This window comes from Talpa occidentalis, unplaced genomic scaffold (assembly GCF_014898055.3).
Source record: "Talpa occidentalis isolate TD23 unplaced genomic scaffold, MPIMG_talOcc4v2.1 talOcc4.7, whole genome shotgun sequence".
Taxonomy (NCBI): Eukaryota; Metazoa; Chordata; class Mammalia; order Eulipotyphla; family Talpidae; genus Talpa; species Talpa occidentalis.
Window position 1 is genome coordinate 73,164,387 of NW_023605083.1, and position 288,358 is coordinate 73,452,744.

General features: G+C 41.8%; 1 protein-coding gene, 1 non-coding gene and 1 pseudogene across 5 annotated transcripts; 2 read left to right on the plus strand and 1 right to left on the minus strand.

Annotated features, from left to right (window-relative positions):
• The first annotated feature begins 7,491 nt into the window (after window positions 1–7,491).
• On the plus strand, window positions 7,492–227,473 carry DAPK1 (death associated protein kinase 1). 4 transcript variants are annotated; one of them, XM_054688880.1, is made up of 26 exons: window positions 7,492–7,510; window positions 8,739–8,908; window positions 119,633–119,854; window positions 147,512–147,650; window positions 150,166–150,295; window positions 150,457–150,505; window positions 150,593–150,619; window positions 151,100–151,252; window positions 151,630–151,675; window positions 153,225–153,314; window positions 154,640–154,732; window positions 156,862–156,981; window positions 157,449–157,547; window positions 158,599–158,697; window positions 159,778–159,876; window positions 166,265–166,462; window positions 167,534–167,731; window positions 174,881–174,979; window positions 183,075–183,152; window positions 201,968–202,190; window positions 207,257–207,445; window positions 212,967–213,164; window positions 214,191–214,329; window positions 215,534–215,654; window positions 222,281–222,469; window positions 225,050–227,473. In XM_054688880.1, exons 2-26 carry the CDS (start codon window positions 8,847–8,849, stop codon window positions 226,280–226,282), a joined length of 4,293 nt encoding a protein of 1,430 aa, XP_054544855.1. In that variant the 5' UTR covers window positions 7,492–7,510; window positions 8,739–8,846; the 3' UTR covers window positions 226,283–227,473. The 4 variants fall into 4 exon arrangements, with proteins under 4 accessions (XP_054544855.1, XP_054544854.1, XP_054544856.1 ...); XM_054688879.1 differs by lacking the exon at window positions 7,492–7,510 and adding an exon at window positions 8,484–8,534; XM_054688881.1 differs by lacking the exons at window positions 7,492–7,510; window positions 212,967–213,164 and adding an exon at window positions 8,484–8,534.
• On the minus strand, window positions 41,485–41,549 carry LOC119233140 (small nucleolar RNA SNORD58). Its single transcript, XR_005122292.1, has one exon. It is a non-coding gene; the product is annotated as a small nucleolar RNA SNORD58 (small nucleolar RNA).
• LOC119230377 (elongation factor 1-alpha 1-like) lies at window positions 131,839–136,331 on the plus strand (annotated as a pseudogene).
• Window positions 227,474–288,358: the final 60,885 nt, after the last annotated feature.

Genomic DNA, 288,358 nt, shown 5'->3' on the forward strand with positions numbered 1-288,358 from the left:
TAGATAGTAACTGAAAGATGATTGAAGCAAATGTGGTCACTTTGCTTGATCTTTAGAACATCTTTTTTCCCAAATGGATAAGCCTTAGACTTCAAACCTGGTCTCCTAAGTAAACCTCTAGTGTAATCTTCTCTAAATTTCTTCTCATCAGCCAGTATGGTGAAAAAGACCAGCTGACAAATTCAAATGTAAGAACCATGAATACATTAGAGTACAGAGGAATAGATTCCTGAATGACTATGTGGAGCTAAGCCCTATATCCACTCCGCGAAAGTATCCATGCTGAGAGTAAGAAATGAAACTTAAATGTATTAAACATGAGATCTGCTGGGTTTTGTAGCAGTGGTGGTTTTACCTTAATATAGATATAAAAATAATCTTCTAAATTCTACATTTGAATATTTTTTACATGCTATCACCATGATTGTCATAATCTAAAGTTCTTATCATAATTATTTTCATGAAAATCTTTTTCAGCTTGAGTCTTCCATTGGAGAAATGAAATTATTGTCTTCCATTGGAGAAATGTCCCTGAGAACTCTTCTTGATATGATCATGATAGAAAATATCATGCCAACATTCTGATGTATTTTATAATGTGTAAAGCCCTAATATAAAATATTATGTATTTTATAATGTGTAAAGTTAATGTTTGTGCATTAACATGTTAGAGGCACCCAGCAACTCTAAGGAACATGAATGTGTCTATTATTATCCCTATTTTGCAGGTGAGACTAAGAAGGTTAAGTATAAAGTAGAAGAATACAACCAATCATGGAATTATTTAAAGATTAAGTGACAAAATAATTTAGTTTACCTAGCATCTGATAAATGTTAAGACTTAAATTTTTTTACGTTCCTTCTAACTTTCTTATAAGTTATCACTTGTTGTGTAACAAATCACTCCATAATGACTCAATTACAATCATTCTGCTCAGAGAACTTGAGCTATGAAGACACAGGTAGTTAGGGATGGGGACATGGCTGGACCAGTTAGCTTTCTTGGGCTTCTCTCTTATCGTGATCTCTCCACATGGCAAATTAAAGGTAGCCATGGAGTTAATGGCTTCCAGAGTGCTTGGAGAGAGCAAGAGAGTGAGTCAGGCAGAAGTTCTAATGTTATGGCCTAGTCTGGGAAGGATGTTACACTATATTACTTGCATCAAAGATTTTTTATATGCAAGCCACTAAGGACAACTCAAATCCTTGGGGAAGAATTAAACTCCCCCTCTTGATTAATTTGATTTTTTTTTATATTTTAAGTTTTTTCTTATTGAGGTAAAATTGGTTTGCAACACAATATTATTTAAGGAAATAGATCCACAACTCCTTAAATGTATGTTACCACACCACTCGCACAATAGTCTATTACCGGGCCTCCCCGGTGGTGCAGGCAGTTGTGCACAGTGCTGTGAAGCTGTCCACAGCCTCTGCAGCACCGGTTTGATTCCAGCCAGCGGGCAAGGGTCCCACATGGTGCAGCGGACCTCTCCTGTCTCGCCCACTGCTCCCCTTAATAGTGTATTTCGTCAGTCTGCCTGTTCTGTTCCCAGCTCTGTCTCTGGTGAATCCTCTCACCCTCCCATGAATCTGGACTATACCCCAGTTCTTGTATAAATAAATAAATAAATCTTTAAAAAAATAGTCTTTTACCTTAGATATTTGGGTTCCCTTCTCTTTTTGTTTCCACTCTTACCCTTTCTCTCCCAATAATACCCTCAATTCTGCAATCATATATTTTGGCTTTCTTTTGGTTTAGTTTTGTCAGTACCTTTGCTTTCTTTCTCTGTATTCCACATATAGGTGAAATCATCCAGTATTTGTCTTTCCATTCTGGCTTATTCACTTACATAATCCCCTCAAATTCCATGCATTTTGTTGTAAATAACAAGAGCTCATCTTTTTTTATAGCTGAATAGGATCCTGCTGTGTATATATACCACATCTCCTTAATTTACTGCTCTATTGTTGGGAATTTAGGTTGTTTCCACAACTTGACTATTATAAATAATGCTGCAGTGATCTTAGAAGTGCATTCTTTCAAATTAGTGATTTTGTATTCTTTGGGTAGAAACCTATTAGTGGATTATCTGTTTTTAATGTTTTAAGAAATCTATATACTGGGCCTCCCTGGTGGCGCAGCGGTTGAGCGCTGGGTTGCGAAGCTGCCCACAGCCTCTGCAGCGCCGGTTCAATCCCCAGCTGCTCCCCGGCCACCGGAGGAGGGTCCCACATGGCGCGCAGACCTCTCCTGCTGCCCGCTGCTCCCCTCAGCAGTGTGCTTCGGTCCTTCTGCCTGCTCTGCTCCCCGCTCTGTCTCTGGTGTATTCTCTCACCCTCCCACGCTTCTGACTGTACCCAGTGCTTGTATAAATAAATAAAATAAATAAATAAATACATAAATAAATCTTTAAAAAAAAAAAAAAAGAAATCTATATACTGATTTCCATACAGCTGGGCTAGTCTACAGTCCCACCAACAGTATACAAAGGTTTCCTTTTTTCCCCCACTACTCGCTAACATTTGTTTCTGGTTGTTTTGATATGACACATTCTTATAGGAGTGTGGTTGTGTTTCATTTTGGTTTTGAGTTGTATTTCCCTGACCATAAGTGATGTTAAACACCTTTTCAAGTGCCTATCGGCCATCTGAATATCTTCTTTGAAGAAGTGTCTATTTAGCTATTTTACCTTTTCTTTTACATCGTTGTTCATTTTTGTTTGATTTCTCCTCTCAGGTGTAATCCCCATAAAATACCCACCCCACAGTTCACCCATGAACTGGCAACGTAGTCTCTTGTGCTTTTCTCTCCCCCCCTTTTTTGTAAAAAAAGATTTATTTATTTATGCATACAAGAACTGGGGTGAAAGCCAGAGTTATGGGGAATGAGAGAGAAAGAGAGAGTGGGGAGTATCACCAGAGAGAGTGGAGAGTAGGACAGGCAGATGTACTGAAATTCACTGCAGCAGGCAAGTCAGGAGAGGTCAGCTGTACCATGTTGGTTGCTCTCTGGTGGGGGATCAAACTTGTGCTGTCGAAGCTGCTGACAGCTTCATAAGTTGCATCTTAACCCTTGCGCCACCAGGGAGGCCCCCAAGTTTTATCTTTTTTATTTCCCCTCACCTCTTGTTTGTTTTCTCTATATTCCTCCTATAAGTGAAACTATCCCATATTTTTCTTTTTCCTTCTGACTTATTTCACTGAGTATAATCCCTTCTAACTCCATCCATATTGCTGTGAATTCTGCCCATTTTTAAAATTTGGTTCTTTGTTTTCTTCTTGTTGAGTTATATGAGTTCTTTGTAGATCTTGGATATTAGTCGCTGCTCAGATATATAATGTTGAACTATTTTCTTCCATTCAGAAGGGTATCTTTTTCTTTTAATTATCATTTCTTTCATTGTACAAATGCTTTGATGTAGGCCATTCATTGATTTTTGCAACTGTTTTCCCTGCCATTGGAGTCAAGTCCCCAAAGACATTCCTGAAGCCAATCTTGTGGGGTGTTTTGTCTGTTTTCTTCTTTGTATTTCATGATTTGCTATCTTAACATCCATTTTGAGTGCATTTCTGTGTATGGTATATGTATACATGGTATGTGTATGTGTGTAATTTCTGTGTATGTTGTCTAGTTTCATTTTTCTGCATATGGCTGTTTGATTTTTCAGCACCGTTTATTGACGTGATTTTCTTTTCACCATTATATACTTTTGGTTCTTTGTCTTAGATGAACTGTCCATATAAATGTAGATTTATTTCTGGGCTCTATTCCATTCATCTGTGTCTAATTTTATTACGATTCCATATTGTTTTTGTTATTATAGTCTTACAGTTCAAAGTCTGAGGTATAATAGCTCCATTCCTCTTTATTTATTTATTTGTCAATATTGCTTTGGCCACTGAGGGTCTTTTGTGGCTCCATATAAAAATCAGTAACGTTTGCTCTATTTCTTAGAAATATTCCATTGCAACATTGATACAGATTGCTTTGAATCTGTACATTGCTTTGAGTAAGATGAACATCTAAACAATGTTAATTCTTCCAATACATGAGCTAGAAATAGCTTTCCACTTTCTTGTGTCTTCTTTTACTGATGTCTAATAGTTTCCATTAAATAGTCTTTTACCTCCTTTGTTAAATTTATTTCTTTTTTTAAAAAAAGATTGATTTATTTATGCATACAAGAACTGGAGCACAGGCCAGAGGTGTGCGGGGTGAGAGGATTCACCAGAGACAGAGTGGGGAACAGAACAGGCAGACTGACTGAAACACTGCTGAGGGGTGCTCCCTGGTCTGGAATCGAGCTCATGCTGCAATGGCTACAGATAACGACATAGGTTGTGTCTTAACTTCTTGCACCACCAGAGAGGCCCTAAATTTATTTTTTGTTATTTAATACCTTTGATGGTACTGAAAAATGGGATTATTTTCTTGATTTCTTTCTCTTCTAGCTCATTATTTGCATATAAGAGTGCAATAGGCTTCTGTATATTGGTTTTGTAGCATGTCATACTATACTAAATTATTGTTTCTAACAATTTTTAGTGTAGCCTTTAGGGTTTTCTATGTGTATTATTCTGTCATCTGCCAATAGTGAATATTTCCCATCTTCTTTTCCAATTTGAATTCATTTTACATCTTTCTCTTCCCTAATTGCTCTAGCTAGGGCTTCCAATACTATGTTGAAAGAGTAGGGGTGAGAGTGGACATCCTTGTCATGTACCTTAGAGGAAAAGTTTTCGGTTTCTTTTTTTTTTTAAAGATTTATTTATGCATACAAGAACTGGGGTAAAGGCCGGAGGTGTGGCATGTGAGAGGATTCACTAGAGACAGATTGGGGAACAGAATAGGAAGATTAACTGAAATACACTGCTGAGGGGAGCAGCGGGCGAGTCAGGTGAGGTCTGCTGTACCATGTGGGTACCTCCCTGGCTGGGGATCAAACTCGTGCTGCAGTGGCTTCAGATAGCTTCATAGGTTGAATCTTAACCCTGTGCACCAGCAAGGAGGTCCAGTTTTCAGTTTCTACCATTGAATGTGATGCTGGCTGTGGGTTTGGCATACATGGCCTTTATTACGACGAAGTACTGTTTTACCAAGATTTATTTTTTTTTACCATAAATGAATTCTGAACCTTGTCAAAGGACTTCTCCGCATTTCTGCATGGTTTTTGTCTTTTGTTGATATGATAAATTATATTCACTTGCATATATTCACTTGTAAATCAGGAGCAAATCGTACTTGGTTATAACTATGATTCTTTCAATGTATTGTTGAATTTGGTTTGCTAAGATTTTGTTGAGGATTTTTGCATCAGGGACAGTTGTCTATTATTTTCTGTTTTGGTCATGTCCTCATCTGCTTTTGGTATCAGAGTAATGTTGGTCTCATAAGATGTACTTGGGGTCATTCTGTCTTCCTTAATTTTTTGGAAGAGTTTGAGAAGGATAGTATTGGCTCCGTTAAAGTTTTGGTAGACCTCACTAGTAAAACCATCTAGTTCTGGGCCTTTTTTTGTGGGGTGGAGGGGGATACTTTCGATTAATGTTTCAATTTCCTTTCTTGTAATTAGCCTGTGCAGATTTTCTATTTCCTCCTGATTCAGTATTGAAGATTCATATGTTTATAAGAATTTTTCAGTTTCTTTCAGACTTTCCAGTTTGTTGGCATTCATAAGACATTCTCTTAATGAGCCTCTGCATTTCTGAGGTGTCTGTTGGGTAACTTCTCTCTTGTTTCTGGTTTTATTTGTTTATTACAGTTTTCTCCATGTTTTTCTTTAGAGAGTCTGGGTAGAGATTTGTCTATTTTGTTTATTTTTTCAAAGAACCAAATTTGTGTTTCATTGGTCTTTTGAATTGTCTTTTTGATTCCTATTTCATTTATTTGCATTCCATTTTTTTTTTATTTCCTTCCTTCTAATGGCTTTTTGTTTCATTGTTCTTCATAAGATGTTACGTTAGATTATTTATTTGGGCGCTTTCTTATTTCTTCATGTTGGTCTGTGTTACCACACACTTCACTCTCAATACTGCTTTCGCTGCTTCCCATTGCTTCTGATAGGTCATGTCTTCATTTTCATTTGTCTCCAGGTATTTTTTAATTTTTTCATTAATTCATATCACTCAGTAGTTTATTGATCAATCTCCAAGTATTGGAGGTTATGTTTTTTCCGGTTTCATTTTGTGATTAATTTGTTTAAATCATTGTAATGAGAAAGGATACCTGATATTTCAATCTTCGTGAATTTATTGATAAATCACTTTTTGATTCATTAAAAAAATCACTTTTTTTGATATTCTCCACTGTATTTTTCACCTCTGAAGATCTTTTAGTGTTAATTCTCAAATCTACCACTTGATAACCACCTCCCGATTTGAATCTTGAGTCTATCATCATGAAAATGTGCTCTTCCTGTTGCTCAATCAATGAAATGTTCTTTAGGAGGAGGATATGACATGGATCTGAGGGTCATCTTTTCTTTTTCTTTAAGAGATGGATCTGGTGAACCCAAGTGAGCTAACTCACTTTGGAAAATCTTTGGATTTGAACAAAGGTACACATATTGATTTTTGTAATTCTAGACAGTAAGGTAGATTTTCCTGTAGGACCCTTTCTCTGGTGATCTCAAGCAGTCCCTACCTGGAACCATTTCTATCGTTCCCCTCCCACCCCCTTCCCCAATTTGGCTTGGTGGAAATACGGGGTAAGAAGTACGGAGAATATAGGATAAGAAGTACGGAGATGTCCATAGATACAGGGTCTGTGTATAGACCAGCAGGTATCCAGAAATATTTGCAAATCAAATAGTGTTATATTTTCTAGTAGCCTCATTTTACAATGTAACAGGTACATCAATTTTAATAATATATTTTATTTAACCCGATATAGCCACAATACTGCATTTTAGCATGTAATTAAAATACAAACATTTTTTCACCCTAATTTCCATATTATCTTGGAATCCGATATATATTTCTCACTATTGCACACTTCATTAGGAACTAGCCACTCTTCAACTCTTAAGTAACCAATACCACATTGTAAAGCACACAAATCAGCTTTTGTTTTTGTTGCTTCACTGGACTTCTGAGACATTAACCCTTTCTCTTCTGGTTGCACAACTTACCATTGAGATCTTAACTCAAAACACTATTCAGGAGATGAACCTTCTCTAATATCACCGCTCCTCCCCTTCCATTCTCTATTTTGTTTTAGTGTCTACTTATCATTGATTTTTTTCTAAAATGACCTTATTTATTTGGTCATATATGCATTGTCTACCTTCTCTACCAGTATGCAGGTTTCACGGGGGCAGGGGCTTTTTAAAACGTGTGTTGGTCGCTGATCTCCCGGGGCCGAGCACGGAGCCGGGCACTCGCGGGCGGTCAGTACGCGTGTGCGGGGCAGAGCCGCGGTTCTCCGGAGTCCAGCCGACGGGCCCAGGAGCGGCGCCCACGAGGCAGGCGTGGCGGTCCCTCCCCTCCCCACGCGGCGTGGGGCGAGTGGGTGTGTGCGCGGGGGTGTGTGCGCGGGGGCGTGTGCGCGGGGGTGTGCGCGGTGGAGCGCGCCAGCGCGCCCGGAGCGCGGAGCTGGGAGGAGCAGCGAGCGCCGCGCACAACCCGCAGCGCGGGCGGAGCGCGGGCGGAGCGGTGCCTTCGGAGGTGGGTGGGCCGCGCCGCCAGCCCGCCCGCGGGGTCCCCATTGGCCGCCTGAGGGCCGCCCTCCGCTCGGCTGGCGGCGAAGAGCCGAGGGTCCGCTCTCGAGGCCGAGTAGCAGGGCCGGGCCGAGACGACGCCGGGGTGGGCGCGAGGGATCCGCGCCCCCACTCGCTCCGTCTCCGCCTCGCCGCCGCCCAGGTCGTCTCCCGCGGCGCCCGCGGTCGGCCTCCGACTGCGCCCCGAAGGCACCCGGGCAATTCCCCGGCCCGGGTGAGTGGCCGCGCGCGGCTCCCCTCCGGCTCCTCTCGGGCCGCGCGGCCGGCTTTGGCTTTGGCGGCTGCCGCGCGATGGGGCGGCCCGGGCTGCGCCCAGAAAGGCGGGGGCGGAGAAACTCGGCCGCCGGGAGAAGCCAGCCGGGGCCCCGAGCTCCGCCGGGCGCTTGGGAACAGGTGGCGCTGGCCGGGCCGGGCGCTTTGTGTCGGGGCGCGCAGACCTGGCGCCGGCGGCCGCGCCGGCCTCGGCCGCGCCCTCTCCTCCCCTGCCCCCCGGGCGGCCGCGCGCCGGGTCCACCGGGTAACGGCGCGGGAGTCGCCAGGAATGTGCCGCTGGGGACTGCCTGGCTCCGGGGAGCAGAGGTGGCGCGGGAGCCGAGAGGTGGCGCGGGGGCTGCGCCCGAGCCGCGCCGGAGAGGGATGCTTCCAGCAGGGCGCGTCCAGCCCGGCGAGGGTTTCCTTTCCCGCGGCGCCCCCGGAGGTGGGGAGAGGGTGGGCGTGTGTGCAGAGAAAGGGGAGGCGGGGTGGCCAGTCACTTCCGGAGTCGGTTCTGAGGCTTGAGCGCCCCGCTTTTTGGGACGTGGATATTGGGGCGTGGAGGTGTGCCCGGCCCACGCACGCGTGGGTGATGCGGGGCTGTTGAGGCGGGGGGGGGCGTCCCTTGACGGGGGTTTAACAAAGGGTGCTCGACGCGACGCGACGGGGAGGGGCAGCCCTGGAGACGTGGTCTCCAGCTGTCGGCTCTTCGCTCTGCGGAAGTCCTTTTTGGCTAGTCATATTATTGCCACTTTTGTTTTTTTGAAGGACCGGAGGCTGATGCATGAGGGGCCCACGGAGGCGCGGGAGCGGTGGTGATGGTTTGGGAAGCAGAGCTGAAGTGCGCTGGGCTTTGGTGAGACTTGACAGATTATCATGACCGTGTTCAGGCAGGAGAACTTGGATGATTACTACGACACCGGCGAGGAACTTGGCAGGTACTGAGGGTGCCTGAAGTGCGAGCTATGGAGTTGTGCGGTTGCATGTTATTGGGGCAGTGGGCGGTGAACGGAGCTTGAATCAGACATCTCCGTCTCCCTTCTAGGAGATCCGCAAATTACAGAGAAAAGAGTTACTAATCCAGAATGGGCTAGGGTTCAGAAATAAACCATGAAATCCAAGGGGTTGGGGGTGGCAGTAATTTCACTGTTAGATTCTGATGCCGTGTATTCATCAAGACTCCTGGACAAGAACAGTTTTAATTGTTTGCACAGCTATTGTTAGCTTTTGTCTTGAGACAATAACAATATATATATATGATAAAATTGCAACTGAAGTTAGCTCGTTTGTGATTTAACCACAGAGTACCACCTAATAAGCTTTTGAATCCTAATGCTTTTCCTTTTTCTGAATTTTCAGAGTAATATGAAAAAAGTATTGGTTGGTCATACATGGGGACTTGTCAAATGTTAATGTTGGGCTTGAAATTTGAAACTTCCTGAAACCAGGAATTAAATCACCAAGTTGGTGTTAGTGGTGGCTTTGGTTTTATTCACAATGTTAAATTTTAACAAATTAATGACAGTCTAATATGGCTATCTGGATGCAGGGGCATACTTCCATTGCTGTGGAAGTTGTGATTTGGAGTACAGTCTTTCATTTTCTAGGTGAACAAAGAATGATTTCTTTGGGGACATCCAAGGGTTGGGTGAGTTACCTTTGGGTATTTGACGGGCTTTGTTGCACTCTGATTTAAATTGGCAGGAAACCCATCTTCACACCTAAATTGAAATTCCACATATGAAATTTGAGTGAAGTGGGCAAAATGATATTTAAATAGATAAAAGGTGTGTTTTTACATGTATATGTATCAAAATACATATTTTTCCATGCACATGCTGTCCTGGTACAAAGCTTCCTTTTTCTTTATACAAAGGAAAATTGAAAACATAACTACTGTAGAGCACTTTGTGAGAATTGTAAAAGTTAAGTTTAACTGAAATTTTTAAAAAATTTTTTGGAAAGATTTATTTATTTATGCATACAAAAACTAGGGTACAGCCCAGAGATGTGGGTGGGTGGTGAGAGGATTCACCAGAGAGTGGGGAACAGAACAGGCAGACTGACTGAAATACACTGCTGAAGGGAGCAGTGGGTGAGACAGGAAAGGTCTGCTGCGCCATGTGGGTCACCTGCCTGGCCAAGGATTGAACTCGTACTGCAGTGGCTCAAATAGCTTCATAGGTTGCGTCTTAACCCCCTGTGCCACCAGGGAGGCCCCTAGCTGAAATTTTTAAAAAGTTCAAATAATAGTATTGAATGAAAGCAGTTTTTAAAAAGTTACTGTGTCAATGTATTTCTGTGTCTGTTAAGCATGGACTCAGACTCTCCCTGGGGGCCTCTGGTTTGAGGAAGCTTACTGTACACTGAAGATTTACTGAGTGAATAAGAAAGGAAAGGAAAACGCTCAAAAATTAAATTTCATGGATGTTTTTAAGATAAAGAGTACACGATTTAAGTACTTGGTGTAGCTAGGAATAAATCGCTTTATTCCTGTGGTTTTCAGCAGATGAGTGGAATATGGAATTTTGCTTTGGGAGTAGGGAAGAAGTGTGAAAAAATATTTTAATTTCATTAGGTAGTATGACCTGATTATGTATAAATTCTCTTATCAAGAGAGATAGTTAAAATTCGATAAGATGATTTTTTTTTTAAAGATTTATTTATACAAGAACTGGGGTACAGTCCAGATGTGCGGGAAGGTGAGAGGATTCACCAAAGACACAGTGGGGAACAGAACAGGCAGTCTGACTAAATACACTGCTGAGGGGAGTAGCAGGCGAAACAGGAGAGGTCTGCTGTGCCATGCGGGTTGCTCTGTGGCTGGCGGGGATCGAACTGGCACTGCAGAGGCTGCGGACAGCTTCATAGTGCTGCGCTCAACCGCCTGCACCACCAGGAAGGCCCCAAGATGATTGTTTTATGAATTAAATATATTGGCCATTATTTCCATTAAGATCTTTGACAGAGTTGTGTGTTCTGAGAAAGAAGCAATGAGGCCTCCCTGTGGCTAGTGAGAAGAGTGTGTGTGATCTTTACTTGGCATGCACCCTCTGCCCTGCACTGGGAGGTGTTTCATTCAGTTGTCATTAGCAGTTCACTTTGATATAGGTAATATTTCTGTGTATAATTTTCTCCCTGCTGTGCAACACTACTAGACAAATTTTTCATTGATGAATTTAATTTACATCACCTATGAACTTGAAAGAAATGCTCTGAAAAATTGGGAGTTAGAGATTTTTAAAAATAAAGTATATATGCCCATCTCTCTTGTATAACTGCTTCTGTTTTTTGCCTAAAAATGGGTTAAACAGCTGATTTTTTTTAAACTTTTTCAAGTACCATGGTTTTTATGTCTGCTCCTTTTTGTTAATAAGTCTGACCATAAGATAGACAAGTAGGCAAGATGCTGCTTGTGTGAGAGAGAGGACTGGGAGCAGAGCAGGAGTTTAATGGCAGAAAATGGAATTGGGTATGCTCAGTACCAATGCAAAGTGGATCTAAGCGGTGAGTAATTAAACAGGTAACATCTAGAATTGAAGACTTTATGTGAGTATCTTTAGCAGTCATCTGAATAGTAGCTACTCACTTTATAAAATACTGGAACAAATCCCGTAACTAGAGGAGGGAAGAGGTTTTTAAGCAAGAAGAATAAAATATTGTTATTGTGATTGTCATTATTTTACTTTTAGGATAAATGAGAGCTTATGTGTTTGTACCCAGGTCTGCTGTAAAGAGCCCTGTCATTTATAAAGACTTTATAAAAAAGTATATAAAGAACTTTATAAAGGATTATGATAATTACTTTAGCAGTGGAACACACAGACCACTGGCCAGCTCTGCAACTTGCCACCTTTATAACCTTGAGCAGGTTACTTAACCTTTTCACAACAGACATTAAATAGGCAACAGGTCTCTCATTTTATAAATGTTGCCTATTTAATGTCTGTTGTGAAAATTAAATAATTTGATGCCTGTAAAATATTTTATCAGTAGTGAAGAGTTAAATAAATATAGATATCATCTGCAGGATGGACTGAGGCATGTGGGTGTTCCCAGGCGGGCTGAGAATGTGGCCAGCAACTCATTGTTCTGTTTTTTTCTGTTTACCAGTTTTGGGAAGGGAGGCCCTTTGGGAAAAGGGTCACAGGGAGACTAGTGCTGACTCACCCTCCAAGTGGAAACTAGGCCCTTGGTGAATAGGATCTTCCTCTCCTGAAGACTGGTGACCTTCTGTGTAGCTTCCACCCTTTAAGCGATCAACTTGTCTCCCATGAGACTGAATGAAGAGCTGCTTCTGTCACTACTCGTGTGTGTGGGGTGGTGTGGGGAGTATGGGGGGTGGGGGAGTTAGGCTTGGTATAAATGCACATTTCTCCATCTGCTATTTTACTTGGGTCCTTTTAGTGCCCTCAAGGGACCTTAGCATCTTTATCAGTTGGCACTTGGGGCAGCTGCAGGCTGGCTTGTCCCACCACCCGGTTCTTGTTACAGCCTTGTCCGTGGCTCAGCCTAGCCTATGAGTGTTCTGGGTACTTCTCTGAACTTTCCTGAGGACTGGCCTTATTTCCTTTTTGCTGTCTGACCTTACATGACCTTAAGACCTGAGTCCCACCTCCTGAACAATTTCCTCCACATTGAGTTGCTCCCTTGGTGCGTGACCACAGTCTGCCCCATGCCATGCTCTGTTCTTGCTTTGTGTTATAATTTTTGTATTACTCCTTGTAGCCAGCCTGAAAGTTCCTTCAGGGTGTGCTCTGTGGGCCTTTCTCCCCAGAGTGCACAGTGTGCTAGATAATAACGCAGAAGTTTGACTCATGACTGAATAAACTAACACAGGTTGTCAGGCAGAATACTGAGACCAGAATGGAAGACTGATGCTGATGGGGGCGGGGGGGGGGGGATGCCCTGTGAACTAACACACACACATTTGGGATGTGGGGAGACACCTACCTTTGCAGAGTGTTGTGAGAATGAGGGACACTAAACCTCTGGCACATAGTCACTGCTTGGGATATGATTTTTAATAACGTGTTTTCCCCATCACAGTGTTTTTACAACATTGTGTAGCTGTTACTTGATTATCTGCTTTTCCTACAGATTGTCACAGGGTTGTGACCTTTGGCTCATTTTTTATCTCTATTGCCTATGGCTCAATAAATGCTTGCTGATTGAATGATTAATATATGTAAAGCCCCATGACACCACACACACACACACACACCCCCACCCACCCCATGCATATGTAGACACACATAAATGACAACTGAGAGAAATGAAACTGTGATTAAAGACTGCAGCTCATAAAAATGAAAACTGTTTTTGCTTTGCATTCTCTGTGGCTAAATAGCAACGTTAGCAACGTGCACACCAGCCAACGTTTCTAAGCACGAGATCACTTTTAAACAAAACAAAGTGGAGCATTAAGTATTTTGCATTGGTTTGGATGGTTGCTAAAAGCTAATAATTCAAATTTAAAACATTCTCATTTGGCATAAAACCCATAGGCATTTTAATTGAAATAAGGAATTGTAATAGGCTGCAACTGTCTAAGTTCATCTTTAGATTTACTGTGGATTACAAGTGTGAGTCCTAAGAGCTCTGCAGTTCTGTGTGGATGGAAGGAGGAGGGACTCCAGTGTGTTATCTTTTTGGCAGTGGGAATTACAGGCTCATAAGGTTGACTAGTGAGGTCATCACTAGTGATTTTTCTCTTTGTGTTTCTGCTTTATATGCCCTAATGTGTTTCCTCTGATAGGAAAGGCTGCAAGGTTTAATGAGAGAGTTCAAATTAATTTTCAATGATTTTAAAATTCCATGCATTTTAAGAATGTCTAATAATAGTTTTGAATGCTGTGAAGGGATGGTATGATGGTGGCAATTGAATGTCTGCTTGTCAGCAGTGGATATGGGTCTGTGCGCTATGTGGGCAGATATATTTTAGGATCACCAAGGCCAGGAATGCAGGGATTTGAGGTACTTACCTAGAGTGAAGCCAAGGAGCACCAAAGCTGGTGTCTTGGTCATCCTATGCCTTTTTATCCTAGACTGATGTCTCCTCCGGTGTTGTAAAACATGAAATATACACAGTAGGCTTGCTGAGATGGATGCTCAGATTAATGCCAGCAATTGCATTGAGGGGTTATATTAGGATAATTAACATTGTCAGACATTTCCTTTTGTCTGTAGGCAAAGTTATAACCTTTGAAGTCATAGACCATTTTCCTTGGGGGGAGGGAAATGGGTAAGGGTGGGCAGTGGAGGGAAGGAGGGCTCATGGGTTTGGAGAGGCACTAACACTGGCTGGCTCCCCTTAGACATGATGTTGTAGAGGGATAAGGTCTGGGTCACATGAGTGACAAGGTCAACATTAAGTTGACCAATGTGAAGACCCCCAGCTTTCTACAGGGGAATGTATTATGAATCTTTAACCTTACTTCTAGCCAACTGCTATGTATGCCTTACCTAACCAGGCATTTAGTATAATTGAAATAAAGCATCATTTTAATGGAGACTTAATTCTGATCATGAGACAAAGAAAGCCACCTACTTACTGGTGAAGGGCAACACAGAAAACATTAGGTTGTTGGACTGAGAAGAGGCTATATGATCAGTGAGTCCTCCCTTCTCCTTTCATCCAGACGTTACTTAGACAGGGCAAGTGGTCTTTCAAGGCAGCTAGTCTTTAGGTAGGAAGAGATGAGGCAGGAATCCCAGGCAGGTCTGTTTCACTATGTTCTGTACATTACTGATGATATGTCAATTTTCCTTTCTTGGAAACCAATTAAGTTAGTATTTAAGAGATGTGATGTGACCAGCCATCAAATGCCAGTTCATTTTAATATCTGTATTGCTTATGAAGGAACAGTAACCACTTCACAGCAGGGATTTTTTTCACTCCCGCTGCAGACAAGCCCTTTGACCACACATGGAACCTTTCTCCTTCTCTGAATGGTTTGGGTTCCACACTGATGAATGGTGCTAGTGTGTCCCATAGTTTTACCCACGTCCCAAAGTTAATAATTTCTTTTTAGAAAGTTTACAAAACACATTCATTATTATTTAACCTTTGGCTAAGTAATGTGTAAGAGCCCTGGCTCTATCTGGTAGGCCACTGCCTGAATGACAGATGGTTCCTCATTTCATTATGTGGCACTAGTGTATCTGGTTTAAGACTGATGTCTGATTACTTCAGACTTTATAAGGAAGGGAGGGCAAGACTTAGTTTTACCTTGGTTTGTAGTAGTAAATTGTAACAACAACGCATCATCTGTCAGCCTTGGAGAGTATATGGCAGTGTAATTGCTTATAATAAATTCAGTTTATCACTTTGTTAAGATTCTAAATGAATTCCTCTAAATGTTCAGTTAGGAAAAAACAAAGGGAAAAAATGATACTCAGTTTTTGCATCATTTAACTAAAATGGGTTTAAAATTTAAAAAAATCTAATAAATCTTTCTTAGGTAAAACAGAAAGTGTAGCTGCACCCCAACTCTGGGTTTAATGTGCTAAAAGCATTTTTTGCAGTGAACAAAGACGGTCTAAAACCTAAATTAGTTTGTCTGATTTTCAGTCCTAGTCCAAAACAAAACAAAACCAGTCACATGCTGGTAACTAACCTCTAGTGATAGCTGACATGTGTCTCTTAGTGATACCTATTTATCACTTCCGTTATTTTTAGGTGATATGAGGACTGGTATGGCTTATGGATCATGCTGTGGTCATTTTAGTATAATGAAAAAGGGCCGTGGGGTTTCTCCCTTAAGTCCTGCATGTCAGCATTTCAATTGTGAGCTTGGGAATTTTTTTTTTTTTTATGTATAGCATGTCTATTCAGAAATGTCATGAGGGGAAATGTCATGAGGGGAAAGAGAAAAATGTTGTTAATTTTTTCCCCTTTTTAAAAAACATTCAACTTTGGATAAGGAACATGATTAAATAAATAAATGCTGTAAACTGCTGATCTCTTGTATTGATGCTGCTTACGGTCATAAGCTAGACAGTCTTTGAGTTGGAAATGTAACTTTGATTCACTTTCAGGACACGTTTTATTTTCTGTCAGCACTGCCTGATTATTCTTATTGAGGTATAATATGATGAATGGGGCTGGTTTTTAAATACCTCAAGTACAGTTGATGCTCTAGGTTTTCACCTTCATGGAGTGAACCAATTTTCATTTTTCCTATTGTTGAATAGTTCTTTCTACAGTTTGCTGCTTTCCACCTTTGAAACGATACACATTCTTTCTTTTTAGAAAGGATATTTGAGACCTGACTTCAATCCTGTTTGCTCATCTTTGTGGTCTCCAGTGTATAATTTTCGGTTAAAAATGAAATGTATGGAACGGAATCACTGCATTTTTATTGTTGTTGTTACATCATGAAAAGGATCATATTTTCTCTGAACTGTGTTTCTGCCTAGCAGCTCATATGTCTGTCTCTGACCATACTCTGTGTGTAGCAAGATAGATATAACTTAGGTGATACAAGAAAGAGGTGACAGAGGACTAAGCTGGGTCTAAGAGGAAGAAGAGGTCAGTGGTTAGTGTTGATGCAGTTCTAATGTTTCCACTTTCCTTTGACTAATTCTAATCATTTTGCTTCCTCTGTGTAGAGCTCAGTTGTTTTTTTTTTTACATCTGTGGTTTATGGATAGGTAAGCAGCAGAAATGTATGTCTCTGGAGAAGTGATAAAAGGTTACACACTTTTGAATATAATATTTGGTAGTTTAGGAGTTATAAGTAGTGGTGTTTTATGAAAACAAAACTATGGGTGCTGCAGGTATAAGGGTACTGATAAAACAGTGTTAACAAATAGCTACGGAAGCTTGAGGTGCTGATTTGCACGTGATACACAGAGGAGCTGTTCCTGGAAATTTGGTAAGCCAAAAAGTGCTAAGAGGTTATTGCTATCTTGCAAATATTATTTTACTGGCATAGAAATCAGTATAATTGAATCTAGAATCTTCCAGGGGCTTCCTCTGTATCCCTGAGGTAATTATATACAAAGTTGTATTTTTATGTTTTTATTTTCTTATTTTTTAAAAGATTTATTTATGCATACAAGAATTGGGGTACAGGCCAAGGGTATGGGGGGGTGAGAGGATTCACAAGAGACAGAGTGGGGAACAGAACAGGCAGACTGACTGAAATACAGTACTAAAGGAAGCAGCGGGTGAGGCAGGAGAGGTCTCCTACGCCATGTGGGTAGCTCCCTGACTGGCTGGGGATTGAATTCGTGCTGCAGAGGCTTTGGATAGCTTCACAGTGCTGTGCTTAACCCCTTGCGCCACCAAGGAGGCCTGAAAGCTGTCTTTTTAAACATGTCTTTGCCAATACGAATGTCTGTAAACTGTTAGTAATGCTAGAAACTTCCACCAAGATTGTTGTGGGGGACCCTCTGGCTTCAGATAATCATGGTTTGCTTCCTTACTCAGCACAGGCTATGGGTAGCTCCTTTCCTGGCTCTGCTTGCTGCTGTCTGTAATGTGTGCTCAGGACTTAAGGCACATCTGTGTTTTTCTTCTTATTGTCACTTTTCCACATTGTACAATAAGAGTGAATTGTAATCCTGGCCTGTTATCCCACTTGGTGGTGAGCCTGTAAATTGACTTCTTGGGACTCTGTTCTCAGGATTTTTTTGTAGTCATTCAAACAAGCTTTGGAATAGATGGAAGGTGTCAACAATTTTTCCATTTAGAACTGATGAGGGTTTGCCCCTAGTATTATCATACATTTCCCATCATATGCAGCTGCAGGCAGCTGATTGAATTGTTGGGGAGAGGAAATGAATTATTCCAAGTGGAATATTTTCCCTGATGAAGTTTTATCAGTCTGTACTTTCCTGACCAGTTCTCCACTGACTCAAAGAGGGAGAATGCCTGGTGAACAGCAGTAAACAGGCAAGGTAAGCCTAGTAGAAGCATGACGTCCTAGGTTTTGCTAATTGTGATCCAGGTATTTGGATGAGCACATTCTGTTTTATGACTGTACTCATTAGTATGGACCATTCTTCCTAGGCCTCATACTCAGAAGCAGCATTCTCTTTGATACAGAAAATTTTTAAAAAATTATCCACATTGGAGGAATTATACTTGGAGAAATAGAAAGCAGGAAGCCTGAAGCCTTCTCCAGAGCAAGTACACAGTGAGGCCGTCATGAAGGCTGTCTCAGTTACCGAATCCCTTAAGAATTTGCACTGAATTATTGACAATTTTGATTCTGTTACAATTGACTTATGCATGCAATCTTGAATGTCCCTGTGGGTTGCAGAGAACATGGATATTTTTGTGTCTCTTGTGTTGGTAGGATTAAGCTAAGTGCCGAGTAGGCCTTGTTTATTTGCCTTACTAAGGTGCATATCTGGACATTAGAATTGCAATGCAGAGCCCTGAGCTCAAATACCTGCCTCCACAGTGCTACTTGGGGAAGAATCACTTGAGTTCTACTTGCTCAGTTATCTTGTCTGTAAAACGTGAATAATAATCATACTTATGTGGTAAGGTTTTTGTGAGCTTGTATGTAATGTGTGTAAAGCTTGTGGCCCATACCAGGCAGAGAGACAGAGAGAGAGAGGCATTGTATGTATGGCATACTCCTGAAACCATGTGAACAGAGACCTTTTCTGTTCATTCCTTTTCCCTACTCAGGTTTTATAGCCTGGACTTCCATGTGCAGGCGTGAGGGGAGGGGTGAGGGTTTACTTCTCCTCAGTCCCATCCTTCCTCCTCCTCTTCTCCCTCTCTCCTCTTTATTTCCTTCTCTTTGGTTCAGCCTGCAGGATGGACTCATTCTGCAATATTTGACTTCGTTTATCGGCTTCATCTTTTAGGTGTGCTGACTCCATTCTGGAGTTATGTGGAACTTAGTTATGTGGTGGGCTCCTTCATCATGTCCACTTGATAGTGTGGTTGATTCCTAAGAGTTCCTGAGAAACATATTAGCTAGGAATTTAGCTGTGCATTTGAAGTGGGCTGCTGAAAACAGGATGTAAACGAATGCTATTTTTCAGTCTAGCCAGACTCTGTGGGCAAAGGGAGGGAGATGCTCATAGTAATGGAGTGTATTATATTAAGGTGAGCGCATATGAGTTCAGGGAAGCCAGGCTGTCAAAACTGCAAGACATCCAGGGATTAGCTGCTTATTGAGAGAGCTGCTTAGACATTTTCATATTTTTATATGGTGTACTTTAAATTCCTAAAAAGTCAAATTTGTTTTTCTAGTGGCTTTTTAAATTAAAAACTTCATTAAGCAGCCAAAGAAGACACAAGGAATTTGATCAGAGAACACATGTCTTGTTATGGATCAGTCTGGAGAAGGGAGTCTGGAAAGGGTGTGTGGACCCTGAGTTCCTGACTAAGAGGAACTTTCTTAGCACACCAGTCAAATGGCAGATCCTAGTCTCTGTTCATTCCTGACATGTACTGAAAATGAGCATTTGGTAACGCCAAAATTGCCTGTGCCAAGACAAGTCTATTAGTCTGGTGCTAAAGGCGGAATTGTTTGGCTTTATTTAGTGGTGAGACTGTGCCAGCTGCTGTGAGTAAATGCCCACTTACAGTTTGGAATGCCCGGCCTTGTTCCCTTGGATGGGATTGAGTTTGCTCAAGGAACATGACTGCTGTGTGAGAGGCCAGTTTAAAAGGATGCTTCGTATTCTTTAGGGCCCATTAGGCCATCACAAATCTGAAAAGGAAAATGCCTGGGAATTGGGTATATGGAGTGAATTCAGATGAATTATCAGAATGCCAGTACTAAATTAAAACAGGTAGCATGAATAGGCTGTTAAAGTTATTGTGTAAGCCATAGTGTCTGTCCATCACTGATTAATTCAGATTGGACATCTGAATGATACAGCACTTGATAGGGTGTTGGGCAAGATCCTTTATTTTACAGCACCAACAATAATAAAAAACCTAAAGAAGTGAGAAAACCAATATGAAAGCCGTTTTTGAGTTCAGGCAAGGAAAGTCCATTCTTACTTGGAAGATTCATTTATTCATTCATTCAGATTGTTGTGGGACATGAAAATGTAAGCAGGTGGGTATAGGAGCAGGTGTGTGTGTGTGTGTGTACCCACATATTCCCTGGAAGAAACTGGACATCAGTCACGAAGGAAATGACAGGAAAAGATTTATTTGGAACCCATTCTAGAGTAGGAACTGGAGATGAGCAAATTAAGGTTCAGGAAGGCGCTGGTCTTGATATAATGTTTAAAATAGTGGTGGTAACCATTCGACACCAAAACTGTTAAGCCATGTGTGGAAATGGGGTGATGGGTGGAATAGTTCATTGTGTGGCCTATTCCTCTGTGTTACTGACTTGGGGGAGAGGTTTAAAGAAGTTCAAAACATTTAATACAGTGCCTGGCTTACGTAGTGTATTGATTTTGATTATCCGTCCCTCCGTCGTCCCCTCCCTCCCCACCTGGCACTAGTGAGTATTTGGATGATATAATTCTTTGTGATAGGGGCTGTCCTGTGTGTTGTAGGATGTTCAGTAGCACTCCTGGGCTCTCTGTATGGCATGCCAGTAGCATCCCCTCCCCACCAGTTGGGACAACCCAAAACATCTCCAGACACAATTAAATGCCCCCCCACCCCAAAACCAGTGGTCTACAACAGGATCAGCACAAAAGTGTTGGCTGACAGACCTAGTGGTTGGAGCTGGTTTCAGGCCCTAATAGGCAAGGAGGATCCTGCATTCACACAGTGGGCAAAAAAAATGCCCTTGAAAGAAGGTATTAACCTTGGGGAAGAACACAGGTTTCCAGATGGTATGAGTGAGAGGTCTGACACACTTTTTATGTCTGCTGTGCTCTGGAGGCCTGGGTGGGACTGACAATGACTGAGACCTAGAGAGACGTCCGCACGTCACTCCCTGGTGTGACAGTCACCCGTGGCTAACACTGCAGTTCCTGCCTTGCCTCACCCTGCTGAACAGGCTGCTGTGAGTCATGGCTCAGAGCGGGTTCCATCGCCGCCTGATCTCGGTCCACCCTGTTCTCTCCCGAGGGTGACATCTGCTGCTGTCTTGATGACTCTGTTTTTAACTTGTTTATTTTATTTATTAATTTATTTATTTTTGTTGTGGGACCCTCCCCGGTGGCCGGGGAATGAACCGACGCTGCAGAGGCTGCGGCAGCCTCGCAGCCCAGCGCTCAACTGCTGCGCCACCGGGGGAGGCCCATGTTTTTAACTTGTTTAATAGCTGTGTTGTTTTTTCCTCATGCTGATTCCAGTCAAAGCTAGATAACTCCTTTTTATTCTCTTAGGCCTGGTTTCTGCTTCTCCACCAGGCTGGGTGGTATAACTGTGTGACGTGGGAGTCCGCACAACTTAGTTATTGCCTTACATACTGCTTTCTCCAAGTGGGGGTTTTTAAAGGTAAAAGGAGAGGCTTGGCACCTTGGCAGGAGAGTGAAGAAGGCAGTTAGCCATTTCTCCCAGCTCCCAGGAGAGGAACATCTGGATGGAAGTCAGTTGGAGAAGCTTGTTGCTGGGGGAGTGTGGGAAAGGGGACGGGGCTGATTTGGAGGAACCTGTGGAAAAGGGAAATATGTCAGTCAGGATGCAGGCAGGAAACAGTTCTGCTCCAGGGGTTCAGGTGAACACCATGGGATGGTCTCGGGATCCGAAACCATGCCTACGGACTGAGCCAGAGCCACTGTCATGTGCCACTTTGGGAAGAAGCACTGGGACTTCTCTCTCCTGCCCTCCAGCCTTCCATTAACTGCCTGCAGGGGCCAGGGTGGGGCAGCCTCCTGACCGGGCAGAGAAAAGAACAGATTGGGGTAGGAGGCAGGCAGACCGACAGATGGAGAACAAGCAGGGCAGGGATGGCCACTGATGCCTAGTGGAATGCTGCTGGCTTTGCTCTGTTACTGCTCCCACTTCTGCTGCAGGTGACCAAAATCTGTGCTGTCAGTATGCGGGACCCTCTCTTTTATTCTGAATACTGTGTTTTCCATTTTCCCAAGGAATTCATTCCTGATCATTTCACGCAAAGTGGTGCCCTCCTTGTTAACTTCTGAAACAATTTCTAATGGCACATTCATCCAGCATTTAGACTCACCACCAGTTACATTGTGGCTGTCCTAATTCCTTTGTTCCCAGCATTTTACAAGGAGAAGGTATTCCTGAAATATGTGTTGCATGATGATCAATTAATTCCCTTAACTGGTCACAAAATTCTGAAATGAATTCATACAGCTATAATTCCTATGAGCTTTGAATTTGGGCAGATAATCACTGAAATGTTCCTTAAGATACATAGTATGCGTTTCATCATTGGAGTAACCCTGAGAGGTGATAGTCCCATAAAGTTACAGAATGGGTCTCTGTATGTCTCTGCCAGCTGGTGTTGTAGACAAAATGGCTTAGTTCTTTCCATTGTAGCATGTTGATGATTTCCCTAAATCTGTTGATATTGTTTACTGTATTACCTATTCTCCGTGTCATATTGAAAATTTTAAAGCATGGTGGGTTTATGGGGTGGTGTGGGGCAAATGTAGTTATCAGCCTTTTTTCTGCCCTCCCACTGCTAGAGTGGATGCCTGCGGCTGAGGGACATGGGCATGGGCATGCACACCTATGTCCGTGGACACCTGAGCCCAGGGAGCACGGGAGTGCACATCTGAGATGGGACTATGGCCACGGTGAGGAGGACCAATTTGAGGCCAGATCATAAAACTACATGAGACTGATAACGCCAGAGGGAAGGCAGAGAGAGGCTTGTAAAAGAGAGAAAAGGTTCACTCCTTTCTGCCTTTTTGCATGGCAGCCTCCCTGCCTGCTGAACCTGTGTATCTGCTCCAGCAGTAAAGACCTCTGTAGGGTAAATGGACGTTATTAGGTTTTTTCCACACTCCCGCCATTAACATCAATGATGGACATCTGTGGCCTTACACGCAGGCCTGATTGGCAACACCTGGAGTGTGGTGTGCGCACGTGTGTGAGTGGGCGCACCTGAGCCGGGAGGCTGAGTATATAATGGCAGCAGCAGAGGACCTTGCAGCAGAGAGCAGTCCTGGAGAGAACACCAGAGAGCCCAGGAAGAGTGAAGTTTCACAGGGGACTGTGAGACCGCCCAGCCCCCAGGCCTCCCTGCCTGCCCTGCACCTGGTTGTCACACTACAAATGGTGTAGACAGATCACTGAAAGCCTGAAAAAGCCACTGAGGACTCCAGGACTCTCTTTTACCAGTCTATCCAGATCATAGAAAACCTGCTCCATGCCTTGCTGGTGCTACACTTGTAAAATCTATCGAGGACTCCAAAGATTCCTTTATCCATCTGCCTGAATCGACAGTATGCATGCTGTGCGTGCTCGCACAACAGGTGGGGAGGGAATCTAGTGGGAAATAGTTGGGAGCAAAATGCAGTCAACACATTTCAGTTATTGAAAGGGAAGTAGTGCCAGAGTCTCTAGGCACCAGGTCCCCATCTGCTCCAAGTCACAGCTGGTGTGGTTCATAGAGAAGGTGGCATATATATGGCTGAACTTGTGAACTCAGCCTTTCTTTTCTTTTTTTAATTTTCTTTTTAATATTTTATATAATTCTTACATCATTTTTCATTTTTGCACAATGTATGCATTTGCATTTTGGTTATATTCCCCATACAATTGCACCCCCCTTATTTTGACCCTAATCCTTCCTCTCCCTGCCTCCCTCAACCCTCCATAATGTGTCTCTGGTTTATAGTTGCTTGTTGATTTTGATTTTTACTTTGTATTAGTCTTTTTCTTGGTCCTTTATTTAGGTTTTCTAAATTCCTGCTATGAGTGAGACCATCCGGTATTTTTCTTTTTCTTTCTGACTTATTTCGCTGTGAACTCAGCCTTTCTATAGTTTAACTGTTTGCTCTGGGATATTTGCAGCTTAAATATGAAAGCCCAACCTTCTTGCAGTCAGCACTTTCCCTGCTGTCGGTCAGTTCTATTACATTTGCTCTTGTTCTTTTTATGATGCTTGACAATTGAGATTTCAACAGGAATTTTCAATATAGAATTGACTTCTTCCCCGGTAAAATATAGTTGAGTCACGTAGAAAGGTGTATCATGTGTTTTGAAAGGGTGGGATTTCATTATGGTTTAAGATTAGTTCTATAGGAAGCACTTGGAGTTGTACTCAGGGAAAAGAGAGGTGCTGGTAAAATTGGGTTAGTGGGTTGATTGGGAAAAAGGCTTCTCCTGCTGAGGGGTCAGGAGCACTGCAAGCACCGCACCAAGGTGTCCCTTTCAGTTCTGCACTGAGAACGCGAGGGAAGGACCTGTGGGGTGTGGGACTGTGCAAGGGCAGTGGAGAGTTGAGAGCTTCACTCACACGGGCAGGGACAGGACAGCTGGAGACAGAGCACTTCTACTCGGTGTAGTTTCTGTTCTTTAGCTTATACTTATTCCTGGCATAATAAAAAAGGTTTAAGGCAAGAAGATAGTTGCTTAAAAGCCAAAGGACAGGGGAAGTTGTTGGCAGCAGGTAAATCAGCCACTCTGGGAAAAATTAGAGTATTGGCAACAACTTCATCTTTGTAGCTTTCAGTTTCTTCTTGATCCTGGGAGGAGTCAGGAGTGGTTTTTTTTCTTTGTTTTTTTTTTAAGTTGGGAAACCAGAACTCAGAGAAATTAAGCCAGAGACAGCAGATTTCAGGTTAGTGGTGTATTGAAATGTGTGTGTGTATATAAACATATGTGTATATCCACATAATGCATTTATTATAACTTAAACGGTGACGATGCATAAAGGGTATATAATACAATTTACAAATAACAAAATACGGATGCTCTTTATTGTAAATTCCACAGACAATTGTCACTAATGCTTTTGCTGATTTTTGCTCTATCTCACCTGTGGTTCACGACATTTTGATGAGTGGAGTTACATCTCAATACAGATCTTTTCCCAATAAATGTATTGTTAAATCTGATGTATGATCTATTAGATTCTCACCCTATACAAATTATTTTCATTAAACCGAACCCTCTTTAAATTTAAGCACTGCTGATTGCAGTGGTGCTATCTTTAGCTTTTGGTGTCATTGCAGGGACTGATTTGATTGTTTGATTGTTGGAGTCTTTATTATTTATCAAGGTTTGTGTTTAACAGTCGAAAAATCCTTGTAGATGAACAGGGGCTCTTGAGATGCATGGGCAGGCATAAGCACTCACTGGCTCCACTGAGGTCTGACCTGACCCGGCAGGTGTTCCTCTGTCTCTTGAGCCCCGTACCAAGGATGATGCAGAATGTGTGGTTAGAAACTCAGTAAGGATAGCTGGCCTGAGTGAGGGAGGTTTCAAAGCTGGACTAGGTAGCCGTATCATGGGACTGCAGTTTGTACCCCATAAGGATAGGGTCCTTGGTGGGCAGTGAGGACATGTGGGAATGAAGGGGCATCTGGTGGGATGTTAGCACTTGGGCAGTGTGATTCCAAGAGGAGAGAGGACAGCATCTCCTTTGGTGCCCGTTTCTTCCATTTTAAAAAAAAGATTTATTTATTTATGCATACAAGAGCTGGGGTACAGACCAGAGGTGTGGAGGGGTGAGAGGATTCACCAGATAGAGTGGAGAACAGAATAGGCAGATTGACTGAAGTACACTGCTGAGGGTAGCAGCAGGCGAGTCAGGGGAGGTCTGCTATGCCAAGTTGGTTGCTCCCTAGCTGGCCAGGGGTCACCGCAGTGGTTGCAGATTAGCTTCATAGATTGCGCTTTCACCCCTTGCGCCACCAGAGAGCCCCCCTTTCTTCCATTTTTTATCTCCATCTTCTAGGACAGGCAAGGCCTCTACCTAGCAGTGTGGCAGCTTCCTATAGTCATCAGTATTCAGTGAGGAATGAGAGAGTTGTATTCCTTTATAGCTTCTAAAATTAAACAAGTAGTAGTTCACTTGACATGGAACTCAGAGTTCCAAGATAGTAGCATCCCTCTTTGTGTCTTCTAGTCACCAACAACTCAGATTCTTGGGAGTCCTTCTACAAACAATCTATGGATATTTCAGTCAATAGATGTAAAAATATTGTCATGTTTTTTATTAAAATGATATATTATGCATATTGTTCTGAGCTTTGTTTTTTTCACATCACCACATAGCTTGAGGACCTCTCTGTTACTGTTCAAAAAGAAATGCGTTTTTCTCTTACGGGTCTACCATGATCTATTTAGCTCTCTGTCTATGACTTTTAGGCGTCTTTTCTAATTTCCTTATTATACAAATGATCCTGCAGTGGTTACCTTTGTATAAATGTTGAAATTATCTGTAGGATATTTTCCTAGAAGTGGAATTGCTGGGTCAAAGGAGATTTGTCATTCTGAAATATATTGCAAAGTCATTTTTCATTAAAGATAAGTCGATTTATAATCCACTACCCACAATTCATATAGCTGACTTCTCTACTGTCTCCTGTAACTTTGGAGAGTTTGCCAGTTTGATACATATAGTTTCATAAATTTTGGACTATGAATGAGTATAAGCATCTTTTCATGTGTTTCAGAACTCTTTGCTGTGAACTTTCAACTTACACTATTTGTTCATTTTTCCAATAGCTTTGTGGAACTTTTAACTTGCATGTGTTCTTTATATTAGTAAAAATAGCTTTATAGGGGACCCAGGAGGATTAAAACGTAGCTTTATGTCTGGCATTGTTTGCCCATGTTTTCTCTAGGTTGTTATTTGTCTTTTGACTTTGTTTCTGGTGTTTTTTGGCCTTATGAATACATCATTTTTTGTATCATGGCAAAATATACATAAAATTCGCCGTTTTAACCATTTTTTAAAGTGTATCATTCGGTGGCATTAAGTGCACGCACTTTGGCTTTGCTACCATCTCACTGTCAGGCTCCAGACCTTTTTCATTATTCTGAGTCAATTTTTTTTCTATAAGTAGTTGGATTTGTTTATTTTTTTACCTTAGATAGGTTCTGTTTCATAGAAAGGTCTTTTCTAAACTGAATTTATTAAAAATGTTCTTTATGGCTTTCTCTAGTACTTTATGATTTATTATATTTAGATCTATGATCCGTCTGGTGTTTATTTGGTTGTGAAGTGAGATATAACTCCATGTGTACTTTTCCCATGTGATTGATGTGTGGTCATCAGACATATATTTGTGTTTGCTATCCTCAAATAAAATCATAGACATTCAGTAAATTGTCTGAATTTGCTGAATGATAGTATGTTAGTACCCCTTTGAGTAAGTTGAATAGAATGGATGTAGACCTAGGATAGAACTTCCCACTGCTTAGGCAAGGCCATCCTATAGGATGAAAAGTTGGTACTCTACCAAATGCTGTAAGGAGGCTAGAGAGGGGAGGGTCAAGGCTAACCTCTAGATGACACTCTGGGCCTCACTGCCTGGAAGAGGAGGCACCTGTTTCTATTTTCCCAAAGGCTTCAGAAAGATAGAGGTGCCCTGACATTAGAAATCTGCACCCTCCGGGATCTGTCCTGTCAGTCCCTAGAGACTCCTGGTGTTCAAGGTGTACTGGGTCATTGATCCCCTCAACCTCAGGGTATCTACATAGGTCCTGAGGTAGTGGAACCCGCAGGCTGGTTATCTGTGATTGCAAGCAGTATAGACATCATTTATGTGTGTTCCATGAGATGGAGTGAAGGCTTGAAAAGCACAACCTTAAAACCTTGACCTTGCATCTTTCTCAGATGCCTAAAAGTAGAACTGGGGTGAGGTCCTTGGCAGAATCACCTCAGCACTGTCTATTCACACATAAAACAGTATTATTGGTGCCCTCTAAGGCCTCCTTGGGTTCCCTTTTTATCCCATGGAAGGTTGTGGGTGGCCTGTAGAACCAATTGGGGTGAAAGAATATTTCTTACCTGTAGGGGTGAGTTCTAGGGCTTCCTGCATCTCTATTTTTCACTGTTCAAAAATGAATTGAATTAGTCAGTTACAAAATATCAGGTTCCAAAAATGACCTGATATAGTTCTCTAGTTGGAACAGCTGTGTCTAGGTTTGGAACTTCTGGTCTACCTCCTCCCTGTGTTTTCACCCTTTCCCTGTGAGTGCTCCAGGCACTGAGTCCTCTGTTGGTCATGCAGCTCCTCTCATTACGCCTGGCACATATTAGATGTTTGCAGAACTTAATTACTGTCCTCTGTTGCTCTCCCAAAGGGGTGAGAAATCAGTTGTTCCAAAGGACAAAACCAGTCACTGATCACAGATGTACAGAGAGATGTAAGTTCATTCAAACGTATTAAAATAAAAATTTCCTAGAAACAAATATTTAAATTCTTTGTGAATTTTGTTCTTTTCCCTGCTTACTACTACCAAGTGTTTTTCAGCCTCCTTTTGGGGGGTAATTTTCATGTAATAGCATTCACAATTCACACATTTTATTGTGCAGTTTTATGATTTTTATTGTTATTTTTTTCTCCCTAATTGATTGAATTGCCTATTTTTAGCAAAACTACAATTTTGGGAGTACCACTTCATGCCTCTGTATGGGCACATGCTTTTCTCACCCTCTACTATAGCTTCAGTGCCAGTGTCCTTTCACCTGCTCTCCTCTGCCCCCTTCTCCCTCCACCTCCCCTTCCTTTCTAGTAACCAGTATATTTTTCTATGTATGTAATTCTAAGAATTATTTTTGTTGTGTTTTGCCAGCTTCTTTTCGGTAATTTATGTTCTGCAAATTAGCAAAACCATTTCATAACTATCTTTCACCCTCTGCCTTTTTCACCTAGTATATTCACCTTAAAATGCATCCATTTTGCCCTGGAAGTCAGTTTCCTCTTCTTTAATATCTGAATAATATTCCATTAAATATATAGTCTACAATTTCTTTATCCAGTTGTCTATGGATGTGCATTTAGGTTGGTCCCATTAGCTTTTGTCAAATACAGCTGCTATGAAAACATCCATGTCTATAAACTTCTTCATATTATTGTTTTCATATTTTTTAGGTTAATACATATTCTAGCAGTGATATCGGTAGATCTTATAGCATTTCCATTTTTATTTTTATTCTTTTAAATATTCATTTATTTATGCATACAAGAACAGGGGTATAGGCCAAAGGTGTGGGGGGGAGAGGATTCACCAGAGACAGAGTGGGAAACAGAACAGGCAGATTGACTGAAATAACACTGCTGAAGGGAGCAGTGGGCAAGACAGGAGAGGTCTGCTGTGGCATGTGGGTTGTTCCCTGGCCGGGGATTGAACACGTGCTGCAGCAGCTGTGGTTGGCTTCATAGGCTTCATCTTAACCCCTTGTGCCACCAGGAAGGCTCCATTTTTATTTATTTATTTATTTTTTTGACGAAATCTCCATACTGTTTCCCAAAAATGCTGTATCAAATTATATATACCCCATCCTTGTCAACATTTGTTGTTGTCAGTCTTTGTGAGACCATATCTCGTTTGGTTTGCATTTCTCTTACATTAAGTGATGTTGAGTGTTTTTTTCATTTGTATGCTGTAGTATATCTTCTTTGGATAAATGTCTGATTAGGTCTTTTGCCCATTTTTTGATTGGGTTGTGTTTTTGTTGTTGAGTTGTATGATGAGTTCTTGATATATTTTGGAAATTTAACCCCTTGTCAGACTTGTGATGTGAAAATACTTTGTCGTTTTTGTGGCGATTTCTTTTGCTTTTATTTTGATGAAGTTCTGTTTATTTTTGCTTTAGTTCCCCTTGCCATTGGGGTTGAGTCTCCAAATATCTATGTGCAGTTGATGTCCAGAAGTGTATCACCTGTGTTTTCTTTCATGTATTTTTGGTTTCAGGTCTTATATGCAAGTCTTAATCCATTTTGATTTAATTTTTGTGTATGGAATTAAGTAATAATCTGGTTTTAATTTTTGTGTATTGTGACTGGCCATGTTTCCCATCACCATTTGTTAAATATGCTTTCCTTTCTCCATTGTATGGTCATGGTGCCTTGTCAAAGAGTAACAGTCCATATTTGTGTAAATTTATTCCTGGCTTCTCTATTCTGTTTCATTGATCTATGTTTCTGTTCCAATATTGTGCTGTTTTGATTACTATTACTGCGTGGTATAGTTTGAAGTCAGTGTGATACCTCCTTTTAATACTTTTTTCTCTGGATTGCTTGACTATTTGAAGTCTTTCATGGTTCTAATCAAATTTTTTAATTGTTCAGTTTTCTTGAAAATATCATTGGGACTTGAATAGGTATTGTGTTGAGTTTGTAAATTCTTTTAGGTGAGGTGGTCATTTTTATCAATGTTTATTCTTAGAATCCATGAAGATGAAATATTTCCATGTATTTGTGTTTTATGTTTTTCAGTGGATAAGTCCTAAACTACCTTTGTTAAGTTTACTACTAAGTATTTCATTCTTTTTGTCACAATTGTAAATGGGACTGTTTTCCTAACATATTTATTGTAATTCATTATCTGCATAAAAAATGCAATTATGGGCTAAGCGCCACACTGCAAAGCAATCCACAGCCTCTGCAGCATGAGTTCGATCCCCGGCCAGCCAGGGAGCAACCCACATGGTGAGGCAGACCTCTCCTGTCTCGTCCACTGCTCCCCTCAGCAGTGTATTTCAGTCAGTCTGCCTGTTCTGTATCCAGCTCTGTCTCTGGTGAATCCTCTCACCCCCTGCATCTCTGGCCTGTACCCCAGCTCTTGTATGCATAAATAAATAAATCTTAAAAAAATAAATAAAAATGCAATTGATTTTTAGATCCTACTACTTTGCTATATTTATTATTTCTAGTAGTTTTTTGATAGTCGTTTGGACTTTCTTTTTTTTTTAAAGATTTATTTTTATTTATTTTATTTATTTATACAAGAGATGGGGTACAGGCCAGAGACAGTGGGGAACAGAACAGGCAGACTGACAAAATACACTGCTGAGGGGAGCAGCGGGCAAGCCAGCAGAGGTCTGTTCGCCATGTGGTTGGTCCGAGGCTGGTGGGGATCGAACTGGCACTGCAGAGGCTGCGGACAGCTTCACAGTGCTGCACTCAATCACCTGTGCCACCAGGGAGGCCCGTCTTTTAGACTTTCTATGTATATTATATATGCTAATAATGATAGTTTCACTTCTTTTCCAATTTGGATTCCTCTTGTGTTTTTCTTGCTTACTTGATCTGGCTAGGACTTCTGATAATAGTACGTTGAACAGTATTGGTGAAAGTGGACTTGTTCTTGATCCTAGGGGAAATACTGTCAGGTTTCATTACCATTGAATATGATGTTGACTGTGTTTGTTATATATGTTTGTCATAAATATACTTGTTTGTCATATAAGGCCTCTCTTATGTTGAGATAAGTTCCTTTTATTCCCATTTTATTGAGTCTTTGAATCATAAATGTGTGTTGATCTTGTCAGATTCTTTTTTAGAGTCTATTGAAGTGATCATGTGATTTTATCTTTTTTTTTTTTTTTGATGTGTAAATGAGATTGAATGACTTGGGTGTGTTGAATTCCTGGAATGATTTGTACTTAAATCCCTGGAATGACTCCCACTTGGACATGATGATGATTCTCTTAATACATTGCTGGATTTAGTTTGCTAAGATCTTGTTGAGGATTTTTGCATCTTTATCAGAGATATTGGACTATTATTTTCTTTTTGTGCTGTTCTTACTAGGCTTTTTTTTTTTTTTGAAAGATTTATTGATTTATGCATACAAGAGCTGGGGTATAGGCCAGAGGTGCAGGGTGGGTGGTGGTGGTGAGAGGATTCACCAGAGACAGAGTAGGGAACAGAACAGGCAGGCTGACTGAAACACACTGCTGAGGGGAGCAGCGGACGAGACAGGAGAGGTTGGCTGTGCCATGTGGGTTGCTCCCTGGCCGGCCAGGGATCAAACTGGTGCTGCAGAGGCTGTGGATTGCTTCACAGTGCTGTGCCCCCTGTGCCACCAGGAATAACCCTGTTCTTACTAGGCTTTTGGGTCAGGGTAATATTGGCCTCATAAAATGTATTTGAGAGTTTTCACCCGTCTTCAGTTCTATGGAAGAGTTTATAAAGATAGATATTAGATTGCCTTTGAGGGTTTGGTAGTATTCGCTAGTGAAGCCATCTGGTCCTACACTTTTGTTCTTAGGGAGACTTTTGTTTACTCTTTCTATTTCTATACTTGCAGCTAGTCTGTTCAAGCTTCCTATTACATCCTGGTTCAGTCTTGCAAGGTTGTATGTTTCTAGAAATTTGTCCATTCTTCTTGGTTGTCCAGTTTATTTACATAAAAACTTTCATAGTTGTGTCTTATTATGATCCTATATATTACTGTGACATCTGCAATAAATTTGTCTGTTTCATGTCTTTTTTTTTTTTTTAAGATTTATTTATACAAGCACTGGGTACAGTCAGAAGCATGGGAGGGTGAGAGAATTCACCAGAGCCAGAATGGGGAGCAGAACAGACAGACCGACGAAATACACTGCTGAGGGGAGCAGTGGGTGGCAGAAGAGGTCTGTGCGCCATGTGGGACCCTCGCCGATGGCCGGGGATCGAACCGGCGCTGCAGAGGCTGCGGGCAGCTTTGCAGCCCAGCGCTCAACTGCTGTGCCACAGGGCCATGAGGCCCTGTTTCATTTCTTTTTATTTAGGCATTCTCTCTTTTCTTAGTGAGCCTTGCTAAGAATTTATCAACTTTGTTCATCTTTTCAAAGAACTAGCTCTTGGCTTCATTGATCTTTTGTACAGTCTTTTTCATGCCCATTCCATCTTTTTCTGCTCTAATTTTTATTTCTGACCTGTTGATTTTTTTTCTTTATTTTTCTAGTCTCTCAGTGTAATGTTAGATTGCTTATTTGAAAATTATCTTGTTTATTGATGTGGACTTGCACTGTATGTACTTCCCTCTTAATACTGTTTTTGATGCATCCCATAAGATCTGATACAATTTTCTTTAATCTTCATTTACATTAGACTCCAGGTTTGTGGTTTTTTTTTAATTTTTTCACTGACCCAGAAGTTATTCAAAAGCATTTTGTGTAGTTTGCAGATGTTTGTGTTTTTTCCAGGTTTCTTTTTATGGTTGATTCTAGCCTTATATCATTGTGACGAGAATAGATGCTTGATGTAATTTCTATTTTCATGTATTTTTTGAGATGTTTTGTGTCTCAGCATGTGATCTATCCTTAAAAATGTTCCATGTATGCTCAAAAAGAAAGTATATTCATTTCTTTTGATATGGAAGGGTCTGTTAATGTCTACTAAGTCCATCTGATTGATTATTTCATTTAAGAGCATTATTCCTTGTTTACTTTCCTTGTGGAAGACCTATCCGTTAATGCAGTGGTGAGTTGAAAATCCCCTTCTCTCAGTGTGTTACTCTCAATGTGTTGCTCTAGGTCTGTTAATAGTTATTTTGTAAATTTTGTACATCTGTGAAGGGTGTGCAAATATTGATGACAATTTTATCTTCTTTTTTTTTTAAGATTTATTTATTTATACAAGAACCCAGATACAGGCCAGATGTGCGGGAGGGTGAGAGGATTCACCAGAGACAGAACGGGGAACAGAATAGGCAGACTGACAAAATACACGGCTGAGGAGAGCAGCGGGCAAAACAGGAGAGGTCTGCTTCACCATGTGGGATTCTCGCCGGCCTGCCGGGACCAAACCCACGCTGCAGAGGCTGCGAACAGCTTTCAACCGCCTGCACCCCCAGGGAGGCCCAATTTTATCTTCTTTATGAATTTTTCCCTTGAGCACTATATAGTGCCCACTGATTGCAATCATTGGTTGAAATTCTAATATATGAGATATAAAATGCAAAAATATTCCCTTGTAATATCTTGTGTCCAGCCTCCTTTCACTTTACGTCTATGTTTGACTATAGATCTGAAGTGAAATACTTGCATGCATAGTATCAGTAATTAGTTTTTGTTTTTTTAAAGATTATTTATGCATACAAGAGCTGGGGTACAGGCCAGAGATGTGGGGTGGTGGTGAGAGGATTCACCAGAGACAGAGTGCGGAGCAGAACAGGCAGATCTACTGAAATACACTGCTGAGGGGAGCAGCGGGAGAAGCAGAAGAGGTCTGCTTTGCCATGTGGGTTGCTCCCTGGCTGAGGATGGAACTCATGCTGCAGTGGCTGTGGATTGCTTCATAGTGCAGTGCTTAACCCCTTGCGCCACCAGGGAGGCCCAGTTTTTGTTTTTTTGAATCCAGTCTGTCATTCTGTGTCTTTTAATTGGTGAGTCCAAACCATTCACGTTTATGGTGATTATTAATATGAGGCTTATTTACTGCCATTCTACCTTTTGGCATTTACTTGTTTTACCTTTCTGTTGTTTTTTTTCCCCATGTGGTTTTATCTGCTTTTTCATTTAGATGACTTCTTTTGGTAGAACTCTCAGTTTCATCATTTCTTCTTCTAAGTGCCTATATTCTAGGCTTTTGTGGTTACCATTAGGGTTATAACAAACTTTCCACCTCTAAAATTGTCCTTTCTGTGCTGGCATGGATAGCATCATTTGATATACAGATTCTATACTTTTCTTCATTCCTTTTAATGTTATTTTATGTTCTCATATTATTCTTTATACTTCTGATAATGTATTTACATTTGTCACCTTGTTCAATGTTTTGTTTTTTGTGTTTTTCTTTTCATGTAGTAGACCTCCTTTCAATACTTCTTACAGGGCAGGTCATCTTTGTCTGGAAAAGCCTTTAGTTCCCCATCATAGTTGAATGATAATTTTCAGAATAGTGTATACTTGGTTGGCAGTTTTTGTTTTTTAGGATTGTAAGTATGTCATTCTGCTCTCTCCTAGCCTTGAGACTATTTTCTGCGGTATCTGATGACAGTTTAATCAAGGTGCCTTTGTATTTATAATCTTTTTTTCTTCTAGCAGTCTTTAATATTTTTTCCTCCATTGTTAGCTTTTAATAATTTAACAGTGATTTGTCTTGGCAAGGATTGTTTTGCATTTAGAAACTTGGGTGTTCTTTTGGCTTCTTGGACATCAATTTCAGTTCTTTCCTTGGCTTTTGGAAGTTCTCAACTATTATTTCTTTGTTTTTTTTTTAAACTTTTTTTTTTAATTTATATAGAGCTGAGGTACAGGCTAAAGGCTCAGGAGGGTGAGAGGATTCACCAGAGACAGAGCAGGGAGCAGAACAGGCAGAAGGACCGAAAGCACTGCTGAGGGGAGCAGCGGGTGAGGCAGGAGAGGTCTGCTGTGCCATGTGGGAATCTCCCTGGCTAGTCAGGAATTGAACCCGCGCTGCAGAGGCTGTGGACAGCCTCACAGCGCTGCGGATATCCTCACAGCGCTGTATTCAACCCACTGCACCACCGGGGAGTCCCAACTATTACATCTTTGCATAGCGTCTCATCTCCTCTCTGTCTTCAATTTCTGGAATGCCCATTATCCTATTCTTTCCTTTTCTAATGGAGTCTGCCATTCCTTGAGAGTTTCTTCATTTTTCCTAAATCTTTATTTTTCTCTCTGTTCTTCTACTTATGTCATTTGTACATTTGTATCTTCAATTTTCATCACTCTACCACCTTATGCTAGGTTAAGTGTGCAAAATATGCTATCCATAGTCTCATTTAGTGACTTGTTGGGGAGGGCGGGGGAGGAAAGAGGGAGGGGTTTTTTTGTTTGTTTATTTTTGGTAAATATCTTCAATCTCTTTGAAAATCTCTTTTTATTGGATCTTTTTCTCTGACCTTCTGAAACTGCTTCTCTGTGTTTGATTGCTCTTGTAGGACTTCCTTGAACTTCTTTATGTTACTGCGTAGTCTTTGCTAGATCCTCAAATTCTGTGCCCTTTCTATCGGTTTCTGAACTTTTATTCTTTTTTTAGTTTTCCATCTTGTGGTCAGATGTTTCTTATTTCCTAATCACATATGTTGCCTTATTTGCTATTTTTCTGGTTGAGGCAGTCTGTCTTTAGTTTTGTTTGTTGTCTTGTTTAACTTGGCATAGGGTGAGGCAGGGATGGGGGAGTCCAAAGACTGAGTTTCAGTCTTGGTGGGGAAGCAGGGATATTCCAGGTGGATAGCTTTACATTGTCTTTCCTCCCTCTTCTCCAAGGAAGCACTGTTCACTGCTTCACAGAGCCCAAATGCCAGAACCCTGCCACCTTTCTGCTCTTCTCCATAGCATGCAGCAGGTGTCTCTCAGATCTCCCACCAGGAATGGGAGAGAGGCTCCACCCCATACTGTGGGTAGCCAGATTCTCTGAGTTTACTAACCGTTCCAGCACCCATATGCATGTAGGTCTGGATTCCACCTTCATTGGAAAGATTTACCACACCTGCCGATCTTTGAGTCTGGTCCCCAGTTTATTCAGTTGACTGCTATGGCTGTGATCCTGGCTGCAGTTCCCCTTGCCTGTCTCTGTTCTGACCCCAGAGTAAACCCCAACTTAATTGTGGAGTATCCGTGGATCAGTTTCCAATCTCTGGTGAAGAGATGGTATTGTGCAACCATCCCGGGCTGGGCAGGTTTATTGTTGATTCAGGCAGATGAAAAAAGAATTTTGGAGTCTTTGGTATCTCTTACATACCTTTTATGCTGAATCAGGGGGCTGACACAGGCAGCAACTGAGCCCCCTGACCCCTTGAATCTCCCCTTGATCCCCTACTTCTTGATCTAGGTGACTGTATTTACATATGCACACACCCCGTGCTGCCTGGCTTCTCTGCCCCGGTGTTTGTAATAATAGGTGCTTCCTGTGCTCGTGCTCCCAAATGCCTTTTGCAATCACACCATATCACGTGTGGGTAATGAACCTGGGAGGAAGGCAAGGCTGCAAGCAGTGGCTTTGGAGGCTGGCAGCAGGATGCTGAAAAGAGCCTGAGTACCTCATGTTCCTTACAGCTAGTGAAATGTCCTGTGAGCAAAATTTTGTTTTTCCTAGTTGTGCTTAGAAAAGAGACTTACCAGTAGAGTCTGTATGACTTTTAGCAAATAACGTATTGTCATATAACTACCACTGCAATCAAGCCCCCACATTCCCTTATGCCCCTTATAGTTAACACACCATTCCTAGTATCTAGCAACCACTGATGCATTTTCTGCCCCCTCTGAAAGAATGGCACTGAAATGGGATGATCACGTGTGTACCTTTGAAGTCTGACCTGTTTACCGTGCCAGTGATTCATTCATGCTGTTGCTATGTCAGTTTATCTTGTTTTATAGCTATGTAATATTCTGTTGCATAAACATGCTCCAGCTTTTTCATTCACCAACTGAAGGACAATCGGGATTTTCTGATGTATCATTAGTATTTTGACTGCTCCCATTTCCTGGTGGACAATCAGTATGAAATCAAATCTGTTTGTTACCTCTTTTGAGGAAAAGTGTTTTGGGCAGCATTCCCCAAAACACCTTGTGTTGTTGTTCATTGATGGTCCTTTAGGATGATGGTGAGGTAGGATGGTGCTACCACTATGCCCAAGTCTGGATGACATCTCACCACTTAGCCACCCTTAATTATTCTCTGCTTCTGTCTCTCGTGAATCACATATGTCCTTTGATGTTGAATCCAATTAGAAACGTTATAAAAGCATTTTTCTGAAAACTTGATACCCAAGCTAAACCATCTCCATATGCTGTTTTCTGCTTCAAAGACTATTGAAGGACAGTTTGACATATACCCGCCCCCTACCCCCCCCCCCAACACACACACACACACACTGAGACAGGGGAAGACTTTTAGCAGTGGAGCCAAGGAGGCAGGGGGTGGAAGACTCTGACCAATCCTGCCAGTCTTGGGCAGGTTGTGAAAGTGAATACTCAAAAAGTGGAGGGCTGAGAGCTTTGTTGCAAGTGTAGTTGATGGAAACAGAAATCTGTAAACATTCCATGAGAGCAAATCCTGGTGTACAGCTTCATAGCCGGTGAGGAGAACTGGTGTTTGCATGCTTCACTGACAGGTTATGTCATTTCAGGTAACCTGTGCCTTTTAAGATGTTGGTCTCTCAGTGACTGAAAAAAAGGAATGGCATTGAGGAAGCTTCGCTTTTGACCTTGACTTGTGTGTTCTCAAGATTGTGTCTCCTTGGGCAGATCCCTGCTCTCCAATTTCTTTTCACTGGAATGAGGAACTTGGAGGGGATAGGTCTGTGGCACTGTTTTCACTCCTCAGTCCTCAGCACATAATTGCTCTTTGCATCTTCCGGGTCTGCAGATCTAGAAACAATAACTGGATGTCATGGGAACTCCTAGGCTGCTGTCAAGCATGAAGGGTGATAGTGCTCTTTTGGAGGGCAAGCCTGGACTGAACTGGCTGAGCCAGCCTCGGCAAAGTGCAGATAGAGCTAGCTTCCTCAAGGCAAACTGGAGGGTAAACTGTGCTGATACCTTATGAATTCATGCCTATGAGGTAGATGATCTGGCAAAAGAACTCCAGTCTTTCAAAGTCTCTAAATAGAAGTGTTTGCAATATTATCTTCCATTAACCAGTATATCAAAATGCAAACTTTGTTTTCTTTTGACCATTTCCAAATGCTGAGTTCCTTTTTGAGCTGTTACTGACTGAGTTGTTGGTATTTCTCTCAGGAAGTTACTTCACATTCTCCTTTTCTTGTGAGTGACATTTAAATAGTTCTCCTGTGAGAGCTGTTGGAGATTTCTTGACCTACTAAACATAGAGCTTCCATATGATCCAGCAATTCCATTCCTAGGTATTTACCCAAAGGACACAGAAACATCAATTCCAAAGAGCATCTGCATCCCTATGTTTATAGCAGCACTATTTACAATAGCTAAGCTTTGGGAACAACCCAAATGCCCAAAAATAGATGACTGGATTAAGAAGATGTGGTACATATACACCATGGAATATTACTCAGCATTCAAAAAAGATAAACACATGCAATTTGCAGCAACATGGATGGATAGAAGGGATCATGCTCAGCGAAATAAGCCAGAAAGAAAAAGAAAAATACCGGATGGTCTCACTCATAGCAGGAATCTAGAAAACTTAAATAAGGGACCAGGAAAAAGAATAACTATAAGAAAGAAAATATCAAAATTGACAAACAACTATGAACCAGAGACACTCTATGGTGGGTAGGGGACCGGGAAAGGAGGGTTTAGGGTCAAAATAAGGGGGTTGTACTTGTATGGGGAATATAAAAAATAAAAAAAAATAAAGTAAGAGTATTAAAAACAAACAAACAAAAAAACAAAAAAATAAATAGTTCTCCTGTGAAGCATGCATGTTAAACCAGGTGAATTTCCTAGAACAGGAAAGGGATCTTTGGCTAACTTACCTGCAAGTGATCTTTTACCTATTGGAATGCAGAAATCATTCATCATTCCTTGCTTTTGTATTCTAATCACTTTGAAATGGAAAGGTAAATTTCAAAATCATCCTCATTGCACATATGCCATCCCATGTTAGTGCATATACCTACATATTTGTAGGTAGTTTGAATTCCATACATGTATATACCATGTTACATTTGTATGGAGAATGCTGGTGACGATAATATTAATGTATAGTGTAAGACTAATATCCATACTTTGAACACTTACCTGCATTAATCCAGACATGGAAGAACTTCAGTGTGCCTACGTGCTTTATTTTTTTTTTTTAAGATTTATTTATTTATATAAGAATGGGGGTAGAGGCCAGATGTGCGGGAGGGTAAGAGGATTCACCAGAGACAGAGTGGGGATCAGAACAGGCAAACTGAAGAAATACACTGCTGAGGGGAGCAGCAGGCATGACAGGAGAGGTCTGCTTCACCATGTGGGATCCTTGCCGGCCGGCTGGGATTGAACTGGTGCTGCAGAGGCTGCAGCTTCACAGCGCTGTGTTCAACTGCCTGCGCCACCAGGGGAGGCCCCCCCCTAAATGCTTTATTGCTTTGTCCATTTGGAAGCTGTTAGAATGCGTAGCCCATCCTCTTCCTAGTATGTTCTTCTTCCAGAAAATGACATGTTAACTCTCACCTCCTTCAGTGTTTGCTCAGCTGTCACTTTTCTGGTGAAATTGAACTTTACTGCCATGTGCCTTTACTGCCCTCTCAACACACACTGTGATTGTGATCCATTTTCTGCTTGCTTTCCTCATATTGCTTAGGATTTTCTAAGTTACAACTAACATAAACTTACTATTTGATCTTTTTAAAAATTGTGGTTATTATTTATTCTGTGACTCTTTGGACAGAGATCCTTGTCTTTTTTATCCCAGGCATCTAGAACAGTGCCTGACAGAGTACATGCTCAACAAAGTTATGCATGCATGCATAGGGCAGGAGTGTGTGTGACATAGTTTTAGATTTTCATTTCTTGATGAAGGTAGAGGAAAGGCGCAGGTTACATGTGAGGAGGCAGAATTTTAATAGCAAATGGATTAACCTGCATCCTTTTCTACTGCAAGGAAAATTGGCTGCATTGAAGCTGCCTGCAGCAAAGAAGTTGCCAGCTTCACCTGCCCCTTAGAATCAGTTGTATCTGCTCTTTTGTGCTCGAGTCTGGTCTCCTGCTGTAAATCTCCTTGTCCCCTCTGGCCAATTAAATTTTTTTTTATTTAAAGATTTATTTATTTATACAAGCACTGGGTATAGTCAGAAGTGTGGGAGGTTGAGAGAATTCACCAGAGCCAGAGCGGAGAGCAGAACAGGCAGACTGATGAAATACACTGCTGAGGGGAGCAGTGGGCACGGCAGGAGAGGTCTGAGTGCCATGTGGGACCCTCATCCAGTGGCCGGGGAATGAACCGGCGCTGCGGAGGCTGTGGGCAGCTTTGCAACCCAGTGCTCAACTGCTGAGCCACCGGGGAGGCCCCTAAATTTGGGGTTTCATGAGAATGCTTGCTATTCAAAGTATCTGGTACCTCCCTACCTCCCCAGAACCTCTGCTTCCTTACCTGCAAAATAAGAAGAGAACTGCCTCAGAGATCTGCGTACATTAAATCAGAGAATGTATGTAATTTTTTTCCACGCTTATTACCATTTATTTTATGTTGAACTTATTCCCTGGCCATAAGTATGTGTTTCTTTAGCTTCTTCTGGGATATCGTTTTCTTCTGTGCAGCCTCCTCTTATGGTTTAAGGACAATCTGCTCTTTTTTAAGGTATGGATCATCTCCGTGTGGCAGCGAATGCTCATGTAGGGGTTAATCTGACCATGAGGACCATGAGCTCTGTAAGTTCTGCCACACATCTTGGACCCTTTGTTCACCTGGATGTGCTCAGTGACTGGAGAACTTACATTTGAACCCTTAAGTTTGGCATTACTTTCTGCATTTTTAAGCATGTGCTGTAAAAAATTCAGCACTCCCTTTGGGCCACTGACCCTGTATCCAGCCCCAGCTTCACCACTGTAAGGACAGAAAGGCTCGTGCTGTGCTGCTCCTGCAGAGTGACATCCTGCAGATACTGGGCAGCTTTTCAGACATGTGCCCCCTTCATGGCCTGGGCATTTTCATATGCATCCTTAAAATGAACACAACAATTGAAACCTCTTGATTTTCAAGGCTTTATAGGGTTTTCTGGGTCGAGTGAGCAGCTCATCATTTTCACCTGAAGGGAGGTGAGTATTTCAGTCCATATATTTACAGCAACAGTTGCATTTCAAGAATATGTTAAATGCTACCACAAGCTGCTCAGAAAATAGTTGTTTTCGTGATTAATCCAGAGGTGTCCTAAAAATGTTATCCTTACAGTGTAATTTCTTATGGGAATGCTCTTGTTAATTTTTAAGCCTTCTTCTCTCGCGTCTACCATCTAGTAGTTAGGATTTAAAAACAGCCTCTTTTTCTCATCAAGAACCTATGTGATTCCTCTTGTGTTCTTTGTTTTTTATTCCATTCAATATAACCTACACCACAGCAGCAAAGCATTTTTCCAGAATGTGAGAAATGAACTGAAGGTTGAGTCTGTCACTTTCATCTGGTTGTCAGAAATCTGGGGGAAGCAGTGAGAGCTCTTATAACTTTTAATATTAACCTCAAAGACATTGTGTTACTATGGACACAGGTTGTATCCTCTGTTCCTGCGTTAAGTCCTTTAGAGTAGTTGATTTTCAACCACCCAGTTGATTCCAAGTTTGTTTTTGATGCACAACTTATATTATGCATATTAACAGCCTCTGTCTCTCTGAAGGTCACAAAAATAGGTTTGTTTTTCTGGACGCTTTTTGAAATTAGAAGAGAAAGTTAATATGCAGCTGCATGTAATGCTTTTTAGTTTTAATAATGGATGAAAAGTTCTTCATCTAGTGTTCTGAATTTCCAGACAATTTTCCACTGAGGATTACTAATTTGATTCTTTAGAAAGGTAAACATGTTATTTAATTTTTTTAAAAAGATTTATTTATTTATTTATACAAGCACTGGGTACAGTCAGAAGCACGGGAGGGTGAGAGAATTCACCAGAGCCAGAGCGGGGAGAAGAGCAGGCAGAAGGACCGAAGCACACTGCTGAGGGGAGCAGCTGGCGGCAGGAGAGGTCTGCGCGCCATGTGGGACCCTCCTCCAGTGGCCAGGGAGTAGCTGGGGATCGAACTGGCACTGCAGAGACTGCGGGCAGCTTCGCAACCCAGCACTCAACCACTGCGCCACCGGGGAGACCCATTTAATTTTTTAAACCCCACCTTCATGTGGAATTCTGACATTTTCGGACAGGCAGAATGAGAAGAATTTTCTTATGTCCACTGGGTTTGGTGGTGCTGCATATAAAGGAACACAGAGGGGATCCTGTGACAGAGAAGATTGGACAAGAGCAGGGAAATCCCCAAAGGACCCTTTTAAAGGTCAGTATCTGGAACAAAGGTAGGCTTTGAGGCTATCCAGATGACCTCTCCATATTCATGTAAGTCTCCCCTTTAAAGGAGATTTTTAAGTCATTTCCTTTTCCAGGGGCTGAGCAGCTTGAGCCAGGGATTAGCATCAGACCTTTTAAAAATTGAGAGAGACTGAGGTATTTAAGAAATGCTTACCCTTTGGAAGTGAAGTAGAAACATGGATATATTTTAAAGTACCTGTGCAACCCTCTCTTTCAAAGAAGGGGGGTTTCGAGAGTGGGGGAGAGAGGCATTGAGTATTTACAGGAAGAGAAGTGGGGGGAAGGAAGAGAGAAGAGACCCAGAGAGACCTTTGTTGAAAGCACTGTTCAGGGGAAAATGGTCTGATTTGTTTGTGGGCAGGGGTTCACTCGCTGTGCTTTTCATTTCTACTCCTCAATGTATAGTGACTTGTTCAGGGGCTGTCCCTGAGCAGGGACCCCTCTGAGTTGAGGGCTATGCTAGTGCCTCTGCCAGGAGCTGGCTGGAGTTCATTACTGGAGTCTCCACCTCTGACCTGATCAGTGAAGAAAGAAACAATCTTTGAGACCTGACCTGATGTTTTTTTTCTTGTACATTTCTGGTTTTCTTCACTGGGCATCCATTGCTTTGGGGAAAACTGAATAACTAAATAAATGTCATGAGATAAAACTAACTGAAGACTTTGTATGTGGCAGTCAGGTCTTTGTTCTTTTTTTGCTAAGCTGTGGCTGGGAGTGAGATAGAGGCAAGAAAGCACCATTTCAGTTTAATACTAAAGAACAACATCCACCCCCCACCCTAGCAGTGGCATGGAATTCCTGTCAGAATTTCATTCAGGGATTAAATATTGTACATTATTTAAGAGACCAGTTGCCTCTGTAGCATGGAGGAAAGGTCACAGAATATTACAGAATATTGGTGAATATTGGAATGCTGCACAGGGCGGGGTGGGAGGAAGCGTGACATCTGAGAGATTTGTATCAGTTTTTAGAAATCTCTGGGACCCCTGATTTATGCAGGATTCTGACTGTGCCACCTAGGGCTGTAGTTTTCCTGTGATGATAGCTAACTTTGAGAATGTTCGGGCCTGGGTCCTCACTGGGGTTTTAGGGGTTAATTCTCAAAGCTCTCACCTCTGTGGTCTGAGTTTGACACCTCCCCACCCCAGCCAGGGAGCTAACCCACATATGGCACAGCAGATTTCTCTTGTCTCACCCTCTGCTCCCCTTAGCAGTGTATTTCAGTAAATCTACCTGTTCTATTCCCCACTCTGTCTCTGGTGAATCCTCTCACCCCCGTATCTCCGGCCTGCATCCCAGTGCTTCCATGAAAAAATAAATAAATAAATAACTCTTACAAAATTAAAAAAAAATAATGTTCAAGCCTGATAACCTAACTTGGTTATCCTTTTTGGGGGACACCACTATTAATAGAAACATGTTCCTACACAGCTTTGGGGCTGGGGTGTGTTTGCTCTCATTCTGGCCAAATTGGGATTAGTGACACCCTTTGATCTCTTCCTGTTGGTAACCGCTGCTCCACGGCGGGGGTGGGGGGGGAGGGGGGGGCACGCCTGTTGTTTTATGACTGGGCTGTATCTGCTTTCACATTGTAGTGTCCTGGACTTGAATCATTGGGACAGAGTCCTTTACGCCTCCAGACTGAAAATATTAACAGAAAAACTTGGCCAGTCCCTGCCATCATGGGTAGGCATTTACTAGCATTATTCTGTGTGGTTTTAAATTCTAAATCTGAATTATATTTAATAAATTCCATTTATATTATAACACTTTTATTTTGAAAGCACTTTTCATACACCTATGAAAATGCCAGACAATAAAAGGTTGCTTTAGCAGGGAATAAAAAGCATCATCCCTCCTTTTCTATTCTTTTTTTCTTGCAACGTGTTACAAAAATTTTCAAATATGCAGAGTATTTGATAGAACTGAAGTGAACATCAGTATATCCACTACCTAGATCCCTCAATTGCTGACGTTTTCTCAGTCAGCTCCATCTATCTACCCATCAGTCTGTCTCACTTTTGATGCATTTCAAGATTACTTGCAGATATTAGTACAGTTAAACTATGGGTTATTTTTATATCTACTGTTGACTAGGCATAATCCAAAGGGTATGGAATATTTTTATTCTATGAATGGAATAAAAAGGTTGTGTTAAGAGAAGATGGGAGCAAACAGGAAGATGTAATTTTAAGCTTGGGTTTAAAAAATATATATGTATGCACACACACATTGCAAAATGCTGTTTATATGTGTGCAGTACAGTTCGTGGACCCAAAAGAATGGGTCATATGCCTTCTAGGGAAATAATACACCAGAGAGCAATCGTTACAGTTGAACCAAGCAAGGCTTTGTTAGAGACTCATGCAGGAGGGAGCCAATGTGGAAAAGGCATTCTGGAATGGAGTTAGGAGGTATTTAAAGGGTAATTCCACAGTTGGGATGGCAGAGAACTGCCTCAGAGCTTGTTCTGGGCTGGACTACACTGGGCACATGCAGACATGATACCCTCCAACTAGCACACAGGCTCTCTGCCTTCTCCCTCCAGGAAGTTTTGAGATAATCATTAGTCAGGATCTAATAAGGTTTTTGGCTAGCATGATTCCTCATGGTCAGTGTGGCAGACCAGACTGCTTAGGAGTCATCAGTTCTTGATTTAGTCCACTTGCTCACCTAGGACCTGAGGCAACTCATCCTCCTGGCTTGCAGTTTCTTTTGCCTAGGCTGTCTCATGGGTGTGCATGCCTATGCATACAATAAAGGAAGAAATTGTCCAGAAAGTAGTGGAGTCTTTACCTAGCAGATTCAGGGGCAGCTGCCAGGAGAGAACTGCAGCAGGCAGCACACAGATATTAGGACTATATTGTGAAATTAAAGATGCCACAGTAATACCTGTGTTGAGTGTCAAGATTGTGATCAAGTGTGTGTGTGTGTGTGTGTGTATATTTTAAAGATTTATTTATGCATATAAGAGCTGGGGTATGGGCCAAAGGTGTGGGAGGATGAGAGGATTCACCAGAGACAGAGCAGGGAGCAGAACAGGCAGACTGCCCAAAATACACTGCTGAGGGGAGCAGCAGGTGAGACAGGAGAGATCTGCTGTGCCATGTGGGTAGCTCCCTGGCTGGCCGGAGATCTGTGGATTGCTTAATAGTGCTGGTGCTTGCGCCACCAGGGAGGCCCCGCAAACGTGGTTTTATAAATGAGGGAAATTGTAGCCCCATTTCTAGCCAGACTGTGTGCCTTTGCCAGGAGACCTGTTTTCCGCACATCCCGAAGCCTGAGTGCTCTACTGTATGTTGCAGTTCTGTCTGAACCTCTTTGGCTTCTCTCCAGAACATTCAAGGAGTTGGGGAAGATGGAGGAAAAATGGTATCTGTGTGTTCCAGCAACCTGGGTGGAAAGAGTAGAGACTGAACCCACCTAGAATGTGCTTGTCCCTTGCGCTAGCTAGGGTGGCAGAAATAGGTTCCTGGGGAAAAAACGCCTGAAATGCTTTAGGCATCCTGCTGCCTGTGGAACCAGTGAGGAACCTTTTCATGGTCAGAGAATTCTTTTATGTAGGAACACTTAATACTTGATTGACCCATTGTATCCATTCATTTTCTTTCTTTCTTATACCAGTTACCAGTTCCACATCCCTCCTTAAAACCTATTTAAGCACTGTTTGTATAGTGCTTAACAATTTTTAAAGCGCTTTTCCTAAGCAATTCTGGGCCCCACTGTGGTTCTGTGGGAGTCATCCCAATTTTTTAAGAGTCTTTTTTTTTTTTTTAATTTTGCAAACTGCTTTTAGTTCTTGGGAAAAAATATGTAATGAAACACTAGGCCCTCATTGTTAGCAAATGCACTGTACTATATGCCTTATGTATGGCTAAAATGAGATGACTTGGCTGAGAAGTTTTTAAAATTGAGCATTTTGCCAACCCCAATCCTTGCCCCTGACAGCAATGGCATCGTGTTGGACATTTCTCTGGATCTTCCAAGGCCCTTAACACAGTGTTGATCCCCATGTAACTACTCCATTAATGTTTCCTTTCCACTGAATTTGTTTGGAATTATCGGTAGGACATCTTAACTTTGATTCTGTTTCAGACTTGAGAATCAGACAAAACAACTTTAAGTATACTCAGTGTTGGTGAAATATCTAACTCTGGGTACCTTTATTTTAAAAGTGGGTAGTGGTCTTCCTTGATTTATTTGCTATAATTGATTCAGATTTTGTAAATGTATTTGTTAATATGAAGAGCACTTTTTTAGAAGGCGTGTAATTCAGAAAAGAATAGATAAAAACACTTCAGATTTCAAAATGTAGTACAAAGCTGTAGTAATCAAAACAGTATGATATTGGCATAAAAATAGACACATAGCTAAATGGAACAGAATAACAAGCCCAGAAATGAACCTATGCATATATGGTTAGTTTTTGACAAAGGAGTCAAGAATATAGAGTGGAGAAAGGATAGTCTCTCCAATAAATGTGAAAAGTGGACAGGCTTAAAATAAACTGAACTCCTGTCTTATGCCATACACAAAAATCAACTCAGAATGGATTTAATACTTGAATATAAGAACTTCAGCTATAGAAATCCTGAAACAAAACATAAGGTTAGCTCCTTGCCATTGTTCTTGGCAATGATTTTTTTGAGTTTGACACCAAAAGCAAAGGAAAAGAAGTAAATAATAAAGTGGAATGCATCAAACTAAAAAAAAAAAAAAAATTGCAGCAAATTAAACCACCAACAAAGCCTTTTGGGGCAAAATGAATGGACCTTGAAGTGAAAATGAAGTAAGTCAGAAAGTGAAAGAAACCAGATGGTTTCACTTATCTATGGACTATAAATACCAAAAAAAAAAAAAAAAAAAAAAGTACTAGCAAGCACAACAAAGAAAATTCTTAGACTTTATGAAAAAATGTACTGTTTAGCAGAGGGAACTGGAGGTGTAGGGGCTGGTGAGGGGAGAGAGTAGAGGAGGGAACAGGGGAAAGATGGGAAAAGGGCATTACCAGGGGAGGGTTGATAGAAGGTGAGTGATGCATGTTCACATATGAAATAAAAATGTAACCCCAAAGTTATATAGACATGTAAATGACTGAGAAAATGAAAGGGCAGTCTAAAGTATGGAAGAAAATATTTGCAGATGATATATTTGATAAGGGTTAAGAACTCATGTTACATAGTAGCAAAGAAGTAAATTGATTAAAAAAAAGGTGCAGAGGAACTGAGTAGACATTTTTTCCAAAGAAGACATACAGATGTCCATTGGGTATATGAAAAGATGCTCAACATCACTAGTCATCAGGGAAATGCAAATCAAAACCACAGTGAGATACCACCTCACAGCTGATAGAATAACTGTTGTCAAAAAGGTAAGTGACAGATAGCTAGTATTGGTGAGGAAGTGGAAAAAAGGGAACCCTTGTGCACTGTTGGTGGGACTGTAAATTGGTGCAGCTGCTAGGGAAATAGTATGAAGTTCCTCAAAAAATAAAAAATTGAACCAGGTCATATGACTTAGCAATCACACTTCTGGGTATACATCCAAAGGAAACAAAAACAAGATATTAAAGAGAGATCTGTCCTCCTGTCTTCATTGTAGCATTATTATTCACAGTAGGTAGGGTATGGAAACAGCATAAGTGTCCGTCGATGGATAAATAGATGAGAAGATGTAGTGTATATACACTATGAAATACTTATTTAGCCTTGAGGAGGAAGGAAATCTTGCCATTTGCAGCAACATAGCAACATGGATGGACCTTGAGGGCATTATGCTAAATGGGATAAACCAGACACACAAAGACAAACACTGCATGGTATCACTTACATGTGGAATCTGAAGAAAGCAAAGTCAAATACAGAAACAATAGAAAAGCAGTTGTCGGGGTTCAGAGGTGAGAGTAGGGAGAAGATGGTAAAAGGGCACAAATGAGATGAATAAAGTCTGAGAGTCTCAAGACATGATGACTGTAATTTGCTAGGCGAGTAGAACTTAAATATGCTCACCAAAAATATAAAGTAAAATAAATTTAAAAGTAAGACTCATCAATACTTAGCTCATGCAAACAACACGATATAAATGTTAAACCAGTGATATGGAGGCCATCCATTTTTTTCTGTGTTCTCTGTGTGTTTCTAGCACCTGACAAATCCTGTTGTAGTCACCACCGCTTGAGAAATGCATTTGCATTAACCCCCTTTCTAGGTTCCCTTCAGTCTTCAGTAGCAAGAAGCGAAAAATCAGTGTAGCGATGCTGGTGAGCATGCTGTCACCAGTGCGCTTAGGAGTTATTTCACTGTTCAATTATAGTATTTTTTAATTAAAATTACCTGTTTTTAAAACTGAGTTTACATATAAATTATAAGTCCTACTAGGTTCTAAGTGTGGTTAATTAAATTATTTAAGTTTGAAAATGTTCTTATTATGGAATCAGCATTTTATACTATAAATTTAAAGACACTCAGTATAACTAACTGTGTTTAGTTGATCCTAATTTGAAGTTCTCCTATGTGGCGGTATCCTTGATGCCCAATATATAATGTTCTTTTACTGTGATATAACATGTAAACATGAATTTTTTCCTCACAGAAAAGTTAGTTTCTACATCAGTTAATTAAAATACATAGTCCTTTAGATTTCTGTTTGCTTTTTATATCACAAAAATGTGATTCCAGATATCTTTGAGTATTTCCAGATGCATGAACTTTCTTCACCAATTCTTTACCAAATTAATAAATGTTTTATTTTTAGTAAAAGAGATTATGGTATATAGTACATGTCCTTTGCCTGAGACATACAGTCAAGGGAACTTAATACGTTTGTATATTGGGGGAAGGGATCAGACACATAAACCATAAGGCCTGTGGGTGGTTGTCCTTGGTGAAAAACTATGTCATGGTGATTTTATTTCTCTCTTGTTCATCAGTTCCCTAAAATTTCCACAATAGATATTTTACCTTGGTAATAAGAAACAACATGATACTTTAAAAAAATAAAAAAAGAAACAAGGTCATTTATGCTTGTCCCTCTGCCTCTCCCATGTACTGTGTGAGATGGGACTTGCATCTATGCTTTTTACTTAATTATTTTAACTTTACTGAGATATAATTCACAAAACTGTAGGATACTTAAATTGTACATCTTGGTGATTTGATATACTTTGTGAAAGACTCTTCCCATCTAGTTAATTCCTTATGTAGTAATGGATGGAATTAACTATAAATGTAAGCTGAATATTATTATTATTATTATTAAGTACTACCTCAGCAAATTTCCATTATACAATATGATGTTATCAACTGTGGTCACTACTTAGCTTTTAACTTATTTCTTCATTGCCTTCTGGGTCAGGGAATTGATCAGATCAGTTCCCTGCACTGGGTGCTCTGAAATCTCAGGAATAACAGTAGTTTGGTATCACCAAAGCAGTGTCCTTGGTGACACTGGTGTGTAGAGAACTTCAAGATTCAGTGGATTTTCATTCAGCAAACCCTTTTCGGTTTGTTCTGGGAGCCACACAGTAGAGAGAGCTCAGGCGTTGGGTGCCCTGGCAAACCTGGCCTCAGGATGAGCACTGGGGCAGACGGAAGTCACAGTGCACAGCTACAGGTAGAGATTTTTTTTTTTAAAGATTCATTTATTTTTATACAAGAACCGGGGTACAGGCCAGATGCACGGGAGGGTGAGAGGATTCACCAGAGACAGAGCAGAGAGCAGAACAGGTAGACTGACGAAATACACTGCTGAGGGGAGCAGCGGGCGAGACAGGAGAGGACTGCTTCGCCATGTGGGATTCTTACTGGCTGGTGGGAATCGAACCCGCGCTGCAGAGGCTACAGACAGCTTCACAGTGAGGCACTCAGCTGCCTGCACCACCAGAGAGGCCCACAGGTAGAGATGTTTTTAAGACACCATGTGAAAGAGAATTTGACTCAAAATTTCTCAAATGACACAGATTCTTTTCTTCACAGAAATGCTGAATAAATGCTAAATGCTAAAATGCTTTTATTTATCTCTCTGTACTGGTTTTTAGAATTCTGACAGCTGAATTTGTTTTTTTTAAAATCTGTAGTTAATGTTGGGGGGGTGGTTTGTAAAAAAAAAACCTGATTTTCCCAGTCATTTCTCGTGCATCCCCTTATCCATGTCAGCTTTCAATGCAATTCATCTTTCCTGCATTTATAGCAACTCTTCCCCTGCCATTTGGCTTTTGGGTATATGCCAATGTCTCTGAGAATAGCTTATTCTTATTTAAATTCTGAATGGTAATGAATAGGCACAATAACAATCAATTTATTCAAAACTCAAGGATGGGAAGCAGTTTAATGAACCTGACTTTTAAACTAACTTAATAATGGGGTAGCAGCTTTTTTTTTAAATCATCTCGTCAATAATAGGTAGTTTTAAATTAAACTTTACGTTTGGGCCTTCCTGATGCCACAAGGGGTTAAGTCGCAACTTATGAAGCTATCTGTAGCCGCTACAGCATGAGTTCAATCCCTCGGCTGGCCAGGGAGCTACACACATGGTGCAGCAGACCTCTCCTGACTTGCCTGCTGCTCCCCTCAGCAATGTATTGCAGTCACTCTGTCTGTTGTGTTCCCCACTCTGCCTCTGGAGAATCTTCTCCCCCCCCCACCTCTGGCCTGTACCCCAGTTCTTGTATTACAGTGGTATTCATATGCTATGTCTCTAAACTTTATTTTCAAAAGCTTAAGGCCCAAATATAAACTTCTCTGGAAAAAAAAATTACTTTAAAAAATCGATACTGGAAGGATAAGGCTTCAGTGCGATTTGGAAGCCCTGTTTTCCTTGTGCTCAGTGTCTGCGATAGGCAGATGTCATTTGAGCTTGCACCGTGGGATCGGCTGCTTGTCTGGGGAGATGCTTTCAGGTGTGGTCTGGTGTGTCTTTGTGTGGCTCGTGATGTATTGTGACACGTGTCTATTTGTGTAGCATGTGATATATATGGGGTGTGCAAGTATTTATGTGAATGTCGTGTTTGTGTGTGGAATATGTAATATGTAGGGTACGTATGGTATGGGTATGTAGAGTCTGATACAGATATGCTTGAGTGTGTGAAATGTGATGTTTGTACCTATGAAACATGATGTGTGTATTTGTGTGGAATTTGTAATATAGGTGTGTCTATGTCAGAGGTGGTGATGGGGTGCAAGTATGTATGATGTCAAGTGGGTGAAGGGTGTGTGTGTGGAGTATGTAGCATGTATCTGTATGTGATGTGGAGGGTGTGTGTGGTAGGTGATATGCGGGGTATGCACATGCCTATGTGGAAAGTGGTGTGTGTGTAGCATATATGCTGTATGCATTATATATGTAGGGTATGTTACAGAGTATGTGACATACAGGTGTATGCTTTGTATGTATGTGATTATGTGATGTACATGTGTGTATGGTATGGGTGTGGGCTTGTGGAACAATGGAAAATGCCATAAAGGATGCATTTCTCATTCTCTACTGTTAATGGAGAAGAAGGTTTCCTGGAAGTAGCAGATGGTATGAAATGTGGTGCTATAAAGTTAGAAGAAAATCTTGGTGGCAACCAGATTGGTTCTGCACCAGGGGGAAAGCACTGTCATAAAATCAATCCCTAAAACACCAAACAGCAGATAGCAGGCCACTCAGGAAGATGAGAGGAGCTGAAATGTGCTCTCTGCACTAAAGTAGTAGCTTCCAATTTTATGGTCTTCCCCCTATCACTGACCTTTTCTTTTATTGTTATTACTAATTTTAACTCTTTTTAAAATTAGTTGTCTCAAGTTTTCAGCTGCGACAATCTTTGTACTTGTAAGATAGTAAATGCTTTTAGACAGTAAGAACCAGACTGAGTAACCCTAATTATATTTTATATGTATAATGCGTATATTCATATATGTAAATATATGTGTGTATGTACACATGTACACACACACTCATATATAGAGACATGTATGTATCTATTGGAAGGTCTTTTATGAAAACTCTGTATTAGCTTCAATTCAGTTTTCTAAAAGTAATAGTTACTAAAGCCTAAAATATATAGATTTAAGATCTATAGAGGTAGAGTTTGAAATATGTGCAATATATGTGCTGGTGAAAGCTAAGTATTAACTTTTTCCTAACTGCTATTAAATTAATTTAATTAGACAAATACTTGTTTTTGATGATAGAAGTGTCAGTATAAATACAATAATATAATTATGTTGTTATACTCATTATACCATAATGTAGTTCCTCTTTTATTTGTCTCTTCCCCATTCTGTGAGCTTCTAAAGGGCCTGTGCCTTAAGAATATTTTGATCCTGAGGGCTGACATACACTGGAGATATAAATCATTGTTGAATTCTGAATGACCCAACTGAACTGTTTCCTCTTTACCCCAGTTCATTTAGACTATGACATAAATATTCCAGAAATTAATTTCAGTTTATAAATCTCACACAGAAATGAAAGTAATTTGTATGACTTCCTAGGCGCTTCTCAAATTTTACATTTTCGCTAAAACACTCCAAATTACAAAAAAAATATTTACTAGCTCTAAATTATAAAAACAATTCTAGAAAAGACAGAATCAAGACATTCAAATAGAATATTGGCTAGTAGTTGTATTCCATGATCAACCATTTCTGATAGATATTTGTATATTCCTATGTAGTTTATGTCCAGCTCAAGTGTAAGTGATTCTTCTTCCCGTATTTAAAGAATAATGAGAGAGACAATGTAAGATCGTAGAGCAGACTGCATTCCACCAGGGGAATCATGTGACTTTCAGAAAAATTCCTCACAACACTTTGGTTAACCCTTAAAGAAGAGCAGAAAAGGAAATATCAGATTTTCCAATTGAATGTACATGTCTATTTAGTCCAGATGTGTTTATGCTTTCCTGTTATAGTTAGATCTTGTCGTTTATCTGCTGTCTTGATTCAGAGTGTCTGCTAATCTTTTAAATATAGGTTGATAGCTATACATAATTAAATGAATTTTGAAGAACTATCAGTATTTGTGTTTGACTCTGAACTTGAGGGGAAAAAATAGTATTTATCACTCCTAATCTCTGATAGCAAAGAGTCAGGGACTTAGTCAAAGAAAAATAACTTGTAGGGTTTGTCTAGGGGTCAGAAAGTAAAATTTTATAGTGGCTACACTTACAGGACCACATCATGATTTAGCTCACTTCTGTATCTGATTAAATAAAAAACACTGTGTTTTCTAAGGTACAAAAATTACTTTTTCATAATTATCGGCAACATTTTCTGAAAACTTAATACAAGTGAGGCAGTGTATTTGGATTGGTTTAAATGAATAATCCCACAAATCATCACAAAAATCCTAAGAAGTTGATACTGTTATACTCATTTTATAGATGAGGACATTGAGACTTGCCAAGGTAAGGAATTTATCCCTAGTCACATAGAGAGTAACAGATAAAGCCAGGCCAAGCACCCCAGTATGTCTGCCATCCTGATCCCTGACAATGTGGTAACTTTGTCAACAATCCAGTATTAAACAGCAAGCATTACCCATGGGATTGCTTTATAGGAGCCACCTGATGCTTCAGGAATTCCGGCATGGTTTTCCTATGCATGTCCTCTACTTTGTAAGAGAAATAGGTACTTACTCTGAGGTTGACTTTCCAAAGCCTTGCCAAATCCAATGAGGTAATAAGAATCTAAGTAGCTATCTCACCCAAAGACAGGTAGGTGACCAGTGAGAACTACAACCCAAATATGTCTGACATGAAGACAAATACCTGTACCATCACCTGTGTCTCTCCAACTTCAAAGTCAGTGTGAAACCACTTCATTGGGCCCCCAAATGATTTGATGCTGGTACACACATTCCCTCACCCTCATCACCACAGAGCTCATTGAAATACATGAACAGTCAGCATGGCCTTAACTAGGTGTGCAAGTAGCATGGCTCATATCAACATATTATTTTGTAATTAAATATCCTAATGGCACTGTATGGTCCACAAATTAGAAAAATAGACTTTTATTACATGTATAGTGAAACCTATAACCCTTCTGTTATTTAGGGTTTTACTTTTAAGTGCAAACTATGTAGTACTTGGTTGTGACTGATAATTCTGCTTTTCTAAAAGAAATAACCTAATAAGAAAGCAAAAATCTCCAAAAGAGGAGTAGGTGGGAAAGGAAGCCTTTGCCAAAAAAATTAAATTATAGGGCCTCCCCGGTGGCGCAGCGGTTGAGCGCTGGGTTGCGAAGCTGCCCGCGGCCTCTGCAGCGCGGGTTCGATCCCCGGCTGCTTCCCGGCCACCGGAGGAGGATCCCACATGGCGCGCAGACCTCTCCTGCCGCCCGCTGCTCCCCTCAGCAGTGTACTTCGGTCCTTCTGCCTGGTCTGCTCCCCGCTCTGGCTCTGGTGAATTCTCTCACCCTCCCGCGCTTCTGACTGTACCCAGTGCATGTATAAACAAAAAACAAACAAACAAACAAATAAATAAATAAAACATGCCTCTATAAAAAAAAAAAAAAAATTATGGTTACCACCTTCACTGGCATACAATTGTGGTTTTTCCCAGTGCTCATCACTTAAATCACTTTTCATATAAACAATTTTTACTGCTTACCAATGAGATAGATATGTTAGTCATTTTCAGTCCAATTTCTTTAAAATACACCTACTAATAAATGTTTTCTTGTAGTGGAGAAGTGAATACTGACATTGTTAATGAAAACACAGCTAACCTACATGATTCTAAGAATGTTCTTTTCATTTCTTGGAGCTTTGCACACATCCATCACTTGTATTTATCTAGCTTTTTCTGCAGTTTTATTGAGCATTATATTTTTGGTAGTACAGATAATGAGTTAGATACAATTTCACTTTTTAAGTATCTAGATGAAATGCATCATAGACTTCTGTATTTTGTATTCTGTTGATAGTAAAAACTATGCTGTAGGTTTAAGGATTGAGTGTTTAAAAGATTTCATGTGGCCTTTTTTTTAAGATTTATTTTATTTATGCATACAACAACTAGAATTTAGCTTAGAAGTGTGGGGAGGTGAGAGGGCTCATCAGAGACAGAATGGGGAGCAGAACAGGCAGATCTACTGAAATACTGCTGAGGGGAGCAGTAGGCCAAACAGAAAGGTCTGTTGCTTTGGGCATCTCTTGGTGCCGTAGGCAGTTGAGCGCAGCACCGTGAAGCTGTCTGTAGCCTCTGCAGCGCCAGTTCGGGGAGAATCCCACATGGCATTGCAGACCTCTCCTGTCTCTCCCGCTGCTCCCCTCAGCAGAGTATTTCAGTCAGTCTGCCTGTTCTGTTCTCCACTCTGTCTCTGGTGAATCCTCTTACCCTCTCGCACCTCTGGCCTGTACCCCGGTTTTTGTATGCATGAATACATAAAATCATTAAAAAAAAAAAAAAAGATCTGCTGCACCATGTGGGTAGCTCCCTGGCTGAGGATCAAACTCATGCTGCAGTGGCTGGCAATAACTTGATAACACTGAGACTCTAACTCTTGCGCCACCAGGGAGGCCCCAGGTTTCGTGTGGTCTTAATTAGTAACCTGTCATCTTTGAAAAATAAACTTGAGTACTCTTGGTTTCTTTTCAATCACATAAATCTTCTTTGCCTTTATTAAAATCAAGCTCATGTTGAGATAATAAAGGTAGAAGTTGTAAATATATAGTCCTTTGGAAGGCAGGGATTCTAGTCATAAAATGATTTCAGGTAAAGCTTATATATATATATACACATTAGCTTAACTTAAGAAAAATTGTACAAGTAAAATAATTCATCATTCATTTAAAAAAGAGAAAATCATTCATTAGTCCCACTTTTTCAGTAAAATATCTGCTGTGATTTTGAGTTAAAAATCGCTTTGACAGGGGCCTCCCTGGTGGCAGAAGGGGTTAAGCACTGCAGTATAAAGCAGTCCGCAGCCTCTGCAGCATGAGTTTGATCCCCGGCTGGCCGGCCAGGGAGAAACCCACATGGTCAAGGCAGACCTCTCCTATCTTGCCCACTGCTCCCCTCAGCAGTGTATTTCAGTCAGTCTTCCTGTTCTGTTCCCCACTCTGTCTCTGGTGAATTCTTTCACCCTCCATATCTCTGGCCTCTACCTCAGTTCTTGTATGCATAAGTAAATAAATCTTTAAAAAAAAAATCTCTTTGACATTGCAGGTAAGATACTTCAATGAACTCACCAGATTTTCAGTTTTAGATTGTGTGTGAATGAGCAGGGAAAATTTTCATTAATATCATGCTCAAGATTATATGATACTAGAGAATATATGAGTGTGTACATATGGGTATACACTTATATACACACATAGTCACACATGCATGTACACACATGCACACCTACCAGAAAATTTTTTTCGAAAACACAATCCAAACCTTCTGAAAATAAGTATTTTTGTGATATTTTGACCAGAATATTTATTTTTTTAAAATTATTTTATTTTATTTATTTTTTTAAAGATTTATTTTTATTTATTTATTTATACAAGCACTGGGTACAGTCAGAAGCGCGGGAGGGTGAGAGAATTCACCAGAGCCAGAGTGGGGAGCAGAGCAGGCAGAAGGACCGAAGTACACTGCTGAGGGGAGCAGCGGGCGGCAGGAGAGGTCTGCGCGCCATGTGGGACCCTCCTCCAGTGGCCGGGGAGCAGCCGGGGATCGAACCGGCGCCGCAGAGGCTGCGGGCAGCTTCACAACCCAGCGCTCAACCGCTGCGCCACCGGGGAGGCCCTAAAAATTTTTTATTTGTTTATTTATACAAGCACTGGGTACAGTCAGAAGCACGGGAGGGCTAGAGAACTCACCAGAGTCAGAGCGGAGAGCAGAGAAAGCAGACTGATGAAGTACACTGTTGAGGGGAGCAGCGGGTGACGCAGGAGAGGTCTGTGTGCCATGTGGGACCCTCGCCGTTGGCCGGGGATCAAATCGGCATTGCAGAGACTGCGGGCAGCTTTGCAGCCCAGCACTCAACCACTGCTCCACCAGCGAGGCCCAGTGTTACATTTTAAAGGAGAGTTTAGATTGACAAAAACTCATTTCCCCACCAATATCCAAAGTTCAGGAAGAAAGGTATTGATATGGGGGCCATGGAGTGTGGACTGGTGTTTTCCCGACTTCCGTGTAAGTAGCAGGAACTGTTAGAAAAACATGTTGGGTTTACCCACCTGTGCCAGAAGTTGTTGCCTTGGGCTCAGATACCAGCCAGGTTGAATGGTCCAGTTGGAGAAATCATCTAGGGTGAGGGTGTCACATTCTGTATCTGGTGTCCAAAAAGAAGAAAGATAGATGCTTCCAGTAGCTGACCTCCAAAGAGAGAGAAGCCAAAGATTTTCACAGTGACCAAGCTGCTGCACTTGCCTCTGGTTTGTCAATGCCACCACCTGAAAGAGTACCGAAGACCTCGGCCTGGTGTAAGATACTTCAATGAACTCACCAGGTTTTTGGTTTTAGATAGTGTATGAATCTCGAAGAGCTGCTTTTCCGATCGTTTGGCACAGCTCCGGGCTGTTCTCTCTGTTGTAGTTTGGTCCAGCATTGGATGCTGTTTCTTCCGACCTTCAGACTGTTGCTGTGAGCTACTGCAGCATCATCTCAGCAGCTCCCCCATCTGTGAGTGCCTCTGATTGCCACCCACACCAGGTGCCCTCATTGGTGGAGGGCACCATCATGGGTGAGAGGCCTTTGGTTTGGGACTTCTGAAAACTGTGGACTGTCCTGGGGTGTGATAACCGACCAGTGTGGCCTTAGTAACTCCTTGTTTTCCTTGTTAAATAAACTCCATAATTCTTGTTCTCTGGGCCTGAGTGGTCTTGCCAGTTATGTGTCCAGGTGCAGAAGCCACAGTCACCTGTCTTCTATTGGGTACTGTCCTTGGATGGCTGTAGCACCTAGCACCTTGTTTCAATATTTTTCTAGAGGGTGAAACCGAAATATGAGGATTTTAATTTGGTCACCAGCAAAGTAAAAATGACAGTATAGCTTTGCTCTCTTACAGATAAAAAATATCCCCTCTGCAGCCCAACTTTGAGCCTCATTCTGGGGCTCAAATGCAGTCGGGGTTACTTGTTGCATCTGCTTGATTGCTTTTCAGCTCTTTCTCCCATTTGGAAGACATTGTCAGCTACCCTTGTGGGACCACTTGTTAATGTGCTGAACACCTTTTCTTCAGTAAAGCTAAGGCCTCCTCCAGTACCTGAGTCTCTTATTTGTCCCAGACCAGTCTCTGGTGAGGTGTTAGGAAGTGTTTGGCTTTTGAAATGCTTCTATACCAAGGCTAAACTGTTCTTAATAATCTCAACTCCATAGTCATTTGGGATGAAGATATCTTAAGGGCTGCTTTAAATAATAAAATAATACTGGAGCATTGGCAGACTATGAGCAAGAGTCTAAATCATTTATTAGTTTCTCTCAATTTTAGGTGAATATGAAATGGGCTGAACAATGTATGTTAGACTACTGCCTTTAAGAATGTTTACCTTTAAATTCCAATGTTAGACTTGCCGGTGGCCTAAGAATAGGGCATTTCCGTTGTAAAATAAGGATGTTTATCTGATCAGCTGAGAGCTAAATTTGAACTATTCCACATGGTCCAGGATGCTACATCCCCCAAAAATGTAGAAGAAGAGGTGATTTTGGGTGTTTCATTTGTTTTTTTTTTTTTATTTTTGGCAGTACTTACTGTAAGGTAAGGTAAAAAGTATCAGGCTTTTCTGCCCTCCCACCATTAGGATTGATGACGGAACCCTGTGGTCTTGAATGTATGCCTGATGGCGCTCATCTGGAGTAGGGTGTGGGCATACAGAGGTGGGTACACCTGGGCTAAGAGACTGAGTTTATAAGGGCGGCGTCACGGGGACACCAGCAGAACAGAAGAGCGAAAGAGAGAGTGAGGGAAAGAGCAAGAGCACCACCAGCAGAGAAGCAGAGGCCACCAGAGAACGCCAGCAAGCCCAGAAAGAATGAAGACTTGCTCGGGGCTGGGAGGCCTGCCAGCCTCCTGGCCTGCCTGCTGTGTACCCAGTAAAATCCCAATAAAAGCCTGCAAAAGCCACGGAGGGCTCCAGGACTTCTCCTTTACCCATTTGCTCCAATCATAGAGATCCTGCTCTGGCCCTTCCTGGCGCTACACTTACACATCCTTATCACTTTCCATAGCACATTGAATAATAAAAAACAGCTCTTTGGATAGGAAAATTATTTTCAGTCCAATAAGCTTGACTTTCCCTGTGGTGAGATGGGGTGTGGTGGAGTGAAACTGTTTGAAAATGTAAGTTTCATTGTTATTAGATATTGTGAGGCCCACAGGTCAGGAGATGACTACCTGTTCACAAGGTAGTCTGTTAATCAGGGTTCCCAAGAGGAGAGGCACCGCAGCCTGAAGGGCTGCAGGGGCAGCACCAAGGTGTTTCAAGAGGCAGAGAGGATAAGGGCACACCTTGGACAAGAGCCTTTATTTTGGTTTCCCCAGAAAGGAATGGGCAGGCAGGATGAACAGCTTTAGAACTGGCTGGTTTGCGTAATTTCAGAGGACTTTGGGGTCTAAGAATGCTTGGAATGTCTCATTTAGTCTAGGGGAAAGTGGCCTGAAGTGTGAAGGCTGATAGGGTTGTCTTCTAGGATTGCTTTGTTTGCATATAAAAAATACATTGGGGGGCCTCCCTGGTGGTGCAAAGGGTTAAGCATAGCACTGTGAAGCAACCCGCAGCCTCTGCAGCACGAATTTGATCCCCGGCCGGCCAGGGAGAAACCCACATGGCCAGGCAGACCTCTCCTGTCTATCCCGCTGCTCCCCTCTGCAGTGTATTTCAGTCAGTCTGCCTGTTCTGTTCCCCAATTTATCTCTGGTGAATCCTGTCAGCCCCCCCCCCCGGCACCTCTGGGCTGTACCCCAGTTCTTGTATGCATAAATAAATAAATCTTTAAAAAAAAATACATTGGCCAGGTGAGTTATTTATTATCTCTAGGAACTGAGTTATTTATTATCTCTATCTCTGGGAGGAACAATCCCTCTTAAGGCCAGCAAGGTCCCACATGTCTCAAAGCATCAAAATATAGAAAATTAAAGGGGAAGGATTAATAGAGATGGATAACATGTTAGCTTTGGATGACAACATGACTCTGCACCTCCCTCCCACCTCATGTCTGTTTCCTCACCCTTTTAATGGAGAATTCGGATTTGGGGCAGAAAAAGACTTGACTAGAGCAATCTGCATTCTATTTTAACTATCAATTAACTTTATAAGTCAGGAGAAATTATATGTACGATATATTTGTACTGCTATTGCTGCTGCTACTACTACTACTCTAATGCCAAGAATCACACTGCCCCCTTCGCACACCTTTTACTAAATCAGTCACTGGCTTTATTAGGAAAAGGTTTACTTCTCTAGCTCTGGTCTGTCAAGTAGAACTTCGTGTGGTAATGGAAATACTCTGCATTTGTACTGTGTGATATGGTAACCACCAGACATATGTGGCATATATTGAGCAGTAGAAATGTATCTTGTACTACTGAGGGACTGAACTTTTTACTTGAGCTCACCTAAAGTGAAATTTAAATAGCTACATCTGGCTCATGGCTGCAGCGCTATGCAGCAGGTCTAAAGACAACCTGCTTGGAGAGCACTAGGCATATTCTATGCACTTCACTTGGTACTCCATCAGTAAGTGCTGTGATCATTCCTCCTGTAAAAACATAAATGAAGCACAAAGAAAGTCATTACTTGCCCAAGGTCACACAGCTAGTAAATCCAGAGTCCACCTGGGCACTAGGCTATAGATGCGGTGCTTTCATTATCACCCTCTGCTGAGCTTTCCTTAGCTTGAATAGCAGAATTGTTTTCTAGATGCTGCCAACTTTTGTTTTTTCTTACTTTTTTAAATAACAGGCCAAAGTCAGATGCTTTTAACCTGGCTTCTGCCCCTTAAATTCTTCAGCAATGTGTAAGTCACTGAACTGCTGAACCTCTATATCGTCATCTGTGATGTGGGAATGATAATTCTGTTCCTTTGGATTTGGAGGTGGGGTAGTGGGAGAAGGTGGGGGTCTCCTTGTATTTCAGGGTTTTTCTTTACTCTCACCACTTTATGACCTATATTTTTCCTATTTCTATGTCTGTTCTTCAAACGATAAGCTTGATGACATTGTCATAAAAAAATTTGGTTATTGAAAAGCTGAATTTAAAAAAAAAAAAAAACAAAAGCCCAAGTCCAAATTAGTTTCACTAGCGAGTTCTACCAAACCGCCAAACATGAACTTCTACCAATCTTTCTCAAACTGTTCCCCAAAATTGACTGAATGCTCCCTAACATATTTTATGAAGCCAGTGTTACTCCAATATCAAAACCAGTCAAGGACATCACAAAAGGAGTAAATTGTGATACAGTGTTATTGGTCTCTCCTAAAACACTTCAGTGTGCATATCATCCAATAGTGTTTAGTGTATGTTCATGACTATTTTATGAGGTAAATTTTACATATGATGAAATTTGCAAATCAGAGATTTTGATGAGCTTTGGTAAATGCTTACTTCTGTGTAATGCAATACCTGTCACAATAATTACAGAATATTAATGTCACTCCAGAAAGTTCCCTCATTTTCCATCTCAGTCACCTTTACTTCCACCCCTTTAAAGGAAACCACCATTCTGATTTTTTGACTATTTTAAAAAAATGTACTTTAAAATTCAATGAAATTGTATAGTATATAGTCTTTTATGTAAAACACTTGTTACTCGCTGTATTGGTTTGCTAGGGCTGCAATGATAAAGAACCACAGACTGGGGGGCTCAAACCACAGACATTTGTTGTGTCACAGTTTTAAAGGCGTTGGCAGGGCCACACACCCTCTGCAGACACTATGGGAGGATGCGTTCCAGAGCTTTTGGCTACCTTCTGGGAGTTCTCTGACTTGTGGCAGCAACACTCCAGTCTTCCTGTGACATCACCCTGTGCACATATCCCTGTGCACAAGTCCTATTGTATTAGGGGCCCACTCTACTCCAGTGTGCTCTCATCTTGACTATTTGTGTCTGCAGTGACCCTATTTCTTTCTTTTTAATTTACATATTTTTACATTGTTGTTCTTTTTTTTTTTTTTTTTTTTTTTGGTGTGTGTGTGTGTGGGACCCTCGCCGGTGGCCAGGAATTGAACTGGCGCTGCAGAGGCTGCGGGCAGCCTCACAGCCCAGCACTCAACCACTGCGCCACCAGGGGAGGCCCACATTGTTCATTTTTGTAGTGTTTGATTTCTCCTCTCAGGTGTTGTCCTCATATAATCACCACCGCCAAGACACCCATGAAACATCACCATAGACTCTTGTGCTCTTACCTCCCATGAATGAATGTCTCCAAAGTATAGTTTGAATGATAGTTTTGTCTTTTTTTTTCCTGATCCCTTGTATGGTTTCCCTATGTTCCTTCTATAAGTGAAACCATCCGATATTTTTTCTTTTTCTTTCTGACTTATTTCATTGAGCATAATCCCTTCTGGCTCCATCCATATTGCTGTGAATGGCATGAGTTTATCTTTTTTGATTGCTGAGTAGTATTCCATTGTGTATGTACCACATCTTCTTGATCCACTCATCCATTTTTGGGCATTTAGGTTGTTTCCATATTTTAGCTATTGGAAATAGTGCTGCGATGAACATAGGAGTGCAAGTATCCTTTTGAATTAATGTTTTTGTGTCCCTTGGGTAGATTCCTAGGAGTGGAATTGCTGGGTCATATTGTAGATCCATTTTTAGTAATGGATCCACACAGCTTTCCATAGTGGTTGGACCAGTTGCAATGGCCCTATTTCTAAATGAGGCCAAAATCCGAGGTCCTAGGATGTGTGATAGGGTGACAAAATTCAACCCAAAACACCAAAAAATGATTTTTAAGATTGACTAAGGTGGTTGTGTATATGTGTTCTTTGTCTCTGAGTAGTTTTCTATTGTTTAAATAAACTACAGGTTTTTAGCCTATTTGGCAGGACTGATTTTGACTATTGTGAATAAAGTTGCTAGAGCAACCTTTTTGTGGACATGTGTTCTTGTTCTGGATACACACCGGGCTGTGGATCTGCTAGTTTATTTCCTTCCAGCTCTAATCTGCTGAGATTTAGTGGTGAATCTCTGGGCTTCTGTTTCACATCTGTGGAATGAAAATTAGTGCTATACTACTCAAGTAACCTCTAGGAAAATAGTTTATAACCAAGAGATGGAGAACACTCAGCTTGTCATCTCTTGAGTTTTACTATTAGGATTTGGGGAAAGCTGAGGAACAAGTGAATTTCGTATTTGCTGAAGATAGTCAATAAAAGAAGATAGTCAATAAAATAATGAGCAAGTCTGTTTCTACTTGATTAATAGTGAGACAGTGCCAGCAAATTTGGTATACATGTGGGTGATGTGTGGTATTTAGTGAGGGTTGGCTTTGCTGGGTATGAGCACCAAGAAGGGTCATCAGATGTGTGCCCATGTCATCTCAGGGGCCTGGGGCCAGGAGCAAGGGCGAGATGACCCGGCATCAGAAGCAGCAATATTCAGTAAGGTAAAGACAAAGTGTGTGTCCGTCTTACGTATTTTTATATGTAATGAAATAAAAATAAAGCCTTTTTAATGTGTTCAGAAAATGCCTGGCGCCCCGGGTAGGAATTGTGGGTAGGCTGGAAGAAACAAGCCCCTGCCTATGTGAAAGCCAGAGGGGCCAACCATGGCGATGGGAGCTTATCTTGGAGTAAATGTTGAAGGGTGTTCCTCTCCAGGCCAGTGCACTCCAGCGGGTGGATCCTTCTATCTCCTGTGGGCAGCAGCATTAGGGGTTGCTGAATCAGAGTCCACTCAAGGTCCAACTCAGATTCTTCTTAAGACTAGGCAATATCTCAGGTCCCTTAATTTAGAGTCTAAAGCAGGATCTCTTGTCTCCCATTAAGGTTAGTGATGAACTCTATGAAGACCCTGTGGTTGAGAGCTTGTTACCCGGGACAGCAAAGTAGAGGGGTACTCAGGGGATTGTTCTGTCCCCAACTTACCAATAAATTGATTTGCTACCTGACTTGCATAGAGGCCAAAATATCATGACACCAGGTTTTTGAGACAAGAAAAAAACTATTGCAAATCATTTGGCAAAGAGATAGGAGATAAAGTATGAAGAGACTTTTCTTCAGATAAATGGAGCGTAGCCTCTGGGAAGCCTCCCTTTTCTGCATTTGTAGTCTCTAGCCTCTAGCTTCCTGGCTCTGAGCCAGCCTCAGCTCAAGGTTAGTGACTTCTACTTGCTCAAAAAGAAATACGGTTTAGGCCCTGTTGTCTGTAAAAGCAAACCTCAATAAGAAAGCTAGATGAGTAATTTTTCTTTTGTGTTTACAGTTAAGCAAGTTACCCACTTAGCCTTGGTACATGGAGGGTGATGAGGGACAGGGAAGCACATGGAATTCCCCCTGGAGCTTTTGAGGGGAAAGGAGGTTGGGGAGGGGGTGAATGGGCAGGCTTAGGGGCCAGCCCAGCAGGATGCCTCCTGCATCCTAGTCATGGGGAGGTGATCAGCATCAGCACAGGGTAGCTCAGGTCTTGATACATCAGCACAGAGAAACCATAACAAGCCAGTTCTGTGTAGTCACAGAACCCAAGGAAGATCTTGAAGATAAGGATCCCCTGGAGCAAGGCTGCTCATAGACACACGAGCCTCATGCAGGGTTTCAGATCCCTCTGGGACAGAGATCTGTGGATGAATCTAGATGAAAAACAGCACCCTGCATAATCTCAGCTGCCAGTAAGCCTGGGGCTTCATGGTTCAGAGCTCTGTGATAACCAGGATCAAGTTCAGAGAAGACTGGAAGACCCATGTAACTCACCAGTCCACAGTCCTCTACCTGGGCTGCTCACTTTTCAGGCTGCTGTTCACTGAAATGTGATGCTGTTTGGGGCCCACACTCCATGACCCTGCAGGGATCCCAGGTGGCAGCTGTCCAGTATGGGGATTTGGCTAAATGGATTGTTTAGCACACCACAGCTCTGCTCAGAGGTGCAGTGAGTTTCATTCCCAGGGCTGCTGAATGTCCTAATGACAGGGACACCTCTGTTTGGAAAATAGAGAACTTAGTTTATATTAGGTGAAATTCTCCATGTGGACTCGTTCCCCCTCGTTCTCTGGCAGAAATAGGCTTCAGTAACATCTTTTTTTGCCAAATGCATACAAAATCAAGACTCTTTAAAAATTGTGGTTAAATGTACATAGCATAAAATATTACTGTGTTTATCTATTTTTAAGGTAGGGTAAATCTACATTGCTGTGCTACCGTCACTATTGTCTTCTCCAAGACATTTTCATCATTTTTATTCCCAACTGAAATTCTGCACCCACAGAGTACTGACTCCCTGTTGCCACCCCTCCTCTTAGTTGTCATACCCTCCTGTGATACTGTGATTTGTAAGCAATATGTATTTGGTCATTCAGATACATACTTGGTCTTCACCCGGGGTTCCTCACAGCTCCCGAAAGCCTCAAAATTTTCTAAGCACTGAAGGTGTTTCTTGTTACGTTAATGAAAGTAAGTTTTAGAAAACACCTGAGAATGGGGGCTGGTAGTCAGGGAAACCAACACAACTAGATTTGGGGAGAGAAAGAGGACTAGAGACAAAATTCAGTTGCCAGTGGTCAGTGATTTTATCAATCATACTTAAGTAATGAAGCCTCCAAGAGGAGGGGGTTCAGATAGTTTCTGGGTTGGAGAGAACATGGAGATTTGGGGACAATAGTATACCTGGAGAGGCCTGGGATCTCTGTGTCCTTTCCCCATACCTGGCCCTCTGCATCTCGTCCATCTGGCGGTTGCTGAGTTCTATCCTTTGTAATAAGTTGCTCATCAAGTGACTAAGTGTGAGCTCCGTGAGCTGCTTTAGCAAATTAATTGAACCTTGTGTCCTGGGAACCTCTGATTCTACGAGCCTGGCCTTATAGCCAGCACCTGAAATAAAAGGTGCTCTGGAGAGACTGAGTCCTTGGAAGCTGATGCTATCTTCAGATAGACAATCTCAGAATTGAGTTGAATTCTCAGAGATGCTGCTGTTGTCTGAAAATCACTTGGTGTGGGGAAACCTCCACACATTCATATTGGAATGGGTCCAGGAACCCATTTCTACCTTCTGTCTTTGAATTTTTGAGAAGACATGTCTCATTCTTGACTTTATTACTGTTATTTAATTCCAACTAGGCAGCATGGCTCGTTTCTTACTAAGGAAAACCCTGTTCATTAGACTCTTCAGACATCTTGTTTTCCTTTTGTCTGCAGCATAGTTTGGCTTAGGTAATTAAGAATATTTGACATATAGGCAGCAGCTTCCGACCCTGGCCAGTATTCTGTCTATATGCATTCTGGTAATTATCATACATACTAGATTATCCATTTATGTGTGTTTCCCATATCACTATGAGCTCCATAAGAACGTGGGCCTGTCTAATTTGTTCTTGTATCCCCAGCACTGGTATTTCCAGTATTCAATACCTACTTATTTTTTTTTTTTTAATTTCATGATGAGGGGTGAATAAGAGAGAGGATGAGAAGTTTAGCCTGTGGATGGAAATGGGAGACAGGAAAACACTCTCAACGTGTGCCCAGTAGCACAGGTATCCAGGGAGACTGCTGATCCATTGAATTTAATGTTTTTTGAAGTCAGAGAGATTGGATTGGGAAACTTGGCTGTAAATGATGTAAACTCAAAACTGAACATTTTGGGGACCTTCTTGGAGAATAGTATAGCTGCATACCCCCATCTCAGAAAAATGCCCTTCAACTATCTCAAACATAGTTCACATAGCAGCTGAGTCAGATTCCCCAGCCAGAAATCCTATCTCAAGGCATAAAACATAATCAACATTTTCATTTTCATCTAAGTAGCTTAGTTCATGAAGAACTACTGATTGATTAACATTTTGCACTTGATTTCACTATCAGTAATCCCTCCCACAAATGCAGGGAAGTCAAAGGAAGTTATTCTTAAATGCATGTACGCTGATGCCTTTAAGGGTTCTTGTTACTGACTACACATTTTAAGATTATTCTTATTCCCATCTTCTGCAATGCCTCAAGGCATTTTTTAGCTTAATAACAACCATCATTTAAGTAATTGTAAAATACTGGAAGAATTAGTAAAATGAAATACAATACCAAAAAAAAAAAAGTTGTTTTCACTTGATTTAGAAAGTTTATTTTAAAGAAAAAAAACCCATCCTCTTTGGACTAAGTCAGAATGGTCCTTCAGACTTAGTGGGAAGTTGTGATCCCAGACTACAAGTCTGTGTTCCAAGTCCCACTTCCCTATGATTTAGGGGTGCTCACTTGTCAGGAAACTGCCAGTTGGTCCTGTAGTGGGGCATCCAGGGAGACTGCTGCTCTCCATGGCAACCTGGACCCAGCTGATAAAAGCCTGCTCTGGGAGGGATGGAGGCAGGCTGTCTTGCCCAGGCTTCTGTGCCAAACCTATGCCTTCCGCTACCCCCTTCCCCAAAAAAGGGGAACTTCTGCTCCAGGTTGCAGCAAATCCTCCAGGAGGTCTTTAAAGAGAAGCCTGGCTCATGGCAATTTCTGTGCCACAGCCTGCAGTGAGGTGGCAGTGATGGACCTGTGGATGGTCCAGTATGCTGGTGACTTGCTAGAACCGAGGGGGAACCGTGAAACAATCTTTTAGAACTACAGTAAAGTGAATGGGCAACCTCACTAAAATGATTTTGAGGATTTGGGACTTTATGTAACATCCCCTTTTCTCAGCAGAGTTCCTTATTTTTGAACCCCTTGCTTCCAAAACACCCGGCTCCTGATCTGCCTGTCCCATTAAAGGCTGTCATAATACAATGCACTTGTTCTTAAGCAGATGTTAAATCAGGAAGCAATGAAGTCAGAACTAGCCTGGTCTTAACCTTCTAAAATCCTGTATCTGTCGTACCTTTTGTTCTCTCTCTTCTCTCTCAGAGACACAGGGAGAAGATGGGAATTAGTCTTTGGGGTCCTCTGGTACTCTTCTTGCTCAGGAAATTTTAGTAACACAAACAACAAAAAACATTTTTTTTTTTAAATTTTAAACCCCAACTTTAAAAAGTAAGCACTAGAAGATCCTTAAAATGTACTATTAAACACCAGTATGCAGTCACGCAAAAGCACGTTATTAAAAAATTACTAGTTAACGGGCCTCCCCTGGTGGCGCAGCGGTTCAGTGCTGGGCTGCGAGGCTGCCCGCAGCCTCTGCAGCGCTGGTTTATTCCCCGGCCGATGGCGAGGGTCCCACAAAAAAAAAAAAAAAAGAAAAAAGAAATTACTAGTTAACTAAAAGGTAGGTGAGTTTCATATGAAGATGTTTAAACAATGTAGAGGGAAATTATTACTTAAAAGAATGGAGGGAGTCATGTGCTGCCATGTGGGAGTTCATGTTTTATTCTTAAAAAGACAAATGAGATAATTAGGTGTTATGAAGAACGAACCAAGAGGGAATATGACCATTGTAATTACTGCTATGGAGTACATGTAAAGTCATTTATTTGTATTCTCAGCTTGGTCACTGAGACTCATCAATGATGCAGGACCAACAACAGGAGAAGGCAGTTTGGGGTGGGTGGACATTTCATTAACAATAATTTAGTGACACATGTGTTAGGCATTGCACTAGGTGCATCTTCATGTGTTATCTCACTCAATCTTTTTATCAGTCCTTGAGATAAGTCTAAGTATTACATTGACTTTACAGATGAGGAAACTGAGCCATGGGGAAGTGAAATACTATGCCCAAGCTTCCCTTCGTCAAGATGGCGGGCTAGGTAGAATGCTGAGTGTACATTCCCATCCACCTTGCATGGGACTTCCAGGCTGCTCACAGTGAGATTGTCTTTGCTCTCTGACTCATTGATTAATTAATCATGTATTGACGAAAAGATGCCAAGCACTGGTCAGTGTTCCCCTCTGGGGACACAACAGTGGACAAGACAGTCTAACCTCATGGCTCTCATGCGTGTTGGGGTGGAGGTGGTTGGCAGGGAATGGGATCTGCCAGCTGCAGTGAAGTAGCCTCAACCTCCCTTTTATGGAGGGGAGCCTTGGTCTCTGAGAGCTGAAGTCATTTGCCCCTGACCAGGGTACTATAAATATGGCACGAACATTCCAAACCAGGCCCTGTGTGACTCCTTAGCTCAGTCAAGGCCATGGGAGAAGAAATTCTTCTCAAGTTTTTATGTGAGAAGGGCAGATTCACTTTTCTTCGGTGTTGCTCTCGATAAAGGACTAAAAATAGAAATGACTTGCTGAAATGGGATTGAGTCACAAAGGTGGCCTGGCAGTGGAGGTGGATGGGTGGCTCCAGCTTTTCCCTTCTGGCATCTAGCTTCTCCCTAAGGGACAGGAAGAGGAAGACTAAGGCGTAGTCTCCCTTCTCATGGTTATTCTCAAGAAGCAGTGAGCAAACCATCAGATACCAGTTCAGTTTGAGGATCAACACACAAACTAATGGGAGAAAATAATCAAGCCTGAAAAAGAAATTAAGGGAGATACTCTAATAATCTTCAACTAAAAATCTTTAATGAATAAAGGATCTTGGAATCTCTCTCTGTAATTGCTGCACATGTCAATACGCATATGCATATGCTCACACCTAAGTGCACACATGTATATGTCCATTTACATAAATATGCATACATGTAGCTATAGAGAGGTGGTCATGGTGCAAAGGTAACATGCAGGTCAGTGTCCCTTTTAAGGGAAATGAATCATTCCCAGGTACTAACTGAATCCTGGGTTCCTGCTCTTACTGCTTTGTCATTGTGAGGAAGGGGTTAGTTGACATGGGCAGCAGTTTCTCTATGTGCATTCCTCACTTCATTGAGCATCCTGCCAGGCCCACAGCGGAGCCCAGTCAGAACCACTGTAGGCTGCACCCACCCATGTGGGTGCCCACACATGACCCCTTTCCCCAGGTTTCTAGTATGTGGACTCTTTAAAGGTAGGTGGGAGAAAAGGAGCCATTTGACTGTCTCAAGCTGGTCACAATACCTGGTGGATCAGGTCACCTGGGAGGTGCTTTAGTTGTTTATTTTATTTTATTTTTTTATTTTAGTTGTTTATTCAGAATCTTCTACGCCTTCTGGGGTTTGTGTGGGTGGATGGTGGTGTAGAGATGAGTGATTCATTGTCTCTCCTCAAAGAGTCACAAGTGTACAAATGGACACGTGTTGGTGTGCATACATGCTCCTGCTGCAGCCCTCCATCTTTGCCCAGAAAACAGTAGTTGCTGTTCCCTGAACCCTCTCTGTGGCCTTTTCTCCACTTACCAACAGATGAGAAAACCGAGGCTGAGAGAGGTTTTGTGTCATCATTGGTTCTCCCAGAGTTGCTAGTGCTCCAGGAAGGTCTTCGCATCACAGTGTAGTATAGTAGCACTGTGAGTGTAGCATCTGTCCAGTGCTGGGCACTAGAACTTTCTGCGATTATGGAAATGTTCTTGCTTTCATCCAGTGTGGTTACCATTGGCTACATGTGGCTGTTGAGCATGCAAGCTATGATGAGTGAATCAGAGGAACTGAATTTTTAAGTGAATTTAAAGGTCAATTTTGTTAGCTAGCTGTGGTGATGGCTACATTACTGGACAGTACTGGGCCATCCATGGGTACAGGTGCAGTGGCAGCCCCTCCTTGGAAGTGCTCTGAAGCACTAGTGGCCTTTAACTTGGCACTAATTATTGACTAGTTTCAAAGATTCTTCTTGATGTGATAGGTACACAAAGGAATACTACTCAGCTATTAAAAAAAAGGTAAACTCTTGCTATTTGCAACAGCATGGATGGAACTGGAAGGGTTATGCTAAGAGGAATAAGTGAGAAAGAGAAAGAAATAATGATTTCACTCATGTGAACTATAGAGAAATAAAATAAAGGAACAGAAAAATTAAACCAAAAGAAACCCTAGTGGGCCTCCCCGGTGGCGCAGCGGTTGAGCAGTGGGTTGGGAAGCTGCCCGCAGCCTCTGCAGCTCCGGTTCAATCCCCGGCTGCTCCCCGGCCACCGGAGGAGGGTCCCACATGGCGCGCAGACCTCTCCTGCCGCCCGCTGCTCCCCTCAGCAGTGTGCTTCGGTCCTTCTGCCTGCTCTGCTCCCCACTCTGGCTCTGGTGAATTCTCTCACCCTCTTGCTCTTCTGACTGTACCCAGTGCGTGTATAAACAAAACAAACAAACAAACAAATAATAAATAAAACATGCCTCTATTAAAAAAAAACAAAGAAAAGAAACCCTAGTAATCTTGAACTGTAGAATTGAAGCTACCGGAGGTGGTGAGGGGGTTGGGAGTCCAGTGGGGACATGGGGCCCAATGCACTGTGATGGAGGATTATGGGTGTTTTGGTGGTGGACAAGGTGTTATACATCTGAAGAGGTGTGAAACTGTACCCACAAATTATAAACAGTCTTTTAAACCACTGTTATCGCAAAAAAATTATACAGTAAACAAATTTCAAAAAATATCCTTTTTGAGCCCTTCTTGGGCAGGAGGCATTTTCTTATAGTGTGATGTTAAGCTCCCTGGCTGAGACCGGGAGCAGCCTAATGTCTGTAGCTATCTTAGGTGTTTGACATGGACTTTTGAAGTCTGTCACCCACGGAGTGACGTGGTGTGGCCAGATCATGTCCCCACACCGCAGAGCCCTCCCAATCTTTCTTCTTCTGCTTCCCTCTGCTGGTGTCATCCCCTCTGGGTGTTTGATTCACCACTCTGCTGTCCCGCTGTTGCCCTTTTCTATATTTAAACATTTTCATATTGTTTTAAAATTGTGGTTGAACTCCCATAACATCAGATTTACCATCATCTATCAGTATTTTGAAGTGTACAGTTCAGTAGCATTAGGAATATTTACATTATTGTGCAACCAATCTCTAGAATGTTTTCATCTTGCAAAACTGAAACTCAATCTCCATTAAACACTAATTTCCCTTCCCCCGCCCTCTTGGCAACTCTTTTTATAATCTCTGTTTCTGTGATTTTGACAACCTTTGATGCTCATGTGAGCAGAATCATACAGCATTTGTCTTTTGTGACTAGCTTGTTTCACTTACTGTAACATCCTTGTGGTTTGCCCATGTTGTAGCATGTGACAGAATTTCCTTTTTTAAAACCTGAATAATATTTTAGCCCTGTATCGCTATACCACATTTATTTTTAATTCATTAATCTGTAATGACCATTAGGGCTCCCTTCTATCATTTCTTCCTTTTCCTCTCATTTTCCCCAAATATGTGATTAAAACATCTATGTAATTATTATATCAGGTGAGGAACAGTTTATACATATTTCGTATTTTAAGAGGAACAGGAGTTGAACCTTTAATGTTTCCTCCATCATTTGGTATATTTTCCCAAAAATACCAAATATATCTAGCCAGAATAGATTTATAGCCTAATGAAACTATCTAATGATTATTAATTTCTCTAGGTCCTTGATTCACCATAGAGAAAAGAAAGTCCCCAGGCCTGTCTTGGGGATGACCCTGTCCAGACAGTAAGTGGGGTTGACATTGCATTTGATTAAGAGTTAGGTATATTTGGTGGCAGTAGGTTAGGCAAGTTAAAGGGTCAGTTTTTCTCTCCTACAATTTTTCTCTCCAAATAGGCAGCTTAGTGTAATGTGGTGGCTCCTTGGTGCTAATGGGCACTCAGAGTCCTCCTGGGCTTCTGCTCCTCATCCTCAAGGGTCAGTGTCATCTGTTAGGTTCCATGATGGCCAGCAGTGCTCCATGTATCATGCCCATAGTTTAGCTGCCAGAGGAAAGGAAGCATAAAGGGCAAAAAGGGGTGCGAGGGACAGGGGTGGGCATAAAACAGGTAGCAAGCATCTCTGCATTCTCTTGATGGTCTTCAGCAGCCATCTTGGAGTTCAAGTGATGGTATCAGAAATATACTTTCATAGTCTGCTCTTGATACTGGAGGCATCCCACTGCCGTTTTTTGCTGCCAGAGCATGCCAGCTTCCCGTTGTGGGTGTGGCTCTAATTCTTCCTCCCAGAATAGAGGAAAGGGGTGTGTTGTGTCTCTTTCTGGCTCAATTTCTTTGTGTGTCTTGTCATGGAGAAGTGTGGGATAAAAGTAACTTGCTTGTGAGGACTCTGCTGGGTGGGCCTGTTGAAAAATTCTGGTTAACTGGCTTGAGTTCAGAATGTGAAAAAAAAAAAAAAATAGCCCCTGAAAGAAGTTCAGGGGCCTCCCCGGTGGCACAGCGGGTTGAGCACAGTGTTGTGAAGCTCTGCAGCCTCTGCAGTGCAGGTTCGATTCCTGGTCAGCCAGGGAGATTCCCACATGGCGCAGCAGACCTCTCCTGTCTCCCCTGCTACTCCCCTAAGCAGTGTCTTTGATCCATCTGCCTGTTCTGCTCCCTGCTCTGTCTCTGGTAAATTCTCTCACCCTCCCACGCCTCTGGCCTGTACCCCCGTACTTGTATAAATAAATAAATCTTTAAAAAATAAAGTCTTTCACTTCATCAAACCGCACTTTAATAAGACACTCATTCATAGTGATTAGGCCTTCTTAAAAGGGATGGGGGAGAGTCACTGACTCTTCTTTATGGAGGCTAAGTTTGCATAGATACCTTCATAATATAAGCAGACATGTAACTTAATCTTCCCCAAACTTCACTGCTGGTCTGTAAAGGAAGGGAGCACAGGATGTAGGGTTGCATAAAAGTCCTGGCTCCTTAAAGGAGTGAAGCAGGCACTTGGCAATTAGTGGGCCTCCTTCTGAAGACTTAGTGGGAGTGCTGGAGAACCTAGTCAATGTTTTGTTTCTGAGTTGTGCTGTAAGCAGAGGTTATAGCTTTGGGCATCCAAGAACTTCCCTATAAGGAGATGTAGTAATAGTACCAGGGAAAAGAAACCTTATGGCAGAGCAGTGAAAACTCAGGCCCAGGAGCCTTGAGACCAGCTGCCCAGAGTTAGAAAGGTAAGTTTGGAATGCAAGGGAGAGAAGGCAGGCAAGGATCTAAACTGGGTTGAGTTTATTTTTCAACAGGCCCACCCAGCAGAGTCCTCACAAGGTTCTACACAAATATTGGGGCGCGGTCTAGGCGCTAAGACTTGGGCCAGGAATGAGCCCAGGAAAATAACCTGGGTTCTTAGACTCTGTGCAGGTGGCTCACTCTTTTGTCCCTCAGGGTCAGGATTGTGAATGAGATGGCAAGGCAAGTGTCCTGTGGTTCCATGATCCAAACTTGGAGATGGCTATCAAGAGAGTCAGGGCAAAGATCCTATGACAGATAAGGAATTTGATAGTCCTCAAACCCTTCCTCTTAACCCAGTTAATACTTGTGGATTTCCTGTGAAGAAAGAATTAAAGTAGTTTCCTAAACTCAAGTCAAGCAAGAAGAGAGAGGTAGAACAATTATTCAAGGGGCAAGCAGCATAATTACTGTCATTTAAACTACTCCAAAATCAGGAGTCACCATGCTTAAAGTGAGCTTTCACTTTCTTCAACATAGTGATTAAAGATAGTTATAAATTCATTACAATTATATTGTTAGAATGGGCCACTGTAACAAACAACCCTATTGACTAATGTGAATTACGTGAAGACTCTGTCTCACATGTCCTAATTCCAGGTCCAAAGCTCATGGAGCCTCACTTGTCTGGAAAATTGAAGTTGTGTTGTTATAGGAAGAGAATGTGGCAAATAGAGGACTGGCCTTGAAGCTTTCATCTGGAACCAACACACCTACTTCAGCCTACTTCATGCCTTCTGCCATGTGCTTCAAAGAAAGGGCCCGGGAGTATATTTAGCAAATAGCACAGTTCTTATTTTAATTATTTCATATTTATGCATACAAGAACTGGGGTACAGGCCAGAGGTGCAGGGGGTGAGAGGAGAGGATTCCACAGAGACAGAGTGGGGAACAGAACAGGCAGACTGACTGAAACACACTGCTGAGGAGAGCAGTGGGTGAGTCAGGAGAGGTCTGCTGCACCATGTGGGTAGCTCCCTGGCCGGGGATCCAACTTGTGCTGCATTGGCTGCGGATAGCTTCATAGGTTGTGTCCTAACCCCTTGCACCACCAAGGAGGCCCCAGTGCTTACTGTAATAAAGAGTTGTATTTTTGCTGAAAAAGAGCCAGGAACTGGGTCAAAACCCAAAGTTGAGATTGTCCATATGACCTCTTACCTAGATACTATTTTGCATCATTTCAGGCACAATGTCCAGAAGGCAATAAATCCTGCCAAGTCTAGCTCATAAAATGATAGCATGTCAGCTGCCCAAATTAGGAAGACAGATTGAAACAGCAGCCTGCTGCTCACGCAGAGCAAAGATAATTTGCTGTACATTAAAGAGGATTCTGGCCAGACAGGATGTCTTGCTCCACTTTTTATGGCACCTACAGCAAATGCTGACTTCTTCAACTAATTTATTTCATGACAAATGATGGGATTTGGAGTAAAATGTTGGAAAGTGAAAGATTTGTACCTGGTGAATTTCAGGGCAGATGCGCTTTATGAAATGATAATGGTCTTACTCTGTCGTCTTGAAGTTTTCTGTAAGCAAAAGATTTTATTCTTTGTTAGCTGTGCCTTTGGGCATTCTCTCCTGGTAAACTTTAATACTGGTAAACTTAAGTTTATAAGTATGTGCATTTGTATGAATTTAATTAATCAATGAATTTACTAAACACTGTGTGGAAAGATCCATAGGAGCTGGGTTGGGGTACAAAGGTAAATGTTTTAAGTAAGTTGCTTCAGTGCTTTTGACTTTAAGGGACTCACAGATAATGTGTAAACACATATGGTAATTATATTTCTTTCCATTCTGGGATATATTTATGATATTCATGGTCCCTAAGGAGCCTGCCTCCCCAACAGGAGCACCTAGCTAGCCCCAGCCAAGACTGCAGGCCTGCAAAGGAGCCCTGCCAATACAATGAAAGGCAGACCTCCTGCCCATTTTATAACCCATAGACCTATGAGCAAACCAATGAGTGTTGTTTGGGCTACCGACTTGGGTGTGGTTTCTGTGTCTAGTGGTTAATTGTTGCCCATTCCCTGCACTTAGCCTTCCTCAGTTCCCCAATAAGATGTGATTTTTGGCATCTTCTTGGATGTGTCTTTTTGATCTAGAAGGCCTGTCTCCCCTTTCTTTCCTTGGAACTATTAATATCTCATTGTAGCTTCAAGACATGGGTGCCTCTCCTGATTCCACTGGAACTCTGGATAATAATCTCTGTTGTTAGCACTTTTCTCCAGTCCCTGTGGTTATTTGTTTACAGATTAGTATTCCCCCAATAGACACTGACCTTCCAGTGTGGTGTTTCCTTCATTGATGCAACTCCTACTCAGATCCTGGCATACAGTGAACATGGCAGCTTGGTAGGTGAGCAGGCCTGGAGAGTAACTATCAGTCGAATGAGCACTGCACTGGGAGTAAGGACATGGAATCCTGGATGTAAGTGGATACCAGGCAGCAGTGCTTCTCAAACCTTAATAAATTTCAGGTGAATCACTTGGAATCTTGTTAAAATGATGCTTTTAAGTCAGTAGATCTGGGCAGAGCCCAAGGGTCTGCATTCCTAATGGGCTCCCACAGTCTACACTTTGAGTAGTAACGTCACAGAAGGTAACCCACCTGCCCAAGAAAGATGACAGTAGTCACATAGGTTCTCAGTGATATATGGGGGGAAAAAATAGAGCTAAGCCATAATGATATCGTGCCCAGAGAGCATAGAAAATGACTAATGAAGTGAACCTGATTATTTAATGGCTCATCAGTTGAAGAGAAATCGTAAAAGGAAATAAGTATTTATTGGGAAAGGAATGTTCTAAAACTCAGATTTAAAAAAAAAAAATCATCTCTATGGGATCATTTGTTTATTTTGCCAGAGATCTCTATTTGTTTATATTATTGAAGTAACATTGGTTTGCAACACTGCAATTCAGATGAACAGGCTCACACCTAATCAGATGTGCTCATCACCTGAGCACCCATATCCTTTACCATGTTCCATTGGCTCCTCACCCACTTGATCCTACCCTGCTCTCCCCCTCTAGTAGTCTCAATTCCACAGACTTATTAATAGACTTTGAAAAACTCAGATTCTTTTTTAAAAATATTTTTATATTTTATTAATGTATTTACTTGTATTGAGGTAGTATTATAACATTTAAGCACTGTGACATTTATATCATACCATTAATATGTCTCAGGTGTAAATCATTTAATATTGACATCTGTATGTACTACATGAAGTCACTACTAAAAGTCCATTCCATTCTTCATTATACATTTGATCCCTTTTTTTAAAAAAAAGATTTATTTATTTATACAAGAATTGGGGTAAAGGTCAGATGCGCAGGAGGGTGGGAGGATTCACCAGAGACAGAGTGGGGAGCAGAACAGACAGACTGACGAAATATACTGCTGAGGGGAGCAGTGGGCAAGACAGGAGAGGTCTGCCGCACCATGTGAGACCCTTGCCAGCCAGCTGGAACCGAACTGGTGCTGCAGAGGCTGCGGACAACTTCACAGCATGGTACTCAACCGCCTGTGCCACAGGGGAGGCCCTACATTTGATCTCTTTTTAATTAACTTACATATCCCCCTCTCCCGTCCCATGTGGTAATCACTAATTGGTCTTATAGTCTAAAAAGTTTTTTTTTTTTAATTTAACTCATTTATTTGGTTTCTCTACATACCACGTATGAGTGAAGCAGTATAATTTTACTAAGTATAAATACTTCTAGGCCCAGCCATGCTGCAAATATAAGGATTTCATCTTTTTTGTAAGAGTTGATTAATATTCTGTTGTGTCTATATTCATATCTTCTTTGTCTAGTCATTTTTCATTGCCTTTTAGTTGTTTTCAACTCTTGGCTATTGTAAATAATGTTGCAGTAAATAAGGAGATGCATATGCATGTTTGAGTAAGTGTTTTGGTACTTTGGGAGTATATATCCAGAAATGTGATTACTAGATTATATGGAATTTCATTTTTAGTTTTTAAGCAGTCTTCATAATTCCTTCCATAAAGGCTGCATCAATTTTTTTTTAATATTAAATTTTATTTTTATATTCCCCCATACAATTGCAAACGCCCCATTCTGACCCCAATCCTTCCCCTCCCGCCCCCCACTCCCCAAAAAGTGTCTCTGGTTCATAGTTTTTTGTTGATTTTGATTTTCACTTTCTTATATTCATTTTCCTGGTCCCTTATTTAAGTTTTCTAGATTCCTGCTATGAGTGAGACCATCCGGTATTTTTCTTTTTCTTTTTGGCTTATTTTGCTGAGCATGATCCCTTCCAGCAAGGCTGCATCAATTTTTAATTCCCCTGATAGTACATAAGTTTTCCCTTTTTTCATATCTAAATAGTTGATTTATCTTGTCTTTGGATAATAGCCATTCTCACAGATGTAAGGTGATAGCTCATTATTGTTTTGATATGCATTTCCATAATAACAAGATATGATCTATCTGTACCTTTTCTTTGGAGAACTGTGTATTTATATCCTATGTTCATTTCTTTTTTTTTCTAATTTTTTTTTTTAATAGAGGCATGCTTTTATTTATTTATTTGTTTGTTTTGTTTATACATGCACTGGGTACAGTCAGAAGCACGGGAGGGTGGGAGAATTCACCAGAGCCAGAGCGGGGAGCAGAGCAGGCAGAAGGACCGAAGTACACTGCTGAGGGGAGCAGTGGGCGGCAGGAGAGGTCTGCGCGCCATGTGGGACCCTCCTCCGGTGGCCGGGGAGCAGCCGGGGATCGAACCGGCGCTGCAGAGGCCGCGGGCAGCTTCGCAACCCAGTGCTCAACCGCTGCGCCACCGGGGAGGCCCTATGTTCATTTCTTAATTGGGATCTTTGTTTTTTTGTTACTGAGTTTTATGAGTTCCTTATATATTTTGGATATTAACCATTTGTTGGACATATGGAATACAAATAAGAAAAACTCAGATTCTTAAAGGCTTTATTAATAATATGGTGGAGAGAATCAAGTATATTAATAGTATTAACTGCAGAACTAGCCTAGACTGGCTGATTGTTACAAATACTAAATGCAAAACCAAAATAGACCTGTGTTACGAAAAAGAACAAGGATAAGATGTGTATACCAGTTGGGTCTGCAGAAAGGATGAAAGGAAAGCAGTGAACACTAGGGTGCTGGTCATATACGGTCAACCTTTTCTTATTTGAAAAGATCAGAGAATTGCTGGAACAGAAATGCAGTTATGGCATACAGATGATTTCAGTGGGTTGTTTTGACAGTGTCTTTACCAGGCAGATTCCTGTGATCAATATGGGAAGGGGATAAGCTGACAGCTGTACATTTTGGTGACTGGTTGGAAAGGAGAATAGCAAGAAAGTTGATTGATGAAGGTTTACCAATGCAAAGAGAAGTGCCCTAGAATTCTTGTTAGTGGTTTCACCTGAAGACATAGACAGCGTAAGGGATCTAGCATTCTTTCTAAAACAAATTATTATAAGATTAAAATATACTCTTTCTATTGGCAAAGCAAATGAAGGCAAAGTTGAGGGATATGGCGGACTTTAGAAAGCTTGACATCTCCTCCCATGGCTGTTGGTGCCAAGTCAGTCTGTAGCCGTTTATTGTCTTGAATATATACTCAAATTAGCTGTGCAGTGGGCCATCTGCCATCTCCTCCACCACCACCCCACTTCCCCATTGATAGGCCCTGGAAAAGAAATCCTGCCAAAATGCAAATAATCTGCTAATCTGATAACAGGGAAAGATAAAGCCTGTGGGGGTGGGGGGTGATGGGGAAAAAAATAAGAGACTATCATCTCAGCTCCTCTCTGTTTTCCTTCCCTGCTGTGTTTCCTCCTGTCAGAAAAAGACCAGGTGTCAGTTAGGAGCTTCTGTCTCAATAAGAGATGCTGGGTCAGAACAGAAGTAAAGAGAGAATGAGGAGGCTCAGTGTGAGAATGCGTTTTGCAGGCTCTCGAACTAGTATCTCTTTGAAATCAAGAACTGACATCCTTGCGGAACTGATGGTGGCGGGAGCCACATCAGAATCACAGTCTTTTACCTTGCTCTGTTGGAGCTACCACATCAGGCTGCCTTCTTGTTAATCCATGAGCCCAGTCCTACCTACCTAGATTGCCTTGAGTGACATCCCTGCATGATTCAAGTTTTCTGAGTGACGATTGTGAACTGATCGGACGACCATTTGCATATGCATACTGCATTATAACTTGCAGACACCTTCATATTCACATTCAGTTATTTTAAAACTGATAGAAACTCTAAGAAGTGGTTACTGTTCAGTTGGAATAGTCATACTAAAGAAACCAAGGCTGCTGCATCTGAGGTGGTGGAGGAAGTGGCTACTATCCAAGGTCTCAAGAATAATGATAAGAAAACCAAAAATGGAATCGTAAGTCCTATTGCCAGTTCTGTCACTTTAGGGTGAGTTGCTGACTAAAGAAGAGTTTGCATACTCAGATGCCAGCAGGGACTCTGCAGGTGCAGCCTGAGTGAAACCAGCCAGACATGGGCAATAAGGAATAGTGAAACTTGTATCCGGCTGGAGAGCACAGAGCCACCAGAGGGGGAAGTTGTTACTCATTGTGGATTGTGTATGTTGTGGTGTGGGTCAGTGACTCCAACTCTTCCAGGTCTAGGCAATGCTGAGAATTAGAGTTTTAAAATACTAACAGTGGCTTCCATTCTTTTCAAAATACTTTGTGCTGAAAACTCACCTGCACAATGCTTCAATTTTGATAAATGAGTTAAAGTAATAATCTCTGGTGAATGAGGCTTAGCTTCTTTGGGGATATGGCTAAAATGATTGCATTTTAAAAGTGCTTGTTGAGGTAATTTAATTTCTAATTACTGAAGTCTGTAAGGGAGATGTTTTTCATCCATGAACTTTCTTGTGCTTGCACTGGCTTCCCAGCTTCAACAAATCTTGGCTAAAGAGAGTGGAAAAATAGATGTAGTGTGCATGGCGTCCCCAGGCAGCTTAACTACCTTTCCACCATCCTGTCTGCACAAGGAAGGGTCTGACTCCCACAAGGTGGCAACCTGCCAGGATATAGAAGAAGGAAAAGGTTATCTGCATGTACCATAAGTCCCCACCAAACCTCAAAAGGTTCTTGGAAACTGTAACTTTTAAGGAAAATGACATTTAGTGAAAGCAGGTTCTCCAAAATGTTGTTTTATTCAGGCTTTGCTGGGATTGTTTTTTCCTCATTAATGCTATAATGAAATAATGTTTGTAGGGTAAGGTAAAAGGTATCAGGCTCTTCTGCCCTCCCGCCATCAGGATAGATGTGGGAACCCTGTGATCCTGAATGCATGCCTGATGGCGGGCACCTGGAATAGGGTGTGGGCATAGGTAGATGGGATTCACCTGCGCTAAGACTGTGCTTTTTAAGGGCGGCGTCACGGGGACGCCAGAAGAAGCCAAAAGAGAAGCCGAGAAAGAAGTAGAGAAGGCCGGAGAGCCCAGATAGAATGAAGGCTTGCTGGGGCCTGGGAGGCCTGCCAGCTTCCCGGCCCCCTAGCACCCCTGCTTGCTGTGTACCGGGTAAATCCCAATAAAAACCTGCACAGTGGTCCATTCCTGACCCCTACAATTGGCGTAAGTCGGCAAGATGATCCATGCAGACGGGTATGGAGCCCTCCGAAGACCTGGAGGGACTAAGGAGTAAAAGACTGCCTGTGACGACGCTGGAGGCGTCATGGCCACCCAGGAGATGGACAAGGTCCAGGATCTACAGGACAAGACCACACCTGGAGGAGGAGACGCCCGAGAGGACCAGGCAACGACCCCTGAGGCAGCAAGAATCGTTGGAAGACAGGGCCACGATTCGGAGCTTGCCAGTGCTGATAGCAGGGAGAGGCCTAGTGGACTTGGACTAATGGAGTTGGACTGACAATCCCGCCAGAAGGTGGAGGACCTTGCAGGTTGATATGTTTTGGGAATCTGGGGGAGGCCAGTGGGCCTTGATGGCCAAAAGCAGCCTGTGCATGCCCAGCAGCCAGGTGGAGGAGAAAAGCCAACTGAGAAGGCAAAAGCTGGTGCTGATGCTAAGTTGAGAAGCCCTGAGTGGCTGTTAAGCAGCCTGAGTATGCTGAAGACTTGTGAGTCTCGTAAAATCACCTGTGGGCGATGCCCTGCTCATTCTTGAGTGAGGGTGAGGAGATGAGGAACCCGTCCTTGGGGGACGGGTGGGGAACGTGGCTTGGGGTGGAGCCCAAGCCAAATGTAGAGTTTGGATCCCCGACCCATGTGCTTGTGCAGTGGGTTGGCCTGAATGCAGGGGTCTGCAAGTCACATTGGTGGCCATGAAGGCCGAGTGTTGGAGTGACTGCAGACAGAAACCCTGAGGGTTGGCGATTACCCCCAACAGAATAGAATCGCCAATCCCAGAGCTAGTGCATCCTGGGGGTGGATGCTGTGTGTGGCTTGTAGCCGAGACTACAGCCAGAGAAGGCCAGGAAGCCTGACGGCTCCTGGTGTATTATAGTTGATGCCATGAGTGATTCCCCTCCCTCGTATGAGCAGTGCCTTCGGCAGCAGATTTGGTGGTTCATCTGCTAGTACCAATAATTGTCTTTTGCACTAGGTTGGGGCCCTGCCTGGATTTATTTGTGTTCTGTTGTATTTTGTTATATTGCGATGTATTTGCTTTTATGGGCCATGGCTGCATTGTTTATGTTTACTAAGAGACAAAATTGTACATATGAAGACCATATGGCAGAAAACCCTGAGGGGGTGGACTGTAGGGTAAGGTAAAAGGTATCAGGCTTTTCTGCCCGCCCGCCATCAGGATAGATGAGGGAGCCCTGTGATCCTGAATGCATGCCTGATGGCGGCCACCTGAAGTGGGTACACCTGAGCTAAGACACTGATTTATAAGGGTGGTGCGGCAGAGTGCGGTGTGGTGGTAGTGCGGTGTCGAGGGTGGAGGAGTGGAGTGTACGGAGATGTGCGGCGACTACAAAACAACGGCGAAGAGTATGTGGCTGCTAGAACCGTTCATAAACCTGCCCGGAATGGGTTGGTTGCTTTACAGTGGGTTTCATTAATGCCATAGAATTGTGTGCCTAATAATGCTTAAAATCTCACTATAAAACAAGAGAAAGGGCCTCCCCTGGTGGCACAGCGGTTGAGCACTGGGCTGTGAAGCTGCCTGCAGCCTCTGCAGCGCTGGTTCGATCCTGGGCTGCTGACGAGGGTCCCGCATGGTGTGCAGACCTCTCCTGCCACGCCCGCTGCTCCCCTCAGCAGTGTATTTCCTCAGTCTGCCTTCTCTGTTCCCCACTCTGGCTCTGGTGAACACTCTCACCCTCCCGCACTTCTGACTGTACCCAGGGCTTGTATAAATAAATAAATAAATATTTAAAAAAAAAATAAAAAAATAAAACAAGAGAAAGCTACAAATGATGACTGCCACTTAGGCTGAGGTTCCTTTTCTTTTGGTTTTTGCCTAGATCCAGGACTCCTCCTTTACCCGGTCTGCATGGGATCAGAAAACCTGCACAGTGGTCCATTCCTGACCTCTACAATGTTTTTCCACAACATGCTATATCTTACATGAAGCACACAAGTTATTAAAGATCCGTTTTCTAAAAATCCTTTAAAAGTAGGCAAAAAGCTGTCTGAGCTGTAGTTTATTTTATTTTTTTTTGGGGGGGAAGGGTCTTGCAAAACAGGTCTGCTTTCAAATTGCACTTTTTAATTTTCCCCACCCTGTGTTTTGAAGGAGGAGAAAGGATGTATTTCAGCCCTGGGCTGTGTGGTTATTTGATATAATGCGCATGCTTCATACTAAGAAAGGAGTTTTAGAGGAGCACAGAATCAGCCCCTGAAAAGAAGTGTCAATATAGCAGGAATGATCCAAAAAAAAAAAAAAAAATTAGGGGGCAAAGTTCTCTTGATAGGGGAGACTCACTAGGCCATCCTTGTTTTGCATATGCAGCACTGGTTTGCTGGTATTGGTCTTGTGAGCTTTAATCACTGCTGCTGGCTAGTCCCAGCCTGAGACTGGGGCTAGTCAGGGTCTCTGGGCTCTGCATTTTCTACCTTTCCCTATAACTCTAAGAACCACTGCTCCAGTCTGAGACTTCATAGCATCAGAGCACCTGGGTGCTTTTTAAAATGCTGTTTGCTGGACCCTACCCCAGCCTGAATCAGCACCCAGAAGAGGCCCTGGATCTGTACTTTGAAAGGTCCTACTTCCAGCTTTGCCCCAGGTGATTTTGGCTTCTTGTGAGAAGCCTTTTCTGTACTCCATTGTGGGCCTCTGCATATAAATACTCACACAAACATGCTATTTGCAACTAACAAGTGGAAATACTTTGGCAAGTTTGAGGGGAAAATAGATTTCCTGTAACAGATGTCAGTCAGTTTAGGCTGAAAGGCTGTGATTGCCTAAATCACCCCTCAATGCTGGGGAATGGGGTTGGGGGTGGAGGCAGGTGCAGACTGGTTCAGACTGGGTGGTTTTCTGGTTAAACTTAGGCTTCCCCTGCCAGAGGTCTTCCAGCCCATTGGTCTTGGGTTGTTCTCTCCCACCTGGAACAGTTGTTCTTAGAATGGGGCCAAACAGCTATAAATGCAGACTGAGAACATGTGTGCACTGGCTTTGTTCTGTTAAGATTCTGGGAAACAACTTTGATCAATGTGGTAAATTAAGTGTTAAATATTTTCTTTTGACTAAAACAATGACCATAAAATACAATTTGGAGATTTCAGACTGTCATGATTTTATTCCTGGCAATATAATATTTATGTTTTAGGCCCTTAATGGGTTATAAAAGCTTACGAAACAAAAGCAGCTTGTTTTTCCCTCATCTGATTCTTACACTTCTTATCTTGAAGTTTGATTCTAGAGTTAGTCTTTACATAACCGAGTCGCTTATTAATATTTTTGTTGGTGTTGATTTGTGATAAGAGAAGAATTTCTCTGGATAGTAGTCCAGGAAAGAGAAGATGCAAACACTGCTGATTAAATATCACCTGCACCTGTATGGACTCTTGACCTCATTTTCCCACCTGTGTTTACAGGAGACACACTTCATTCTGACTGTAGGCCTTTCGCTACTGGAAATTTCCTATTTGGGTCTAGCCTTGTTAAATTATTAACACAGAGATTCAAGGTGTTGGTTAGAAAGAGGGGAAACTTATGTCTGGGGAACTTTTTATTATATTTTATGGCTTTGATATTAATCTATCATGTATATTTTTCATTGTTAAACACTTTGCTTTTAAGTCTAAATATTATCTTGCATTTGGGCCATGCTCTTTTCCCATCTTCCTATAATTTCATTATGCAAATATCCAATTGCATGTCTCATAAACAGTACAGGATTTATACTGCAAAGCTACAGTTCACGTGACATCTACAAGCACAGGACTTCTGTCTGGGAAGTGAAAAGCCTGCGTAACACACATCCAATTCTCATGTTTTTTTCTTTGTTTTTTCTACCATACCTCTGTGTGTGTTTGTTTCATGTATTTCTTGATGGAAGGGGGTCAATATTAATGGCAGACATTTTGAAGATTTTATTCCAAAGACTGAATTTTATGTGCGAGTTGCCCCTAAATGCCCAACTTCCCACATTTCAGGGATGGGAGAAAAGGAGAAACACCATTCAGGTATACATAAGGTATTGGGAATTGAGAATGAGTCTTGGTGATTTTTTTTTTTTTTTTCATCTAAAGTGTCATATGCTCAATTTGTTTCCCTTGATTACATGTGGAACTGACCCCTAAACATGCTGATAAGAGAAAAATAAGTAACTAACCCCTCCAAGGGTTCAGGGTAGATATAAAAGTCACTTGGTTTCAGTGAACCAGACTGGAACACAAGGTTTTTGTTTGCTGTTGAAAGTTTAGCACTTGAATTTCAGGTTGGGCTGTTCAATTCATTAAGGAAGATGTGAACACCTCATGCCAACGCCTGTTTTCTTCAGGATCTGAGAATAGAAGGCATTGTGCATTCGGTGCACACACCAAGCATATGAACAGTGACTTAATTGTGCCCTATGAACAAAGGCTGTTACCTGGGGACAAGATGGGAGACCCCAGCTTCTATTTACCTGGCTTTACTCTTTGCAAAGTCAGCATTGCTAGAAACACTGGAGCCAATGTCTGGACTGTTGCTGGTGTTTGCTCATGAAACTGTTGATACATGGAGTGATTTCTTGTGGTGCTTAAAAATGAGAGGGATGTGGCTAAGAGGGCACCTGGCTTGTTTGGAAGAGACTACGAGTCCAGACCTTGTGCTCCCCCTCCCTCTTTACGCACAGGCATACACAAAGACCAGAAGCCAAGCATAAGGAAGAGAGTGAAAAGGGAGCAGAGAGTTTGGTTCCCTCATTCAACCTGCTCTTTGTCACAGCCCCACTGAAATAAGTGATTGTGTCATGTGCCTGCACATCTGCTTGCCAGCTGTTCTCCTTTTAAAAGCACTTGCCCACTCTTCAATTTTCTGTAAATAATGGGTGCATTCCAGTGTGAGAACTGGGGGAGATTCAGCATTGCAGGTGGATAATAGCAGTTCCTTGTTCTGTCAAACTAATGTTATGTCAGAGTATCTCTTTAAGTGGCGACAGGGCTTAGAAGCTTTTTATCTCCTGAGAGTGACTTAGGAGTTGACTTTGACTCAAGCCAGCACTTTAGTTGATAACCCATTGTATTTTCTTTTGCCTTTCGAGTATGAGTCACTACCAAGATTTTGAGTGTTCTTTGTTCACTGTGGAGAATATTGGCTTGCCAGGGGTAGAGAATAAAGTGTCTCAAGTAAAAAGAGTGGCTTTGGAATTTGAAATTCCTGTTCCCCTAATAGTTCTCATAAGTTTTGGCAAATCTAGATTATGAATGTATCAGCTAATAATAATAGTGGTAGCAAAACCAATACTAGTATTTATTGATCTTGCAGTTTATGCCATAGCCTTTGTCAGCATTATCACTTTTAATCCTCATAATATCTGGTTTTTATTTTTTAAATGAAAAGCGAGTATAGATTGGGTCCCAGGAAAATGGCTAATTCTAATCTATTCTTCTTGAAGTCATGACATTATTTCCTAAACATATGTGTACCTGAATTCCCTGACCTCTGTTAACATGTAGTTGTTTTTTAAAAAAGATTTATTTATGCATACAAGAACTGGGATATAGGCCAGAGATGCGGGGGGTGAGAGGATTCACCAAAGACAGTGGGGAACAGAACATGCAGATTGACTGAAGTACACTACTGAGGGGAGCAGCGGGTGAGTCAGGAGAGGTCTGCTGCGCCATGTGGGTTGCTCCCTGGCCGGCCGGGGATCTAACTTGTGCTTGTAGAGTTTTGAGGATAGCTTCACAGGTTGTGTTTTAACCCCTTGCGCCACCAGGGAGACCCCTGCTAACATGTAGTTTTGATTCAATAGGTCTGGATGAGACTGAGAATTTGTTTTTCTCATGAGCATAAAAGTGTGGATTCATAGACCAGACTAGGGGCAAGTTTCTCAATCGGAGATTGCCAAATCCGACCCATCATTGGACTCCCCTGGAGAGAATCTGAAAAACACAATTTCCCTCCACCGCTGAGATGCTGATTCTTAAGATACCTGAGCACATTAGAGCCAAGAGAGCACACAAGATCACACAGTGAGACTCAACGTCCTTGGGCCCAGGGCATACCCTTTCCTCACATTACCTGTGAATTGACTGGGATCACGTGCCAAAAGGTGTGCGCAGTTTGCGTGTTTCCTTCTCTCTGAATCTGAGCCAGCTGCTCCCCAGCTGCCTGCTGGAAGTGAGCCCCCCAGTCCTTAGGTCGGGTTGTGGGCTTTCTTCCAGGAGGGCCCATCATGGCTGCACGTTTCCACATAGCTAATGCTCAACCTCACTAGTGTAGACTGCTGCTCCCTGAAAAGCTTGGTGATGCTGGGTTCTGTCCTTTGCACACAGCCATATATATTTTTTTGCTCTTGTGTTTTTCTCATTAAGTCATGTCTCTTCAGGTAGCATGTTTGCCTATAGGAAAGATTTTTATCATAGTCAGGTGTGTGTGTCTGTTCTCGGAAATAGAAAAGCCAGGGTATCCGACCAGCCATGGTGCACCTCAGCCTCCACCCCAAACCAGCTTCCAAGGGGGGATTAAATGAACTCTAGTGGATGTCAGGGGTCTAGCCAGCACCTGGCACTGCAGTTGCTCAGTAAATGGGCGTTTCCTTTTATCCTTTGCCTTCTTTAGCGGGGGGAAAAAAAACAAAACCCTCTGCCAGTCATTGGTTAAGGTAAGAAGTTTAATATAGTTTGTCATTAAAATTAAATGAGAACCTGTATTGAACTCAAATCCTAGAAGCTGTTGTTATATGTCAGTGGTTTTTATCATCAGTGGTTCCTAGGACCACACTGTCAACAGCGTTTAGAAAGTTGTTAGAAATACAGATTTTCAGGCCTGCTCCACACTTAGCAATTGGAGGTGCTAGGGGTGGAGCACAGTGATCATTGTTATAACCATATCACCATGATTTGAATGTATACTACTGCTTGCAAACCACTCATCTCATTGGACCTTAGAATTTTCCAGAGATCGCCTTAACAAATACCAAATCCAGGGATGGATTCTGACTCATTGAGCAGTGATAGAGCGCTTCACGGGTGATCCCAGCAGGTGCCCAGTATTGAAAAACTCTTCCTTAAAGAGTTTCTGTCTTGTCTTCTATTACCCTGCTTCCCTCTCAGACTCCTCCTTTTCTCTCCCTTTCCTTAGAAAATTGCCTCTGCCATTACCTCATTTCTACAGCACAGTGAAAGCTTTTGATGACAGTCTTCTGATTTTAAATTTACCATGATTATGCAGAAAGTTTGAAAAATCTAGGAACCTTTGAAGATAAAATAGAAATCTCCCATAATCCCATTCCTTCAAAGATCCCATTAAATGTTGACATTTTGCCTGAGTAGCCTCCAGTTTTGTATGTTTATGCCATTTTAAGTATAATGTTAGAATCATACAGTGTATATAGTTGCATATTTGCTTCTTTTACCAGACATCATACTGTGCTAATTTTGTATGATTTTCTTTGTTCAAAGAAAGTCAGCATCAGATTGGTTTGTCATAATTGGCTCAAACATTTGCTCTGGTTAATTCTGTTCTCTTTTTTCCCATGATAAGTTCAACTATCCTTGTTAATAAATCTTTGATTATTTTTTCTGATTATTTTCTCAGGATAGACTTAGTCATTGAGCCAAAAATTACCAACATTTTAAAGGATCCTGTTGCATATTAATAAATTTGTTTCTGGAAAGCCTCTATCATTTTCTTTGTCATTCTTTGAGAACTTGCCTGTTTACTTGTAGTTTTGCTAACACTGGTGTAGGGTAAGGTAAAAAATCAGGCTTTTCTGCCCTCCCGCCATCAGGATAGATGAGGGAACCCTGTGATCCTGAATGCATGCCTGATGGCGGGCACCTGAAGTGGGTACACCTGTGCTAAGACTGTGCTTTTTAAGGGTGGTGTCACGGGGATGCCAGTAGAAGCCGAAAGAGAAGAAGCCCGAAGCAGAGAACGCCAGAATGCCCAGATAGAGCGAAGATTTGCTGGGGACTGGGGGGACTGCCAGCCTCCCAGCCTGCCACGTACCTGCTGAACCCCAATAAAAACCTGCAAAACCACTGAGGACTCTGACTCCTCCTTTACCCCGTCTGCTGGATCAGAAAACCTGCACTGTGTCCTGTTCCTGACTTCATAATTGGCGTAAGTCAGCAAGATGATCCATGCAGACGGGTATGGAGCCCTCTGAAGACCTGGAGGGACTAAGGAGTGAAAGACTGCCTGTGACGACGCCCGAGGCATCATGGCCGCCCAGGAGATGGACAATGTCCAGGATCTACGGGATAAGACCTCGCCCAGAGGAGGAGAAGGAGATGCCTAAGAGAACCAGCCAACAACACCAGAAAGGACCAGCCAACGACCCCTGAGGCAGCAGAATCGTATGGAGGAGAGGACCACAATTCAGAGCTCGCCAGTGCTGATGCAGGAAGAGGCCAACAGACTTCGACTGATGGACATGGACTGATGGACTCGGACTGACAATCCCACCAGAAGGCGGAGGACCTTGCAGGTTATGTTTTTTTTTGGGGGGACTCTGGGAGTGGCCAGTGGGCCTTGATGGCCAAAAGCAGCCTGTGTATGCCCAGCATCTAGGTGGAGGAGAAAAGCCAACTGAGAAGGCAAAAGCTGGTGCTGATGCTAAGTTGAGAAGCCCTGAGTGGCTGTTAAGCAGCCTGAGTATGCTGAAGATCTGTGAGTCTCGTAAAATCACCTGTGGGCGATGCCCTGCTCATTCTTGAGTGATGGTGAGGAGCTGAGGAGCCCGTCCTGAGGGACGGGTGGGGAACGTGGCTTGGGGTGGAGCCCAAGCCAAATGTAGAGTTTGGATCCCCGACCCATGTGCTTGTGCAGTGGGTTGGCCTGAGTGCAGGGTTCTGCGAGTCGCATTGGTGGCTATGAAGGCCGAGTGTTGGAGTGACTGCAGACAGAAACCCTGAGGGTTGGCGATTACCCCCAACAGAATAGAATCGCCAATCCCAGAGCTAGTGCATCCTGGGGGTGGATGCTGTGTGTGGCTTGTAGCCGAGACTGCAGCCAGAGAAGGCCAGGAAGCCTGAAGACTCCGGGTGTGTTACAGTAGATGCCGTGAGTGATTCCCCTCCCTCGTATGAGCAGTGCCTTCAGCAGCAGATTTGGTGGCTCATCTGCTGGTACCAATAATTGTCTTTTGCACTAGGTTGGGGCCCTGCCTGGACTTATTTGTGTTCTGTTGTATTTTGTTATATTGCGATGTATTTGCTTTTGTGGGCCATGGCTGCATTGTTTGTGTTTGCTAAGAAACAAAGTTGTGTATGTGTGGATTATATGGCAGAAAACCCTGAGGGGGTGGACTGTAGGGTAAGGTAAAAGGTATCAGGCTTTTCTGCCCTCCCGCCATCAGAATAGATGAGGGAACCCTGTGATCCTGAATGCATGCCTGATGGCGGGCACCTGAAGTGGGTACACCTGTGCTAAGACTGTACTTTTAAGGGCGGTGTCACGGGCATGCCAGTAGAAGCCAAAAGAGAAGAAGTCCGAAGCAGAAGCAGAGAACGCCAGAGAGCCCAGATAGAGTGAAGATATGCTGGGGGCTGGGAGGACTGCCAGCCTCCCAGCCCCCCAGCACCCCTGCCTGCCATGTACCTGCTGAAACCCAATAAAAACCTGCAAAACCACTGAGGACTCTGACTCCTCCTTTACCCGGTCTGCATGGGATCAGAAAACCTGCACTGTGTCCTGTCCTGCCCTTACAATTGGTTATTATCTGAGCCACAGGTCAGGTTCTTGTTGTCTAGAAAGATCTGTGAATGTGGTCACAGGTTCCTGAACCCATTCTTTTCATTCATCTTTTGGAATCATGTTTATCTTTGCATGTCCGACAGCTTGAATTTGGGGATTTGAGACCATCTGAAATTCCTAGTTTCTCTCTCTTGTAGTTCCATCATATCTGGACTTCTTCATTTTCATTTCTTTTTTACTTTTTAAGCCATTCATAGTATTTACAGCAGCGCCTGCCAGGAAGACAGTCGCCTCAAGAGACCCTGAATAAATGCTCTGGGTTACTGCTACAAAAGCCACACATAGCATTATTGTCAAAGTTAAAATATTCTTTGAGCATCAATGTATGTTATTCATTGCAGGAGTGATACTGTACCCCCTCTCAACACACACACACACACACACACGTCTATGTTCAAGTGAACTTCTTCAGTGCATCACACAGGGAAATCTTTTAAGACCTCCAACTGAAATAATCAGAGGATTCATTTTCTTGGCCTTCCTTCACACATGGTATTTGATTGAAGTACTGAATGACTTGCAGTTGTAGACTTTCCTATCAGTTTCAGTGAGCCTGACTTAGAAAAAGGAAGGGGTCAAAAACATTTCCACTATCTGCAGTTCATAATGTGCAGCCATCTAGCTTATAATGGTAGCTAAACCATAAAAATCAAGCCAAGATAACGTGTCTTTAGGTTTGGTACCCTCCTGGGAAGAGCTGTGGCTGTAGGGCAGTAGAGAAGTAAACCCATGAAATCTGGCACCTTCCCATTCTAGATGCTCTACTTTAGAAAGAGTAGACATTTATCTACCAACTTGAATTCAAGCACAGAGCACCAGTGATCTGGGAAGAATAGCATCAAAGTCCAGCTGTTGAACTCCTGTTACCTAGAGACTCACCTCTGGTCAGGGAACCGAAAAATTAATACCATGAATCCTCCTTCCCAAAATTCCCCCACTCAGGATGTCCAGTTCATAGCATTCTGACAGTTGTACTTCAAGGTGCCTGCGATGTCTGCAGGAGTGGAAGTGGGATTGAGACGATGGAGCCTGCTCCTGTGGCCTGGATGAGTGCTCCTCCCCCTGCCACAGCCATGCATCCTGTAACACCCCTAGAATAGTTTTGGGGAGATGGGGGAAGCTCAGGAGGCATGTGAATAGGAAGAAAGATGAAATTCTGAGTCCTCCTTGGTGGTGCAGGAGTTAAAGTCTCAACACTATCAAGCTATTGCTAGCTACTGCAGCATGAGTTCAATCCCTGGCGAGGGAGCTGACCTACATGGCACTGCAGACCTCTCCTGTCTCAACCGCTGCTCCCCTCAACAGTGTGTTTCAGTAGATCTGCCTGTTCTGCTCCCCACTCGGGTGAATCCTCTCACTCCCATACCTCTGGCCTACACCCCAGTTTTTGTATGCATAAATAAAATGAATATTAAAAACGAAAGATTAACTTCTAATCTAGTAATAGGCCACACAATTCCTTCAATTTGTTTGCAAAATGATTCCTCTTTCTCATTTTAGGGAAGTTAGGTAATTAATGCTGCAGGAAGAACCGGATGTTCTTTCTTCTATCCCAGAGGGTTCTGGGTGTATCCATCTGTACATCCGCCAGTCCATCCATCCATCCATCCATCCATCCATCCACCCACCCACCCACCCATCCATCCATCTATCCTTCCTCTCTTCCTTCCAATAAAATTTTTTAACTACTAGAAAGCAGCCACCAGTGGTCCAGCAGTCACAGCATAGCAGAAGGGAAGCACAACACTACATGGCTTATGAGTATGTGCTGAGCATCTGGAGACCTCAGGAGGCCTCATGGTAACTTCACTGGTTTGGACTCACTGGGATATGCAGATTTTGTTTTTTCATTAAAACTGGATGGTATTATGGACAAATTAGAGAATTTGACAGTAAAAAGGCCTTATCTACTCAAAGACAGGGTTTACAGTATGTAAATTGTGATTGAGGAGGGAAGCAAGGAGAACCTTTAACTGCGGGTGAGCAAACATCTTGGTTATAGATGGACTTGCCCAGTTCACTGCTTCTTCCAGACAATTGCTTTTATTCCCTAATTTAGAATAAATACATAAGGCCTGTGCTTATGTTTAGGTCTTTTGGGAATGGAATAGGCTTGGATAATGGCTCTCAGTGATGTCCTCTTCCTAATTCCTCAAACCTGTGAACAGTTACCTAATATGGCAAAAGGGACTTTGCAGGGATGGCCATAGGAAACTGACTTAGGGATGTGGGGGTGAGCAGAGTGTTCCAGTGCAGAAGCAGTCTCAAATATATCATCCTCATAAGTTTAATTTTAGTTTTACATGCCCTAGTTTTTGGTGTGGAAAAGCAAAAGCCCCATAGCAGACAACTTAGTAATGGATTCTATACATTATCTCTGTTTTTGGAGGATTTTCTTGTTCCACCATTTAGTTTATCTAATATTATTTAGCTCTTATTGTGTACAAGGCTAGAATAAGAGTGATGACAAAGATTGATACCTGCCCCTGGGCTACGCACGTGGCTTCACCACCTGCTCTAGGACATGTTTCTTTGGGCCCCGGGGAGCCTCAGAGTTGTTGGATTGCCTCTGCAAAGGAAGCACATGTGTGGATCTCCCAGGTGTGGCTGAGAGATTGGGCTTCTAGGGAGGCTTTCTGAAGTTTTAGGAGAAGCAGTACTCAGAGTGTGATGCTACCAGCATGGAAGGACATTAAATATAAACACTTGCTCATTATTTCTGTGTGGGCCTTCACTTGGTGCTGACTTTGTAAAATGTAGATGACACAGACCTCTGTGGGACCACTGCCCCTACTCCCCCAGCTATAGAGTAAGCAGAATGACCCCTTCAGATAAAAATCAGTTAACTTATTGAAGTTGTTTCTTTTTTTTTTTAAAGATTTATTTATGCATACAAGAACTGGGGTACAGGCCAGAGGTGCGTGGGAGGAGGGGTGAGAGGATTCACCAGAGGCAGAGTGGGAACAGAACAGGCAGACTGACTGAAATACACTGCTGAGGGGAGCAGCGGGCGAGGCAGGAGAGGTCTGCTGCACCTTGTGGGTAGCTCCCTGGCTGGTTGGGGATCGAACTCCGTGCTGCAGAGGTTGCAGACAGCTACATAGTGCTGTGCTTAACCCCTTGCACCACTAGGGAGGCCTCAAGTTGTTTCTTGCCACTTACTTTTAGTCTCCTTAATCACTCTCTTTTATGTTGATTTTCATTTTATTTCAGAAGACAAGCTAACAACTAAGTATAATGTAAAAACTACAAGGACCTGTATTTAATTTTTAATATTCTATGCAAAGAACCAGAAAATCCCAAAGTGAAAGGAGAATCCCTCAATATGCTAATAAGTAAAAAACCCACCTAGGTGGTTACCATACTATCCGACTTCAGCACCCCAATGCACTTATTGACGGTACACTAGAAACAATAATTCTTTACGTTGTTGGCCAGTTTGCTAACAACTACAGTGAGAATAAATCTACCTCAAGGGACAAAAAGATTGAACAGTGTTTTAACCCAGTTTTAACCCAGTATTTGCACTAAATGTTATCAGTTCCCAGGGTCTATTTGCAATTTGTAACTTGCTTATTTAGATCCCTTTAGTCTAATTTGGAAATTAAGAGATTGGTGAATCAAAATACCTAGAAAAGGTGGCCCTAGAAGCATCTTAGTGCTCACACAGATGTGGACTTTATCAAAACCTTCATTGTTCCATATGTAATTCCCAGATTCAGTGTTACTTTATGATGAAGCAAGTGAGATCTTGAAAGAATGCTTGCAAATTAATATACACAAAACCTATATGTAAACTTTCAATTGTGTCATGACAGAAGCCATCACAGTAAAACACTCAGCCATTTTCAGAATCATCTAAAACCGTGATGTAGACATTTTCTCTCAACTCCTCAGACCAGGTTCCAGATATCAGTCACTTTTGGAAATAAATGCTTATTATTCATTGGACTCAAAAGGAATTCCCCCAATTATATACATATTAGACTTTTGGTTATGTTTTTTCTTCTGTGGGGAGGAGCTGGGAAGAGGCTGGAGTGCTGGTGTGGCTAGGAGTTCCCTCCCTCCACTCTGATCAGCATCATTGAAATCTCTAGGCTGATAGTCTTAGGTTTGCCTGAACACAGACTATTGTGATGGAAACGAGCTGTGACTTTTTAAAAATTTTAGTTAATATTACTTACATCAATATCCTGAAATCAAAATGGATTTAAAATTGCATAGTTATTACCAGTAATAGTGAAAGTTCACTCCAGAAGGTGTTTAAGCCCATTTCAGTGTTGAAATCTACATGTTCTAAGAGTGTTAGTGACTAGAGTTTTTGTGGGTCGTAAATTAGAACTTGAATCTTTTCCCTAACTACTACAATTCCCTTTTGGCAACGTGGAAAATAAACTGCTGCAGGTCAAAAGCAGTGCCTTCACATGAGCAGTCTACAAAATAGAGCCACCTAAAAACCTGCCTGAGCTGGCTTGCAAATTTAGAGAAAGTTAGTGCAGTGGGGTGAGGGTCTGCAAAGCAGAACAAATGAGCAATTCATCATAAGCTTTTTACTTGGAGTGGATCAGGCACCCAGAGGTCATATGTATTTTTAAACATTCCCTCCCATTTTCTTTAATTTGAAATTCTTGGATTTAATATAATAAAATTTAACTGAAATTTAATTTGAACAGTGCCTCACATAAAAAGTTCAGTATTGTACATTAAAAAAAAAAACAAAAAAAACTGTACTCCAAAAGAAAACAAACCTATGAGACCTTCTAATTATACTACTTAAAATAATCAACTTTATGTTTTTAACAAAGATGGATTTTGTGCTCTGCTGGAATGTAACCCTGTACCTGGTACTTTATTCTTCTCCTCCAGTTCTTTCCTAATGAGCTGGAGTATCTAGGACATTTGAATTTAGGATACATAAAGTAATAATGAAAGAATTGCTAGAATCTTGGCAACTTTTTTGATTGTACCAAATGATATAAAGCAAAGTAAAGTTGGATGTGCATATCAGCTCCAGCTGCCATAACAAAATACCATAGACTGGGTGGCTTAAACAACAGGAATTTATTTCTCATCACAGTTCTGGAAGTTACAAATCCAGTCATGGTATAGCATGGTCTGGTTCTGGCCTGAACTTTCTTCCTGCTTGTAGATGGCCGCTCTCTCACTAAGTCCTCTCATGGCAGAGAGGTAGAGAGCAAACCCTTGGTGTCCTTTCTTCTAAAGGCATTGATCTCATCATCACCATAGGGGCTCCAGCCTCTTAAGTGCATGTTATTCTAATTACTTATACCTGACAAAGGCCCAACCTCCAAGTATCATCACACCAGGAGGTAAGGCTACATCTAAGAATTTGGGGAGCCTAGGCATTTAGTCTGTAAAAAGATAAAATGAGTCAAAATGTGGATGTATCAAAAAACGAAAAGCTTGTAAAGAAGCAGTATCATTAGGAAACCAGGGACTGTCACCTTTTGGGCCCAATAATAGTTGATAAAGGTAACAGTCTTTTCAGCATAGTGAACAGGTCCTAAAAAATGTGGTCAGGAAATTTGTTGAGACTGACTCCTCCATTTCAGTTGCTTCTGCCACGTTTCTCTTTGCCTTGGTCTTACTTTGCATAGTGTCCCACTTCTCTTGTGGTCTCTGCTATAAGGGCTGTTAAGATGCTGAGGGTCAGAACCACAGCAGCAGCACAGTGTGTTCATGTCCTGCCAGAGTAGCTGATCTCTGGGACCTTGGCTCCTGTTTTCTACAGGTCAGTGTTGGGTGGACATAGTTGGGCACCTTTAACATGGCCTTTGCATTTATATTTCTGTGTGTACTAGTGAGAAAGAAAGAAGCAAAGAAGTGGTAAATGGGAGAAAGTCTTACAGAGATTCCACTTCCCAGCTGGGAGAGCCAGAAGCACATTTCATTGCTTACAGGTTTCCTGTTTTTGTGATATTTTAGGAACAACCCCCTCTCCCTATCCCCACCTGAAACACACACACACACACCCCCCTTACTGTGCCTGAGAGTGCTCAAGAAATGTTTGTTGAGTGGAAGAATGAGTGATGCAGTAGCAGTCACCTAGAATTCAGGTAGAAACTCCAGTTTTGTTCCTCAGTGTATTTAAGCAGCCGGAGCACTAAACATGTTCTGTATAGATGTCAGTGGCACCATTTGTGGGTCTCTTGTGATGGGCTGGCTAATTCTTATGATTTTCGTAAGCAGGAGGAAATAATGGATATCACTACTGTGATGCCTCCCTGGTAAAAAGAAATGAGTCAGCCCTGTGCTTAAGAAATACGTGTAAGAGGGCAGACGTTTCTGAAAATCTGGACTCTCAGACTTCCCTTTTGCCTTGTCCCTGCCATCACGTTGGCTACTCTAACCTTGTGAATGATGTAACCGTTTCCCTACCTCCTAGATCCTTGACCTCATATCCAATAACCTTTTCCTCCATGACATTTACCAATTCTCCCCTTCCAGGAAGCCATTTTCACCACATCTCTATAACCACTCTTTGGCCTCATTGGAAACTTCTGGTCCATCACCATTTTTTCACGGATTTTTTTTTTTTTAACTTTAGTCTTTGGTTAAGAGGGGTAAGAAATAAGATCATGTTGAAAATCAATTTAAGAAATAGGATCAACACAAAAATCTGCAAAGAGCTGATGAGACTCAACCACAACAAAGAAAATAATCCAGTCAAAAAATGGGCAGAAGAGCTAAAAAGAAACTTCTCAGAAGAGGAAATGCAAATGGCCAACAGGCATATGAAAAAATGTTCAACATCACTTGTAATCAGGGAAATGCAAATCAAAACTACCATGAAATACCATCTTACACCAGTGAGAATGGCACATATTAAAAAACTAGCAACAACAAATGTTGGCCAGGTTGTGGAGAAAAAAGGAAGTCTCCTGCACTGTTGGTGGGAGTGCAAACTGGTCCAACCACTATGGACAGCTGTGTGGAGATTTCTGGACCTACTAAACATAGAGCTACCATAGGATCCAGCAATTCCACTCCTAGGTATTTACCCAAAGGACACAGAAACATCAATTCCAAAGAGCACCTGCACCCCTATGTTTATAGCAGCACTGTTTACAATAGCTCAGCTTTGGAAACAGCCCAAATGCCCAAAAATAGATGACTGGATCAAAAAGATGTGGTACATATACACCACGGAATATTACTCAGCATTCAAAAAAGATAAACACATGCAATTTGCAGCAACATGGATGGCGCTGGAAGGGATCATGCTCAGCGAAATAAGCCAGAAAGAAAAAGAAAAATACCGGATGGTCTCACTCATAGCAGGAATCTAGAAAACTTAAATAAGGGACCAGGAAAATGAATAACTATAAGAAAGTGAAATCAAAATCAACAAAAAACTATGAACCAGAGACACTTTTTGGGGGGGGGGGGCGGGAGGGGAGGGATTGGGGTCAGATGGGGGGGTTGCAATTGTATGGGGAATATAAAAATAAAATTTATTATTTAAAAAAAAATTAAAAAAAAAAAAGAAATAGGATCAAAATTTTAAAAATAGCTTAGTCATAATCTCTGATTCTCCCTGGGATTGGACACGTTTTTGTAGCCTCATGTGGTATAGTACATAATAGTCTTAATGTTTGCCTTTTTTGAACTTGTAAGTTTGTCTACACCAATCAGTCATTACAGGAATTTACTAGAGAAGGCTGAATGGGTACCTGGTAAATGCCTTCAAGTGCATCTTGTTAGACCACATGGGCTGTTCAGTTGACTTCTGTGCTCCAAACTAGCAGAGTATGTTGAAAAAGAAAACCATCATTGCACACAAATGAACAGTTGAAATTGTATTCACATATCTTTTAAGAAAATTACCAGTCAGCATAGTCTGGGGTTCCTAGAGAATTTTGGTCTTTATTTTTCTTCTAACAAGGTCAGCAGCAGTATCTTTCATCTTCCAAAGATTAATGTGCTAATTTAGCAAGGGATACTTCTCAAGTATCCCTTCTATAAATAAGTTAATCAAGGTACAAACCAGTTTATTTTATTTTAACTTTATTATTATTATTATTTATTTTTGTGTAGAAGAACTGAGGTGTAGGCTAGAGGGGCGGGGGTGAGAGGATTCAACAGAGACAGAGGGGGAACAGAACAGTTGGATCTACTGAAATACACTGCTGAGGGTAGCAGCAGGTGAGACAGGAGAGGTCTGCTGTACTGTATGTAGGTTAGCTCCCTGGCTTGGGATCTATCTCAGGCGGTAGTAGTGACAGCACTGAGACTTAATCCCCGCACCACCAGGGAAGCCCTTATTTTGTTTTTTTAATTGCCTCTATCAGATGGGTGCATGCCCATACCCCATCTGCCTCTCTGTGCCCCATCCTACCACCCTTTCCCCTACATCCCAATTTTACATTGTAACTATAAAATTAGTCTGAAGCTATGCTGTTGAACACAACAGCCTCTAGTCAAGTGTACAAACTGATATGAGCTGTGGGGATAAAGCTGGAGTTCAAGCACCAAAACACACATTCAGAAAGTAAAATACTTCATGATAATTTTCATTATTGGCTACAAGTGAAATTATAATATTTTGATGTGTTAGGATAAACTTTATTTTACATGTTTTTACTTTTCTTAATGTGATTCCTCAAATATTTAAAAATGCACAGGGAGTTTACATTTGTGGATTATATTGTTTTTCTGTTGGACAGCTCTAAAATAGGTAAGTCATTGTCTGGATTTATAAGTCATTGTCTGAATGTTTGTTGCTGAAAGCTTGTTTACAGATACGACCTAATTTGGAAGGTGACGTATTTATAATTCATTTCATGCAGTAAAAAAATCATTAGACACATCTGAAAAAGTAATGGGCACTGTTTCTTAAATGGATCAGTGTTAATCTACTCAATGGTAGTGTAGTCAGATTTAAGTTTTAAATTTTAAGTGAAATTTTATTCTGTTTAAGTATGAATCTTTGAGGGAGTTTAGAAAAACACCCAGCATTTTTAAATTGAATTCAGCATCCAAGAAGTCCCATTTCTTGACTTGTGTGCAAATGTCTTTATAACAGTCTAATGTAGCAGTGAAAAACATCTAATTAACCTTCTCTTTAGAGATTGGGCCAATGAGTTAAAAATTAACCAGAGAGACTTGGAGTTCAATGGCCTGAGTGGAACAAATCATTTATCCACCCACTCAGTACACATTTACTGGGGGGGAATGGGAGGGAAGGTGTGAGTCCTAGTAGAGCTGGATCTACCTTCTCTCAGTCACCTTGTGAATACCTCGGGTTTGTAGACAGACCTAGAGGTGTAGAATTGGAAATACGCATTACATTTTAATAGCTGCACACAGGTTACCTAGTTCATCATTGTCATGCTTTTAGGGATAGTTTTAAAGCTAGCTCCTGGGTACAAAGCATTCCTGCATGTTTCCTGCCCGCATACTGGATAGATGATAATGTTTTCTATTTACATTAATAATAAGGAAGGAACAGAGACTAATGCTTTATTCCCCTCGCATATTTAAATTTTACTTTTAACTCTTTGTTTTCTGACATTGAGCATTTTTGTGTCTCAGGAAGATGTTAGTCTTATTTTTCTTTTACAAGATAGATGGCGGTTTTAATGTTCACAATCAGCTTAAGAAATTTGAGACGTCTTTGAATATGTTCTATTCAGCCATCTGCAAACCTCAGACAGAATGTTTTCTCTTTTACTGTCCATGAGATGGGAACAGGCCCAGGATAAGGTCACTCTCACAGAACTTGTCTACCCACTCACTCCTGAGACCATGAGACCAGAAAGATCTCAATAATACTAGGATCTACACTTAGAAACTGGCCTTTTTTGTTTCCATGCTTTCTTTCTCTTCCCCCTGAATATTTTAGTGTGTCCCAAGTCCAAACAGTTTAGTACCATTCCCACATGCCAAGGTGTTCTTGGAGGTGTTCTTGGAAGAGCCACTCAACAGCCCATTCTCAAGATGGCTCTTCCAGAACAAGGTGGAAAAGAACGTGCATAGCTTGTTCCTTTGCTTTGTTCACTTAATGACAATGTAAGGAGCCTTGGCATGTGCCTAGGAGATGCAGATGGTTATAAGCAACTACATATAGTAATAATTCTAATTACAACAAGATCATAGCCCACATTATGTGTCTGGCACTACCGACACAGCTTAATATATGTAACATTCAATCCTTACAATAGTCCTTCAACATAGAAAGGGTTATGCTCAGTTTACTGATGACAAAGCTGAGCCACAGACAGATTGATAATTTGTCCAGTATAACTCAGTAAATACAAATTTAGGATTAGAAACCACCCCTCTTGCAGAGGATTAAGATTTGTGTTGATTAAACTGTTTTAAAAATAATTATTTTCCTTCCTTTGCCCATTCCCTGTTAGAGAGTGACCTGAACCTGTTAGCATCTGTGGACATAGATACAGGGGATTTTATTCCCAGCTCTGATACTACTTAACTATTTCCAAATGTTAACATTGTATTTGTGAGATAGTATTGAGTGTATAAAATGCAATCACTTCTTTTCACATCTTTTGAGTCCTACTACAGTCCTGTTAGCTAAGCATTATAAAATCTCTGTCTTTTAATTTCCCAAGTGACCATGTTGGGACTCAGTCACATGGTGAAGGATCAGTGCTGCTCAGGCGCAAGCTTGGAGAGTAGGATCAACATTTGGTGCCTCTATCTCCTGGTCTCCCCCCCCCCTTTACCTCCTTGCTATGGTTGTGGGTACTCTCTATCATTTGGGGATGTTAATCTTGAAATCCAGATGTATAAAATGTATTTTTAAATAGAGACTTGAGGCACTAGGAAATTTCCTTTGAGTTTCATTCCAGAAAGATGACTAGGATCACAGATTTCAGAAAATGCATGAAGAAACTCTGTCATAGAACTTCAGCTATCCTTGACATTGTATTTTCTTTTAGTTATATGAGGAGAATAGCGAGCCAGAGCCCCAAAGGGAGCACACAGGATTTCTGCAACCCATCAAAGCAGAATACTTTAAGGTTTGAATGAATCTAAGGGATCATTGTCCAACTTGCCCTTTATTCCTTTCTGAAGGCAGCCTTTCAGATTTCAACAGTTTTCATGCCCAGAAGCAAAACCTCCTTATTTCCCTGGTCCCTCCCTAACTGTCACCTACCAAGAGCAAGCACCAAGCCTGGGGTGAAGGCCATTGCTGTGTATGGAGCACTGCCTCTTAAAGGCTCTGTGGTGGGTTGCCTGTGCTTATGGTGTTGGTGGGCAGATAGAGACATAAGATATTTTCTATAGGAACTGCTGTTATATGAGGTTAATTTCTTAAATTTAAATAAGGGAATTTCTGTTTATTTCCCTTATAAATTTTATTTTTCAGCCTTTTGGGATTTAGATTTTGGGTCTATCAATAAATACAGCCACTTTTCTTAGGTTATTAAGAAATGTGGCAAGTGTGCTTTCACCTGATAGACTGAAATATGTTTTGTCTAGGATAATGCTAAACTGGAGAATTTTATTGCCAGCCCTGCCCAAATCCGTCATTTCATCTACAAAAATATCATGAGAAATTTAGTCACAGGCCTTGCTAAAATCAAAACATTTTCTTGGGCCTCCCCGTTGGCGCAGCGGTTGAGCGCTGGGTTGTGAAGCTGCCCGCAGCCTCTGCAGCGCTGGTTCGATCCCCAACTGCTCCTCAGCCACCGGAGGAGGGCCCCACATGGCGCGCAGACCTCTCCTGCCGCCCGCTACTCCCCTTAGCAGTGTACTTTGGTCCTTCTGCCTGCTCTGCTCCCCGCTCTGGCTCTGGTGAATTCTCTCACCCTCCCGTGCTTCTGACTGTACCCAGTGCTTGTATAAATAAATAAATAAATATATTAAAAATTTTTTTTTTTTTCTTATCTGTATTATTTCCCATTTCTGCTTGACTTATAACCCAGTTTGGAGCAATTCTTGTTGACTGTGCTATTTGTTGACCACCTGCTGTTTTAAATTCATCTGATCTAGAGTTGGTTGTTTTTTTCTGGGGATCAATAGCAAGGTAATTGATCCTAGAGAGGGATAAGTTTAGTCTTCTTTTGAACATCGGTACTGCATCACTCTTTATCATTTGTCCAAGATTATCAGCAGTGATTTAAGGTTGCTTCTACCACATGGAAGTTTAAATTCCTCAGATCTGGAGATTTGAATTTCTTTTAAGTGCCTAGCCAGACAATTGTTTCATTATCTCTTTTCTAATTTCTTTTTCGGCTCCACCTTAGCATCGTTTTCCCACTCTTCCCTGAGTAAAGGTCATTAGCCCTGAAAAAAATGGAAGCTAAAAAGAATTCATTGTGTTTTCTACATGTCTACGTCATCATTAACTCCATTTAGTCATTTTAGTCCTGTTCTGTCCATCTTCTTACTCAGAAATGAAGGTTTCAAGTTTACTTCTTTCCCAAACCTGAGTTTATTTAGACTTTTTGGCTAATCTGCTATTTTATTTGATCATGAGCCTTTCCTTCCTGTTTTCCAGTCTTCAGAAATCTGACCTCATGGAGTTTGCTGATTGCATTGGCCTTTCAAGGGCCAGTTACAGATTGCTGAATGACTAAGGAAAAATTCCTACTTAAAAATATTTAGGTTGGCCTCCAGTTGTGGAATTTACCCAGTTACCCAAAATTATAGCCTAAGACAACGACTTACAAAAAGCACTTGGCCCCAAATAGGATAATGGAGACAGGAGAATTCCCCCGAAGTGTCATAGCCATATGTGAGATCTGTGATGGACTTTGAACTTTTCTTTTTTTTTTTTGGCCAGAATTTTTATTTTTTAAATTTTTTTTTAATATTAATTGTTTTTTAAATTTTTACATCATTGTTCATTTTTAAACAATATTTGCTTCCCCCACCCCCTCAGGTGTTGTCCCCATAGAGTTTCCTTCCCCAATGCACCCGTGCACCTTCACCTCAGTCCCCTGTGCTCCTCCCTCCCACCTTCCCTCTCTCCCTCCCTCTGATCCCCCTCCCTCCTCTTCCCCTGCAGTATCTCTGATTTACAATTGTCCATTTTTGCTTTGTTGTGTTTTGTACTATTACTATTTTTTTAAACTGATGTCTTATTGGGTTCCCCTATATTCCTGCTATAAGTGAAACCATCCGATATTTTTCTTTTTCCTTCTGGCTTATTTCACTGAGCATAATTCCTTCTAGTTCCATCCACATTGCTGCAAATGGTATGAGTTTATCTTTTTTGATTGCTGAATAATATTCCATTGTGTGTATGTGCCACATCTTCTTGATCCAGGCATCTATTTTTGGGCATTTGGCTTGTTTCCAGGTTTTACCTATTGTAAATAGTGCTGCAATAAACATAGGGGTACAGGTGCTCTTTTGAATCACTGTTTTTGTGTCTTTTGGGTAGATCCCTAGTAGTGGAATTGCCGGGTCGTATGGTAGCTCCATTTTTAGCAGGTTGAACTTTTCAAATGAATATACACGCTCAAATACCCACATTATTCCACTGGCTGGCTTCTGAGGCAGGTGGACAGCTCCCAGGAACCAGTTGGGGCCTTGCACAGAGAGCTCAGTAAATGTTTGAGAAAAATATAAATGCACATGGACTGCCCAGAGCCAGGATGTTCTTAGAGCAAATGATGAGACATCTTGTGTGACATTTTTAAATACCGGAACAACTGTTTTCCCATGTCGAAAAGGACTATGGAAACAATTTAAACAGATACGTAGTCATTTTAGGGAAGATCCATAGGTGACTGAATCAGTACATATCAATTCCCAAATTTTATTGAATACACCATTCTAGGGTCTTAGGACTCAATAATTTTATTAATTTTTGGATCCTTGTATCCAAGTGTGATTGAAACAGTTTCTTAAAAGCTAGTATCTTTATAGATCACTATGAAGGGGATTAAAATTCATACTCAGTAAGCTGATTCTAGTGTTATCCTTCTGTATGATTCTAAATGTAGTAACTAGTGATTATTAATCTCTCATAAATGCCTAAAAATCAGGAAGTAGCTCAAAAGTGGGTTCTTTTTGTGCTATTCACTGTTATGTGGACATTATGCCCCCAGTTAAATGTACTGAACTTCTGTTGCTTTCTGGCCAGCACCATCACCTCAGTCCCTGGCACCATGCTGCCCTCACTTCCACTTGATTCTTGAACCCCCAGAAGTTAGAACTGAGAGTGGTGGGCTAAACAAGTGGCCTAGGTGGGGAACATATAACTTCTAGTGTGCCTGCTTAGGGCATCTAAGTGTGTGTTTCTTCCCATTAGATTGTCTTCTGTTCCAGGCCCGTAGCCTGTTTCCTTTGGGCCTCAATACTTACCCAGGAGTCCTGGTGAAGCTTGAAACCCAGCAGCCTGCCTGGCCTAGGTGTTTCCACTTGACTGCAGATGAACCCAGGCCCTCCACCCAAATGACGAGCTAGGGAGGTGTGTTCACAGCCTCACTCAGCTCCACAGAGCCAAAGGCCATTAGTGTGAGGAGGGGTGATGAGGCCCTCAGCCCCCTCCACTGCAGATGAGGAAGTGAGTACCTGAAAGTGGAAGGGCTTCTTTCTCATTTGCACCTCAAGAGAGGCTGTTCCAGAGGCCCCTTCTTGTGTGCAATGCCTCCCTCTTGTGCCTGCCCCAAAGTTGTTTCCATTAGACATAGCTCCTGCAGTCCCCAGTGGATATCACCCCTTGCCTGCCTGAATTCAGATCCCACCTTTTTTAAAGGAAACAGCACTCCAGCAAAAGGCCATTGGGTTTGCAGTCACTGCTTCTGGAGGCATCGCTTTCACACCTTATATACACAGATTATTTTTCATTTTCTTTAGCATTGGACCTGACTAGTGGTATGCGCCTCACCCACGTATCTGGTCTTTGGCTGTGGTATTGACAGCCTCCTCTGCCTCTGGTGATAAGTGTCATGGCTGCTTGGGTCCAGTGGCAGGGGTGAGGTCAGCTCATGTGACAGGCTTCCAGGGAGTTCTGCTGTTATTGAGAGAATACTCAGTCTTCCCTGAGAGCTCTGCTTTCTCTTTAACTTATCATCTTTCAGTTTTATCTGCATAGCTCTCTCTTCAGGTAACTCCAGCAGACTTTCCCTGACAGCCTCTCCTTATTTGGCCTGAAGTGACCCCTCCATCCTCTATGTTTTCTCCTATTCCCAGACTTCTGTGAGCTGAGTCCCCACCTGATTCAGAGCCAAGGTGACAGATCTGTAGACACCATGGAAAAAGGTTTAGCCAAGAGCTCTGTGAAAAGGATTCCTCCCAGCTGGGCTGACAGTCAGCCACTAACTGCCTGGTTGAGAGAGGAAAACCCTGAAGAGTGTGCTACCCACAGTTGTACACAGCGTCTAGAACAGACAGGCCCAGTCTTTCTAGTTGTATGACTGCTGAAGGATCACATAATGCCAAGCATCTATGAATTCTTCCAAGTCACTCCAATGCAAACTTTTAACCAATACATACTTGGCTTCTTGGGATACGATGGAGCTAATTCATCCAGTGCCAAAGCATGTCAGGGTCCCAAACCTGCTCATTAAAACATACAGGCAAATCGCATTTCAGCCTAAACTAGAGGATAGTCAAGCACTTTTATGCATGCCCCAGAACTGCACTGCGCACATACCGGGAGGATTATCCCAAGTTCTGAATCCCCTCCACAATTTAATGTAATATTGCACAGCTCTAACCCATGGTCATAGAGCCTGCTCAGCCTTTCCTGTTTTGTTACCTTTAGCTAATTATTCCCCATCTTGAATCCTAGCACCCTGAACAATTTTTCCTTTTGGTTTTAGGTTAGTTAGCTTAGCTCCCTGTCTTCTCTTTCCTCATGAAGTCATATGAGCCTCCTGCTCCCTTTTAGCTTTTCTCCCCCTGAGACCAGCTTGATGATTTGAGAGCAGATTTTGACCCAATAACTTTAGCCCAGTAGCTGAAAGGGGATGACATGACAAAAAAGGGTGGTCAAAATAAATGGGATTGGCCCAAGGGATAGCATGATGAGGTGACAATGATCAAACAAGGGGTCCCCTTCTCTGAGTCTCCACTGGGGCCACCCAAGTGTCCGTATGGCTTTCACATGTTCTTATCTGCAGCCATCTGACACATCACCAGTGATTAAATAGGAGAGAGGTCCTGGCGTGATCCTTTCTCTGTGAAGGGTATTTTATTCCTCATAAAAACTGGATTGCAGGGCAATCCTGATTCCAGTGTGGGGTGTACTATATTTGGAGAAAGTACTCAGAATATTTTTTGTTTTGTCTAGTCTTTTGGAGGTCTCATTTGGATTGTGTCAGGTGATACCATTCCAATATGATTCTTCTTTCCTTTCCCTTTCAGCTCTAAAAGCAAAACAGACAAACCTCTGTCAACCACAGAGCACGTGTTCTGTGCCTCCCAGAGTCAGGTACTAGGAGTGAGGGCTGGGCAGAGTTCCTGCAGGCCTTCAGTCAGGGTGGGACCTGCTCCCTCTGCACACATCACATAGCTCTTGCACACTCACACAACTCTGCACGCCTCACGACTGTCACCAGTCCATTGTCCACACTTAACTCCACTGGCCCTTGGTTGCCACGCATAATACCCTACCCAATTACCATCTGAATGAAAGTAAAACCTTCAAGTTCTCTGCTTGTCTCACATGGTACCAGGCTTACAGCAGAACTGAAACCATCGGCACGGCCTAACCCTCCAGACAGCCCACCTAGTAGCCAGCGGAGGCAGAGGAGCACCAGCCTAAAGCAGCAGTGGCCTCTCCAGCTAGGCCTGCCTCGGTTTTGTTCCCCACATTTCTGATGGAATCCCTGTGGGCCACCCACCCTCCACATCCCCAACTCTGCATTCAGTGACACTCAGGCTTCAGGAGGGGCACTGTACCTGGTGTTCTGCCTTAGGTAATAACCTTAATATGCAGCTCCATATTGAAAATTCAAAGGAAACTGTATGCAGAGACCAGTCCTAGTTCTTAAGCTGACCATCTGACTGGGAGAAAGCAAACTTTCCCATGAAACTGGAAGAACATGGGGTCTCCCTGGTGGCATAAGGGTTAAGTCTCAGCGCTGTGACTGAGATGGCCTGAGTTCAAACCCCAGGCAGGGAGCTAACCCATATATGGTGTAACAGACCTCTTCTGTCTCACCCGATGGTACCCTCAGCAGTGTATTTCAGTAGACCCATCTGTTCTGCTCCCCACTCTGTCTCTGGTGAACCCTATCACTTCCCACACCTCTGGCCTATATGCCAGTTCTTATGTGAATGTGCAAGTAAAAACAAATTTTATTTAAAAAAAAAAAATGGAAGAAATTAGAACAAAATGCTCCGTGACCAAAGAAAACAAAAAACAAACCCTAAGACTGTGTGCTTAGCATTAACCCAAAAAAAACCCCTGGAACACTGAATGCTGTACCCCATCCAGAAGAGGACCGTGGATGCCTAATCCTCATACAGACCTGTTGTGATTCTGTTTCCCCAGTTTTCCTTGTGTGATCATGAAACCCTTTCTCCAAATAACATCTTTTCATTTGGGAAGTGCTCTTATACATGTCAGACACCTTGCTCCAAAGCATCGCAGGGATGCTTGGAGTCAACAGTGGTGCCCACTGCCATCTTTCTAATCTGCCTCTTTCAGAGTCCTGGTTTATTAAGTCCTTAATGATCATGAAACAGCTCACACCCCGTGATACTATGTGCATTTGGTTTCTTTGACCCACTGGCAGCACCACAGTTGAGCAGGAAGTCAGACCCTGGCCTGCCCTGGCCTTTGGCACTAGGTTTTGTCCTGTCCTGGGCAGGCCTGGTGGAGGGTGCTCTCCCTGAGCCCACCTCTGCCACCTTCGCCGTGGACTGTTCCTCTGTTGGCGCCCAGCCTGCCCTGTGACAGCACTTTTCTGCCTCTTACTCCCGCTAGTGTGTTGTTTTCGTTCCCAAGGTGATGTGCTGCTATTTCTCCCCCTGTGAGCTCTGCTGCTCCCTCTTGGTACCCTGGTAACCTGCGCTGTGCTCTCATCACTGGAGAGCCTGTTCTCCACATTAGTGCTGTTGGACTGAACATTAGTAGCAGTTCAAAATAATTTTTGGAGGGTTGTTTTCAATAACAATAAATCAATTTTTTTTTTTTTTTAAAAGAAAAGCTGCTTGCCTTCCTATCATACTCCTCAAAGGGCAGAAAGAGGGCAGCTTGAGGTGGGTTGTGCTGGGGAAGATTCCAGGGAGTTATGCACAGCTTGGTGCAGAAGTAGCCAGCTCCCATACGGGGTTAGCCGGTGGCATCTGCTGAAATGCCTGCTGCTGATGGCTTAGGATAGAAGGGGAGAATTCCTCTTTCTTCCCACATGCTTCCACCTAAAGGTAGTGTCACTGCGCTTTTGTACCAGTCGGAATGACAATTGGGTGGTGGTGTGTCACTGGGTGTTTTAGGAGCATTTGGTTTTCTGTTTCCCAGGGTGGGGACCTGCTTCTTCATGGAAATTGAGGAAGTTAAATTGGAGGCAAGGAGCAAGCATGACTCATGACTCAGCCAGAAATGTGAAGACATTTTAGTGAGTCTTTGAGGCTTGCCACTGTTAGTTTCTGCTTCTGGCTCAGGAGTCCCTCCTAAATAATGTCTCTTGCTTGAAAGATGGGGGATTGCTTCCAGGATGAAAATGGAGAAACTGAAAAGTGAGCCTACACATGCTGGTTACGTAATGAGAGGGTTTCTTGGTGAGACTGTGATGGGGAGATAGTCTGGGTACTCTACCCTCTTTCAGGCTCTCCTTTTTGACCAGTCCATGCCATGGGTCTACTCACCCCTCCCCATCTGTGTCTAACCCAGCTTCCAAGGTCATCTGTGAAACCCACCTCCAGCTGTTTTCAGTGGCTGGTTCACCTCTCCATTGCTGCAGAACACACACTCCCAAGCTTGATAACTTAAAACGTGTCATCTCTCATGCTTATGTGGGATGCCTGTGTGCTCCTGCTGGGGTCTCTCATCTGGTAGCACTAAGATGTTGCCTGGGGCTGGAGATATCTGAAGTCCTCATGTGGTGGACATCCAGTGACCACTCACCTGGCTGGCCTTTCACAGCTATGTCAGTTCCAGGAGCTGTTGACAAGAACACCTCTACCTGCCTCCATAGAGCCTGGCTCCTCACACACGGTGGTTCCAAGTGGGCTCTCCCAGGAATGTGATTCTAAGAAACACCAGTATCACTTCTGCTACATTTTGTTCCAACAAGGCTCAGATTCCCAGGGACATGGAATGAGTATCTACCCTGTGGTGGGAAAGGCAAGGTCACATGGTGGAAGAGAACGAGGGGCTAGTGGTGTGACTGAGACCAGTTTTGGCAAGTGCGACCCCGTCTGCCCTCAGGCTGATGCTTTAGCATCAGGCAGAGCCACAGGACAGAGCCTCTGAGGACCCAAGGGGACAAATGGAGTAGGTCTTCATCCAAAATGAAAACAGCTTTGTTAGCATTGATGGCAAAAAATGTAGAAACTTTAACACTTAGATTTCAAAGCTGTTATACAGAGATAGGCCAAGAAACGTGGTGATGCTTTCAGTTGCTGAAACACTGCTCTCCTGGTTTTGAGAAAGGTGAAGCAGTTTGCTGACCCCCATCCTTTCCAAGTGCTTGGCATGCTTAGAGATTTCATCTTACATGCACGTGCAGGGCTTCATTTTGTAATCACCCGAGCACAGATGGGGAAACTGAGGCCCAGAGAGCCAAGTGTCTGCTTTCCCACACTTGGTAGAGGTGGGTCTGATGTTGCTCCATTCTAGGCAGGGCTCTGTGTTTTGGCTTCCCTGAGGCCTCGTCTATTCCTTCCTTCAGGAGCACTAGGCAGGCCTTTCATGCTTCTTGCCTGGGCTCACATGGTCCTTCTCACAGAACCCTCCCTCCATGCTGTTCTCGCCCTTTCATCATCTGCTGGCTCTGCTCAGCCTTCTGGCCCTGTCTGCTGCCCCATCTTCTGCCCCGGAGTGGCCTGGATGGCCATATCCTCTTTATGTCCCTTCCCACATGAGAGCTCTAATGCTTGTCTCTCCCATTAGTCTATAAGCCCTTTGGCATCTTTCCCCTGCCGTGTAAATTGTTATCAAATGTTAACTCATCCTTGAAAAATTATTTCTGTCACCTCAGCTCTCATCTGAGACCTGTAATTCCAGTATTCTAGCAGAATTCAAGTTGTTACCAGTCTCTCCAGGGAGCTCTTTAAGAAGAATAGGTGGTCCACACACTAGGACTAAAATGGTGCTTGGCTGGATATAGGAATTCGAAAATAAAAATCATTTTGTGCTAATTAGAAACCTTTTTATGAAGCCTTGGGAAGAGGGGAGAGCAGAGCTGTCAGATCTGTGACGTAAGGCAGGTCTGTTTTCAGCATTGATGTAAGGAATTCACAATAATAAATAATTTTTAGCAGTCATGAACTGAGCAGATAAGTCAAAGAAAAATTATATGCTGTTTTAGTCACTTTTTCAAATACACCTTTCTGAGTGGGAGCTGTTCTACTGTGGTTCTGGATCAAGGCCAGCATTTAAAATGTTAGGCTGCAGGTTAGGCGCCAGCCCATGGGTACACAAGTTTGTCACATCCATACAGATCTCCACTCTGGATGTGACATTTCTGACATTATGTCCAGCCTATCTCTCCCCAGGTGAGCAAAGCTCCCATAGAGAAATGAGTTTGAAAATAAATCCTGATGGGATTAAACAAAGTTTAATGTACTATGAAATAGGTAAGATCTATAAAAACAGGAATGTTGGTCAATTGCTTGACATCCTTGTGTGCTTCTGTGGTTCTTTCTAATTGTTATTATAGTGCTTCCCATGCACACACACAAATGTGGTTTCTTTTTATTGCAGAGCACTTCAGAGTATGTCAAATTGTGGTTTTAATTTATCAAAGCACTTTCTGAATTTTCAGTGGGGAGGAGAAGGCCAAGCCTAAATGCAAGTCCCCTCTCTCTGCCTTTCCCTCACAAAACTCTTCCCTACAGTGTCTGCAACTTCACAGGTGGAGGGGAGTGGGAAGGGGGGTGACTTTCAACAAAATGGACACAAATCCAGCAGCACAGCAGCCAGGCCCTGTGAAGAGGGCTCTGGAGGCAAGCAGACACACCGCTGAGTTTGCACTCACTTCTTAGTTATGCAACTTGTTGAATGATTTGGGCAGTTTTTAAGAATTTTTCCAAGGCTTGGTTTTCTCATGATGGAAGAGACAGCAATGATGTGAATCTCACAAGAGTTGTGATGGTTAATAAGGTTGTGTATAAAGTGCCTTGCATAGAATCCTGATTACAGTTCACTGAGAAACTCTAAGGGTGGTGATCAAATCTGCTCCTTTTAACCAAAGTATTCTCCTTTTAATAAAATTTGTGATTTTTTAATCAATTTTCTTACTGTGAAACTCTTTAAAGCAAGTGTGTGTCTCACTCTCTTTGCATGTATCTGACTGCTAGTAGATAATAAATGTTCATTACAATTTTATTAAAAAGTTTTTATTTCAAAATGAACTTGACTATCTGTACCTAGTGTAACAAATTGTTCTGTCAGTTACTTGTTGACAGAGACTATTAGTACCTTTTTAAAAAATGGCAATCAGTTCTCATTTTTTATGGTATTGTTCTACATATTTATCACAAACACTGAGTTAGTGGGTATTCAGCCTCTGATCCTGGAGGAAATAGAGACTTAGCTTCCTGTGAGGATCTGGTGGGAACATGTTCTTTCATGGATCAATACATAACTTGTTTTATGTGTTTTTTGTTTAAAGGTATCGTATTTAACATATGTTGTCAATTCATTGACAGTGAACTCCTGGCAAACAGCCCTGTAACTCATGCCTGAACAAAGCTCTCCTTACCTCTGTGCTTACAAACCCTGGTCTTGGGTACCACACGTGGGCACGTTTAGAATAGTGACATTGACATTGTCAAAAACACAAAATGTGCAGAAACAGGACATGAGATAGATCATCCAAAGGACCACCCTTGTTTACAGCCTGAGAGCTAGATTAGAAGGTAGAGAGTGGTTTTGACTACCTCAGCTGGGAGTGCCCACGAACCACCGCAGAAGGACTCAGTGTTGATTTTCTGAGGTTACGAAGAGATTTTATCAAGAAGACGAATTCACAGATATGGGCCCAGCAAAATAAGAGGGTTGCCTGACCTCTGTTTTGTCAAGTCTGAGTGTTCCGGTATACAGTGGGTCTATTTTCCAGGAAAGAAGCCTCAATGCCCCCATCAGTCACGGTGTTGGTAAACAGGGAAAGAGGGCTGGGATAACAGGCAGTCCCCCCAGTACTCAGCGGTGATGACTGGCTTCTATGTGTATATTTTCTTTCCTCCCAGCTCAGAGCTCACCCTGAAAACTATATTAGGTTGTTACTCTAGGAGTCCATGATTTAAAGACCCCTGACCTCCCACCCTGCCACTTTATTCTCTATCTCCAACTCCCCAACAATCTGACCCCCACTTCCTTGCTCTCCTGTGCTGTCAACACCTGGGTCCACACAGCACCTACCCTCTGTGGCACTTGTTCCATATGCTTTTTGCCCATTTCTTCCCCTTCCAAGTGCTTGAGCAGAGAGATGCTGTGGGACATGACTTCCTTCCCCTGAGGTCCTGAGTGCAGGGCTCTGCAGGCCCAAGCCTAATGCTGATGTGCTGCTCTTGAATTCTGCATCTATAATCTAAGAACCAGAAGGATTAAGCTGAAGATGCTTCAGCTGACTGCACAAGGCCAGCAGCACAGACTGCCTGTCTTGGAGTCTGGGTTCCACTGTGCACAGTTGTGCAACCATGGGCTTACTTACTACTCGAGTGCACTGTCCCTCAGTTTCCTTATATTATAGATATAATATATTATATTATAGATATATTATAGATATAATAATTATAGATATAATAAGTTTCCCCATCTGGGAGGGTTGCTGGGGTGCAGGGGGGAGGATTAAATTAGATAAGACCAGTAAAGTGGTTAGAACAGTGCTTGGCTGTAAGACTTCAGTAACTTAACTATTACTAATCTTCGACAACTGTAGTTATTTTTACTAGCCCACAGTTACTTACCTCTCAAAGCACTGCTGCAATATTACCCCCAAATATCACCTCTTCAACCAGCAAGGAGAAAGAGCCCCAAAAAGGAAAAAAGAAGTACAACAGGGCTGTACTGTGTTCAGGGTTACAGTGTGTGTAACTATTGCAAAATTTGGCTGCTGGCTTCAACCTTCAACATATCACCCCCTCCTCCACTTCCTTTCCCAGTGCTGCTGCTCACTGCAACCCTGGGGACTCCAGAGTCACAGCTGAGCCAGAGGCCAGGCAGGAGGCCCACACTAGGCCCTCGGGACTTGATTTACACTTGGCAGTGGGTGCCAGGTTTTCCACAGTGCAATTGCCTCTGGCAGCCCACAGTCTGAGGGCAGCCTCCTTGGAGAAAAATTCTCTTCCAAGCACAGTAATTTGTTTCATGAAGCCTAATTTGAGTTGGAAGTTTGGCTAATTGCTGCTAGGATCCTTTCCTTCCTGAGCAGCTGGTCCTCAGCCCACTGGCTCCCTGACACCCACTTTGGGGGGTAGATCCTCATCTCTAATATCCTGCACCACCACCACTAATGACAACTGAAAAAAAAAATGGCTTTGGTTGGGGTGGGTGGGTCAAGGGTCTCTAAATCATGGACTCCTAGAGTAACAATCTAATACAGCTTTCAGGGTGAGCACTGAGCTGGGAGGAAAGTAAATATACACAGAGAAGCCAGTCATCCCCACTAAGTACTGGGGGGACTGCCTGTTATCCCAGCCCTCTTCCCCTGCTACCAACACCGGGACTGACACTCACACAGCTGCTGAGGGATGGGGGCATGAGGCTTCTTTCCTGGAAGATAGACCCACTATGGCCGTGTGTGTGTGTGGCTGTGTGTGTGTGTAGACACTCAGACTTGACAAAACAGAGGTCAGACAACCCTCTTATTTTGCTGGACCTATATCTGTGAGTTCACCTTCTTGATAAAATCTCTGTAACCTCAAAAAATCTTCACTCTCAGGGCCTCCCCTGGTGGCGCAGCAGATGAGCACTGGACTGCGAAGCTACCTGCAGCCTCTGCAGCGCCGGTTCCATCCCTGGCTGCTGATGAGGGTCCCACATGGCACGCAGACCTCTCCTGCCATGCCTGCTACTCCTCTCAGCAGTGTGTCTTTTCAGTCTGCCTGTTCTGTTCCCCATTCCGGCTCTGGTGAATTCTCCCACCCTCCTGCACTTCTGACTGTACCCAGTGCTTTATAAATAAATAAATAAATATTTAAAAAAAAATCTTCACTCTCAGTCTTTCTGCGGTGGTTTGTGGGCACTCCCAGCTGAGGCCAGTCAAAACCACTCTCTACCTTCTAGTCCAGCTCTCAGGCTGTAAACAAAGGTGGTCCTTTGGATGATCTATCTCATGTCCTGTTTTTGCACATTTTGTACTTTTCATTGTTAATGTGACTATTCTAAATGCGCCCTGGTGTGGTGCCCAAGTCCAGGGTTTGTAAGCACAGAGGCTGGGGTGTTCCTCACAGAGAAAGTAAATGTGCTGGGGAGCTTTCTCTGGCGTGAGTTACAGGGCTGTTTGCCAATTCACTGTCAGTGAATTGACAACATATGTTAAATAAGATACCTTTAAACAAAAATACATAAGCAAGACTAGATCCCTGAACAAACAGTTTTCTAGCCTCAGATGTCACCTCCTAGTTGAAGGGAAGAAAAAACAGATATTGAAAATATCCATGAGCCTGAAGATACTTTGAAATTCTTACCTCATTTATGTTCTCCAAACCCTTTTCAGGTAGATATTCAGGCCCTAATTTTATAGGTAAGAAGATTGTTGCTCAGACCCACAAAGGAATGTGCCCAAATCCCAGTGATAGACAAGAAGCTGTGGAGACCCCCAAACCCCAAAATCCAGGGTAGCTACAGAGTGTGCTGTGAGGCAGCAGAATTACCTCTCCTGATGGGAGACCTTTCCTCACATGCAGTCTCTTACCCCCCTCCCTCCAGTGTCCCCTCATGAGAACTCCATAGTGTGAATGAGAGCGATTCTCTGGCAAGGGAGTGAGCTACAGATGTTTCTGGAAAACCTGGATGACGTGGTTAGTTTAGACCTGTGCACGGGTTCTTGCCTCCCCTGTACCCCAACACACACAAAATAGGGCTTTCCTTACCCCAGCCAGTAGGGTTGCTGCACCTCCCCATAATTAAGAAATTAAAAGGGGCATACAGTCAACGTGGAATTTTGAAATTAGGCTTGTATTTAAATTCTTCGTGGTTCAGTTGCGGATTTTTTTTTCTCTTTGGTTTTGCTTTTTAAACAATATAATTCAAACTATAGCATCTTCGTCTGAAACAAGTCACTACGGCTTGTGTGTTTGTGGGGGCCCAGCCCCGAAAACATGGTTTGCTTGTAGTTCGGGGTTCCTTGCCAGGCCTGTCTCCATCCAGAGAGTGGGGACATGACTGCACTCTGTGTAAGGAGAGGGACTGTTTTCCCTCTTTTACCCATAACCCCCATCTTTACTGCCCCACTCTGCCAGAGAGGGAGAAGGTTCACTTCTTCACTCCCAAAAGAAATTAGAAAATTGTCATAATAAAGTTCTAACAGATCCCAGGACTCTGTAAGTTCATGAGATTGCAGGTAGTCAGTGCCAGCGTCCAGTGGGTTTTATTCTGCCGCTTTGCAGCTATCTTGCTGCTTGAGGAGCAGGAGTGTACTAATGACCTGCCATACAAAGCATGTGACACAGCTATAAAGATAATCTTGTGTTTTGACTTTTTTTTTTTACTGGCCTCCTGCTGCTAAACTAAATGAGTAACATTTTAAAGTATCCATTTGTTAACGTCAAAATATTACCCCTAATTTGATTTTCTCTTTCTCTTCTGTTCTGCTAGGAGAAGAAAGCTAGCTAAAAATAATTGTGATAATTCTCTACATACCAGTCTCCAGCAGGTGCCAAGAAATGTATAGATGTTGTGATGAGGTGTCAACCCTGCTTGGGCTTTAAGAAAGAAGTGGGGAGGCAGCCTCTATGTAAAAAGAATCTTTCTGTTGTGTCTGCTTACTGGCAGGGAGCCTGCTTTCCTCTCAAATTACCTGCTTACATATTCACCTTTTATTTTGTGTCAAGTCTTGCTATGCTCCCTTAAATACAGGTAGGAAGCTCTGGGTACATGCTGTAGCATTTAAGATGTAGAGGCTGCTTTCCTCTGCAAGAAATAGAAAAAACAAATCAAACTGACTTTAAAAGTAGTAAAGGGAATTTATTATGTTGCTGAAAAATTCTAAGGCGCATGGCTTCAGGCTAGGGTTGATCCAGCCATGCCACAGTGTGACTACAGACCTCATTTTTTCTTTCTACTGGCTCTGCCTCTGCAGTGGTTGGAATTAACCCACGAGTGGCACCCCTCGTGGCTCCAGAATGACTGGCAGCAGCTTTTGGGTGGTCAGAGAGTCTTAAAAAAGGTCTTTGTCTCCACATTCTCTAGAATGTTTTATCAATAGATCCTGTGCCTGGCGCCAGGGGAATACAGCTTCCCAGAACCTCAAAGATTATTAGATACAAAGATTGTTGAACAGGGAAGAAAAGGGTAGTGCTGCTGGAAAAGCAAGCAACAAATATCTACTGTACTTGTCTTATTAGTTTCTGAAGAGTGAACAAAAATTTGCAGGCTTTTGTATTCTGGGTTTTTCGTCTAATAAATATCTAGAAATATGTCATTGAAAGCAGAGCCCTAGGGCCTCCCCGTGGCGCAGCGGTTGAGCGCTGGGTTGCGAAGCTGCCAGCAGCCTCTGCAGTGCCAGTTCGATCCCCGGCTGCTCCTCAGCCACCGGAGGAGGGTCCCACATGGCGCGCAGACCCCTCCTGCCGCCCGCTGCTCCCCTCAGCAGTGTACTTCGGTCCTTCTGCCTGCTCTGCTCCCCGCTCTGGCTCTGGTGAATTCTCTCACCCTCCCGCGCTTCTGACTGTACCCAGTGCATGTATAAACAAAAACAAACAAATGAATAAATAAATAAATAAAACATGCCTCTATTAAAAAAAAAATAGTTTAAAAAAAAAAAAAAAAAAAAACGAAAGCAGAGCCCTATATGGGTAGGAAGCTCTGGGTACATGCTGTAGCATGTAAGATGTAGAGGCAGCTTTCCTCTGCAAGAAATAGGAAAAAACAAATCAAACTGACTTTAACAGTAAAGGGAATTTATTATGTTGCTGAAAAAATCCTAAGGCAGATGGCTACCAAATTTTACCAATTTTACCAATTCTTTTATCAAAGAATTTTACCAATTCTTTGTTTCCCTTAGACATGCAGGAAAAGAGTTTGTTGGAAGAGAGGTGTGATCAGGGGCCTCCTTCCTGCTGTCCTGAATCTGAAATGGGAGGAAAAGAGGAGTGTGTGGAAATGGGGGCATGAGAACTCATTCATGAAGTATAATTGACAAAAAGAATTTGTATTCCCTGCAGCATTTTTCATAAAGCAACAGTGTTGATGAAACTGAATATAATGTTTAGTATTCCAGTTTAGTTGTTCATCTCCCACAGTTTGGACTTTCCTATTCACTTTACATCGTCTCCCTGTGCTATATCCCACTCAGATTCTGTTTTGTAGTGAACAGTAAATGCCCTGTGACCTCCTCCTGTCTTCTCTCTCCAGTGGGCAGTTTGCAGTGGTGAAGAAATGCCGTGAGAAAAGTACCGGTCTACAGTATGCTGCCAAATTTATCAAAAAAAGGAGGACGAAATCCAGCCGGCGGGGTGTGAGCCGAGAGGATATTGAGCGGGAGGTCAGCATCCTGAAGGAGATCCAGCACCCCAATGTCATCACCCTGCACGAGGTTTACGAGAGCAAGACTGACGTCATTCTGATTCTGGAACTGTGAGTGCTCCCTGCTGGGGTGGGGCTGGTGGGGAGGTCCGAGGCTGGACAGCTCTGTGACCAGAGTCCTACCTCATGGGAACGCATTCTGCTTTGTCGGGTTCAAGACCAATGGTGTTTGCCTGCCTGAGGCCTCTGTGTACCTACCTAGAGTCATTCTGAAGAGCAGCTTCCATTAATGTGGTCCCACCTGATTTATAAGAGGGGTCCCCAGTCTTGGGGCTCTAGTTTCTGAGCTTTGTGTGCAAGTCCACCTTTCCTGCCATCCTCTGTTTTTCTACTTCTCTTCCTCCCTTCTCTTTATTTTCTCTCCTCATCTCTCCCTTTTCTTCCTTCTTACACACACATACCCCATTTTTAATTGTTGGAACTGTCGACACTACTTATGTGAAAAGATAAAATTGGAAAATTGGAAGAGAAGCACTCGGAGTGATGATAGGTCTCTTTTTTAGAGTTTTGTTTATTTTTCTCAGGCAGACCCTGCAGCTGAGTGTTATTGGAGGACACTGTACACGTTGTTCTATGATGTGTCTCCCTGTTCCCTCCTTGTGACTGAATCCACCTAGTGGGAGAGGAGAGAAAGTGACTCAGGAGCACAGAGCTGGGATGATTCTAGGCTCTTTGGACAGAGGTGAAGTGGAGGATGCCTGGTGAAAGGCCAGTCCTGTGTGTTCTTTAGTGATGACTGGCCTCACGCATTTCTGGGAGCCTCAAGAATTCAGATTTGCCCTTCCACCATGCCACACCCCCAGCACCCCATACAGTTTTCTCATGACTGAGAGGTGATATTGACGCCAGAGGATATGACGTGAAGGAGGGTTTAAGGCCCCCCTCCCCTAGAGCACATGCTGTGGCTACCCTGGACTTTTCAGTCACAGGGTCTGGGGGCGCCCACAGCTTCTTGTTTATCACTGGGGTTGGGGCATTTTCCTTTGTGAGTCTGAGCAGCAATCTTCTTACCTGTAAGTTAGCTCCTGAATGCCTACCCGAAGAGGGTTTTTTTTTTTTTTTTATTTATACAAGCACTGGGTACAGTCAGAAGCGTGGGAGGGTGAGAGAATTCACCAGAGCCAGAGCAGGGAGCAGAGCAGGCAGAAGGACCGAAGTACACTGCTGAGGGGAGCAGCGGGTGACAGTAGAGGTCTGCGCGCCATGTGGGACCCTCCTTTGGTGGCCAGGGAGCAGCTGGGGAACAAATCGGCGCTGCAGAGGCTGCGGGCAGCTTCGCAACCCAGCGCTCAACCGCTGTGCCACCGGGGAGGCCCCCGAAGAGGGTTTTGAGGAAATAAACGAGATAAGAATTTTAACATGGGTTAAAATTCATGGGTATGTTCAGCATGTGTCCTTTATTCCTTTTAACTAGGAAGTGATATTTGGTGTGAGATGATTGTTTGCTCAGGGATCTGTTCTGTGCATTGTAGGAAGTTAGCAGCATTTCTACCCATCAAATGCCAGTAATATCATTTCCCCTAGTCGTGACAACCAGTAATAGATTCTGACTTTGGCATCTGTCCCCTTGGGGCAGCTCCTCCCCACCCTCCTTGCAAACCACAGCTACTGGCACAGAGGATCAGGGAAATTAGAATAACTGTTCATCCCCACTGTGGTATTATGTGTCTCTGGGAGGCTACAGGCTACATTAAAGATGAGGAGTCAGGAACGAGACAGAACAGAGATCAAATTCTAGGGCAAATCTTTTACCATATCTTAAACTAAATTTCCTCCCTTAAGGCTGTAATAAGAGACAATGAATACAAAGGTCCTGGGAGAGAAATGTTACAAATCACAACTTTTTACCTTTTCAGAGAATTGTGACTCAAGACTGTCATTTATCCCCTTTATACACCGAAATATGCAAATGATGCCTTTAAGTAACTGTTCTTCTTGTCCCCACCTACATGTGTATATTCTGAATTCAGCTTCTGTTAACTGACACCATTTTATAGATATTTCCTACTAGGTGCCTTTACCATACACAGAAATCTGGTGCACCTACAATTATTTTATTATTATTTGATTTAGCAAAATTTTAAATTATTGTAGAGAAGATTCGATCTTGAAGGAGAGTTGTCCAATTCTGTGGAAGCTTCTTAACACCTCTAGATTTGTGTAACTACCACTGAAGTTAGGTCCCCACAATAGTCCCTTTACCTCCAAACTTCCCTTGTTCTTCCCTTTATAGTGTAATGTATGCTCTACACATGTCCCCTGGCAACCGCTGAGCTTTCTCCATCACTGTAATTTTATTTTCAAAATATGCTTAAGTAAAATTATACAGTATTCAATATTTTGAGACTAACTACTTTTACTCAGCATAATACCTTTCATATTTTTGCATGAAAACAGTGTTCCCTTTTTATTTGCTGAGTAGTATTCCACTACATGAATATTTATCCATTCATAAATAGAAGAAAATTTGTGTTGTTTTTAGTGTTTGGCAGTCACTACCAAAACATTACCGAAGCTTCTATAAACATTCAAGTTTTCATTTCTTTTGGTTACATACCTGTAAGTAGGATGTCAGGTTATGTGGTAAGTGTATGGTTAACCTTATAAGAAACTGCCAAATTGTTTTCTAAAGTGACTTAATCATTTCACAGTCCCTACAGCAAAGATGAAAGTTCTAGTTGTTCCACTAGCACTTTGTAATGTCAATGTGTTTTTATTTTTTTATTTAAATATTTTATTTTATATAATTCTTACATCTTTTTTCACCTTTGCACAATGTATGCATTTTCATTTTGGTTATATTCCCCATACAATGGCACCCCCCCCCCTTATTTTGACTCTAGTCCTTCCTTTCCCTGCCCTTCCCCCCACAGTGTGTCTCTGGTTTATAGTTGCTTGTTGATTTTGATTTTTACTTTGTATTGATTTGTCTTTTTCCTGGTCTCTTATTTAGGTTTTCTGAATTCCTGCTATGAGTGAGACCATCCGGTATTTCTTTTTCTTTCTGACTTATTTCGCTAAGCATGATCCCTTCTAGCTCCATCCATGTTACAAAATGCATGTATTTATCTTTTTTGATTGCTGGGTAATATTCCTTTGTGTATATGTAACACATCTTCTTGATCCAATCCTCTATTTTTGGGCATTTGGGTTGCTTCCATAGCTTAGCTATTGTAAATAGTGCTGCTATAAACAGAGGGGTGCAGGTGCCCTTTGGAATTACTGTTTCTGTGTCATTTGGGTAAATACCTAGGAGTGGAATTGCTGGATCATATGGAAGCTCTATGTTTAGTAGGTCCAGAAATCTCCACACAGCTCTCCATAGTGGTTGGGCCAGTTTGCACTCCCACCAACAGTGCAGGAGACTTCCTTTTTTCTCCACAACCTGGCCAACATTTGTTGTTGCTAGTTTTTTAATATGTGCCATTCTCGCTGGTGTGAGATGATATCTCATGGTAGTTTTGATTTGCATTTCCCTGATTACAAGTGATGTTGAACATTTTTTCATATGCCTGTTGGCCATTTGCATTTCTTCTTCAGAAAAGTTTCTTTTTAGCTCTACTACCTATTTTCTGACTGGATTATTTACTTTGTTTTTGTTGAGTCTCATCAGCTTTTTGTAGATTTTTGTGATCAGTCCTTTATCATTAGTGTTGGGTGCAAAAATGTTCTCCCTGCCGGTGGGGTTTCTCTTCGTTTTGGTTATTGTCTCTTTTGCTGTGCAGGAGCTCTTTAATTTGATGTAGTCCCAGCTGTTTATCTTTGCCTTCCCTGTCAATGCTTTGGGTGATGAGTCTTTAAAGATGTTGCTGAGGTGTGTGTAATGTAGTGTTTCGCCTGTATTTCATTCTATATATTTTATGGTTTCAGGTCTTATGTCTAGGTCTTTAATCCAGTTTGAGTTGGTTTTTGTGCATGGTGTGAGGTAGTAGTCAAGCTTCTTTCCTTTGCATGTAGCAGCCCAGTTTCCCAGCATCATTTATTGAACAGACTTGCTTTGCTCCAATGCATATTCTTTGCTCCTTTGTCAAAGATTAGTTGACCATAAACCTGTGGGTTTATTTCTGGGTTTTCTATTTGGTTCCATTGGTCCATGTGTCTGTTCTTGTTTCAATACCATGCAGTTTTGATGATTAGTATAGTTTGCAATCTGGGAGTGTGATGCCTCCATTCCCTTCTTTTTTTTCTTTTTTTTTTTTCAGTAGGGCTTTGGCTATACGGGTTTTTTTGTGGCTCCATATGAATTTCATCAATATTTGTTCTGTTTCTTTGAAAAATGTCGTTGAAGTTTTTATTGGAATAGCATTGAATCTGTAAATTGCTTTTGGTAGGATGGCCATTTTGATAATGTTAATTCTTCCAATCCATGAGCAGGGGATGTCTTTCCATTTCTTTGTGTCTTCTGTTTCTTTTAACAGTGTTTTATAGTGGTTTTTTTTTTTTTTTGTATAGGTCCTTTACCTATTTTGTTAGGTTTATTCCCAAGTATTTGATTTTTTTTATTTCAATAATAAAAGGGATGGTTTTCTTGATTTCTTCTTCATATTTATTGTTTGTGTATAGGAAGGCTACTGATTTTTGTGTGTTTATTTTGCATCCTGCTACTTTACTAAACTGATTGATTAGTTGAATTAGTTTTTCTGTGGAGTTTTTGGGGTTCTCTATGTATATTATCATATCATCTGCAAATAGTGATAGTTTGACTTCTTCCTTCACTATTTGGATTCTTGTATGTCTTTCTCTTGTCTTATTGCTCTGGCTAGGACTTCAGTATTCTATTGAAAAGCAGTGGTAAGAGTGGACATCCTTGTCTTGTTCCAAATCTTAATGGAAATGCTTTCAGCTTTTCGCCACTGAGAATGATACTGGCTGTGGGCTTGTCATATATGGACTTTATGATGTTGAGGTATGTTCCTTGTATCCTGAGAATTTCAAGGGCCTTTATCATAAATAGTGGTTGTACTTTGTTGAAAGCTTTCTCAGCAGCTATTGATATTATCATATGGTTTTTATATTTCTTTTTGTTGATTTATTGGATTACATTGATTGATTTTCAGATGTTGAACTATCCTTGTGTCCCTGGAATAAATCCTGCTTGGTCATGGTGAATTATCTTATGGATGTATTGTAGGATTCTGTTAGCTAAAATTTCATTGAGGATTTTTGCATCAGTGTTCATTAGAGAGATTGGCCTGTAGTTTTCTTACGGTGTGTTGTCCTTGTTCGGTTTTGGTATTAGTGTAATGTTGGCTTCATAGAACATGTTTGGTATTATCCCTTCCTTCTCAATTTTTCGAAAGAGTTTGTGAAGGATAGGCACTAGTTTGTTTCTGAATGTTTGGTAGAATTCATTTGTAAATTATCTGGTCCTGGACTTTTGTTTTTGGGGAGGGTTTTGATTACCATTTCAATTTCACTGCTTGTACTTGGTCTGTTTAGGTGTTCTGTTTCCTCTTTATCTAGCTTTGGATTATTGTAAAGTTGTGGGAATTTGTCCATCTCTTCTACATTGTTCAGCTTGTTTGCATGTAACTGTTCATAGTAGTTTCTGATTATTCTTTTGATTTCTGCTGTGTCTGTTGTGATATCACAAATGAAAGAGGAGAAATCCTTTGTGAGCCTGGCTAGGGAATGTCTATTTTATTTATTTTTTCGAAGAACCAACTTTTGGTTTCATTGATCTTTTGGGTTGTATTTTTAAGTTTCTCTTTCATTTATTTCTGCTTTGATTTTTTATTATTTCCCTTCTTCTACTGGCTTTTGGGTTTTTTTGTTGTTGTTCTTGTTTCAGTCTTTAAGGTGGGAGATTATGTTGTTTCTTTGAGTTCTTTCTTGTTTCTTGATTTGAGCCTGAATTGCTATGCATTTTCCTCTTATAACTGTTTTTGCTATGTCCCATATCTTCTGGAGAGTTGTGTCCTCATTGTCATTCATCTCAAGATAATTTTTAATTTCTTCTTTGCTCTCCTCATTGATCCAATGGTCTTCCAGTAGTGTGGGTTTCATTCTTCATGACGTAGTAGGGTTCCTTGCCTTGTTTTTATGGTTTATTTCTAGTTTGATGCCTTCATGGCCAGAGAATATGGTTGGTATGATTTCAATCTAGTGTATCTGTTGATGTTTGTCTTATGTCCCAGTATGTGATCGACCCTGGGGAATGATCTGTGTACACTTGAGAAAAATATATACTCAGGTTTTTTTGGGTGTAGCATTCTATAGATGTCTGTTAAGCCCAAGAGGTCTAGATCCTTCTTTAGAGCTTTAGTGTCCTTACATTTTTTTTGTCTTGTTGATCTATCCATTCTTGATAGTGTCGTGTTGAAGTCTCCTACTACATATGTGTTTTCTCTGATGTCTGTTTTCAGAGATGATAATAGTTGTCTGATATATTTTGGTGCTCCTTCATTTGGTGAGTATATGTTAATGAGTGTTATAAATATAGTGATATAAGTATAGTTGTTCCTGCTTTCTTTTTTGGTCTATTTGTTTGTAGGATTGTTTTCCATCCTTTTACTTTCAGTCCATTTTTATCTTTTGTATTTAACTGTGTTTCCTAGAGACAGCAAAAGGTTGAGTTTTGTTTCTTAATCCAGCCTGTGACTGTGTCTTTTTTTAATGAGTTAGTCCGTTTACATTTAGAGTTAATATTGATATGTTGGCATCTGTATTTGCCATTTTGTTTGTCTTTTCTGTGGTTTTATATTTTGTCTTATTTTGTTCTTATTCATCTCTGTTGGTTCCAGTTTTAGGACTCCTTGTAGTTTTTTTTTTTTTTTTTGAGTGGGGGTTTAATCGTAATGAAATTCTGGAGTTTCTGTTTGTCTGGAAACAAAGTTTCTGTTTGTCTGTTTCTGCTTGTCTTTTATTTATTTATTTTTTTTTTTCGGGGTGGAAAGGCTTTATTGCGTGGCCCTGTCCTCGCCGGTGGGCCCGCGGAGCGTGCTTGTCTTATTTGTTCTTCATAGATGAAGGAAAGCTCTGTGGGATACAGTATTCTTGGTTGGCATTTGTTGTCTTGGAGTTTGTTGACATGTACCTTTACTCTCTCCTTGCCTGCAGTGTTTCTTCGGAGAAGTCTGATGTCAGCCTGATTTGGTGTTCTTCTTGCTTTTTGATGTCAATTTTCAGTTCCCTCTTCATGCTCAGGAAGTTCTCATCGATTATCTCCTTGAATATTTTCTCTGTTCCTGTGTCACTCTCCTCTCCTTCTGGGATCCCTATAACTCTTATATTTCCTTTCCTTCTGTGTCTTCAAGAGTGCTTATTTGTTCTTCCATTTCATCTATTCTGCTTTCATTGTTTTTCCGAGAGTTCTTCAGCTCCTTCATTAATCCTTTGATCTCCTGCATTTCTTTCACTTCCCTCTTTGGGGACTCAGTTTCATTCTTCTGATCGTTGATTATTTTTCCCATATCATTTTTTACTTCTTTCAGTTTTTTAATCATGGCGATTTTAAATTCTCTATAGGGAAGGCTCAGAAGTTCTTCCAAGTCACTGTTGTTGCAGTTTGGTGGTTGATTTTCTTTTTGTGGTGTGCCCTTTCCCTGAGGACTTGCTTGGTTGCTTGTGGTTTTTCTTTTCCCTGCTGCTTGTTTTTTGATTTGGCCTATGCATTGAGACACTATGTCACTGGTACTGGCTGGCATCTCTTTGGTGAGCTCCATCTGGGATGTTGAAAGCTCTGACTGTGGCGACAGCCCTTTCCCAGTTCCACACAGTTTTTTTTTTTTTTTTAAAGATTTATGTATTTATACATACAAGAGCTGGGGTACAGGTCACAGATGTGTGGGTGAGAGGATTCACCAGAGACAGAATGGGAAACAGAACAGGCAGATTGACTGGAGTACACTGCTGAGGGGAGCAGCGGGCAAGACAGGAGAGGTCTGCCTCGCCATCTGGGTTGCTCCCTGGCTAGCCAGGGATGGAATTCATGCTGCAGAGGCTACAGATTGCTTCGTAGTGCGGTGCTTAACCTCTTTGACCACCAAGGAGGCCCCTCATTTCCACACAGTTTTGGTGAGGTCCGGATGCAGAGCTCCCCGTTTTAAAGATGGTGAGTGTGGGAGATATTCCCCTACACCCTCGGTCTGCCCTTCCAGTGGCTGGATCTCCCTCTGGGCACCAACAGGTGGCCAGTCACGGGGCCTGGCTTGTGCAGGGTTTCAGTTCACCTCTGACTGTGGGGACAGCCCTTTCTCAGTTCCATACAGTTTTGGTGAGGTCCAGATGTGGAGCTCCCTGTTTTAAAGATGGTAGGTCTGGGAGACACTCCTAAAGTGGATCTTTAAATCTAAGTACCCTAGTTAGGTAGGTAGCGCACTCTCTCACATAGCAAATTCAGTTTAATTATTGCAGTGTGCTGTGGTTTGTGACCAAATGCAGGGTATAGAGTGAATAATTCTGTTACTTTTTTACTTCAAAAAAGTAACTTTTTTCAATTGTGGTAAAAACCACATAGCACAAAGTTGACCTTCTTAACCATTTTAAGTTATGGTACAGTAGTGTTAGTTATAGCCACATATCTCCAGAACTTTTCCTGTTGAAAAACTAACACTCTGTACCTGTGGAACAACAGCTCCCCTTTTCAGCTCACATTTTAACTTTGGCTAAGTCAAATTTTTGGAAATCACTTTGTACATTGCAGATACTGCCAAGTGATACTCAAATGTTTGTGATATTAGATCACCTCATGCAGGATCATTGTTAAGCTTTTTCATTCTCTTCAGTCAAACTGAGTTGCAAAATAATAACAATAGAAATTTTTTTCTTTGTGTGCACAGTGGATATGTATGATGAATTCTAACTCTACTGTCAGCAAATCTAAAGTTACAAGAGCCTTTCAAGAAGCAAATACTGTGATTAAAGGAATGGTTTCAAGATACCTTGAAAGTGGCAAAGTTGTGTTGGTTGAATGTGGTGGATGGGACATAAGTTATGCCATGAGTGGTGTGTGTGATGTGGGCTGCCATTCCGCTCCTCAGTCTCTCCCCCCCAAACCCCATTCTTTGCTCCTTTCTTCTTCTTCTTCTTCTTTTTTGTTTTTTTGCTGCTACATTTATTCTCTTTTCTGAACTTGAGCCAAGCTCTTTTGACTTTTTGAACGTTTGTTTTTATTCACAAAAATAATTTTAAGAGCTCTTCTGGGTTCCACTGTTAGCATTCAGCTCCTCAGTTATCTACTATTAGGCATGAGCAAAGAACCTGAAGTGCTTTTGGCAGTAATCTCAACCTATCACAACAGAACTGAATCATGTAAAATAGGCCATTTTCCATTCAGGCATTTTTGAGAAATAAAACCCTGCATTTGCACCTTATCCCACACTTACTTCTTGCCAGCTCAGTTGAAATATGGTTTCATATTGTTTATTCAGTGGGCATTTTCACTCACTTAACGTGGATTTGATTCCTGGATGGTCAAAAAAAAAAAAAATTGAGATGATGAAATCAGAAAAACAAACCACATATGGTATCTGTGAGCTCATAGATCAGTAGTTTTTATGTTTATAATTCTAATATCTGGCATGATGTTCTCTGTGCTGTAGATGTGGTTTTAGATAGAAGGTATTTGGAATCTTTGCTTATCTCTAAGAAAAATCTAGTAATCATTCAGGTTTTGTACATGCGATAGCACTGCTACCTTGCAGCAGCCATAAGGATACCATAGCCCCAGTGAGGGGTGACTCTTAGACCCTCCCAGACACCACACTTTATGACACCCTGGTTCCAATCCTGGGGAGCTCTTCACACTTCCTCTTGGAAACTCACAGCCATGTCACGCATCTTCTTATTCTTCCTGTCTTGGTCAACTTCTCTTCCAAACCAACACTTAAAGAGGATGTGATAAACGATAACTATGGAATTGTGGCTTAACTGACCTCTCAGGCATCTGGTTCCCCTCTTGTCCTGTTCCCGGTGCTGCTGCTCCACTTGGTTCTCCACAGGGTGGGGGCCATCCAGGCATAGGACACAGGCCCCCTGTGCCTCCTGGCTTCCTCTCTGGTCTGGGGCCTAGATCTCCCCCAGGCACAGGACTGACACTGTGGCGGTGGCTTTCCCACCGGATTGATCCTACAGCACCCACATCTGGGCACCAACCCAGAGTTCTGGGATGTTGTTTGGGGTCACATTTCTGTTTTTGAGACAGAAAGCCAGGGACACTCAATTAGTGGTGAATCCTGAGTGAGATTCCCTCACTAGGCTAGTTTCTAGGGCAGGTCAATAACAGGTCTCTCCAGACCATTTTGTGACCCTCCCTTTGGCCTCATGTTATTGCCACGTGTTGCTAAAAAAGAAAATGAAGTACTTCTAAAAATAACCTTGGATTGCTTTTTTCTCTTAATTTGTATTTTCAAGGAATTGAATATTCTCTCACCACCTTATGTTTAACCACTCATTTCAATTTTAATGTGTATCACTTGTTTTCAGTATAGTCAAAATTACTGGGTTGCAGATATGGAAAGGCTCTAGTGGGACAATCAATAGTCAGAATTTCTTATTTCATACTGAAATGTCAGCTTCAATACCAGGCCCTAAATGAACATTTCTGTAGTTACCAAGCCTAGCTACTGTGAGACATAGTACACCTATATTGGCAAAATTAGGTATAAGTAAGATGCTGGCAAAAAGACCAGTTCTTTTCTAGATGACAGAAGTGTCACATGTTATTACTTCTCGCCAAAGGATGTCCTTTGGTGTCCTGGGAATATTTGGGCTGCACATTGAGCCATCGTTCTACGAAGGGTTTCATTCTAACTGACTTAGAGCTTTAAGCTTTAAGCTTTTATCTATTGGGTTTCTCCCCCAGTTTTTCTTTCCCATGTTCTCTCTTCATCCAATGTGGAAACAAAAATGCCAGTAGAGAATCAGAAAATGAGTAAGTGCTGAGAGATGGGGGTGGCAGGGCTGTGGCTCACCTTAATCTATTGAAGGGGTGGTCACCACCTACATAAGCCATTTTGTAGGCAGGATGTGTCACCCTACTGCTGAGCAGCAGTCTTTGATCACTCAAAAAATAACCATCGAAGTTGTTTTCTTTTCCAGAGAACTGACTCTGACAGACCATGTCTCTGGACCGGTATCATGTTTTCAAGAGTTTCAATTATTTTGATCTGTTCAGTGGAAGAGAGATGCAAAAGCTTGTTTTTGGTTTTATAAGTGCCTCATTATATTCCACATAAGGCTTCTCTTTTTTTAGTACAATGTGTATCTGAAAACTGCAGTTTTTTTGTTTGAAAATCTGCCTCAGCTAGTTGCTGCTTCATAGCTTGACCTTGAATTTGGGCATGCTGTCATTTATGTGGAGGTGTTGGACAGTCACATCAGAGGACCACTCTGACACAACACAGTCACTGATTATGCGTTGTCACAGCTATTGCCACTTTCTTAACAGCTGGGGTATGTGGCCTGGTCCCATCATGGTGTGCCTGCTGGTTTTGATAAATCATGATTACTTTTCTATTTATCAACCCAACATTCTAGTTTCATTTTGGGTACTGAAAGCACTTTAATTTATGAAAGAAAGTAATTGATTTGAAATCTTCCTTTTTCAACAGATTAGTTGAATCCATCTTTGCAAATTAGTCCTTTATGACAATAGAAACTAGATTTTTGTGGCAAGGGACTTTTTGGGAATCTCAGCTTACTTCTGGATAGAGATCTTTTCACAAAGCTGGACATTTCTTTTTCTCACAGGTGGCAGCACTAACATGCTTAGTCCCATATGCACGAAGCATATGTTTCAAAAAGCATGCTGAACAGCTCTCACTTAATTCAGAGCCGTGTCAGATTTTGAATCTCTTGAATCATGGAGGCCCATATCCACCTATATGCAAAGGAACTGAAATAAAATGGTTAGTTCTTGGAGAATTTGAGGATTAGGCAGCTGCCCAGGTTAGAATGGTTACCTTGCAGACTGGAGGTTGTCTTAGACTGGTTGGAAAGTCTGAGGCATTTTAGTGCTTTTGTGAAATTCTGGTACCAAAAAGGAAGGATTTTTGAAAGGGAAGGAAGCCAATGTTTCCCAAGCAACTACTATATGCCAAACTTTGTGTTTATTTTTCATTTTATCTATTTAATGATGAAGCTACCAAAAAAATCTGCCTATTTGGAAAACATGGCCTGAGGGGAAAAACCCTTGAGATCAAAGTTAAAAAATTTCCCCTGCTCTTGGAAGGGAAGTCAAGTAATTATACTTTTTCTAAATAACAATTACCATTCATATGTGCTAGGCATTGAGGCTAGGCTATATGTGCTAGGCTCTAGGCTAAGCTCAGTACATATATTAAGTCACTTCATCCTCACAAAATCCCAAGCACATAGGGTTCTGAGGTCCCTTTTGGGTTCTTTTGCCACCTAACAAACCACTCCAAGTTCAGTCACTTAAAAGGGCAACAATCCTTGGAACGGGTTTGCTGTCAGAACTCAGGTGTCATGTAAGCCACAGCTAAACTAAACCAAAATGAGAAAGAAAAAGACTGATACCAAAATCATCATTACTGGACATGTCGGTTCTGCGAAGTCCACCCCTGCTGGTCCTTTGATGCCCAAATGTGGACTCCACAAGAGAACCATTGAAAAATTTGAGAAGAAGGCTGCAGAGATGGGGAATGGCTCCTTCAAGTATTCCTGGGTCTTGAATAAACTGAAAGTGTAATTGGGCGTAGTATCACCATCAGTATCTCCCTATGGAAATTTGAGACCAACTAGCATGATGTGCCTATCATTGTTGAGAGACTTTATTAAAAACATGATTACAGGCACATCTCAGGCTGACTGTGCTGTCCTAGTAGTGGCAGCTTATGTCCGTACATCTGAAGCTGGTATTTCCAAGAGTGGGCAGACCGTGAGCATGCCCTTCTGGCTTGCACAGTAGGTGTAAAACAAACTAATTGTTGGTATTGATAAAATGGATTCCACTGACCCATCCTACAGCTGGAGGAGATATGAGGAAATCATTAAGGAAGTCACTACCTACATTAAGAAAATTGTCTTTAATCCCAGTAGCATTTGTGCCAATTTCTGGTTGGAATGGTGACAGTATGCTGGAGCCAAGTGCTAATACGGCTTGGTTCAAGGGGTGGAAAGTCACTTACAAAGATAACATCGCCAGAGGAACCTGTTGCTTGAAGCTCTTGATCACATTCTGCCACCAACTCATCCAACTAACCCCTAGGCCTGCCCCTCCAGGGCATCTACAAAATTGGGGTTATAGGGACTGTCCCTGTGGGCCAAATCAAGACTGAGATTCTCAAACCTGGAATGGTGGTCACCTTTGCTCCAGTCAGTGTTACAACTCTGATAAAATCTGTGGAAATGGGCCTTCCTGGTGGCACAAGGGGTTAAGTCTCAGCACTATCAAGCTATTGCCAGCCACTGAAGCATGAGTTCCATCCCTGGCCAGGGAGCTACCCACATGGCACAGCAGATCTCTCGTGTCTCGCCTGCTGCACCCCTCAGCAGTGTATTTCAGTAGATCTGCTGTTCAACTCCTCACTTTGTTTCTGGTTAATCCTCTTACCCCCTCCTGCATCTTTGGCCTACACCCCAGTTCTTGTATGCATAAATAAATAAAAATAAATCTTAAAAAAAAAAAAAAAAAAAACCTGTGGGAATGCACCAGGCAGCTTAGAGGGAAGCTCTTCCTGTGGACAGTGTGGGCCTCAGTATCATCAAAGATGTTCATCATGGTAGTATGACTGGTGACAGCAAAAATGCTCCACCATAGGGCCTCCCCTGGTGGCGCAGCAGTTGAGCACTGGGCTGCAAAGCTGCCAGCAGCCTTTGCAGCGCCGGTTCGATCCCTGGTCACCGGCGAGGGTCCCACATGGTGCAACGGACCTCTCCTGCTACACCCACTGCCCCCCTCAGCAGTGTGTTTCGTCAGTCTGCCTGTTCTATTCCCCACTCTGGTGAATTCTCTCACCTTCCCGTGCTTCTGACTGTACCCAGTGCTTGTATAAATGAATGAATGAATGAATGAATGAATAAATGAATAAATAAATAAATCTTAAAAAAAAAATGCCCCACCATAGAAGCAGCTGGCTTCATAGCTCAGGTGAGTATTCTGCACCATCCTGGCTAAATCAGCACTGGATGTGCACCTGTGCTAAGTCATCATCCAGCTACATTGCTTGCAAGTTTGTTTAGCTGATGGTCATTCTGGGAAAAAGCTGAAAGATGGCCCCAAATTCTCAAAATCTGGTGATGCTGCCATAGTTGCTAAGGTTCCTGCTCAGCCCACGTGTACTGAGAGCTCCTCTCTGTCCTCCTTTGGGCCATGTTGCTATTCATGACATGACATAGCCAGTTGCCATGGATATCATCAAAGCAGTGGACAAGAAGGCAGCTGGAACTGGTGAGGTCACCAAGTCTGCCCAGAAAGTTAAGTGAATATTACCCCAGTACCTGCCACCACAGCCAGTCAGTGGTAGAAGAATGTCTATTTCAGCTGCCATTTGAGCTTTATAGTAAAAGACTGGTTGATGATGACAATGCGTCTTAAATCTTAAGGAGGAAAGGAGAATGTTCTGTGGAGCATTTGGTTTCTTTTGTGTGACAGTTTTAAGTTACTAGTTTTTAAAACCAGTACATTTTAATGGAAACAACTTGACCAAAAACCGTCAGAGAATTTTGAGACTCATTTAGACAAAGTTTAATGAGAAAAAGAAAATGGTAACAGTCCTTGTTTGATCGTGAATCTAAGATGCGGGATGAGGGAGCTGCTCTTTCTTCTTGCTGTAGCATCAGCCAGTTGACTGCCTGGTGAGAGGACTCCTTTCTGGGGGAAGTGGTGCTAGCCAGGAGTGCAGTTTGGGATACTGGCTTTACCCCACAGGTGGCTCTCACAATGCAATTTGGACTCTACCACAGCAACATGGCAGCTGGGTTCTCAGGTCAAGTATTCTAAACACAACATTGGAGTGCCAGTGTGTGTATGTGTTCATATATAAAAGAGAGCATGGTTTACTGTCAAATATGTAAGGCCCATCTATCAATTAAAATGAGAAACAATGAGTCTAATAGAAAAATAAGTAACGGGTGTGGACAGTTGACACCCATTCAAATACAAAGGCCAATAAACATGAAAGGTTATGTCATCCTATGTGAAAAAATACTGATCTTGCTACTAAGCAAGAAAATGTAGGAAAAGAGGGTGGTTTGCTTATTTTGCCCATCAGATAGGCTCAGAATAATAATGCAAAGCATTGAGGCTATGAAGCCACAGCAGGTCATCAACTACAGTTGGAGGAGTGTAAGCTGATACTAAAAGCAAGCATATGGTATGACCCAAGAATTCCAAATCAGGTTAGGAAAACCCTCACATCTTCAGAGGAAACAGGCACACACACACAAAAATCATTGCCTTGTAGTTTCTGAGAGTGAAAGGAGGAAAACAAAATGTCCACCAGTTAGGGAATGGTAAGCAAACTCTGACCCAGACAACCCAAGGACATTAGACAGCAGTGGAAGAAGGATTCAAGAGCTCTACGCAAATGGGTTTTGGTGAGGGGACATAGTGCTATGCACCACTATCATCACAGTGGCTACTTTTGGTGAGGTAGGGGGGATGGTCAGGACTGGGAAGGAGGGAAGATGATCAGAAGGGATTATGTGGATGTTTTAATCTTTTAAGGACAATGTATTTATGTATTTCTTGTATCATATTTTTAAGAGATGAAATGAAAATTTTGTACTCCCCAAATGTCCTCTGCAGGGAATGTGCCAGGTAAGGTAAGATCTATCAAGTTGGCAGTGCAGGTGCCATGTGGGAAGTTGTGTCTGGGTTGGTGGCTTCTTCGGCCCATGAGGTTGAGCTTCCCTTAAGGACTATCTCTACTCACCCCTGTCACCTCATCTCATGCTGGTCACAGCATCCTTTTGACACTCTGCTTAAACAAAAAAGGCTTTTCTCTTTACTTCCTGTTGCACAGGAAATTCTGTCCAATTTTAAGTTTGGTTAAATGTTAAATAGGTATTAGCAGGAGGGAACTAGAGAGATACATTAAGTAGGTGGTATTGACTTGGGGGTCCCAGCACACTCCACCCAGGGCACTTGCGTCCTTTGACCCCTGCCCACTCTCAAGCACATCTAGAGCCCTATGTGTCCAGAGAGAGGGATTTCCTCTCTTACGGAACCAAGGCCTACCTTCCAAATTACTTAACTCAGCTATTTCATGGCTGGAAAACCATCCCTCCCCTAGATTTATGGCCCCAGAAATGCCCACCCATTTTAGGAAATCCCACTGTCTGACACAGGCCCCTGTGTAGCCTGAGTTAGCATGACAGCCACTTCAGAGGCCACACATAAGCTAGTGTCTTCAAGACATGCATGCCTGCGCTGAGAGGAGTTAAAGCCAAGAATGGGATACTGATAGACTTACCCTGCTTTTTTGGCATAACCTTCCTGGATAAAATGAAAGATCACTTTCCCCATTTGAGTGTTAGGCCTGTTTTTCCATGTTGTTACTTGAACTTGGACTTGAGGTGGAAAACAGATAGAAAATGTATTTTCAGATACAGTATGCATTTTGAATTCAAAGGGTATTGCTCATTCAGAGGAGATATGCCCATTCGGAACTAAACTGGTATTATTTATTGGATTTGGGGGCAACAATGTATATGGTACATAAGCAAGGAATGGTGTTTTCAAATCGCTTAATGTGCTTCTAACCTTAAATCCACATTTAAGGTTTTACTTTACTTTTACTTTACTTCACATGCAAAAAGCAGATTTTCTGGATTTGAGGGTTTTTCAGTTCTTGACTAAAGCCATGAAATAATTCAAAGCCATGTCTAGGCAAAGCAAAGTTTATTTATTTAGAGACTGCACCCTAGAAGAGGTCCAGGTCGTCAGAGAGCAGGGAAGAACAACTGCAAGGAATTTGGGGGTACTCCTGGCTTAAATGGGGTGCAGGTGGCCACTCACTTTGTGTCTTTCTGGGGTTTACTGGCACTCCAGGAGATTGCTTGATCTTTCTGGCAGGGGTTTCAAAGTCACTTCCCTTTTACTGTGATCCTGGGGTATAGTTTTATCAGCCCCAGCAGCAGCTTAGGTGGGGAGAGGAGAGGTCTGCCTTCTTGGCTTTTCCACTTCTTGGGCCTTTTCAGTTAGGGTGAGAGACTGCCTTCTCCCCTCTGGGGGTTTCTTGGCTCTCCCTGCGCTTTCATGACCCTGACAAGTGTTTCCTTGGGTCCTGAGTGTAGCCGGCTGTTTAATTATCTGTAGGCATTATCCTCTCTGCTCTGACTGCCTAATAAGAAGACCTTATGCTTCATCTTTCCCTTTGGATTTCCTGACTTCCATTTTACATTGCTCCAAGTTATCTGTTACTAAAATAATTTAAATGAAAATGTGAGATGAGAATTTGAAAACCCTTTAGCACTTCTCCTGGATTAATAAGAAAGGACATTCAACACTGGTGACAAAGGAGTGCTGAGTTTGAATAGTTGGTTTAGTAACAGGCCAAGCCAAGCTATGAATAGGTGCTTCCCCTCATGCCTCCACATAATTGGGATAGTTGGATTTAAGAGAAGAATCATCTCAAATTACTTGAGAAAATTATTTCAGGGCATTGCCTGATACACATTTCTTACTCACAATTTTCTGACCTGAATTATTTTTTTTTAACTTTTATTTTAAGTGCTTTTTATTTCTTTCATTGTTGTTAACTTTTGGATAGTATTTGCTTTTTCCCCTAAGGAGTAGTCCCTGTAGTTCTCCATCATCACAGTCTCTATGCTTTTCCCTCCACTATTTTGACCTCTCTTTATTCCCCTGCCCTTCTTATGTCTCAGATCTATGGTCACCTTGCAAGTTCTGTCTTTTTCCGGACCCTTTGTTTGTTTTTTCTATATTCTGCATATAAGTTAAACTTTCTGATATTTATCTTTTTCCTTCTGACTTTTTTCATTTAGCATAATCCCTTCTAGCTCCATCCAGGTTGCTACAAGTGGTATGACTTTATCTTTTTTGATTGGTGAATAGTTTTCCACATCTTCTTAACCACTCTTCTGTTTTGGGGAATTTAAGTTGTTTCCATATCTTAGCTACTCTAAGTAGTACTATATTAAACATAGGAGTGAAGCTTTCCTTTCAAATGAGTGTTTTTGTGTTCTTTGGGTGATTCGTAGGAGTGGAATTGCTGGAGCATAAGGTCAATCCATTTTTAGTGTTTTGAGGACCCTTCACACAGCTCACCATTGTGGCTGCACCAGTTAACATTCCCACAAGCAGTATAAGACCTGAGGGTTCCTTTTTCAAAACATCCTCGCCAGCATTTGTTGCCAGTTGTTGTTGTTTTTTTTTTTTGTTTGTTTTTTTTAATATGGGCCACTCTCACAGGTGTGAGGTGGTATCTCATTGTTGTTTTCACTTGCATTTCCCTGATAACTAGTGATGTTGAACATTTTTTCATATGACTCTTGACCATTTGCATTTCTTCTTTGGAGAAGTGTCTGTTTAGCTCTTCTGCCCATTTTTTGATTGGGTTGTTTGCTATATTTTTGTTGAGTTATATGAGCTCTTTGTAGATCTTCGGTATCAGTTCCTTATCAGTTGTACAGTGTACAATTATTTTTTCCCATTCAGTAGGGTGTCTCTTTGTTTTGTTTGCTGTCTCTTTTGCAGTACAGAAGTTTTTCAGTTTGTTGTGGCCCCATATTCTCCTTTGTTTTCCTCTCTTCTGGAGATGAATCCTAAAAGATGTCTTTGAAGTTTGTGTTACAGAGTGCTTTGCCTGTTTTCGCCTGTATATATTTATGGTTTCATGTCTGATATCCAAGTCTTTGACTTTTGTTGAGAGATAGTAATCTAGTTTCATTACTTCGCCTCTGGCAGTCCAGTTTTCCCAGTGCCTTTTATTGAAGAGGCTTTCCTTGTTCCAGTGTATATTCTTTGTACTTTTGTTGTAGATTAGTTGACCATGTATGTATGTTTTTATTTCTGGGCTTTCAGTTCAATTCCATTGGCCTGTATGTCTGTTTTGTACCAGTACAGGCTGTTTTAATTATTATAGTTTTGCACTGTAATTTGAAGTCTGTGAGTGTAATAGACTCAGTTAGGAGAGCTTTAGCTATATGGGAGTTTTTGTGATTCCATATGAATTTTGTTATTCCATTTGAAATTCAGCAATATTTGTTCTTTGAAGAATGTCTTTGAGCCCCTCCTATCAAGAGTAATTACATTCTTAATGTCTATGACTCACTGTTTAAACTAAAATCAAACTTGTATTTGTCAGAACAGCTCTCACAGAGTAGAATCTGTTGGGATGCTTCCCTAATTCAAATTCTCACTTTAATTATTTAATAAATTCTGTATTCTTGAAACTTATCGGGTTATTACTAAGAAATAATCTTTCTGTCTGAATAATCTAGCTATGTGGTAAAGAGAAGGGTAGGGGGAAATTCCCCCTCCTCCCCACACCTTAAAATATACATTGAAATTTCTAACTCCTAACACTTTAGAGTGTGATCTTATTTGAAAACAGTGCCTCAACAGATTTAATCAATAAAATAAGGCCGCAAGCCTGACTGGTGTCCTGTAAAGTGGGGAAGTTTAGGCACAGACATAGGCATGCACTGAGGAAAGACTCTGGAAGGGTACAGGGAGAAGACCATGTGAAATGCAAAATTGCAGTGATACATCTACAAGTCCAGGAATCCCAGAATGCCAGCAAATCGCTGGAAGCTAGAAAGAAAGGAATGAGCTTCCACTGCAGGTTTGAGAAAGAATATGACCCTGCTGACACCTTTGATTTTTGGACTTCTAAGAACTCTGAGGCAGTGTTTTTGCTATTCTAAGTCATCCATTTTGTCAGTGTATCCTTAGTAAACTACTACAACTACCTGGACCTAACCTTCATAAAATACAAATTTAGAATAAACTAAGATTGGGAATTTCTGTCATCTGTCATATTAGTGTATCATTGTATTTCCCCAATGTCCTACATGTTTGTCTAGACCCTTGAAATTCTCCATCAAGAAGTGAATTCTGAATCCCCTCCCCTTAAATCTAGATAGGCTTGTGACTCTATTTCGATGCTAACATTTGAGACAGCTTCCACTCTTGTGATTCTTGAATTTGTCCCAGAGCCCCAAATTGACATGTGAACAGTCCTAGCATCTTGAGTCCACCAAGCCCTGAGTATGTCCAAACTCTCCCAAATGCAACAACCGCATGGAGACAAAGATGCCCAGGCAGCCCCAGATGCTCCAATCCCCCTGTGGTTTCTTTCAAACACTGTCCCCTTGAAGGAGCCCTGAGTCAGAGTTGCCCAGCCAAAAGTTCTAGGATTCCTCATCCACAGATACCTTAAGAGAGAACAGAATGATTATCATGTTTAAAGCTCCCAAGTTTTAGGAAAATCTGTGACACACAGTAGAGAACTAGAAAAGCTAGTGTACCAGGTTTATTGCATAGGTTACTTTCTTTTAATTGCTATTTTTAAAAATGGATTGTGTTATTACTTATGATTAAATATATTTCTGTTTAGAGCAGATAGAATACAGCTGCAAAATCTTACTGACTTAAGATAATAGGATTTATTTCTTACTCACTGAAAATCCCATGTGGATGTCACAGGGTGGGTGGATCTCCTCCAAACAGTGACTCAGGGATTCCTCTACCTCTACCTATGTCTCTGTGTGGCCCTGCTCTCCTTGGAGTCCTCTGCTGGGTCTTGTATGTACAGATGGCCAGAGAGAGACAATGACCATGTGGGATATTTTAGAGGCAAATAATGAAAGTGGCACAGATCATTTTGGTCCACATTCCACTGGCTAGAACTGGTCCTGGATTCAAGGGAGTTGGGATGTACAGATTTACTGTGCACCCATGAAGAAAAAGTAAGAATGTTGGGAGCATAGCGGTAACTCTGCCACATCCACACACAGGGTCATAGAATCTCAGAATATCTGGGTGCTGGAAGAGACCTGAGAGATCAGCTTCTCCATGAGATCCATTTGCATGTGATCCCAGAGTAACTTAAAATGCAGAGTTTGTTTATTTATTTTTTTTTTTTTTGGTGGGTGCGGGGGGTGGGGGGGTACCTGCTGAATCAATGGCAGGAAGTGGGTTCTAAGAAACTGCATTTTAATCAGATTCCTACAATTGTATATACTAAAGTTAGAGATCCACTTGCCTTAGTTGTTCTGCCCTCTATTTTACAGATAGGAAAGCTGAAGACCAGAGACGGGATCACCATACATTTCCTCCAGTCCCCCACATCCTGAGGCCAGAGCTGGAGTTAGAGGCCTGTGTGCTGGGGCTATCCAGTTCTTACCACGCCAGCTCCCAGGGCTTTGTGTCATGCTAGGTCATGACCCTCAGGGTGTGCCGTGGCAGAGCATACTGGGCTCCTGAATTGTTCCAGTAGTCTCTTGTTTACCTTTACACATACTTATTCTTTGACATCAAATGGAGAAATCTGACAGCAAAGAATCATACATTTGCTGTGAAATGCCTGTCAGGTGTTGTTAGCTAATAGCCGAGACTCTCTACAGGTTCCATTATGACCAGACCTAGTCCAGAAGCAAGTTCAGTTAAATCCTGAACAACCTCTAGCAAGAGTCAGAGATCCTAAAAATTGTTTTTATTTAGAAATAAACCCTATAATCATTTCTCTTATGATACTCTAAGGTCCACTTTGTTTTTAATGCTGTAATGTGTCTTTTTTTTTTTTTTTGGTGGGACCCTCGCCTGTGGCCGGTGGCCGGTGAATGAACCGGGCCGCCCAGCGCTCAACTGCCGCACCACCAGGGGAGGCCCAGCTGTGATGTGTCTTAATTACATCTCTTATGGCTGTCTTTTAAGGGAGTCATTGGTGGCATGGGAGGGAACCTCCATAATTTCATGTTCTTTGGGTGAAAATAGTCCAATGCTAATTAGCATGCATTTCACACAATTTCCATGATAATATGGTAATTTAAAACACTCTGACTCAAAGACTTAATAAAGGAGATTAGACTTGCTTTCTAAATTTGCTACACAGATTGCTCATCACTCTCTATCAATCTCTCTTCTCTTAAGCAAAATGTAAAATTGGGGGCAAAGAGTGAAAGTGCCAAGGTTTTGACAGATATCCTTATTAATGTTATTGTTACAAGCATTTGTGTGTTTTTTTTTTTAAGAGTGTATGTTAAAGTGCCTATGTGAAAACAGTCAAGTCACTTTCTACCTCTTGAGACTTGGGGGCCTTCCTGGGATAAATTATCAAATGATGCTTATTATGCTCACACACCGTTGTAAAATCATTTAGTTTTAGTTGCTTTGGTTAGTAGCTAAAGTATAAGTAGAATTTCTTGACTTACACATCTGCCTTCCATAGCGATGTGAGGGAGGACATATATATGTAGGGTCTTCAAGGTGGCAGTTTCAAAACCAGTGATGGGTGTAAGGCCTGTGAGATGGTGGCGAAGGGGGGACTTCCCATGTCCAAGATGGGAATGTCCTTACTCAATGTCCTTACTCATTTTTCCTTGGCCTCTTATTCTCTACAGGGTGTCTCACCTTCCAGGTTCTCTCCGCACTACACGGAGTTTCCCATTGATCACAGTTCTTACATAAGGGCTTCAAGAGGCAGGATGTGTAGGGCCTGTGAGAAAACACAACAGGGATGGCAGTGCCACTTCTGCTTTGCATTTTGGTCAAAGCAGTCCTGCCCAGATTCAAGGGGATGGAGCTATATCGGGGTGCAGAAGGGCATGTGGCATGCCATCTATTATACCATCTTTGGAAAATGCATTGTGCCTCAGTGGGCCATGTAGCTGACTTGCTAGGCCACAGAGCATGTTCCTTCCCAACACCACAGTCACCATCACTGAGTGGGTTCTTGAAGTGACCATGGTGGGAATATGACCCCTCAGGAATAGGCCTTGTCCCACTCTAACCCCAGAAAGCCTATTATTAAACCCAGACCAGCATAGCACTGCTGCTATGGAATACTTTTACTTTAAGCCAAATGGGAAGAAAGAACATTGAGGGCCCCAAAGCTGTAACTGACCTGGAACATCAGAATAACTCCTTGGGGTGTTCCTTATTTACGGACAAGGAATCCTAGGACCATTGAGGTTAGGTAAGTTGTCAAGATTTCAAGTGGGGGCTTCTTACCCTCTACCATTCTGGTTTATAGAGTCTGGACCCTGCAGAAGAATGAACTCTTCCCTTGTCATGAAGGAAGCTCAGGTTAGATGTGAGGGAAGAAAGCTAACCAAAGGAGAGTAACAAAAACCTAACCTGGGGCACTGTGAATGTTCCTAGGAAGAACTCTGGCTTCTTAAATGCTCCAAGCTGTTTGGGCACTGGAAGATTTATTCCAACTCTAGGCAACCCAAATCCTAGTCATTTGTCTTTGTCAGGAAAGTTACTGGTGTCTTAAAGAACATAAACAATGTGTGTGGGTGAAGGGGAGAGGGTAAGCAACTGGAAAGAGGGCAGAGAAAGGAGAGGCTAGGCCTGGCACCATATTTATAGGAGTACCCCCTTCCTGGGTGTGCAGAGTTTAGGCCAAGTCAGTGGGTTTAAGGGGACCAGTAGGGAAGTGGGCTTCATGTTGGAGCCTGCACTGGGGGAGCTAGGTTGGCATTCCACAGGAATGGGCCTCACCAGCCTGCCAGACTTGCCAAGTGTTTCACATATATAGATTATCATTAATACTCAAAACCCTCAAAGTCAGTTTCTGTTATTCCTGTTTGAGGAGAAAATGAGGTCAAGAGAGAGAGCCTTCCAGCTGCAGAATTAAGATTTAGCTGGATGTGGTGATTGTAGACCATCCTGCATGGATGGTCCTGCATGGAAACACCAGGCCTGATCCATGACCCTGAAGTCAGCAAGGAAAGAAGCAAAGAAGCAAAAAATTGACAGTTTCTTCATTGTTGGTTTGCAGTTTCAGATTTCTTTCCCTCCTCCTGTTCCCTGTTGTTCAGGGGGTTCCTTTTACTCTTCTGTTGGTCTTAAGAGGCCTAAGAGGACAGAAAAGTGAGAAGCAGGGGCTTCATGGAGCTGTGTGGGGGGCCAGTTTGACTAGGGTGACGTAGGGTGCTGTGGGGAGAGAGGGCAAGAAGTCCAGAGGATGCAAGTGGGAAGGCCACCAGCTGCAGGGTGGGCATCCACTGCAGCTTCTGCCACAAGCTGGGGCTCGGCTGGCACCTGACTTTTCTGGCCTCTCAGGTCTGGCTCCTTGTGAAAGAGTGCTGAGACAAGAGTAACAGCGTGGTGCACTATGTGTTCTTACCTGCACACCCAATTGCAAAACCACTCAGCTGCAGGGAACAATAATGGGGTTAACTTAAAAATAGGGGAAACAAAGAGTTCCTGAGGCCGTGAGTGACCTGCTGTCTTCCACAGTGTCCCAAACCAGACAAAAGGCCACTCATTCAAAATGGCATTGTCCTGTCCACAAGGGCCTGGAGCTGGTGGCAACCAGAAAGCAGCAGGCCGGGATCCAGCTTACCACAGCTGGAGGCACTCAACAGCTGGGGCCACTGAGATGACAAATAGCAGCACCCAGTACCAGTCTGAAAGTCAGGATGGACAGTGTTGGACACTGGACTGGACAGCAGCAGAAATAGCAGCACTGAGAGGCAGAGCTGATTGATCAGATACACTATGTTGACAGCTCTCAAAAGTTACCTGGACAGGGGCCTCCCTGGTGGTGCAGCGGTTGAGCGCTGGGTGGCAAAGCTGCCTGTGGCCTCTGCAGCGTCGGCTCGATACCCGGTTGCTCCCCGGCCACCAGAGGAGGGTCCCACATGGCACGCAGACCTCTCCGGCCGCCTGCTGCTCCCCTCAGCAGTGTACTTCGGTCCTTCTGCCTGTTCTGCTCCCCGCTCTGTCTCTGGTGAATTCTCTCACCCTCCCATGCTTCTGACTGTGCATGTATAAACAAACAAATAAATAAAAAAATAAAAACATGCCTCTATTAAAAAAAAAAAAAAAGTTACCTGGACAGAGTGCCAGTTACCTGTCAACGTGCGGTACAGCTCTGGCCAGTAGTGCCTGTCAGCATTGGTCACTGGGAAGTGGTGTTAGAAACACTGTGTTAACAGCTTTGTGACACCAACAACAAACAGCTCTTTGAAACACCAGGCCTAGAGCCATTGGTGCTTCTTCTGGGTGGTGTCAGAGGCAGGACCAGAGGCAGGTGTGGCCCTCCTGTCCTCTGCAAATCTCTTTGGCTTCTCTGAGAAGCTTTTCAGCTTCTCTTATTTCTTTGGAGATTCAGCGGCTGGATGCTGCTTCTTTCTTTCCTGGGAAGCCAGGAATAGATTCCATTAAAGAGTCAGTCCCAAGCTAGCTCCTGCCCGGCCTTAGTCCTCTTCCAGGGTCCCCTACCTGCAAGTCTGATTGGACCGTTTTCAATCCTATGGATTATTGGACCATTCAGCACTAATCAGCTCATAGTTTGCACCTAATTGCTCCATTCTGTGATCCATGCACCAAATATGACAGTGTCAGTGGGGGAGCCTGCAGCAGCATTGCAGAGTGGACTCCACTGGGAACCTACCACGCCAGACTGGGCCCCCCAGATCTCTACTGCCTGCTGGAGGGAGCCACAGCAGCAGCTTGTGATGTGGGCAGAAAACCGCCACTGCTCTCCCAGCGGTTTCTGCTGCCCAGCCAGTGACAGAAAAGAGCCAATCTGTTTCACTTACGGACACGCTGAGCCCTCAGCTGGGGCCCCAGGAGTGGAGGAGTCACGGTGTCCTCCAGAGAAACATCCTAAAGTTAAATAGTCAGGGTGCTCTTGCAGTAAGAGAATGTCATTAAGACCGAAAACTGGCCCACAAGTTTTAGTGTGCTGAGAATTTCCTAAGGTGCTGGATGAAAAATACTGCATTTCCTCATCCTCATCCCCATTTTCAGGCAGCAGGTTGGAAGTGAGACCCTGAATCTGCATTTTTAAAACAGCTCAATTCTGATACCAGTGGACCTTGAACCTAAGAAAAAACACCAATTTGGAGTGTGAAAGGACAGGACTGAAAACTTTTCTTTAAGAAAACAGCATTTTTATTATTATTTAGTCTCATAAGCACCAGTTTTCTTGTTCTGGATGTAGATGTGGTAGGTATATTGTTTATGGAACTGTCTTGTGCAAAGAAAGAAAGAACATATGTAAGTTAATTACTGTGTCATGAATGTATAGTTCAACTTGATAGAGATTAATTCATAAAATCTTTCTTAAAAGCTCCCTGTCTTTTGCCATTAATCCCTATAGTGGAATGTTTAGGGGAGTGTGTTCATTGATCCACTTCTCATGCCAGCATGCACAGGGCAGTTTCCCTGTGGATCTGGGCAGACGAGTAAACAGAGTCCAGAGCCCTCTGCAGATTTTACAGGACTTTAATGCTCTCTCGGGGAACCAGACTCACAGGCAGGGAGGCTGGCATGCAAGGAGGCAGGCACGGGCCATCTCCCAGTACCCCACAATCTCCGCACTCTCTCTCAGGTGCTCTCAGTCTCTGTCATCTCGCATCTCATCTCAGAGTGCTCCTCCTGTTGTGCTGACACGGTGGCCTTTCCCTGCACCTCTGGGCATAGGTGCCCACTCTTACCCATGGGCACACTGTTCTCTCTGGCCGGTGGCCATAACCAAGGCATGCGGGCCCTGTGCCCACACCTCTCCACACAGCCATCCATGCTAGCAGTGGGAGGGCATAAAAAATGCCTGATTGTTAACTCATTGACCCTACACCACTCAGTAAAAATGTTCTGAGCTCTTGTGTGGCTGGCACTGTGTGAGGAGGTAGGGCGGTGGGTAACTGTGAGCCAACAAGGGGTGAGGGTGATGGGGGCTTGATTTCTGGCCTCCAGCAATTTACAGTCTGTCTAGAGAGACACCTAAATCCTACACAACATGTACATCTCAATTTTGTCTAAGAGTATTCTTATTAGTTAAGGTATTTGTTGAATTCATTATTAAATGTGATTTTTATAAATATTTAAGTATTTACATATAAAAAACTTACAAAATGAAAAGAAAATAATCCTTGTCAGGCTATATATATATTGTGGTTTTGGGTTTAAAAAATCGATTGCCGAAGCAGATTATAAACCTTACAGGTACAAATTGATTGGACTAGAAAGATGTGTTCTGTAAATCTGTACAAAGTTGGCTTGTAGTTTTGTTTTCTAATCAGTAAGTTAAGACTGCGTCACTATGTTTAATTAAAATGTTTTAAGGATCCAGGGCCTCCCCGGTGGTGCAGCGGTTGAGCGCTGAGCTGCAAAGCTGCCCACAGCCTCTGCAGCGCCTGTTCGATCCCCGGCTGCCAGCTGGGGTCCCACATGGTGTGCAGACCTCTCCTGCTGCACCTGCTGCTCCTCTTAGCAGTGTACTTTGTCAGTCTGCCTGTTCTGCTTCCCGGTCTGGCTCTGGTGAATTCTCTCACCCTCCCGTGCTTCTGACTGTACCCAGTGCTTGTATAAATAAATAAATACATCTTTAAAAAAAATGTTTTAAGGATCCATTAATTTTATTTTCCCTCCTGTTCTGTCTCTGCTCTCTCCCCAGTTGTGAAAGAGCACATCAAGAAAGTATATCCTCATGCTTTCAAGTACAGATAGACCTGAGTGCAGAATTCCATTTAATTGAATTCTGATGAGCAGTTTCAGTATGTCTTTGTGGTCTGAAATGAGTGTGGCAGTAATCTATGACAAAACAAATCAATACAAAACCAAACTGTCACCCATAGCTGCTGCTTCTTGGTTTTCAGTGTTGCAGGAGGCGAGCTGTTTGACTTCTTAGCTGAAAAGGAATCTTTGACTGAAGAAGAAGCAACAGAATTTCTCAAACAGATTCTGAATGGTGTTTACTACCTGCACTCCCTTCAGATTGCCCACTTTGATCTTAAGGTATGTTACTGAGTACAAGCCAGAAGATATGATAGAAAGATTAAGTGAACCACACTATCAGTTCTTTGTTTGCTAAGAAAAAATGAAGCCTCTGAAAGAGATACATGTTGTTTTTTTTTTTTTTTTCCTTTATAGGTTTAACAAGTGGGATTGTCCCATAAATGAGCAAATATATAACGAACAACTACCTCTAGGCCTCCTAACATTATGGGATAGAGGCTTAAGATCAGTAAATATATTTGATAATTCTTGGAGAAGAATCAAGGGTTCGTAGCCAGCCAGGTCTTTAAATAAGAGGACTGTTGTTGGTTACGGGGCATTATTAGCCTGTAGCAGCCTGGCTGCCCAGTTTCCATCCCCCTATGCCTGCAAGGCAGTAAGGTAGAAGGTATCCTGATCTCTGCTTTCCTTCTTGGTGCAAAAAAGACTCATTGCTGCTGTCACCAGCAATCAATTACACAAAACTCTAAGGTTGGTTAATTGAGATCTTTGCTTGGCTGGAGGCAAGGCATTCTGGGAGATAGAAAGGTTTGTCATACTCCCAACTGCCACAGGGGTTATGGGTTCTGGGAAGTGAAAACATACAGGTGAGCAACAGAAAATGGCAATGTGAGATTCAAGGTACCATCCAAGGGCAGGCAGGAGATTGTCATAAATAGCATGTGACTATTGCTAAGTAAAAGATTCAGATCGCTTGTAGCTAGGATAAGAAGATCTCTGAAGATCCCTTCCAGTGCCATCCATGTTGCTGCAAATTGCATGTGTTTATCTTTTTTGAATGCTGAGTAATATTCCATGGTATATATGTACCACATCTTCTTGATCCAGTCATCTATTTTTGGGCATTTGGGCTGTTTCCAAAGCTTAGCTATTGTAAACAGCGCTGCTATAAACATAGGTGTGCAGGTGCTCTTTGGAACTGATGTTTCCCTGTCCTTTGGGTAAATACCTAGGAGTGGAATTGCTCGATCATATGGAAGCTCAATGTTTAGTAGGTCAAGAAATCTCCTCACAGCTGTCCATAGTGGTTGGACCAGTTTGCACTCCCACCAGCAGTGCAGGAGAGTTCCTTTTTCTCCACAACCTCGCCAACATTTGTTGTTGCTAGTTTTTTTAATATGTGCCATTCTCACTGGTGTAAGATGGTATCTCATGGTAGTTTTGATTTGCATTTCCCTGATTACAAGCTCAGTGAAATAAGCCAAAAAGAAAAAGAAAAATACCGGATGGTCTCACTCATAGCAGGAATCTAGAAAACTTAAATAAGGGACCAGGAAAATGAATAACTATAAGAAAGTGAAAATCAAAATCAACAAAAAACTATGAACCAGAGACACTTTTTGGGGGTTGGGGGCGGGAGGGGAGGGACTGGGGTCAGAATGGGGGGGTTGCAATTGTATGGGGAATATAAAAATAAAATTTATTATTTAAAAAAATAAAATAAATAAAAAAAAAGAAGATCTCTGAAGAGGGAGGATGTTCTCCATACTTAGTGTAACAAAACTGTCAAACCCCAGCTGTATTCCCCAACACTCACTAATATACACCTCAAAGAAGCTGCTGCAAACACCGCTGATTCTCTGACATCTGGTTTCTGGGGCCCTGGGAACTGCCAAAGAGTAAATGTCCACAGAAGTGCTCTTGGCAATGGAGGATGGTGGAAATGGGGGGTAAATACTCAACTCCTTCGTGCTTCATTTGGAAAACTGAATGCAACTCTTTCTCCCTAAGTTCCCCAAAGGGCCCCCACCTTAATAAGACTCTTTGCATCAGCTTCCTTCCTTTTCCTGTCCCCCCATTCCTTGACCTAATTCTTCCTGGCATACTTTCCACATAAGCCTCTTGCACCCAATTCCCTGTTGCAGGTATGCTTCTGGGAGAACCTAAACCAGGGCGTTTTTCCTAGTGGTTTCTTTCAGTGATTCTTTTAACTCGATTTTTTTATTTGTTCAGGGGAGAGGAAAAACTCTTCTCTCATCTTGTCCTTGGCCTCACATGTCATACATAGCATTTTAAGATTATTATTGTGGTAAAAATGACCATTTAGCCATTTTAAGCATAACATTAAGTACATTCACAAGCATAACATTAAGTACATTCACAAGACAATAGTACAACCATCACTACCATTCATGTCTAGAATTTAGATATCTTCTCAGATTGAAACTCTGTACCCATTAAGCACTAAATCCCCGTCTTTCCTCCTCCAGCTTCTGGCAGCCACATTTTACTTTCTGTCCCTATAATTTGCCTAATCTAGGAACTTCATATAAGTAGAATCATATAGTATGGCCTTTCTGTGTCTCACTTATTTAGGCAGAGGACAGCATAATGTTTTAACAGTTCATCCATGCTATAGCATGTGTTATAATTTATTTCCTTTCTAAGGCTGAATAATATTCCATTATACCGCATTTTGTTTTTGTGTTGGTGGGCACTGAATTATGTCTGCCTTTGATTGTTGTGAATAATGCTGCATTGAACATTGCCATACTATTTCTTTTGGTTTTTAAAGCCTGAAAACATCATGCTTTTGGATAGAAATGTCCCCAAACCTCGGATCAAAATCATTGACTTTGGTTTGGCCCATAAAATTGACTTTGGAAATGAGTTCAAAAACATATTTGGGACACCAGAGTTTGTTGGTAAGTTCCTTTGCTTCTGGGATTATTCAATTCTCATAAACATCATGCTGTCATGATGTAGCTGTAGCATCATTGCCATAATACTTGTTTCTGCTTCATTCATGGTAGAATCTGTTGATTCACTTCCTTCCAAAAACTAAATATACATTTTTTCTTCTTAGCTCCTGAGATAGTCAACTATGAACCTCTTGGTCTTGAGGCAGATATGTGGTAAGGAAAGTACCCTTGATGTTGTTATCTTTCTGGTTTGTTGTACTCTTCCCCTGACATTTATTTTTGTCTTTGCTTTGTGTCTAGGAGTATTGGGGTAATAACCTACATTCTGTAAGTACCAAAGTCCACAGTTCCCTCTCTTTGAGACTGTATGTTTTACGAACCATTGTATGTGGTGTATTCTCTTCAGCTTATGCATAATTTCTATGTAAACATACTCATTTTATACCCCAGACCATGTTTCGTTTGTAATAATCAAACATTTTCTCATATATTTAAAATTAATCATCCAAAACTGTAGCATAATCACTGAAAGAAAACATAGCTGTCTGTCACTGCAGAGAACATAGGTAAAGTTTTTTTTTTTTAATTTACATGTTATTTCAAATTAGTGTTTTAAATTTTCCCTTTGTATTAAGCTGCAGTTTTTGTTCATGACAATTAAATACAAAGTAGCATGTAATTAAGTATTCTAAAGTGACTGCCTAAGTGCCAGATTATAGTTCTTCAGTCCCTCTATCAGATATTAGAGGAATGAAATGACAACATGAGAAATAATTATTCATGTTCTATACCTCACTTTATTAACAGTCTAAGCGGGGCCTCCCCATTTCTTGGAGACAATAAACAAGAAACATTAGCAAATGTATCTGCTGTCAACTATGAATTTGAGGAAGAATACTTCAGTAATACCAGTGCCCTAGCCAAAGATTTCATAAGAAGACTCCTCGTCAAGGATCCAAAGTGAGTGTCTTTTACTCCTGCAAGAAGCTCATCTGTGTCCTCAGCTGGTTAGCACCTGGAGGGTTAGTAACACCTTTACTAGTCACCTTATATTTATGAGATTCTGGTTGTTTTCACCTGGCAAAGGAAAGCATGTCATGTGAAAATACTTCAGGAATTTAGTCAGGGCTCTGTGTACCTGCTCAATTGTCCCTGGAGGCACAGTGAAACCATCAACAAAAGACCAAGGTTGTTTTGGCTTTTTTCCATAAAGGCCAAAACATGCTGCATTTGCTTGGTAGGCCCAATGGGTATGGGAACCACTGTAACATTTACTTCTATAGTCACAGCATTTTTTTCTCCTCTCTCCCACTCCCCCCTCCTCCCCACACCAAAAGGAAGAGAATGACCATTCAAGATAGTTTGCAGCATCCTTGGATCAAGGTAAGTTGTATAATGTGGTTACTTTGAGTTATATAGGGCATTTAGGAATTCATTTGTATAAGGCTATTACTAGCTGCCCTGGATCCTAACCACAGGTCCATGTGGAGTACTGTGTTTGCTATTAGTGTCATATTTTAAGAGAACTAACAGATGAGTGAGTATTCTAATGACAATGGACATGGAGAGGAATAAGCTGTCATGATTCGGGATTATAAATGGGGAGCTGAAGGTGAAGTCCACGCAAGAGCCATATTTGGTTTGACCTTTTGGATGGTGGCCCAAACAATTTTTTAAAAAAGATTTTGAATTAGTTTCTAGCATTTCAGTATCATATCAAATCTACATTTCCAACTTCTCTTGAAAAATCTGAAGAACACAGCCTTCATTCTCCAAGTCCACTAGAAACATGGCATGGGCCTGTGGCCACGCTTGACATATGGCACTTTTAAGTTATCTGCCTGGTGCCTGTCAGCATTTGGGTTAACGAATTGTAGTTTTAACTAAACCAGAAAGAACTAAGGGAGGGGAATGAGACAGTTACAGGAAAAAAAATCTTAGAATCAATAAGCAGATTTTAATGCAGTTGTTTGCATGACGTAATAAGGTTTGGGGCAACTGGACAACTCTTTGTTTGTGCAAGCTCCCAGCAGTTACCTGGTGTAGTACAAGCCTGCCCGGGGCAGGTTCACTATCGAATCACACAGATAAAGAGAATCCTGGAACCCTTGGTGGATCTTACAGACCTTTAATGCCTCTCAGGGAACCAGGCACACTAGGCAGGGAGCAGGCACAGGCCGGACCAGGGACCATGACTTCCTGGAGGCTTGACAGACTTCTGGCCCCTGGCCAAACTTTTTGCTTTTCTCTGACCTCTCTCTAGCATTCTCAGCCTCTTGGTCCTGCCTCAGAGTGGTCTCCTATAGCCGTAGTCCCACTTCAGTGTAATGCTGCCCTTTTATCCCTGGCCTCCTGCCACAGGTGCCTGCACTTACGCACGCACACTCCCATGCTCCTTGGGCCCAGGTGTCCATAATCATAAGTGCACGAGCCCCTCACTCTTGGCCCCGGTGGGGGGAGGGGCCTGATTTACTTAATTTACCCTACAACTGGGCTCCCCAGAAGGCAATGGTGTCTCCTCTGTGTGGTAGAGTTAAATGGCTTGTGGAAAAGATGCAATAGAAAGCATTGTAATGTTGTTACACTAGATTTGCTGACTTAAGACCTAGCCTAGCTCTAAATTACGTAATTATATTCAAGTCAAATGGCTTATAACATGGCCTTACCATTCCCAAACTCTCAGTGTAGAAAGTTGTATTTCAGCTTGACACCAAATTTACCTGTTCAACTTTTCCCCAAGATTCAGCTTTTATGGTTTTTATCAAACCCCTACCCAGGCACAAGATTTAGTCACTAGAAACTAGATTCATTTCATATTATTCCAGCTTGTTTTATTTTAGCAAGGTCATTGTGTTAGCATCCCAAATAATGACAGGTTTTATAAAATTGTAACACATATCTGTAATTTTTTTTTTTTAATCTTTCATTTTAGCCTAAAGATACCCAGCAAGCACTTAGTAGAAAAGCATCAGCAGTAAACATGGAGAAATTCAAGAAGTTTGCAGCCCGGAAAAAGTGGAAAGTAAGATTGTTTGCTATGGAGGGATTAACTTACTCTGTTTCCTCTGTGAAGCTGCTTGGATCAGTGCCCATCTCTTCTGATGGTGGCAATACAAAGTGCATCCTTTTTAAAATGGTTTACTCTGTACTCTGTGCCATTAACCTGTTTTCAAAGATAAGCAAAAATAACATTACAGTTCTGTTATATTCATATTTTCACATGTACTTTTGTACCTATCAAAGTCAAAACCATTCCCAGGACAGATTTTTTTGAATCAGCACAATATTTTTTTTTTTTTTAATGTAACAAGTCACATTTTAAATGTATTCTTTTTATGGGAAGCAACATGGTATTATGTTTATACATAACTTGTGTAAATGGTTCTTAAATCCAGCCTTGGTCTATGAGTGGTTGGAATAGGGGTGGGATGGGGACAAAGGCCCTTGATCTCTTGTACTTTTTCATTGTGGACAATGTGTGCAGGGACTGTGTGGAACATGGCTCTGAAGGGTATTCCAGCTATCATTGAACAAATGAAAATTTAGGGTTAGGGAGGCTGGCTTCCTATGCACAGGGTCAAGTCAAGTCTAAAGGAAACTCTTACCAGCTCTGTCTCCCCAGCATGGGACCAGAAATGCACCTCATTTTCACACCCATCAAATTGGAGTGTCATGAAGGGATGAGAACCACTGTTGTAGGTTACATAATAGTTAACTGTCAGTTTTAAAGAAATCCTCAGAATAAGGCTTAAAATGTAGAGAGAATCGCCAGAAGGCGCTCTCTCTCTCTCTCTCTCTCACTCATACACACACACACACACACACACACACACACACAGTTCATGTCTTGATTTTGCCCCTAAGAATAAATGCTGAGGTGTTTGTCCTATTAGGTAGCCTCCACCTCTTCATTTCAAGTGACTGTTTGAGTTTTGGTAGTCATATTATCTGCCATTACCAGTTTGCCTGCACACGGGGACACAAGGTGAGGCCTCTACATACCGTACCTCTGAGGGGGATGTATAAGGAGTTTGCCTGGCTAATACCATTTCTCCAAGAGTGAAAATCAAAATAGCAAGAGAGGGATAGAGGGTATTCCTATAATTCAATAGTGAAATCCAGAAAGAAAATCTCTCTGTATCCTTATCTTGATATGTAAGACCTTTAGAATTAGTCTTGAAGCAAATATAATCCAACCTACTTGTGGATTCGCCCACCCCTGCAGAGCACGTGCTGCCAGCAGTGAGTGCTATCCCAAAACTCTGTCATTTGTACTAATTGGAGCATTGTTGCATAAGCTCACTTGCTTCCCCTGCCTGTCTTTTTTTCCCTCTCTCTTTTTTAAAGCAATCCGTTCGCTTGATATCACTGTGCCAAAGATTATCCAGGTCATTCTTGTCCAGAAGTAACATGAGTGTTGCCAGGAGCGATGATACTCTGGTAAGCAAACCTGTTCTCTTGGTGTGGTTCTTTCTTAACACTGTGTATTTAAATGTTTTAGTTATTCTGTTTTTTCCAACAACCAAAAAAACCCTGAAGTCATGGAAATACCAGGCCTATTCTTACTCTTCTTGAGGTAGAGAATTGGAATGACTGATTTGATATACTCTGTTACTTCTTTTATCCTCTTTTCTCTTTGTTTTGATTGGCACTGTACCTATTCCTACCCTGCTGCCTCTAATATTACCCTCATGCACTGTTTGGTAAAAATGGCTAATCAGTAGAGGAGGAAAAAAAACTCCAATTTTCACAAACTGAAATTAGAGCCCTCTGTTGCCCCTGATCTTGAGGACTCTTGGATCATAACTTTGCAACACACACACATAAACTCACTAGAAAGTCAGAGAAAATGCAGTGGGAGTAGCTTGTGGTAAACCAGAAGGCTAAATCCACTTGCTTTGTTAATATTGTATTGACTGCTCAAGGCCCTTGAGAACAACTCCATAAATTTCCCCCCTTAATCCAAACTGAAACCTAATCACAGATGAACTCTTCAGATATTATTAAACATATCTGAATGCAACATGACTTTCCATTGACAGTCACATAATCAGGGCTTGTGAGCTCTGGAGGCAGAGGGAACTTCAGTAAAGGCAGAAAGGCTGGTGCTGTGGAAACTATCCTGCTCCTGTAACTGAATAGTCACCATTTCCTGAGCAGAATCTGGGGACTCCCCAGCCAAGAGCACATCACTAGACTTGAAGCTTGTTTCACTGAAACTGCAGGTCTAGCCTTATAGAGTGAAAAGAGATAGGAAATGTTAGAAAGGAAAAAGAAATCAGAAGGAAGCAAGTTAGGAAAGGGAGAGGAGTGGATTGGGGAATTGTTAGATGGTGGCAGTGGAATCTAGAGAGATAAATGAAATAAATTAAAGTTATCATAAATAGTGAGCTGGTAGGAAATTGTACATAGTGCAATAAAAAATCCAGAGTAAGAGACCCATGGTTGTGTAAAAGCTCCAGCTGGGAAGCCCCCTTCCCAACCTCATGTTTTCTCTACTCATCTTAATACCTGTGATGAGGAGGGCTGGTTGTAACAACCTGCATATTCTTCCCGTTTTCCCATTTCTCTTGTTTTTCATTTTCATACAGTATCTTAGTCATTAACTACTATGATGATAGAAAGGCAAATCCAATGGCATTTTTAAACATGCATTCTACAGATATTATTAAAAACCTCACAAAGTTTGTTTGGATTCAAATCTGTAGAGAAGAGAGAGTGCAGAGAAATATTTTTCCCATTCTGCCCTACAGGCAAGGATCATCATCGGCTAGTGACGTGCTTTTCCAGACTGGAAATTTCAGGAATCGTTACCTCTTTAAGTTTAGAAACTTTGTTTGGAATTTTTAGCTTATTATTCTTGGGTTTTAGCATACCATATTTGGGGAGAATCTTAATATAAGAGAACTTTGGCGTAGTGGCAAAAATTTAACAAACTTTTTGTTTAACATCTTTAGTTATTTTCCACCTATAATTAAAAATGCACCCGTTTTTCCTTTTTCTGGTCTATATTTTTAGATTTATCCCCTTTAGGGAATTTAAAAAAAAAATGTGAATAGATTTCAGAGAATTTTGTCTTGTTATTCTCTAGCTAGAGAGGGAAGAATTTCCAGTGATCAGTAAATGACAGTTCTGTAAGTGGAGAAATTACAAATTAAAAAGATTTATCTTCTTCAACAGAATCATTTCTTTGGTTCTGTGGTTTTCAGTCTTGAGTTACACCTGAAATTTTCTGGAGTGGTTTCTGGGACTATTTTAAGGACTCTTAAGATTAAATACAAAGGATAATTTGTCACCAGTTACTGTTCTAAATCTCAATCTTGAATGCTGTGTGCTCTCTGTTTCACAATGCAGGTGACATTAAGGCACAGGAAAATTGTAGATGATGTTAGTTTTCAACATTAAAGTGGCTAAAAGTAACCTACTTTCTTCCCTTCATGATCATGTGGATTTGGGGTTTCAGTGGCTTCTTTCATTCTGAATGTTCCTGTTAACAATCAAGCATTGATTTCTCTTATGTTCATAAGCAGATCATGGCCTGCAAGCTAAGTCATTCTTTTTTTCTCAAGGATGAGGAAGACTCCTTTGTGATGAAAGCCATCATCCATGCCATCAATGATGACAATGTCCCAGGCCTGCAGCACCTCCTGGGTTCATTGTCCAGCTATGATGTTAACCAACCCAACAAGGTCTGGATTTATTCTGCCAGGGGCAGTGTGGTGGAGGCTAAAGGTAGCAGTTGTGTGTGTCACGGGTCAGGGTCACTCTGCACCTCTAAGTTGAAGGTGGAAAGACTTCATCTGCTTCTCCATTTTCCCTCCCTCTTGCAAAACTCCATGCTGTAGGAAAAATCACTTCTGTTTAGAGAGTGAATCAAATTAGAAATAAGATCTTTCTGTATTGTGGGCCTTTCTTCTCTGCACCTATTGCACCTTTATCCATGAAATTTTAATTGTCTCATTTTCAAATGGAAATGTTATTTGGATTATAAATCTAAAAGTAGTAGAGCCAGTGTGTTCTTCTGTCTTCCAGTCCCTTTACATAGCAGTAGGTAAATCCCAGTTGAGACTTAAGAAGGAGTGGGATGGCAGTGATAGTTTGGACTTTTTTCCTACTAAACCTGAAAAATTCTATTTATTTTTCTTGCCTATTCCAGCATGGGACACCTCCGTTGCTTATTGCTGCTGGCTGTGGGAATATTCAAATACTACAGTTGCTCATTAAGAGAGGCTCAAGAATCGATGTCCAGGATAAGGTCATAATTCTGTTTTATTGTAAATCTATTAATTGTTTAAGTATTTCCAAATGTTTCCTAATCACAGCAGTAACAGAAAAACATGTATACCCTATTTCACTTCTCAGTTTTCCATGAAGGAAGATAAACTGCTTCCATAGCCTGACAGTCTAATGTACGTTATAAAGAGGCAAGCATTTGGAGTCTGTTGCTTGACATCAGCTCTTTGTACACTACACAGATTTCACTCCCCACATTTACTCAGGAGTCATGTTTGGAAAAATTTGCATTATTAATCTCATCAGAAGTGTGTTTGCTATATGTCTAATAAGGCAACAGAGTAAGGATGAGACACTGAAGATAAAAATATCATTAGAAGTAAAATCACCGGGCCTCCCCTGGTGACACAGGCATTTGAGCGCCACACTGTGAAGCTGTCCACAGCCTCTGCAGCACGGCTTCGATCCCAGCTGGCCGGCTAGGGTCCCACATGGCGCAGCAGACCTCTCTTGTCTCACCTGCTGCTTCCTTCAGCAGTGTATTTCTTCAGTCTGCCTATTCTGTTCCCTGCTCTGTCTCTGGTGAATCCTCTCACCCTCCTGCACATCTGGCCTGTACCCCAGTTCTTGTATAAATAAATCAATCTTAAAAAAAAAAAAGAATTATCTGTTAACAAAAAGAAGTAAAATCACAATTAATAGCTAGTGGTCATTTCAGTGGATCTGTCATCAGCTTCCATTGACTTTCAAGGGATAAAAGTGGTGGGATCTGGCCCTTTACAAAACGGGGAATTCTAGCAGAGGTTAAAATGAAGCCTTTTAATGGAAAAAAAAAAAAACCTTTTATTTTGAAATTTATTTGAAAACCTTTTATTTATTTCCTGCAATGTTAATGTCCTGGCATAACCAGGGTTTATTTGTCAAAACTAAAAAATGGAATTTTATTTCTCTTGGAAATTGCTCCTTTGGAGTTTGCCGTCACGTGGGAAGGGAAATACAGTGAGTCTGAGTGATGCGTGTGTTCAGACCCATGGATTCTTTGGGAATGTGACTCCATGTTGGTGTTTGTACAGGGTGGATCCAATGCCATCTACTGGGCCTCTCGGCATGGCCACGTAGATACCTTGAAATTTCTCAGTGAGAACAAATGCCCCCTGAATGTTAAAGACAAGGTAAGGTCACTTCTCTTCTCAGTGACAGGAAGAAGTAATTAAAGGATGCTCTTAAATATTGATATGCCATGTGCATCAGGACCCAAAGAACAAGGATTCAAAGCCAATATCTTCTGACAGAAAATTTAATATAGAAGTTTCTTTTTGCTGGGGTAGCTTACTCTGTTATTAAAATCTGCCTTGAGCTGAAATCTACCAGGTAGTTGACATAATATGCAAGTTATGATTTACCTGCCTCTTAACATGTTGACTGAAATTTCTACTGGAAGGACAACCAGGGACCTGAGTTCTGACTTGCCTGGTGCCTTTAAACACAATTCTTTACCATTTTCTTCATCTTTGAAGTGACTGACAATGCTGACCTTATAATCATTGGTACTAGAAGGATTAATGAGACAATGCATGTAGAGTAAGCCTTTTGAGGCAAAAATAGACAAATTATTGATTTAACAAGATATCTGCATGTTTCAGACTGCACAACCATCCTTTGAGTCAAGTGGCATTCATGGAAGCTGCACCTGGGAGTCCTACCCACACATCATTGTGAATTCTGCCAGGCACCCCTTCTCTGCTTCTAATGACTTGTAGACTCAATTGTCACTTTATATCACGACTCCACATAAACTTTTGTGGGTTGCTCACTGCACCGTATATAAGAATGACATTCACTTCAAAGACACATGTGTCTATTAAACGGCAGTTTTCTGTCAGGTGGCAATGAAGTATCTTGTTTTTTTATAATAGTTTATTCTGACAATTTTTGGCAAATATAAGTAAAATATCACAAGGAAGTTGCACCTTTTACTATTTCACAGGATGTTATTTTATGAGCTAATAATGGTGTTTTAAAAAATCTCTGAGAGTCACATATGAGATAATGGGGAGTTCTGACAAACAGGATAAACCAAGTATTGGGGCTACCCTAGGTTCCTAGCTCAGTTACCAAAGGGACACCTGGTTTGGGGGAGGCGGGCCCCCACAAAGGGGAGGATGTGGAGCCCAGCATAGGTGGACCTCCAGTGCTGTGGAGTCCCCACAGCTTATTTCCAGGGGGTCCCTGACCCTTTGTTTCTTTTGCAGTCTGGAGAGACAGCTCTTCATGTGGCAGCTCGTTATGGCCATTCTGACGTGGTTCAGTTACTGTGCAACTTTGGCTCTAATCCCAATTTCCAGGACAAGGTGGGTCATGGTAGCTGTTGCCCTCACTTCCTCCTGCTCTCAGCAGGGTGGACAGGTAGCTAAACGATATGGTTGGGTCCTTTGGGTTTTATCCAAAGTTAGTTTTCTACTTAAGTTACAGAAGGCAGGGGATCAAACAGAAGTACTAACATTCATTCATTCCTTTGACCCTCTGGATAATCCTCTGATTTCAAATTTCAGTTAAGGGTCTAAGGCAAGTGGAAGTTCAGTAACTTGCCTAAGGTCACATAGTTCTTAGTTGCCGGGGACCAGCCTCCGGCAAAATGTCGTGTCAGGGTTCCTGAAAGGATGAGACGGCCTCGGCGAATACGAATGATCTGAAACTTAGGGGCTGAGGGGAAGGGGATGAGGTAGAATGAGGAGACACTGACACTTGGTGAGGTGCCAGTATCTTCTGCCCGAAAGGCTCAGCAGATTCTTTATTTATACGTTTTTTGCAAGCATTGAGATTACATTATCAAGTTCATAGAAACAAAGTAGAAACAATTAGCGCATCTCTTTTTTGTGCTCTCAGCAAGAAGGCAATAAAAAACTAAGTCTTACACTAAAATTCATTGTTTTAGCTAAACAATAACCTAACACAATTGATAGTCACCAGAACATTCCCATCAGCTAAAGCTTAAGCAAAGAAAGAACTTTTCTTATTCTTATGGCCTTTACACCAGGGGCCGGCTGCTACTCAGCTATCAGAACTTTCTCTACCTAGAAACTTCTTAACTTAAATAGTTTCATTTAAAAACTTTCCCAAGAAACTGCAAGGGAAGGCAAAAAAGAACTTACAATAATAGTTGTATTGTAATGCTTGTCAGGCATGTTTAATAAACCATCTCCCATCGTCAAGTGGGCCAAATTGTTTAATAATTAGTTTCTAAACAAACAATTATCCTTGCTATTTACTTACAGTATGCTGATACATATAATTTATTGCCTAATATACTTTCTGATAAATTTTTCTCTCTCTATGACCAAGAACAAAAAGCAAAGGAATGCCAGATCTTCAGCCCCACGGTGTGAGGCCCTTTTTCTTTGCTGCTTGTCAGTATCTTATCTGGCTGGAGCAACAAGGCCTCCTGCAGCATCTCCCCCTTTTTTGTTTTTGACCATTATTTTCATGGTGATGAAGATCGAATATATGGATGTTGGAATGTAGTCTTAGATGAAAATTTTACCGGGTTTCAGTGTGAAAGAAAATTAGTCCCTCCAGGTATTGTCCATTGTAGAAAGTAAAAGTCCTCCATTTCTGGAAAAACAGCTCATTAGTCCAAGCAAAAAAAAAATTTAGAGGCATTAGCCAAAACAAAACAGCAAATATGTCAAAGTCTCAGAAAAAAAAATTTTTAATATGGTTTAATTTATGTAAAACACAAATTTTTCCAACCTTGATCCCAAACTTTAACAGCATAGCAAAAGTTTGTAAACTAAATTTACTTTTAAACCATATTACCTATTTTTGTATACAATTACAGGGCTGAATAACTAAACAGCAATTTTAGCTGGCTTTGTTGGAACACTTTATATACGATCAGAGCAAACTGTTGGCATTCGGTCTATGTAGGCTTCAGGAACAAAGTTGGTCTCATCAGACTCCACCTGGGCTTTCCTCTCCATGAGGGTACTAGGGACTTTTCGTTGGCTGGGTTATTCAGTCCTGCCAATGGAGGCAAGCTTCCTCACCTTTTCTGGAGGTTTCTGGAACCCTACAAACGAAGCAAACAGGTTTTTCTCTTTTTGGTTTAGTTCTGTTTTAACTTTTGAAAGAACTCCACACAAAGTCACACAATGAAACTTATGTCCAATTTTTTTGTTTGTTTGTTTAAGCAGACAAAATTCCTATGGAAGTTATGTAAAAACAGACTCTGAGATAAGTAGTAAAAGAGTACTACCATTATTTTTATGTTGTGTTGGTATCAAGGGGAGAGAAAATGCAAACACAAGTTAGCTTTGCTGGAAAAAAGAATTGCAACTTTGCTGTAGATCATGGTCACCAAAATAAGAAAACTTTGTGGATTCAGAACAAAATGCAAAAAAATTACCAGTATTATGTCAAAAAAAACACTTAGAAAATATTAGGTATATTTAGTCCTGTGTAGGAAATTTGTACTCTCAACAGTTTTATTAATAGGAATTTATTGAGGTTTTTTTTTTTCTATTTTTTCAGAAACAATTTTTGTAATAACAATCAATAAACAATAAATAATAAACATCCGAAGTATACAATATTACAAGGTGACAATTACCACTGACAATTTGTATACATATTAGGTACTGAGAGGTTTTATGCACATTTTAGAAGACCAGTGTTAACATTTTTGTACATGCCAAAGTTTTATTATTATCCCAAATGACAATGTTTTTTTTTTAGTTTTACCAAATAGAACAAATTTATCTAACACCTTTCCCAGAGGAAAGGGAGAAACCTTGTGGAGTGTCTCAGGAGCTCTAATGGGGTTCCACAAAATTTCCTTGCATTAGCCAAATGACAGTCTATCAGATTTGAACTTGAATTTAGATTTTTGGGAAGCTTTGTCATAAATATCAGAAAAACAACAGAAACAACAACACAAAATTTCCATGAAGGCACCGGTTTAGTCCAGCACCACAATGTTGATAACTTTTACTGAAATGGCCTGTGTGGCCACACGAAAGCAAGATTTAGTATTAATTAGTTTTTTTTCCATCAAATGAATAAATTGATTAAATAATGTAATACAGCCAAATTTCCAATACATATCATTGTTTTTCTTCAAACCCATTATTTGCAGGTTTTATAAATTAAGGCAAATAATATTTACTTTCCTCAAACCTTCTACAACTTACTATATACCCTTAATTTTAGCTTTTTTTCCTATTTTTCCAGATTTTGGCACAATCAGACATTTTAATTTTAAGACAAAACTACTTTTCCTTACCTTTTTTTTTAAATTAACCATCAGTCATTAATTTTTTTTTTTCTTTTCTTCAAACATTACTGAAACTTTCAACAAATCATGATGGTGTTTTTTTTTCAGTAGTCCAGAACATAAGGAGGTGCTTTGTGTGTTCACAACCCCAAAATGCTACTCTAAACATAGCAGATTACTAAAATTGACTTAAAAACAGTATAGCTTAGTTGCACTTGGTAAAGTTAATATGACAAAAAAATTTTTACATATACATACATATATGCATATATATACGTTTTTAGTCAAGGAAAGAAAAATACTTTAAAGATACATTTACACAGAGTAGATTATTAATATTTAACATAACTTTAAGGCATATATGCTTTGAATTATATCATAAAATTTGAACTAGTTTTTGCATATTAAAAATTTTGGAAGATGATGTCAAAATTTGTTTTTATGAGAATTTATATAGGCGCCATTTATTTTTAGTCCTCTGGAGGTAAAAAACAAAACAAAACAAAAACACAAAGACAGACACAAACAGACACAGAGATCTCTTGATATACATACAAATTTTTGGCCATGTGCATATATTTTAAAATATAGTTATTTTACCAATATGTGTGAAGATACTGAGGTTTAGAATTTAGCTCAAAAATGTCTATATTATTACTTTATATTTTACCAGGTTAGCTAGTTTTAACAAGAAACTTAACCTTTTACAGGTCCAATAAGTAAAATTAAAAGCTTTTATTCAACCAATAAGTATTCTATATAGCTTATTAGCAAGTCAAAAGTAACTCAACAGTTTTTGCCTAAGACAATTTAGACTTTAAAATCAGAGAAATACAGGGAAATGGAACTTTTTTTGTAGAATGAACCAAAATAATTTTTTAAGGTGGACAATAGAAAAGTTCAGTCCCCCACAGCAGGAAGGCAGTAGAGACCTGCCAGTGATCCCAACACTGGAGAAAAAGTCCAGGCAGCTGCTTGCTGAGATCAAGGGCAGCCCCCACCTGTCCACCGCAGTGGGTTTATACTATTTTAATAAAAACCTTTTAGTCATATTATAGTCGTATAATCTTACATAGTCATATTTAACCATTTTCTATTACTTTACCAATTGTGAATGAACTTTGAATGTTATTATTTAAAAATGCCTTATTTATTTATTTTAAAAGAAACAAATGGCAAAACTCCACCAGGGGGAACCTAGCCTCCTCCCCAAATAATTAACAGGAAAAGATTGGAGCATTTTTTTTTTTTTTCATTTAAGATCATGACACATTATTTCTTACTTGTTTTTGAGTTTTTATTTTTATCTCAACAATTTTAACCAAGTCCGGGCTGGAAATTTGGGCTAGATTTTGGAATGGTCTCATAATTGGGAGCCAATGCCTCTGCAAAGAGGTCAGTATTGGCTCTAGAATCAACTTTTGGCTTTTGAAAAACAATTTCACTATCCCAAGAATCCTGATCACTTTCTCTAATACTGCAGGCTATTTTTTCTTTTACCTTTTGTTTTGCATTTTTCATTTTGCCTCCAGCCAGGCAAAAACGATCTATTTGTTCAGGCAACTGTTTTGTTAATACAGGGCTGTCAGCTGAGTCCTCTTTAATGCCCTTTAGGGATGCAGGCAGCCATAATTTTCTTCTATCTTTTGGAAACCAAGGACAACATATCTCAACAAAATTTAGGAAACTAGCCAATTGCGCATGAGAGGTCTTAAGGCCTCTCTTAACAAGTATACTTATATCAATAAAGAGTCCTCTTTCCTTAGACTCAATATGGCCCAATGCTTCTCAACGATAAGACACTCACTCGCCTTATCACGTAATAAGACACTCACTCGCCTGATTACGGTTTTGACTTACTGCTCCCCTCAAACCTGCTTTCTCTACAGGCGGGTATGCGCCCTACCCTATGGAGCAGATCCTAGCCGTCCCCGCACGGGAAAGAAATCTTACCTTTCAAGTCCCTGTTCGAGCGCCACTTGCCGGGGACCAGCCTCCGGCAAAATGTCGTGTCAGGGTTCCTGAAAGGATGAGACGGCCTCGGCGAATACGAATGATCTGAAACTTAGGGGCTGAGGGGAAGGGGATGAGGTAGAATGAGGAGACACTGACACTTGGTGAGGTGCCAGTATCTTCTGCCCGAAAGGCTCAGCAGATTCTTTATTTATACGTTTTTTGCAAGCATTGAGATTACATTATCAAGTTCATAGAAACAAAGTAGAAACAATTAGCGCATCTCTTTTTTGTGCTCTCAGCAAGAAGGCAATAAAAAACTAAGTCTTACACTAAAATTCATTGTTTTAGCTAAACAATAACCTAACACAATTGATAGTCACCAGAACATTCCCATCAGCTAAAGCTTAAGCAAAGAAAGAACTTTTCTTATTCTTATGGCCTTTACACCAGGGGCCGGCTGCTACTCAGCTATCAGAACTTTCTCTACCTAGAAACTTCTTAACTTAAATAGTTTCATTTAAAAACTTTCCCAAGAAACTGCAAGGGAAGGCAAAAAAGAACTTACAATAATAGTTGTATTGTAATGCTTGTCAGGCATGTTTAATAAACCATCTCCCATTGTCAAGTGGGCCAAATTGTTTAATAATTAGTTTCTAAACAAACAATTATCCTTGCTATTTACTTACAGTATGCTGATACATATAATTTATTGCCTAATATACTTTCTGATAAATTTTTCTCTCTCTGTGACCAAGAACAAAAAGCAAAGGAATGCCAGATCTTCAGCCCCACGGTATGAGGCCCTTTTTCTTTGCTGCTTGTCAGTATCTTATCTGGCTGGAGCAACAAGGCCTCCTGCAGCACTTAGTGGTGGTGCTGGGGTTTGCATTCACAGTCTGGTTGCAGTGTCTGTGTTCATGACCCACTGCATGATATGGCATGTGTCTAACAAGCTGCTTGTGGATATCTAGGTCTGTACAGGCCTATCAACCCCATAACCAACCTTTTCCTTGACTTGTTAAAGTTTCGATTTCTCAGCTACTTCTCTGCCAGAGTAATATTACACTTGTGTGATTCATTTTTTGTGTTATGCACATAACAGAAATGGTGAAGCGTTATGGTTAGAAGAATTCTTGTTCAGAGAATACTCTCCTACTGTTTAGTAGTCTCAGATGAAAGCCCTTTTACAAGAAAGCTGACTTAATCCATCCTCACTGGGTTCTGTTGTTCAGAAGAGTTGAATTTATGGTTCCAGTAGGCTTCCAGAAGCCACTTGTCAGTCAGATATTGAGAAAGCCAAATTCATCCAGCATCTAAGTGTTGAGGAAAGAAAACTAATGAAGAAGTGACATCAGACCTGTGTCCATTATTTCAGTTTAATGTTTCACTCCAATAACATAAGTTTCCTGCTGCCTTGACTGCTTTGCCATCAAATTGTGTGGAGACCCTCACTGTGCCTGTAAGTTTCTTCTGTGCTTTAGCATTGTCCTCCTCTATGCTTCCTTGGGCAGGAGGAAGAAACTCCCCTGCACTGTGCTGCCTGGCATGGCTACTATGCTGTGGCCAAAACGCTTTGTGAAGCCGGCTGCAATGTGAACATTAAGAACCGGGAAGGAGAGACACCCCTGCTGACCGCCTCTGCCAGGGGCTACCATGACATCGTGGAGTGTTTGGCTGAGCACGGGGCTGACCTTAATGCTTCTGACAAGGTGCTTTGTGGGTAAATGTGTCACACTTACTAAGAAGTGAGCTTGGGGATTGGAGAGGTCACAAGACTCCTCAATTTATGCAAAATAACAAGCTTAAATGCAGCAAATTAAAATTATCTTTCTCTTCTCTGTTCCAGGGATTCTGTGAGTTTTCTGGTGTCTGTTTAATATTCATTTGTTGCATGTAACAAAATTTATGAATTGGTCATACTCAGTTTTCTGTATTATTTTTTATGTTTTTAGCTTTGGAACAGGTACAGTGATAATCACTGAGCCCAAGACAATCCTTATTTAGGGCTAAAACTAGCAATGCATGATTATTTTGTAGATAAGCAAAGCATAAGTGGTTTACTTATTTCCATTACCTGTTGCTCTGTAGAGGACAATAGGCTGCTCTTATTTGTCTGATAACATCAATTTTAGACCAAAAGTTCCTTTTAATTTTAATTAAGCAAATTCAGCATAATCTATTGTGATTGTGAACTTGTACTTAAGATGAGGTTTTGATGTTGCCATATGTAATCAGATTTGGTAACTGCCGTTGTGGAGTATTTTCTTGGTACAGATGAGTGGCTCTCAAGCCCACCCAGGGAACATTTGGTAACGGCTAAAGGCATTTTTGATTGTCCCACCAGGGGTGCAGGTTACTACTGGGATCTAGTAGATAAAGACCAATTGAGCAAACACCTTGCATTGCTTTTTCAGTTTCTCCTGGTGTAAGATAATAGACTTTCTGCTTAAGAAGTTAGTAAAGTTTGTTAAGCAAATGTTTTCCAAACACTTGATAAAATAAGCTATTGGAATCCCAATTATTACTTACCCTATAAATTCAGAGGCAAAAATGTACAATCTGCTATTACTGTAAAGCCCAGATGAATCAAGCTGTGATTATGCAGAGTGGTTTGTATGAATCTTGCCCCAGCCCCCAGGTGTGACTGCCACTTAATCCTCCTTTAGGCTTTACAATAGCCATCCCATTTCCAATTAAGCCTAGCCTAGTGGCAGCTAAGAAGATGAGTGGCCAGGCCCATGTACCTGTGACAGTGCTCACAACCCCTGTGTTTATTGCAGGATGGACACATTGCTCTTCATCTTGCTGTAAGACGATGTCAGATGGAGGTCATCCAAATTCTCATCAGCCAGGGATGTTTCATTGATTTCCAAGACAGGCATGGCAACACCCCACTCCATGTGGCCTGCAAAGATGGAAACATGCCAATTGTGGTGGCCCTCTGTGAAGCAAACTGCAATTTGGATATCTCTAACAAGGTAACCCTGAACAAAAAGACATGCAAAGCCCATTGGGGTCCATTCACCTGCTTCTGGGTTTGGGTCAAGTTTCTCTTCACATGTCTTCATTGTTCAGTCATTATTACTCATGCGGACCTGTCCTTTTAATAGGGCTCTCCATTTTAAGTCATGTTTTGCATAAGACTGATGAATAACAGAAAATTATTACATCAATAAGTTCTTCTTGACTAGCCTGGTTTACCATGAAAAATAAAGTCTCAGTGATAGATAAAGAGTTTATTAGATAATCAGAGTTAGGCTCCAAACCCTGGAAGCATCCAAAGAGATTTTTCCTGTGAGAGCTGTTCTGGTAAATATAAATTTGAAGTTAATTTGTATAGGTAAAGCAGTGAGTCATTAACATTTAAGAATGTGATTATTCTTGATAGGAGGGACTTCTGGTTCATAATTGTCCTAATTTGAAGATATGCTGATGCTAGAGGAAAGCAATCAAGATTTAATCGTTTCCTTTCTGAGGAAAACCCTACCGAGGTGTGAATATTGGCTTCCATTGTTAAATATTCTTTATCTGGAAAGGCTGACTTACAATTTCAGGCAGCAGACTTCTATATACAAATGGGGCATGTGAAGATGGCTTTGTCCATTTATTGTGCCAGGGATAGGATCTCCAGAAAATTTTATATTTTGTTTATTCACTAATAGGCAAAAAGAAAGAGAGAGAGACAGACAGACAGGGACAGGTCTCCTATAGAGGTGGGTAGGGTTCCTGACAGGTACCAGCTATAGAGTAGAGGTTCCTGCAACCCCCTCCCCTTCAGATTTCAGGTGCCAGTTGCAGGCCCATGTTAGTATGTGCTTCTGATCAACTCCATAGACCAGAAATTTCCAGAACACCCTCTGCAAATTTGATTAATTTACTCAAGCAATTCACAGAACTCAGGAAACCCCTTTACTAATTTATTGCAAAGGATATAACTTAGGAATAGCCCAGTAGATGAGATGTATAGAGCAAAGCATAAGGAAAGGGCAAAGAGCTTCCCTGCACTTTCCAGATGCACAAGTCTCCACAAATCTCTACATGTTCACCAACCTTGAAGCTCTCGGAAGCCTCCTCCTGTTAGCATGACCAGGAACCCCAAGTGTAAAGGCTTGCATGCTCTAAAAGGAATTGGCTATCCTCATTCACAAAGGCAAGAAAAGCAGACTCTTATCTGGAAGATCTTTAAAGAGAATTAGTGTGCAAAGAGAGAGAAGAGAAGAAAGGATAATCCTAATAGTAGTTTCCCAATAAAACACCCCAAATTACCCATCCCCTTGTGGACAAATGCCCAACCAAACAAGGTCAGCCCAAAGCAGGGCTGTGGAGGCCCAAAACCATGTCACAAATCCAAAACACCTGCTGACAGAACCACAAGAAAGGGTCCAGGCAAAACTGGGGTAGAAGAAGGGACACAAAAATACAAATCAGGATAACAGCAGCCATGCTTAGCCTCCCCACATGTCTCCAGCCATTTGTCTATTCCAGTTGTTCCTCCCTGTCTCCATGCATCTCCTCTGATCTTCTTCCAGCAGCACCAAGGTATAAGCTGGGGCTACAGAAGCAAGATCTCCCAAGCCTGCTTGTGTTCACTTACATACCAAGCATGGCTGCTTATCTCCAACCCTAGATCCTAGTAGTTCCCCCGTCTCAGGAATTCCAGTTCATGGCACACTGGGACATGTAACTCAAGGCAGGGAAATGGCACCTCTCCTTGGCTTATTTCCTTAGAGTTATCTCATCCTCCTTTTGGCTTTTATTTATGCTTGACTGATGAACTCACTGATCATTAACAGTGTTATTATGTTGAGTTCAACCTGTGGCCCCTCCCCTTGCCTGAAATCTAGGAGTGTGGCTGAAAGTTTCAGCTCTCTAATCCCTTTAGTGGTTCTACTGCAACCCACTCCATCCTTCATTGCTTACAAAAGTCACTGTATTCAAGTATTCACATAACAAAAGGCATTTTTATCACTCTTGAGTAGTCTAATTTGATTGAGATTCCTAGGAAAGGATTCTCTTCTTAGGTTTCCCCCATTGAAAGTTTTATAGTCAGAGGTTGATAACATCTTGTTAAATTTGGTAAGATCTAAGGAATGCTGTCATTTGGTGAATAATGATGAAAATAAATGATTATATGCTTCTAGGTTGATTTTTTTTTTTTTAGATTTATTTTTATTTATATAAGCACTGGGTACAGTCAGAAGCGCAAGAGGGTGAGAGAATTCACCAGAGTCAGAGTGGGGAACAGAGTAGGCAGACTGAAGAAACACACTGCTGAGGGGAGCAGCGGGCACGGCAGGAGAGGTCTGTCGCGCCATGTGGGACCCTTGCCGGCGCTGGTGACTGGGGATCAAACCAGCGCAGCAGAGGCTGTGGGCAGCTTCACAGCCCAGCACTCAACCGCTGTAGGTTGCTTTTTAAAAATCAACATTGTGTTGACGTTTAGAAATTAACTAACATCTTCATTTTTCTTGAATACCATCCCAATTTTCATTATCAGGTAAGAGACAACAGCCAGATAGTCATGTGTTTTGTTTTTTTAAAGATTATTTATTTATGCATACAAGAACTGGGGTATAGGCCACAGGTGCAGGGGGTGAAAGGATTCACCAGAAACAGAGTAGGGAACAGAACAGGCAGACTGACCGAAGTACACTGCTGAGGGGAGCAGCGGGCGAATCAGGAGGTCTGCTGTGCCAATTGGGTATCTCCCTGGCCGGCCGTGGGATCGAACTTGTGCTGCAGAGGCTGCCGACAGCTTCATAGATTGTGTCTTAACCCCTTGCACCACCAGGGAGGCCCCTTCATGTGGTTTTAATACAAAAGTTACCACGTTGAAAACAAGTCCAAGTTTAATTATTTTTTTAACTACAGGAAATATTTGTTTATAAATGGCATACATGCCAGCAGAAATGTGATTTATTTGAGGTAAAAGAATTAATATTTGAGTGAGCTGGAAAATTATGTATCTACAAAAATTTATTCCTCTTGTATGTTATGTGATTAATTCTAATGGAAATTGAAATTGGTAATCTTCAAATTCTGAAAATATGAGAAAGCACTATCCCTAAGTCTTAGCCATTAGTGCTAGTTGTTTTCATAGTTTATCCCATTCTAATCTTGCGAAGTCAATTATGTAAGTGCTGAAGGAGAAAGCCAAATTTAATACAATATTAAGCAGCATCAAGACCTTGGCTTTCTTTCCCGGAGTTTTTAGTGAATAAAAAGCATCTTCAAGGAACATTGTGGGTCTCATTTTAATACCTTTAGACTTAGCCATTGTGTGTATAGCTGGATTAGCTGTCTCCTGTGAAGGTGGAGGAGGCAAGTGAGGGCTGCTTGACCCTAATACTAAGAAAGGAATGGGTGTTCATCCTACTCCTAAATGCAGCAAGTACACCTATTATAAATACACTTCATGAAATACCCAGCATGTTGCATGTCTAAAAGCAATTTTTTTATTTAATGGAAAAGTCTTTACATTTATGATCTTGAAAATGGCCATGGCGGTTCCAAAATGCCGATATAACATGTTTTTATTGTATGCAGTGAGTAAAGATACAGAGGATATTCAATAGATGATCTGTCACTGAGCTAGTTCAGCTGAAGCAAAATTCACGCATTTTACAATTTCGTGGCATCAGCAGCAAGGTTCAGGCCTTTAGCCAGTGCCCCCTGGAACGGCAGTGCTGTTTACGTAGGTGACTCTGTGTTCTCGCACCTACCCTAGGAGTCTCACTCTTTTGTCTTCAGTGCTCAGACTCAGCACACCGAGACTGTGGCTCTCACGCCTCTTCAGAGGGATTGGCATCTGCTTTGTTAGTCTGGTATTTTTTTGGTTTTGTCTTCTTAGGAATGGTGATGGGCTCTAGGGAAGCTTAAAAGGTGTTCATAAAAGTAAGGGAAAAGCTTCATTTCCCCAGAAAGCACATCTGGCTTTCCATAGACTCACCCTAGCCACTGACCATGTGGTCACAGCACAATGACAGTTACATCCCACAAGCAGACTCTCTTTCCCTGATGTATGTCCTGCTCTCTCCTTACCTCAATTCAATTCCTCCGGAAATAAAAATGACCAATCAGATCCCACCCCTTTCACCAGTATGTGACAGTAATGTGTCACTATCTTTGGCACTTAATGCAGTGAAACAGGTGTTCTTCATTCTTCTCATATACAAATCAGAAGAGTGGCTGTTTAACTCAGTCGTGTTAGAAAACACCAGAGGACCACATCTAGATAATGCAGAATGCACAACCCTTAACATAACACCCAGGAACATGAGAGAAGGCTGTGGCCGGCAGGTGTCTCAGTGTCTGTCTCCGACAGCGTCAGCATGAAATGAAGGGCCTGTGCACAGCAGAGTGCGTGATTCTTGAGGCACTGCGTGGTTCTTGCCCTCAGGTTCCTTGTGGACAGACTCACAGATATTTCAATATAACAACATCTCATTTTGCAGTTACTGCTGTGGGAGAGACCCACTGCCATGGGAAACATAGACATCTGAACATTAAAGAAACCAGGAAAAGCTTTCTGGGGTGATCATTTAATAGACAAAGCAACAGCAATATGAAGCTATCTGCAGCCATTGCAGCATGAGTTCACTCCCTGGCCAGGGAGCTACCCACATGGCGCAGCAGACCTCTCCTGACTCACCCACTGCTCCCCTCAGCAGTATATTTCTGTCTTCAATAGACAAAGAAAAGGGGAAAGAAGGGCTCAGATGGGTATGTGTGTATTTGGGGACTATTTGGATCCCTGTTATGCAGGTATATAGGGATGACAGAATGCAGGAGAAAAAGACAGTTGGAAAAGCCCTTGAATCTAATTCTAAGGAGTTTGGGTTTCTATCAAAAATTAGGGAACTTCAAAAGTATAAATGTCTTTGTGCTTTTTCTTTAAAGATTTATTTATTTATGCATATGAGAACTGGAGTACAGGCCAGAGGTGCTGGGGGTGAGAGAATTCACCGGAGACAGAGTGGGGAACAGAACAGGTGGGTCTACTGAAGTACACTGCTGAGGGGAGCAGCAGGTGAGTCAGAAAAGGTCTGCTGCATCATGTGGGTAGCTCCCTGGCTGGGGATTGAACTCATGCTGCAGTGGCTGCAGATAACTTTGTATTGCTGTCACTTAACCCCTTGTGCCACATGGGAGGCCCCCTCTTTGTGCTTTTTCTTCATCACACTTCACTGTCCTTCACTTCTATAAAATTATACATTCCATAACCAAGTTGATCTTTCTTACACATACATCCAAACATTTCGCCCAAATCCCCAAAACTTCCTCTTTACCTTCTCACTTTAGTTCCAACATCTTCAAAAGCTTTATATCTGCTTTGTAAACCACTCTACATAATAACATCAGACAGAACAGTAAACATACACTGCAGCATTATTATAATGCCAAAGACTTGCAACTATCATAATAAGTGTTCATCCTCAGTGGAATGACTCAATGAATTATGGCATATTCACATATTGAATGTTACTAGATATTAAAAATGTAATAGATTTAGTTACATATGTGAAGAAGTATTCACAGTCTATAGCTAAATGAGTAAAGAAATTGCACAATACAAGGTGGGCTAACATCATGTCTTTTCAAATAATTTATCTCCTTTTATGAATTCATAGTTAAAAACTTGGAAGGCAGTATACCAGCATCTATAAATAGAGGATGCTATGAGTAGAGGATCTGGGGATAGAAAGAAAGTAGGGCAGGAGAGGGCCTGCCTATTGGCACAAGGGGTTAAGACGCAACCTATGAAACTATCTGCAGCCACTGTAGCCCAGGTTCAATCCCCGGCCAGGGAGGTGACCCACATTGCACAGCAGACCTCTCCTGACTCTCCCGCCGCTCCCCTCAGCAGTGTATTTCAGTCAGTCTGCCTGTCCTGTTCCCTACTCTGTCTCTCGTGAATCCTCTCACCCCCCACACCTCTGGCCTGTACCCCAGTTCTTGTATGTATAAATAAATAAATCTTTAAAGAAAGAAAGTAGGGGAGGAGGACTTTTGTTTCCTACCATTTCCTTTTATGTTGTTTGGATAGTCTAAATGAGCACATGTTAATAACTTCATAACAAAAACCTATGTTGGCAAACAAAAACTAAGACAACACTCAGTTTACAACAACTCTCAGTTTACAACATATGTAGCATCTCAGTAATTTTTTTTATGACTCCTTCTAGGGCAAAATAAATACCCAACAGTTCTGTTTATTATGCAGTTCAGTCCAAAAGATCTAGTATTTATGTCCTAAAAACTTAATAGCTATTGGAAAAAACATGGTCCGCATCATCTGAAAGATAACAAATGTTTCTGTTTCGTCCTTACATGACCACAATTGTGTGCTAGCAGGATGTGTGTGTCTTTTGGGCATCTCACTACTCCTCAAACCTTGGACTTAGATTGGACACAGTGACCCTTATTTCCTGTTCTAGCAGTAGATTGATTTTCTCAAGATATTTGCTGCTTATCACAGCACCTGTCAAGCACCCCAACCCATATCCCTGCTATGCCAAGACGTGGTGTGTTTGAAAGAAACGCAATCTATTGTTGAATCTGAACTATCTGGGTTTAGTGGTCGACCTGGTGTCCACATTTTCTGGTTCCATTAAAAATTTAAAATATTTCTTGGTCACCCTATGGCTTCATGGTAGTGCCCTGAGGTGTGTTAACACACAGTTTGGGAAATCATGGGCATAAAAATAGTGGACACAACCTTGAGGTTTTTCATTAGTGTCTTAAAAGGCTGATCTTTCATCCCTTCTTCCCTTGCCATATCCAGATTTGAACTGTGATGTAGATGGCACTGGAACTTCAGGGGCCCTCTGCCCTGACTCATGCCTCCATTCTGCCAGCACAGCAGGAAACTATTTAACAATCCTATGATAAACCTCCCACTCTCTCATCCTTTCAGTTGGCCTTTTAACTGAAAAATACTTGAAAATGTTCTGCTTGGCTTGTTTGCCTCACTAGATAGTGTTTCTGGAGAATAGAGACTATGCCTCCCGTTTCTGGTGGGTCCTCGCTCCCTTCCATAATGCTGACCCTGGGGGATAGATTCCATAAATATCATCCTCAGCAACAACCTTGAGAAGGAATCATTAGGTCTCTTTTGTCTCTTTCAGTATGGACGAACGCCCCTACACCTTGCAGCCAACAACGGAATCCTGGATGTGGTCCGCTACCTCTGTCTGACAGGAGCCAATGTGGAGGCACTGACCTCGGTGAGCGATGCTTCTGACAGGCGAAGCCCTGGAGATGTCCTCAGCCCTCAAGGGCACCAGGGGAAGGAATTGCTTGGCAACTGCGTTCCAAAGCAGACAAGCTGCTATTAGGCTTCAACTCTTCCACTGTAGTTACATCAACATTTGCCCACACAGACACAGACCTACGCTGCCAGGAATGCCTACTCTTTCCCTCTGGCTTTTTGTTTCCTATATTATAGGCACACACAGTGCTGATGCCTTTTTTATTTAGGTGCCTGTTTTTGTTTAGGTGCTGTTACTTTGTTTCCTAAATTCTCTCCCTCCATGACAGGACACTGGGAGTTCTGTGGGCTTCAGGGAGGGAGAGTAGAACCCTCCGTATGTAGGGATCAGTTGACCAGAGCTGTTCTCTCTCGGTGAAAAAGTGTGGCCTTGAAACACTACATAACATACACCTCAGTAGCATCTTTAAAGACATATCACCCAAAGCAGTGATAGTGAAGGCAAAGATAAACAGTTGGGGCCACATCAAATTAAAGAGCTTCTGTACAGCAAAAGAGACAGTAACCAAAACAAAGAGATACCCCACCAATTGGGAGAAAATTTTTGCACAAAACACTAATGATAAAGGACTGATCACAAAAATCTACAAAGAGCTAATGAGACTTAATGAAAACAAAGTAAATAATCCAGTCAAAAAATGAGCAGAAGAGCTAAAAAGACATTTCTCTAAAGAGGAAATGCGAATGGCCAACAGGCATATGAAAAAATGTTCAACATCACTTGTAATCAGGGAAATGCAAATCAAAACTACAATGAGATACCATCTCACACCAGTGAGAATGGCAGATATTAAAAAAACTAGTTACAGCAAATGTTGGTGAGGATGTGGTGAAAAAGGAACTTTCCTGCACTGCTGGTGGGAGTGCAAACTGGTCAAACCACTATGGAAAGTTGTGTGGAGGTTCCTCAGTCTATAAAAATGGAGCTACCATATGACCCGGCAATTCCATTCCTAGGGATCTTCCCAAAGGACAGAAAAATATTACTTTGAAAGGAAACCTGCACTCCTATGTTTATTGCAGCACTATTTACAATAGGTAAAACCTGCAAACAACCCAAATGCCCAAAAATAGATGACTGGATCAAGAAGATGTGGTATATATATATACCATGGAGTATTATTCAGCAATCAAAAAAGATAAAATCATGCCATTTGCAGCAATGTGGATGGAGCTAGAAGGAATTATGCTCAGTGAAATAAGCCAGAAGGAAAAAGAAAAATATTGGATGGTTTTGCTTTTCTTCTTTTAAAAAAAGGATTTATTTATTTGTTTGATTGTTTATACAAGCACTGACTACCGTCAGAAGAGCGGGAGGGTGAGAGAATTCACCAGAGTCAGAGAGGAGAGCAGACCAGGCAGACTGACGAAGTACACTGCTGAGGGGAGCAGCAGGCGGCAGGAGAGGTCTGCGTGCCATGGGGGACCCTCCTCCGGTGGCCCTGGAGCAGCCAGGGATCGAACTGGTGCTGCAGAAGCTAGCGGGCAGCTTTGCAACCCAGCGCTCAACCGCTGCACCACCAGGGAGGCCCTGGTTTTGCTTTTAAAACAGGAATGAATGTAGGGGAACCAAATAAGACATCAGTGTAAAAAAATAATAACAGTACAAAACACAACAAAGCAAAAACAGACAATTATAAATCAGAGACATCCTGCAGGGGAGGACATGGGAGAGGAATAGGGAGGGAGGGAGGAGCACAGGGGATTGAGGTGATGGTGCACAGTGCATTGGTGAAACTCTATGGGGACTATACCTGAGTGGGTGGGGGAAGCAAATATTGTTTAAAAATGAAAAATTATTTTTAAAAAATTTAAAAAAAATTAAAAAAATAAATAAGATGCAATTAAAAAAAAAAAAAAAAGAAAAAGTGTGGCCTTGCTGTTAGGCCTACAAAATACTGTCATTTTTTTAAATTTTCTTCAAAATTTTTTATAAATAACTTTTTTTACATAAAAATAGACATTATTTGTTGCTACTTTTATTTTCTTCAAATTAGTGAGGCAAAATTGTTTTACATTGTTGTATCTATCTGCTTTTGGGGCTATAGGTTTAAACCTCTGTAAATGTATATTTACACAACATGCCCTTTACCAAAGCCCCAGAAATCTTCCACCATGTTCCACTGAGTCCACTCCCTCCCAACTCGCACTCCATCCTCTCTTTCTGCTTGCCTCAGTTTTGCAGTCAGATGTCAAGGGTTTATTACTGGTTTAGTTTTGACTGAGCCTTTTTTGTTTCTCTGTATTTCACATATAAAGGAAACCATCCAATATTTGTCCTTTCCTTCTGACTTATTTCACTTACCATTATCCTTTCCAGTTCCATCCATGTTGTCACAAATGGCAAGAGCTCATCTTTTTTTAATAGCTGAGTAGTATTGTACTGTGTATACAGATACCACCTTTTTCTGACTCAAACCTCTGTCCTTGTACACTTAGGCTGTTTTCATAACTTAACTTTTGTAAATAGGGCTGCAGTGACCTAGGAGCACATCTATCCCTTTGAATTAATGTTTTTATATTCTTTGGTTAAACACAAAATAGTAGCAGAATTGCTCCTGGGTGATATGGTAGGTCTATTTTTAATGTTTATAGGAATCTCCTTATTGCTTTCCATAAAGACTGGACCAGTCTACATGCCCTCCAACAGTGTAGGGGTTTCCTTTTTCTCTATACCCTCACCAGTTGTTTCTGGTCTGTTTGATGTGGGCCATCCTCACTAGTGTGTGATGGTATCTCATTGTGATTTGAATTTGCATTCTTTCATGTGTCTGTTGGCCATCATACTCTCAGGTCTTTTGCCAATTTTTTTATTAGGTTAATGGATTATTTTCTTTGTGTTGAGTTTCATGAGTTCCTTATATATTTTGGAAATCATCCCTTTGTTAAGACATATGATGTGCAAAATATTTCTTTCCATTCAGTAGGGTGGCTTTTGTTTTACTAATAGTTTCTTCTCCCCTTCCTTCCAAAGTATATTTAAATGAGATTTCTTCAGGTCTTCTCGCTCCCTACTCCTCATTCCAGACCTGACACTTTCCTGCAGAAGAAACCCTTTGATTCACATTTCATGAAATATCAAAGAAGAAAAACATGTCAACTAATGAGATAAGGTTGCTGTTTATTGCTACATTAAAATATCATTTTAGTTCTTTCTGCCTCAATGATTAGTTAACTCTCCATCGTGTTATATGGGACACTCCTGAAACCCACAACAGCTTTGCTCACATAAAATATTTTCTATAAGGGGTTTTAGACTGAAAGGTAGGGCCTCATTTTCTGGAGAGTCATATAGGGGTTGATAAACAGTGGCCCAAGGGCCAAGTCTAGTCTGCTGCTGTTTCTATGGATAAAGTTTTATTGGGATCTACTAACTAGCCTTTTACAGAAAATATTTGCTGATTCCTGCTCTAAAACATTGTCTCCCTGCCTGCACTAATACTACCTTGATAGCATTTCCTCTCACATGTTCTGAGTTGGTTCTTTGCATCCCTGAACCCCTGGCTTGGCTTTTTTGCAGTCCCTATCATTGCCAGTGCTCCACATGGGATCATCCTCTTCACAGGATGCTTCCTCACCCATCACAGACCCACACAGTGCCACGCGTGGACCTCTAGGCCTCATGTGCCAGTACCACACCCTGCTCATGTCTTGGCACACAGTTAAGTTTACCTTTGAAAAAAAAAATTTATGTGCATTTTTATGAGAAAAAGTATTTTTTATTACAGATGTTGCCTCAAAGAAAATGAACTGTTAAGAATGGCTTTGAAGATGTCAGATCCTGACTTCTGCCAAACCCCCAAAGTGTGGGTGGGGGCATCACTAATATATGTGCCCTCAGTCTTCTGCTGGGTCTTGGGGCTGTTCCAGGATCTCTGTGACCTCTCTTTGCCCACAGTGGTTTTCCTTTGCCTCTTCACATCAGCTGTTTCCTTACTTCCCACCCATGATCTATCCATCAGGCAGACCTCAGGTATATCTCCTTGCTCTTCCACCCTATCCAACTCCTTACACATGGTCTTCCTCTGATTACCATTCTCCCACGGGTACCTTGGCATCTACTTCACATAGCCTCACTCATTGGTCAACTCATTTATTCATTCTATAAATACTAACCATGGACTCTACACCAGGTAGTTAAAACTAGGAAACACAGTAGGTCCAAGGTAGGCCATCTTCCTTCCCCTCTTTCAGGAACTTACAGTCTAAGAGAATAGAATCAGACTAAAGAGGCACAGCTGTAAATATATATATTATGGATGGGGCCAGTATGAGTGAAGAACTAGGGCTCTCATACTACCTAAAACATTTTGAAGATTCAGTGCAATAGCTATTAAAATCCAAATGAGATTTTCAAGGAAACAGAATATACAGACAATATTAAAATTTGTATGGTACCACAAAAGGCCCTGAAGAGTCAGAGCATTTCTTGAGAGAAAAGGAGAAAAATGGAGGTATCACACTCCCTGACTTCAATTTGTATACGCAATGTTAGTAATCAACGCTGTATGGTATTGCAACAGAAACAGCAACACAGACCAATGGAATAGAATAGAGAACCCAGATGAGTCCATGCAACAATGGATAGTTACTCTTTGACAAAGGAGATGACCATACAATGTGGAAAGGAAAACCTCTTTAACAAATGTTTGTTGGGAAACTTGGAGAAAAAATGAAACTAACTCCATATGCAAAACTTAATTTGAAATAGATTAAAGACTTGGATTTAAGGCCTGAAATCATAAAATCCATAAAAGAAAACAGGTGATAAACCCTGAACATCAACTTCAGAGATGTATAAGGAGGCACAGCTCCAACAACAAGGGAAACAAAAGCAAAGTTAAACAAATGTAACTATATCAATTGCAAAACTTCTGTACTGGGAAAGAAACCACTACAAAAACAAAATGACAGCCTACACACTGGGAGAAGATATTTTCAAATCATCAGTCCAACAAGAGGTTGATTTCCAAAATGTATAAAGAACTCATGCAGCTCAACAACAAAGCAACAACCTGAAAAAAAAGATGGGCAAGACTGAATAGGCACATTCCTCCACACTGAGGACATCTCCACTAGGATGACAGTATGTGCTGCATTGTCATTCTGAATTTGCTAGAAGCTACATCCAAAAAGAGAAGAAAACAAAAAAAAACAGGAAATTAATTTCAGTGACATATTTTAGTTAGCACAAAATATGTAAAATATTGCCATGTTGACCTATAATCAGTATTTTTAAATTATTAAGTTAGTGCATTCTTTGGTCTCAGTCTTTGACATCTCGTGTATGTTTTACACCCAAAGCACATCTGACCTGGACCACATTTCAAACACTGAGTAACCACATGTGGTGAGGGGCTGCTGGAGGCAGCTCTTCCTCTCTGCAAGCTTTGTTTCTCACTAGGGAATACTTTCTTTCCCTAGACTAAACAATTACCTCTGTTCTCAGACAGGATAATTTGGAAAAAGTCCTCTGAATGTCTTGTTCTGTCTTTTTTTTCTTGTCTCCTGCCTCTCCTCCACCCTCCACAATTTGTCCTCTAACCCTAGGCAGAAACCCCAGGATCTCTACCTTCCTGGTTATTCTCTCTTTCTAATCTTTTATTAAAATGATTTATATATATATATATATATATATGTATAAAACGTGAACAAAAATAATGCTTGGTGAAATATTATAAGAATCTTTGTAATCCTGCTCAGAACCTGCCAGAGTTCCATTAGGGCAGGCATTTCTTTTAAAAGTCTGAAAATTGTCATTTAGAACAATATATTTTGCAAACTGTAATGTGCTACATAAACGTAAGGAAGTATTGTTGATTTTGGTTTTCCTGTCATTTCAAGAGCCTTACCAGTGGAGAGTACTTTTTCCAGTGTTTGCCTTATACTTGTGTAATATGCAGATGTGAGGGTCTCTAAGAGAAAAAACATTTGTGGTCAGGCATACAGAGACAGAAGATTTAAGTTGAGACTCAGATTTGTTACCGCAAACTAATGTTTTCCAGGCAGGAGTGTAGCAGTGAGAACTCTTAACAATCCCCAGTGATTCTGTTTCAGGACAGCTCCAGGGAAACAGGTGACCAGGGTGTGAGTGTTCACCTGTACACTTAAGAATTCAGGACAAAACCCAAAAGCAGACACACAGAGAGAAATTAAGAAAAAAAGAAGCTTATTTACAAAGGCAGGTGGGGGTGTGGGAGGTGTGGAGAAAGAGTAAAAGAGAGAGAGAGACGTTAATTGGCCAATACACAGTCAAATACCATCTGTCCTGCCAACAAGAGGTACCAGGGTGCAAGTCCGGGCTGCAGAAGCCAGATCTCCCAGGTCCACTGAGTTGTTATATACCAAACATAGAAGCTTTTATCCACCTTTATTTCCCAGTAGCTCCCCACTCAGGAAGTCCTATTCACGATCCACTGGAACCTGTAGTTCAAAGTGGCTAATCTGTACGTGGGATTGGGAAAAATGGTACCTCCTCTTAACAGAGGCATATGTGTAACAATTCCAATGTGTGATAGAGTTTGGGAACTTCCAAATTAAGGCCTTTTTTTTACCATGTCAGTAAAAAACTAGACAATTTGGCATGAATTCTGCTTTGGGGTTGTAGTGTGTGACAAGATACGTAATTCACAGTAAAGTAAACCATAAATCCTTCCCTCTTCATTAGAGAGGTTTTAGGATTTTAAGGGTGCAGAGAGAAGTGGGCAGCAGGATTGATTATCAAGTGAACCTCCTGGAGCATGCTTCAGGGGCAGCCTAAGGGACAAGTCCACCCCACCTTCTCAGGGGACATTTGGCTATCTCTAAAGACACTACATTTAAGTTGTCTCAAACAGGGAAAGGGAATAATGCTACTGGCATCTAGCAGTAGAAGCCAGCAATGCTATGGAACATCCCACAACACACAGGACAGTCATCCATAGGAGAAAACTGCACTGTCCAAAATGCCAGTAGCTCTAAGCTTCAGAAATGCTAGTCTAATGGGACCTCCCCCTCCTTATATGACTTGGATTGACTTGCGTTGAATTGGAAGATGTGCTGTTACATTGATTTCATTGTCCCTAGCTTTTATGGGAATGGAATTTTAACCATTACTGACAAGCATTGCAAAAAAAAAGAGCTTTCATTTATTTGGAAATTGCTTCTTTTCTACTTTTAAATTGTTAATGATTCCTAAAACTGCAACAGAATTGTCCCTAAGCACCTGTTTCTTCCCCAGGGGTCAGTAGATTGTGAACCATAATAGTTCTTACAGTCTCTTCCTTCCACCCCCCACCCCCAGGAGCAACTCTGAGGTTAATGCATGCAAAGTACTGAGAACTGGATCAGCCATGGTTGATTAGGAGTGCTCAATAAATGTTAGCCATTGTCTGCCTGCATCTTCATGGCACAGAAACAGAAATTAATTCCTTTGGTATGAAAATGGAACTCTATGAAAATTCTCTAATTAAAAAGCAAACCCTACTCATGGCGTATTGTAGATTAAATGCCTGAGCCACCTTAAAGTCTAAAAAAAGCATACCCCGAAGTAGATTCTTCCTTTTAGGGTCACTGGAAAAAAATCTTCAAATCAAAATTGTCTGTAAAACATAGCCTTTTCTTTGAAATTCACAGCAATTAGCTGTAACTAGCATGACATGAGTGCTGAGGTTTGTCCATGAAAGTATTTTAAGACATTAGCGTGCACTAACTCGCAGTTGGCACTTAATGACAGTCTTTATTGTCTACCTAATTGGAAGGAAGCTCAGAACATGGAGTAATCTGCCTGCTAATGAGATACTGAGTTTGATTAAAGCGTGTGGGCCTGAGACATCTCATTATTGGACCTCAAAGCATCAATGCATGATGTTTTCCTACCTTATCTTCCTCCCCTGGAAAATCAAATGAAATAAGTATTCCACAGAAAGAGAAATAATCCAAGACATGTTCTTTTTGCCTACGTTTTTTGTTTCTCATCCCTATTAAGCTTGTTTCTGTTAAGAGGATGCAATCAGTACATGGAACACAATTCTCTGTTGCAAAGAGAAAAATTAATCAATTTTTTCCAACAGGATGGAAAGACAGCAGAAGATCTTGCTAAATCAGAACAGCATGAACATGTAGCAGCTCTCCTTGCAAAACTCCGAAAGGTGAGAAATTCTGCTTCTCAGTCCGAAACTGTTTTTTTGTGGCAAATTCTGTCTTTTCCCTTTTAAACCCTAAGAGTGAAGATAATGAGGCTTTGGTCAGACAAGTGCTACCAAAAAGCATCAGTTCCTGTCCTGTGGTTTGCATATCAATTTGCATAAATGCATAAGCTACCTGCCCAGTTTCTTCTTTTGTATTAGGATGTGGGAATTGTTTATATTCTTTACCATTGCTGTGCATGATTTCTTTCCTCTCTGTAATAACACTTCCCCTCACTCTCCATAAAGTAGAGAATTGAGAAACCAACTCTCAATTCCTGTCATTAATGTTTGAGTTCCAAGGTATCATGTATGCCCCAGTTGAATACACATCATTGCTCTGAGATTTATGGAAAGATGACAGAAAGAAGTTGTGCCAGTGTGCCTTTTCAATACCAGTATGTCTAGAGACTCTAAAATAGTCACATCCTTTAGACATGGAACTCTGTGTTTGGGAATATATCCTAAATGACTAAAAGAAATGTAGTTGGGATGAGGGGCAGGGGAAGTTTTATGCACAAAGATGTTCACTGGAAACATCATATGGCCAACAATAATGTTTAATAAATTGTCATACAGCATATAGCATAGAGTTTTTGACCATTAAAATAGTTTTGAAGAGGTTTTAGTAACAGAAGTTTAATGCTTAGGATGTCCTTGGGCTTCAGAGCAGATGATAAATAATATACACATTATAACCCAATTCTTTCTTTAATGCATAAAGTAAATGTAAACAATAGTGTTTTTTGGATTTTGCAATTGTAATTATTTTCTTTGAACATTACTGTGTTTTTCCAAATTTCCTACAATAATCACATAATTATTTTTCAAAAAGTAAAGTCTATTGAAATAAAAAAAGCAACTCAGTTGATTTTTTTAAGAGCTCATTGAAAAGGTATTGTCCAAAATAAGCTCTGGGTGCCTTGGCATGCCACAGTGTTTCTGCCTTATAAATTAAAAAGTGCCTGAGAGAGGGATGATAATGTCTTAACCCTCAGAGCTATGGAGAGTTTGAATTTTCACAGTGGCCCCAGGGTGCTGGATGAAGGGGATGGGGAGAGGACACAAAGATGGGAATAGTTTGTTTCTCAGTGCTTAGGGTTGAACTGGGGGGAGGAGGATATAATGCATTTTCACACCTTGGTGCTTTGAGGTCTCAGAACTGGCCATTAAGGTTTAGGCAGAAGTTGGGATTTCTGTCTCTGCAGGGTTTCAGTCTCTCCTTTGCTTTGGGGATTACAGAAAGAGATCAGTTTGGAAAAATATCTCTACCCACATTCTTATGGTAAATATGTAAATAAACTGGGCTAGCAGTCTTCCATTCTGTACCTACAAGGACTGCCTTATCTGGAACAAGAATTTGGATTAGAAAAACAAAAGAAACTTTTGTTTACAAGTAAAAGGAATGGGGGGTGGAACCTGACAGTCATTGTCAACAGATCAAGATTTTTCACATAAAGTTTCCTGATCTTTAAATTCACCTAACATAAGTGATACATCTGGGCCTCTCTGGTGGTGCAGTAGTTAAAGACACAACACTGTCAAGCTACCACCAGCCCCTGAAGCACAAGTTCGATCCCTGGCCAGGGAGGTAACCCACATGGCAAAGCAAACCTCTCCTGTCTTGCCCGCTGCTCCCCTCAGCAGTGTATTTCAATCTGCCTGTTCTGCTCCCCACTCTGTCTCTAGTGAATTCTCTCACCACCCCACACCTCTTGCCTACACCTCAGTTCTTGTATGCATAAATAAATAAATCTAAATTTATTTAGATCAGTTTGGGAAAATGTATCTTTAATAAATAAATAAAAATAAAGTGCTACACCTGCCTAATAACACAATTCCAAGTCAAATTGGTGCAGAGACCATGAATTTGCAACCTCTGACTTTTGCTGGATTTTATAGTAGTGAGCCCTGCATTTGAGTGTAATCTTATGTCTATACAAAGTGTCACAATATAAGGTCATTTTTAAATTGGTTTCCCCACCATACCATCCATCGATAATGAAAGTGAAAAGAAACTGAGGTGAAATCTGGCCTTTCCACAGACTCAGTGAGCACCCATTTTTACTGTTAATTTTCTGTTTTTATACTAGATTTTATTGCAGTCCACTGGTTAAAATGTAACAGGGTGGTCCCCAGGAAAGGGGGAAGTTCCAGGTTCCCTCGTGGGTAAAAGTCCATCCATATGGGATTGGCCCAGAACAAGGCCCCAAAGCCTGCCACAAGTCTAAAGCATCTTCCTGTGGGGACCCACAGAAAAGGGTCACAAACAACCAGACAAGCCCGGAAGGAAAAGAGCAAAATCAACATCAAGATAAAAACTGCCATTGTCACCTCCCCACGGGTCTCACCCACATCTGTGTCACCCAGTCTACGACCAAAAGACAAGCGCAGTTTCTTCACATGTCTCTAGGCTCCATGAGCCTCCTCCAGGTCTCCTGGCTCCATCCTGCTTCCTTCCTCAGTCTCTTCTGCCCCTTCTCCTCTTCCTGCTCAGCTCCACCCTCCCTTGGGTGGGGCAGGGAACCTGGAACTTCCCCCTTTCCTGGGGACCACCCTGTTACAAAAAGAAGCATTTTGTTAGGTTTAATACCTTATCAGGCATATAATCTTGCTGGGTGTGGGATTCACAGATTTCCTAAAGTCCACAGAAGTGGATTTTAACCCACCCATCAGTCCCAGTGCCAACTTTTGAGCAACATCCTCATCCTTAAAGACACAGGGCACGACACAGTGCTTCTCCCAGCGGCAGCACTGGGGAAAATCCAGTTCCACATTTTTCTTGGTTGTAGTGCTGTTTACCTTCCCAGAAACACTTGAGAGTGATACCGGAATTGTCAGGCCTAGTCTCCCAGACAGGAACAGATCCCAGGCTCCAGGGGCAGCGCTGAGCCCCAGCCACTAGACCCCCACAGGTTGGTGTCTCACGAAGCCACAGCAGGAACTTCGCAGACTCTCAGGCAAGCAAGCAAAAAGAGGCAGGTTTGTTTAGAGGAAGAAAAAGTTTATTGAGGAGAAAAAGAGCAGAAATATAGTGGGACTCCCAGGCCAGGAAACCAGGCCTGGGAGGGGCAAGGAAGCCAAAGTGGAGTCGTGTCTCAGGGAATATATACCTTCTTTCCCTCATTATTCTAAAGCTCCACCAGTCTCTTTGTGATTGGTTAGTTTTTGGCTGTCTCACTTAATTTGTTACTGAGTGGGGGATCTTCACATTCCTTATCTAGCAGGTCCATTTGTTGCATCTTTATCTTTATGGCCTAGTCCTCCGGGTGAGCATCTCTACACTTTATCACCTGAAGAAAACCAGGACCATCGTTAACAATATTGTCCATGGTCCTGGGATGTTTGTTTTTCCCAGTGGAATTGGCTACATTCCCTTGGTTGTCCTTATCTCTGAAGCCACCCTAAATTCTTCAGAGGTCCCCTCCTGCACTGTCCCTGAAACTGCCTAATAACCTTAGCATGCCCTGTGTCTCAAGAGGACAGTGACAAAGGTGCAGCCAACTTACCTTTAGGCAGAAACCAGCTGCGAAGCTCTGCTCTCTAGTCATCAGACGGGCCACTGCAGGTGATAAGACTATTCCTTGATAGTGCTGTTTCGTGGCCCATCCCCCCCTTAGAAATGGTCCTTCCCTTTATTTAAAAACAGATTGCAAAACTGGGTGCAAGCCTGCATATCCATTACAATGACAGGTCTGAAACAATAAATGCCCGGGACAAACACATGAAGGGGCAGTACCCAGACCCACAGTCTCCACAGTGGCAGTTGCATTGGATTGCTGGAGTGAATAACTCCTGCTCCTTTCATCTGATTCTCAGATTTTCTGCAACATGTTTGTATTACTTTCAAAATTAGAACTCCTTTTTTTTTTTATTTTTGGTTTTTTAATTTTGTATATTTTTACATCATTTTTCATTTTTGTACAATGTATGCATTTTCATCTTAGTTATAGTCACCCTACAATTTCGCTTCCCCCCTCACCTTGTTTTGATCCTACTCCCTCCCCGCCCCCTACTCTAAAGGAAAGGGAGCTTGTCATGGCGCCAGTTCCGTGTGCCTCAGGGAAGGAAGGCTGACTGTTTTCCTGCCTAGAATATTGAAACTTTGTGCTCATCCAGCTTGGGATTTCCTTTATTTTCTTCCTCTGATTTTTTGGTGTCTTTGTTTCTTGGTGTCTAGGTTTTAAAGAGGGATGGCAGATGGAATTTAACAATGTCTTGTAATTTATCATGAACCTGTGATTTTTTCCCTTAGGAGAGGTCAAGGCAAAGAAAGTCATTTTAATACCTGTAATTACAGTTATATTTCCCTTAGTGCCCAGAATCCACTAAAAGTTTCCCTCTCATTTTTAAGAGGCAAAATAGATGGTAGTGACTTAGAGTCCAGACTCAGGCGTCAGATAGCCGTGCAAATTCCAGCTCTGCCACTTCCTAGCCAGGTGAACTAGCAAACCGAGTCAGTTCTGTGCTTCCGTCTCCCCGCTTATCAAGTGGGGTGAGAATAATGCTCCCTCAAAGGATAGTGGTGAGGGTGGAATGGGGTGATAGAAACAATGCCCCAGGAGCAGCGCCCACGGCAGGCAGTTAAGCGCCCACGGCAGGCAGTTAACGCAGTGTTTGCTGTCATGTCGGTGTCCTGGAAACCCATAAGCCCTGCGGAGACAACAGTGGTTCCTTCTGTTCCCCTCCTTCCCCTGCGCCCCGCCCCAGCCCCAGGAGCATGTATTGGGTGTCAGAGGGTAATGTGGCAGGGTGCCCTTGAGAGTTGTTTTTATTAACAGTCACCCTTTAATTCTTCATTACAGGCAGTGTAATTTTACAGCAAACCTGAAATGGGGATGTTCGTGTTGGAAACTCAGACTCAGAGGTTAAGTAACTAGCTAATTAGTGCAAACTGAGGTCAGACCTGCAATGGAAATGTTTGCTTTCAGTGCTCACTCAGTAGGCTTAGGATTTCTTCAGTGCTGATTGCTCAAAGAAGTGGCCCTTTGCATGAGCTCAGCTAGCCACTCTTGGGGGTGACCCAGAGGCCTTGTTCCTTTCAGCAGAGTCTCTAGACTCTGTGTTCAGTGAGATTGTTACAGGGCAGGGAGAGGGGTAGCCCAAACCCCACAAACCTGCCTATTCTATACAGAGTTCTGCCATCCGTCGCATTAACACAAAACATGAGATTTTAATGGGAAGGAACTTTAATACAATTAGGAAACAATACAGGGAAGGCAAAGAATCTAGTTTCTAAATCAAGCACTCAAAGTTACCAATCCCCTTGTGAGTAAAACTGCATCCAAATGGGATTGGCCCCGAGCAAGACCCCAAAGCCTGCCACAAGTATAAAGGATCTTTCAGTGGGGACCCACAGAAAAGGGTCAGAAACAACCAGACAGGTCAGAAAGGAAAAGAGCAAAATCAAAATCAAGATAAAAGCTGCCATTGTCACTTCCCCACGGGTCTCACCCACATCTGTGTCACCCAGTCCACGACCAAAGACAAGCACAGTTTGTTCACGTGTCTCTAGGCTCCATGTGCCTCCTCCAGGTCTCCTTCTGGCTCGAACCTGCTTCCTTTCTCAGTCTCCTCTGCAGCTTCTTCTCTCCCTGCTCAGCTTCACCCTCCCTTGGGTGGGGCAGGAAACATGGAACCTCCCCCTTTCCTGGGGACCACCCCGTTACAAGAGCAGAGAGAGGTCATTGTTCTCAGAACATTTTAGTATGTTCACATTACAAAAAAGAACTTCCCTTTCTGCTGCCTTCTCTGTTCATCCTACTACTAACCAAGCACAGTTCTGCCCTCCACACCTACCCAAGAACTGGGTTGTTGCTTAGCCAAACCAATTCTCCTTCTGTTATAGGGCAGCCCCAATATTGAACGGGTTGCCTAGCTGTGGGTCCTCACCCGCGTGCTTAAAAGGGACTTATTAATACTCCACTACAGGCATACACAAAAGGTTAATAAAAGGTTTATTTACAAGGGAAAAGGAAATAAGGAAAATGTAAAACTCAGGGAGAAAACAGGGAAATAAAGTCTTTAATGCATCCTACCCGAACCGCCGACCTGGAAACCCAAAAAGCACTCTCAGAGCTGGCCGGATGCTGCGAGCTGGCGGAGAGCCAAAATGGGGGACCCCTCCAAAGCCCACATGTCTGGCTTTATACCAACCTAGCTGCTTAACCCCACCCTCAGGTCCCAGCAACCTTCTCTTTGGTGGTGATGGGATTTGGAATTCCCAGTGTCTTTAGCTTTGGCCTGGGGTGGGGGTGGAGTCCACAAAGCTTGTATGGAATTAGCTTTAGGACATCCTTTTCCCCCTAACACTTCTCCTAGAAAAAAGGAGTTATTATGACAGAAAAGGAGAGCGTTTAGATTTTACTTTAGCATCCATTTTTACTATCACCAAAATTTCATTATCCGATTTAAAAATATTAGTTTCAGGGGTGCTGGGGACTTGCCTTATATTATTTTGTTTGATTGTCCTTATCAGATTTTCCGTAAGTTGATCTTGAAAGTCTTTTCCTAAATCTAAGACTAGACAGTGAAGAAAAATGTCCAGAAATATTTTGGAAAATAGGTCAAAGTGGAAGTTTGCCCAGAATTTAAAATTCACCACAAGTAAAGTGTATTTGCATAATTAAGAGTTGCAGCCCCATCCCTGCTGAGTCTAATTACATCCTGCCAAGAGGGAAAAGTTAGGTCACCTCTCCCTCCTCTTATCTGCCTTTGTCAGATTGTCAATGGCCTTCCCTATCAATCTGCTGGTGTTTAGGCAGCTTTGCTGATGAGAAAGTGATAGCTAAATTGCCAGGGGCCTGAAGGTGTGGTAAGAAAGGAAACTGGAAACCCAGATTCATCATGCCAAATATTTGTTTAAAAGTTATTCACGTGTCTCCCATGTAACATGAACTGTTCAGAGAGACCACAGTGATTAAAACAAGCAACACTCAGCCAGTAAACAATTAATAAGAAAATATCAGAGAGGGAAAGCGGGGGTGGGGGAGGTGGGGGTTGGCAAACAAATAGCCTAGGAGCCAAAGCCAGCCCACTAGCTGTTTTTGTAAATAAAGTCCTACTGGAACACAGACACACCCTTCATTTACTACTCTCTCTGCTTTGTTCTGGATCGTGGTGGCCCCAGCAAAGATTACCTGACTGTGTAGAAAGGTTTGTTGTCACACACTGCAATGGGGAGGGGGGAGGAGAAGAGGGATTAGGGTCAGAAAAAGGGAGTGGGAATTGTATGGGGAATATAACCAAAATGAAAATGCATACATTATGCAAAAGTGAAAAATGTAAGAATTATATAAAATAAAATAATTTATATAAAAAAAGGTTTGATGTCACAGCTATAAGTGACAATGTCCTCAGGGAGGGGGCTTCAAATAGGATGAAGTTGAGGGGACGTGGGGGAGGGAGTGGCAGCCACTTTCTGCTGTTGGTCTCTGTGATGGTGACGTTTAAACACCTGAAGAACAAGAAAGCAGGCCCTCCCCCGTGACGCAGCGGGTTGAACAAGCACTGTGAAGCTGTCCACAGCCTTCGCAGCACGGGTTCAATTCCCGGCCCTGCTCTGTCTCTGGTGAATCTTCTCACCCTCCCATGCCTCTGGCCTGTACCCCAGCTCTTTTATAAAAAGTAAAATAAATCTTTAAAAAAAAAAAAAAAAGAACAAGAAAGCACAGCCAGCCAGAGGAGCAGGGAGGTAGAGGAAACAGTGGGAGCAAGGAGCCGGAGGCAGTGAAGAATAGTGGTGTTCAAGGAAAGAGACCAAAAAGGAGGGGCAACCAGGCTGGCACCTGGACTGGAGCACTGTGGTCGAAGTGGAGAATGTTGCCCAAGGAGACCTACTCAGAGATGCAAGCCCGCCAACGGCTCTTCATAGGAGACTGGGTTTTGTCCAGGTGTGCTAAGCATGTGGATTAGGTTTTAGGAATTTCCGCTAACTGTTCTATACAGAGAAACCAGACACCAGGAGGTGATCTTGGCGGCCACGCAAGATACAGTATTGCTTAGAAGAGAGTTGTCTAGGCTCAAAGGCAGAACAAAAATGGAGGCTCACATTCCTATGTAAATATTTCAAGTACCTGGTTAAAGCCAGCAAATTGAGAAATATCCTACCTGCTAGCCTCTCCTCCCCACACACACCCCCCATTTATGACCACCTGGAAGGCCTGGTTCTGTTTAGAATTCTGATTCTTCCAGGATCCCTGCTGTGATTCCCTCCTCTTCCCAACCACGGCAATCCTGCATGTGAACGACTCATACCACAGACCCCAGACTGCACATGTGTGTACCAGCCATACCTGCTGGCTTTGACCTGGGGTGGAGGGTGTTCTGGGCACAAGAAACGCACATAGGCAAACAGGTCAAAGAATGACTCCCCCAGTAGTGTTAGGCAGCAAGGGCCTAGCCAGCCTGGGCTTTGTGACCAGTGTGGGTGCAGGGTGGTCCCAGCCCCCTGATAAGTGTACCTTGCTTGGGCTATTTGCTCCTTCTGCAAAGAAGTTGATGTTCTACCACCTGTAGAACTCACTGAGAATAATCTCATTATCTTCCTTCAGCTCTCCCTGCATTAAAACCCTAGTTGGCCTTGAAGAGTAGCCACGTTTGGTTTATGAAAACTGCCTCCAGCCCAGTTTTGCTGTGCCATCTAGTGGCGAGAGGCCGTCGTGAGGAGCGAGGTGATTTCCTTAGAAGGGACTCTGTATTCCTTCTTTTCCTTGCCTTTCAGGATAAAGGCAGAATCTGTCAATCTTGATGGAGAAAGTGGTTTCCTGATTTATTTATTTATCTCCCCAAAGACAAGGACAGCCCAGCAGTTTCTGTGAGAGGAAAGTATCAGGTGCATGCAAGAGTGCGAAGGCCCTGGGCAGGGGGGAGATGGCCTGTGGGTCTTTTTCCCCCAACTTGGCCTTGGAACGCCTTTTCTCACCTCCCACCCTTTAATCCCCACTTGAAAGTGGAGAAGGTGTATATTCTTTAATCCAGAATGAGGATATCATAAAAGCCAAACTCTTAAGTCCAATAAAGTAGTATTTTCCTGGACAAGACAAAATTTCTTACAGAGAGTTACTATTCAAGAAACAAACAATTCTGAGATGAGCAAGCACAGGCTCAAACTGTGTCTGTGATAAAGAATTAAATCTCCCTTTTCCCTCTGCAGCTCCCTCAGGACATTAGAGACAACTGGCATGGGTCAGTAATCAACTCATGTGCTCAGAAAAAATTAGGAGCTGAAATAAGTTGTGCCCTTTGTCCATGAAATTCAGAGCAGGGAGGGCCACCTCTCATTCCACTGCTTTTGGGCAACAGTGACTAATAAATCTTACTTCAAATTGATATGTTCCCCTGGCAAGAGTGCACTGGAGGCCTTGCACTGACTGAAGTGACTTCTGAGTGGAAAGAACTGGAAATGCCCTGCTTGGATAGTCTCAGTGCCCCCAACTCGCCCGGCACGTCCTGCTTTGAGATTCTGCACTTAAAGTGCCAATATTTGTCCATCCCTTTCTCTCCCTACTTTGGAGAAACTCAACCCCTTCCTTTCAGAGGCCAGGAGTGGTGGAAAAGCTCTAGAGCTGAGTTCTGCCTTTGCCTTGTCCTTTGCCTTCACTTCTTTGAACCTTAGATTCTTCATCTGAAAGAGAAAACAACCACATGAATCACAAAGGCAACTTCTGAGGTTTAAGTAAGAAATGTACAGGAAAGCACAGGAGAGCTAGGAGATGTCACACACCTGGACGGTCCTGTTACAGACTGAAAATACACCTGCCGCCACTCTTCCAGGGGTTAAAGAGAACAGCCTGTGGCCATGTGCAAAGTGGTGAAACTGAGTATATTCAGGGGGTTGCCCCTGGTTTAGTAGCAGGACAGAGATCAGCAAGGGCATCCGGCAAAGATAAGAGGAGATGTTTAGCCAAGGAGCAGGGTGAGCTTCACTGAGTGGAAGAAAAGTCACTGAAAATTCTAATAGGAAACACTAAAGCTCCAAGGCTGCTTTTTAGACCAGCTACTTTGGATTCTTGTACGGGATGGCTAACCAGGTGCAACTGCAAGGGAAGATAGGAGGAGGCTTGGAGGAAAAAAACAAGGATTTTATATTCGTAGGTCCCAGAGAGACAGGCATGGGGAGAAGGGCCCCAGGGCACTACCTCAGCTAAGTGAGGCAAGGCAGAGAAACCCTCTGTGGCCAGACCCTTTATTGAGGAGCAAGGCAGGGTACTCAGGGGAAGGTGTGTGGTCATGAGCCTGGTGGGTCTGAATGTCATTGAATGACAGTTGGGAAGGTAGAAAACTTATGTCATGGCCCCCTTGTCACACCGGTGCCTTGGGGAGAGCGTCACAGCCTGTTTGTGGGGAGCTTAAGGGAGCAGGAAAATGGGAAGTTCCCGTGTCACCATACACTGACTCCACATGAGTCTCCCTGTGGTAGGTCAGGGGATCAGATACCAAGTATGGGGGATTTTCACTAAACTGACCCAAAAGGGTTCTTACTAAAATTAGACTAACTAGGCCATGTATACAGACTTATGTTATAGACTTGAGAACTCAGAAAAGCCTGGCTAGCTTTAGGACAGTCTTCATCACCATGCGCCTCTTCTCTCTGGCCTCCATTTCTGGGGTTATCTCAGAGAACAGGCAAGCAGGTTGCAAGCTTCTCCAACTTCTCTGTGCGGAATGAAGAGAAGGAGATGTGGTCTCAGTCTCAGGCAGTGCTGAGCAAGGCCTGAACTTGACTTTCACAGTTGTGTGGAAACAAGCCAGCCTTCCTTGAGAGTGGCTTCTGGACGCATTATGGGGCAGCAGCAGTGCTCCATGGTTACCATGACTCTAGGCCTCTCAGAGTAGAAGGATCTGTGGGACTCATGCTTGAGGGACAGGCATGTCTTCATTCCTTCTCACAGATTAGACATGTTGGCCAAAACTCAATGTGTCCAGACCAGCAAGCTAGGAAACAGACAGCAAAAAGCCACACATCAAGTAGTTGTGCTGTGCTCCAGGTTCCAGCAATTGGATTGAAGCTAGGCACAGGTGTTCTGCCTTTCCTGGTCTCAGGAGAAGCAGACCCTGATTCACACAGAGGATCTGTGTGTCACAGAACAGCTGGAGAACTTTTTATTCACGCAGTGAGAGGCTTATAATGGAAGGTGATGCTCACAGGACACCGTGCCTGCAGATTAGAAGTGCCCTTGCCCTGGGGGTGTGAGCTGCAAGGTGTGATTTATAGGGAAGATCAAGGGGCTGGTTCTGAAGGTGAGGAAGGTGGACTTGCTTTGTGGGGCCATGAACACAGGTGCAGTGAGAGACTGCATTGAGGACAATTGCAGTGTCCTCTGTTGGCAGCACCCCGTGAATCTCAGAACAGAACCTTTTCAGCTTTTGTGTTCATTTAGGTAATTATTCAGGGAGATTGCTGATGAGATATCCCAGTACTTTCAGTCCTTTGCAGTGCTTTGTCTCTGAGACAAATCTGTGAGAATTTGAGGTTAGAGGAAGAAACCAGAATAGGGAGAACCTCATGTTCTACGGCTTGGTATCCAGACCATGGTTCTGTCCCAAGGTGACCTAAAGTTTTGAACATACATTTAGTGATTTACTCTCCTGAAATAAAATTCATAGGTAACGACAGAGCTACATACAATTCCAGAGGACCCATAGGTTGCTGTACTTGTAATATAACAGACCCCAAAGGAACATATTTATAGTAAAATATAATGTGTCTGAGTGTGTAATTTCTGGGGCACAGGGCATAAGGAGACAAAATGAAATGCAGCCACTTGGACCAGCCACAGAATCACTGAATTCAGCACATGCTGTGGATATCCACGGCTGGGGTGGGGATGCACATGGAAGAGCATGCTTACATGGTGTTCAGAAGCGGGGAATGGTAGTCATGTAAGATATTTATTATGCAGCCAATTGATAAAGTAGCTTGTATTCTTAGGAAAGCTCAGTATGTGGTTTTTTTTTTTTTTTTTAAAGATTGATTCATTTATGCATACAAGAGCTGGGGCACAGGCCAGAGATGCAGGGGGTGAGAGGATCCACCAGAGACAGAGCAGGGAGCAGAACAGGCAGACTGACTGAAATACACCACTGAGGGGAGCAGCAGGTGAGACAGGAGAGGTCTGCCTCGCCATGTGGGTTTCTCCCTGGCCGGCTGGGGATCAAACTCATGCTGCAGAGGCTGTGGATTGCTTCATAGTGCGGTACTTAACCCCTTGAGCCACCAGGGAGGCCCTCAGTGTGTTTTGTACCTGGACCCCAAAACCCTCTGGGTCATATGTAAAATGCAGTTAAGTCCTAGAATGAGCTCATCATAGCAGATATTGCTTCAATATAAATAACAGGCAGACACTGGAAGTTGTATGGATCCAAGAGAATTCTTACCTCTCTGACACTGTGTATACAGGTGGGGACACCTAGCACCCTGCCAGTAGCGTCCCCAACATTGAGTATTGTCCCCACAGATTTCCAAAATGCCTACTTAGAAAGACAGTGGTGTCACTGTTGAGAAATAGGGGTCACAGTTTCCCAATAAAACATGGAGGTAAGCAATTGGAGCTTTCGGGAGAGTTCAGAGTTTGCTACATGAACTTGTTCAGTCATTAGTGGAAAAGCTAACAGTGGCTCCGCTAGAAAAGAACAGCACCTCCCAGGAATAAGAACTGCAATCAATGGATCTGCCATGTCTGGGATCTCACTGACATAAGGCAGGCACTTCTCGCTGAAGCTCTCTCTCACTGGTCACCTCTAAGTCAAGTGATTAATGCAGCACCTCTTTACTGAGCATCTTCCCTGCCCAGGTGTCGGGAATACCATCTCTGCTCCACACTGGCTCCTGGTCTAGAGGAGAACGTGCCACACAATTACTCTACAGCCTGCTCAGGCCCCTTGGAGAGCCAGTCATGGACCTACACTTTTTGGGGAGGAAACTTCCCGCATTACACCAAGATGGGTCTTTTGACTAGATGAAAATTAACAGGCTAAAGGATCATTCATGGTCGGGGAGAAGGAATTCACCTCAGGCTGAATGCTCTAGCTCCAACTGTTCATCTTTATGAAACTGGGAGCCAGATCAGGGTGATGGAAAGGAGACTGGTGTGTGAGGCCAGGATGGAGACAGGCGGGATGATCTGTGCCCCACGATGTAGATCTTGAGATAGGGTCTCTGTGCACACAGAGCACTTTACCAACACCATCCCATAGATGCACTCATGCCATATTTGATGTCCATGGAATTCACATGACTGTTTCTCCTCATGAACTCAGATCTTGGGTGATTATAGACCTTCCCATTGCATTCCTGTGACTAGCACTTGAAATGGTCTCAGAAATGTTTATTGAGTGAGTGAATGAATGAATGAATGAGAGTATGTGAGCGTATCTATGAATTACCCAGTATAGAGGACTCCAGCTTTTCCCTGGAGTCTTGAGAAAGGAGGAAATGGAAAGGGTTTCTTGTCCCTCCACAGCACTTAATTTGTACCTCATAATGCTCTCTTTGTGTCACCTGTCCCATCACAGTACCCTAAAGGAACAGAAAACCCTCCACATGCCGAGAAGCAGGTATTCCTGCCCACTAGACAGGGTGGACCCTATTATATTTTCTTTTTACAATTCTGACTTTTATTATAACCCACATTTTAAAAAGCAAAAGAAACTGGTGACATCATTTTTTCTCACCACCATCCCTTATACCCCTTTGACCCTTTCCCCCATCCCTCCCTCCCAACCTCAGAAACCTCAGTGTCCACTAAGTATTTTGCTTTGTCAAATTACCCACTACGTAAATGTCTAATATTTGTCTTTGTCATTCTGACTTGCTTGACTACTTCCATTTTGCTGTAAATGGCAGCATTTCATCTTCCTTATGGCTGAATAGTATTCCATTATGAGGAGATATATATATATATATGTGGATATACATATATATACATATGTGGATATACATATATACATATACACACACACACACACACTCTTACATACCACATCTTCATTATCCAGTCCTCTCAGGGGACACATAGGTTGTTGCCATAACTTGACTATTGTAAATAATGCTGCAATAAACATTATAGAACATATAATTTTTTGAGTAATGGTTTCATAGTCTTTGGAGAGATGTAGGATTTCTGGGTAATACACTATTTCAGTTTTTAGTTTTTAAGGTAAAGCTAGATTGCTTTCCAGAATGTCTGTGCCAGTTTACAGTCTCATCAACAATGTAAGAGGGCTTATCTTCCTTTGCATCCTTTCCAGCATTTGTTGTTTGGGACATTTGAATGTGTGCCATTCTCCTGGATGTGCGATGATATCTCACTGTGGTTCTGACCTGCATCTCCCTTGTTGAAAGTGATGATGAGCTTTTTTCCATCTATCTATTGGTCTTCTGGACCAATTAACCAATTCTTTGGTTAATTGTCTGTGCAAATCTGCACATTAATGATTGGGTTGTTTGTTTTACTGTTAAATAAGTATATAAATACATAGATGGATAGATATAAATACAGATACAGATATATCCTAGATATTAACCCTGTATCAGTTGCATAATATGTGAATAATCGCTCCCATTTAGTGGGATGTCTTTTTTAATCTACATGTATTTTCTTTCATTTTTGTGTAAATAAAAGCTTTTTAGTTTGAGGTAATCCCACTTGTTCATTTTTGGCTCTTATTTTCCTTGCTAAAGGAGCTGATTTTCAAAAAATACCTTTATCATTGATGATATGGCGCATGTCATCTAAGTATTTTATTGTTGCATATCTTACATCTAAATTGTTTATCCATTTGATTCATCATTGTGGGTTAGCGAGTGATCCAGCTTCATTCTTTTCAAGCAAATTTTATCAGGCATTTATAGAACTTAAACCCATCTTTCTCAAATTATATCTAAAAATCCAAGAAGAGGGAATGTGCCCTATCACATTTTATGATGCCAGCATTACCCTAAGACGAAAACCAAAGACAGCACAAGAAAACTACACACCAATATCCTTGTAAAATAATGATGTGGAAATCCTCAGCAAAATAGGAGCAAATTGAATTGAACAATACATTGGAAGGATTATGCATCAGGATCAAGTGGGATTTACCCCAAAGACACCAGGGTTGGTTAATACGCACAAATCAACCACTATAATATATTTCATCAACAAATGGAACAATTTAAAAAAAAAAGGAACAATTGAAATTACATGATAGTAGCAATAGTTGTAGAGAAAACATTTGACAAGATTCAGCACCCATTTATGGTAAGAACTTTTTTTTTAAGATTTATTTATGCATACAAGAACTAGGGTGTAAGACAGAGGTGCAGGGGGTGGGGAGGTGGGGTTAGAGAATTCACCAGAGAGAGTGGGGAGCAGAACAGGCAGATCTACTGAAACACACTACTGAGGGGAGCAGCAGGCAAGACAGGAGAGGTCTGCTGTGCCATTTAGGTCAGCTCCCTGGCCAGGGATCAAACTCAGGCTGTAATGGTTGGCAATAGCTTGATAGCGCTGTTTTTAACCCCTGCGCCACCAGGAAGGCATGATAAGAACTGGGAATAGAAGAAAACATACCTCAGTGTGATAAAGGTCATATGTTATAAACCTGTTGCCAAAATATAATGCTAATGGTGAAAAAGTAAAAGCTTTCCTTTTAAGATCAGGAACAAAACAAGGGTGCTCACTGTCATCACTCCTATTTAATTTAATATTAGATGTATTAGCTGGAGTAGTCAGACAACAATGAAAATAAAAGGAATATGTATTGGATAAGAAGTGAAATTAGGGCTTCCCTGGTGGCGCAAGGGATTAAAGACACAGCACTATCAAGCTATTGCCAGCCACTACAACATGAGTCCGATCCCTGGCCAAAGAGATAACCCACATGGCCTAGCAGACCTCTCCTGTCTCAACCACTGCTCCCCTCAGCAGTGTATTTCAGTAGATTCCCCCTGTTCTGCTCCCCACTCTGTCTCTGGTCAGTTCTCTCACTCTGCCCCCCCCTCCCCCACCTCTGGCTTACACCACAGTTCTTGTATACATAAATAAATCTTTTTAAAAAAACAAGCGACGGCCTCCCTGGTGGCACAAAGGGTTGGGATGCAACATATGAAGCTGTCTGCAGCACAAGTTCAATACCTGGCTGGCCAGGGAGCTACCCACATGGCACAGCAGACCTCTCCTGACTCACCTACTGCTCCCCTCAGCAGTGTATTTCAGTCAGTCTGCCTGGTTATGTTCCCCATTCTGTCTCTGGTGAATCCTCTCACCCCCAATGCCTCTGGCCTGTATCCCAGTTCTTGTATGCATAAATAAATCTTTAAAAAATAAAAAATAAAAAACAAGTGAAATATTGTTATTTGCAGGCAATTTGATGCTATAAATAGATAGACAACACCAGAAAGCCATAGAAATAATAAATGAATACAACAAAGTGACAGTTACAAAAATCAACATATAAAAATCATTCAAGAACAAACATTAATTGAGTGTACAAGAAGAAAATAATTCCATTCATAATCAAAAAGAGTGAAACAGCCAGGAATTAACCTAACTGAGGAGGTTTATTATTTACATAATAAAAGCTACAAGATGATATTATAGGATTTAGAGCATGACATAAGGAAATGGAAAGACATCACATGCTCATGGATGGGAACAATCAATATAATCAATATGACTTCTACCAAAAGCCATATATTGATTTAATGTAATCCCTATTAAAATACCAATGATATTATTCAAAGAGATGCAACAAAAAATATTAAAATTTATATGAAACCAGTAAAGGTCTCAAATAGCTAACACGAATCCTGAGTAAAAAAGGAAAGAAACAGAGGTATCATGTTACCTGACTTTTAAACCATATAGCAGGGCCTCCCCGGTGGTGCAGCGGTTGAGCGCTGGGTTGCGAAGCTGCCAGCGACCTCTGCGGCGCCGGTTCGATCCCCGGCTGCTCCCCGGTCACCGGAGGAGGGTCCCACATGGCGCGCAGACCTCACCTGCCGCCCGCTGCTCCCCTCAGCAGTGTACTTTGGTCCTTCTGCCTGCTCTGCTCCCCACTCTGGCTTTGGTGAATTCTCTCACCCTCCCGCGCTTCTGACTGTACCCAGTGCATGTATAAACGAAACGAACAAACAAACAAACAAAATAAATAAATAAAAACATGCCTCTATTAAAAAAAAAATAAAAATAAACCATATAGCATAAAGCAAGAGAGTAATAAACAATAGTATTGGAGAAAAAGAGACACAAGGATCAGTGGAACAGAACAAACTCCAAAAGCCCAGAGATAAATCTAAGCATCTGTCAATATTTACTCTATTGTAGAAGAGCCATAACCATACATGGGAGAAAGGAGAGCCTCTTCAACACATGATGCTGGGAAAATTGGATGGCTACTGGTGAAAGAGTAAAGATGGGTCACTCAAACTCCATGCACAAAAACAAATTCTAAATAGATTAAAGACTTAGATATAGGACCTGCAACAATAAAATACATGGAAGAAAACATTGGCCATACATTTCATGACATCCATAATAAAGATATCTTTAGAGTGTCAATCCCTATGGAAAGATAATAAACCACTGTTTCACTTTTAAATTGATCTCTCTCTTTTTTTTTTTTAAGATTTATTTGTTAATTTGTACAAGCACTGGGTACAGTCAGAAGTGTGGGAGGGTGAGAGAATTCACCAGAGCCAGAATTCACCAGTTCACAGAACAGGCAGATCGATGAAATACACTGCTGAGGGGAGCAGTGGGCGAGCCAGGCGAGGTCTGTTGTGCCATGTGGGAACCTCGCTGGCGGCCAGGGATCAAACCGGTACTGCAGAGGCTGTGGGCAGCTTTGCAGCCCAGCGCTCAACCACTGCGCCACCAGGGGAGGCCCTTAAATTGATCTCTTCATAGGAATCATTCCACCTGATTCATTATGCATTGAAATGCAGTGGAAATCAGCAAGACATGGAAACAGAACAGATTGGGGACTGAGCAGAGAGGAAAGCAGGAAGTGACGCTAATGGGTGTGGTGTTTCCTTTTGGGGTGATAAGCATGCCTGTGATGGTGGGCCAACATTGTAAATGTCGTAAACTCTCTGAATGACACACTGTAGAATGGTTAAAATGGTGAACTGTATTTTATGTGCAACTTACATAAATTTACTTTAAGGGCAGTAGGGACAGAACAAGATGCATCAGCAACATGTGTAAGCATTGAGTACCAGACTCCTGTTACAACATTAAATGTATAGGGATACAGTGTATAGTATGGTGACTATAGTTAGTAATATTGTATTGCATATTTGAAAATTGCTTAGAGAAAAACATTCTTGTCACAAGAAAAAAATGTTATCACAGTGATGTGTGGAGCATATTGTATTGTACACAGTCATTTCACTGTGTACAATATGGAATCATTATGTTGTGTACCTGAAACTGATATATCAATTATATCTCAGTTTTTTTTAAAGATTTATTTATTTATGCATACAAGAACTGGAGTACAGGCCAGAGGTGTAGGGGGTGAAAGGAGTCACCAGAGTGGGGAACAGAAGAGGTCTGCTGCGCCATGTGGGCCCCTCCCTGGCCGGGGTTTGAACTTGTGCTGCAGTGACTGCGGGTAGCTTCATAGGTTGCATCTTAACCCCTTGCCCACCAGGGAGGCCCTACCTCAGTTGTTTTTTAAGAATAAAAGGAAAAACTTGCAGACTGGAAGGAAGTAGCCCAGAGCCTCAGAACCTTGTGAATGAGCTTCTCTATCCTGTGACTAACAGACCCTCTGTTATCTGTGTGCAGGATACACACCGAGGTCTCTTTATCCAGCAACTGCGACCCACGCAGAACCTCCAGCCGAGAATCAAACTAAAGCTGTTTGGCCACTCAGGGTCTGGGAAGACCACACTGGTAGAGTCTCTGAAGTGTGGGCTGCTAAGGAGCTTCTTCAGAAGACGCCGGCCCAGACTCTCTTCCACCAACTCCACCAGATTCCCACCTTCACCCCTGGTTTCCAAGCCAGCAGGTAGACCCTTCCACACAGGCCCCTGTCTCTCTAGTAGGTGGTTGCTTTTCTATTCTCTCAAATCAGGTCTAACCCTGCTGTGGGTCTTGTGTCCACCTGAGTATTACAGACTGTCCGATGATAGCAAGGAAAGGGCCTCACTGAAACCACAGAATCACAGAGGCCCTCCACGGCAACTGCAAAGAGCAGAATTGTTGTGTTCTTCTTGGGAACTCTGCCTTTAAAGTCACAGAGACCTGGGACTAACACAGGTTCCAGATAAACAGATTGAATATTGGCCCCCAGGATGGGTCATCACCCCTTATACTTTCTTCCTTCCATGCTGCAGACCCAGTCTGTAAGGTGAGAACATAGAACAGTAAAATGAATTCAGGCGGATGCACCACGTCTGCACGTCTTGAAGTTGTTTGGTGGTTCCATGAGGCTCATTAATGGCTTGCATGGTTGTTCCTTCTGCTCAGACAGGGCCCTCCTTGAGAAGTAGCCTTCCCCATCTTCCTCAGATGCAGTCCTGAGTGCATTCACACCAGGACCACAGCAGCTCTGCTCCTCCTTCTCCAGGGAGGAACACCGGCTGTAAGCAAGAGGAAGTCACACAGCCAGGGCTGTTAAGTCTCTTGAACTCCCGTCCAGCATGAGGGAATTGACTTTGCAAAGTTAAGAATAAAAACCTTCAAAGAGTTTCCTAAATATTGTCAGAGACAGAAACAGAGAAGGATTTAGAATATTTTTAAGTCCTCTTGGGTATGAATATTATGCCCCAGGAACTCAAGAGATAGGCTGACTAGTGACATCAGGTGACAAATGGATCCTAAGGGAGGCAGGGATTTTATCTGGTGCTCACCCTTCAGGCTTCAGAAGTAGCATTTCCATTCATCTTCCTTCTGGTCAATTTTCTACATCTGAAAGAATTTGCAAGAATCTTGATAAAATGAGGCTCAGGCTGGCATCGTATGCATGTCTCTCCGAGTGTAACACCGTTCCTCAGCCGGTGCTTGGAGAGACTTAGATCATGGGACTCAGTGACAGAAGATTCTCTCGAGGGTGCTGCATGCTAATTCCCAGTTGCAGTCAGCATAGAAGCCACAGGTTTTTGGGGAGGCAGCTTCTTTTGTTCTCTTAGCCACTCTCAGTTCAGAGCTGCCTTCCTCAATTGGACCCTTAAATTTCTATGTAAAAGTCACTGGTTAGCAGGGGCCAAGCATTTCTGAAAGGACTGTTAGGAGATAAAGACTGCTCTTCCTTATATCCCATCCAACCTCAATTTCTTCTTGAGCCCATTGCCTCAGAGGATGCTGGCTTTACTACTAGAAGCAGATGAGAATCTAATCTCATTATTCTCAGTTCTGCTGTCTTAGGTTATTTTCCTAGAAGAAAGACCACATGGGGGGTGTGAAAACTGAAGAAAGTAATAAAGGCTGGTAGACATGGGAAAAAACATGGGGACCCAGTGGTCCGGTTGCTGCTCCCTGGGATAGAAAACTAACATTCACATGGTTGGGAAGTGTGAAGGCATGTTGTGAACCTGTCTCAGAGAGAAGTAACACCAAATTCAGAAACACAGGTGTCTGCCAAAGGCAGAGAGTGTCACCCTGGCAAGCGACCATGTTTACTGGAGTGTGGGGGAAGAGAAGGAAAAAAATTAAAGATAGCTGCCAATATGTAAAAAGCAGAGATTTTTACCTAAAAAGTTGGGGTTTTGGTTTCTTTTGAAAACTTGGAGGTTCTGTCCATACTGGGTTTGTACATCTCCCTGGTGCTGATTGGGGGGAGAAGGTGACTGCCTCATAGTGAGGATCTACATTTTACCCCATCTCAACTCTATCCCCAACTCAAATCAGATAAAACAGAGATTGAGCTAGAATCTCTCATACCAACATGTGAAGGTTTCCTTTGTATTGTATTAGGTTGTGTGACCCCTGGGCTAAGGTCACTTGTCTTCAGTGACCACCACCAGAGGAAGCATGTCTGGTTAAAACCAGACAGCCTCAGTGACTAGGCAAGGTTGGAAGAGATGTGGGACCCCAGGGGTGCCCATGTTGCTTAGTTGCCAGTGGCACATTGCTCTAAGGGGTAGTGGATAAATAGTTCCTGAAAGAGAAAAGTGCAGTAAAATGTGCACCTGTGTGAGGTCCAAAGAGCTAGGAACTGTGCCTGCAGGCTCTGTAGCAGGCCCTCCTCATGCACAAGCAGAGTCAGTGCTCCCTGTGCCCAGGAGTTGCCAGTAGGAGGCAGCATCAGGCAACGTGGTCCTGGCCGTCCCTGACCTGCCATCTCACCAGTTACTTCCTGACCCTCAAAAAACTGTCAAGGATTTCCTCGGAAAAGCAGAGCATCACACAAATGTGTGGTGCCATGAGGACCAGCTGAGGGAGACAAGGTAGGGGACAGGGACGTACTGCAGAGAACACAGGGGCCGCAGAAGAGTAGACAGCAACATTTCTTTGTTAAACACTCTAGGAAAAGCACCCTGAAGCATGACCTACACAGGGCAGATCTGTTTCCAGAAACATTATCATTGTCACTCTATAGGGGCACTGCCATGCTTCTGGGGTCACGCTTTGCTGTGTCCCGGGCCAGTGTTCTGGACACCCACGAACTCTGTTGAAGGGCCAGGACTTTTTTTTTGCCACGAGAGAGGACCACTGGAAGTATTTATATGTCTGCTAGCAGGAAGGTGGTTTTCCTTCAGAATCCTGGTCCTTTGCGCTGCCACCCCGTGAAATGCTGGGAGACTCCAGACTGAACAAGCAGCCGGAAGCAGACCTGGTAGCGAGGGTGGATCGTGGTCACCGTTACCTGTAGCTGCTGAGTGCTGATCAACCCCTCACTGCCTGTCTGGCTGCCACACACCTGCACACTCTGTTGTAGTGTTGAATTGTATTTCTGTAGCAGGAAGGAAATGCCTGGTGCCAGTCAGGGGGTGGGTGTCCAGGAGGAGCTGAGGTGGCTGTGGGCTACTCTCACTTGAGAGGGCCAGAGGGAAGGAGGACTGACCAGGGTGCAAAAAGTGCCTTCTTCCTCAGGCTCTACCACTCTTCACCACCAGAGGGCAGTAGTTAGCAAATGCTTTTCCTTCTATGGTTGCAATTGTGTTTCCTATGAAGTTACTGTCTTACTAACACTATATACAAACCCTGTCCAGCCCCGTTATTCTCCAACTAAAACTGTTATTGAAGTTATTGAAGGATAGGAAGACCTATCCTTTATCAACTGAATCTAGTCCCTTGGCAAGCAGGTGTCCACTGAGCCCTAAGGCAGGTTTTATTCCTGAAGATGTTTGTCATGGATTCAGGTTTTACCGCACAGGGAAATGGATAAACCTATTTTGGGGAAACCCATAACTTTAGTCAGACTCAGGCTAACAATCTGCAAAGAAATAAACTGAAATGTCAGTCAGATTGGCTGCCTACCCTGCCCTAAGACTTCAGGTGAACAAGTCTGGGGAGTGCCAAGGTGATGCTTCTACTTCTGGTCTGGAGTTGAGTCATTTTGTTTTCTTTAAATTTGTGTTTGCCAAGTTTTCTACATTTATAATCAGGGGAAAATATGCTTTTAAAAATAACTCTTCCCACTTTTCTCCTCCTCATTCCCCTCACTTGTCAATGGGGGAGGGACAGTAGGAATGGTGGTGTTCAGTCTGATATCTTTGTCTTTACACAAAGGTTTATCTTTATATTTGGATCAACAATTTTAATGTCAGGTGACCCAGGCAAAATGTTCATTTCTTTGCTACCTCACAGTGTCTATCACTATTAACTGTGAGCCTCGAGGGTATGGTTCAGCTCACGAGTCCCTCCCCTAATGCACTTCTGAAGTTCCCATTTAGGGCTGCCCAAAGCCCTATCCCCAAGCAGACAGACTCACCCTGCCTTCATCCTTCACAGCCCTTGTGGGGAGACGGCCAAGCCAATGGCAATGTGATAGTAACCTCAGCATTGCTTCCTGGGCTCTGTGGCCAGAAACAGGGGGTACAAAATGTGTGATTCAGCTGTGGACAGCTTCACAGCGCTGTGCTCAACCTGCTGCGCCACCAGGGAGGCCCTATTTATGTCATTTTTTAAACTAATACCTTTTTAAAGTTTACTAGCATTCATTGATTTGAAAATGAAATGGTTCACATTCTTAACTGTGAATGGAAAACCTATAGTGGGATCATCATGCAAATGAATGCAATGAGTAGCCAACAGTATGCCTGCAAACTAGATATATAGCGTTGCCCACTCCCTCTTTATTAAAATGGAGACTGTGTAAGGATTGGAGAGATGCTAAAGATAATGCCATAAATTGAAATTTGCCAAGAGAAATTGAAAGATCTTCAAGGAAATTTGTAAAAGGAATAAAATTCTCACTGTATGATTCAGCATTATTTAGCCATGACTGCTACTAAAATCATTTTGCATTCAACTTACAGCAACATATAATCTTGTGTACCAAAATGGTATTCATCTCATCTGAATCAGCCAGGGTCCTGGTGGGGACTTGAATGAAAGTTCAGTCATGGGTAGTATTCAAAGGAACATACAGGAAAGGGAGAAACAGCTGGAGTCTAAGAATAGAAGGGAACCATTTCCTTCCCTGGTGCTGAAACAGCAGAGGAAGACAGCCTGTTCCTGGGAAAGCTGGAGCTCAGGCGAATCTGGTGGGGGTGAGAGGCCTAGAGTCAGCTAGTGTCAGAGAAACAAGAGGAAGAAAAGAGGACAGAAATGCCTGGGCCTTTCTCTCCTAACCTCTCCAGAGCCTCCCATTGACTGACCCTAACTAGAGGAAAATGGGAAGCCAGCCTGGGAGATGCAGTACATGGGGTGACCACTCGGCACCCCCAGCACAGAGCAGAGCAGGAAAGGGTTATGGGAGGTGGAAGGAATAGGACGTGTCAGCACAGATCCCTGGGAAACACTGCTGCACATGACATGCAGGGAACACACAGGTAGACCTGGTGCAGGATGGATGGATGGGGCAGGGATGGAGAATACAGGAGGAAACAATGATGAGCCAAGTGTAGGAGAGAGAGCAAGTGCATGCTGCCCTATGCAAGATCTGACCACTTCCTCTCTGGTCTGCAGTCTCTGTGAGCATCAACAACCTGTATCCCGGCTGCGAGAACGTGAGTGTGAGGAGCCGCAGCATGATGTTCGAGCCTGGCCTCACCAAAGGGATGCTGGAGGTGTTCGTGGCCCCACCCCACCACCAACACTGCACCGCTGATGACCAGTCCACTAAGGCCATTGACATCCAGAACGCCTATTTGAATGGTATAGTTCACCCACCCCAAAAGGGAAGGACATGCATTTCCCTTTGACAGGGCCATGGTCATGCCACTAAGGCAGTCCCAGTGGCAGAAGAGCCAGTAGTGTAAAGTGATCTAGGGAGCCACCCAGGGATGAAGTATGGTGGGTTCATACCCCTAAAAATAAACTGAATACCCTGGTGTCTCTGGAAACTCACAGTGCACTGTGAGTTAGTATTAAGTAGGTACTTAATACTAATGACTGCTGGATAAATCAATACATATTTAAAGTAGAGCTAAGCATCCACTTGAATGGGAGAGCTCATAAAATATATTCCATTGTGAGTTTGATTTATCTAGGTATAAGAATTATTATTTTTTATTGAGGTAATGTTGGTTTTCATCACTGTTTGTGTCTTAGAGGTTTAGGATCTCCCTCTTCAGGAGTTGTTACTACACCACACCCACCAGGAGCTTTCCTGGTCATCCCATAGTCCATTGTGTTCCCTTCCTACATAGTTCTCCCCTCCCCTTCACCCCTTCCTCTGGTGGCCTCAGTTCTATGGTCAGATTTTGGGGCTTCTTGTTAGTTTGACTGTATCCTAACCTTTGTTTGATTTTATATTCCACCATCTGGTAGCACCATCCAGTATTTCTCTTTCTTCTTGTGACTTTTTTACTTAGCATAATCCCCTCCAGTTCCATACTTTTTTGTTGCAAATGGCAAGAGTTTGTCTTTTTGATCACTGAATAGTATTCCATTGTATATATACCACACCTGCCTAACCCACTCATTTGTATTTGGGCACTTAGGTTGTTTCCATAGCTTGACTGTAAATACTGCTGCAATGAACTTCAGAAGGCATATGTTGGGGTTCAAATGATTGGGTTTGTTGCATGGGGTTCTAGGGTTCATGGAGAACCCTAGAAAAAAGAATTCAGCAAATGTTCCTGTTAATCAGTTCACAGGAAATTTATTAAAGAAAAGAGAAAAAAGAGAGACGCCTTCACAGACATGGGTGGGCAGCTGCAGGTGTTCTTTCATAGTGCTTTTGGATAAAATTATTGTGGAAATTATCACTTTTGGGTCAAATTGGGTTGATCTTCTGTGATTGATAATACTCTTTGCCCCCACCTCTCTGATAATATTTTCTGATCCCAACTTAGATTCCTGGAAATTCCCGAAGCCTGTTCAGTTAAGATTTGCTAATCCCTACCCCTACCCCCTGATGCTTGTCATTGTTAGACTTTCCATCCTATATTCTTCTACTCTAAGCTTCCAAAACATAGATCCATTCAAATTAGTGTCGTGATAGTCTTTGGGTAGATACCTAAGAGTGGAATTGCTGGGTCATATGGTAGATCCATTTTTAATATTCTGAGAAACTTCCATACTGTTTTCCATAGAGACTGCACTGTTTTCCGTAGAGACTACATCCCCACCAACAATGAAAGAGGGTACCTTTTTCTGCTCATCCTCATCTCCACTTGTTTTTTCTGGTCTACTTTTTTTTTTTAAATATTTATTTATGAAGGGCACAGCGGTTAAGCACTGGGCTGCAAAGCTGCCTGCAGTCTCTGCAGTGCCGGTTCGGTCCCCGGCCGCCAGCGAGGGTCCCACATGGCGCAACAGACCTCTCCTGCCATGCCCGCTGGCTCCCCTCAGCAGTGTATTTCGTCAGTCTGCCTGTTCTGTTCCCCACTCTGGCTCTGGTGAATTCTCCCACCCTCCTGCACTTCTGACTGTACCCAGTGCTTATATAAATAAATAATCTTTAAAAAAAATAAATATTTATTTATGCATACAAGAACTGGGGTACAGGCCAGAGGGGTGTGGGGGGTGAGAGGATTCACCAGAAACAGAGTGTGGAATAGAACAGGCAGAGTGACTGAAATAGACTGCTGAGGGGAGCAGCAGGTGAGACAAGAGGGGTCTGCTGCACCATGAGGGTAGCTCTTTAGCCAGGGATTGAACTCGTGCTGCAGTGGCTGCGGATATCTTCATAGGTTGCATCTTAACCCCTTGCGCCACTAGGGAGGCCCTATTTCTGGTCTTTTTGGTATGAGCCATCCTCACGGGTCTGAGGTGGTATCTCATTGTGGTTTTGATTTGCGTTTGCCTGATTATTAGTAATGATGAGCATTTTTTCATGTGCCCTTGGCCATCTTTACATCTTCTTTGGAAAGGTGCCTATTTAACTCTAATACCCAGTTTTTATTGACTTACTTGTTTTCTTTTTGCTGAATTATATGAGTTCTTTGTAGATACAAGATCAGCCCCTTCTTGGATGTATGCTGTGCAAATATTTTCTCCCATTTAATAGGGTGTCTCTGTTTTAGTTATGGTCTCTTCCCTTTATAGGTTATCTGCTTTTTCCCCTACCCAGACTTCAATATTCCTTCTCTGTCTTCAATTCTTGGAAGTTTCAGTACTGTGGCTTGGTGTATGTCTCATTCTGTTTGTGTAACCTTGTGGTATATTTCATTCCTTTTCCAGGTTTGGGAAGTTTTCCTCCGTTATTTCTTTACATAAGTTCTCTGTGTTCTTTTCTCTCTCTTCCATTTCTGGTATACTCATTATTATATTGCCTGTCCTCATAAAAGGGGATAATTCTTCATTTTTTTCCTTCATATCTCTCTTTCTTCTTCTACCTGAACCTTTGTGCAGTATCATCTTCAAGGTCACTGATTAATCTTCCATTTGTTCCATTCTGCTTCCATAATTTTCACCAAAATTTTTTGTCTCCAATATTGATCATTCTACATCCTTCATCTCCATTATTTTCTCACATGAAATTTCAATTGTGATCCATTAATTTTGTTAATTTTATTTCTCAGAACATTCATTTTTATGGATCTTCTTATATATCTTTGATCAGCTTTTCTGTGTTTTCTACCATTTATTTGAACTTCTTTGTCATTGTTATTTTGAACTTACATGTCTTCGGAGATTTGTTCTCTCCCTTTGTTATAGTATTCCCCTGAGGACATTTGTCTTATTTAATCTCCTCTGCACAAAGCAGGGAACTTCCTCTTAAACCATCTTTCTGGCAAGACTCCTTATTTAAGAAGAATTACTTTAAAATACACCTCTCCTCATGGATCATGAATAATGGATAATGGACATAGACAATTTGTTTTCTGTCGGCAAACAGCAAGTCCTTTGCTATCAAACATTTCCAAGGGAGTAAATGTCTTCAGTGTCACCGGGGATGCAACTACTATATCCTCTGTCCTGTACTCCTGAACTCCCAGACCCTTAGGTGGGCCCATCACTTGATGCCAGCTCCCCGCCTTGTTGAGACACAATGCAGAGCATGGATGAAGCATTTCCTCTGAGACTCACTACCCCATCTGTGAGGATTTCGTGAGCATCTTGGTTTTTATTAAAAGACCTGACATGTGATCTTGCACTGGGGACACACTCAAAAACTGGCAATTGGGAACATCTTCATGAAGGCCCTTTTGTTATCCTAAATTCCCTGAAAGATGATGCAGTAATTCTTAGTCTCCAGGAGCACTCAAATCCCCCGAAGGTCTTGTGAAAAAACAAACTGCAATGCTGCCCCAGGCTTCTGATCAGCAGTTCTGGGGAGTTCCCAGGTGATTCTGCTGATACTGGGGGCCCCACTTTGAAAACCACTGACTCCAATGAAATAAAGTTCAAGTACATTTTGACCTCTTAAATTTATTGACTGAGCTCCAGGAACAAAACTGAACCTTCAGCAAGAGAGGGGCAACATCTCAATTACCACCATCCCTGCCCTCACCCTTGTTCCTCCTCAGCCTTCCTCCCTGCTCCAGGTTTGGCTTGCAGTGTTCTCAAAGCTCTAAGGACCTATTTCTGTGTTCTAGAAGTTCTCACACTAACACCTGCATTCCACACTTAGAAGGGCATGCCCCTAGGATGCTGAAACCCAGGAGGAGGCTCCTGAAGATCTGTGGATCTTCCAAACTGAATTCTTGTTAGTGGGCAGAATGAAGGGTACCCTGGGATCCCCAAGCCTGCAAGCTCTAAATGGGTTCCGCCATTCACATACTATCTGTGTGTAAGACCTACAACAGAAAAGAACTTTAATAGAATTAATGTGTAAGAGAATACAAAAGAAAGAATATAGTTTCCCAATGAAAACACCCGAAGTTACCCATCCCCTTGTAGGTAAATGCTCAGCCAAACAGGGTTGCTGCAAAGCAGGGCCACTAGGCCCAAAATCTTGCTGCAGTCTAAGGCATCTTCTGGGAAAGCATAGGAAAGGGACAGAAGAGGCCAGGCAGGTCTGGAAGAAAAAGAGCAAAATCAAAATAACAAGTCAAGATAAAGGCCACCATTGTCAGCTTCCCTATGGGTCTGTCATCCATGTCTCTTTCAAGTGTCTAATTCCATGTCCCCCAAGTCCCTGGTGCAAGTCCAAGGCCAAAAAGCAGGTGGGGCTTCTTCTTCACCTGTCTGTCTGCTCCACATGGCCTCCACCAAGCCTTCTTTTCAGTCTCCTCTTCCAAGTCCTTCTTCAGCTTCTCCCTCTATGCTCAGCAGCACCATCCAATAGATGGGGCAAGGGAACATAGATCCTCCCCTTTTCAGATTATGCTGTTACCTCCTGACTACAAAATTTCTGTTCAGAAATAAGCAGTGAGAGAAAAAAAATAGAGAAAGGGAGTCTGAAATCCTGTAGTGAAAGAGGCCCTGCCAGATCACTGAGAGACCAGTGAGCAGGTGGGTCATCATCCTGGTAGAGGATATGTCTGTGTCAAGGTGGGGGTGTTTGGAGGGTCACCTGGGAGGTTCTTGGTGCCTTAGAAACTCCAGCTCCAAATTTTACCCACAGATACCTCCAGGAAACCAGCCAAACCCACAACTCACAACTCTGGTTTAGGTTTAGGAAACTGCCTACCCCATCCCCTCCTCACCATGGAACTTGCTTGACTCTTCTAGTGCCCATCCTCCATGGGTGACCTGATGCATCGACCCCTGCATATCTTTTATGTGCAACACTGCTATTCAGCTATCACACACCAGTGCTGTGACCGCCTGACTAGGTCTCCCACTCACCTGTAGAAGGTGACTTTAGTCACTGTTTAAACAAAATTGAGCTTATGTTTCATAGCGAATATACCAGCATTTGGGCGGGGAGAATCTTAACACCTATGTATACACACACATTTTCATGTGTGCTTCTAGACCTGTTCACATGGGTGCACATGAGTTGCACGTTTATGCCATTCCAGGGTCTTTTAAGCAGATACAGAGATATAATACAGACATAATAATGATGGTGTTCAAGAAAATGAGTAAACAGATACAGATACAAACAGATTTATAGATATCTACATATCTAGATAAATGGCATGGATGTAGAAACAGACATAGGGATACATAATGGGGATATGTAAGTTTTATGTAAATAGGTCTTTACTTGAATAGATGCACAGATAGATGAATGCTATGGATGTCACTCTCTCTACTAGTAATTCCTTAAAGTGCTAGAAAAATTGTGATTAAAATTGTGGTAGTGTTTTGTAATAGAAATTTTAATTTTTCTTTGTAGGAATTGGTGATTTCAGTGTGTGGGAGTTCTCTGGAAATCCTGTTTACTTCTGCTGTTATGATTATTTTGCTGCAAATGATCCCACATCGATCCATGTTATTGTCTTTAGTCTTGAGGAGCCCTATGAGATTCAGCTGAATCAAGTAATTTTCTGGCTCAGTTTCCTGAAGTCACTTGTGCCCATAGAAGAGCCGATAGGTAAGCTAAGAGGCTCCTGGGTGTGTGAATTCCCTTCCTGCTGTTTTACAGCCCAGACCTTGCTTAGAGCCTACGACTTTTGGCTAACTATTGTGCTTACCTTCCTTCTTCCTTCCTACTAGAAGACTTCTACTCTGAAATTTCCTGAAGCTCAGCCGTTGGTTTTGTTCTGCAAAAGTTGCTTAGTGATTGCATGTACCTGCCGGAAGGACCCAATTCTGAGAAATTCCTTGAGAGCCATGTCTCACTTACTTTCTACACTTTAGAGCATGATCAGTTATGTTGGAGGCAGAGTAAACTATTTGTTTTGATAGCTACTGAACTTTTACTAATGGGAACATAATGAATTAGCAGGATGAGTTCTCCTTCCTTCCGTAGTCTATCAAGAATGGAAAAGGGACCATATTGACTGAATGTGTGATAACATTTTCCCTAAGAAAAAGACAGCTTAGATAAAACTTCTTTCTATAGAAAAATTCAACAGTCTTCCCTGGTAAAATATAAAACTCAGCAGTGTTTTCCTTGAAAATCACGCAATAATAAAATAATTTGAACTTAACCCCCTCAGGGTACAGGCAAAAGAATAATTTTGTGTCTTATTCTTTTTCATGGTCTGATTTTCAGCATTTGTATAAGAAAGGGAGAGGTTCTATGTGTGAATTACAGTTTCTTTTCTGAGCCATTTCTTTGGTGTTTCTGCCTTCAGAAGTTTGCTTTGGTCTTCTAAAAGGTGTTCCTCAGACCAGACCTTAGATGTCTCCTCACTGTATAAGCAGGGCCATATGGAAGGAAGATCGGAGAAGTAGCCTTGTGCTCTGTGGTTGATTCTGGTTCATTTTGAGCAAGCTTCCTTGAGCCCCAGTCTTTGGCCAGGCCTGAGTCTTCCAGTGATCAGTATGCCCAGGAACCCATCCAGGCCAGTTGCACTTGCACCTGGAAAGACAGCGAGTATACTCCTCTCACCTGGGTTGGAGAGGTGACCAGGAAGAAGGACCTACCCCAAAATGGTTCCCTCTCTGCCCACAGCCTTTGGCGGCAAGCTGAAGAACCCACTCCGAGTTGTCCTCGTGGCTACCCACGCTGACATCATGAATGTCCCTCGTCCAGCTGGAGGCGAGTTTGGATATGACAAAGACACGTCCTTGTTGAAGGAAATCAGAAACAGGTAAGGGCAATCACTGGGTCTTCAGGGCTAAATACAACCAACCAAAGTCATGGGAACCCGAGAAAGGAAATAAAGAAATTAGAGGCCTCTTATGCTCACGTGTCTTTTTTTGTATTTATCATTCTTATATCAAAGTGATGAATGCACATAGTTATCAAAGAAGGAAGGAGCATAGGGTAGAAAGCAACAGTCTTTACTTCTCACTTCCCAGTTCCACTGCACAGTTAACTTCTTTCATTTGCTTCATCTAATTTCTCAGCTTTATTGGGGTATAATTAACAAATAAAATAGTAAGATATTTAAAGTGTACATTGTGGTGATTTGAGATATGTTTACATTTGAAAGGATTTCTACCATCTCATTAATTAACATTCATCACCTCACACACTTCACTTCTACTCTTAGCAAATTTCAATTATGAAATACAGTGTCATCAACTACTGTCACCATGTTATGCATTATCCTCAGTACTTTAGTTGTTTTAGATTTTAGTCCGTTTGATGTTATCATCATACATGTTACTCAAAATGTAGATTGCAACCCACTAATGGGTAATGAAGTTCATTCAGGAGTACTGACCAACTCATTAGTGTGGGGTTGACTGGAGTGGAAAATAACAGAATATATTTTATATCAGTTAATTTTGTAAAAAATTATTTCACTTATAAATATGGAACACAGGCTCACAATATAAAAAATATACATGTTTATATTGTAAAGTGTAAAAAAATGTTCAAAAATCGCAGGTTCAAACTTCCTACAATTTTATGTAATATGCTAATGACTTGAATTGTTGGTTATTATCAACTGAAGACACTTGCTGTTGTCTTCCTGATGTGAAAAATAGGGCTTCTGCTAATATTGTTAGATCTGTGTATAACTGTCATCTCCATCCCTCTATTTACTTTATCAACTTACAACAATATCTCTGTGCCTAACTGGTCAGAGGAGCTCATTAAGCCTCACATTCCTGAATCAGGGGAAGATTAAGTCTTTCCATGCCAAAGCACCTCTGCATGACTTGGGCCAGTGGTGTATGCAGGCCTCCACAGCTGTGTAATGCTAAGGAGTCCATCGTGCGGGGAGGAGGGCTCTACAATCACCAGAACTTCCTGTCCTTCCACCAGCTTTTGTGTCAGTGGAAGTTGTGGAAACATTTGGTGAGATTAATTCACTCTAATAAGGCTGCTGTTTTTTCCCTTAGGTTTGGGAATGATCTTCACATCTCAGATAAGCTGTTTGTTCTGGATGCTGGGGCTTCTGGGTCTAAGGACATGAAGGTACTTCGAAATCACCTGCAAGAAATACGGAGCCAGATTGTTTCAGTGAGTGTCCTGGGGAGAATGGGAATCTAACCTTTGCCCAGACCATCCAGTGACACTGGGAGCTGGGTCTCTTAGTACTACCATGTTGGTTTGGTTTGCTTGAAAGAAACACAGTACCAGGTGGCTGCATGGACATGTTTTTATCCAGTACCCTAGGATTAGGAAAGAAGAGTAGAGCAATAAGGAGATACCCAGGAGATAAACGAGTTGTTATGGGCAAGATGACCATATAGAGCGTATGAAATTCTGACAGCTATAGTGGTTTGTTTAAAAGTAAAATTGCTTTTTACTAATTACAAAAGCAATTTAGAAGTGATTTATTGTAAAAATTTAGAAAATGGGGAAATGTAGAAAAATCATCACCAGCAAAATTTATGAAGGGCATAAAATAATAGATATCAAATGGAATGAAACTGTGTTCTTGGATGACAAGATCTTTGAAATGTTTCATATTTCTACATAACTTTAAGACAATGCCAGTTAGCATTCAAACAGAATTGAGATTTTCTGTATTTAAAATTCCAATGGGGGCGTCCCTGGTGGCGCAGCGGTTGAGCGGTGGGTTGCGAAGCTGCCTGCAGCCTCCGCAGCGCCAATTCAACCCCCGGCCACTGGGCAAGGGTCCCGCATGGCGCACTGACCTCTCCTGCCGCCCGCTGCTCCCCTCAACAGTGTACTTTGTCAGTCTGCCAGCTCTTCTCTCCGCTCTGGCTCTGGTGAGTTCTCTCACCCTCCCATGCTTCTGACTATACCCAGTGCTTATATAAATAAATAAATAAATAAATCTTTTTAAAATAAATAAATAAAATTTCAGTGGAAGAGTAAATAAACATTATGGTTTTTGTGATCAGGAAATCAGTAGGTAAATGGAAGATTAATGAGGAAAAGGTTGGTGAGTATACAAGTAAATTGCAACATCTATAGGATTTAATAGAAAGTAAAGACATTATTTCAATTTAATGGGGAAAATGTTTATGTTAAATGATCTAGCACAACTAGTTATTTGCCTGGAAGAAAACAGGTTGAGCTCCTACTCACTACATTATCCCAAAATAAATTCTAGGCAGATTTAAATTTGTAAATGTAACTAAGTATATAATATATTGACTGGAAATTCAGGAGAATGTATTATTAAAATAACTTGGGGTCACTAATCATTTTTCTCCCAAGGCAGCAGCTCCTCCAGGTAGTACCCCAGAGTTGGGACGTGTCTGGAGCAGTGGCTGCAGAGCAAGCTAGTAGCCTTTCCAAAATACTGGCTTTAGGGCCTCCCTGGTGGCACAGGGGCTAAGTCTCAGCACTATCATGCTATCACCCATGACTGTGGTCTGAGTTCAATCCCTGGTCAGGAAGCTACCCACATGGCACAGCAGACCTCTCCTAACTCTCCTGCTGCTCCCCTCAGCAGTGTATTTCAGTCAGTCCACTTGTTCTCCTCTGTCCTAATGAATCCTCTCACCACCCCCACCTCTGACCTACACCCTAGTTGTTATATGTATAAAATAAATAAAAATAAATCTTATTAAAAAAATGCTGGCTTTAAAAATATCCCTTTTCCAGGGCCTCCCCTGGTGGCGCAGGCGGTTAAGCGCCACGCTGTGAAGCTGTCCGCAGCCTCTGTAGCGCCAGTTTGATCCCGGCCGGAGAGGGTTCCACATGGTGCAGCAAACCTCTCCTGTCTCACCCACTGCTCCCCTCAGCAGTGTATTTCGTCAGTCTGCCTGTTCTGTTCCCCGCTCTGTCTCTGGTGAATCCACTCACCCTCCCGTGCATCTGTGCATCTGGACTATACCCGGTTCTTGTATAAATAAATAAATAAATCTTTTTAAAAAAAGTCCCTCTTCCAATGAAAAGCCCAGCCATGTAGACATCTTGCTCATAAACTGATAGTATGTTTCCAAGGTGGAAATTCATGATGACTAGACAGTACCCCTCCTCCACTCTCCTCACTCCCACTCAGTTATTGAGCTTGCCACCAGTGCATGAACAGAGAAAGAGCAGCTTAGCATGCCTACGTAATCAGCCCTTGGGGGCCAGCAGCTCTTCCAGACCATTTACAAGGACTTTAAAGACAAACAGCAAGGAAAAAGAAATGTATTCATGGAAGAACTTGTTACCACTCCCTATCCCTTTCCTGTACAACAAGTAGAAAACTGTAAAGACAAGGAGATAGTGCACTGGGCCATGTATGCAAGCTAGTTGAAAAATATTTTAGATATGCAAAGAGCTAAAAAAAAAATTATTGCAGCTTTCTCAAGCCCAGTAACCACAGAAGGAGGCTGCACTGTCATCACAATTGTCATACATGGACGATTCTTCCAGCATCCAGATGATGGCTTCAGTGAAGGCAGGCCTGTGGAGGGAAGGGATCTTATATTTTCTGTTGACTCATTTAACAAAGGGTCAGCATTTCCATACCTTAGACTTGAACAAACAGAACACTCAACAAAAAAGAACAAGAGAATAATTTAAAAAATAAGAAAATAAACTTGGGCCTTCCTGGTGGTACAAGGGATTAAGACGCAACCTATGAAGCTATCTACAGCCACTGCAGCACGAGTTCCATCCCCAGCTGGCCAGCAGCATACTTCAGTCAAGCCGCCTTTTTTTTTTTTTAAGATTTATTTATTTATGCATACAAGAAATGGGGTACAGGCCAGAGGTGTGGGGGGTGAGAGGATTCACCAGAGACAGAGTGGGGAATAGAACAGGCAGATTGACTGAAATACACTGCTCAGGGGAGCAGTGGGCGAGTCAGGAGAGGTCTGCTGCGCCATGTGGGTAACTCCCTGGCCAGGGATCGAACTCGTGCCGCAGTAGCTGTGGCTAGCTTCATAGGTTACATCTTAACCCCTTGTGCTACCAGGGATGCCCAATCTGCCTTTCTGTTACCCACACTTTCTCTGGTGAATCCTCTCACCTCCCCACACCTCTGGCCTGTACCCCAGTTCTTAAATGCATAAATAAATAAATCTTTGGCAAAATTGCTTTGGCAAACCAGATAGAAAATCCCAGGAGTTTTCAAAGAAAATACACTTACTTGACAATATCAAAGTTAAAAATATTTTTCCTGGAAAATAAATCCCATAAACAAAGTTAAGGGCTAGCCACTACCAATTTCCACCTGTGCTGCGAGGAGATACAGCCATGGGTGAGACGCCAGTGGTGTGGAGCCACGTAGGTGTGTCTGGGACCCCAAAGCCCTAGTTGGCGCCTACATAGGGCATTGAGTTGGACAGCCCCCTGATGTATCTGCAACCAGGCCTTGAGGTAAGCTGCAGCTTTTGGGCATTGCGGGCCAGAAATGCTTTAGATGCATCACCACGTCATTTTACCAGAGCATGGTGGCATCCTGCTGAGTTAGGTGACCTTCCTGCTGGTTGTCCATAGAGTGACCTGTAGGGCACCTGTGTGTCTCAACCCAAGAGGTGGAGGAGTTGGCTTCCTCCCTGTACATGACCTTGTGGAGACCGCAGCCAAAAATATCTGCGATGTGGACCTGGGCTTTGACACAGAGCAGGTTTTCTATGATTGGAGCAGATAGGGTAAAGGAGAGTCCTGGAGCCCTCAGTGGCTTTCTCAGGCTTTCATTGAGCTTTTACATTTAGTACAGCAACAAGGTACACTGTAGGCAGGGGGCCAGGGGGCCAGGAAGCTGGCAGACTTCCAAGCCCCCAGCAAGTCTTCACTCTGGGCTCTCTGGCGTTCTTACTCCTTTGCTCTTCTGTTCTCTCCCGCCTCTGCTTTTCTTCGTGAATACATCAATACTGCAGCCATGTCCACAGAAGCAAACAATACAACTGAAAATAACATGTAACAAAATGCAGGTGCCCACATCAGGCATGCAATCCTAATGGCAGAAGGCAGAAAAGCCTGAAAATAATTTACCCTCCACACGACCTAAGATGCCATCCTGGAGTAGGACTGGGGACATCAATTTGGAGTAGGCCTGGGAGTGTCCAGCTCATCCAAACCTCCTTCTTCATCTCCCCACATGAAGGAACAACCTGGCCCAGGTTGGTGTTGACTCTGGAAAGGAAAGAGTAAAATAGTGGTGACCTCAGAAGAGCTGGAGGGATGGAGAGTTAATCTCTCTCTCTCTCTCTCTCTCTCTCTCTCTCTCTCTCTCTCTCTCTCTGTGGCAAATGGCAGAATGCATCCAAAGAGTTAATATAAGCACTATCCTGACCCAGGCAAATCTCTGGATTTTGGAGTCTCAGAGCTCAGCCCCTTTCCATCACAAAGACATCTTAGAGGTCAGTTGTGCAGCTTCATGGCCTTGACCCTCATTCTTTGGTTGTCAGTGGCACTCATAAAACACTCCACCTCTCAGGAAGCTTATGGGCATAAACAAGAAAATGGATGGGATATGCTTAGCCAGAGTCTGCCACCTGACAAGACAAGAATTGGCATCACCGCCCTTTCCTCTCTTGACTGGAATGTGGCCATTTCCAGCAGTATCCCTGCTTTCAGATACGCAGCACTCAGCATCTAGATGCCTTAGCAAAGACAAGGACCAGTGCAAGGAATTCTAGGGACCGCCCTAGGTCCTTACGCTTGGATGAGTCTGAGCATGGGTTAAAATGTGAGCTCATACCCAGGGTTGCTGCCCAATACCCCACCCTCACCCCCAAAGCAGGTGTTGAATCTGGACCTGGAAAGCAGAGATGAACCTGAATGAGCAGATCCTATGTTGGACGCACAGTCGACACTGTGATTAGCCACCAAGATACTCCTTCAGGGCTGAGGAGCCTCTGTACACCACCTGTAACTCCCAACCCTGGCGGCTAGAAATGCTGCCAGATGAGGGACACAGTTGGTAGCAACCCCTGGGAACTGCGCAAGGCCCTTCAAGGGCAGCCCACATCCATTGTCGGCTCATTGGGAGGAGGGTGTCCAGAGACCCAGGTCCTCTTATCTCAACCCTGGACAACTCTGAAGGTCAAATCCAGCTTTAGCATTCTCTGTGGAGTCTATTGAGGATTTGCTCTAACAGTTGCACTCTAACTAGTACAAGTAAAGTCTCTGTTCAATCCTGTTTGCTTCCCTTCCTTCTCAAGTAGGTATTGATGTCAAGAATCCCCTAACAAAGTTCTTCATACTAAAAAACAAAAAGAAATAAAAAATTTTGAATGTGAGATAGGCTGATAAAAATTTTCTCAATGGTTCTGACACATAAAATGTCACCATCTGTAAGATATCCAAAAGCCTCTGTGTGCTTGGTATGAAAAGGGCAAACATCTACTGGCAAAATGCTAAAATGCTCCAGGAATGTTCCTGCTGCCAAGTTAACTATAAAGGTGGTAGGTATGCCTCCCACCCCTCACCCCCTAGCCCCTGCCTGGTGATGCCCCCGCAGTGAGCACTTACTGCTTGCCTAGGGAAAATCTCTGCTTTCAATACCAGGCTTTACTTCCAGATGTGCTTTCAGAATTTTCAGGAACCCTCACCAGTGTCACTAACCAGGCCCTCACTCTCTGATGGGGACCCCAGGGAGGAACTTGGTCATAAAACCAGTGGGCAGTGACTGGAGCAGTGGCCAGTGCTCCCTGTGTAGCAGCTGTTCCTGAAGAGCCATGGGCTGGGTGTGGCACGATGTCTGCATGACCCCTCCCCACCCCCCAATATCTGAGATCAGCAGGTGTGACCCACCACATGAACTGTCTTCATCTCTGGTATTTGTTTTTTCAATAGAGAGAAGAATTAGCTGACATAAGAGAAGGGACAATCCAATTAATGATTTGAGAAGGGACTGTCCAATTAATGATGCATAGAGTTTTTATGGCTGGTGTGGCTTTTAATTAGCAGGGTGTGTATATTATGAGTTTGTTATATACACTGATATATGTAATCAGATTTCAAGCAATTAATAAGAATTAGTCAAATTGGAAATATGATTACTATTGCAACAAAAATCCCATGGGGCCTCCCTGGTGGCGCAAGGGGTTATGATGCAACCTATGAAGCTGTCCGCAGCCATTGCAGCACAAATTCGATCCCCTGCGAGGGAGCTACCCATATGGCACAGCAGACCTTTCCTGACTCTTCCACTGCCCCCCTCAGCAGTGTATTTCAGTCAATCTGCTTATTCTGTTCCCCACTCTGTCTCTGGTGAATCCTCTCACCCTCCACACCTCTAGCCTGTGTCCCAGCTCTTGTATGCATAAATAAATAACTCTTTTTAAAAAACCCATGAATACCGATCATTACTGACATAGATAACTTACTCTCTTTCCCTCACTATTTATATATAACGTGATCATCACCTGACTGGAAGAGTCAACCCAAGTGAGGGAGAGATGGAGGGAGGAGGAGGAGAGAACAAAATACTTTGAATTGGTGAACATTTGTTGATTGAGCCCAAATTAAAAAAAAAAAAAATTAAATGTGATTGTGACACCTCTTCATGTATTTAACAGGAGCAACAGAAATGAAAGTGTCCACAAAATTTTCTATTTGCTAAATAGATCCTGTTTCAAGTCAATACTGAAAAAGAAGTGCCTCAGTAATTAGCCAAAAAAGCACTAACTCTTGCAGCACTGTTAATATGAGTGGTGTCCTCTCTAGCCAAGCTCATCCTGAGCCCCCACAGCCGCAGGCTCATCTGTCCCATCCTCATCTTCTAGGTCTGTCCTCTTATGACTCACCTGTGCGAGAAAATCATCTCCACTCTGCCTTCCTGGAGGAAGCTCAATGGGCCCAACCAGCTGATGTCATTGCAGCAGTTCATGTATGACGTGCAGGACCAGCTGAACCCCCTGGCCAGCGAGGAGGACCTCAGGCGCATAGCCCATCAGCTGCACAGTGCAGGCGAGGTAAGGTCTCCACCCAGTAGGGGGTCAGGGAGTAACCACAGGATACCCTTTTCCCCCCAAATTCCTGAATCTTGAAGGTGGTATGAGCCTGGGAGGCAGAGTAGAAACTACCCAGCTGCCCATATTTCCAGACTATGTGAGAGGGGTGACCATCACAGAGGCTCATCTGAAATGCAATTCTCTGCTTCCCTATTCTCTTAAGAGCTGTTGGTTTTTACTTTTGCTTTGGTTTATTTGCTTTCCAGCTTCTGTTAGTTGGGGAGTACAGAGGGCCCCCCAGCCCCCGCAATGAATGACTGGCCTCTCTTTTCTCCCCTTGGTCACCCAGTACTGAGCTGTGATTTCTGCAGCCTTCAGGATGGCCATTCTCCATGTGGAGTTGCCAGATCCAAACAGACCCTTTGTTCACAGACGGTTAAAAGGGGGAATGACATGATATTGTCTGTAGATACTAAAACACAGCAAGTAATGAACCTTAGAAGTTACCAAGAAATGGGAATCTTTGCTCCTGGTTGTTACATTCAGCACTGGGGTGGGATTTGGTACCCTGTTGTAATTGCATCCTATGCCGATGCCTGTCCCAGGGAAGGACCTTTGCAGGCCTCCATCATGTGACATCAGAATATAGCCTAGTCTAATCTGGGTTAAGAATAGCAGTTCTGCATGTTCAAAAGCGAAAAATTCTGAGAATTTTAAAATCTAGAAGCTTATTTCTTCAATATCAGGGTGCCACATCTAACCCTGTGGTCAATTTGTGAGGATAAGATAGGCTTCATATAAAATTGAGTTCCAGGAGCTACTGACCCTTAAAAACTAAACCTTAAGCAATGACTGTGTCAGCTTTTGAACCTCCAGGAAACTACTGCCTAATCTCCTGAACTTTCCACAATACTGTAAAATGACTGAATCTAAAAGGGAAGAATAGGTGAAGGATGAAGCTCACATTATAAGGTGCTGCTGGATATTTAAAAAAAAAAAAAGTTTTGACCATAATAATAAGCTCACTCATTTGGGGCAGTATTCTCTTGTTTTTCGTATTTGACCAGCAGTTTTCTAGATCATAGAGTGTAACCACTTTATTGGTGTCACATCCCCCCTTGCCCTTGATATTTCAGTAAATAACAAAGACTTAAACGAGGGGACTCTAAGTCAAGAGGTCCCAGTACTGTCTGGGCACCAACCCTTCCCCAGTGCTTTACAGATCTCTAGTAGGCTCACTTAAATCTATTAAAATTTTCTTAATAAATTCACTAGTCCTTCTAATATCTTTTCTCTGGTGCAAGATGGATGGCACATTGCACCTAGTCATCTGTCTCCTTGGTCTTTTCCAATATGGGAGAGTTTGTCATTCCATCTTCCTTGACCGAGAGGGGAATTAATTGTCTAGCAAGCACTGTGGTACCTTCCTAGACACTGAATTACCAGCATCTTATCAAGAAATAACTACTGTTTTACCCTCCATCAATTTTTTTTTAATCTATGGCTCAATTTTGAACAGCATCATATGTGCAGGGCAGCTCAAAAATTTCAAACAGACCATGGGCAGAAACGTACCCCTGATGCAAACAAGGTGAAGTCTCAGCCTCATGTGAGAAAAGAGTCTCCCTTGAATCAGCGGTTTTTGGTAGAACTAGCCCAGACCAGGAAGGGAAGGGAAGGAAAGGCAACTGTATCGTAAAGGGGATGATTGCTTCCATTTTTTGGTCACATTTTTTTTCTTTCTTACCTTTGCTTTTAATTAGAGAAATAAACATGACAGTAAAGCTGGGGGTCCCCCCAGCCGTCACCTCTCATCTCATTCCTCTCACCCATTATCCTATCAAGGGTCAATGACTGATATCATGGTGGCATATCTTTCCAGACATCTTTTGTGTCTGTGTGATGAAATTTTACAAAATTGTGTAAGATTATAACATTTACAATCCTTTTCTGAAGAATTTCAAGTCTTTGGAGACATTTCAGAAACAATACAACAAATTCTTAAATTCCCTGCTGACATACTCCTTACCACTTGCTCACATTTCACTACATTTGCTTTATCACTCTGTTTTGTGTTTATTTACTTATTGATTTTTCAAACATCATGAATTCCCCCAAAATGATTTAGCCTGCATCTCCTAAAGAGTATATTCCCCCACATAACCACAATTATCATGTTCCAGAAACATAAGATAGTTATAATACTATTATTGAATAGATAGCACTCATTCAAGTGTTGGCCACTTGACCCAATAGTTTTTTTTATAGCTGTTTATGTATTTATTTAGGAGTCATAATCCACTCAAAAAAATCACTCTAATTTTGGCTCCCATCTCCTACTCTATTTTTTGTTTCTTTGTTTTTCAGTACATCGGTCTTTTTGAAAAGTCAAAGATAGTCTTTTCAGAATCTTACTGACATTCTCGGGTTAGTTTTTTTACCCCGTATTTAATTTCTGAGCTCCATCCATGTGAATGCCCTGGGTCATTCCCTGCAAAACCTGCCCAGATTCTATCACCGGTCCAGGCCTTGGCGCTCTAGCAGCTGGAGCATCAGTCCATTTGTGTTCTTTGGATGACTTCCTGTTGTTCCCTCTGGCAGATCAACATCATGCAGAGCGAAACAGTTCAGGATGTGCTACTCCTGGACCCCCGCTGGCTCTGTACCAATGTCCTGGGGAGGTTGCTGTCTGTGGAGACCCCACGGGCCCTCCACCATTATCGCGGCCGCTATACCATGGAGGACATACAGCGCCTGGTGCCTGACAGTGACGTGGAGGAGCTGCTGCAGATCTTAGATGCCATGGACATCTGTGCCCGGGACCTGAGCAGTGGGACCATGGTGGATATCCCTGCCCTGATTAAGACAGACAACCTGCACCGTTCTTGGACGGATGAGGAAGATGAGGTGATGGTCTATGGTGGCGTGCGCATCGTCCCCGTGGAGCACCTCACCCCCTTCCCATGTGGCATCTTCCACAAGGTCCAGGTGAACCTGTGCCGCTGGATCCACCAACAGAATGCCGAGGGGGACGCGGACATCCGCCTGTGGGTGAATGGCTGCAAGATCACCAACCGTGGGGCTGAGCTGTTGGTGCTTCTGGTCAACCATGGCCAGGGCATCGAGGTCCAGGTGCGTGGTCTGGAGATGGACAAGATCAAGTGCTGCTTGCTGCTGGACTCCGTGTGCAGCACCATCGAGAATGTTGTGACCACCACACTGCCTGGGCTGTTGACAGTGAAGCATTACTTGAGCCCCCAGCAGCTGAGGGAACATCATGAACCTGTCATGATCTACCAGCCCCGGGACTTCTTCCGGGCACAGACCCTGAAGGAGACCTCACTGACTAACACCATGGGTGGGTACAAGGAAAGCTTCAGCAGCATCATGTGCTTCGGCTGTCATGATGTATACTCACAGGCCAGCCTGGGGATGGACATCCACGCTTCAGATCTGAACCTCCTAACCCGGAGGAAACTGAGTCGCTTGCTGGACCCACCCGATCCCATGGGGAAAGACTGGTGCCTCCTAGCCATGAACTTGGGCCTTCCTGACCTTGTGGCAAAGTACAATACCAGTAACGGGGCTCCCAAGGATTTCTTCCCAAGCCCAGTCCATGCCCTGCTCCAGGAATGGACCTCCTACCCTGATAGCACGATTGGTATCCTCATATCCAAACTTCGGGAATTGGGGCGCCGGGATGCAGCGGACTTTCTATTGAAGGCATCCTCTGTGTTCAAGATCAACCTGGATGGTAATGGCCAGGAGGCCTACGCCTCAAGCTGCAACAGTGGCACATCTTATAATTCCATTAGCTCGGTCGTGTCCCGGTGAGAGGACAGCCTTTGGCTTGGGCAGGGTCACCTCAGACTGCAGAAGCAAGAGGGCTACAGCCCATCTTTCCATCAGAGAAAGATTCCAGGTCATCCTCTGTACGCCACAAACTGAAGGACCCCATCCTCCCTCCAAAGTCACCTGTGTCTCTGCCACTACCTCCCTCCCTCTTACACATACCTGTGTGTGAAGGGTCCTTGGGCCATTTGAAAAGTTAGCACCCTCCTCTCCACGTCCTGGACTCATCCTCCAGTACCTCGCTTCTTTCTGATAATTTTACTGGAATTCCTAACTTTTAATGAAATTTTTAAAACTTCTATATTGACTGTCCTTTTAAACAAGTGCACATCATTTATCCCAAATGTGTATTTCTTATACTCTCCTCTTTGTTATACTCTGTCCACAGCTTCTTTCTTTTCTCTTTGTAGGAAAATTCCCACTGTGTGATTCATTAGCAGACAATATGTGAGTGCCTTTTGCAGAAGAGAGTGTATTTGAAATCGTCCAAGTCAGCCAGGAGCGGCTGTGAAGGAAACAGTCCCTCTCTCTGTTCCTTGCTGTATGCTAGTCATAGCCAGAGGTGTTTCACTCTGAGGGTTTTTTCCCAACAAATTTTTGTGTTACCTTTGGCAAAGGAACAGGAAAGAGGAATCCCCCTCTAAATTGATTTCATGGCCAGTGTTGTTGCTATAATAAATCATGTTTTTGGTTGTCTTTGTTTAAATGTCAACGTGACTGTCTAGATGGAACCTATAAACTGTCACAATTCATCCCCTCTCATCTCAGGTAGAAGATTGACACAGGTGTAGAGTGACGAAGATCTATGTGAGAATTCAGATGACCCCTGATCATTATTTGTGGCAGTTCATTGTCATTTGTGTGTAGCAGATGGTTTTCCACATTTAGATCCTGGTTTCATTACTTCTAATGTTACGTCTAAAAAAGAAAATTAAGAAGTTTTGTTGCCGTGATTTTAAATTGTGATAGAGTTTTAAATTGATATGAGGGAATATGTCCTATTTCTGTCCTGAGAAGCATGTATATCATATGTATATATGCAGTATGTATATACATATATATTGTTACAGGTATTTTTACTTAATCTACATAATATAGTAAACATTTGTTTTTGTTTTCTTATTTTGATCTTTTTTCTTTTTTAAAAATAAACTGTTGCGTGTTTCATTAGTTGCTGTTCTTTAATTCAGAAGAAATTTGTTCCTTGTTTAGTTTTTATTTGCTAATACCACAGTGGGATAAGACCTTTGGAAATCCAGAAAGTCATTAAACCTAACCTCTTGGGAATAGAAAACAATGCAGTTTATTAAGGTGTTTATAGGTGTTACTAAAATTGGGAAGGGCGTGGGGAAAGAAACAGAGTCCATAGGAATTTCACATTTGTTCTCACTTTAAAGAAAAGAAACCCTTTCTAATTTCTTAGGGTGAATCAAATAGCCAAATTGAATAATTTAGTGTCAGTGATGGAAGAACAAGGGAAGCTTTCTGCAGTTTCCAGTGAGATTCAACATTACTGGCAGAAGTGTTGTTTTGTAGGGAGTTAGAGCACCTAAGTTTTTCCTTATATCCAGTGAATTTTCAGAGTCTCCATTGGGAACGATGTATATTTTACTCAGTTTCCAAGGCGGAAACACATTTTAGTAGTGCTTGTCACTAAATTTTAAACTGTGAGTGAGTGTTAGTGCAGTTTCTGTGGAGAGTCAGCATTACCAGCAGTAGTGCCTTATTGCTGGCAGTTGCAGCACTTGGGAATTTCCTCATATCCAGTGACTTTCAAGAGTCCCCATTGGGAACTGTGTATTTCACTCAGTTTCCAGGGCGGAATCAAACAGATGTTGTTCTTTTCACTACACTTCGAACTGTGCTAGTTTGTGCAGCTTCCATTGTGATTCAGCATTGCCGCCATTAGTACTGTTTTGCAGGCAGTTATAGCACCTGAGATTTTCACCACATCCAGTAACTTTTAAAGTCCGCTTAGTGAACTATGTTTATTTCACTCAGTTTCCAGGGCAGAATAACATAGGAGTTGCTCTTTTCACTACACTTTGAACTCTGAGTGTCAGTGCAGTTTCCATTGAGATTCAGCATTACTGGCAGTAGTGCCATTTGGTAGGCTGTTAGAGCACCTAAGTTTTTCCTCATATCCAGTGAATTTTCAGAGTCTCCATTGGGAACGTGTATTTTACTCAGTTTCCTAGGCAGAAACAAATTTTAGTAGCGCTTGTCACTAAATTTTGAACTGTGCTTGTTAGTGCAATTTCCGTGGAGAGACGGTATTACTTGGAGTAGAGCCGTTTTGCAGGCATTTACAGGACTGGGGAATTTCCCCATATCCAGTGACTTTCAAGAGTCCGCATTGGGAACTGTGTGTATTTCACTCAGTTTCCAGTGCAGAAGAAAATAAGAGTTGCACTACTCTTTGAACTCTCTGTGTTACTGCAGTTTCCATTGAGATTCAGCATCACTGGCAGAAGTGGCGTGTTGTAGGGAGTTGCAGCACTTGGGATTTCCCTCATATCAGTGACTTTCAAGAGTCTGCATTGGGAACTTTGTGAATTTCAGTCAGTTACCAAGGCGGAATCGTTAGGTATTGCTATTTTCACTACACGTTGAACTCTGGTAGTTATTGGAATTTCCATGGTAATAAAGCATTACTACCATTAGTTCTGTTTTGCAGGCCCTTACAGCACCTGTGATTTTTGTTATACCCAGTAACTTTTAAAGTCCGCTTTTTGAACTGTGTGTATATCACTCAGTTTACAATGCAGGAGAACATAGGAGTTGCTCTTTCACTACACTTTGAACTCTGTGTGTTAGTGCATTTTTCACTGAGATTCAGCATCATGGGAAGAAGTGGCGTTTTGTAGGGAGTTAGAGCGCCTAAGTTTTTTCTTATATCCAGTGAAGTTTTAGAGTCCCAACCGGAACTATGTGTATTTTACTCAGATTGCAAGGAGGAATGACATTTTGTAGCACTTGTCACTAAACTTGTCTTTTTTCACTGGAAAGAAATCAAAAGTCAAGATCATCTTACTTCTGTGTATGAAAACTCTCCAGGATGGAAGAAATTCATTGGTGCATCAACTTCCTCCATAGATGGCTTTATGCATATAATCTGATCACTCTGAAATCATTCAGTAATCCTTAAATTACAATATCGAGTTTCAGGAATAACTTATATGTGATGGTTCCCCAAAGAGAAAGTTAAATAAAAGGGCTTCTTACTAAGGTGTATGAGGCTCTCGAGGAAAGAAGAAACTCATAGTTGCTCCAACAATCTCCAAAGACTGCTTTGATATGACAATACTGAGTCACTCTGAAAATGAACTGACTCTAAAAGTTCAATATCTAGTTGCAGATTTCTCCCAAAAGTAGGAGACAAGGTCATCTGAGTTCTCTGTAAGAAGACTCTCTAAGACGGATGAAAATCACTGGTGCTCCAACTTCCTCCATAGATGGCTCTTGGGGGATAGTCCTGAATCACTCTGAAATCATTGGTAACACAGAAACTTCAAAATCTCATTGGAGCAATAAATTATGTGTGTTTCTATAGAAAGAAAGTACAATGCAAGGGCATCTTACCTCTGTGAATGAAGACTCTCTATGATGCACGAAACTCACTGGTGCTCCACCTGACTCCAAAGACTGCTTTTGGGAGTTAATGCTCAATCACTGTAGCACTAAAACTCAACGTTGAGTATCTAGTTGCAGTAGTAACTTATATGTGATTTTTCACAAAGAGAAAGTTAAATAAAAAGGCTACTTAGTATTGTCTATGAGAATCTCAAGGAAAGAACAAACTCACTGGTGCTCCAACAATCTCCAAAGACTACTTTGCGGTGAAAATGTTGAGTCACTCTGAAAACATGTACTATTCTAAAAGTTCAATATGTAGTTGTGGAATAGCTAATATGTGATTTTTTTCACTGGAAATAAAGCAAAAGATAAGATCTTCTTACTTCTGTGCATGAAGATTCTCTGAAGGAAGAAACTAATTGGTGCTCCAACTCCCTCCAAAGACTGCTTTGCTGTAATAATGTTGAGTCACTCTGAAAACATGTACTATCTCTCAAAGTTCAATATCTAGTTGTGAAATAGCTGATGTGATTTTTACCTGGAAAGAAAGCAAAAGACAAGATCTTTCTTCTGTGTATGAAGACATTCTAGGAAGGAAGAAACTCACTGCAACTACCTCCATAGATGGCTTTTTGGTGATAATGCTGAATCACTCTGAAATAATTCTTAATCCTTAGACTTCAATATCTAGTTGCAGGAATAACTTACATGTGATTTTTCCCCAAAGAGAAAGTTAAGTAAAAGGGCTTCTTACTACTGGGTATGAGACTCTTGAGGAAAGAAGAAACTCACTGGTGCTCCAACATTCTCTAAGGACTGCTTTGGGATGAAAGTACTGAGTCACTCTGAAGAAATGCACTAACTCTAAAAGCATAATATCTAGTTGTAGATTTTTCCCACAAGTAAGAGACAAGATCATCTAACAAGTCTTCACCTGTGTATGAAGACTCTCTAGGAAAGAAGGAACTCACTGTGCTCCAGCTACCTCTGTAGACAGCTTTTGGGTTATAGTGGTGAATCACTCTAAAATCATTCAGTAACACAAACACTTCAATGTCTCATTGCAGGAATAAGTTATGTGTTTTTCTACAGAAAGAAAGTACAATGCAAGGTCATCTTACTTCTTTGAATGATGACTCTCTAGGAAGGAAGAAACTCAGTGGTGCTCCAGCTAACTCCAAAGATGGCTTTAGGGAAGATAATGCTGAATCACTCTGAAAACATGCACTAAAACTCAACATTGAGTATCTAGTTGCAGGAATAACTTATATGTGATTTTTCCACAAAAAGAAAGTTAATAGGGCTTCTTACAGTTGTGTATGAGACTCTCTAGGAAAGAAGAAACTCACTGATGCTTCAACTACCTGCTAGATTGGGAGATAATCCTGAATCACTCTAAAAACATGCACTAACTCTTGAAGTTCATATCTACTTGCTGGATTAGCTTATATTTGATTTTTCTCCAAAAATAATTTATAATGGAAGGACTTCTTACTTCTGTGCATGAAGACTCTATAGGAAGGAAGAACTCACTGGTCATCCCACTGACTCTAAACAATCCTTTTAGGTGATAATGCTGGATAACTCTGAAAACCTACCCTAACTCTTAAAGTCCAATATCTAGTTGCAGGAATAACTTATATGTGATGTTTCACCAGAAAGAAAATAAAATACAGGGACTTCTTATTTCTGTGTATGAAGACTCTATAAGAAGGAATAAACTCATTGGTACTCTAACTACCTCCAAAGACTGCTTTTGGGTGATATTACTGAATCACTATGAAACCATGCCCTAACTCTTCAAATACAAGGTAGATACTTACAGCTTACTTTGCTGCAGAAAGTAAGCAAAACACACACATAACTCATTTTGGTGATTTGAGTGACCCTAGATACAAGAAAAGTCACTGGGGCTCAATGTTTCTTTAGAACTCTTTTGTGTGAGAATGCTGTATCACTGTGAAAACATGCCCTAACTCTCCAATTTCAAGGTGTAGTTGATACATGTATTATATATGATTTTTGTCAAGAAAGTTAGAGAAACACAAACATATCTCACTCTGGTGTTTTGAGAGTGCAGATACTGGTGCTCACACTGTCTACAAAGAGTGCTTTTGTGCAAAAATGTTGAGTCACGATGAAAACATGTACTAACTCACCAACTACAAGGTCTACTTGAAAGAGGAACTTACGTTGATCTCTCTGCGATAGTACATGCTTTCTTAGAAAAAGCCACTTTTGCACAAAAGCAAGTTTTTGGAGCACAAGTGTTTTTTTCTGAAAACAAGAATGTTAAAACACAGAAGTGAGATATCTGACTATGTTACATACTTTCTGGAGAAAAGTCACTGACAAATCATCCTTCCAACGAAACATTGAACTTTCAGATTTAGTACATGCTTTCTGAGAGAAACACTTTTCACAAAAGCACTCTCTGCTAGCATTTGGAGCACAAGTTTTTTTTCTGAAACAAGATAATGTTAAAACACTAAATTGATTTATTTGAGTTAGTTGCTTTCTTTCTGGAAGAAAATTCTCTGAGAAGTAAATCTTTCAACTGAACATTGAACTTTCAAAGTTAGTACATTTATTGTTAGAGAAGTACCACTTTCACACAAGTTTCTCTTTTTTATTTATTTTTTAATAATTTTTTATATTCCCCATACAATTGCAACACCCCCATTCTGACCCCAATCCCTCCCCTCCCGCCACCCCCCCCAAAAGTGTCTCTGGTTCATAGTTTTATGTTGATTTTGATTTTCACTTTCTTATAGTTATTCATTTTCCTGGTCCCTTATTTAAGTTTTCTAGATTCCTGCTATGAGTGAGACCATCCGGTATTTTTCTTTTTCTTTTTGGCTTATTTCGCTGAGCATGATCCCTTCCAGCGCCATCCATGTTGCTGCAAATTGCATGTGTTTATCTTTTTTGAATGCTGAGTAATATTCCATGGTATATATGTATCACATCTTCTTGATCCAGTCATCTATTTTTGGGCATTTGGGCTGTTTCCAAAGCTTAGCTATTGTAAATAGTGCTGCTATAAACATAGGGGTGCAGGTGTTCTTTGGAATTGATGTGTCTGTGTCCTTTGGGTAAATACCTAGGAGTGGAATTGCTGGATCATATGGAAGCTCTATGTTTAGTAGGTCCAGAAATCTCCACACAGCTCCCCTTAGTGGTTGGACAAGTTTGCACTCCCACCAACAGTGCAGGAGAGTTCCTTTTTCTCCACACCCTCACCAACATTTGTTGTTGCTAGTTTTTTTAATATGTGCCATTCTCACTGGTGTAAGATGGTATCTCATGGTAGTTTTGATTTGCATTTCCCTGATTACAAGTGATGTTGAACATTTTTTCATATGCCTGTTGGCCATTTGCATTTCCTCTTCAGAGAAGTTTCTTTTTAGCTCTTCTGCCCATTTTTTAATGGGATTATTTTCTTTGTTGTTGTTGAGTCTCATCAGCTCTTTGCACATTTTTGTGATCAGTCCTTTATCATTAGTGTTGTGTGCAAAAATGTTCTCCCAGTTGGTGGGGTTTCTCTTTGTTTTTGTTATTGTCTCTTTTGCTGTGCAGAAGCTCTTTAATTTGATGTAGTCCCAGCTGTTTATCTTTGCCTTCACTATCACTGCTTTGGGTGATGTGTCTGTAAAGATGTCTTTGATGTGCATATCACATAGTGTTTCACCTATATTTCCCTCTATATATTTTATGGTTTCAGGTCTTATGTCTAGTTCTTTAATCCATTTTGAGTTAATTTTAGTGTATGGTGTGAGGTAATGGTCAAGCTTCATTCTTTTGCATGTAGCGACCCAGTTTTCCCAGCACCATTTATTGAACAAACTTTCTTTGCTCCAATGCATAGTCTTTGCTCCTTTGTCAAAGATTAGTTGACCATAAATCTGTGGGTTTATATCTGGATTTTCTATTCGATTCCATTGGTCTGTATGTCTGTTCTTGTTCCAGTACCATGCAGTTTTGATGATTATGGCTTTGTAGTAGAGTTTGAAGTCTGGGAGTGTGATGCCTCCATTCCCTTCTTTATTTTTTTCAGGAGAGCTTTGGCTATTCGGGGTTTTTAGTGATTCCATATGAATTTCATCAATAATTGTTCTATTTCTTTGAAGAATGACATTGAAATTTTGATTGGAATAGCATTGAATCTGTATATTGCTTTTGGTAGGATGGCCATTTTATAGAGGCATTTATTTATTTATTTATTTATTTATTATATTTGTTTGTTTTGTTTATACATGCACTGGGTACAGTCAGAAGCGCGGGAGGGTGAGAGAATTCACCAGAGCCAGAGCGGGGAGCAGAGCAGGCAGAAGGGCTGAAGTACACTGCTGAGGGGAGCATCGGGTGGCAGGAGAGGTCTGCACACAATGTGGGATCCTCCTCCGGTGGCCGGGAAGCAGCCGGGGATCGAACCGGCGCCGCAGAGGCCGGGGCAGCTTCGCAACCCAGCGCTCAACCGCTGCGCCACCGGGGAGGCCCAGGATGGCCATTTTAATAATGTTTATTCTTCCAATCCATGAGCAGGGGATGTCTTTCCATTTCTTTGTGTCGTCTTCTATTTCTTTTAACAGTGTTTTATAGATTTCTTTGTATTGGTCCTTTACCTCTTTTGTTAGATTTATTCCCAAATATTTGATTTTTTTGTTTCAATAATAAAAGGAATGTTTTTTTTGATTTCTTCTTCTTCAGATTTATTGTTTGTGTATAGGAAGGCTACTGACTTTTGCGTGTTGATTTTGTATCCTGCCACTTTACTGAACTGATTGATGAGTTGAATTAGTTTTTCCATGGAGCTTTTGGGGTTCTCAATGTATATTATCATATCATCTGCAAATAGTGATAGTTTGACCCTTCTTTTCCTATTTGGATTCCTTGGATGTCTTTCTCTTGTCTTATTGCTCTGGCTAGGACTTCCAGTATTATATTGAAAAGCAGTGGTGAGAGTGGACATCCTTGTCTTGTTCCAGATCTTAATGGAATTGCTTTCAGCTTTTCACCATTGAGAATGATGCTGGCTGTTGGCTTGTCATAGATGGCCTTTATGATGTTGAGGTATGTTCCTTGTATCCTGAGAATTTCAAGGGCTTTTATCATGAATGCGTGTTGCACTTTGTCGAAAGCTTTCTCAGCATCTATTGATATTATCATATGGTTTTTATATTTCTTTTTGTTGATGTGTTGGATAACGTTGATTGATTTTCGGATGTTAAACCATCCTTGTGTCCCTGGAATGAATCCTACTTGGTCGTGGTGAATTATCTTATGGATACATTGTTGGATTCTGATAGCTAAAATTTTATTGAGGATTCTTGCATCAGTGTTCATTAGGGAGATTGGCCTGTAGTTTTCCTTTTTTGTGTTGTCTTTGTTCGGTTTTGGTATTAGTGTAATGTTGGCTTCATAGAACGTGTTTGGTATTGTCCCTTCCTTCTCAATTTTTTGGAAGAGTTTGTGAAGGATAGGCACTAATTCGTCTCTGAATCTTTGGTAGAATTCATTTGTAAATCCATCAGGTCCTGGGCTTTTGTTTTTGGGGAGGTTTTTGATTACTGTTTCCGTTTCACTGCTTGTAATTGGTCTGTTTAGGTGTTCTATTTCTTCTTTATCTAGCTTTGGGTGATTGTAGAGTTGTAGGAATTTGTCCATCTCCTCTAGATTGTTGAACTTGTTTCCATTTAACTGTTCATAGTAGTTACTGATTATTCTTTTGATTTCTTCTGTGTCCGTTGTGGTTTCTCCTCTTTCATTTATGATCCTGTTTATTTGTACTTTCTCCCTTTTTTCCTTTGTGAGCTTTGCTAAGGGTTTATCTATTTTATTAATTTTTTCGAAGAACCAGCTCTTAGTTTCATTGATCTTTTGGATTGTTTTTTTAGTTTCCATTTCATATATTTCTGCTTTGGTTTTTATTATTTCTTTTCTTCTACTGGTTTTGGGGTTGTTTTTGTTGTTCTTTTTCTAGATCTTTGAGCTTCGAGATTACATTGTTTCTTTGAGTTCTTTCTTGTTTCTTGATGTGAGCATCTATGGCTATATATTTTCCTCTTATTACTGCTTTTGCTGCATCCCATACATTTAGGAAATTGGTGTCCTCCTTGTCATTCAATTGAAAGAATTTTTTAATTTCAATTTCTTTGATCTCCTATTAGTCCAGTGGTCTTCCATTATTGTGGTTTTCAATCTCCATGAGGTAGGAGAGTTCCTTGCCTTCTTTTTATGGTTTATTTCTAGTTTGATGCCTTCATGGTCAGAAAAGATTGTTGGTATGATTTTATCTTGGTGTATCTGTTGATGTTTGTCTTCACACAAGTTTCTCTTTGAGAGTGTGTAGCTGAGTTAGGGTCTAAGACCTGCCAGATGTTCCATATTGGAGCCCTCCAGACTGAGCCCGGTTCCATGTCCATTTAATGGTCAGGGTTGGCGGGGCTTTCATTTTATGCACCTCCTGCCTGAGCCCAGGTTTTTTTGCAGTACAACTTTGAATCCCAGTTTTGATCCCTGTTCACGTATGATTACAGTTAGAGCCAGCATCCCATATTTGGATCCTCAAGGCTGGCTGGGTTTGGTCAGCTTCTTGATCCCAGGATCTTCTAGGCTGAGTCCAGGTATGGGACTTGATTGGCTTTGCAGTTAATTTCAGATCTTTCAGGGAGAGACTTGGGTTGACCTGCTATTCAAATTTAAGCCTCTATGCTCCATATGGAACTGGTCTACAGTTCAACCTTGGAAACTTCCATGGTGAGCCCTGGGATGGCTTGGTTGTTGACCTCAACATCCTCCATTCTGAGCTCATGGCTGAACAGCTGGTCAGCCCCAGCACCTTCATGTCGAAGCCCAAGGTTAGCCTTCTGTCAGTCTTGAGAGCCTTCATGCAGAGAATGTGTCTATTTTGGCAGCCTCAAACCAAACCTCAGGTATCTCTGGTAGTTTGACCTCAGCAATAGCAGCCAAAGTTCAGTATATACGCTTGTCAACCATGGAAGCCTGCAGGTTGAACCTGAGGATGGACCTCTGCAGACTCCAGCCAATGTCAAGGCTGGTCTGCTGGTCAGATTTAACAATCTCCAGGGTAAGCTCAGTGATGACCTGCTGATATAAGCTGGAGGACTCCAGGCTGATTCTGGGGCCAGCATGCTAGTTGATATTGGCAGCCTCTAGGCTGAGCCCAGGGACAGCCTGCTGGTCAACCTTAGAGACCTCCAGCCTGAGCCAAGGGCCAGCCTGTTGGTCAACTTCAGAAATTTCAAGCCAAGCCCAGGGCTGAATGGCTGGTTGACTGTGGCAACCTCCAGTTGAACCCAGGTCTCACCTGCCAGTTGATTTTGACAACCTCCAGGGTGATCCTGGTGTTGGCCTGCTGGTTAACCATGGAGGCCTCCATGCTGAGCCAGCTCCAGCTTTCTATTGAATCTCTAGAGCCACCACTCTGAACCCAGAGGCATCTAGATCATCAAACCCGGTGTCCTCCATATTGTGCTGGGGTCATACTGCTGTTCCTTTGCGATCTCTAACTGAGTTAAGGTCTAGGATACAGCAGCTGTACAATATAGGGGTTCTTCAGGCTGAGACAGGGTCCAGGTACATATCTGAGTCAGGGTTGGTTGAGGCTTTTGTCACATGCACTTCATTTGTGAGCACAGGTATGATTGTTCAAGTATGGAGCCTACAGGATATGTCCTGCTTTGGGTATGGATCTAGGTAGGGCCAACATTCCAAATTCAGGATCCTCCAGAGACTGGTGTCAGCCTGCTGTCAAATTAGAGAGGCTGAAGTTTTAACTTGGCACCAACCTGTCACCCATTGCTAATGAGGTCAACAAGCAAGCCAGTACTGGTCTTTGGCTTGAGGCTACTGAGATTGACCAGCAGACCTTCCCTGGGTTTCGGCTGGAGGTTGTGAGGTCGACCAGTGGCCATTCCCAGGTTCAGCCTGGAGGCTGTGGATTCTACCAGCAGTCTGTTCCCAGGCTCAACCTGGAGACTACTGAGGTCAATTAGCAGGATGGCCCCAGAATCAGCCTAGCTCTACCAAGGTCAACCAGCAAGCCAGACCCAGATTCAAGCTGGAGACCTTCAAGATCAACCAGCAGACCAGTTCCAGGCTCAGCCTGGAAACTGCAGAGGTTGGCCATCAGTTCAGCCCCAGATTTTGGCTGGAGGTTGCTGAGGTAGACCAGCAGGTCATCCCCAGACTCCTCCTGGAGGATTCCTAAGTTGACCAGCAGTCCAGTCTTGGGTTTAGGAGGAAGTCGCCAAGGTCCACCAGCAGATCATCCCTGGGCTCAGCCTAGAGTGTATGGAGGTCTGCCAGCAGTCCATCCCAGGGCTTAGCCTGCAGGCCTCTGAGGTCGACCATCAGGCCATACCTGGGCTCAGTCTGGAGATTGCTGAGTTTGACCAGCAGACTAGCCCAGATCTCAGCGTCTATGCATCTGAGGTCGACCAGAGGGCCAGACCTAGGCTTAGGCTAACAGGTCTGCAAGGTCAAACATCAGGACAGCTCTGGGTTCAGCCAAGGTCAACAAGCAGGCCCTCCCCGGGCTCACCCTGGAGGCTGCTGAGGTCAACAAGCAGGCCAACATTGGGCTCAGCCTGGAGGTTGTAAGTTCAACCAGCAAGACAGCCTTGTGCTGTGGTTGGAGGGTTCCAGGGTCTCAACCAGCATGCCAGCCCAGGGCTCAGCCTGGAGGCTGCTGATGTTGACCATTAGTCTACTCCCAGCTTTGGCTGGAGGTTGCTGAGGTTAACCAAAAGTTATGCCCCAGGCTGAGCCTGGATGCTGCTGAGAGAAACCAACAGTCTGTGCCTGGGCTCACCCTGGAGGCCGTTGAGGTTCATGAGCTGGCTGTCCAAAGGCTCAGCCTATAGGTTGCCAAGGTTGACCAGCAGTCCTGTCCTGGGTCAGCAGGAAGTCTGCCATAGTTGACCAGCAGTCTAGCCCTGGGCTTTGGCTGGTTTTGCTCAGGACTTTCAGTGTACTTCTGGAACTACCATCCTGAGACTGGGGGTTTCCAGCTCATGGATTCTGGGGTCCTGCAGATTGAATGTTGGCCATATGGCTGTTTTACTTTGTAGGTTCTAGCTGAGTTAGGGTATTGGAACAACTAACTGTTCAATATATGGGACCTCAAGCTAAGACAGGATCTGGATCCACATCCGGGTCAAAGTTGGGAGGGTTTTTTGTCACAATGCATCTCCTTTCTGAGCCCAGGTCTGAATGGCTGTTCACTTAGGAGTCTCCAGGCTAGGTCCTGGTTCAGGTATAGTTCCGCATAGGGCTGGCATTCTGAATTCAGGATCCTTAAGGCTGAATCACAGTTCAGTCAGCGTTTTGACCTCAGGAGCATTCAGGTTGAGTCCAGATACTGGACTTGATCTGGCTGGCAGAAAATATTGGAGCATTCAGGTAGAGACTATTGCCAGACTGCTGTTCCCCTAGGGAGTCTGACGGCTTAGCTCTGTTTCAGCCTGAAGGTTGACTTCAGCAGCCTCCAGGCTAAGACCAGTGATGGCCTCTTGGTCAAACTCAGCATCTTCCAGGTGTAGCCTGGGGAAGGTACAGTGGACAAAATTGGTAGACTTCGGCCAAAGCCCATGTCTGCTCACTGGCTGACATCAACAGCCTCCAAGCTGAGCCCAGTGCAGTCTGCTGGTCAAACTTGGCAGCCTCCAGTTTGAGTCCTGAGTTGGTCTGCTGGTCGACCTTGAATTCTTCAGGCTTGAGCCCAGAGCTGAAGTATTGTCCACCTTGGCTGGGCCTGAGAAAGGCCTGCTTTTATACCTTGGTGGCCTCCAACCCAAGCCTGGGACTGCCCTCCTGGAAGACCTTGGGAGCCTCCAGCCAAAGCCTGGAACTATGCTTCTGTGAACCTTAGCCGCCTCTAGTCCGAGCCTAGGGAAGCCCTGCTAGCCAACCTTAACAGCCACTAGGTTGAGCCCATTGATGGCTTGATGATCAACCTCAGAGGCCTCCAGTCTGAGCCCAGGGCCATCTTGCTGGTTTACCTTGGCGGCCTCCTGGGTGAGCCCTTCTCCAACCTTATGTTTGAACTTGAATACTCCAAGTTTGAGCACATGGCCAGACTGTTTATTGGAAATAGGCAGTGGCCGGGTTTAGCCCAAGGCTGGGCTACAAGTCAACCTCCTACAGAAAGAGCCCAAGGCTGGTCGACCTCAGCCTCCTCTAGACTGAACCCTGAGCTGGACTGATGTTCTACCTCAGAGGCCTCGAATCTGAACCCAGGGCCATCCTGCTGGTCAACCTTGAAAGCAGCCAGGGTTGTGCAGACTGCTGGTGGAACTCAGCATGATCTTTTCCATGATCATCTCCAAGATGATCTTTTTGCTGGCCTGTTGGTTGAACGCGAAGCCTCCAAGCTTGAGCTCAAGGCCAGACTACTGGTTGATCTGAGCATCAGGCAAGCTTAGCCCAAGAACGGACTACAGGTCTACCTTTATTTTCTCCATATTGAGCCTGGGGTTGGTCTGAGGTATACACTGGAGACCTCTAGGCTGAGACCAGGGAAGTCCTGGTGGTAGACCTTGGCAACCACCAGGTTGAACCCATGTCCTATCTGCGGTTGACCTTGGCAACCTCCTGGCTGATCTCAGGGAAGGCCTAATGGGTCTGATCTAGACAAAGCCCAAGACTTCCCTGCTGTTTGACCTCAGCAGTCTCTAGGCTGAGCACAGGGAAGACCTGTTTGTCAACATCAGCAGCCTCCAGGCTGAGCCCTGACCCAGGCTACTGGTCGACCTTGGTAGCCACTAGGCTTAGCCCATGAAAGTCTTGCTTGTCAAGCTCAGATTCCTCTAGTCCTGCTGGTCAACCTGGACGCCTCCAGCCAGAGCCTAGGACTCATGCTGGTCAACATTGGCAATCTATTTTGGGGGAAGGTCTGCTGGTCGACCTTAGCAGCCACTAGGCTGAGTCCATTGAGGGCTTGCTGGTCAACATGAGAGGCCTCCAATGTTGGCCAAGGACTGTCCTGTTGGTCCACTGCAGTGGCATCTAGGGTGATCCCAGGGCCACCCTGCTGGTTGACATCAGCAGCTTCTATGGTGAGCCCTTTAACAGCCTTATGGTTGAACTTGAAGCCTCCAAGCTTGAGCACAAGGCCACGCTGCCTGTTGAAACTGGCATTGGCCAGACTTAGCCCAAGTATGGACTACACATCAACCAACACCTCCTCTGGCAGGAGGCCAAGGCTGGCCTCCTGGTAAACCTTGGCCTCCTCCAGACTGAACCCTGGACTGGCCTGCTAGTCAACCTCAAATGCCTCCAGTCTAAAACCAAGGACTTCCTACTGGTCAATCTAGGCAGCATCCAGGGTGACCCAGGGTCATCCTGATGGTTGAACTTTGGGGCCTTCAGGGTGTGCCTTTCGCCTGCCTGCTGGTTGAAATTGAAGCCTCCAAGCTTAAGCCCAAGGCTAGATTGCATGTTGACCTTGGTAGAGGCCAGACTTAGCCCAAGCCTGGAATAAGGTCCACCTACACTTTCTCCATACTGAGCCCAGGGTCAGTTTGCTGGGCTACATTGGCAGTCTCTAGGATGAGCCTAGGAAAGTCCTACTGGTTGACCTCAAGAGTCTCCTGTGGGTGTCTGTTGGTAGACCTCAACTGTCTCCAGGCTTAACCCTGGGTTGGCCTGCTGTTATACCTATGCCTGATCTAGACAAAGCCCAAGACTGCCCTGCTGGTCAACTTCAGCAGTCTCTAGGCTGGGCCCAGGGAAGGTCTGCTAGTCAACATCGGCAGCCTACTGGTCAATCTTAGCAGCCACTAGGCTGAGCTCATGAAAGTCTTGCTTGTCAAGTTCAGATTCCTCCAGTCCTGCTGGTCAACCTTGGCAGCCTCCAGGATGAGCCTTATGGGGACCTGCTGCCTGACCTAAGCAGCCACCAAGTTGAGCCTGAGGCTGGCCTGCTGTTCAACTTATGCCTGCTCTAGCCAAAGCCCAAGACTGCCCTATGGATCAGCATCAGCAGCTTCCAGGCTCACCTGGGGATTAACACTTGATCACTCTGGAGCTCTCCAGGCTTATCCCTCGGCCAGCATGCTGGTTGACCTCAGCCTTCTCCATGTAAGCCCTGGAAAGACCTGCTGCTCAATCTCACAGCTTCCAACTTAAGCCTGGGACTGCCATAAGCCTGCAGGCTTAACTGCCAGGGACCAGCCTCCGGCAAAATGTCCTGTCAGGGGTTCCTGAAAGGATGAGATGGCGACGGCGAAAACGAAAGGGCTGAGGGGAAGGGGAAGAGGTAGAATGAGGAGACACTGACACTTGGTGAGGTGCTAGTATCTTCTGCCGAGAGACTCAGCAGGTCTTTATTTATTCATTATTAGTAATAAAAAATACATTATCATGTGTAAAGCAGAAACAATTAGTGTATTATGTTCCCATAGACTACTGGCTCCTACAGGTCCCAGCTAGACGGTAGCCTTCAAGGTTAATAGATAAAAAACCAGACTTAACACTAAAACTTATTATTTCAGCTAGACAATTACCTAAGACAGTGGGTAGCTGCCAGTGCATCCCTATCAGCTAAAACCTAAGCATCAAGAGACTATTCTATTCACATGGCCTTCAGCCGGAGACCAGGTGCTGCTTAGCTATCAGAACTTTTTCTATTTAGAAACTCCTAACTCAAATAGCTACATTTAAAAACTTTCCCAAGAAACTTCAAGGGAAGGCAAAAGAAGGACCTACTATAACTATTGTACTGTAATGCTTGTCAGGCATGTTCAAGAAATTGTCTCCCATTGTCAAGTGGGCCAAATTGTTTAATAATTAATTTCTAACAGATAATTTTCCATGCCATTTATTTGCAGTATACTGATGCATATAATGTAGTGCCTAATGTACTTTTTGGGAAATTTTTCTCCTTTTATGACCAAGAACAAAAAGTGAAGGAATGTTAGATCTTCAGCCCCACGGTGTGAGGCACAAGGAATCTTCGGCCCCATGGTGTGAGGCCCTTTAACTTCGGCCCCACGGTGTGAGGCCCTTTACCTTCGCTGCTTGCCAGTGTCTTATCTGGCTGGGGCAACAAGGCCTCCTGCAGCACTTAACCCTGAGCCAGCCTACTGGTTGGCCACTGCAGCTTCCAGGTTGAGACTGAGGCTGAGCCCATTGAGGGCAGTTCAACATATGACTGTTCCAGCCAAAGCCCAAGACTTCCTTGGGTAAACCTTGGCATCCTCTAGCTTGAGCCTGAGGAAGGCCTGCTGGCCTAAACTGGAGGCTTCAAGGCTTAGACCTGGTCGAGCCTACTGGTCTACCTCAAAGCCTCCAAGCTTGAACCCAATGCTGGCCTGTTGGTCGACCCTGGCAGCCTCCAGCCAGAACTTGGGACTGCCATACTGGTCAACCTTGGCAGCCTGCAGGGTGAGATTGGTTCCAGCCTCCTACTGGACATCCACCCTGAGCTTGGGGGCATCCAGCTCCTCAGTCCCGGGGTCCTCCAGATTTAGCACTAGCCATCCTACTGTTTCACTTTGGGAGCTTTTTTTGTTGAGTCTCTTCAGCTCTTTGTTGATTTTTGTGATCAGTCCTTTATCATTAGTGTTGGGTGCAAAAATTTTCTCCCAGTCGGTGGGGTTTCTCCTCATTTGGTTATTGTCTCTTTTGCTGTGCAGAAGCTCTTTAATTTGGTGTAGTCCCAGCTGTTTATCTTTGCCTTCACTATCACTGCTTTGGTGATGTGTCTGTAAGGTGTCTTTGAGGTGCATGTCATGTAGTGTTTCGCCTATATTTCCTTCTATATATTTTATGGTTTCAGGTCTTATGTCTAGTTCTTTAATTCAGTTTGAGTTGTTTTTTGTGCATGGTGTGAGGTAGTAGTCAAGTTTTATTCTTTTGTATGTAGCGACCCAGTTTCCCCAGCAACATTTGTTGAACAAACTTTCTTTGCTCCTTTGTCAAAGATTAGTTGACTGTAAATCTGTGGGTTCATTTCTGGGTTTTCTATTTGGTTCCATTGGTCCGTGTGTCTGTTCTTGTTCCAATACCATGCAGTTTTAATTATTATAGTTTTGTAATATAGTTTGAAATCTGGGAGAGTGATGCCTCCATTCCATTCTTTTTTTTTCAGGAGGGTTTTGGCTATTTGGGGTTTTTGGTGATTCCATGTGAATTTCATCAATATTTGTTCTATTTCTTTGAAGAATGACATTGAAATTTTTATTGGAATAGCATTGAATCTGTAGATTGCTTTTGGTAGGATGGCCATTTTGATAGTGTTAATTCCTCCGATCCATGAGCAGGGGATGTCTTTCTATTTCTTTGTGTCTTCTTCTATTTCTTTTAACAGTGTTTTATAGTTTTCTTTGTATTGATCCTTTACTCCTTTTGTTACATTTATTCCCAAGTATTTGATTTTTTTCAATAATAAAAGGGATGGTTTTCTTGATTTCTTCTTCTTCAGATTTATTGTTTGTATATAGGAAGGTTACTGATTTTTGCGAGTTGATTTCTTATCCTGCCACTTTACTAAAATGATTAGTTGACTTAGTTTTTCTGTGGAGTTTTTGGGGTTCTCTATGTATATTATCATATCATCTGTGAATAGTGATAGTTTGACTTCTTCCTTGCCTATTTGGATTCCTTGTAAGTCTTTCTCTTGTGTCATTGCTCTGGCTACGAATTCCAGTATTATATTGAAAAGCAGTGGTGAGAGAGGACATCCTTGTCTTGTTCCAGACCTTAATGGGAATGATTTCAGCTTTTCACCATTGAGAATGATATTGGCTATGGCTTGTCATATATGGCCTTCATGATGTTGAGGTATGTTCCTTGTATCCTGAGAATTTCAAGGGCTTTTATCATAAATGGGTGTTGTACTTTGTTGAAAGCTTTCTCAGCATCTGTTGATATTATCATATGGTTTTTATATTTCTTTTTGTTGATGTGCTGGATTACATTGATTGATTTTCAGATGTTGAACCCTCCTTGTGTCCCTGGAATAAATCCTACTTGGTCATGGTGAATTATCTTATGGATACATTGTTGGATTCTGATAGCTAAAATTTTATTGAGGATTTTTGCATCAGTGTTCATTAGAGATATTAGCCTGTAGTTTTCTTTTTTTGTGTTGTCCTTGTTTGGTTTTGGTATTAGTGTAATGTTGGCTTCATAGAATGTGTTTGGTATTGTCCCTTCCTTCTCAACTTTTTGAAAGAGTTTGAGAAGCATAGGCACTAATTCATTTCTGAATGTTTGGTAGAATTCATTGGTAAATCCATCAGGTCCTGGGCTTTTGTTTTTGGGAAGGGTTTTGATTACCATTTCAATTTCACTGCTTGTAATTGGTCTGCTTAAGTGCTCTATGTCTTTTTTAACTAGCTGTGTGTAATTATAGAGTTGAAGGAATTTGTCCATCTCTTCTAGATTGTTGAGCTGGTTTGCATATAACTGTTCGTAGTATATGTTTTGATTTTTGCTGTGTCTGTTGTGATTTATCCTCTGTCATTTGTGATCCTATTTATTTGTGTCTTCTCCCATTTTTCCTTTTGAGATTAGCTAGGGCTTTGTCTATTTTATTTATTTTTTCAAAGAACCAACTTTGGTTTCATGGCTCTTTTGCATTGTTTTTTTAATTTTGATTTCATTTATTTTTGCTTTGATTTATATTATTTCTTTTATTCTACTGGCTTTGGGGTTTTGTTGTTGTGCTTTTTCTAGTTCTTTGAGCTTTGAGATTAGGTTGTTTCTTTGAGTTCTTTCTTGTTTTGTGATGTGAGCCTGTATTGCTATATATTTTCCTCTAACTGCATCCCATACAGTTAGGAAATTGTTGCCTTCCTTGTCATTTAACACAAAGTATTTTTTAATTTCTTCTTTGATCTCCTCATTAGTCCAGTGGTCTTCCAGTAGTGTGGGTTTTAATCTCCATGAAGTAGGAGAGTTCCTTGCATTCTTTTTATGGTTTATTTCTAGTTTGACACCTTCATGGTCAGAGAAGATGGTTGGTATGATTTCAGTCTTGGATAACTTGATAATCCTGGAGAATGATCCGTGTGCGCTTGAGAAAAATGTGTATTCAGATTTTTTGGGTTTAGTGTTCTATAGATGTCTGTTAAGCCCATAAGCTCTAGTTCCTTATTTAGAGCTTTAGTATCCTTACTTTTTTTTTTTTTTTTTGGATAATATGTGTCATTTTATTTATTTATTTATTTTTTTAATTTTATTTTTATAGCCCCCCATACAATTGCAAACCCCCCATTCTGACCCCAATCCCTCCCCTCCCGGCCCCCACCCCCCAAAATGTGTCTCTGGTTCATAGTTTTTTGTTGATTTTGATTTTCACTTTCTTATAGTTATTCATTTTCCTGGTCCCTTATTTAAGTTTTCTAGATTCCTGCTATGAGTGAGACCATCCAGTATTTTTCTTTTTCTTTTTGGCTTATTTCGCTGAGCATGATCCCTTCCAGCGCCATCCATGTTGCTGTAAATTGCATGTGTTTATCTTTTTTGAATGCTGAGTAATATTCCATGGTATATATGTACCACATCTTCTTGATCCAGTCATCTATTTTTGGGCATTTGGGCTGTTTCCAAAGCTTAGCTATTGTAAATAGTGCTGCTATAAACATAGGGGTGCAGGTGCTCTTTGGAATTGATGTTTCTGTGTCCTTTGGGTAAATACCTAGGAGTGGAATTGCTGGATCATATGGAAGCTCTATGTTTAGTAGGTCCAGAAATCTCCACACAGCTCTCCATAGTGGTTGGACCAGTTTGCACTCCCACCAACAGTGCAGGAGAGTTCCTTTTTCTCCACACCCTCGCCAACATTTGCTGTTGCTAGTTTTTTTAATATGTGCCATTCTCACTGGTGTAAGATGGTATCTCATGGTTATCCTTACTTATTTTTTGTCTCATTGATCTATCCATTGTTGATAGTGGTGTGTTGAAGTCTCCTACTACATACGTGTTTTCTCTGATGTCTGTTTACAGAGATGATAATAATTGTCTGATAGTTCCATCCTTTTACTTTCAGTCGATTTTTATCTTTTGTAGTTAAGTGAGTTTCCTAGAGACAGCAAAATGTTGGTTTTGTTTTTTAATCCAGCCTGCGACTTTGTGTCTTTTTATTGAAAAGTTTAATCCGTTTACATTTAGGGTCCATTTACATTTAGTGCCTGTATTTGCCATGTTGTTTGACTTTTCTCAGGTTTTATTTACTTATTTTTTTTTAGTAATAAGTTCTTTTTTTGGCCTTGTTTCGTTCTTATTCATCCCTCTGTTGGTTCTGGCTTTAGGACTCCTTGTAGTATTTTTTGGAGTGGGGGTTTAGTCGTAATGAAATTCCAAAATTTCTGTTTGTCTGGGAAGGTCCTTATTCTTTCTTCATAGAGGAAGGATAGCTTTGTGGGATAGAGTATTCTGGGTTGGCATTTGTTTTCATGGAGTCTGTTGACTATGTCTCTCCACTGTCTCCTTGCCCATAGTGTATCTTTGGAGAAGTCTGATGTCAGTCTGATTGGTTTTCCTTTGTAAGTTATCAGTTTCTTCCATCTTGCCATCTTCATTTTTTTCCTTGTCTTGGATTCTTGGGAGTTTTACTATTATGTGTCTTGCTGTATTTTTCCTTTCGTCATGGAAATTTGGTGTTCTTGCTTCTTGTATATCTATTTTCAGCTCCTTCTTCATGTTTGGGAAGTTCTCTTCAATTATTTCCTTGAATATTTTCTCGGTTCCTACGTCTCTCTCCTCTCCTTCTGGGATTCATAACTCTTATATTTCATTTCCTCATGGAGTCAGATAGTTCATGAAGTCTTTCTTCAGTCTTTTTCATTCCTGCTTCTCTTTCCCTTTCTGTTTTGGTTCTTTTTATTTCTGTGTCTTCGAGAGTGCTTATTCATTCTTACATTTCATCTATGCTGTTATCACTGTTTTTCCCAGAGTTCTTTAGCTCTTCCATTAATCCTTTGATTTCCTGCATTTCCTTCACTCCCTCTTTAGGGACTCAATTTCATTCTTCTGACTGCTGTTTTCATTCTTCTGACTGCTGTTTTCAATGATTTCTGTCATTTTTTTCTTCACGGCAATTTTAAATTCTCTTTCTGGAAGGCTCAGAAGTTCTTCCAAGTCACTGTCGTTGCAATCGGGTGGCTGGTTTTCTTTTTGTGATGTGTCTTTTTCCTGAGGAGTAGCTAGGTTGCATGTAGATTTTCTTCTCCCCACTGGCTGTTTTCTAATTTGCCCTATGAGGGATACTGTGTCGCTGGTGCTGGTACTGGCCGGCATCTTTTTGGTGTGCTCTTTCTGGGATTTTGGAAAGTGGCAGTCCAATCAAATCAAATACTGTTATGCCAGAAGTCCAGTGAGGCAGTGGTACTTTGAGTATGTTAATGGTTGCTGTCACAGAATGTCTCCTCCTTCTGTGTTTGTTTAATTCCAAAGGTGTGTCTTGAAGTCCCACAGACTTCCCTGGAAGTGGGGCTGTTGAATTGCACTCTGAGCTCCAAATTGCTGGATCCCCCTCTGGGCTCCAACTCCCTGCCAGGCGGGACCATGCTTGTGGGGGCCTTCAGCTCACTCCTGGCTGCACAGGGAGACTTCTCCCGGTTTTAAGCAGTCTTTATTGAAGGAAGGTCCCTGTTCTAAAATGGCGAGTTGGAAATGCATTTTCCTGCTCACACACAGTCTGCCCTGGCCATGGATGCCTGCTCCTCCTCTGGGCTTGGGCTGCTGGCCAGAAGGGGCCTGGCATGGGGGTGCTTCCCACCTCACCTCTGGCTGTGCGGGGAGCCTACTCCCACTTTCAAGCAGTCTTTATTGAAGGAAGGTCCCTATTCTAAAATGGTGAGCTGGAAATTCACTCACTTTTACTCTTCTTATGGTCAGGTGCCAGATTTTAATCTAGAGACCCAGTTTTCCCAGCACCATTTATTGAACAAACTTTCTTTGCTCCATTTCATATTCTTTGCTCCTTTGTCAGAAATTAGTTGACTGTAAATCTGTGGGCTTATTTCTGGGTTTTCTATTTGGTTCCATTGATCCGTGTGTCTGTTCTTGTTCCAATACTATGCTCTTCTGCCCATTTCTTAACTGGATTGTTTACTTTGTTTTTGTTGAGTCCTATGAATTCATTGTATATCTTTGTGATCAGTCTCTTATGGAGTGCAATTTTTTTTCCCCATTCAGTAGGGTCTCTTTGTTTTGGTTAATGTCTCTTTTGCTGTACAGAAGCCTTTCCATTTAATGTAATCCCAGGTAATTTTCTTTTCCTTGACTTGCTTTGCTTTGGGTGATGAGTATTTAAAAATATTACTGAGATGTATGTCTTGTAGTGTTTTACCTATATTTTCTTCTATATATTTTATAGTTTCAGGTCTTATGTCCAGTTCTTTTATCCATTTTGGGTTGATTTTTGTGCACGGTGAACGGTAGTGGTCTAGTTTCATTTTTTTGCATGTGGTGGTCCAGTTTTCCCAGCACCCATTTATTGAATAAACTTTCCATGTTCCATTGCATATTCTTTGCTCCTTTGTCAAAGATCAGTTGTCCATATAAGTGTGGCTATATTTCTGGGCTCTCTGCTGTATGAGGCCTTGATGCCCCAGCCAGATAAGACACTGGCAAGCAGCGAAGCCCAAAGGGCCTCACACCGTGGGGCCGAAGCCAAAGGGCCTCACACCGTGGGGCCGAAGCTAAAGGGCCTCACACCGTGGGGCTGAAGATTCCTTGTGCCTCACACCATGAGGTTGAAGATCTAACATTCCTTCACTTTTTGTTCTTGGTCATAAATAAGAAAAAATTTCCCAAAAAAGTACATTAGGCACTATATTATATGCATCAGTATATTGCAAATAAACGGCATGGAAAATTAGAAACTAATTATTAAACAATTTGGCCTACTTGACAATGGAAGACAACTTATTGAGCATGCCTGACAAGCATTACAATACAATAATCATAGTAGGTCCTTCTATTTTGTTTTCTCTTGAAATTTCTTGGGAAAGTTTTTAATATGAAGCTATTTGAGTTAAGGAGTTTCTAGGTAGAAAAAGTTCTGATAGCTGAACAGCAGCTGGTCTCCGGCTGAAGGTCATGTGAATAGAATAGTCCTTTGATGCTTAGGCTTTAGCTGATAGGGATGCACTGGCGGTTATTCACTGTTTTTAATAATTGTCTAAATGAAAAAATAAGTAGCTTTAATGTTAGGTTTGGTTTATTATCTGTTAACCTTGAGAGCTGCCGTCTAGCTGAGACCTGTAGGGGCCAGTAGTCTATGGGAAACATAATATACTAATTGTTTATGCTTTACACTTGATAATGTATTTTCTTATTATTATTACTAATAATGAATAAATAAAGACCTGCTGAGTCTCTCGGCAGAAGATACTAACACCTCACCAAGTGTCGGTGTCTCCTCATTCCCTTCCCCTCAGCCCTTAAGTTTTCAGTTCTTTCGTTTTCGCCTAGGCCGTCTCATCCTTTCAGGAACCCCTGACAAGACATTTTGTCGGAGGCTGGTCCCCGGCAGCTCTCTATTCGGTTTCATTTGTGTGTGTCTGTTTTTGTTCCAATACTAAACTTTTAATTATTGTGTCTTTGTACTATGGCTTGAACTTTGGAAGTGTGATATCTCCATTCTCCTCTGTTTTCATCAATAGGGCTTTGGCTATTCTTGTTTTTTTTTGTGGTTCCATATGAATTTCATCAGTATTTGTTCTATTTCTTTGAAGAATGTCATTGAGATTTTTATTGGAATAGCGTTGAATCTGTATATTGCTTTTGATAGGATGGCCATTTTAACAATGTTAATTTTTCCAATTCATGAGCAGGGGGTGACTTTCCATTTCTCTGTGTCTTCTTCTATTTCTTTTAACAGTGTTTTGTATTTTCTTTGTATAGGTCCTTGACCTCTTTTGTTAGGTTAATTCCCGAGTATTTGATTTTTTTTTTGTTTCAATCATAAAAGGGATGGTTTTCTTGATTTCTTCTTCTTCAGATTAATTGTGTATAGGAAGACAACTGACTTTTGTGTGTTGATTTTGTATCCTGGTACTTTACTAAACTGGTTGATTATTTTGAATAGCTTTTTCATGGAATTTTTAGGGTGCTCTATGTATATTATCATATCATCTGCAAATAGCAAGAGTTTTACTTCTTCTTTCCCTGTTTGGATTTCTTGTATGTCTTTTTCTTGTCTTATTGACCTGGCTTGGACCTCCATTATTATATAGAAGAGCAGTGGTGAGAGTGGACATCCTTGTCTTGTTCCTGATCTTAAAGAAAGGCATTCAGCTTTTCGTCATTGAGAATAATATTGGCAGTGGGTTTGTCATATATGGCTTTTATCATGTTATGTTTCTTCTATCTGAGAATATCAAGGGCCTTCATCTAATTGGATGGGTTTTTTATTTATTTATTTATTTATTTATTTATTTATTTATTTATTTATTTATTTATTTATACAAGCCCTGGGTACAGTCAGAAGCACAGGAGGGTGAGAGAATTCACCAGAGCCAGAGGGGAGAGCAGAGCAGGCAGAGTGACCAAATACACTGCTGAGGGGAGCAGCAGGTGGCAGGAGAGTTCTGCACACCATGTGGGACCCTCGCCCGGTGGCCAGGGATCGAACCGGTGCTGCAGAGGCTGCAGGCAGCTTCACAACCCAGTGCTCAACCACTGCACCACCGGGGAGGCCCATAATTGGATGTTGTACTTTGTCAAATGCTTTCTCAGCAGCTATTGATATGATCATATGGTTTTTATTTTTCTTTTTGTTGATGTGTTGGATTACACTCATGGATTTTCATATGTTGAACCATTGTTGTGCCCCTGGGATGAATCCCACTTGATTGTGATGTATTATTCCTTGGATGCACTGTTGGATTCTTTTGGCAAGGATTTTGTTGAGGATTTTTGCATCAGTGTTCATTAGGGAGATTGGCCAGTAATTTTCTTTTTTTGTGCTATCTTTGTTTGGTTTTGGTATTAGTGTAATGTTGGCTTTGTAGAACGTATTTGGTAGTATTCCTTTTTTTTCAATTTTTGAAAGATTTTGTGTAGGACAGTCACTAATACACTGCTGAAGGTTTGGTAGAATTCATTTGTGAAGCCATCTGGACCTGGGTTTTTATTTTTGGGGAGTGCTTTGATTACTGCCTCAATTTTGCCGTTTGTAGTTGGTCTGTTTAGTTCTTCTATTTCTTCTTTGTCCAGCTTTTAATTTGAAGTCTATTTCATCTAATGTAAGGATAGCTGTTCCTGCCTTCTTTTTTGGTCCATTTGCTTGTAGGACTGTTTTCCAACATTTTACTTTGAGTCTATGTTTATCTTTTGTGGTTAAGAGTGTTTCCTGGACACAGAAGAAGGTTGGATTTTGTTTTCCAATCCAGTCTGCTACTCTGTGTCATTTTATTAATGAGTTAAATCCATTTACATTTAGAGTTAATATTGATTGTTGCCATCTGTATTTGCCATTTTGTTTGTCTTTCTTGTGATTTTATTCCTTGTTTTATTCTGTTCTTCTTGTTCATTCCTCTGTTGATTTGGGCTTTAGGACTTCTTGTAGAATTTTTTGGAGTGGTGATTTAGTAGTAATGAATTTCTGTTTGTCTGAGAAGGTCCATATTTTTTCTTCATAGAGGAAGGAGAAATTTGCAGGTTGAAGTATTCTTGGTTGGCATTTGCTGTGTTGAAGTTTGTTGAATGTGTAACTCCATTCTCATTGTCTTCTTGCTCATAGTGATTCTTTGGAGAAGTCTGAAGTTAACCTGATTGGTTTTCCCTTATAAGTTATTTGTTTCCTCCTCCTTGTCAGTTTCATTATTTTTTCCTTGTCTTGGACTCTTGCAAGCTTTACTATTATGTGTCTTGCTGTAGTTTTCTTTTCATTGTGGTAATTGGGTGTTCTTCCTGCTTCTTGTATGTCTATATTCATCTCCTTTTTCACGCATGGGAAGTTTTCTTCAATTATCTCCTTGAATAATTTCTCAGTTCCTTTGTCTCTCTCCTCACCTTCTGGAATGCTTATAACTCTTACATTTCCTCTCTTCATGGAGTCTGATAATTGTTGAAGAATATCTTTATACTTCTTCATTTGCACTTTTCTCTCCTTTTCTCTTTTGGCTCTTTTTATTTCTGTATTTTCAATAGTACTGATCCATTCTTCCATTTCATTGATTCTGTTTTTTTTTTTTAAGATTTATTTATACAAAAACCAGAGACAGAGTGGGGAACAGAACAGACAGACTGACAAAATACACTGCTGAGGAGAGCAGCGGGCGAGACAGGAGAGGTCTGCTGTGCCATGTGGGTTTCTCCCCAGCCTGCCGTGATTGGACCTGCACTGCAGAGGCTGTGGACAGCTTCATAGCACTGAGCTCAACCGCCTGTGCCACCAGGGGAGGCACACATCGATTCTGTTTTAATTGCTTTTCCCAGAGTTCTTTATTGCCTCTAGTAAGCTTTTAATCTCCTGGGTTTCTCTTCTTTCCTTTCTTAAGATCTCAGTTTCATTCTTCAGTTCAGTGATTATTTGTCTCAAATAATATTTTCCTTTTTGTTTTCTTTCTGCTTTTAAAAATTATTTATTTTATTTATTTATTTATTTATTTATTTATTTAAAGATTTATTTATGAATACAAGAACCGGGGTATCGGCCAGAGGCATGGGGGGTGGGAGGATCCACCAGAGACAGAGTGGGGAACAGACCAGGCAGACTGACTGAAATACACTGCTGAGGGGAGCAATGGGCAAGTCAGGAGCGGTCTGCTGTGCCACGTGGGTAGCTTCCTGGCCGGGGATTGAACTCATGCTGCTGTGGCTGCGGACAGCCTCATAGGTTGCTTCTTAACCCCCTTTGCCACCAGGGAGGCCCTTTTTCTGCTTTTTAATCATGATGATCTATAATTCTCTATTTGACAGGTCAAGAAGTTCTTCCATGTCATTGTTGAGCTCTGATGACTTTTTTTTTTTTTTTTTGTGGTGTGTCCTCCTCCTGTGGGCTTGCTGGTTATTTTTATTTTTCCTTCTCCTTGCTGTTTGCTTTCTAATTAGTTCAATGCATTGGGACTTTGTGCCAGTGGTGTTGGCGGGCATCACTTTGGGGTGCTCCTTCAGTTGTGTCAGAAACTCTTTAGACCAAGTTCCACACTGTATACCAAAAGCCCACCAGGGTGTTGATACTGTGTTGCTGGCCACTGTCCCTTACAGTTCCTCCCTCTCTATTTACTCAGTTCCAGCAGGGAATCAGCTAATTGGTGATTTTGTTCTGGTCATTAAGTGGCACCAGAGACCTGTACTTGCTGACCTATGCTTTTTCCCAGTGGTTCTCTGAGAAATGGGGGGGAGGGGAGCTCCTCAACACAGGGCTATTTTTCAAGGTGGGTGCTGTGTCTACCCTGTGTTCATATGCTGCTGAGCCCACAGCTGTATGGATCCCACACCCTAAATTCTGCACTCTAGATCTCAATTCCAGGGCTATCGATCCAAAACTCTCCCTGTCACCCTGTGCAGTGCCAACAGTTATGGGCATATCCCACACCCTGGATCCTGAGCCCAGCTTTCAGTTCCAAAATGGGGACTTGCTCCATGCCTTGTTTCCCTTCTTACCCCTGTTTGCATGGCCCACCCCCTCTCCGATCCTAAGGGTGGTTTTGGGATCCCTAGCGTCCCACTATCAGGAAGTTGGGGATTTTGTTCTGATCACTAGGTGGTGCCAGAGATCTTTCCTAATAACCTTTCAGAACTCTTTTTGTTCCTCATGAGTCACCCAGGAACAGACGGGGGTGGGGGGTTAGTGTGGAGTGACTCAATGGCATGAGGTGCTGTGTCTGCCCTCTGCCCCGCCATCGTGGGGACTCCATGCCCCAAATTTCGTGCCTTGGTTCTCATTTTTGAAGCCCTCAGATCTAGTATATGGGTGGTAGCACAGTTCACTGTCTGCAGAAATGGTACCTTTTGCACCCCGCTCAGGTGCTCTGGCGCCTGGTTTTTGATTACTGAGTGAGGGTGATTCACCTCAGTGTCTATTCCGCCTGTCTCCCCACAAACCTAGGTTGTGGGTGTGGGGACCTGGGCAGCCGATTATGAGCGCGCATGTGTTTTTCCACACAAGCTTACTGGCTGGCCTTTGGCTATTTGCAGGTCTCTCCGTGGAGTCCTTATCTTCCTCTAATGGAGCCCAGAGCTGTTTGCTCACCTCCGTGAGGATTCCTGCATGGTTCTCCACAGTTCCTATTCATGGGGTGTGGTTCCTTTCCACTCACTGTCCCATTTGATCTCTGGATTGTTCTTGTTGGGTTTTTTTTTTTTTCTGAACAATGTGTTTTATTTTATTTTTTTATAATAAATTTTATTTTTATATTCCCCATACAATTGCAACCCCCTTATTTTGACCCCAATCCCTCCCCTCCCGCCCCCTACCCCCCATAGAGTGTCTCTGGTTCATAATTTTTGTTGATTTTGATTTTCACTTTCTTATAGTTATTCATTTTCCTGGTCTCTTATTTAAGTTTTCTAGATTCCTGCTATGAGTGAGACCTCTTGTTGGTTTTTTTCCCCCATTCTGTTGTTTGGAGTGTGCCAGCTTTGTAGTGGGGGAGGGTAGCAGGGTTCTGAGCTTTCTTCTCTTTTCATCCTCTTTTATGGTGACTTTCCTCTTTGGGAAGTTTGCCAGTTGCCCATTTATCCTCCGTGTTCTGGTTCTAGCAGGGACCTGCAGCTTTTGCTCCCTATTAACTGTTTTTATGGGAGGACATATTCACAGCGTTTCTCCGCCACCATGTTGTGTTGATCCTCCTCCAAGACAAGCACTTTAATATTGTAAAATTTTTGATACTGTAACAGCGGGGGGGCCCCCCAGTAAAGGGGAAGGTTTCATGTTCCCTGCCCCACCCAAATGGAGGGTGGAGCTGAGCAGGGAGAGAAGAAGCTGCAGAGGAGACTGAAAGAAAAGCAGGAAGGAGCCAGAAGGAGACCTGGAGGAGGCACATGTAGCCTAGAGACACGTGAAAAAACTGCACTTGCATTTTTGTCATGGACTGGGTGACACAGATGTGGGTAAGACCCGTCGGGAGGTGACAATGGCAGATTTTATCTTAATTTTGATTTTGCTCTTTTCCTTCCAGGCTTGTCTTGTTTTTTCTGTCCCTTTGCTGTGGGTCCCCACTGGAAGATGCTTTAGACTTGTGGCAGGCTTTGGGGTCTTGCTCTGGGCCAATCCTGCTTGGGTGGACTTTTACCCATGAGGGGACAGGTAACAATGGATGCTTGATTTAAAAACCATATTCTTTGCCTTTTCTGTATTGTTTCCTAATTGTATTAAGGTTCCTTCCCATTAAAGTCTCATATGTTTTGTTTTGATGCAGCAGATGGCAAAACCCATTTAAAATAGGCAGGTTTGTGGGGTTTGGGCTGCCCCTCTCCCTGACTTGTAACAATACAAGGGAAGTTGTCATAGGATTAACAAATTTACAGATTTTTATAAAATACTTGATTACTCAGTTACAAGGCTTTTAAGAATAAATCTATTTCTAGGAAGAGGCTCAGCTGTGCTGATTGTATAAGAATTTTCTCAGGTGACCTGAGGGTAAAAGAGCATCAAATTTCCCTTGTGGCGCAAGGGGCTAAGCATCAGAAATATGAAGCAATCCACAGCTACTGCAGCACAGTTCCATCCCAAGCTAGCATGCTAATCCACATGGCAGAACTCTCCTGTTTCATCTGCTGCTCCCCTTAGCAATGTATTTGTCAATCAGCCTGTTCTGCACCCCGCTCTGTTTCTGGTGAATTCTTTCACCTTCCCGTGCCTCTGGCCTATACCCCAGTTCTTGTATGCATAAATAAATAAATCTTTTTTAAAAAGAAATACTTTACCAATATTTATGAAGACACTGAGAATTTTTATCAAATTTAAGTTTTTACTAACTTCTTTAGATAAGAAAATTTTCCTTAACTTTGTCTTACTAAGACATGATCCTTAGGCTTTAATTTGTTTCTGCCCTGTCCCGCTGAGATGAAGCACATTTGTAAGACAAAAGATCACTTTATGGACCATGCATAGAAAGACAAGGGAAGAGATAAAGATCTTATTTTGCAGTTTATCTGTTTCTAGATTCTTTCAGAAATATAAGGCTTACAATTTAACTCATCGAAAGCTGCATTTTTTTACTCTGTAATAGTTTTTACCAGTTAATTTTAACAAAACACTTTAATTTTTTACAGGCCCAATAAGCAATTCAGAAGTTTTTACTCAACCAATAAGCATTCTGTAGGAAAAAACAGGGAAATAGGATTGTCTATGTATAGAACAGACTAGAACAGTGTCTGAAGGTTGACAAAAGGAGAGTCCAGTCTCCCACAGCAGGAAAGCAGCAGAGACATGCCAATGATCTCAACACTGGAGCAAGGGTCCAGGCAACTGCTGGCTGAGACTAGAGGCAGTCCCTTATCAGCCAGTATAGTGGGGTGCTACTGTTTTGGTAAGAACCCTTTATTCCCATGTGGTCATACCCACTTTCTTTAATTTTAAGGTTTTTTTGTAAATGAATTTTGATTACCATTTTTAGAAATACCTTCTGTAATTCCTTATAAACAGCAAATGGCAAACTAGTGTCAGAGATCCAGGCCTCCTCAAATAACTAACTGGAAAATCTTAAAGCATTCCTCTCTCTGATTGTTTCTCCTGAAAATCTGTGGGAGGTGGTAGTCCCTCTTGTGGACCTACCAGTGTGAGCATCACCCATACTGTGGTGGCAGAGCAGGAGGGGGAGGGAAAGGAGGAGGATGAGTTAGGGCAGGACCCACCCACCCCACCCCCACACCCCCACCATCATTTGGATGTAATTTTTTTTATCCCCTTGAAGGGGTCTTAATGCTAATAGACAGAAATTCCCACGTAGAGAGGTGAGGTTCTTTTACCAGGCCAGCTGATTGCCTTAACCATAGTCCTACTGTAACAGGATGGTCCCCAGGAAAGGGGGAGGTTCCAGGTTTCCTGACCTACCAAGGGAGGGTGGAGCTGAGCAGGGAGAGAAGAAGCTGCAGAGGAGACTGAAAGAAAAGCAGGAAGGAGCCAGAAGGAGACCTGGAGGAGGCACATGTAGCCTAGAGACACGTGAAAAAACTGCTCTTGTCTTTTGGTCATGGACTGGGTGACACAGATGTGGGTGAGACCCATGGGGAGGTGACAATGGAAGCTTTTATCTTGATTTTGATTTTGCTCTTTTCCTTCTGGGCTTGTCTGGTTGTTTCTGACCCTTTTCTGTGGGTCCCCACTGGAAGATGCTTTAGACTTGTGGCAGGCTTCGGGGCCTTGCTCTGGGCCAATCCCATTTGGATGGAGTTTTACCCACGAGGGGGACGGGTAACTTTGGGTGCTTGATTTAGAAACTAGATTCTTTGCCTTTCCTGTATTGTTTCCTAATTGTATTAAAGTTCCTTCCCATTAAAGTCTCATGTTTTGTATTAATGCAGCAGATGGCAGAACCCATTTAAAATAGGCAGTTTTGCAGGGTTTGGGCTGCCCCTCTCCCTGCCCTGTAACACTACCTTTTTCCAATCATTTAAATGCAAAGTTCTTCACTAGGCTACCAGGGGTACATCTTTCTTACTTTTTTTTTTTTAAGATTTATTTATTTATTTATACAAGCACTGGGTACAGTCAGAAGCGTGGGAGGGTGAGAGAATTCACCAGAGCCATAGCGGGGAGCAGAACAGACAGACTGATGAAGTACACTGCTGAGGGGGATGAGCAGGCAGCAGGAGAGGCCTGCGTGCCATGTGGGACCCTCACCCGGTGGCCGGGAATCGAACTGGCACTGCAGAGGCTTCAGGCAGCTTCGCAGCCCAGCGCTCAACCACTACGCCACCAGGGAGGCCCGGCACCTCTTTTTAATGGGATACCTCTTTTTTAATAAGGATACCTTCTAACTGCCATTTTGTTACCTTGTAACCTGTCATTTTTAAAAGATCCTGTAATTGCTTTCTATGTTGTTTTCCCCCATGTATTAAAGAATTTTTTATTTAAATATTTTATTTTATATAATTCTTACATCTTTTTTCATCTTTGCACAATGTATGGATTTTCATTTTGGTTATATTCCCCATACAATTGCACCCCCCCCCTCTTATTTTGACTCTAGTTCTTCCTTTCCCTGCCCCTCTTCCCCCCCCCCCCATAGTGTGTCTCTGGCTTGTTGATTTTGATTTTCACTTTGTATTGATTAATCTTTTTCCTTGTCTCTTATTTAGGTTGTCTAAATTCCTGCTACGAGTGAGACCATCCGGTATTTTTCTTTTACTTTCTGACTTATTTTGCTGAGCATGATCCCTTCTAGCTCCATCCATGTTGCTGCAAACTGCATGTGTTTTTCTTTTTTGATTGCTGAGTAATATTCCATTGTGTATATGTACCACATCTTCTTGATCCAGTCAAGGTCCATGCAGCCACACATTTGACCTTCGCTGCCATAGAAATGGTGATAAAAAGTGAAAGAGGGAATTGGTGGGGGGAAAGGGTGTCCTGAACAAACTCCACAAGTAGGTTTTTGTTGCATCAGGCAACACCACCCTGATAGATACACGGGAGTTGTGGAGCAGGCTGCACAAGGCAGGATGCTGCTGAGAGCAAGATCCTGGCCATTTTTATTGATAGAATAATCAAAGAGCATCACGTGCATTAGGAGGACAAGGAGAAAAGGATGGGTGAAAACTCAGGAATGTCATCTAGGGCTTGGGGGGACATGAGTCTGCTGACCATGTTATCATCTTGATGACCAATTGTACCCCCCCTTATTTTGACTCTAGTCCTTCCTCTCCCTACCTCTCCCTCCCCCACCCCCGTAGTGTGTCTGTGGTTTATAGTTGCTTGTTGATTTTGATTTTTACTTTGTATTGATTAGTCTTTTTCCTGGTCTCTTATTTAGGTTTTCTAAATTCCTGCTACGAGTGAAATTATCCGGTATTTTCTTTTTCTTTCTGACTTATTTTGCTGATCATGATCCCTTCTAGATCCATCCATGTTGCTGCAAACTGCATGTGTTTATCTTTCTAGCTGAGTAATGTTCCATTGTGTACATGTACCACATCTTCTTGATCCAGTCATCTATTTTTGGGCATTTGGTTTGTTTCCATAGCTTAGCTATTCTAAATAGTGCTGCTATAAACATAGGAATGCAGGTGCCCTTTTGAATTAATGTTTCTGTGTCCTTTGGGTAAATATTTAGGAGTGGAATTGCTGGGTCATATGGAAGCTCCATCTTTAGCCAGTGAAGGAATCTCCACAGAGCTTTCCATAGTGGCTGGACCAGTTTAAAATCCCACTGGCAGGGCAGGAGAGTTCCTTTTTCTCCGCATCCTCACCAACATTTGTTGTTGCTAGTTTTTTTAATATGTGCCATTCTCACTGGTGTAAGATGGTATCTCATTGTAGTTTTGAATTGCATTTCCCTGATTACAAGTAAAGTTGAACATTTTTTCATATGCCTCTTGGCCATTTGCATTTCCTCTTTGGAGAAGTTTCTTTTTACCTCTTCTGCCCATTTTTTGACTGGATTATTTTTTTGTTTTTGTTGAGTCTCTTCAGCTCTTCATAGATTTTTTGTGATCAGTCCTTTATTATTAGTGTTGTGTGCAAATATTTTCTCCCAGTTGGTGGGGTGTCTCTTTGTTTTGATTATTGTCTCTTTTGCTGTGCAGAACCTCTTTAATTTGATGGAGTCTCAGCTGTTTATCTTTGCTTTCACTATCACTGCTTTGGGTGATGAGTCTGTAAAGATGTCTTTGAGGTGCATGTCATGTAGTGTTTCGCCTATATTTCCTTCTATGTAATTTATGGTTTCAGGTATTATGTCTAGTTCTTTAATCCATTTAGAGTTGGTTTTTGTGCATGGTGTGAGGCAGTAGTTAAGCTTCATTCTTTCGCATATAGCAACCCAGTTTTCCCAGCACCATTTATTGGACAAACTTACTTTGCTCCATTGCATATTCTTTGCTCCTTTGTCAAAGATTAGTTGACTGTAAATCTGTGGGTTTATTTATGGATTTTCTATTTGGTTCCTTTGGTCTGTATGTCTGTTCTTGTTCCAATAGCATGCAGTTTTGATGATTATGGCTTTGTAGTATAGTTTGAAGTCTGGGAGTGTGATGTCTCCATTCCCTTCTTTTTTTTTTTTTTCAGATCTTCAGCTATTCGGGTTTTTGGTGATTCCATATGAATTTCATCAATAATTGTTCTATTTCTTTAAAGAAAGTCATTGAAATTTTTATTGAAATAGCATTGAATCTGTATATTGCTTTTGGTAGGATGGCCATTTTAATAATGTTTATTCTTCCAATCCATGAGCAGGGGATGTCTTTCAGTTTCCTTGTGTTTTCTTCTATTTCTTTTAACAGTGTTTTATAGTTTTCTTTGTATAGGTCCTTCACCTCTTTTGTTAGATTTATTCCCAAGTATATGAATTTTTTGTGTCAATAATAAAAGGGATTTTTTTTTATTTCTTCTTCTTCAGATTTATTGTTTGTGTATAGGAAGGCTACTGACTTTTGCGTGTTGATTTTGTGTCCTGCCAATTTACTGAACTGATTGATGAGTTGAATTAGTTTTTCTGTGGAGTTTTTGGGGTTCTCTATGTATATTATCATATCATCTGCAAACAGTGATAGTTTAGCTTCTTCTTTTCCTATTTGGATTCCTTGTATGTCTTTCTCTTGTCTTATTGCTCTGGCTAAGACTTCCAGTATTCTATTGAAAAGCAGTGGTGAGAGTGGACATCCTTGTCTTGTTCCAGATCTTAATGGAAATGCTTTCAGCTTTTTACCATTGAGAATGATACTGGCTGTTGGCTTGTCATATATGGCCTTTATGCTGTTGAGGTATGTTCCTTGTATCCCAAGAATTTCAAGGGCTTTTGTCATGAATGGGTGTTGCACTTTGTCAAAAGCTTTCTCAGCATCTATTGATATTATCATATGGTTTTTATATTTCTTTTTGTTGATGTGTTGGATAATGTTGATTGATTGTTGGATGTTGAACCCTCCTTGTGTCCCTGGAATAAATCCTAGTTGGTCATGGTGAATTATCTTATGGATACATTGTTGGATTCTGATAGCTAAAATTTTATTGAGGATTTTTGCATCAGTGTTCATTAGAGATATTAGCCTGTAGTTTTCTTTTTTTGTGTTGTCCTTGTTTGGTTTTGATATTAGTGTAATGTTGGCATCACAGAACGTTTTTGGTATTATCCCTTCCTTCTCAATTTTTTGGAAGAGTTCGTGAAGGATAGGCACTAATTCATTTCTGAATGCTTGGTAGAATTCATTTGTAAATCCATCAGGTCCTGGCTTTTGTTTTTGGGGAGGTTTTGATTACCATTTCAATTTCACTGCTTGTAATTGGTCTGTTTAGGTGTTAAATTTCTTCTTTATCTAGCTTTGGGTGATTGTAGAGTTGTAGGAATTTTTCCATCTCTTCTAGATTGTTGAACTTTTTTCCATATAACTGTTCATAGTAGTTTCTGATTACTTTTTGATTTCTCTGTGTCCACTGTGATTTCTCCTCTTTCAATTGTGATCCTATTTATTTGTGCTTTCTCCCATTTTTCCTTTGTGAGCCTGACTAGGAGTTTGTCTATTTTATTTATTTTTTCAAAGAACCGGCTCTTGGTTTCATTGATCTTTTGGATTGTTTTCTTAATTTCAATTTCATTTATTTCTGCTTTGATTTTTATTATTTATTTTCTTCTACTGGTTTGTTTGTTGTTGTTGTTGTTCTTTTTCAAGTTCTTTGAGCTTTGAGATTAGGTTTTTTCTTTGAGTTCTTTCTTGTTTCTTGATGTGAGCCTCTATTGCTATATGCTTTCCTCTTATTACTGCTTTTGTTGCATCCCATACATGTAGGAAATTGGTGTCCTCCTTGTCATTCAACTCAAAGTATTTTTTAATTTCTTCTTTGATCTCCTCATTAGTCCAGTTGTCTTCCAGTAGTGTGGGTTTCGATCTCCACGAGCTAGGAGAGTTCCTTGCCTTCTTTTTAATGTTTATTTCTAGTTTGATGGCTTCATGGTCAGAGAAGATGGTTGGTATGCTTTCAATCTTGGTGTGTCTTGCCGGAGACCTGCTTTCAGCAAAATGTTGGGTTTAGGTGTCCCTGAAAGGATGAGACAGCCTAGGCGAAACTTTCTTAAGGGCTGAAGGGAAGGGGAGGTGAGGCAAACACAAAACAATCTTATTTTGGTGCAAGCATCTCCTGCTGAGTGTCTCAGCAGGTCTTTATTTGTACATTTTAAGAAAGGATGGGATTACATCATCATATGCATAGTAGAAAACAAAACAATCAGTACATTCATTTCCCATAGACATTTTGGCACCTACGTGTTTTTGAGAAAAGAAATGACCTTAAAAGTTAATAGATAATTAAAACTTAGACTCATTATTTCAGCCTAGACAACTACTTAGGTCAGCTAACAGTTCTTGGTACTGCCCTTTCACCAAGGCTACAATATCAGGAAACTCCTCTATCTATATGGCCTGCAGCTAGAGACCAGTTGCTTCCTGGTAATCAGTTATTAGAACTTTTTTCTACCTAGAAACTCCTAACATAATCAACTTCATGATTCATTACAAGGCTTGTCACCATACTTCCATATGAGGAATATTATTATGACCAGCTCTGGGTTGCTTATCAGACATACCCTTGCACAATAATTATTTCCCGTTGTCAAGTGGGCCAAATTATTCAGTGTTTAATTTTTAAACAAGTAATTTTCCATGCCCTGTACTTATAATATTCTTATACATATAATTTATTGCCCAATGTATATTCCATGAAGTTTTTTCTTTTTATGACCAAGAACAAAAAACAAAGGGATGTTAAATCTTCAGCCCCACAGTGTGAGGCACAAGAAAGTCTTCAGCCCCACGGTGTGAGGTTCGTTGAGCTTCGGCCCCATTGTGTGATGCCCTTTTTCGTGCCTTCTTGCCAGTGTCTTACCTGGCTGGGGCAGCAAGGTCCCCTGCAGCAGTATCTGTTGATGTTTTTCTTGTGTCCCAGTATGTGATCGATCCTGGAGAATGATCTGTGTGCTCTTGAGAAAAATGTGTATTCACAAATACACATGTGTATTCAGATTTTTTTTTTTTTGGTTTAGAGTTCTATAGATGTCTGTTATGCCCAAGCACTCTACATCCTTATTTAGAGCTTTAGTGTCCTTAGTCATTTTTTGTCTTGTTGATCTATCCATTGTTGATAGTGGTGTGTTGAAGTCTCCTACTAATTCTGTGTTTTCTCTGATGTCTGTTTTCAGAGATGATAATAGTTGTCTGATATATTTTGGTGCTCCTTCATTTGGTGAGTGTTATTTCTTCTTGAAATATTGTCCCCTTGATCACAATGCAGTGACCATTGGGGTCTCTTTTTACCTTTTTGAGTTTGAAATCTGTTTTATCTGATATAAGTGTAGCTGTTCCTGCTTTCTTTTTTGGTCCATTTGCTTGTAGGATTGTTTTCCATCCTTTAACTTTGAGTCTATTTTTATCTTTTGTAGTTAAATGTGTTTCCTGGAGACAGCAAAAGGTTGGGTTTTGTTTTTTTTTTTTTTAAGATTTATTTATTTATTTTATTTATACAAGCACTGGGTATAGTCAGAAGCGCGGGAGGGTGAGAGAATTCACCAGAGCCAGAGCGGGGAGCAGAGCAGGCAGAAGGACCGAAGTACACTGCTGAGGGGAGCAGCGGGCGGCAGGAGAGGTCTGCGCGCCATGCGGGACCCTCCTCCGGTGGCCAGGGAGCAGCCAGGGATCGAACCGGCGCTGCGGAGGCTGTGGGCAGCTTCGCAACCCAGCGCTCAACCGCTGCGCCACCGGGGAGGCCTGGGTTTTGTTTTTTAATCCAGCCTGCAACTCTGTCTTTTTATTGAAGCATTTAGTCCATTTACATTTAGAGTTAATATTGATATGTTAGCATCTATATTTGCCATTGTGTTTGTCTTTCCTTTGATTTTTCCTTTGAATAACTTTTTTTGGCCTTGTTTCGTTGTTTTTCATCCCTCTGTTGGTTCTGGCTTTAGGACTCCTTGTAGTATTTTCTGGAGCGGGGGTTTACTCGTAATGAAATTCCAGAGTTTCTGTTTGTCTGGAAAGGTCCTTATTCTTTCTTCATAGAGGAAGGAAAGCTTTGCAGGATAGAGTATTCTTGGTTGGCATTTGTTGTCTTGGAGTCTGTTGACTATGTCCCTCCACTCTCTCCTTGCCCGTACTGTTTCTTCAGAGAAGTCTGATGTCAGTCTGATTGGTTTTCCTTTGAATGTTATCTGTTTCTTCCCTCTTGTCAGCTTCATTATTTTTTCCTTGTCTTGGATTCTTGGGAGCTTTACTATTATGTGTCTTGTTATATTTTTCCTTTCGTCATGAAAGTTTGGTGTTCTTCTTGCTTCTTGTATGCCTATTTTCAGCTCCTTCATGTTTGGGAAGTTCTCTTCAATTATTTCCTTGAATATTTTCTCTGCTCCTACATTTCTCTCCTCTCCTTCTGGTATTCCTATAACTCTTATATTTCCTTTCCTCATGGAGTCAGATAGTTTCCGAAGTCTTTCTTCAGTCTTTTTCCTTTGTACATACTTTTGCAAAAAAATCACTGAGTAGAATAACCAAACAACAATTTTAGTTGTCTATTTTGGAATAGTCCAATTAGGATCGGAGTGAGCTCTCAACATCTGGTCTGTGCAGGCTTCAGGAACAAGATCGGTCTTAACAGACTCCACCTGGGGTTTCCTCTTCTTAAGGTTACCAGGACTTTTTCTTTTTTGGTGTTTTCCAGTTCTGCCAGTGGAGGTAAGCTTCCTCAACTTCTTTGGAGTCTCTAGAACCCTACAAACATAGCAGCACATTCTCCTCTTCTTGGTTCAGCTCAAATTCAACTTCCTGGAAGAACTTCAATCAAAGCCACATAATGAAACATTTGTCCAATTCTCCAGTTTAAGCAGACAAAATTCCCTATTGAAATTATGCAACAATAGACTCTGCCATAAGTAGTAAAAATTACTACTACTAGTTTCCATACTATGTTGGTATCCTGAGGAGAGAAAATGCAAACACAAGTTAGCACTGCTTAAAAAAAAAAAAATTGCAACATTGTTGCAGATCCTGATCAGTCAAAACAAAAGAAAAAAAAATGAGTAAAAACAAAATGCAAAAAAAGTTACCAGTATTATTTCAAACAAAATTTATCAAAAATCAGATTTATCTCCAACAGACTATTTAGCCCTTTGTAGGCAATTTTCATTGTCAAAATTTCCATCAATTGGAATCAGTTGAGATTGTTTTCTAGAAACAATCTCTTTCAAAAACAATACCTGCAGATATTAAACCACTGAAGTATACAATATTGCAGTACAACAATCAAAATTGACAATTTACATACATATCAGGTACTGAAAGATTTTATGCAAGTTTCAGAAAACCAATGTGAACATTTCTGAAAATGCCAATGTTTTAATTTTTTCTCAAGTGACAATGCTTCCCTTTCAGTTTTATTTCACCATGTAAACCAAATAGGATGAATTCATGAATTTCCCAAGAGGAAAGGGAGAAATTTTGTGGAGTGTCTCAGGAGCTGTACTGGGGTTCCACAAAACTTCCTTTGATCAATCAAATGATAGACTACCAAATTTTTACTTCCATATTTTTACTTCTTGAACGCTTTCCCATAAATATTAGAAAATAGCAGCAACAACAATATCCAATCTCAATGAAAGTTCTGACTCAGTTCAGTAGTATAATGTTGACAGTCAATCCATAACCTTCAGTTTTTACCTCATAAATGGAGTCTTTTTTTCCCAAAAATCCTTATATAGTTTCCAAATGCACATTTTCCTGACACTTAAGAGATATTATGTACCCAACATCAATAATCCAGACAAGTGAAAAAATTATATTCAGCACATATTTCAAAACAACCCAAGTTAGTTTCTATTAACCAAAATTATCCCAGATCATGTTTCCTTAAAACATCTGTACCAGTTTCCATTACATTTTTTTCTCACAATGTCTATAGGCACCATCTAAAACAATTTTACAACCTCTAGAGGTTATGCACAAGGAAAGGACATATACACATACAACGTATAGACACAGAGAGCTCTTTAGTTATCATTTTTCACACGTGGGATATTTCATACAACTGCAGTTTCATTCATAGGCCAAAAAAAAAGAGACAGAAATGAGCACCAAAAAAAAAAACAACAAAAAAAAACCCTCAAGGTTAAAAAAAAAGTTAAAAGGAGATACCAAAATCAAGATTGAAGGTCTTTTTGTGTAATAAAAATTTAATTATTAGAGGGGGCGGAGCAACATGGCGGCGAGGAGACGCTGCGAGTAAGATCTCCCATTAAAAAAAGTTAATAGGGAGGAAAAGCGGCAGGTCCCAGTGAGAACTGGGACACGGAAGATAAACGGGTGACTCCAGCAAACTACCCGAAGAAAGTGGCCATAAAGGAGGACTAGAAGGGAGGGAAGCGCAGAACCCTGCTCCCCTCCCCTGCCCACAGAGGCGGCACTCTCCGACCCGCAGAGAGGAGGAAAACAACAAACCAAAACGGCCCACAAGAACAAACGACGCAGCAAGCGGGACTGTGAGTGGAAAGGAACTATTGCAGCCACCACACCCCGTGAATGGGAGCTGAGGCGAACCCTGCAGGATTCGCCGCGGCGGTGAGCGTACGGCTCCGGGCGCCATTAGAGAAGAACAAAGACCCCGGGAGACGCGCACACAGCCCGGGCTGCCGGTAAGCTGGCGCGGAAACGCGGCGCGCTCGGGGAGCTTGAAAAGCAAGTGCAGACCGGAATCGCGGCTGCCCAGGTACCCGCGCCTGCGACCTAGGCTTGCGGGGAGACGACCTAGGATTGAGGGGGAGACGCACGGAGATCCTCACTGAGGTGAAGGTCCCTCCCTGAGTAAGCAGGAACCAGGCACCCGGGCACGGGAGCGGTGCAAAAGGCGCCATTCCCGCGCCACTGAACTGGGCTACAGCCCGCGTCCTGGAACTGAGGGCTATGAACTGAGACCCGGGGCACGAAAATTCGGGGCGTGGGTTCTCCACGACGGTGGGGCACAAGGCAGACACAGCACCCCAAAGCTGTTGAGGTGTACCCTACCATTCCCGCTCTGTTCCCTGTTCCACGGGGTGGGGGGGACGAAAAACAGCCCCCCAAGGACAATAGGAGAGATCTCTGGCGCCACCTAGCGACCAGGAAAAAAAAAGTCACTAACACCCCATAGAACAGGAAATTTCTTAAGACTGCTTAAAAAGGGCAGAAGGCTTCTGCAGTGGCCAGCCGGGAAGTTATTCCACGCCAGGCCCCTTCCGACCAGCAGTCTGAGCCCACAGAGGGAGCAGGCACCCACGTCTGGGGCAGACCGGGTGCGCAGAAGAGTGTGCCTGAAACCGGAGGCGCAGGGACTGCATCCCGCTTCGCCATTTGAGAACAGGGACATTTCTTCAGTAAAAACTGCCTAAAACCAGCAGAAAGCTCCCCCAGAAGGCAGAGATGGCTCCTGGAAGAGCCAGAGGGGAGCGGAGAAGTTCACCCAAGATGCCAGTCATTCCGAGCATCACAGTGTCCCAACGCATACGACAAATTAGAAAACAGACAGTAGGGAGTAGAAAAACCACACGAAACCTAACAACTCCTCAGGAAAGAAGCACACCACAAAAAGAAAACCACTCCCCAGATTGCAACGACAGCAACTTGGAAGAACTTCTGAGCCTTCCAGAAAGAGAATTTAAAATTGCCATGATTAAAAAAGTGATAGATCAGAAGAAGGAAATTGAGTCCCTAAAGAGGGAAAACAATGGTCAGAAGAATGAAATTGAGTCCCTAAAGAGGGAAGTAAAAGAAATGCAGGAGATCAAAGAATTAATGGAGGAACTAAAGAACTCCGGGAAAAGCAAGGAAAGCAGAATAGATGAAATGGAAGAACGAATAAGTTCTCTTGAAGACACAGAAATAAAAAGAACCAAAACAGAAAAGGAAAGAGAAGTACGAAGGAAAAAGAATGAAGAAAGACTTCGAGAACTATCTGACTCCATGAGGAAAGGAAATATAAGAGTTATAGGAATTCCAGAAGGAGAGGAGAGAGATGTAGGAACAGAGAAAATATTCCAGGAGATAATTGAAGAGAACTTCCCAAATGCGAAGAAGGAGCTGAAAATTGATATACAAGAAGCAAGAAGAACACCAAACTTCCACGATGAAAGGAAAAACACAGCAAGACACATAATAGTAAAGCTCCCAAGAATCCAGGACAAGGAAAAAATAATGAAGCTGACAAGAGGGAAGAAACAGATAACATTCAAAGGAAAACCAATCAGGCTGACATCAGACTTCTCTGAAGAAACACTACGGGCAAGGAGAGAGTGGAGGGACATAGTCAACAGACTCCAAGAAAACAGATGCCAACCAAGAATACTCTATCCCGCAAAGCTCTCTTTCCTCCATGAAGAAAGAATATGGACCTTCCCAGACAAAGAGAAACTCCGGAATTTCATTACGAATAAACCCCCACTCCAAAAAATACTACAAGGAATCCTAAAGCCAGAACCTCAGAGGGACGAATAACAACGAAAGAAGACCAAAAAAAAAAAATGTTATTAAAAGAATAAATAAAATCAAAGGAAAGACAAACATAATGGCAAATACAGATGCTAACATATCAATATTAACTCTAAATGTAAATGGACTAAACTCTTCAATAAAAAGACACAGAGTTGCAGCCTGGATTAAGAAACAAAACCCAACCTTTTGCTGTCTCCAGGAAACACATTTAGCTACAAAAGATAAAAATAGGCTCAAAGTCAAAGGATGGAAAACAATCCTACAAGCAAATGGGCCAAAAAAGAAAGCAGGAACAGCTATACTTATATCAGATAAAACAGACTTCAAACTCAAAAAAATAAAAAGAGACCCCAATGGTCACTACATTATGATTAAGGGGACAATACTTCAAGAAGAAATAACACTCATTAACATATACTCACCAAACGAAAGAGCACCAAAATATATCAGACAACTGTTGTCCTCTCTGAAAACAGACATCAGAGAAAACACATACGTAGTGGGAGACTTCAACACACCACTATCAACAATGGATAGATCAACAAGACAAAAAATAAGTAAAGAAACTAAAGCTCTAAATAAGGACCTAGAGCATTTGGGCTTAACAGACATCTATAGAACACTAAACCCAAAAAAAACGGAGTACACATTTTTCTCAAGCGCACACGGATCATTCTCCAGGATCGATCACATACTGGGGCACAAGACAAACATCAACAGATACACCAAGATTGAAATCATACCAACCATCTTTTCTGACCACGAAGGCATCAAACTAGAAATAAATCATAAAAAGAAGGCAAGGAACTATCCTACCTCATGGAGATTAAAAGCCACACTACTGGAAGACCATTGGACTAATGAGGAGATCAAAGAAGAAATTAAAAAATTCTTTGAATTGAATGACAAGGAGGACACCAATATCCTAAATGTATGGGATGCAGCAAAAGCAGTAATAAGAGGAAAATATATAGCAATAGAAGCTCACATCAAAAAACAAGAAAGAACTCAAAGAAACAACCTAATCTCGAAGCTCAAAGATCTAGAAAAAAAACAACAAAAAAACCCCAAATCCAGTAGAAGAAAAGAAATAATAAAAACCAAAGCAGAAATAAATGAAATTGAAACTAAAAAAACAATCCAGAAGATCAATGAAACCAAGAGCTGGTTCTTTGAAAAAATAAATAAAATAGACAAACCCCTAGCCAGGCTCACAAAGGAAAAAAGGGAGAAAGCACAAATACACAGGATCATAAATGAAAGAGGAGAAATCACAACGGACACAGCAGAAATCAAAAGAATAATCAGTAACTACTATGAACAGTTATATGGAAACAAGTTCAACAATCTAAAGGAGATGGACAAATTCCTACAACTCTACAATCACCCAAAGCTAGATAAAGAAGAAATAGAACACCTAAACAGACCAATTACAAGCAGCGAAATTGAAATGGTAATCAAAAACCTCCCCAAAAACAAAAGCCCAGGACCTGATGGATTTACAAATGAATTCTACCAAACATTCAGAGACGAATTAGTGCCTATCCTTCACAAACTCTTCCAAAAAATTGAGAAGGAAGGGACAATAACAAACACGTTCTATGAAGCCAATATTACACTAATACCAAAACCGAATAAGGACAACACAAAAAAAGGAAAACTATAGGCCAATCTCCCTAATGAACACTGATGCAAAAATCCTCAATAAAATTTTAGCTATCAGAATCCAACAATGTATCCATAAGATAATTCACCACGACCAAGTTGGATTCATTCCAGGGGCACAAGGATGGTTTAACATCCGAAAATCAATCAACGTTATCCAACACATCAACAAAAAGAAATATAAAAACCATATGATAATATCAATAGATGCTGAGAAAGCTTTGACAAAGTGCAACACCCATTCATGATAAAAGCCCTTGAAATTCTTGGGATACAAGGAACATACCTCAACATCATAAAGGCCATCTATGACAAGCCAACAGCCAGTATCATTCTCAATGGTGAAAAGCTGAAAGCAATTCCATTAAGATCTGGAACAAGACAAGGATGTCCACTCTCACCACTGCTTTTCAATATAATACTGGAAGTCCTAGCCAGAGCAATAAGACAAGAGAAAGACATCCAAGGAATCCAAATAGGAAAAGAAGAAGTCAAACTATCACTATTTGCAGATGATATGATAATATACATTGAGAACCCCAAAATCTCCACAGAAAAACTAATTCAACTCATCAGTCAGTTCAGTAAAGTGGCAGGATACAAAATCAACACGCAAAAGTCAGTAGCCTTCCTATACACAAACAATAAATCTGAAGAAGAAGAAATCAAAAAAACCAACCCTTTTATTATTGAAACAAAAAAAATCAAATATTTGGCAATAAATCTAACAAAAGAGGTAAAGGACCAATAGAAAGAAAACTATAAAACACAGTTAAAAGAAATAGAAGAAGACACAAAGAAATGGAAAGACATCCCCTGCTCATGGATTGGAAGAATAAACATTATTAAAATGGCCATCCTACCAAAAGCAATATACAGATTCAATGCTATTCCAATCAAAATCTCAATGGCATTCTTCAAAGAAATAGAACAATTATTGATGAAATTCATATGGAATCACCAAAAACCCCGAATAGCCAAAGCTCTACTGAAAAAAAAAGAAGGAAATGGAGGCATCAAACTCCCAGACTTCAAACTATACTACAAAGCCATAATCATCAAAACTGCATGGTATTGGAACTAGAACAGACATACAGACCAATGGAATCGAATAGAAAATCCAGAAATAAACCCACAGATTTATGGTCAACTAATCTATGACAAAGGAGCAAAGACTATGCATTGGAGCAAAGAAAGTTTGTTCAATAAATGGTGCTGGGAAAACTGGGTTGCTACATGCAAAAGAATGAAGCTTGACCACTACCTCACACCATACACAAAAATCAACTCAAAATGGATTAAAGAACTAGACATAAGACCTGAAACCATAAAATACATAGAAGGAAATATAGGCGAAACACTACGGGATTTGCACATCAAAGACATCTTTACAGACACATCACCCAAAGCAGTGATAGTGAAGACAAAGATAAACAGCTGGGACTACATCAAATTAAAGAGCTTCTGCACAGCAAAAGAGACAATAACAAAAACAAAGAGAAACCCCACCAACTGGGAGAACATTTTTGCACCCAACACTAATGATAAAGGACTGATCACAAAAATCTGCAAAGAGCTGATGAGACTCAGCAACAACAAAGAAAATAATCCAGTCAAAAAATGGGCAGAAGAGCTAAAAAGAAACTTCTCTGAAGAGGAAATGCAAATGGCCAACAGACATATGAAAAAATGTTCAACATCACTTGCAATCAGAGAAATGCAAATCAAAACTACCATGAGATACCATCTCACACCAGTGAGAATGGCACATATTAAAAAAACTAGCAACAACAAATGTTGGCGAGGATGTGGAGAAAAAGGAACTCTTCTGCACTGTTGGTGGGAGTGCAAACTGGTCCAACCACTATGGAGAGCTGTGTGGAGATTTCTGGACCTACTAAACATAGAGCTTCCATATGATCCAGCAATTCCACTCCTAGGTATTTACCCAAAGGACACAGAAACATCAATTCCAAGGAGCACCTGCACCCCTATGTTTATAGCAGCACTGTTTACAATAGCTAAGCTTTGGAAACAACCCAAATGCCCAAAAATAGATGACTGGATCAAGAAGATGTGGTACATATATACCATGGAATATTACTCAGCATTCAAAAAAGATAAACACATGCAATTTGCAGCAACATGGATGGCGCTGGAAGGGATCATGCTCAGCGAAATAAGCCAAAAAGAAAAAGAAAAATACCGGATGGTCTCACTCATAGCAGGAATCTAGAAAACTTAAATAAGGGACCAGGAAAATGAATATAAGAAAGTGAAAATCAAAATCAACAAAAAACTATGAACCAGAGACACTTTTTGGGGGTGGGGGGCGGGAGGGGAAGGATTGGGGTCAGAATGGGGCGTTTGCAATTGTATGGGGGAATATAAAAATAAAATTTAAGATTAAAAAAAAATAAATAGAAAAAATAAATAAAAATTTAATTATTAGAAAGAGTATAATTTGCAGCATAATTTGCATGATTCTAGATGTTATTTCACATTTCTTCAACTTGAAAGGAAAATGATTGGTGAGAGCATGTTTGCCGTCTTAGGGATTTTCAGAAAGTGAAACCTGGGTAACCTGCTACAGTTGCTGTAAAAGAGGAAAAGTTAATAACATTTAAGTTTTTCTCTTTTTCTTGAGTAAATATCTCAGGTCCTCAATGAGTTTGCAAGACCAATGGGTTTTTGTCTTTGGGTCAATACCTTCTTGGGCTTTCTTAACTCTGGAATGATGTACCCAGGGTTTTGTGCCCTCAACTTTTAAAGAACTGTGTGTGCTTAGTAAAACATCATGTGGACTGTTCCATTTCTCTGACAGTTGGGCTTGAGCATCTCCACTCTGCCAAGTCTTGAGTAAGACTGAAGCAGGAAGTTGCTAAGTCTACTGCTTGAAGTCTGCTGCTTGGATTCTGCTGCTTGCTCGAGCAGAAAGTTGCTGGGTGTTCTCCTTGCCCACAATTGTAGCCACAGCTATCTCGACCCCCTTCCAAAACAATTGTATCCATAGCTATCTTGATCCCTATGATGGATGGGATGATAAGCTTCCACATACAAACTGTATAAAACCTGCCATTTCTGCTCTTCAGGGTTTAGACTTTTGGGAGCTATCCCACTGGGTCCACCAGGGTGATGTATAAATCTTTCTCTTGCCACCTCTCTAAGTGCTGCCTGATTTCTCTGGGAAAATTGCCATAACAAGACCTGATTTCAAGGCCTGAAGAGATGCAACAGTTCATCAGGAGGCATAGAGAATCTTGAGATTGCAAAATTGTGGATTACTGCCAAAACCTCCTGGATAAGTTTTACACATTGTGTTATCCTGCAATCTTGGTCTATTTCTGGAGTGGCATTTAGAACTGAGGCCTGGAAGAGTCTCCCTTAATTGTAGCCCACTCTAGGTTCCACTCTTATCCCAAGGAGAGCAAGGGAAAATACTTTGTCCCAAGTCAGAATTTGGCAGTTTTGCCAAGTTCTTCTTAAAGGTGTGGTTCATTATTTCAGTATATCCAGAAGATTGTGGTCTTCATGCCGCATGTAATTTCCAGTTCTTCTGTAACATATTGTGTGGGAGCTTGGATTATTGTGTGCCTCAACTATTCTGTGTCTTTGCATTGATCATTCTTTTCTTTGACTATTCTGTGCCTCTCAGTGTACAGAAACAAAGAAAGTTGATAAGGAACCTCTCATGGCAAAAGTCCTGGTATGAGGATGTATACATAATGAAAACAATATGTGTTTTCATGTTGAAAACAGCAACAGATGTTATGGTTAGGGTAACATAAACTCTGAGACTTTCCTTGACTTTCTCCCTATTTCCCAGACTTGGCTGGGGCCAGCTAATTACACATCCCCCACACAATTGTGGATTCCTCATTTGCCTGTTTGCTTCTTTGATCTTTCTTCTTTGATCTGATTCTAAATAAAATGAGACTGCCCTTGGAGCTGGGCTGCACTTTTGTGGTGTAGTCCCTCTAGGCTTCTCATTGTTCTGCACATGGACTCTGAGTTCTATTTCATCCCACTGCCACATATCGTAAGACAATTGGTGCCCCATATGAGGAAACCAGTGTAGCAAGCGACTGGGAATAACATCTCCAAGCTCAACCCCAACAAAAGAGAAGCCTGTCAAAATGGAAGGACATCCAACTTCATTCTGGTAAGGAACATAGGCAGCAAAGGGTTAGCCTTAAAACCTGCAGGAAGGCCAAGTTAGGTATTTCACCTGGAGGTGAATCCAGGTTTAGCTAGGCCTTTATTAAGAATCAGACATCAAATATAGGCGAAACACTACAGGATTTGCACATCAAAGACATCTTTACAGACACATCACCCAAAGCAGTGATAGTGAAGACAAAGATAAACAGCTGGGACTACATCAAATTAAAGAGCTTCTGCACAGCAAAAGAGACAATAACAAAAACAAAGAGAAACCCCACCAACTGGGAGAACATTTTTGCACCCAACACTAATGATAAAGGACTGATCACAAAAATCTGCAAAGAGCTGATGAGACTCAGCAACAACAAAGAAAATAATCCAGTCAAAAAATGGGCAGAAGAGCTAAAAAGAAACTTCTCTGAAGAGGAAATGCAAATGGCCAACAGACATATGAAAAAATGTTCAACATCACTTGTAATCAGGGAAATGCAAATCAAAACTACCATGAGATACCATCTCACACCAGTGAGAATGGCACATATTAAAAAAACTAGCAACAACAAATGTTGGCGAGGATGTGGAGAAAAAGGAACTCTTTTGCACTGTTGGTGGGAGTGCAAACTGGTCCAACCACTATGGAGAGCTGTGTGGAGATTTCTGGACCTACTAAACATAGAGCTTCCATATGATCCAGCAATTCCACTCCTAGGTATTTACCCAAAGGACACAGAAACATCAATTCCAAGGAGCACCTGCACCCCTATGTTTATAGCAGCACTGTTTACAATAGCTAAGCTTTGGAAACAACCCAAATGCCCAAAAATAGATGACTGGATCAAGAAGATGTGGTACATATATACCATGGAATATTACTCAGCATTCAAAAAAGATAAACACATGCAATTTGCAGCAACATGGATGGCGCTGGAAGGGATCATGCTCAGCGAAATAAGCCAAAAAGAAAAAGAAAAATACCGGATGGTCTCACTCATAGCAGGAATCTAGAAAACTTAAATAAGGGACCAGGAAAATGAATATAAGAAAGTGAAAATCAAAATCAACAAAAAACTATGAACCAGAGACACTTTTTGGGGGGGGGGGGCGGGAGGGGAAGGATTGGGGTCAGAATGGGGCGTTTGCAATTGTATGGGGGAATATAAAAATAAAATTTAATATTAAAAAAAAAAAGAATCAGACATCACTCTCAAATGTCTCCCTTTAAAAAAAAACAAAACATTTTTTGGTGCATCACCTTAACCTTTCCCCCCCAACTGATCCTTAAAGTATCTTATCAAAAACAGGCTGAACGCCTTGCATGGACCAATAATGACACTACAGCTCAGGTCATGATCTGTACTTTTAGATGCCATATTTTTATCATGACCTCCAAATCACCTTACATTATAGTAACTATTTATTCTACTTCTAGCCAGCAAAAGGTTTTAACATCACCTTTCATGTCAATACTACATGGTTAACCCCTTGTATCTTCACCATAGCATCACTACCCTTAACATTACTTATGTGTTTGTTCTAAAACAAAGAGATGAGTTCTGGCTGCCAGTTAATCTTACCCAAGAGTGGATTGGAGATACTTCTCTTGAACAAACTACCATTGCTTTAGAACATACTTGTCCAAAATTGGGGACCTCCCTGATGGTGCAAAGGGTTAAGCACAGCACTATGAAGCAATCCACAGCCTCTGCAGCATGAGTTCGATCCCCCAGCCTGCCAGGGAGCAACCCACATGGCACAGAAGACCTCTCCTGTCACATCTGCTGCTCCCCTCAGCAGTGTATTTCAGTCTGCCTGTTCTGTTCCCCACTCTGTCTCTGGTGAATCATCTCACCACCACCCCTGCACCTCTGACCTGTATCCCAGCTTTTGTATGCATAAATAAATAAATCTTCTTAAAAAATGACTTTTTGGGTGTCCTCATAGATGCTATTATTGCTGCCACTGCTATAGCCACGACTGCACTACTGCTACTGCTATAGTTACCCTATCTTATTCCATTCAAACTGCACACCAAATGAATCAATATTTTCAAAATGTTACTTCTAAACTCCTGACTCAAACCACCACTGATCAAGAAATCTTACAGTGATTAGATGCCCTCAAGGCCACAGTGTCCTGGCTTGGTGAACATCAACAAGCCCACTGGACCAGTCTCAAATGTAGTGAATCTGTTACAGGGCAGGGGGAGGGGCAGCCCAAACCCTGCAAACCTGCCTATTCTATATAGGGTTCTGCCATCCACCGCATTACACAAAACATGAGACTTTAATGGGAAGGAACTTTAATACAATTAGGAAACAATACAGGAAAGGCAAAGAATCTAGTTTCTAAATCAAGCACCCAAAGTTACCCATCTCCTCGTGGGTAAAACTCCATCCAAATGGGATTGGCCCAGAGCAAGGCCCCAAAGCCTGCCACAAGTCTAAAGCATCTTCCAGTGGGGACCCACAGAAAAGGGTCAGAAACAACCAGACAAGCCAAGAAGGAAAAGAGCAAAATCAAAATCAAGATAAAAGCTCCATTGTCATCTCCCCACGGGTCTCACCCACATCTGTGTCACCCCGTCCATGACCAAAAGACAAGCGCAGTTTCTTCACATGTCTCTAGGCTCCATGCGCCTACTCCAGGTCTCCTCCTGGCTCTCCATCCTGCTTCCTTCCTTCCTCAGCCTCCTCTGCAGCTTCTTCTCACCCTTGCTCATCTCCACCCTCCCTTGGTGGGGCAGGGAACCTGGAACCTCCCCCTTTCCTGGGGACCACCCTGTTACAATCCCAAGTACTGCTCTATGTGTGTTACTCTTGTTCCTTTTAACTCCAATTCCTCTTGAGAAGATGTTGAATGGTGCCTAAATGGCACCTTCCATGGTCATCTGGGATGTGATATTCTAGAACTCAGAAGCAAACTTCAGCAACAAATGGCCAGACTCTTAACAAGAGGCAAAAAATGCCACTTTGAGCCATCTAAATGACCTATACCACTGGCTAAATCCAACAATTTCAGTTTTCAGGTCTCAATATCAGAATATAGGTTATGACCAGATAAGGCAAGTCGAGTTTTCTTTCAGTGCTAAAGGTCCTCTGTCACTTGTTCTGGTGAACTGTACAGCTGAAACCACGCTGACTCTTTTACAATGATCACAATATTAACCCCTCCCTGTGCCTCCTCCTAATTCTCCTGATTTTTACCTGCTATAAAACAAGGGGGAAATGTGGGAGCTGAGCTTGGATTATCATGTGCCTTAACTGTTCTGTGTCTTTGCTTTGATCATTTTTTGCTTTGACTATTCTGTGCTGCTCAGTGTGCAGAGACAGGGAAAGTTTGAGTTAAAGGCCCTCTCAGGGCAAAGGTCCTGGGTATAGATCCTGGTGTGAGGATCTATACATGCTGAAAACAGTAGTGCAGAAACAGCAATAGATGTTATGGTTAGAGTAACATAAACTCTGAGACTTTCTTTGACGTTCTCCCTATTTCCCACCCTCGGCTGGGGCCACCTGGTTTTGAATGCCCCACGCACCTTGTGCATTCCTCATAACCAGCTGTCCCCAGGTTTTTAGTTGGTAGACATAAACCTCAGGAGGTATTCTTGAATTCAACATAAGACATTAATTTTAAAAAGAGTTTACATTTAATTATATAAAGTAAAAATAAATAATAATCTTGGAGCTGCCAAGAAGATGATTTAAAAGTAAAAATAGGTGGACCTATTCTTTTGTCTGCTGCAGGGGGCCTTGCTCCCCCAGCCAGATAAGACACTGGCAAGCAGCTAAGAAAAAGGGCCTCATACCATGGGGCCGAAGCTCAAAGAGACTCACACTGTGGGGCTGAAGAAAAAGGGCCTCACGCCCGTGGGGCTGAACATTCCTTATGCCTCACACCGTGGGGCTGAAGATTAATCTATAACCTATATACATCCCTTTGTTTTTTGTTCTTGCTCATATAAGAAAAAAACCTCTCAGAAAATACATTGGGCAATAAAGTATATGTATAAGAATATTATAAGCACATGGCACGGAGAATTACCTTCTTAAAAATTAAACACTATAAATTTGGCCTGCCTGACAATGGGAAAGAGTTTGTTATACATGAACATGCCTGACAAGCAATCCAGGACAATGATTATAGTAAGTCCTTCTTTTGATTTTTTTTTTTAGAAGTTTCTTAGGAAAGTTTTTAAATGAAGTTAATTGTGTTAAGAAGTTTCTAGGTAGAAAACCCTGTTAGCTGATAACCAAAAAGCAACTGGTCTCTGGCTGAAGGCCATATGAATAGAAGAGTCCGTTGATGCTTAGGCTTAGCTGATAGGGGTGTCCTGACGGCTATTGGCTGTCTTAGGTAATTGTCTAAGCTGAAATAATGAGTTTTAGTGTAAGGTGTAGTTTTTTTTATCTATTAACCTTGAAGGTTGCCTTCTTGCTGAGAGCACATAGAAGCCAAAAGTCTATGGGAAAAGAATGTGCTGATTGTTTCTGCTTTGCTTCTATGCATATGATAATTTAATTTCACTGATTGCAAAAAATGAATAAAGACCTGCTGAGTTCCTCAGTAGAAGATACTTGCACCTCATCGATTGTCAGTGTCTACTCACTACCTCATCCCCTTCCCCTTAGCCCTTAAGTTTTCCCCGATGCCGTCTCATTCTTTCAGGGACTCCTGACACGACATTTTGCCAAGGCTGGTCTTCAGCATTTGTCTTCCTATTAGGTTGACCCTGAAAAACCCATTAGAATTGTTTTTGTAAAATTCCTTGGATTAATACATTTATGTGGAAGCAAAGAAAAGGGAAGGAAAGGGGAACAGAAAGGGGAAGAGAAAAGAGAGTAGGTGAAGAGGGGAGAGAAGAGGATGGGAGGAAGAAAGAAAAGAAAAAAGAAAAGACCTTGCATTCTAAGACTGAATACCTGGTCCTGGAACTTTGTCACATAGCTTCCCAGTGAGTAACTAAGATCAACTGGTTCCACGCTGGTGGAGAGATGCAAATCCAATCACAATTCAGGGAGGTTATATATAAAAGGGGGTGTGATAGAGATGATTATAATCTTAAGAAGCTGTCACAAAAATTTAAGAATTAAAAATTTTGTTTCCCAACTATTATATAAACTATTAAATAAATATATAATATATAAAATTATATATTATATAAACAATATAGATATTATATAAACTATTATATAAACTAACTAGACATTACCCTTTATTGTAGTTACATCTACTAGGTAAGGCAGCTGGCAGTAATTGATCTGTGATGTTACATTTGCAGAGTTCTATGTGGTATTATTCTTGTCTGAATTTGATTCAAATACCTTTCAGTGAAACATTCAGCATTAGACTAGAAAGATAGGACCTCTTGGTTCATTTAAGGTCTTGTTCAAAAGAAGGATCCGTTACTAATGTAATAATGTAAGGCAAGGGTGATAAGCAGCCATATGCAGTTTCTTTACAAATAGCAATTTGCTGTTATGAAATTTTTTAAATCATTAGGAAAGGGGTAAATTAATTGAAAGGAATATGGAACACTAGCTGTGTTGTGGAATTATAGATTATTATTTTATTTATTTTTTTAAAGATTTATTTATTTTTATACAAGAGCTAGGGTACAGGCCAGAGGTGCAGGGAGGGTGAGAGGATTCACCAGAGACAGTGCAGGGAACAGAACAGGCAGATGTTCTGAAATACACTGCTGAGGGGAGCAGCGGGCACGTCAGGAGAGATCTGCCATGCCATGTAGGACTCTCCCTGGCCAGCCGGGAATCGAATCAGCACTGCAGAGGCTGCGGACAGCTTCACAGCACAGCGCTTAACCCACTGCGCCACTGGGAAGGCCTGAATTATAGATTTTTAAATGACATCAAAGGACACAGTGAAACAGTGAGTGTTTTGCCAATGATGTATCCATGTAACAATGCATGATGAATTAGAGAAGTGAAGACTTGGTCAGCAGCTGATAAGAAGTCATTCTTATCAGAAAGTCTTACCTTGGGCATCTATTTGAACAATCCAAATGTTGGGCTCAGTAGGGCTGTGATCCTCCCTCCCTGTGCCCTGCTGTTTATATCACCATGGAGAGGTACCTGTAATCTGGTCTTTAATTTTACAACTATGTCATATTATTAGGCCAGAGTAAGAGTCCAAGAGTCAATTAAAGCACCATTTCACTACAGGGAATACTGGCCAGAACTGAGAAAATACTTGTGTGGCCCAGTATAAGAAGTGGTCGCATTAATTCAGGTCCATATAAAGGCACTGAGGTTAAATAGTCTCAGCACTAGAGGAGTTTTTAAGTACTTAAAACATCAGTAAATCAGGCCCAATTAGAGTAACTTTTTGAAGTTCTTACTGAGCCAGCAGCTTTATGACAGCCAGCAAATGAAGTATAAATCCGTCCTGTAAGGAAGAGCTGTTATTTCATATGCGAGGCTTGTTGAGACCTTTTGCTACTTGAGTTCAAGATGACACACCCCAAAACTGGAATATCACGTCCAGATGCCTCTGTAAGTCAGGTGTCTAGGGTAAGAGTTCAAGAATAAATTATTTTACAAAATGAGTGTACTTGTTAGCTTGTCAGGGAACCAAGCCACCCTTCCCCACATCCTCAAAAGCTGCCTCCTTTTGCCAGAAGTGCCAATAAAAATAAAAATTAAAAGGTCATAATGGCATATGTTAGTTATCTCTCAATTAAAACCTAAAATAAAAATAAAGGTCATGAAGGGAAAAAAAAATCACCAGTTACAGAGACCTGAAGCCCAGAATGATCATTAAGAGCTTTATATACAACTTCCTGACTGGGAGAATTTACATGACTTAAGGGGAGAAGTGCAGCATACAACATTAATTTCTGCTATAAATTTACATACAGAAATAACCATAGAACATTACAGTGGTCCACATGGACCCACTTACTCATAAGGTCACATTCATTTTCCTTCCCTACTTTAAACACTGCCCTAACATTATCTAAATCTATACCTATGGAGGTTTGGGCATTTGTGTCCCATAAAAATATAAAATTAGAGGCCCAACAAAGAACCCCAGAACACTTGGATGGGATGTCAATTGTCTTTCTACTTAAAGCAGCTGAGGTTAGGATATATGGTGGTAACAGGAGATGTGGAGAGAGAGGAACTTATGACATTATCAAACCGCATTTATTTTTGGTTGCACTATGGTTACTCATGATTCAGCCCAAACATCCAACTCTTTAAGTATTTTTTCCAAAACTTTTGTATTCCAAGCCAAGGTGATTCTATTTTATTACACTGAAAATGTCTTTGTGTGAATTCTAATAATCTCTGAGGAACTCCTTGACCCACTAGCCATCTTCTTGAACTCTAATATTAGATAGGATGGTCTTTTTAGGTAGCAGGACTTTCCATTATTTATTATGTCAACAAGGTTTCCTTCCTCCCTTTATTTTCTGGCATACATTTAGGGTTGATTTCTTACACAATTTTTCATATTCATTACCCTCATAGTATTTCTCTCCACTGTGAGTTCTCTGATGTATTCTGAGATTAGATTTCTGCCCAAAAGTTCTCCCACATTTAGTACATTGAAAGGGCCTCTCCCCTGTATGGATTCTTTGATGATCACTAAGGATTGCTTTCCAGACAAATTTTTTCCCACATTCATTACATTTAAATGGTTTCTCCCCAGAGTGAATTCTTTGATACACTCTAAGGGTCGATGTTCGGGCTAAAGTTTTCCCACATTCATTACATTTAAGTGGTTTCTCTCCTGTGTGTGTTTTCTGATGCTGAATGAGATGTTCTTTTCTCCAAAAGGATTTTTCACATGCATTACACTGATAAGCTTTCTCCCTACTGTGAGTTTTTTGATGTATTCTGAGGTTTGATTTTTGGCCAAAAATTTTTCCACATTCATTGCATTGAAAGGATTTTTCACCTGTGTGAATTCTATGATGATCCCTGAGGGTTGATTTTTGAACAAAGTTTTCCCCACATTGAGTACATTCATAAGGTTTCTCTCCTGTGTGAATTCTCTGATGTCCTCTGAGTGTTGACTTCTGAACAAATGTTTTCCCACATTTATAACATTTATAGGGTTTCTCTGCTATATGAATTCTCTGATGTGTACTGAGATGTGACTTCTGGGAGAAAGTTTTTCCACATTCATTACATTCAAATGGTTTCTCTCCTATGTGAGTTCTCTGATGTTGAATAAGATGGCCTTTTTGACAAAAAGATTTCCCACATTCACTACACTTGAAGGGTTTTATCTCAGAATGAGTTCCCTGGTGTACTCTGTGAACTGATGTCTGATAGGACCTCTTATAGTCATTATATTCAAAGAACTTATCCCTCGTTTGTGTTCTGTCACTACATACCAATGGATTCTCTACTGTGACGATTCTATGAGGTTGTATGAGGTATGAATACCTGCTGATGTTATTCCCACTTGTATTACATTCATAATGTTTCACAGATAAGTAAAATTTATTGTATTTCTTGACAGATTTCCAACACTGGTTAAGAAAAGAATATTTATCACCTGCCCCAGTACTTTGGTGATCCAAGAGAGATGTTTCATCACAATTTTCCCTAAATTCATTGTTTTCATAGGATTTTTCTCCTGTATGAATATTCTTATGTGTAACACAGGCAGTCTCATGATAGAAGGCTTTTATACTTTCACCCCATTTAAACGTTTGTTCCAAAAGTTGACATTTCTGATGTTCAAGAAGATTTTCTTCATAACTGAAGACACTCCCATTTTTATTACAGTCATAAAACTTTTCCCCAGTATGAGTTCTCACAAACTTAATTTTGGAAGGCAAATTTTCACATACATTTTCACATACATTACAGCAATCTGATTTTTCTGTTGAACATTTGCCATTATTAGTGATAAATTCAGAAATATTTTGCATATTCACTCCCATTGAGTCACATTTACAGAACATTTTTGTTGAAGATACAGGAGCTATGCACAGATTAAGTGGTTTTCCTAAAACTCTCTCTTCCTCTCTACTCAATAGTTTATTATTATTGAATATAATTTGTTCCAAGTGTCTGTCTGTGCTTTTCTTTCTTTTCTTGATCAGGTCATCATCATCTCCGTAATCTTCTAAAACAGAAATATGGAACATCTTGTGAATCCCACATTTCTTAGTGGTGGGTTGAACAGACATATAGACTATGTAGCATTTCATTTTTTGTTTTTTCAAAACTAAATAAAGAAAATATAATGTGTGTGAATAAGCACCTTGCCCTCCTTTCAAAAAATTAACATATGAAAAATTATTGCAGAAACTAATAATACGTATTTGTATTCAGATCTGATAAACTGCATTTTCCTACCTAGGTGGAGAAGGCAAAGAAAAGAAAAAAGGGAAAGCAGTCTTTTATAAGAGTGATTATTTTAGGAAACAGAAAAATTGGAGAAAGGGATAAATACAAAAATAATTATATATTCAATTAGAGTAACAAAAAAAAATTTGGAGATAAAGAACATTGATAGCCCAACAGGAAAAGGGTTAGGTTTGAGGAAATAAATTACACTGTAAGTTATACACTATCTTGACAGTGCTGGTAGAACACTCAGTACAAACTACCAATTTGATTTCTCTCATTTTCATTTAGTCCTTCAAGTTCAAGTTAAACTGACACTATCAACTTCTTCAGAACTAAATAAAGAAGATTATCAGTTAGGATGTAGCCCATCTTTTAGCAGTGAGTTACAGGCATAAAAGTAAATATAAAACTAATGAAATAAAAATTGATTCTTGCAACTAAATATGATTCACAGCTCAATCCTGAATAACACTGATTCACTTTATTGTGTCTTTTACAAATTTGTGGCAAAAAGATTACAACTTGCTGAAAGCACAGAGCTAATGATTAGCTAGCATTTTTCTAGTAATAAATTATTTTTGGGCCTCCCTGGTGGCACAGGAGGTTGAGCACAGTGCTATAAAGCTGTCCATAGCCTCTGCGGCACTGGTTTGATTCCCAGATGGCCAAGGAGTTCCCACATGGCGTGGCAGACCTCTCCTGTCTCACCTGCTGCTCCCCTCAGCAGTATGCTTTGGTCCTTCTGCCTGTTCTGCTCCCTGCTCTGTCTCTGGTGGATTCTGTCACCCTCTCACGTCTCTGGCCTGTACCCCAGTGTTTGTATAAATAAATAAATCTTTAAAAAATTATTTTTTATCTTATTCTATTTATTTTTAATTGAGATAATATTGGGATATCTTCCTCATGTATAACACTGTAGGGCACCCACCACCAACTCACCCATACTCCACCACCATATCCATTGTGCTCACACACCCTTTGTGCTTCAGTTCTGTAGTCAGCTACCAAGGGTTAGTATTCAAAGGTAGTCTTTATCTGGTTCAATTTACTAATAAAGTATTATTAAGGTATCCATACTGCATTCTTAGACATGACGCCATTGCACAATAAGGAGACCACCACATCAACATAACTTTTATATTCCCAAGGAAATGAAAAAATTCATTTGACTTACTTTATTGCGATATTCACTATTTATTGCAGTCATCTGCAATCAAACCCATAATATCTCCATGGCACACCTGTGATTTATATCTACAATTATACTGTAAATTTTACATTTTATAGAGAACACTCATGGAATTAGAAACCATGTCACAGAGAACATAAATGCCTCTGCAAAACTTTCTAAGCCTGTTTAAGTGTTCACCACTCTCCTAATATTAACAAAATCATTTCCTTGATTTTGCTTGTAGTTTAGCCACCCAAATCTGAATTCCTAAAAACATTGAGTTTTAACTGATTCTTACCTTTACATAAATAAAGCCACACATTCATATTTATATTATTGGTGGTATTTTTTTTTGCTTAACATTGTTTTTATAATCATTATGTGAGATTTTATGTAGCTGTATAAAACAATTTCTTAGCTCTACTGAATATGCCTAACAAACTTGAATACTACTGAATGCCTAACAAAAGTAAATATTGTCCAAAATGTTCTTTTATTCATATATCCACAGAAGAAATGCAGTAAGCAAAGAAATTGCTTGGTTACAAGTTATACATAACTTCCACTGATTTTTAAAAAAGATTTATTTATTTATTTATACAAGAACTGGGGAACAGGCCAGATGCATGGGAGGGTGAGAGGATTCACCAGAGACAGAGCAGGGAACAGAAGAGGCAGACTGATGAAACACACTGCTAAGGGGAGCAGCGGGTGAGACAGGAGAGGCCTGCCGTGCCATGTGGTCCCCTTGCTGGCCAGCCGGGATCGAATTGGCGCTGCAGAAGCTGTGGACAGCTTCACAGTGCTGCGCTCAACTGACTGCGCCATCAGGGGAGGCCCAACTTTAACTGATTTGAAAAATAATCTCTTGATTTCAGTAGTTTTAAAAACTTACATTTTAAGTCTTTAATAAGAGTTTTTTTAATAATTCATATCCTCACCAGGATGGGGCATTGCCAGATTTGTTAATCTCATTTTATATCACACTACTTCACACTTTATTGTAAATTCTATGAAAACTGAGAAATGAACACATTTTTGTTTTTTGAAGTAACTGCATTATAACACAGATGTGCATCATTGAGAGAATGAACAGATTTTTAAAGATTAAATAACCATTTTGAAAACAACTGTTCTAAGTTTTTCAGCTGGGTTGCCTAGTTTTAACTACACTGATTTCAAAAGGTCATACATTTTCGAGATGCTTATCCTCTCTAGTTTTCTTATGTTTTATGTATATTCTATTATTCTCTTTCCTTTTATAACAATAAAAGCTCTCATTTTAATGTAGGTCAAGTTTGTTAATCATTTTCTTTTAATTAGTGCTTTTGTATCTTTGGAACTTAAAAGAAAAGTCTTGAAATACAAAGGTGTTCAATATTTAGTTGACATCTAGTGTCTAATTACCTTCAAAAAATTCTGTCTGCTAGTGCTCTGCAACTCACCTTGGTGGCTCTGGTTTGAGGATTTTTCCTCTAAACACCAAGGCTCTTTTCCTTGCTCCAACTTGAAGATCACCTCTGGTTTGAAAATGCAGTTCCCTACTAGCAAGCAAAAAATTGAGAACTTATATCAGATGATAAATTCTTTGATCTCCAAAGGAGGAAAAAGATAGTTTTATGAACAACATCTTGAATGTGCTGATTGAATTTATCATTGGGAATGGACAACCAACACTCAGAGAGTTTAGTTGTTTTAACTCCTGAATGAAAAGTCTAACAATACATTTAACATGAAGTGTTTATATTTATTGTGTGCAGAAAAAAAATAATGCCCTCTACATGGAGTTTCTAGGGTAAGTTATGCTTTCAGCTCACCAGATGAGACTAGGTTGCTATAATTCTCCAGCATCACATCTCTATACAAGGCCCGCTGATTAGGACCCATTTGCTGCCACTCCTCCTTGTTGAATTCTAGTCACATCCGTGAATGTCACTGATGCCTGTAACAGTACATAACTGTTCAAACTGTAGGTTTTATAATAAGGTTACATAGAAAATACCTATGAAAACAATTCTTATTTTTACTGAAAAGAACTTAAAACAAATGAATATAAAAAGGATGCCCATTTTTTATCAAATTTTATCTTATACTTTGAAGGTACTCAATTAGTAAAAATGTTTACAATACATTTATCTTTATGAGTTATGCTAATGAGCTTCTAGAACTTTTATCACTTTAAATTTATCAATAAGTGTATCAACAAGTATATTAATAAAACTTATTAAAAGTTTTAGTAAAAAACAAAGAAGTCTATTTCCTATACAGTTTCTATCCCATACCGCTACAGATTACCCAGATAATACTCTATGTATGGGTTAGCAAAGTATGATACATGTTCAAATCTTGCTTCCAAGTTTTTTTAAAAAATAAAGTCTTGGGTTGTTTCCATAGCTTAGATATTGTAAATAGTGCTGCTATAAACATAGGGGTGCAGGTGTCTTTCTGAATTAATGTTTCTGTATCCTTTAGGTAAATACCTAGCAGTGGAATTGCTGGAACATATGGACGCTCCATCTTTAGTAGGTTGAGGAATCTCCACACAGCTTTCCATAATGGTTAGAC

Coding starts and splice junctions, on each gene's coding strand:
- DAPK1 (XM_054688880.1), top strand. CDS start 8,847: ATGACCGTGTTCAGGCAGGAGAACTTGGATGATTACTACGACACCGGC. Junction 150,296..150,456: donor TGGGACACCAGAGTTTGTTG/GTAAGTTCCTTT, acceptor TTTTCTTCTTAG/CTCCTGAGATAGTCAACTAT. Junction 156,982..157,448: donor ATGTTAACCAACCCAACAAG/GTCTGGATTTAT, acceptor TGCCTATTCCAG/CATGGGACACCTCCGTTGCT.